Source organism: Rattus rattus, chromosome 7 (assembly GCF_011064425.1).
Source record: "Rattus rattus isolate New Zealand chromosome 7, Rrattus_CSIRO_v1, whole genome shotgun sequence".
Classification (NCBI taxonomy): Eukaryota; Metazoa; Chordata; class Mammalia; order Rodentia; family Muridae; genus Rattus; species Rattus rattus.
Window position 1 is genome coordinate 98,998,200 of NC_046160.1, and position 273,058 is coordinate 99,271,257.

Below are 273,058 nucleotides of genomic sequence, written 5' to 3' on the forward strand. Positions count from 1 at the left end.
ACACAAGTTTGTCCCAGCTCATGTCCACCCAAGCTTCAGGGACCTGAATCCTACCACTTACAGAGTTTCAATATTTTACCGAGATTCTTCCTCTGTGTGTGGAAAAGTGGAGCCTCCGCAGAAAGAAAGAGTTCAGGAGTCAGGGAACCAGCAGCCTTCCCCACCAGTCAGTCGCCCCTTCATGCTCCCAGTGGACAGGCTGTTCCATGTTACCTTCTCTGCTGTTTCTTCAAAGGAGTCCCGGGACCCAAGGAGTCCCAGAGTGGCAACCTCACTGCCACCTGGGCCAGCTACCCTTCCTGTGCTGTGACCAAATATTTAGACCCCAGCAACTTAAAGGAGAATGGCTTTCTTCCGGCTCATAGTTTGAAGGTAGAAGAGTCAAGGTGGCAGGAGTTTGCAGCAGCTGGTCACTTTGCATGTGAAGTCAGGAAGCAAGGAACTTGCTTGCGCTTGTCATTCTATGTGGTCCGGGAACCAAGCCCAGGAGTAATACTGATTTCCTTGAAGACAGGTCATCCCACCTCAAATAACATGCTTAAGATAATCCCTCAGAGGAGTTCCCCTAACCAAAACTAATCTAAGTAATCCCTAAGAGGTGCGCCTGCAGGCTTGCCTCCTGGGTGACTCCAGACCCTGTCAAACTGACAGTGAACACTAACCATTGTATCCACAGGCGTCCCAGCAGCCAGCTGGAAGCCGTGTTTTCAACGTTTAACCGCAACTCGAAGCAGGGCACGTATCTTACAACAGGGACACGTAAGAACTGAAACCGGGCGTCCTTGCTCCCTGGGAGGCATGTTCATGCTATTAGCTCTCCTCTGTTTTGCATTTTGATGCCGGTCGTGATTCACCTCGGTGATTTCACAGCCCTCCGATGGATTGCAACGTGCGGCTCAGCCCTGGAGTTCCGGACAGGAGTCAGGAAGTTTGGGACAAGCTCAAAGGCATGGTGTGAAGCCGCAGCCAGGACCGGCGAGGTGTAGAACCCAAGAAGAAAAGCCGGAAAGCCCATCGAGCTGGGGGGAAAGGGAGCAGTAGGGCACTGTTTCCACGTTTACCAAGGCATCTTCTCTGTGTGGTTTTCTTTGTGTTCACTGAGGGCAGCGCTAAGGTTTATTGGCTGAAACTGACTGGGAAAGATTTCAGCTCGTGGAGAACTGGCAGCTGTGTGAGAGGAGTGAGGGCAGTGAGAGATGTTCGTGGTGAAAAGATTCGTGACATTTCCCCTTATTCCTGGTGAGCTGAAGGCAGATGTATGAAAATACAAACAGGGTTGGGGATTTAGCTCAGTGGTAGAGCGCTTGCCTAGCAAGCGCAAGGCCGAGTTCGGTCCCCAGCTCTGAAAAAAAAAGAAAGAAAGAAAGAAAGAAAGAAAGAAAGAAAGAAAGAAAGAAAGAAAGAAAGAAAGAAAGAAAGAAAGAAAGAAAGAAAGAAAGAAAGAAAGAAAGAAAGAAAATACAAACAAACAACAGACCTGGTTGAACTCTTGCTAATCTAGGATGATTAGATTTTCCCAAAAGACAAAGGAAAGGGATGCTGGGTTATGGAGAAACGATCCAGATGATTTCTAGGGGGTTCATGAGCATTTCGGCTCGCCCTGTCCAAAGTCTGCCTGTGGACCTTCACTCTGGCTCATGTTAGCTAAAAATGCTCAAACAGAAAGACTTCCTGGCCTCCAGACCCCAGACAGAAAGCCAGGGTATTCCTCTTGAGGAGAGAGAGATTTCGAGAGAGTGATGCCGAGAGGGTTATGTCTGTGCGCCAAGCTGGGTGGAGCACAGTAAGTGACCAATCCTCGTAGAGCAGACTCATGAGCTCAGTGTTGGGAAGGAGGCAGGTCTAGCCCATGTCACACCAGCAGTGCTGTGCTGGAAACAGGTGGAAATTGCCCATCATGTAAAGGTCAGCAAAGGAAAGGTCTTTCCCGTGCTAGCTGGACAGGAGAAACAGTGGAGTGGCAACGGGCTCAGCCTCTCCCCATATCCTGCATCTAAGCAGAAACTGGAACTTAGATGAACAGGAGACTGATATAGACCACCCTGAAAGTAGGCATTAAAATGGTGTCAACGGAGCCTGTTGCAACCAGAAGGATCCAAGAGTTGCAGAGGCTCTGGGCAATTTTAGGGAGAGGAGAAGCCCCCAGGGAGACTGTCACTGCAGCCATGGGCAGGTCATGAAGAGAGATGTTGAATAGAGGCAAAGGCGGGGCTTAATGACAGGCAGATTGGTCCTCCCTGCCCACCAGGATAGCACAAATGGCCACAAGTTTTGCAGACTGTAAACACCAGGAGGGACAGGACTTTCCTGAATCTACAGGGTTCTGACTAGAACTGATGGAAAAGGGCCCAGGGTAGGAAGCTGGGGCCTGGCATCTTCTGTGGTAACTGCCCCAGACCATGGGGGAAATTTTGGGAGTTGCCTGGACAATTTAGAAAACCTCACAGAGCCAAAAGCTAGATGCCACCCCAGATAAAGATCTGGAGCCAGCTTATGTTTCTGTAGGAGCAGGTCACCTACGGGGTCCCTTTGGAACTCAAAGTTCAAAGCCTCAGACTGGCATTTCTGTTTGGGCTCTATACATGATGCTATAAAGACACAGGAGAGCTGGCTTTACCTCCCAGGACCGGGGTGCATCTAGGGCAGTTTAATAAATATTTATAAAGCATTTCCATTAACCTCTCGTGTGTAGAACGACCCTCACAGTGACTTCCATATAGACTTTCACCACCACCCTCTTTTCTTGTATGGAAAATTCCTACCAGAAGCAAAGCCAGATCCAATCTGACCTTCTATGCAGCACTAGGCTGGTGAAACATTCGATGTCAGCTGCAGGTTAGCACCTAAGCCGTGACAGGGACACAAAAGACCTAGGCTAGAACTGCCTCTTAACCTGGGGCCTCCATTCACCCAGCTTTAACATGAGGAGACTTAGCCCTCTGGCAGTCGTAGATCTCATTGATTGCAGCCCTTGGCTTAGCTGTGGTTGCTATGAGAACAGCCCATACAGGTAATATAGTACTCAGCAGGCTAGAGTGTTACTCTTAGTCTGTGACGACCTTGGGCTGTGTCTGCCCAATATCCCTTGTTTTATTCTCACACAACCATCCCTTTTGTTTTATAAGACTTACTTCCCTTCTGTTTTCTAGGCCTTTTGATGAATGGCCACGGGGCACATAACCCAAGCTGGCCCAATTAGATTGTCTCCCAGGACCTGACCCTGATGCAGATAAACATTTTAATACAATCATCCAATTTGTAGCTCCCCTAGAAAGACATGGCCTGAAGAGTCCTTGGGGCTGAGTACAGTTGCAGCTAAATCCCTGGCTTTCTTGAATCTTACATCTGCAGTTCATGAACTGCAGGCTTTTCCTCCCCACTTTATGGCCCAAGGGTGGCTTAGCTCTCCCATAACATTGAGTAGAAGTGGGAAGCATGGTAGGGAGGATCCATTTGTTCAACAAGACTAGGGGTAACTTCACATTAGGGTATGCGCTCAGCACTCACGAGGCCCTGAGTTCAAACTTCCAACACCAAGAGAGGGAAAAGGCTGAACAAGAATTACCAAGTATATCAGTTTCCCCAGACTTGGCTCGGGACCTTATAAGCCGTAGGCGCTCCACTGCATGGAATTGGATTCCTTATTTATTTATTTATTTATTTATTTATTTTTAATTTAAATGAGTACACTGTAGCTGTCTTCAGACACACCAGAAGAGGGCATCGGATCCCATTTCAGATGGTTGTGAGCCACCATGTGGTTGATGGGAATTGAACTCAGGACCTCTGGAGGAGCAGTCAGGGCTCTTAACCGCTGAGCCTTCTCCCCAGCTCCTGAATTCCCTTTTTAAAAGTGTATTTTTATTTTATATATGGGTGTTTTGGCTGTGTATATGTTAGTATACTGTACTTTTTCTTTTCTTTCTTTTTCTTTTTTTCTTCTTTTTTCTTCTCCTTTTCTTTCTTTCTTTTTTTTCTTTTTTGAGACAGGATTTCTCTGTGTAGCCCTACTACTCTCTAGACAAGGCTGGCCTTGAACTCAGAGATCCACTTGCCTCGGCCTCTTAAGAGCTGGGATTAGAGGCATGCGCCACCACCACTGGATGGAACCAGTACTCCTAAACCACTGAGCCATCTCCTCTGCCCTCTGAGTCAGCATTTTGAAGCCAGTGACTCCACCAAGAACAAAGCTTAATGAGTATCAGGGGATACGGCTTGAAGGAAAGGCATAAACAGCTCTGCAGACGCTGCTCTGGGACCAAGCAAGTCCCATTGTGCACAGTGACTGAGGCATCCAGGGAGATGTGGCCCGGGCTTGTTTCAGGGTACCTGAAATATCTCTCACCTCTTCGCTGTTACTCTCCCTAGAAGAGAAAAGCCGCTTTTGTTTGCTCTGCAGTGGAAGGCATGAATGGGACTGGTTTCCTCAGGGGTAGCAAAGGGGGCAGGCAGCCGGAGGTTTGGGGGTATAGAGAGTCACAGTGATTGACGGGTAAACTGTAAGAAAGAGAAAAGCAGGCAGTGGAAGCTGGGATGCAAGGGACTCTGGGGCGTGGTGGCTTCAGCCGCCAAATTATAGAAGCTGGCTCTAGCCATTAAGTGGGGGGAGGGGACAGGAACCGCTGAAAGACGCAGAGTACTGAAGGAGGTGCTCAATGAGGCCTCGGAAAGCCAGAGAGCAGGGCGACTCCGGGGCTCTGACTGCAGGCACTCATAAGCCATCTGGCCTTTGGACCGTTCTAAGCCTTCATTGTTGGTAGTGACTTCCACAAAGACTCCAAGTTCTCAGGAGATTCTGATGAGTCCAGGGTCCACCCTTTGGGAGTAGAGGGATAGGGGCATCCCATGGCCTGCAACACCACTAGGAATGTATGGAATTGTTGGGGGGCGGAGTTCCCCAAAGGAAAATCGGTTTTCTCCTCCCCAAAGAAGAAGGAGCGCTGGGGCATATGCATACAACAGATGTTCACAACACATGCGATGTCAATTGAGAGAGGAGGGAGATGAGAGGGGTGGGGTATGAGAATTTCCAGGACTCTCCAGAATCTGCCACGGGGGCCAAGACTCTTGCTCCAGCCCTGGATTGCCTTGCTCTCTCGCCCTCTAAAAAAGCAAGCTCAGAAGAAGAGCGCTGTTTTTTGCTCTTGACAGCTTGATAGAATTGTCCCCTTAGCTTCCAGCCACAGTCTACTTCTGCTAGAATAATTACCACCCACCTGTTCTCTGGGCAAGCATTCACAGCCAGTGGCTGCACATCTGGTCTGTAAAAGACATGCCTGGAACAGGCCGGGGACAACGCAGGGTCAGCCACGGATTTGAAAGCAAGGAAACAGCTGGCCTGAGAGAGCCACTTGGTCACTTGGCCGGGACAGTTGCCCACCCATTGCCTGCAAGGTAGCTCAGTGGATGTGGGATAGGTGTGCCCCATGATCAGAAAAATCCCTGAGACTCAGAGGAAGTCTGAAGCGGGTAGCCCTGCCCTGCTTCCTCCGCACACCCATTTCTCTAGGTGTATGAGGGGAACTGGGTGGTCTTTGGGGGGGATGTTTTGATTTTTTTTTCTTAACATTGCTGTCTACATCACTCTCTTCTAAGCATGCCTTTAATCTAAGGACGTGGAAAGGCAGAGTCAGGAGGATCTCTGTGAGTTTGAGGCCAGCCTGGTCTACATAGCAAGCTCCAGGACAGCCGGGACTAGATAGAGAGACTCTGTCTCAAAAAAACAAAACAACATCACAACATCAATAGCAGAGAGAGAGAGAGAGAGAGAGAGAGAGAGAGAGAGAGAGAGAGAGAGAGAGAGAGAGAAGAGAGAAAGAACAGGAATGATATTAATGACGGCTGGAGGCACCAGCAATCCATCGATGATAGAAGCAACTGTGCTTTGAAATATGAATGAAGAACGGACCTGTGAGCTTCTCAGTCATTTATTCCAGGTCTTTCAACTCTAGCAGCCAAAAAACTTTGTTCAGTGTTCCAGCATTCAACCAGCATTTATTAAGTGCCTATCGTGGGCCATATATGTTGGAAGATACAGCAGCATGTAATCCTGACCCTGTCTCTGTCCTTGTGAGCGTACTTCCAGTCCAGTAGGGGAGACAGATGGGAAGTACTCAGGTAACTAGTTCAGCTCTCGAGGGAAGTAGAATCAGGAAAGAGATCCAGAGAAGACTTGGGGTTAGAAACGGCAAAGAGCGACATCTGAGCCGAGATCTCAAGGATACCAAGAGGGGGGTGAATGAGCCAGGCAGGAGGGATTAGGAGAAATATCCCTAGTAGGAAGGCACTGTGTTAAGTAGCTGCCCTGGGCAAGACAAAAAGACAGTGTGGGTGACACTGGCAAGACCCAGAGCCCAGACCACCAGGGCCTTATAGTCTGATCAAGGAAGTGGACAGAAAACTTGGGAACCCCTGTGGCTGAAAAGGGGCTCGCCATGACCTCCCCATCTCTCACCGCTGCTCAGTCATTGAGTGAATAATCTTGGCAGAACCACAGGCTTAGAAAACTATAGCTTTAAAACCGCTATACCAAAGCTAGATGTTGTGTGAGGTACATGCTTAGGATGCTAAGGCAGGAGGATGACAAGCTTGAGACCAAGACTCTGTCTCAAGAAAGACAAACAGCAAAAATGAAAATAAAAACAAAAAAATAAAAACCTTATCCCAGCCTGCTTGCCATTAAACTTTTTCACATATTTTTATTTTATATTTATGGGTGTTTTGTCTGCATGTATGTCTGCATGCACCACATATGTGCCTAGTGCCCAGGGAGGTCAGAAGTGGATATGGAATCTCCTGAAACTAGAGTTACAGATGGTTGTGAGCTGCCATGTGGGTGCTGGGGATTGAACCTGGGTCCTCAGCAAGAAAAGCAAGCGCCCTTAACAGCTGAGCCATTACTTTAGTCTACCTTTTAGACGACTTTTACACAAGATTTTTGCACCGCACCAGTGGTCAACCCCAGTGCAGCTCTGTTAACTCTGGGCAGTTCACCACCCCATTCAGGGACAATATGATGTGGGGACAAATTCCCAGGACACTGCACGTCTTAGCAGTTCATGAATGACAGGAACAGTCTCAACAGTCACCCAACGCTGTGGCACAAGCGATGGAACCCAGGATGAGGTACTATCTCCCGAAATCCTACACTGAGAGAATCACTGACTTCCCCCATCCCCGCCTGTCCCCGCACTCACCCCAAGGCATAGACGGCTGCCTGCCAGGGCAGCAGAGCCTACTGGAGCTCCAGCCTTAACATTCCCCTTCACTCAGGGGTCAAGGTCAAGTGCAGGGTATTTTCCCAAGCTTTAAAGAGTAGCGGCGCCTCCTGATAACTCTGGTTACTACTTGGCTACCAAGGCAGCCAGGCTGGAGAACAGAGTCATCAGCTGGACCTCAAAGCCAGAGTGCAAGGGAAAGGGGCCTGGGGAACAGGGCCTGGGATAGATCAACAGCTTCAACCCCAGGAAGTAGAAATCTAGGAAGACAGGAGTCTGAGCTGAGGCTCTGTCAGCTTCCAGAAGAGGCTGGAATCTTTTCGCCCGAGCCAAGACGGTTCTCATCTAACTAGCCAAGGTTCTGGCCTCTCTGGAGACCCCTAATTGACCTGTCTGCAGCTGGAGCTGGAGCCAAAGTGGCTACCAGTCTAGAGACTGAAGACGGGTGGTATAGGCACTCCAAGGTTCAGCAGGTTAGCCCGAAAAGGTTCAGGGGCCCGGTAGGTCTGGCTGGAAGAAAGGTTTTTTTTTTTTTTTTTTCTTTCTTTTTTTCAGAGCTGGGGACCGAACCCAGGGCCTTGCGCTTGCTAGGCAAGTGCTCTACCACTGAGCTAAATCCCCAACCCCAGGAAGAAAGGTTTTAAAGATAGAGAACCCAGAGGCTATTACCAGATCAGGCAAAGCTGAGAAAGAGTCTCTGGGTTCCCAGGAGGCAGTTTCATCAGCCAAGGCTGACCTGGGGCACCCTGGTGTAACCACAGCGTCCTTTCTTCCCATCTTCCCCTTCTGCCCTCATGTGGCAAACTGCTCAGCGCAGAGCACCTGCAGCCCTCCCCTTCCCCAGGGGAAGAAAGCACAGAACATAGGAGCAGGAACCAGAAGACTTGAATTAGGTCCAGCAGCTCCTCTTGCTGTGTGATCTTCAGCAAAGATCTCAGGCTTTCTGAGACTCTCTCGTCTCCAAAAATGGGATGTGGAAAGTTATTGTTGGGGCTGGAGAGATGGTTCAGTGGTTAAGAGCACCGACTGCTCTTCCAGAGGTCCTGAGTTCAATTCCCGCAACCACATGGTGGCTCACAACCATCTGTAATGGGATCCGATGCCCTCTTCTGGTGTGTCTGAAGATAGCAACAGTGTACTCATGTAAAATACATAAATGAATAAATAAATAAATAAATAAATAAATAAATATAAATAAATAAATGAATAAATAATCCACAGACTGAAAATTGAATCTGGATTGAATATGTACAGACTTCTTCCATTTCTGTTGCCCTTAAAAATCAAGTATAGTCCTTGTATAATTAACATTTGCCGTATGATAGGTATTGTAAAGAATCCAGAGCTAACTTCAAGTAGGTCCTGTGCCATCTGACAGAAGGGACGGGGCATCCTTGGGTTTTTGTATCTGCAGAGGATCCCACCAAGGATACAGAGGGACAAGTACTCTTTGGAGTGTATGAAAGTAAGACTCATGTCACTATGGCTACACCTAACAGTCTGAAGACAGGAAGGGACAGTAAGAGGGAACCTTTGAAGTTTAAAATGAGGCACTGGATGGTAGAGCTTCCAAATGGTCCAAGGCCCATATATAAGTTAAAGATGGTGCTGATGGTGGACACTGAGGACCTCGGGTGGGAAGATCATTCTCTATTAAAGAGAGCAAGGAGAGAGGAAGTCAAATTCACAAGGTCTGTGAGCCAAGAGACTGGGCAGACAGCTGCTTCTCTGAGGAACGGCTGGTGTCCTGTGCTCTGGGACACCCCCAAGCCGCTGCTCTTCACTATCCAACCTCCTCCTCTTCATGGAGTCGCCATCAGGAGACTGAACTTGGGTGGACTGCAGTGAGTCAGATGGACAACAGCTCCTGGGGGTGGGAGCTGAGATCAGGAACCTCAACACTTGTCCTGCAAGGTGGCCAGCATGGTGGACACCATTAAACAGTGAATGTGAACGTCTGTTGGGCACACACTTTGCCAGGCTTTGGAGCTCAGCGTTCATCTGTATCATCTCACTGAATCCACACAACCACCTGATGAGACTAAGGGCATTGTTATTCCTAGTTTACAGACAGAGAAACTGAGGCACCAGGTGATAATACCCACCACCAATAGGCTTATAACGTACTAAGGAAATAAGACCAAAAGGTGACACTTTGGGTGAGAAAAGGACAAAATAACTGTTTACCTCTGTCCCAAATAGCTCACTTCTCAGTTTTCTTCACTGACCCCCGTATGCCCATATTTCTAGCTGCTACCACGGTGGTTGGGCACGAAAGGCAGCCCTCGCTTACTGTTCTTGGGATAGACACACTCATTGTCCCAAATCTCAGTGATGCACGATCAGAATTTTTCAAAGGAGCTTAACTAGAAGGGCTGAAGAGATGGCTTAATGGACAAGAGTGTTTGCTGCATGAGTTCAAATCCTCAGCACCCACATGAAAAGCTATGGGTGGTCTCAGGCCTGTAACCCTAGGGCTGGAAAGGGGGACAAGAGCAGGAGAATTACTGGGCATTGATGGCCAGCAGCCTAGCTCTAGATTCATGAGAGACTCGGCTGAAGGGAATAAGGTGAAGGTCAGAGCTGGACGAGCCCTCTGGCCTTATATGTGAATGGTATGCCCTCACACGCATGCTCATATACCACACACACACACACACACACACACACACACACACACACACACAAACACACACACACAAAGCTTATCTTACCTAGAAACCAAGAAGGAACAGAAGAACAAAATAAAAATATAAAACACTAGGTATGGTATTGCAGTCTGTAATTCTAGCACTTAGGAGGGTAAGATAAAAGGGTGACAAGTTCAAGTTCAAGCCTGGGCTTCAAAGTGAGTTTCTGAACAGTCTGAGATACTCAGAAAGTTCTACCTTAAATTATGTGCATGGACACACACAAATTATACGTATTTAATATAAATGTGTAATATATAGTATATATTCTCCAATAATCTAGGAGTGGGAAAGTTTAGAAAGTAATATTTAAGCTGGGTGAGGTGGCACACACCTTTAATCCCAGCACTCAGGAGGCAGAGGCAGGTGGATCTCAAAGTTCAAGTCCAGTCTAAATGAAAGAGGTGGTGACAAAGGGACGCTCTAGACCTCATGTCTGTGCATTGAGAGAGGTGATTCTCACATGGGAGAGCTTGGGTTGGTACCAGGACTCCGTGAAATGCATTCCCAGATTTTTCCCAGGAAATAACAAGTGCTTTTCCTCTTCCAGTTCACCTTATGGCCCTCATATCTGCTAGCCAAAAGAAAACGAAATCAAACACTGTGTAATTCTACTTATCCTCCATTTCAAGTCACCTCATGACAGGCTGCGTCTCCACATTCTCTTAACTGTGATTTCCCAATGCCTGAGGTGATGTGAGTGGAGCCGCTAGGCCAGGGCCTGGCTTACAGTCAACAGTCAATGCATTACTGTGCTCATCACCCAGAGGCCTCTTTCTTCAACCACATCAGTAAGTCACTCTGGTCCTCCTGGAACGCGAAACATTCACTATAGCCTTCACTGGAGCTGAGAGTAATAGTTACTGAGAAGGAGTAGTCATGGAGTTCATGAGCTGTCTTTTTTAATCTTCAAAACAATCCAAAGATATAGAAATTCTTTCTGCTTTCTCCCATCTACAGAACATGAAACTGGGCTCAGAAAATGTAAAATAAGAACGTGGCAAGGACACACAATTCCTCAGTAACGGGGCCAGGATCTGAGCAGCTAATACAGAGCCTGCACACCCTCTGCCCCACCCTGCTCTCTGTGAGGACCCAATCAGAGATACAGAACACCAAATTAGGGAGAGAGAGGGCATCGTGCTGGGTGTAGAGGGAGTACATTTGGGTGAAACATATCCTAAAAGAAGGACCAAAGAAGGAAAGGAGGGGTTGGAGAGATGGCTCAACAGTTAAGAGCACTTTTGCTCTTACAGAGGATCCAGGCTCAAATCCCAGCACCAGACATGGTGCCTTGCAACTGTCTGTAACACCAGTTGCAGGAGATCCGATAGCTTTGTCTGACCTCCTGGTGTACCAGGCATGCACATTGCTTTAGGATGTAAAATGATACTTGTATCTACTACATCCCAACCACAGGACATCAGAAGACCTCCCTTTCCTAGGCCATAAAGATTTGCTTCTCCTTTGAGGCACATCCTTGGCCAACTGGTCTACCCAGAAAAGCACTCGGCACTTCAAGAGTCTGAGGGAATGGGAGCTTCATCATGACCCAGAACCAGTGTCAAACAGAGCAGCAAAAGAATCCCTAGGAGGCCCTGGCCAGGGTTGGCCAGGGTTCAGTGGACTCCCTGTCAGCTCCATATGAACTGCAAGGCTGGCCTTGATGAATCTGTGTTTGGTACCTTAGGAAGGATGGACAAAGAAAGAACCCATGAGCCTCAAGTCTGTATTAGTTCTTAGTACCTCTCAGAAGCCATAAAACTGGTGCATGGAGCAGAATGTACTTCAAGACTGGACAGCTGACAAAGTATCGGAGTCTTTCCCTCCCTACAATCTGACAAGAAACAGTTGAAAGGTTAAATAAGGCACACCTTTTGTGTGGCAAGCATCCTGGGAGATCCAGCCAACCTTCTGTAAGCCCATCATGCATGGGACCTCACCTGTACGATCAAAATCTGCCGGTCAGGACCCTAGCTGCCCCACTTGTCAACCCATGCATCTTCCTACACTGTGCTCCTGTGTGCAAATATAGGACAACCCATCCATGAAGTCTCAGTAAACATGGTAAGACAAGCATCTGCAGGGACCCTGGTATGTACCTTGTACTTTATCTTCCTGGGACTAAAGCCCAAAGTGACCTCAGATGCACTGATTTGCTGAGGAGAGGGTGCTAGGAGGACCCCGTGACTGTGTTGAGAGTTGGGGGTAAGGGAGGGTATATCACTGAGGAATATGGCTTCAGCAACTGATGAGGTGCCAGTGGTTCTGCAGCTTTGTGACCATTTCTGCATGTGTTGTAGATACTAATTAGTGGAAATAACTTGCCTTTCTGGGTTGTCTGGTTCTGGACATCCCAGAGAGCAATGGAGGATCTCTGGGGAGCCACAGGTCATGGCCATCACTTCTTGCTGGCGAGCTGCTCAAGTGAAGGCTCCAGGGAAGGCTGGGCTGCTGCTAGCAGGCTAAGGTCTGAAGGGGAACATGTGTGCTCCCCAGGCCTGGGCCTGGCTGTCACAGGCACTGATGGAATTTCTGAGTATGTCTGTAAGTCTGCACCTGTCCCTTTTCACTTAGCCTCAGTTTGGCCCAGGCCAGACAGGCTACAGCCAGAGGCAGACTAGAGAGGACTGGCCAACACTTCTGAGACCCAGTCTGAGGCCAGAAATCATGCAAAGCCTAGAGTTCCCACAGCTGCTAAGGAATCCAGGTAAGGAGTCCAGGCTTCAGCTGCTAGTGCTCACAGCTCTCCCTCCAGTGCTCACAGCACTCCCTCCAGTGCTCACAGCTCTCCCTCCAGTGCTCACAGCTCTCCCTCCAGTGCTCGCAGCTCTCCCTCCAGTGCTTGCAGCTCTCCCTCCAGTGCTCGCAGCTCTCCCTCCAGCGCTTGCAGCTCTCCCTCCAGTGCTCACAGCTCTCCCTCCAGTGCTCGCAGCTCTCCCTCCAGTGCTCGCAGCTCTCCCTCTACACACAGTTCTGGGGCCTTGTTTGTGGGTGTGCATGTGCAAACTTTGTAATCCTATCACATATTATGCCATTACTCACTGTGTGGTCTGTGGACCAGCAGCAGACATGTGTGAGAAACACAGACTCTCAGGCTCTGGAGATAATAATCTATATGTGAACAAGATCCCTGGTGAGTTAAACGCGTAGAGCTTAGTTCTGAGTAACATTGGGAGGATGACCAGGCTAATCTGTATTGGCTATCCAAACACCCCACTTCTGTATCCCATGTGCTCAGGGAGCGGTAAGCACTCATATGATTTCACCTGCTATTCTGAGGTCATTGGAGACATAGTGAAAAGTTGCAAAAATCAGTAGAGTATTCTCATACACACTGCCCAGACTTCTCTAATAGTGGTAGCTTGTATGGCCATAGTACAACTGACAAACGAACAGAAGGAAGTTAACCTAGACAACGCCATCAGCCCCGCCTCCTACCCAGCACCATTGGTCTCTTAATCTGCTCCAGAATGTGCATGACTTTCAGTCATTGATCTCTTTAATGTCCTACGATCTGTGATGGTTCCTCAACTATCCTTGACTTCTGTGACTTTATCTCCTCCAGGGAGATTCGTGAGATGCTTTGCAGTCTGTCCATCCCCTTGGCTGTCTGCAGTTGTTCCTTCTAACCAGTCTGGGATTAGGCTTTCCTATTTGTTTTGTTTATTTACTCTTGGTAAAAACCACTGTGGCGATGCTAGGCTCCTCCCAGGACATCATCTCCAGATGTCTTACTACCAGGGATGGTGACCTTGATCATTTGGCGAAGCTTGCGTCTGCTGACTTTTCTTTCTTTCTCTCCTTAATAAACACTGCTGAGGAGATTTTCGGGGACTCTGCAACTAGGTTGACTCCATTTCAACTTTTTCCTGCTGAACCTAGCACCCGCCTCCAGTGGATCTCTCCTACAACCAATATACTGCTGTGTCTGTCCAGTCATGATTTTAAATTTCCTTTCTATATTTATTAATGAAATTCTAGTACAAAGATAGTCTTTCTTCACTCTAAAACTTCCTTCGCTATTTCAGTAAGGCCTTCGTGGGAATTTGTTTGATCCTGTGGCTTATGATCGGATATCTCGTTACCATTATTTCATTTTGCTAGATTCCTGATTGTATGCCTCAGTTTCCCAACAGTAAAACACAAGTCATCACATAAGCACTCGTCACTGACCTGAATAATGACTGACTTTGAAGTGTGGAAATGGCTTAGGCCATTCTGCGGTACATATAAGCAATCAATAACCAGGAACCAGGGAGCCTAGCATTCCTGATTAGCCTGTGCTATTGAGTCCATTCAGTAATTATCTGCAAGCATCCAGAGTGGAGCATGTAATACTGAAACCTCCCATTCCTGCAATGAGTAAAAGAGATGACAGTGCTCTCACACAGTTACAGCCTTCTGGAATAGAAATAGTCTAACACTAAAAGGCCTTAAACAAAACAAAACAAGATCTCTCTCTATAGCCCTAGTTGTACTAGAACTCACTTTGTAGACCAGGCTGGCCTTGAACTCACAGAACTATGCCTGCCTCCCGAGTGCTAGAATTAAAGGCATGTGCCAACACACCATGCCTGGCTACTTAAGACAGCGGAGGGAGAGAGAGAGAGAGAGAGAGAGAGAGAGAGAGAGAGAGAATAACAGTGTTATCTGTCAACCATTTAGCCATTCAAAGCCTTGCACCATGCTACAGCAACGACTCATGACCTAGTTATTAGCAAGACTTCCCAGTTCCTCATGGTAAGGACCATGTGAACTCAGCCTAAAGAATGAAGCCAACATCACCATTGTAGAGCCCAAGTGAAGGGAAGAGTTCTGCTGGCCTTGTCCCAGCCCCTAAGTCAAGAATATGTCTGAAAGTGGGCATGGTGGTATTTGCCTGTACCTGCATTCCAGCAATCAGGAGGCTAAGGCAGGAAGATTGGGGTTGAAGGCCAGCCAGCTATCTTACGAGGACTGCCTGACATGGGTCCTATGGTCTGCTTTTACAAATCAATAAGTCTCCTCCCACTGCTTCTGCCTGAGTCTTGAGCTTACTTTAACCTTTTAGAAAAGTGATACCTGAGCTGTTACTATTCTCAATGTTTCATAGTTCCATGCTTTGGTCACAAGTTCATAACACACACACACACACACACACACACACACACACACACACACACGCTGCACGTACATATACATGTGTAACCATAGTTCATAGCCTGCCCTCCTTGACTTCTCTCTTGCTCACCTTGCTCTTGTTCAAGCTCCTCTGCTCAAGCTACTTCCTCTCAGGTTAGTCGGAATGAATTCTCAGTCCCCTGGTAGACTTGCCTTCTCTTCTTCAGAGGACTGAGGGACCATGCCTCTCCTCTCAGTCAGCCAGCAGGGCAATGTTGCCCCCGCCCACAGAAGGCTCCCACTCTGGAGGGTCCTCCTGTGCCATTATCTCATCTCTGGTCTCTGAGATCTCCTTGGAACTCTAGGCCTCGGTAGATTCAAGGATGTTTGAGCCCTTTCATCTGTGCCTAGTTAGAAAGCTGTATTCTAAGGGCAGACCAAGAGAAGCCTCAGCCAAACTCCCTCATCCTTTGGGAGTATTCTCACCTCACTTTCCTCTAAGGAATTTAGTGTCCAAATCACTTACGCATACACTGATTGTTGACATTTCTTGTGCTGTTTTCCAATTTCTTTAATTGGAATGACCATAAGCCTAGCATGGTATCCAGTCAACAATGAGGAAAGTATGACTGGAGGAATGAATGGTTGAGTGAATGGTGAAAGGGGTGAATACCTGGGAAGAATAAAGAGGAAGGCAGTGATAGGACCTGGGTAAAGTAGCAGATGGTGAGAAATCCCAGGGGAAGAAGAGAGACAGGGTATGGGTGGGAATGGGATGTCCAGCCTGAGAGGAGGAACACAAGTATCCCAGGCCTCTGGACTCTGTTTCCATAATAAATAAGGCTGGCTCTGGACTCTTTCACAGTTTATAGCACACGTGCCATTTCTCAAGGACATTGTGCATCGTGCTTTGATATGATCAGTCATGGCAGATGAGGGCTGTGCTCTCATATCCCACTCCCCGAAGGAGGAAGGACAGAGTAGCTGAGTCACCCGCATACCAGGTATAGCCTCTCAGGCAGGGCCTCAGAGGTCCAGTGAATCTGAGGTGCCTCCCTACGAGGGCTCCAAGTCCGCTGCAGGCCAGAGCCACAGGGGTTCTTCTCCCACACAGATCTTCCTTCCCTCTGTGCCACTGATTCCCGTGCCTGGTCCTACACCGGCACTGCCCAAAGCTGATGAGACCTCAGGCAACCCAAGAGAGCTTTGGGTGACTTGCATGGATGGATTTGCAGCTACGAATGAGAAGCCACGTTTTGTTTTGAATGGATTGTGCTCTGGCAGGAAAGCCCGGGATGCAAATCCACAGAGGGAACATGCAGATGGGAAGCAGATGTGGGGATGTTGCAAGCCCTGCTCCAGCGCCTTAGGCCCACCTTTGAGAATGTGGGCCTTCTGCTGTAGAAAGCTGATGGGTACGACTGTGCCTGGACACCGTGGGAGCGCCAGCTGCCACCCTCGCTTTCTCACACTCCTCCCCACCACACACACACACACACACACACACACACACACACACACACACACACACACTCAGGATGAAACATTCCTTTCCTTCCATTCTTAGAAAACATGTCTGTCCTTCCTGCCCTCTCCTCTGCCCCCCTCTTGCCCTGTCTCTTTATGTCACTTGCCTCTCTTACTCTGTCTCTCTCTCAGACAGTCTGTCTGCCTCTTCCTCCTTTGTCCTGGCTGCATCCCAAGGCTTGTGCCCCTACCCTCAATGCTTGGATAAATCTGCCAATCAGCTTGAATCCCTGGGGTGAGGAACAGGAAGAACCTGCCAAGGGCAGACAGCAACCCCAGTCCCTGAAGGAAGCCGTTTCAAGCCAGCTAGGCCTGGGCGGGCTGAGGCCAAGAATTTCTCACTTACCCTCAGGGCTCTGATATTTAGTCTGAGTTGGGGAGGGCAGGTGGCAACCAGCCTGGAGCTCCTAGGCCTGCAGGAGTCCCGGAGCTGTCCCAGCCCTCCATCCCTCAGTCCCTGCCCTGCTGGACACTGCTCTCCCCATCCTGGCTGGGGCCCAATCCTTTCCAGCCTTTCAGAGAGGTAGCACAGCTGGGCACTGTGCTTACTATTTCCCAAAGGCACAGGTCCAGGTGAAGGGCAGGCAGGACAGGAAGAAGGATATTTTGTATCCTCCACTGCACTGCTAAGCAATCCTTCCCTTCCCACCCCTGCAAGGCCCCAGCCAGCCTCCGAAGGCACACGTGCTTGTTCCTTGGCGTGTACGCTGAATACATACTTTATCCAATTGATACTGGGCTCCACATTCGGTTGTCTTGTTTTTCTTTATGTTCTGCGAGCCCTCTTAAGTTCTCAGACAAGACCTCAGAACCATTTCTAGCACATTTCAGGGGTCACCAGTCGTCTCAAAATTTGATTTTGAACTCTTGAGTGCTACTCAACTTTTTGAGAACTTGAGAGAAAATCATCTAAAAATAGGATGTTGTCATTCCCAGAAGTCTGAAACTGTGTAGAGGGACATTTCACAGAGGCTTCTGTGCTTGTGAATGAGGATGCTGTCGGGACACAGCTGGAGGCTCTCTCTGGCGCTCTCCAAGCTTCCACTCAAGGCTGTTCTTCCCCTCTAGCAAGCATTTGGTCCAGGACCCATGGGCACTCCATGGTCCCCTCATGATCCCCAGTACTGAAATGTTCTGTATCAAAAGATGTGTAGTCTTAGGAGCTTGGCACTCGGTGTGGCACCTAAGGGTGGCTCTGGAATCCTTTCTGCGTTGAACATTCATTACACATGTGCCTCATATGATGCTAGGCCATGGTTTTGAGCAGTGAGTAAACCAGGAAGCTCATCTCTCTGCTCATGACGGAGATGAACAGGCTGCTGACACTTGGGTCACAAGGAAGAGTCTCTGTAGTCGAAGGGACTCTCAGCCAGATCGTGGCAGCAGTCTCTAAGAGTCGGTTTCTTTATCCATCAGAGCGGCAAGTAGTCACAGGCCTGCTATGAGGATCCACAAACTGTCAATACATGATAACAAGGAGTGATCATAAGCTACCAATGAGAACTGCCGAGCTAAAGCCATCAGTGCATAGGGTGGCAGATGCCAGAGTGGTGTTCCCTGTTAGCCTGTCCCCAGAGCCCCATGTTAATGCAGGATATAGAGTCCACTTCCAAGAGCCAGCACTGTGTCTCTGTCAGAGGCCTGCCTTTGGCTATTCCATCCGTCTTGGGCCACCTGCATAGAAGTCAGGCAGGTCCTTGGCTGGCTACTTCTCTGAGCTCCAATGGGCAGCCTTAGGGCCTCTGGGAGTAAGAAAGAAATGCCTAGTCTCCCTGTAGAGAGAGAAACCTCCCCTCCGCAGTTCTTTGGTTGACACTGGACCCTTACTTGGCCTTCCTCTCCCTCCATTCCCACCCCGGGAAGATTCCTAAGAAACCGTCACTTTCACATAAACCCGTTTCTAAATCTGTGCCTGGGGAACACAATTTAGGACACTGGGAAATGCTAAGTAAACCTTAGGAGGTGTCTCCTAAGCTACATGACTCTTCCTTCCTCTGGTCAAGGTAAGTCTTCCCAAATCTCTACAGACTCGGTCACAACACATCCAACTTCATCAACATCTCGTCTCTGCTTCCCATACACGGCAAAGGCCAGCCCCACAGCAGCTGACAGCATGGCTCTGGCAAATGGCCTCTCTGCTTACAAATCAGGAAAGTGCTTGAACTGTGGGTCTCTGGGTTCTGTGTCCTCCCTCCAAGGACCAACATAGGATACCAAACAGTGTATAACATTCATCCTTGTCAATCATCGCCTTCCTCTCATGCTAGATGCACTAAGGTCATGCTGAAGTTAATCTTCCGTTTCCAACATGGGGCAGACATGAAGGGCTCAAGAAGGGCCAGATGGAGAGGTCAGTCTGGGTATTTTTTCCTTGACTTAGTGACTCTTTGATTTGTTATGGTTGTTTTCCTTGCTCCAAATATTCTCCTTCTTTACTAATTTTCTGGGTCTGCCCTGTAAAGATGGCTTTCAAAATGGCGGAAGCTTGAGACAACCTCAAGTCTTACTGTGCTTTGATCATCTGATGTTTGGGAGACTTAGCAGGACCCGATTCTCCCTCCATACATTTCAACCCTTGCTTCTCTACTCATCCCTGCTAACCCCATTGTTAGATGGAACCAAACCGATACATTGTAGCAGGTCCACTTAAAAACATGCCTAATTCCCCTCCTCCAGTTTCCAAAGGTCTGAGCCACCCATCACCACCTGACATGGAGGGACACATGGCAGAGGAGAAACCAAAGTAGAACCAGATAATTTGAAGTCCCCCCTCCCTTACACAAATGTTAGCAAACAATGAAAAACATTTAACTTTGAAAAGAGATACAACTTTGGGATCAGCTTGTGCAATCAAGGTGCCCTGAACAGAAGTCCAAGAAGCTTAGGAAAATGGCCTCTGGTTGCTGGACTTAGAGAGTTTTGGGCACACAGTATGTTAAGGTCTGAGGGTTTTAGACATGTCCAAATGTGCAAAAGTAAGGCTATTCTTTCATGGCTCTCCTTTTTTTGGTGCTCCTCAGTTGTGGCAAGAGGACCCTGCAGCATATCTAGGTGAGGCTGAAGAGGAACTGGAAACTTTCACCATGGTTATGGCTAATAGCACTTGGCTTCTGATACTGGTCTTAATGGCAGGAGGTGTCTGTCACCCCCAAGTCCAAGTGCTCCTCCCCTTTTGCACATTTTTGTTTGGGGTGATGTCTCCCTTTATTTTCAAAGATTCTTCTTTTAAAAAGAAGAAGAAGAATTCCAGGTTTGGAAGGGCAAAAGGATTAGCTCTGTCTTCGGCAGGCCAAGGTGGGAGCCCAACAGAAACCAGAAGTGGGAGAGCGACGACAGTGCTTTTAGACTCCCCCTGTACTGCACATTATAGTACATGTTAGCGTCAATCTTTTCTAGTTAAACAAGAGACTAAGCTGTCCATGTAACAGTGGATACTTATCCTCAATTAAATTCAACATAGTCCAAGAGTGCTGTGGATATTGGCATACCATTGTAAGTACAGAACAGAGGCCACAGTGGAGCTCACCAGTGGAACGTTTGCAGGGAATTTCGAGACTCTGGGTTCAATCCTTAACACCCCAAAAAGTAATGACAGGAGGCTGTGGAGATGGCTCACCTGGCACAGGGCTTGCTGCTCAAGAATAAGGATCCCATGTAAAAGCTGGACTCAGGAGTGAGAGTCTATAATTCCACTGCCTGAGAGAAGAAAACAGATCCCGGAGGCTCCTACTCAGTCTGTCTAGCCAAAATGGTAAGCTCCAGATTTGGTGAAAGACTTGTCTCATAAGATGGAGAGTAGTGGACAAGGACATCTGATGCTGACCTCTGGCACGCACATGTGCACACATGCCTGCCCTGCCTCCCAAACGCTGGTGGGCATTTTGTAAGCATCGAACCACACAGCTGTATCTACCTTTTTTTTTTTTTTTTTAAGAAGGCTTTGTCAAGACACTCTCCCTCCAAACACACACAAATTCTCTAACCCTCATATCCTCTGACACAAGCTCCGTTTGTAGGTTGAAGATGGACAGTCCAAGTTCCTCATTGAGTGCATGGCATACGCCATGAGCTGAGCTTGTTCCCACATTCACCAACACCTGGCCATGCTTGCAGAGGTCCTGTCCTGGGGCCTCATCAGCTAGGCCTCCTAGACCTCTCTCCGGCACATCTTGTCTCAGTGGAAAGAGGCTGCTCCTACATAAACACGGCTCTGGCACAGATCTAAGACAACTGGAAAAGGCCTGTGGCCTGTCACTGCCCATATGGTTTGTTCTCAGTGAGACAGAGAGAGGGTTGCCAGGGTGAGCTGGTATGTCATGAAGGCGCCCACATTTCCAGCCAAGTGATGGACTTGGCTTTTACCCTGAGCTTTGAAACAGCAGCCCACAGCTTGGCCGGCTCTTGTGCTTTTGCTTTCTTCCATTCTCCACAAGGGCCTGGAGCTGGACACGGGGCTAAGGCTCTTCCCCAAACATTTGGGGATTGAGAGGTGGAGGGATGCCAGCTGCCCTGGAAGCAGCAGCAGAATGTTCAATCACGGCCCTGAAATGGGCAGTTAAGTCTCGGGGTGTAGAGTGGCAGGATTGGCTGGGGACAGGCCCACCAGATGGCCCCCTGCAGACCCAGAAGTCAGAGGCCCACACGGTCTGCCTCCTTGCCAGGAGGATGAACAACATTCTGGCCACTCTCTTACAGGGATTCTCTGGACTTGGCTCTCTGCCCCTAAGTCACCTCATTTGAGCTTGTGTGAGGTGAGGTGTTCGGACCAAGCTGACAGAAGACTCATCTAATAGACATGTAACCTTGCAGGTTACTCCTTTGTGCCTCGGTCTCCTCCTGTGGAACAGAAATACTGAATGTAGCTTGTAGACGGACGTGAATACAAACCAAGTCAACACAAGCCAAATGCTTACACATCTTATTCCACATAGGGTCTGTGTGGAATAAACACGATTTAAAACGTCACCTGTCATTACACAAGTTCTGAAATTTTCCCTTTAGGTTATGTCCTTTTACTTAGCAATGGTCTGAGAATTAGGACAAGTGCTGAAGAAACAGCTCTAGCCTCCTGAAACCATTAGGGATGCTGTGATTGACAGCTCCTCTGGCTGCTTCTCACTGGCCACCCAGCGGCAGGGTAGTTTTAAGGCTCCAACTTACTTGTGTCTGTTTCAGCTTATAAGCCAGGCAGAGGTGTTTAAGGACCCATTAGCACCTCACTGCTTGTTTTAGGCACTAATCACCTCTGTGGGCTCCCTGGACTGGCTGAGCTGCCTCTGAAAACTAGGACTGCCGTGGTCCAGGCTTTCTCCAGCTAGTCACAATTTCTTCCCCCTGGACACTCCCTTTACCCAGAAAGTGAAACAAGTTAGTGGCTAGATTTTGGAGGCATATGTGCATATAAAAGATTGTGTGTGTGTGTGTGTGTGTGTGTGTGTGTGTGTGTGTGTGTGTGTGTGCCAGCTTCCTAGTCTGCTGTACCACCTGAAAGAGATCTTAGGGACAGCTTTACCCAAAACCTTCTCTTCCTCCCCACCCGACACCTGCAGGCCCACCCTCTCTCACTACCCATGGTTTAGTATGCAATCAGGCAGAGAAGCAAGGGCTCAAATTGGAAGCAGATGTTTGGGATGATGATTGAAGCTGGGGTGGGGACAATAGAAAGGATGTGGACCCTTCTAGAACTGCTTGCTCTGACGTACTGCCAAGGCTGAGGGAAAATGAGTGAGTGTTCCTGGTTAAATACCCAGCTATTCCCTGTGCCAGGCTTTCCTGGGCCTCAGTCCTTGGAGGTTCTGGCTCCGCTTCCAGAGTTCTCCGTATCCTTGTGCCAACCACTATCTTGGCCTCCTGTTCTCATTGCACCAAGCCCCTAAGCCCAGGCTCACCTCAAAAGTCAGGGCTGGAGTTTTGCTTCCTTTTGTCTCCCCATAGCTGATCCACAGTGACATTTTTAAAATCAAAACTCAAGATATGGTCTGACAAGAGAGATTTGTGCTGGTTCCTGGTGTGAGAGGCTGTCTGGAAGACATAACTTAGATGCCAAGACAATAGAATTTTCAAGGTTCTGGGGCAGAAATAGATGAGAATCATTGTGGAGTCTGCAGATGGATGGCTGCTACCTGGCCCCTCCCACAAAGTTCCCAGGGCAGCCCACATGAGCCTTCCTGGATTCGTTCAATGTTTATTTCCCTGAGTGAGACACAAAGTACCCTCTACTTTCATTTCCGGGGTCTGTCTGAAGAAACCATGTTGGTACTATCATAAACAAGGCTCCAATGAAATCGTTTTAAGGGAGCAGACAGTATTCTTGAGGCAGGGTCCAACCTAGCACCCATCTAGCTGTTGAATTAACTAGAACTACCCAACCTCCAGGGAGGAACAAGATGGTCACACCGCTCATCAGAGAACTCAAGACTCATTTCCTGGCTTGACTGACACTATGGGAAAACTGGATTGGAATTCGATGTTCCCACCCATGGTGGCCACAAACCAATGTCATGGCTCTTCAGTGTTGATTCACTTCTTCATGCTTTGGGGTTCACTGAAAATGGCTTGGTCTTTCCTCTGTCATCCAAATTATTTCAACCAAGCACAAATCTGTTTGATTGCTATTAATGTTGAAAATACTCCCTTTCCCCATTCACTCAAGATTTTAATTTCATTCACTGAGCTGCAGGCAACTAGCCAGGTCCCTGCTGCCAAAGTCAATATCCAGGTCTTCTGTGTCTGGGAGAGCAGGTTAGAGGAGAACTGGCCTTAAGATCATTTAGTTCCCTTTTCCTGTCTGGTCCAGGATCTACTAGGTGATAGACTATGGTACAATGAGAACTTGCCCCCTGGGTCTATTTGAGTCCATCTTTATAAGAGTCCTTTCTTCTCTGAAAGTCAGTAAGGAGAGTAATTTCCCTTTGTAAAGAAGCTAGACATTTCATTTGTGGCTGTTACTGCTTGATACTGTCTCCAAACACATAAACATTCCCTTCCCCGTGAAAATAAAACAGAATGTCACACATGGAGACATGTGGCCCTGAGTCTGTATGCCTAAGCCTCAGGGAAAGGGAACAGAACTGAGGTACTCGCAGGCTGGGACCACACTGTATCTAGTGTCCAAAGCTTTCTGTGGTGTCCCATATACAAGGCATGTTTGCTGAAACACAGCTGTGGGCAGGACTAGAGGGAAAAGGAGACTACAAGCCCAGGAGAGGAACCAGATTCCAGGAGTCTTCGGCAAAAGTTGAAAATGACAACTTGGGAGAATTAAACCTAGGACTTGGGAGACCCCAAAATGACACATAATCTTCTTACACAATAACCCAACATTCTGCATTCAAAAGAGCCTAAGAGTCGTCCACCTTCTCCAGCTGGCTTGCAAGTTCTGACATCCCTGACTCTGTTAATGGGCAGAGGAATGTCTTGGCAGCTTCTCTGAGTGGGAGTTCTGGAGAGAGGGAACTCTTGGCCTGTAAGGGAGAGAAAGCTTCATACTCCACCTCTGACAAAACAGCAAACAGTGCAGGTGAAAAGTGGGGGCCATCAAGATGAATTCATCCCCGAGAGGTACAGGTCCCTCTCACCAGAGACTGACCCTCTTACAGCTTCAACAGATTGTGGTGTCGATGGCTTGCTGGGGACGGCTGTTTCCCTTTCTCTAGCACTCTTGAACTCCGATGCTTGTCAGTGAAGTGCGCTCCAGGAATTTGGCCTCTACTAATTGGTGCTGTTTCATATAAGGAAAGTATAGACAAAAGGTCTCTTCAAATGAGGCTTTCTCTGCAGACACAGTTACCAGAGATAAACATCAGAGTACTGTGTCTGACCTCATTGTAATTATCCCATTTGCATGTGACTAAGGATTTTCCAACATAGAGATAAAAAAATAATTTTAGGACTTGTCCCCGCTCAGTTACATCCTCAAGGGTATCTTGTGTTCTTTACGAGGGATCATTTCAAACTTGGCAGTCTCTTTCCTCAGGTTATCAGCTCACAGTTGTACAAAAGTTCCTTCACACAGATTTTAAAGCCATGACTACTCACTGCACCTCTTAGAAATTCTCTACTCTGGAGTAGAGCCTTCTCTCTACCAAGCCCAAATCACAGTGACCAGGAGGTAAACCAAGGCATGAAGTGTTCGTTCATCTGTCACTTCCTGCATGGAGTAAACATGAGGCAGGCAGGAATCACTGGTGGGCCAATGCCTGGGTTCTCTGTCTAAACTAATCTTTAAGAGACAAACCAAAAATGTCAAGTTTGAGTTCTGAAAAGTAACGGATTCGTCCTCAAATACAGTTCTGGAGCCAAGCACATGGTGGTACAGGACTTTAATCCCAGCGCTCAGGAGGTAGAGGCAGGAGAATCTCTGTGAGTTCTAGGCCAGCTTAGACTGGACTACACAGAGACCTATTGAGTCTGAAATACTAGCCTAGTCCTCAAGTTCGGGGATAATTTACCATTGAGTCATTTTTCAGTACCATCCATACCCACATGATACCTAATAGCATCCTACTGACTATCAATCACAGATAATCACAATCATGTCAGACCAGGCCACAGACAGCTCATAAATGCCAAGGAGCATCCAATGCAGCCATCTCAGAACATGAGATTAATTAGGTTAGCCCTGTGTCTAGGCTAGATTTTCATGGAGCCAAGATGCTCTGTGAGGGCTTTTCAAATCAACTGTGAGGACTCAATCAAGGGAACAGCACATGGAGGCTGGTGGCAAGTAAATACAAATGATGTGAAATCTCAAAGGCTGTCAAGTGCTGACTGTGTACCTCTAGAGGCTGGGTGACTTATCCTTGGCCACTTCTCTTTTATGGTTTTGCTTGGGGCTTTGTTACTGTTTGCTACTAACAGAGTTTTGTTTTATGAGGCAAGGTACCACTGTGTTACTCAGGCTGTTCTCAAGTGACCCTCCTAGCTCTGCCACCCAAGTGGCTAGGCCACAGCATGCAGTAACCACATCCACCTTCCTTGACCCTTCAGGCTGGCTTTTTTTTTTTTTTTTTTCAGTGTATGTGCCTGTGTAAGTTTGTGTGTACCCTGTAGAGATGCCTGAAGACATCCTGGGTCCCCAGGTCCCCATGGAACTGGAATCGCAGGCAGTTGTAAGCAGATTGGTGTAGGTACCAGGACCCAAAGCCAGGTCCTGTATGAGAAGCATCCCCAACTGCTAAGCTATCTCTAGCCCCCCTTTAACTCATTTAGAAATTCTCTCTGCTGACTTTCCTGATGTAGAAAATAGCAAATTAATGCTTAAAGGAATAAAAGATAAGCCTCTGCTCATATCAAACTAGTTTCTTTCTTAGGCTCTGAGCACAAACACTTTCCCCACTGGACTGCTATCTACAGTGAGCAGTGTGGCCCTTTCTGGCCCTGAGGACAGGTATTGGAGACAAGCTAATACCAGGACCCCAAGTACACACTCTGTCCACAACAGATTGCTTCCTGCCTCCAAGAACACATAAAGATCTCTAAACGGTTTCCTTCCCATCTTCCAGTTAAGCATGCCCCACCCCCACTCAAACAGTCATTTAGCCCTTGATTATTGTAGGCATTTTATTTACTGTACAAAATATTTACATCTCCAACTGCTGACATCCAGACCTGGCCTGACAGTGCAGCAGAGCTCGGCCTCTGCCAAGTTCTGAACCAAGCTGACACTCTCCTTGGTGCTCTTGACTGGTCTCCTTCAAGGACACCGAAAAGCCAAAAGCCAGGAGGGCAGCTGGCCTCCCAAGTACCTATGTCACAAAGCATAAACAAAAGAACTGGCCAAAATAAGGAATACGAATAGAAAATTGACCAAGAAATAACACACTTTTTATCTGTCCAACATACTGTATCTCTTCCCCACATGGGCTAGTACCAAAGCAGTATTAGAAAAACAAGGTAAAAGAAAATGCGAGAGAGAGCAAAATGCTTCTGAATAGTTAGGAGAGTAAACTGGAAAAATAGAAAACCACACAATACTAGAGGATTTTCTTGTTAAAGACTCTGGTGCCTAAAGTCCACCCTGGGATACTAGCTGCCCCAGTGGGGCTGCAGTAGTGCCTAGGAGACGCTGAAGAAGGGCTATGACTAGAGCTGAAAATGAGAGGTCTAGCCACTCACATCCACCGACCCCCACTGTGTAGTCTGCAGGGGGTGCTGGAGCCAGGATTGCGGACCCTAGGAGGAAGGACCGCCCCAAACAGCCAAGCAGCCATGTACCCAGCTGGAAGCCCCAGCGGAGGCCTGAGAGGCAGCAGGGTAGTGGCTAAATGATTCTGTACGTGTTCCTTGGGAAAGTGTGGGCAGGCAGCAGCACCTTGTCCTGGTCCCTGAGGAAAGCAGTGACCATGTGGCATGGAGGATCCTGGGTGAAGAGGTCCTGATGCCAGGTCCCAAACCCCAAGGATAAGTGAGGTGAGCACCCATGCCAAGAGAAAACAGATGATGACTGTAAAGGAGGTCAGTCAGGCTTCTAGTAGCTCAGGAGGGCTTGTTTCTCATGATCCCTGGGAACAGGAGGGCTCAGACTGCTTCCAGGAGGCCAAGGCACTGTCACAGGAACTGCCTTGTCTCGGGATTCTGTGTACGTGCTGGTTTTGGCAATAAAATGGCTTGTAATATTCTAAGTGCCCCATGGAAAAATAGTGGCTTATAGAAAAGCCTTGTTAAAGACAGAAATCGGGAAATCCATGCAATGCTGGGCCTTCGTGTTGTTTTCATTCAAATACTCATGAAAAGATGCTATCTTCCTCGAAACTGAGTTCTCTGTCATCACCATGTAACTGCGAACCCAGTACAGCATTCTCCCTCCATGGTTCCCCACTTCTCGGTAACTGATGAAGCCAAGCACTTGGAATTGCTAGGTATTTACTGCTACTGGATCTCCACCTCATCTATCCCCAATGGTTTGACCCAGGACCTGTGATCACAGTTTCTTTGCCTCAGTGCTGCCAGAGATCACCACCAAAGAGAGCTGTCAGGCTATTTTCACTGTCCCAGTCTGTTGCTCCAAAAGTTCCTCCAGCAGAAGGCTAAAGACAGCTCTTAACAAACTACGTAAGGTGGAGGTCAGGCCAAGTCCTCCTTCAGTGCAAAGAACAAACTCAGAGAAAAGCATCAGTAGTCTTCAAGCCATCCACATGCCTGGACACAGCCCTTCCCCGAGAGAAGCGTGCCCAGCACTGGAGGCTCCAGCACAGCCATCCTTCAGTCTTCTGACTGCTTTCCTCACTGGCTCAAATTCAAGAGAAAGCTTACCAAATTCCTTATAGATTAATGATCATCTTAAAAAATGCCCGCAGGGAGTGTCTTTTCCAGTTCTGTCACCATAAAGAGATCCTTTTGTACTACCAGTCCCCATGAGAACTAATGCTGTGCCATGGCCTGTGCCTGCCATCAGGTGGGAGGACAACCCAGATGGCTTGTGCGAGCCACTTTCTAGCTGTGCTCCTCCTGACCACTGGTAAGAAGAGATGATGGGTTGCCCAGTCTGGTCAAGTAGTGAGATCAAGGAGGGCATTTCCAAAGAGCAGAGGGTGCTGGGGTAAGCGTGGCTGCCGGGCGGGTCTCAATGCTGGCTTTCCAACAGAATCGAGTCCTCTGTGTCATGCATCTCTTCCAGCCACTGAGGCAGATCCAGCCAGAGATCTTCCAAGGACCAACAAAATGACAGCAGCATGGTCCTCCTCTCATGACTGAGTAGAGCTCGGATAGGTGCCACATGCTCAAGTGGCCTGTGGTAAATGTGGACAGAAGGTGAGGTAAGAACAGTGCTTGTAGATGACAGAATACTCCTGACACAAGGGAGCATGCAGTATCTTCTGGCTAATGGTTGTGGTTAAGGTCAGTGGTTATGCTTGTTAACATGTGTCCAGATGCTCTAGAGAGCTTGGGAGCCAAGCAGGTGACAGAGGAACGGTCAGAGCATGCCAAAGCCCTCGCAACCCTCACTGATGGCCAGCTGTAGCATCCTGTGTACCTCTTCATATGAGTCATATGTCGGGAGGCACAGTTGGTTAAAACTGGAAAAACAAGGAGGAAGATGATTAATTCATCCTACAAGAAACATGGGCAAGGGCCCATCAAGCATCTCCCACAAGGGATGCTTTGGGCAGCCAGACACCTACCACGTGTGTGCAGTAGGAAGCGTGCTGTGGGTTGGAGCTGCAATAATCTGAAATGAGGGGCAGAGGGCAGCAAATCCTCCAGGTGGGAGCTGAGAAGAGCCTGTTGTGAACTGAAGCAGCCGAGCCAGTTCCTCCTGGGTCAGACTGGAAACCACAGTCCAAAACCACCTCATGACCTGGCCGGAAAATACAGGGCTTTAGTCAACATGGTGTGCAGCCTGAGATCTGATTCCTAAGGACCAGGGCACTGTGGGTAGGCATATGTTCCCATTTACAGTACTGTGTGAGGCATGGGTAACAACCCATGCAAGAATTTATATTGTCCCAGAGTCAGAGGGTAATCACCAATTGATTGTGTGGCTCTGTTTACTTGCATTTCCACGCACTACCCTAGTGGTAGTCAAGGTATCTGTCTTTAGGGCCCTGAGCTCCCTAAATTCAGCTTGGATAAGCACCTGTTTTCCCATGTGAACCATCTGTTTGCCAGTTAATGGTCAACTTCTTTGACTCTTCTACTTTTGTCTTCCAAAACCATTCCACACAAGTCAATACCAACCCAACTGTGAAAGCTTAGCCCATTACCTTTTCTCTGAAATGCCAGGATCCACCCACCACTACAGCATGGGCTTTGAAGTCAGACACACTGATGTCTCCAGTCCCACACATCAGCAGCTGGACAGACAGAAGGACAAAGACATACTATTTAGTCAGATACTTCTTGACATGGGAATGCAGAATAAAAACAGTACCAGGAGAAAGACAGAAGATGAGATCATAGTGCTAGAATGAAAAAACCTACACAGCTTAGACACCACACACACACACACACACACTCTCAGCAGAAAACAAAAGTAGCTATCGTGCAAGTTGACTGAGTTGACTGAGTTGGATCCCTAGCCACAGCAGAGGGGTGTAACAAACTCCTAGAAGTGGTCCTCTGACCTCAGATGCATCAGGGCACACAATAAGCCCCGTGGCACATGCATGTCTGTATCACAGACTCAAAGAGACAGACAGATGAATATACTTGCAGCTGTGACCTAGGTGTACTGTATCGAATAGTCTCTAAAGTTGGATTATAAGCTTACATAGATGAAAAGGTTTCCTAGGTGTTTCTGACCAGTGTGCCTAGTTAAGAACTGCTAAGGATTCTTTGTAATTACAGAACTAAAAACAGAGTCTGTGTGCTAGTCAGCTGAGGAATGCCAAGGGGAGAGGCCTGTTTATGAGTGTCTCTTTCAGGTCTAGCCTTCTTTTGTGGGTTGAACTTTTACTACTTCCCTTTAGCTCTGCTTCCAGTTGAATAGATAAACTAAAAGGTACGCAGAGAGAGGGAGGGGGGGGGGGGGGGAGGGAGGAGAGAGAGAGAGAGAGAGAGAGAGAGAGAGAGAGAGAGAGAGAGAGAGAGAACATTAATGACATCAGAGCCTTAAATATCTTGTTGATGTCCTAATTTGGCTCAAGAGCCAACATGTTACTTAGCAGACTGTGAGTATCCATCCAATAGCTGTAAGGAATGATACCTCTTAATAAAGAGACAAAAAAACCCACATTAAGCCCTGGAAGCTTTAGTTTCTTGAAGACCATGCCAAGTCAATGAGTAACTAGGAGCAGCCTAAGGGAGAGCTGTGGGCTGCAGCTTTTCTCCCACTCTTGGATGTGTTGTTTCCAATGCTCATGATACAAGAAAATACTTCAGTGCCCAAAGCACTAACACCAGGTAAAAGGACTATTAGAAATTTTAGATTGAGAATTCATTGTTTGGATTTTATATCTTAAGGCATAGAAGGTGATGAAAATTACAGAAGGCTTTGACTATTCTCTGAGACAGTTCAGCTAGCAGAATAAGAATTATACATCACCTGACACTGACACTAATTTTTTTCTTACAAATTTTCAAGTTTCTCTTTTTTGTTGTTTTGTTTTGTTTCTGTTTTTTTGAGACAGGGTTTCTCTATAGCCCTGGCTGTCCTGGAACTCAGAGATCCAACTGCCTCTGCCTCCTGAGTGAATGAGGAATTACTAACGGGAAACATTTTGAAGAAATGAACTCCTCAGAAAAGCTATGGCAAGTTAAAAGTCATAACGTTTACTGTAAATATCATGTGTGAGGAGCAGAAGGAGAGACAAACTGATTCTTTGGTTCCTGACTCGTAAGGACTTTAATTCAGCTAACCATAAAAATGGTAATTACCATCTTATAGCTAACTTTGGGCTGATACAAAATGTGAAATTACAGTTGCTATAGATATGTAAATACATACACATGCTCACACACTCTGTGATACTACAGATATGTAAACACATGTGACTTTAATATAGTCCCATCTTGTGGGTGTCTTTTTTTTTTTTTTTTTTCCTTTTTCTTTGGAGCTGGGGACCGAACCCAGGGCCTTGCGCTTCCTAGGCAAGCGCTCTACCGCTGAGCTAAATCCCCAACCCTGTGGGTGTCTTTCATTAGCATATACCCTGAGGGACTTCTGTCTTCTTCATTGCAGTATATCACACACAGTTCATAGTTCACACACACCTCAACAAATACATTCTATAATCCACTTAAATAGGAAGACTGTAATTATGCAAATACTCATTAGTCAATTAGTATCAATAATACTTGATAGATAAATATTAACTACTACTCTTCATAACTACTTGCTGCTCATGACTTTCAACATTCTAACTTTTAAAAGATGAGGAAAGGGTTAATGAATAAAGAGTAACAAAGCGAATCCAGGAATGGAGAGATGGCTCAGTGGTTAAAGCACTGCTGCTCTTCCAGGGGACCTGGGTTCAATTCCCAGCATTGACACAGCAGCTCACAATGTCTGTAACTCAAGTTCCAGGGGATGCAACAACCCGTTCTGGCTTCTGTGGGCACCAGGCACATACAAGGTACACAGATATACATTCAGGAAAAGACTCATATACATTAAAAAAATTTTTTTAAAGTGAATCTAACTCCTGTATAATAAAAGTCTTTCTGGTTACACAGTGAGACTGTCTCAATCCTCTCATTTCCCAAAAAGAAAAAAGGACTTTCTCCTCACACCACTAACAAAAGGTACAGCAGGCAGGGGCCCATAAGGCATGCTCTCGATAACAGCAGTCTTGGGGCTGGTGCAATGGCTCAGAAGGTAAAAGCACTTGTGGGATCCAGAGAGTAATGTGGTGGAGGGAGAGAACTTAGCTGATAAGTGGCTTTCTGACCTCCATATATCTGACATGGCACCCGTGTGCCCTCCACACAAATAAACGAAAAACAATACAAACGAGATAGGTTCAAATCCTAAGCACTTACCTCAAGCTCATTCTCATCAAAAATAGCCAAAAGGTTCTCAGGAACCAACTCATTCAAGCCTGAAACAGAAGTATCCGCATTAAAGCCACACTGCAGCTATGGCCCCGGCATCTGAAGCAAAGAAGATGGGAGCCCACCTTTCAGAAAGTGCTCCACCTCCTCTTTCACCTGACTGGCCAGCCGGTACTGAGCCAACAAGTTTAAGTAGAAGATTTTATTTGCATTGGTGACTGGGGTTTGAGCTCCACCTGCCATGAGTTCTACAATCTGAAACAGAAGGCAAAAGATAAGACAAGAGGTTGTGGGTAAACTGTGAGCTGTATCAGCCTGAAATGTTCTACAAGCAGTAACTGGAGTCCCTCAAAAGTCTGTGTGTGTCCTTTTAACACACTTGCTTTTACTTTCCCTTACACCACCATGTCCACACTCTACTAGCTACGACTTCCAAAGTGGGCATTAAGCAGGGTCTTCTCTCAGGCAGTGACCCGCGGTGATGCAACAGGAAGGTATTATGGTCTCTTGTTAGCAATACTTTAATTCTTCTCCCTTAATTAAATCACTAATGGCCTTTTCTCGAAGAAGCTCTTCCATATCTCTGAAACTCTACTGGGGAAACAACTGTTCCCACATTCTTCTCCCTCCCAAGTCCACAGATGGAAAGAACAAACGGCCTGACACTAGGAGATTTGGCATCGGAAACTCCGCCCTGACACTAACTTGCTACAGAACTCCAGGCTATTAACTGCTGTTCATTTGTCTGCGATTTGTCTATCTGCAAAGAAAAGCCAAACAAGCTTCCTAAGTCACAAACAATTAATAAACACACTGACACTCAATAAACAACGACCGAGGGGCATTTGAAGAAGTCCTGAAGCGCTAACAATTGCCCTGGAGAGTCTGTATGGAAACCAGAGTTGTCTTCGTAGGTGAATGAGCACCTCCATTAGTTGTGAGATCAGATATTTTGAGGACCTTATAACATTTCAATTGTACGGATATGAATAAATCTCAATAACATTTCTTAGCCCACAGCTAGAAGAGCTTATTCACAAAAACACACCAAATTATAGCAGTAATATAATATCCGTAATTATAGAAAAAAGATCTACTATCTTAATCTACTAAGAATCTTGCAGGCAAACATCCTGCTGCTGTCCTTACGGCCACGAACTGCAGCACAACTCTGTTCACTAGCGGCTTTGTTACGTCACTTCACGAGGCAACACAGACAGACCTCACTAGTACAAAGGCAGAACACTGGCACTCCTAGCCTCTGCAACAGAGCATTTAGTTTTGCTCTCTTGAGATAGGGCCTCTGTATGCAGACCAGGCTGGCCTCAAACTCACACAGATATACCCACCAGCCTCTGCTCCCAAGTGCTGATATCGAAGTGGGTCTTCACCCTCAGCTGCCACGTCTTCGCAGCCATTGCTACCTTCCTTTTAATCACATATTGATAACCTAGTATCGCAGTGGCAGTATCAAAGCTAATGAGGTTTAATTATCTATTATTACTATGACTAGCTTCACTATTATCAGGTAATACTGCCTAACTCCACAACGTAACAAAAACATATTTGCAACAAATATATATCTAGCCAGTAATCTTGGCACTCCGGAGGCAGAGGCTGTGTAAGTCAAAGCCAGCCTGGTCTGTACCAAATTCAAGGCCAGCCTGAGCTACACAGTAAGACCCTGCCTCAAAACCAAACCAAACCAACAAGAACAACAAAAAGAGTTTTACTGTGGGGGTTGGGGATTTAGCTCAGTGGTAGAGTGCTTGCCTAGGAAGCACAAGGCCCTGGGTTCGGTCCCCAGCTCCGAAAAAAAGAACAACAACAACAAAAAAGAGTTTTACTGTGTAGAGGCATTGTGTTAAACAAAGAATCAGGCACCTACAGTACAACTGCTCACCATTGACAGTCAACCCTCCCAAACCGGCTTAGGCAAGGATGCCTCATTAACATGTTAGTCTCAAGTCTTCCCTTCACTGTAGCAAGTCCTACCGGTGCTGCCTTAGGGGGCGTGGGCTGTAGGGACTTACCCCTCCTGGTCTCTCTCACCTTATCTAGTTGACCTGATTTGTTGTATTTCTCTTCTGCAAAGACCAGCTCCATCTCACTCATGTCATTGTTGAGGATAAAACATACTTTGGATTTATAGAATTCTGGGTCATCTGTTTCAAAGTACTGAGGAGATAGGAGGACACAGAAGTACATGAACACTCTTTTGCCACGAATGAAACTTCAACTGCTTGACACCACTTACACCTTCAACCTTAAAAATAATCAGCTCTGGGGGCTGAAGAGATGGCTCAGAGGTTAAGTACACTGGCTGCTCTTCCAGAGGACCCGTGTTCTGTTCCCAGAACCCAAATGTAAGCTCATATCTATCTGTAACTCCAGATCCAGGGGACCCGATGCTTTCTTCTGACTCAATGGGCACCAAGGATGTATCTGGTGCATATACATACAAGCAGGCAAAACATACATACATACATACATACATACATACATACATACATACATACATACAGAATAAAAATAAATCTTAAAAAATAATAAAGGGAAAAAAGTACTTTAGAAAACTATCGCATGTGGAAAGATCCCAAAGCCGACAGCTAGCCTGTCTGAGTGAAAATGCACACCTAACGTATTACCTTGTAATGCATACGTAGTCCTATGATTTGGGCCAGGAAAGACCGAGTGAAACGGGCACGGACCAACTGCTTGTAGGCTCCTCCTAGAGAGGATTCATACAAACACTTGCCCACCAGCCGCCCTGCAAACTCATACATCTTCAAGCGTAGGTGAGCCGGGCGATTAGGGTTAGGATGCACCTGTCCAAGAGAGAAATGAAAGGCCTTTGACTTGTTTTCATCCATTCTAGCAAGTTCTGGAAAAACCCCAAATTCTATGGATTGCAATTTGGACCTGGAATGTCTCCCAAAGGTGGATATATTTAAAAGCTTTGGTTCGCAGCCCAGAGCATCATGAGTAGGACTCAGGCTACTGAGGTATGCCCTGGAAGAGAATTGCCCCGTCTCTTTACCTCTGCCTTTTATGACCCAGCCCTGAGGTGAATGATCTTGCCATACTCTGCCACTATGATGTGCTGCACCACCACAAACCCAAAAGCAAGGAGGCCAACCAGCCACAAACTGAAGCCTCTAAAAGTCTGTGGTGACTAAACATTCTCTCTTTAGAAGCTGACTGTCTCGGGCATTTATTATGGTAACAGAAAGCTGACTCATACCCAATGCTAAGGGAATAAAATTTCAGTTGAAGGATCACAGAACAGACACCTGGTGTGATTTAAAGTGACTGGAGGACAATGGCCACTGAAGAACCTTAGATTAGTTTGTGGTCCTTAGTTGACTTGAGTACAGATGATTTGATGCCTGTCCCTAAAGGAGAACTCTTTTCAAACAGTCATGTACTACCTGTGACTTCTTTCTAGTCAGAGATCTAATACAGAAATCAACTGCCTCAAGCCTTTTCTTTAGATAATAGCTTAATTATTATAAGTGAATAAAGTCACAATGTAATGAACGCTCTTAGCCAAGTGCTCAACTATATTTTCCCATTCTACTGATGAAATAATGGAGTCAAATAAAAGGTAGGTAGCTTGATTAGCTCATTACAAACAGCACATTAAGAGCAAAATTCAACAGACCCATGGCTCCAGCTGCAAATGGCCTTACTGGACATCAATGGTAGGAGAAGTCCTTGGTCTGCCAAGGCTGGACCCCCAGTGTAGGGGAATGTCAGGGCGGGGGTGGGGGAAACAGTCTCATAGAAGGGAGAGGGGAGATGGGATAGGGGGTTTATGGATGAGAAACTGGAAAGAGGATAACATTTGAAATGTAAATTTAAAAAATTCAGTAAAAAAAGAAAAAAGAGCAATTTCAAGCTATCTAGCTCCAGGGTCAGCTGTGTGAACCTTTGTATTCAGTGCAGCAGCTTTCCACCCGCCACCCACGGGGAAGGCACAGACTCACTAGTGCTTGGTTGTTGTCACTGAACCGGGTGAAGAGCTGACTGGTGGTATCAAACAGTGCTTTGCAGATTAGCTCAAACCATTCCCGGCGAGGCCCTCCCCAATCCAAAGCTGAAAAGCATAATGAAAATTAAAAGTGATGCTGGCTTACATCACCAACGATGACTTTTCTTCCTCTAGTTACCACTTAACAGTCTCCCGCTCCTTCTCTCTAGTTCACTACCTGTTTCTCCGATGCAGCTCACCTACATATGAACTCTTCTTGAAATCCCACTTCTTTCTGTAGATTCCAAGGTATTCTGATCACTAAGCTAACAGAAACACAAAAGGTCAGAGATCCAGGAAAAGGACACTCCGCATCTCCAGTGGTTACTCTGTCCTTCTAGCGCGAACTGTAAGCACTTGCCCCCATGTCTCTGCTCTCTAAACTCCACCACACCATCCAGCCAGGCTTCTTCACAGAAGCTGGGTCTTTGGGGGAGCTTGAAGGGGTTGGTCTGAACTTTTTTAGAGAGTAGAAGTAGGAAGGAGAATTAAAAGGATAAAACAAAACTTCAAAACCCACCTTCTTCATCCTGGAAAACCACTTCAAAGTTCTTGCTCCAATCTGAGATGGAAAAGTTCCGAGTGGCCTTCAAAGACTGAAAAGCAGAGCGAGGAAGGAAGCTGTTAGAACGATGGCTGGCTTCCCCCAGCTTCTAAAGACAAACCCTCAAGAGCACCACCACTGCCCACTGAGCTAACCACTACGTGGAAGTGATAGATGGCACACAAGTAAAACTCACTGACATTATCTTATGTTCAAATACACAGATCTCCAGCAGAAATTCATTATTTAAAAAAATTAGGGACGACCATACCAAAGACAACTCCAACCGGCTCCATGTAGCCCAGGTGGGCAGACCACACCCAAGACGACCCCTGCCTGGTGCCACATGGCACTAGGAGGGCATAGCACTCCTGAGATGACCCCAGACACCTAGAAGCCCTGTGTGCCAGTAAGATCAGCAAGTAAGTGGTAGAGAGATGGAAGAGAAAGAGACACAGATGATGCGGGCCCAGTGTAGACAGGTGGAACTAGAGATGCCAGGAATGCCACCTAAGGCCAGGGTGAGGTCCTGGCCTATGCTGCCTCCGAGGGCCACGTCTGGGTCCATGGCCCTGCAGCAGAATGAGTATGTCACCACCAAAGGCTAGGTGAACACCCTGGTCTGGGCTGCCTCATCAAACCAAGCTAACGGCTGTGCAGAGCTGCCTGCCAGCTTGAGGGCATGGTTGGAAAGCTGCGCCCCAACCTCTCCCAGGAAGCCCACAAGTGCTGGCCCTGGTTATGGTGGTGGAGGGTGGAGCGGGTGTGCAGGTGAACAAGTCCTGAGGACCTGAATGTGGGAGAGCTGGTCCTGGCCCTCTGGCGGCAGCACTCAGGAGAGCAGGCCCTGCACCTCACCTTGGCAGCAAAATGAGTTGGCCTTGCTGGCATGGGTGTGAGCAAACTGGCCCTGAGAACATGAGAGTGGGAAAACTGCCTCTATCCCTTGCCGGCCTCAGTATTGTATGAGCTAGCTGGGGCACTGATGGAGAGCTGGCTCTAGAGGTGTGGGTACAGGGGAGCTGGTGGGCTGACCAGCTTAGCCAGGAACAGCAGCCTGATGTGAGTAGCCAGGAATGCCACCTAAGGCCAGGGTGAGGTCCTGGCCTATGCTGCCTCCAAGGGCCACCAAGTCTAGAAGCAGGGCTTTGAGTTGGCACACCCCAACACCTACCCCATCTCTGAACTGCTGGAACACATGAAAGGGCTGGTCCTACAGATCCAAAGCTGCAGGATCTCCATGACACAGGGGAACAACAGGATATCCAAGAGGAATCCCAGTGAGGCTTTAGTATTAATAGTGTAGCAGAAGCCAGAGGCCTCGAATCATTGCAATGACTCACTGCAACAAACGTTTGCAAGTATAGAAGTGTGGACAAAAGGGTGTACTGTGGGACACACTGTGACAGACTACAGCTTCCACAGTGAGATTTTTTTTTTCTTTTTTTTGGGGGGGGGGGGGGGGTTCCAAGGGCAAAAGGCATGTAAAAAGGGATGGGGAGGTAAGTGGGGCTGGGGTGTATGATACGAATTTATAAAGAATCAATAAGGGCTAGAGAAATGACTCAACAGTTAAGAGCACTGAATGCTCTTCCAGAGGTCCTGAGTTCAATCCCCAGCAACCACATGGTGGCTCACGACCATCTGTAATGGGATCCGATGCCCTCTTCTGGTGTGTCTGAAGACAGCTACACTGTACTCATATACATAAAATAAATAAATAAATCTTTTTTTTTTAAAGAATCAATAAAAAACTAAACAAAAAAATAATCTAAGTATAGTAGCACATCCCCATGATCACAGCAAAAATGAGGCTGAAGCAGGAGGACTGCAAGTTCAAAGCCATCCTAATCCACTCTGGGACAACTTCTCCCAGGCCAAAAAAAAAACAACAACAAAAAACCAGATAAACAAAACCATTTAACCTAGATTTAAAATTGAAAGTTAAAATTGTTTTATTTTTATTTCTTGTCTTTTTTTTTTCTTTTTGGCAAACTTCGTTTTATTAACAAAAAACCTCTTACATAATTTTTTTTTTTTTTTTAAAAAAGGACTCAAGTAGTAACCTGTAAACAGAAGAGCAAAGGAGTCTGGGTTTCCAGTGGACAGTACGGACTATCCGCTGGTCATCTTTATCTTCCACAAAGCAAAGTTACACAGTGAGCCATGCCGCATGGGGAGTGTGCCTAAGAAAGGGGTTTCCAGTCACACCTGCCAGAGCCAAACACCACACACTTTCTGGACAGGCACCAAGCCTTCTCACTCTGGGGGAATGTCAGGCCCATGCCAGTGTCTGTGGTGGAGACAGACACTCATTAGGTGTTCCACGTTTATCAGTCCAGAGTAACAACAAGAATTACTTCCTTCTACCCCAGGGGTAACAGACTGCTTTTCCAAGCACGACGTCCACTGCCTACACTGCAGACTGTCCAGGAACTAATCATCATCAGCACGGACCAGAGAGCGGATGGCCGTCAGCTCCCCCACAGGTGCATGCCTCTAACCCAGTGGCCGCAAGCCAGGATGATAAAGCATATACTGCGAGAAGAACAAATAGTCTCTAATATGTTTAAAGGCAGACATTTATGTCCATTAAAAGAAAAAAAGGGAAGGAAAAAAGAAAAGGCACGCACTAGGATATCGTCACATACTGAGGAGCTCCTTAGCGGGGAAACTGCACATGAGGACGACATTACATACCGATTCCAACAAGGCGTGTCTGCTGACCTTCAGGGTGACTTTGGAATGAGGTCTCTTCATATGTACCTGCCGGAGCTCTCTCTGAAAAAAGTTCACCTTGTCTTGAAAGGTCTCGGAGCCGCCTGAGGAACAGCAAGGCTCACCATGACTTACTCTTCTCAGACATGTGACGGAGCACCGCTCCACAGACACGCACCCTCGAGGTTCACCCGCCCTTACCAATGTTCTTGTGCAAGGAACGGATGAAAGTGGCTGCTAGAATGTTCCTCTCCTTGCAGCTGAGCTCCACAGGAGGCTGAATGCCGTCATCCACCACCAGTGTGAGCAGCTTGTGAACAGGGTCAGGGCCAAGGTATGAAAACTAGCACAGAAAATTTAGAAGAAAGTGGTTAATCCAATCTAGAAACTCCTACAATCCAACAAAGCCTTCCACATGCCTATGCTGCTATACAAACAACGAAAACGAGGCAATCCTGGTTCTTTCCAAATATGTTCCTGCAAGGAGTACATATCTCCTTTATCTTAGACATTCATTTAGTGCGTGTGTCTGTGTATGTGGGGGTGTGGGCCACATGTGAGGGCAGAGGACAGCTGTGGGCATCGGCCCTCCTTCCACCATACAGGTCTGAAGACTCAACTCGCTCACCAGGCTTGGCTGGCACGTTCAGCTGCTAACCATCTCATCAGCCCGACGTCAGAGTTCTACAATTCAGTTTTCTGTTTGTCTCTCTTTCTGTTTTAGTGTGTGCCCAGGCTGTGTATAGTCTTCAGGAGTTGGTTCTGCCTTGCTGAATAACCCCCCCAGGATGTCTGGCCCTTAGCTGCCTCGGCCTCCCTCCTGCACTGTGCGTGCTGGGATAGGTGCCACCACAGCTGCCTTTCCACATGGCTTCTGGGGAGCAAGTCAAGTGTCAGGTTTGGCCGACAAGTACTTTTACCCGCTGAGCCATCTTGTTGGTCCCCTTTCAAGTTTTCACTAAATTTGAGTCAGAGAACCTGCCTTTAAATAAGGCTCATAGGCAACACTGCATTTCCACCATAAACTCTAAGGAGAATACAAGTGAGGACATACAAAACTGCACAGTCCAAAAAGCCTGAGGAAGGGGATCTTTACAAACAACACGGGTGGGTGAAAGCTTAGACGTAGGCCCAGAAACAGAATTCTGTAACATATGAGAACACTCCTTCTCACAGGAGCTTCAGCACACGGGACACCGGGTACAGGCATAGGTATGACATCCTTAAACGTGGTGCTGAAGACAAGACACAGGTAACGCATTCTGAATTGCTATTGGTACATACTGTAAAGTACCCAGTCTCCTTACCGTACTTCTTAAGAGTTATATGTTCATGGCCTGTAAGGAGGAGATAACTTTTTCTTTGTTTGAAAATAAATCTGTGCATTGAGAGGGAATTTTCAGAAATGCTGAAAGCCCTCAAGAAAAGAGAAGACTGCAGAGTGGAGTCTGCTCAGCACGAGGCTCGACTTACTTTGGTTCCGGGGCACACTCGGAAGGTGTAGAGGCGCCAGGGGATGATTTTCAGGTAAAATTCCTTCACTGAGAATTGCTGGGGGCCAACAGAGAGAATGAAGTGAGTGGTAAAGAAGAGTGTCCAGTCTGGGTATCACAATACAAACACCAAAGCCTGGTCTGTATTTTTTTATAACACCACGAGGATAATTTAGTCAGTACTGAAGTCTGTCCACGGAAGACGAAGTTTAACCCTTACCTGATCCCAGGTGCATGCGGTCCCAGTGCTCCAGTCTGACACTCATTGTCCAATCAGGTCTTCACTTTATGGGCACAAAACATTTCACCTCAGAACAACCAGGACCCGCTCTCTGCCTTGCCTACTGCTGCTCAGTGACTCCCCAAGCCCACACACAAGAGCAAACAGCCGCCCCTACCGCTCCCTGTCTACTTGATGCTGCTGGTTTGGTTGAGACAGGCTATACTGGGACTCACTAGGCAGCCCAGGCTGTCCTTGACGTCACAGTGACCTTGCTTCCGCTTCTGGAGTACTGAGATTATAGGTGTGACCCACCATGCCCGGCTCGTTCTTCTGAATGGTACTAAGGCCTTGTCATGGATGAGGGGACAGGAAAAGGTACATGTATACGTGTGCAGAGAGGGCTGGAGAGAAGTATAGTGGGACTTTCACACAAAAGTTATCTAAATACCTTATCATGACAAGGAAGGCTCATTTTGTGTCATTTACAGAAAAGAATAAAATGCAAACTCTGTTTTTAAATCAGTTATGTAAATGTTGTCATATACTATTCCTTTTTTCAGTGCTTGGACTGCCCCTCACATGCTATAGGCATGTTCTACCTTGAACTACATCTCCAGCCCCTCCATTTTCCCCATGACTTAGAGACCAGTGTTCTTTAAAGAAAACTTCCAACAACACTAAAAACCCTTTGCCAATTTTGATAATTCAGTGCTGCTCCTCTGCATTGTTCATCTCACTCGTTACCTCACTGCCAGTCCTTCTACACCACATGAAGGCTAGATTTGTAAATAAACATTTATTTATATTACATTAGAAAGTCTTTGAGTTTAAGGCCAGCCTGGTCACAGAAATGAGTTCCGGGACAGCCAGGGCTGTACAGAGAAACCCTTGTCTCAAACAAAAAAAAAAAAGAAAGAAAAAAAGAAAAAAAGAAAAAAGAAAAAGAAAGAAAGAAAAAAGAAAAAGAAAAAGGAAGGAAGGAAGGATGAGTAGAGAAAAGAGGGAACTTGAAGCTAGTCTTGATTATGAGATGAAGACATGTAATAGGGTGTTCCAATAGTTTCATTTTTGTAAGGACTGGATAAACACAGTCAAAAGAAAGTCTCTAACAAGACCTCTAAGTTCAGGGTGTGGGAAGTTCCCCTTCCTATGTCTCTGTAAAAACTTCATCGCAACCTTCAAGCCTGGCAGTAACAACCATTTAATGTGGCTTCACCTTTTCACCGAATGAAAGAGCAAATTATTTCCATACAACATAGGGGCTAACGGTGATTTATCCTCACACAAAACCAACCACTCCAGCAGCAGAGCTGGGACCTCCTGTTCCATGCTAGGAGGCCTCTCTTGCTGTTGCAGAAACCCTATGTGGAGATGACCCTGCCCTACTAACACCCAGACTGTCTGTCACTTTAGAGTTTCTACTACTAAATGCTGGCCACACACAGACTCCAGGGTGGGGGTAACGCAAGAGTAGAGGCTCCCACCTTTGGTGACACATAGCAGTACACCTTCTTCGGTTTCTTCACCTTCTCAGGGGTGTGGCACTCTGAGGGCGAGTCTTCCTCCTCCTCCTCAAGAGCAGTGGAGGGCCGGCGCTGAGAAGAGCTCATGTGCATGGGAGGCAGATGCCATGGTGCGCTGCTATAGCTGTTAGCATTGTAAAGGTAAGCCTCAAAGTAAATGCTCACTCCTGAGGTGGACACATTTCGTTCAACGATATTCTTCTCATTCTCTGAAATATAAGGAGTGAGGTTTGAAATAGGACTTAGGGGAGGGCAAACTGACCCACTGATGGTTATTTAGTGGACTATAAGACCACTAGGTAAATATGGTTCAGTCATCAAATGTTTGTGGGGTGGGTTGGAGAATAGTCATACAAAGAGGAAATGGCTAGGAAAAGACCATGTCACAGCTTTCAACTCACCACTAAGGACAATGATGTCAAATTCACCATTATTGATGGGTTGGTTCTGGTATGAAATGCAGGCATGGAAGCAACCTCGGGAATGCAGGGTGAGCCGCAAGAACACCTGGCAAGTCTGCCTGTTGGAGGTCACTGACTTCTCAAATGAGACTTCGCTATTCTCCTCTTCTTGAGGACCAAGCTGCAGGAGGCAAGTGTGGCATCACATGCATCGCTTTCTGCTTCACAGAGCGCTTCCCTTCGGGAGCTTCCCTCTAATCTAGGCCTCACCCTTCCTAACGGGACAGGCACTACCAGAGAGAGAATGCTCAGAAGTCAGGGAGGAGAGTGGTCGGGAGCGAGGGTACCAGGAGAACACCGCTGTCTGGACGAGGAAGGGCGGGGGCACTCACCTCATGAATGGACAGGCTGTAGTTGTGCTCTTCTCTCAGGGACATGGAATTGTTGGTCGGATTGTCATACTCATCTCGGGGCACTATCTGCAGAGTGTGTGGCTGCCCACACGTCAACACCAGAGTAGAAAAATGGCACACAATTTTGGTTTTGGAAGGAACCACCATTCCTGAAACAAGACAATGAAGACCAAGAAAAAAGCAGAGTCACAGAAATGAACTGTGAGGATCTGGTTTTGTTGTTGCTTGGGAAGGGCTTTAGTTTTGTTATTTTTAACCACTTTCTGCACCAAACAAAATGAGAAAGAACTGAGAAGCACAAATACAGCACTGCCATCCCTCAGAGAGCCTTGAAGGCAGACCTTTACAGTGAGTGCTGACCATGCATTGGCATTGTGACATGCCCTTTAGTCACAGCACGAGGGAGGCAGAGGCAGGTGGAGCTCTGTGAGTTCAAGGCCAGCTGTGTCTACACGGTGAATTCCAGGACAATCAGTGTTATATAGGATGACCCTATCTCTAAAAAAAAAAAAAAAAAAAAAATGCTAAAAAAAAGTGCCAGGAACTTAACAGTGAGGTGCTGTGCAAGAATGGTGACCCAAGCCTGACTCCCAGAACACGTGAGAAAGTGGAAGGAGAGAAAAAACATTCCACAAAGTCGTCCTCTAATCTCTGTATGGATACCAGCCACTGGCATGTGCGCGCGCGCGCACACACACACACACACACACACACACACACACACACACACACTAGTAATAGTAATAATAATAATAATAATAATAATAATAATAATAATAATAACTAAAATAAGAAATGAACACTGAAAATGGCGAAAGCAAAACCAAAGGGCATGAGACAGGCGTGAACCTAATAAAGCTTGTGGGCTGTACGTGGAGCACCATTAATGCTATGAACAAAGAAACACTGATTTAAAAATACACAATTTATTCTTTAAGAATTCCATGGCCGGGGTTGGGGACTTAGCTCAGTGGTAGAGCCCTTGCCTAGGAAGCGCAAGGCCCTGGGTTCGGTCCCCAGCTCCGAAAAAAAGAACCAAAAAAAAAAAAAAAAAAAGAATTCCATGGCCAGGCAGTGGTGGCACACGCCCTTTAATCCTAGCACTTTATAGGCAGAGTGGATCTCTCAGTAGAAGGCCAGCCTGGTCTACAGAGTGGGTTCCAGAACAGTCAGGACTACAAAGAGAAACCCTGTCTCAAAATTCAACAACAAAAATGTTCATCATCAAATAAAATATATTCTGATCATACCCATGAATATACTCACAATCCCTGTCTGTCCATCACTACCACAGGCCCCTCCCAGCTCCATGGCCTCCTTTTTAACCCATAGTCCAATTAGTGCTGTCCCTGGGCACGGGTAAGGACAATCCAAATAAAGAATAGACCACGCTTGTGAATTCAAAGATTCAACACAGAGGACATGCCAACTTCCCCGTGCTGAAATTCAGGCTTAACACAACTTCTATTAAACTCTTAGGAAAAGTTTCACAGAATTAGACATTATACCAAAATGTGTAGAGAAAAGATAAGGAACTGGATTAGCTAAAGCAATTCTGAAGAAGAAACAATGGAGAAGAGCCAGTGCGTGTGATCTGACAGAGAGTAAGCCAGGCTCTGCTCCTGAGGAGGGCAGACACACCAACTAACGCTGTCATGGAGAACCTCATAGACCACCACACACACACCCATCCGGCTGATTTTTGATGAAGGTGCAAAAGGTCTATTATGAAGGAAAAACAACTCTCTCAACCACGGTCCTCAGGCATCCAGAGAACTTCGGGGAAAAAAAACAATATCAAAGCACCTTGTCACAAGTGTCACATATCAAAATCAACTAAAAATGGAGCATGGCTTTAACATAAAATGTGAAACATTAAAACTTTAGAAAAACCAGAGGAGGAAAAGTCATTGGGATCTGGAATTAGCCAGAGACCTCTGACATCAAAAGCATGATCATGAAAAGAAGATAGATACATATCTGTGAGCTTTCTCAATATTAAAAGGGTTTTACACGATGGAAAATCCTAAGAGGACTAAGAAAAGCTGGATTTTAACTGTTGGACAAGGGACTAGTACATGGAATTTATAAAAAGAGACTTTCACAACAGTGGAAACCAAAAATTTCTATTAAAAATATACAAACATCATGAAAAAATATTTTACCAAAGAGGATAACACATGGTTGTTAAATGAGCACATGAAAAGATGTTTATCAGAGGTTGGGGATTTAGCTCAGTGGTAGAGAGCTTGCCTAGGAAGCGCAAGGCCCTGGGTTCAATCCCCAGCCCGAAAAAAAAAAAAAAAAAAAAAAAAAAAAAGAAAAGATGTTTATCATCCCAACCATTTGGGAAATGCAAGTAAAACCCACACTTAAAAAAACCTGTACATGAATGTTAACAGTAGCTTTGTTGATAATAGCTAGGAACAGGAAACAATCAGGATGTCCTTCAATGGTGAATAGTTAAATATTCATACCATTGAATGGTACCCACAAAACAGAACCAAGCACTCATACACGTGACAACACAGATAGATATCCCAGAAATTCAGCCAGTTTTGAAAGGTTACTTTGAACACTCTCCAAATGACTTAGTATGGAGCCATAGTTTGGTTTTAGACAGGCGCTGTGTATCCCCCAGTTGGCCAAGGAAGATCTTGAACTCCTGATCCCCCTACCTCTCTCTACCTCCCTCCCATGTCTACAGGGATCTGTATCTGGTTTTTGTAAAAGTAAAGAAAAGAAAAATAGATTGCTGAGTGCCCAGGGCCACAGAACAAGCTATAGAGAAAGAAAGATGAACGGAGCTACAAAAGGGCAACATGGAGAGAGCTGTACAATGCCAGAAATATTATGTGTGCTTTAAAAAACTTTAAATTTTACTTTTATTTTATTTGTATGTGTGCTATGCTGCCTGCATGTATGTATGTGCATTATCTACACACATGGTGCTCATGGAGGCCAGAGGAGTTGTTGGATCCCCTGGAACTGGTATTATAAGATGGTTGTGAGCCACAATCTGGGTGCAGGGAATTGAACCTGGGTCCTCAGCCAGCTCTGAACTGCTAACTCATTTCTCCAGCCCCATGTACCTTTACTGTATTAATGTCAGAAACATGGCTGTGATGCTGTACTGTATCACCATTCTGCTGCAATCTGGAAAACTAGGTAAGAGCATCTCCTACCTCTTATTTTTCATGCATGAGAATATAATTCTCATGTGAGCAGTTTAATTTAAAACAGCGATGGTACCTAGCGATACAGACGAGTCTCCATTGGTGGCAAGAAGAATGTGGCAAATCAGGTGGACAGTCTCTGAATGAAGCGTTCAGCAAAGGAGACAGACAGATGCAAACAGCTTGTTCACTTTCCTTTGTTCTAGAGAAAGAGAACTGAGGACCAGTCAAACAGAGAGACTCCAATCATTAGGATTTAACTCCCAAAGTTAGCCAACATCCTATTACTTCTGAGGATACCAAAGCAGCCAGTATCTAATGGCATCTTCAAAAAATGCCCAGAAAGAAATGTACCAAAAAGGTAAAGGCAGACAGGACTCCTCAACACTAAACACTGATAATGTAGAACCAAGAGTCAAGAGTCAGAAAGTAGAGTTTAGACCTCAATGTCAGTGAGCATTTGTTATCTGGCCCAAACGCATGAATCACAGATGGACGCTCTTCAGTATGAACTAAAATACACACTGACAGTACTAATAGATTTGGGCCAAGGTCCTTTTACTTGAAAAGGTCTAAAAGAAAAAAATCAGAAGAATGTATCTCCTTTCTATTCTAGCATCCTAGGCTCTTCAGAGCTCACAGGACTGACAGCTCAGCAACTCTATTCCTGGAGAGATACAAACACAGTCCCACACAAAGATTCATACACAGATGCTGGGGAGACCACAAAAGTAATACTACTTCTCTTATTTGGAGAAAAAACATTGCCTCCAAGTCTGCTGATCTGAGTGTGATCCCCAGAAACCACATGATGAAGGAAAGAGCTGACTTTACATGTTGTCCTCCTACTTCCACATGCATACTGTGGCCTGGATCTGCCCCTCCCCTAGTTAATGAGTAAATAAATGGATCCTGGGTAGGTACATAGAGAACCTGTACACAAAAGTTTACAGTAGTCAAGAAGTCACATGGGAAGAAACAACCTAGATGCCCACTGCTTACAAAAAGACAAATAATACAGGGCATGTTACTTGGCAGGTAAAAGGAATGAAGTGGGGCTGGAGAGATGGCTCAGCGGTTAAGAGCACCTGACTGCTCTTCCAGAGGTCCTGAGTTCAATTCCCAGCAACCACATGGTGGCTCACAACCATCTGTAAGGAGATCCAATGCCCTCTTCTTGTGTGGCTCAAGACAGACAAAGTGTACTTATATATAGTAAATAAAACTTTAAAAAAAAAAAAAGGAATGAAGGTCTAAACATGACACAGCACGAATGGCCCTGAAAAGTGCCTGGTTAAGTAAACAACAGTCAGAAAGGCCTCACAGTTTGTGGTTACACTGATAGATCCGTCCAGAGAAGGCAACTTTATAGACGATGTATTGGGGGGTTTGGCAACAACAAAGCTGCTAATGGATCTTGGGTTTCTTGGTGCCATAATGAAAATCCTCTAAAACGGACTGTGAAAATGTCTGCTGAGCAATGAATTTTAAAACCACTCCATTGGGGTTGGGGGGATTTAGCTCAGTGGTAGAGCGCTTGCTAGCAAGTGCAAGGCCCTGGGTTCAGTCCCCAGCTCCGAAAAAAAAAAAAAAAAAAAAACCACTCCATTTAAATTGATGAAATCTGTGTCGGGTGAGCAAAATCTCAATCTAAGTGTTATTTTTTTAAGGGAAAAACTGGGAGTCTTGTTCAGTGGCAGAGCTCACACTTAGCATGAGGCTCTGGATCCCACCACACCCTACCAGGAAAGGAAAGGAAAGGAAAGGAAAGGAAAGGGAAGGAAAGGAAAGGAAAGAAAAGGAAAGGAAAGGGAAAGGAAAGGAAAGGAAAAGGAAAAGGAAAGGGAAAAAAGGAAAAGGAAAAGGAAAGGAAAGGAAAGGAAAGGAAAAAGGAAAGGAAAGGAAAAAGGAAAGGAAAGAAAAAAAGAAAGGAAAGGAAAGGAAAGGGAAGGAAAGGAAAGGAGAAAAAAAAAAGGAAAGGAAAGGAAAGGGGAAAGGAAAGGAAAGGAAAGGAAAGGAAAGGAAAGGAAAGGAAAGGAAAGGAAAGGAAAGGGGAAAGGAAAGGAAAGGAAAGGAAAGGGGAAAGGAAAGGAAAGGAAAGGAAAGGAAAGGAAAGGAAAGGAAAGGAAACACAAAGGCGGCATGGTGGAATAAAGGGAGAACGAGGGAATGAAACAAGAACCTACCAGGCTGAAAAATTTTGTAGTAGGGACTATAGGCCACATTTAATCCACCGAGCTTCACAGTAATCTCATAGCGCCCAGCCTTGCGCACAGTGAAGGCCACCTTCACCACGTTAGAGTTTGGCTCCTGGAGGACCTCCTGGGTCACTGGAATTTCCACTGCTAGTTCAACGTGAGAGATGTGAACTCGCAGTCCCACAGGTCGGTGTGCAGGGAAAGGCTGTCCATTCTTATAGAACAACTGCAATGAAGGACAGGGGTGGGCACCCATTAGTAAAGAAAAGAAAGAGAACCACTTCCCATGTGACCAGGGTGTGGGGCAGAGGAAGCAGCCACCCAAGGTCACAATAGTAAATCCCAGGGCCCGCCTTGTCCTTTTAGTATTGGTCTTAGAAACACAGCAAGAGAAAAGTTTATACACAAAGAAAACCACTAAATCATGGACAAGTTCTTTGCCTGTGCAGGGGACAGGGCAGCATACACCACAAAGTCAAGAAGACTCCAAGAACACTTGAGGTTTCTGAACGGTAAATGCCGCCTCCTCACTGTTCCCAGCACTGTTCTAGCATCAATGCTAACCCAAATGTGTAGGCAGATGGCCAGCAACATGGCCTCTAGCACTGGCACTAAGGGGAAGGGAAGCACCAGGCAAGGGCTGAGGGAGTCAGGCTCATACACCAGACTTAATGGTACCTAGTAGAGAGCTGCATGGGTTGTAAAGTTCTCTTATAAAATGCCAGAGAGTACATGTTTATGGCTTTGTGGACCACACACAGCTATCCTAACTATGCAAATGAGAAAGTAGCCAGAAAGACAGAATGTGGCTGTGTTCCAACTAAAAGGCAGCTACAATGCCAGGCAGTCACTGTGGCCCAAACTTTTAATCCCAGAATTTGGGACTCAGAGGCAGGTGGATCTCAGGCTAGCCTGGTCTACATGGTGAGTTATAAGTCAGCCAGAGTTACATAGAGAAATCTTGTCTCAGAAACAACAATGGAAAAGGAGGGGTGACATTTACAGAAACACAAAGTGGGCTAGCCTGGGCTTTCCAGCAACATTTACTATCCTGATCTACAATGCCTTTTCCCATCTTCTACCCTTTTCTTTCTTGCCCCACTCCTTTTTTAGATAAAGTCACACAACATAGCCCTGGCTGTCCTGGAACTAATCATGTAGACCAGGCTGGCCTAGAACCAACAGAGACAGACCTGCCTGTTTCTACTTCCTGAGTTCTGGGATTAAAGAGTTGGGGTTGCTTTTGTTTATTTTGAGTCAAAGTCCCATACAGCTTAGAATGGGTTTTGAGATACTGATGTACACAGGATGACCTTGAACTGAGGATGACCTTGAACTCCTGATCAGGGAGAATTCTGCCTCCCATGCACTGGCATCACACACACCAGTGCATCCAACCAGCCTCAATACTTTTTTCTTATTTGAAAAAATTAACATTAGGCTTTACACTTCCTCAAAGCTATGTACCCAGTAAACCAAAGGATAGGAAAATTCAAGGCTCTCCAGATATTAACAATTCCCAAGTTCCTGGGAGGGACTGAAAACAAGGGAAAATGTTAGCATTCCAGCCTGCACCACCAAGACAGCACTGGTCTCTGGAAAGCAAATGACTCAGAAACCATGATGGGTATGGAGACAGAAACATTCCCTTACATGCACTCGGAAGGCCATGCTGTGGCCCACCTCATAGGGGTCCTTCCAATCCCAGGACACTTTGCAGGACCGGGGATCCAGGTAATTTCCCCGCACGTAGTCATAAATAGTCCGGTCCCCTCGGCGTTCACGGTCTTCATTCTGAAGAAAGCTGACTACACGTGCGGCAAGCTCAAAGAGGAACTTAATTGTGAAAAAGAATGCAACCACAGACACTATGATTCCACCTACATGAAAGAGAAACACACAAACCACCTGTCAATTACACATTACAGTACCTACAGAACAGACTGGCCAGCTCCCAAAGCTTAAAGGAAGTCAGAAATGTTTATGAGATTGTAAAAGGAAAGAAGAGAAGGAAGAAAGGAAATAAAACACTGTAACGGGTAAGGAGAAGCTTCTAGACATTGAGTAGGTAACTATGATCTCAGGGCAAACCCCACACTGCTGTTTTCTGTAAATGAAGTTATGTTGGGACACGACCTCGCCAGTCCTAAACAAACTATCTATGACTGCTTGTGCACCACCCAGGCAGAGCAGAGTGTGTGGAAGGAGACTGTATGTTTGCCAAAACAGGAATGTATGTGCTCTTTTGCTTTTTACAAAACTGTCTGCTGACCCTGTTCTCTATCAGGAAGCCCAGGCACAGTCCCTTCGCCCTTCCTGCCATGCTGCCCTCACAGAAATGGTCAGTTCAGTGTGCTCTTGCTTCTCTCCACTTGGAAGCCTTTGGTGGATGAGAGTCCACTTGGCAAAAGCTTTCCACAAGCCCCATCAGTTAGGGGTTCCTTCTCTTGGGCCCCTTCAACCTTCTGTATCTACCAACTTCTTCCTACTCACCCACCTCCCCCTTCATGCTGTGAACTCCTTACAGGCAGATTTTTGCCTCGACTTGGACTTTACAGTAAACAGTGCCTGGCACAGACTATAATTACTCAATAAATATTTCCCAAATGAAGGAACTCTGCCAACTGTGTGAGGGGTACGTTCTGGCACAAGTGGAGGTATTTCTAGCTCCATTTTCAAGGAGAAGGTGAGACAGAGAGACAAATGGGAACTAGACAACATTAACCAAAAGACAAGGAAAAACTATTTGATCACATACCAATAACGTAAAACATCAGGTCTCTTCAATGCCTACAGAAAGCCGAGGATCACAGCTGCAACTGCAAAAGAAAATCTGTTCAGTGTCTTCCGATTCCCCTTAAAGCCACCTCGGGAGATTAAGTAGAGCACATGTCGTAAGCCTCCCAGCTCTAGTCTAGTACCTTAACATTCCCATCCTCTCTGCCAAGCCTGACAGGGGCCCTATGCCATGTGTCACACAGATAAGGCAAGACTGTGGCACTCTGCCCAAAGGTTCAGGATCTATTGACCGCTCTCAGAATGTCACAAACAGCCACTTGCTTTGGTGCCAAATACATATGAAATGATATGGTTTTCATCTTCTTAGACTCTAGGCTACCTCTTCCAGGAAGAATGCTGCTAATGAGTACAAGGGAAGAGGATAATGGAGCAAGTGCTTCCCTCAGTTTATCTGTCCTCTGAAAGCAATCCAGCTAAGCAGAAAAAGCAGAAGGTATTTTTTTACAAGTAAATATGATCATCATGCTGGCACTATGTAATCAAAGTGAACTCTGGGTCATCCCAATAAGTAGTGGGTACAAAGGAGAAGTCATTCATGACATTACCACATCAGACAAACTGATAGGCCCTAAGGAAGATGACTTCAACAGAAAGCTGAGTGGAGGAAAAAAAGGAGGGGGGATGGAACCTTCCATCCTAAGTGGTGTCCACCAAGACCAGAGTTTGAGGGGAAAGTTCACTGTTACTCAACTTGTTTCCCCTCAATGTGTATGTCAGCACCCAGCACTCAGAGACAAGACATCTACAGATTTCTAGACCTTGGAGAGCACAAAACAATTTGAAAAGGGAAAAGGAGAACAGACACCTGTGTGCTTTATATCTGACTGTGCTTCATGTTTTTAAGAGGTGACATATGGCTTGAGACACAAGTCAGACAATAGGAAAATGCCTATCTATCTCTGACAACTACAACCTCTTCCCCACCATGAGGCAGCTGGCAAACAGCAAGCCAGAGCAGAAAGTAAGGGCTGTAACTGTACAACCTCTGCGGGTGTGACAGGTTTTGCTGCTGTAACAAGTTACGATTTAGTATTTTCATCTCCTTAGCATGACTTTGGCATAGTTCATCAGAGCAATGACAGCTGTAAAATCAGAATGTAACAAGTAGTAAAATATAGAGGAGCAAGGCAGAGAGGTGTCTTGATCCTGGAGTTGGGACTCATAGGTTCAAACTGTGAGCCTGGCCAGTTTTCTTCTCTGTCCAGTGGAGATAATACTCATGTGTATCTCATTTGGTGTTATTAGGATTTAACAGGCTAACACATTAGCCTAGAACCACACTAGAACAGTGAGTTGTTAGTCTTTGTGCTGCTTATCTACAAAACCAGCATCATAACTCCTTTGCTTCAGAGCTGACAGAAAATTCAGGGAACCTCCACTGACCCCAATGCTCTCCAGGGAGAAATGCATTAACAATTACAAAGGACATGATTTCTCACTGGATCAACAAATCTTACCCTTCAAGGGAATTCTTTACTATTCTAATGTGATGACTGAAAGAAGATCTTTATAAAAAGGTAAGAACTCATATTAAAGCAAGTCATCCAACAAATACTAAGTGCTTAATGTGTCAGGTACTGGGGAACAGCACAAAGCATAACATCCACTCACGACACCAGCAACAGTTGTCACCTTTGCCTTGTGGAAACCTCGGTCATTATTTTTCCCTATTAGATTATTTCTCAACCAAATTATTAGTACCGGCTTTTACATCACCTAGATCTTTTCCACTAAGTCATTTCTATTACCTCTACCACAATCCTCTTCACTACTTAAAGCCCAGGACCAATGACTACTTTTTCCCAAATGACTCTCCTCTTTTTAGAACATATGAGTAAGGCAGGAGCTCTGTCATTTGCACACTCACTGGTCTGACCTTTCTAAACCATCCTCTCCTCTAACATCACAGTCCTAAAGTCTTCCTAAAACACTTACCCTGCTCCGAGTTTCCCCAAGGTCACATTCTGAGCCTGTAATTCTCTCCATCTCCCTCCCTCTCTGTCCTCCTTATTGCTGGCACACAGTCTCCATGACTGTCATGGGTTATCTCTGCCCTGTCTGTCCTGCTCCACCCTATAATACTCTCCTTAGCCACACCTCACGTACTCTTTCATCATTTACTCTCAGATTCCTGTTACCCTGATGAGAAACTTTACACTCGTATATACACCCCTGAATTCCCTGTCAAAAGCCATCTCCTGGTATAGTAAACCTGGTCAAAACCCATGAGTGAGGTCTAAGACCCCAGCAGAAAAGCTACTGCTGTACTAGAACTAAATGGAAACAATGTCTGTTAACTGCCTTCTAAGGAATGCTAATATTCACAGGGTACTGCTGTGGTCATTTATGGTTAAGGAGAACTTTCAATTGGCTGTGGACAGGGGTAGCTGTACTCATGGCTAGTCAAATGATTAGAAGTGTGACTTGAACACTCAAGAATAATCTGCATCACCTTATACAAGGCTCAAGGAGCACTGCAGAAGTGAGGCCATAGAACTAAAGAGTCAAGGATGGAGGGAAGTGGTGGAATACTGCTGGCCGGACACAGCATGGCTGTTGCACTTCTGAACTCCCAGAAGCTATGACTACCTGTACAAGACCTGCACAAGATGGAGCCAGTTAACATCCTAGCATGGAGAAGGGATGAACTCACCAGGCCCCACCTCTGCCTGGGGATTTATGGGTAGTTAATGGATGATATCTGGGGAAATGTCACATTTTCTTCTGTGACAGAGCCACTGGTAAAGTGTCCATGGTCCTGAAAATATAACTAAAGTGTATTGTATAGATATGTTTAATTAATGTATGCCAATAAAAATTTTGTAAGAAGTCATTTCCACTGTCTACACATCCTCCCATTATAGTTTCCATTCACAGACTAATTCCTGACCTCAAGCTCCCCCTTACTCCCTAAAATTTCTAATTTTCAATTTAGAAATACTTTCTACCTCTGAATTTTTTGCATAACTTTTAAAACTTTGTTTTATGGCATTTACATTTTTTCTTCTTGTTTTGTTTTTCATTTCAAAAAGGTAAATAATATGAGACAAAAACCCACCTTAAAACTTCTCCTATGGGAGCTGAACATGGCTTAGTTGGTGTCTTGTGCACAGGCACAAGGACCTAAGTTTGGGTCCCCAGAACCCATGTAAAAGAGCCTGCAACCCCAGCCCTGTTGGGGGCAAAACAAAGCAGATCTCTGAAGCTTACTGGCCAGCCACCCTTACCAAGTGACAACAAGCCCCAGGTTAGTGCGAGATTCCAACTCAAGCACAGAGGGGAAAGCCAGCAAGGACAACACTCATCAACTCGGGCCTACGAACTTGCGTGCGTGTGTGCGTGTGCGTGTGCGTGTGCGTGTGTGTGTGTCTTTGTTAGGGTTTGCATTACTGTGAAGAGACACTGGGACCAAGGCAACTCTTATAAGGGACAACATTTAACTTGGGCTGGCTTACAGGTTTTGAGGCTCAGTCCATTATCGTCATGGTGGGGAGCATGGCAGCATCCAGGCAGGCATGGTGCTGGAAGAGCTGAGAGTTCTACATCTCTATCAAAGGAAGCCAGGAGCAGACTAGCTCCCAAGTGGTTAGGAGGAGAGTCTCAAAGCCCAGCCCCACAGTGACACACTTCCTCCAACAAGGCCACACCTACTCTAACAAGGCCACACCTCCTAATAGAGCTACTCCTTGGGCCAAGCATATTCAAACCACCACAAAGCACATATTTTCATCAGCATGCGCATTCCATACACATAAATAACAATAAAAGTATTTTACATCCTCATAAGCAGCCAGTCTAATTGTAGATAGAAACTATAATGAATATTAATAAAGTATTGGTTAAATAGATTTTGTCAACTGTCTGTTCTTTTCTTTCTTCAGATGCCTAAGGTTCAAGAGTTTAACAGAGGAAACCTATCTTTTAGGTACAGCTTAGTTTTTTGATTATTGTAGTTCTAGGATGGAAATCAAGGCCTTGTACATTAATCAGAAGTCTACCACTAAGCTACACTCCTAACCCTAATACAGTTTTTGTTGTTTTAAGGCAAGGTCTCTCTACATAGTCCTACCTGACCTGGGAACCACTATGTCAAACAAACTAACCTCAAACTCACAGAGATCCACCTGCCTCTGCCACCTGTGTATTGGGATTAAAGGCCTGTGGCCACGACACCCCAAGGCCTAATACAGTTTTAAAACATTTACTTAATTATCAGTATATTCATTTGAACCAATATATTCATTAAGCTCTGTAAGGCTCCAAATTCTTAATTACTTCAGCTCAGTAAGTACATCCAATATCCGCATGGAGTTTGTGTCTACAGTGCCTTTACCTCCTGCTGTCCCACTCCCATGCAGACTACACTGGAACCTTTCTACTCTTTTGTTACTTTTTTTTTTTATTGGATATTTTCTTTACTTACATTTCAAATGTTATCCCCTGACCCTTTCCACTCTTCTAAGCATAAGAAACATGGTAAACATACTACTCAACATGACTTATTTCCAAGTTGGCTGACATTCCTCTCTACAGTATTCTGGCCCTTAGAAAGTCTCACTCTAAGCCCAAAGACTAACACTAACTAACTAGTACTGATAATCTAGTAACTCATAGGTATGTACAGCTGCAGTCAGTAGGCTGAATGCAGCTCAAGATAACTCCGAACTTGGCCTAACACAAAACCATTAACTTACTTAAGCATTGTGAGATTTTCTTTTTCTTTATTGGTAACAATGCCCAGTTCTAGAGTATGACCTCTGTATATGACCAGGTTGCATCACAATATTCAAAGGTTGGACTTGTCTCAGTGAGTGAGGGCTGCTCTAGCACTAAGTACTAAAGCCAACCATCGCCCGGTGGGCTTCACACATTTTACCCCATGAACCTAATTGTGACCACAAGATAAGCACTATCATTCTCACTTCCCAGGCAAAGCAAACAAAACAAACAAGCTGGGCCTAGACACGTTAACTTGCTGAGGCTTGTAAAAGTAATTCTTGGGGTTGGGGATTTAGCTCAGTGGTAGAGCACTTGCCTAGGAAGCGCAAGGCCCTGGGTTCAGTCCCCAGCTCCAAAAAAAGAACCAAAAAAAAGTAATTCTTGGGGTTTCCTCTGCCCCCTTTGTGCCTGAGTACCTGCAGGTGTTTCTTGCCTGTTCGAGTCCACTTTAGCTCCTGAATAAAGACACAGAGACCTGGTGTTTTCACTCTGACCTATTCTAACCCAACTAAGCTGCTACTACCCAGCCAAATGTCCCATTTGCTTGTGATCTGGTCTTGCCCTGGATGACTCTGGTCCATCTGTCCTCATGGCTGCAATCTCACAGCAAATCCTTCTGCTTTCTCCATACCTCCTCCCACCACTACCCCCCCCGTAAGAGCCCCATACACACATTGGAGTTGGTAATCCTGCCCTATTCTCTTCTTTGCCCAGCTATTGGCTGAATCAATTCTTTATTGAACCAATCAGGGGATAAGAGAGAGCCCGTTTACAAAATACTGAGGCAGAAGATGCTTCACAAAAATGAACAAAGTCCAGACTGTTGTCAGCTCTCTATTCTGGGTACAGAAATCAGCATTGAGCAATACAAGGACAATTTTCACACAGTGTCTAAACAAAAGCATCACTCCCACAGTGGTTTAAGTAACAGGCCCAGGTCTAACTGAAGCCCTCCACAGTGAACCCATAATTCTGAACCATGAAAAAGAAGGAAGTAATAGAAATAGCCAAGTATCTGGAGAAAAAGGATTTAAGAAAACAGTTAAGATAAAAAGAGAGAAGTCACCCAACTTAATTGTGAGGAATCTCACAACGAAGCTAAAATCAGGACTACAAATTCCTACAGCTTTTTTGTTCTCCTTTGAAATAAAAATAGCTCACAGCAACACAAAGCAGACCATGGTGCCAGCCCCCAGTCCAGAGATATCACTCGCTGACTGCAGCGTCCTAAGCGAGCTACGTAATGCTAGAGCTCACTTAGCTCACAGGACTTATAAAAAGGGAGGGGATGCGTGAAAATACTTATCTTCAGGAAATGTCAAAATGAAAACAGACACACATATTCTAAAGTCTACAATAGCCAATACATTTTGGCCACACTCCTGAAGATCAGTTGCAAAAAAGTCATTTTTCAGAAATGAAGAATGAACATTTCTAGAAGAAATGCTCTGCTAGAGCCAGTGAATCTCACTGCAGCCTGTGCTCCTCCTGTTCTCTTTCGCCAGAGAGGCTGAGGGTCTGATCACTAACCGACATTCTCCACCACAGTCGCTGAGTTTCAGCAGTCTATTGGCTCTCAGCACAGTCTATTATTGTCTCAGTGTAGAGATTAGGTTGTGCCCTGTCCTAAGTTACTCTGTGTTGTATAAAAAAGTGACCCACCCTAAGACACTCTGATTTTATCAGCAGCAACTGACTATCTTGGGAATGGAGGATCAAGGATGACTGCCTCTTGGTGGACAAGTAAGCGATGATCTGTCCAGACCACCCATGAGCATAGTCTGACACACAACTTCTTCCTCAAAGTAGAAAGGAATCTATACATTGATCAAAGTAAGTTGGACTACAGGAGCACAGGTGTGGACTTAAATCTTTTTAGGAAACACGCCAGATTGAGCAAAGGGTGAACCTCTCTCACATGAACCCGGGTGTGTGTGTGTATGTGTGTGTGTGTGTGTGTTTCACAATGGTTTCAGCTCTGCTCGCTTCCGACTATTGACACAGCTTACTCAAACTGCCACCTGTCTTGCCATTTCTTCATCTCTCTCTGTCCATTCATCGATCTTGTCCCCCTCTTTGCCTCTCTGGTCTGCACCTTCCTTGTGAAGCTAATCTCAGCTCTGATCCTGCAGCCTGACTTTATGGTGGCAGCAGTAGTAGCAGTGTCCAGCATATTCACATTTTACTCCTGTCAGCTGCCCAGGTTCTTTTTCCCAGGCCTCTCTGAAACACTTTGAATCAAGTCAGCTCATTTAACCTTCAACTGGATGAAAATGTGTGTGCATGGGTATATATTCAATATATATTATATACACAATATATAATATCGATATATTTAGATCTATATATACAGAGTGTTTTTCTATGACAGTAAATATTAGTAATTGGGATTAGAGTGAGAGTACCTGTGTTTGTCTTGGCGAGCTAGGAAAGTGGAAATACTTGCCGCCAAGTATTACCACTATACAACGTGAATGTACTGTTCTCCAATCAACAGACATTGTAGAGAGGTACACGCCTATGTTTCTGACAGTGCACTTCATGATACTTACTTACCTTTAAGCGAGGGCCCATGTTCTAAGAACCAAGTTATTCACCAAAGCAGGCAACTTTCTGCTCCTTTCACTTGTCTAACTTGCACAATGAGAAAGAAAGAAAAAAAAAATCCCAAAAGTCACCAGAAAGGATCTGTCCATCAAATCTTCATTGAGGTTAAGTGTATCCCAGGAAGCGAAGAGTCAAGTGTTTTTGCACTGACGCGGTTGAATGCTGGGGTGAAGAAAGAGAGCCCAAGAATATCTCATTCCTGGGCTCCTCCAGTGTAAGACACAACCAACACTGAAAGAGGTTCTGCTCTGGTATACCAGGATCCGCCTAAAGAAAAAATGTTAAGTACAATAAGTTTTTGCTTTTGCAAGAGATTTTACACACACACACACACACACACACACACACGCACACACACGCACGCACACGCACACGCACATGCACACGCACCACCACCAAAAAGAACACCGAAGCAACGGAGGAGCTGCACCATGCCCTAAGTACACTAAAGTAATCAAGAGTCGGCAAATTCTGGCCAAGCTTTCCAACACAAACTTCATAGTTCTAGAGCTGCTCCACCAAGTCCACAAAGGTCCCCTAGCAACCTCACTGCCTACAAGCACGTCTGTGTGCAGAAGCTCCAGCTCTTCAAACGCCCCAGTCTTTCGGCAGGGGTGAGCTAGGGTAAGGGGACTGGGACACAGGGTGTAGGAAGCATGTGGAGAGAATGGAGAGGGAAGCAGGGCAGAGGCAGCTTTCAGAGGCCCGCCATGGCAAACTCAGTACTCAGCTGGAAAGGACAGCCAGCAGAGCTTTAAAACCGATCCACCCGCCAGGCAGGCTGCGTCCTCCGCACTCATGCACAGAGTTCCATGATGTGGTAAAAGATGACGATATCACTACAATTTAAAAATCTGGTTGGTGGGGGGTTGGGATTTAGCTCAGTGGTAGAGCGCTTGCCTAGCAACCTGCAAGGCCCTCGTTCGGTCCCCAGCTCCAAAAAAAAAAAAAAAAAAAAAAATCTGGTTGGTGGGGGTTGGGGATTTAGCTCAGTGGTAGAGCGCTTGCCTAGGAAGCGCAAGGCCCTGGGTTCGGTCCCCAGCTCCGAAAAAAGAACCAAAAAAAAAAAATCTAGTTGGTGTTGTAATGTGCGCCAGTAATCCCAGCACCTGGGAGGCTAATGCAGGATGCTCATGAATTCAAGATCAAAAAGGGGAGCTATAAATTGTCAACTTTCAAAATAAAGTTCCTAAGTAAAGTCATTTCATAACTCTCAGACATTCAGGGACCAAATGTAGCAAAAGGGGGATTCTGAGTGCACATACACAAAGAGCTTCCATAAGCAAATGAAAAGGGTTACCAAGCAGTAATGGGAAGAGACAGCGGCCTCACCAACAGCACAGACTATCATCTGCCTTCAGAATTCCCATGCACATGCGGCTCTCCCTATTCAGATTTTACAGTCCAGACACAAGGAGTAAGATACTTCCTCAGTTAACTCACAAAGCAGCAGACAGTCTGATCCCAGAGTCCACACTTTTAATGACCATCTCCTATCTTTCTGCTAAGGGAAACCAAGGAAGGAAACACAACATGCTAAACAACCCAGAATAGAAGGACTGGAGGCCAGCAGATCAAATAAGTTGGCAGACTTTTATAATTAAAAATGGGTAAGTATATGAAAGTATTTTAACACATGGTGATGGACTTGCCAAGTACATGAGCCAACACATGGGTCAACCAGCAACTGGAACCAGTTTAAAGGATCTACAAACAGGGAATAGTTATGTAAACTATTAAAGATCTTCATGATAGAATCTTATATGATAATTTAAAAGTGAAACTTTAAGGAACAAAAACATCAGATTGGGAAATGTTCACAAATAAAATGTTGAATGAAAAAGCAAGCACAGGGGCTGGAGAGATGGCTCAGTGGTTAAGAGCACTGACTGCTCTTCCAGAGGTCCTGAGTTCAATTCCCAGCAACCACATGGTGGCTCACAACCATTTATAGGGGGATCTGATGCCCTCTTCAGGCAGGTGGATGCATATGCAGCAGAGCTACTTGTACATTAAATAAATTAAAAAAAATTAAAAAAGAATAAAAAAAAAACATGGGCTGGAGAGATGGCTCAGAGGTTAAGAGCACTGACTGCTCTTCCAGAGGTCCTGAGTTCAATCCCCAGCAACCACATGGTGGCTTACGACCATCTGTAATGGGCTCTGACGCCCTCTTCTGGTGTGCAGGTAGAGCACTCATACATAAAATAAATAAATCTTTAAAACAGAGGAAAACAAAAATGTTACTAGTGGGCATCTCCTGGCATATATGTAATTACAAACGATTTTCACGTCCTCCCTATATAATTTTGTTTTGTTCGAGACAGAGTCTCATGCAGCCCAGCTGGCCTCGAACTCACTGTGTAGCCAAGGATGGCCTTGACCTGATGTGCACCACTATGCATGGTTTATCAAGTTCCTTTCTCTCTTTTTAATACTTTAGAGAGAGGATGGATCTGTGTGCACGGGGGGGGGGGTGCTGTGGAGGCCAGAAGAGGCCGTGGGATCCTGTGGAGCTGGAGTCACACGAGCTCTGAGCTCCCTGACACGGGTGCGGGAGACTGACCATTCTCTAGACCAGCAGTGCGCATTCCCAACCCCTCGCCTCTCTCCCCCCAGCCCAGTTTCCCAACCTCTTTTTTTTTTCTTTTTTCTTTTTTTCGGAGCTGGGGACCGAACCCAGGGCCTTGCACTTGCTAGGCAAGCGCTCTACTGCTGAGCTAAATCCCCAACCCCTTTCCAAACTCTTAATGAAGCAAAGACAGTAAAAAGTTCACCTATTTCTGATTTACATTTAATTTTGGGAGATCTACTTTCTTTCAAAGAGGGGGTCGAGAATAGGAAAATTATCTTTTGGGGTTTTCTGTTTTTTATTTTAGACACGGGGTCTCCTGGGTTCAACCTGGCCTCAAACTCTCCATGTAGTTCAAGGGAACTCAAGGATGACTTTGAACTCCCCTCCTGCCCCCTCCTCCCACTGCCAGGATTATACGCAAAGCAAGCACCAGCTTGCTAGGTTCAAGTTATCTATTTTCTTTTTTTTTTTTTTTTATTTTTTATTAACTTGAATATTTCTTATATACATTTCGAAGTGTTATTCCTTTCCGGTTTCCGGGCAAACATCCCCTCCCCCTCCCCTTCCTTATGGGTGTTCCTCCCCACCCTCCCCCATTGCCGCCCTCCCCCAACAGTCTAGTTCACTGGGGTTCAGTCTTAGCAGGACCCAGGGCTTCCCCCTTCCACTGGTGCTCTTACTAGGATATTCATTGCTACCTATGAGGTCAGAGTCCAGGGTCAGTCCATGTACAGTCTTTAGGTAGTGGCTTAGTCCCTGGAAGCTCTGGTTGCTTGGCATTGTTGTACATGTGGGGTCTCGAGCCCCTTCAAGCTCTTCCAGTTCTTTCTCTGATTCCTTCAACAGGGGTCCCGTTCTCAGTACAGTGGTTTGCTGCTGGCATTTGCCCCTGTATTTGCTGTATTCTGTCTGTGTCTCTCAGGAGAGATCTACATCTGGCTCCTGTCGGCCTGCACTTCTTTGCTTCATCCATCTTGTCTAATTGGGTGGCTGTATATATATGGGCCACATGTGGGGCAGGCTCTGAATGGGTGTCCCTTCAGTCTCTGTTTTAATCTTTGCCTCTCTCTTCCCTGCCAAGGGTATTCTTGTTCCCCCTTTAAAGAAGGAGTGAAGCATTCACATTTTGATCATCCGTCTTGAGTTTCATTTGTTCTAGGCATCTAGGGTAATTCAAGCATTTTGGGCTAATAGCCACTTATCAATGAGTGCATACCATGTATGTCTTTCTGTGATTGGGTCACCTCACTCAGGATGATATTTTCCAGTTCCAACCATTTGCCTACAAATTTCATAAAAGTCGTTGTTTTTGATAGCTGAGTAATATTCCATTGTGTAGATGTACCACATTTTCTGTATCCATTCCTCTGTTGAAGGGCATCTGGGTTCTTTCCAGCTTCTGGCTATTATAAATAAGGCTGCGATGAACATAGTGGAGCACGTGTCTTTTTTATATGTTGGGGCATCTTTTGGGTATATGCCCAAGAGAGGTATAGCTGGATCCTCAGGCAGTTCAATGTCCAATTTTCTGAGGAACCTCCAGACTGATTTCAGAATGGTTGTACCAGTCTGCAACCCCACCAACAATGGAGGTGTTCCTCTTTCTCCGCATCCTCGCCAGCATTTGCTGTCACCTGAGTTTTTGATCTTAGCCATTCTCACTGGTGTGAGGTGAAATCTCAGGGTTGTTTTGATTTGCATTTCCTGATGACTAAAGATGTTGAACATTTCTTTAGGTGTTTCTCAGCCATTCGGCATTCCTCAGCTGTGAATTCTTTGTTTAGCTCTGAACCCCATTTTTTAATAGGGTTATTTGTCTCCCTGTCTAACTTCTTGAGTTCTTTGTATATTTTTGGATATAAGGCCTCTATCTGTTGTAGGATTGGTAAAGATCTTTTCCCAATCTGTTGGTTGTCGTTTTGTCCTAACCACAGTGTCCTTTGCCTTACAGAAGCTTTGCAGTTTTATGAGATCCCATTTGTCGATTCTTGATCTTAGGGGTTGGGGATTTAGCTCAGTGGTAGAGCACTTGCCTAGCAAGGGCAAGGCCCGGGGTTCGGGCCCCCGCCCCAAAAAAAAAAAAAAAAAAAAAAAAAAAAAAAAGTAAAGATAAAGCATACTGAAGTTTTATTTCTATTTATTATAATTTTGGTGGCTTTCCAATCCTGTGATCAGCTACTTGGCTTAATAACCAAGTAGCTCCTAGTTCTAATATACTCTGTCCCTTTCCCTGTCATGAACATGCGTATGCCCATGTTTCAGTACCTCTAGCGAGCTTCAAGACTCAACATAAGCAATGCTATGTTTCCAGCCCAGCTCCCAAGTGTCTCTGTGGACTCTCCCCAGGTTGGCAGAATCAATCACCTCCTCCTTGTGATACTCCTAAACCAGACGTTCCTGTATTACAGCACATATTAGTTTCATTAGAATAACTTGTCTACATAACAGTGACGCAGTAAAAGATGGTAGCTCTGAGGACTCCAGTGTGTCTAACCACTGTTAATACGGTGCTCAGCTCTGCACTTCTAGGGTCTGTGCTTTCTTACAAGTTCCTCCAGTGAGTTCTACACACTTAAGTGTTCCAGATGCACTGCCTCAACTGTAGAGCAGGAAGCCCCAGTGCTCCCCATGCTCTAACAGGCTTACAGGGGATCCTTACTGCTGCTGGATTAGAGACCAGACTTTCCAGTCCAAGGGACTTAAGCAGGAGTTAACAAAATATTTTGTAAGTCAATTTTATCTGTTTGGTTTTGTTATTTTTTAAATAGAAACAATAAAAATGGCCAAGTTCATTCACTCACATACCCAGTCTACATTCAGCTTTTGGACAAGGCAGAGCCAAGTAGCTGTAGTAGAGATGTATGTATACATCATCTGATGTGTTTGAGGCTAGGACTACAAATACCTGGTTTTGAGACAGGACATCTCTACATAGCCAAGGCTGGGTTTGAACTCACAATCCTCTTGTCTCAACTTCCCAAGAGCTATACTTATAACCTTGTGCTACTAGACCCAGCCCAAAGTTTTTATTTTAAAGTTATGTAGCTGCTTTTTGTAAATATGAATATATTTCTATAAAAAACTCAAAGAAAGCATCATTTTTCCCATTCTACTATACCCCTTCTAGACAAAAAGCTAGAAAACTCACAAAATTATGCAAAGGCTTCTCATTTCAATTCTTTTTCCTCTACTACAGTTGGAGAACGTAATGCAGGCTAGCCTGAAACCCACACCTCCTGTCTCTGCTTCCCAACTGCTGAGCTTACAAGTGTGTATGACCATCCCTGCCTCTTATTAGCTCTTATGTAAAAGCTTCATGTCTGTGTTCATAGGACAACTAAGAATTTTAATCAATCATCTGCAAAGGCTAAGCAGGATTTTTGTTATACAATGTACCCGAAGGATCAAATACATTATTGTTCCAAAAATTATTTTAATATATATTAATGACTTCGTCTGTTTTCAAAATGCTATTCAAGTTTTTAAGATTTATTTATGTGTATGAGAGTTTGCCTGCATATATGTATGTATGTGTGCACCACGTGTGCTTGGGGGAGGTCAGAAGAGAACATTGGATCACCTAGGACTGGAATTATGAATGATTGCAAGCCACCAGCTGGGTGCTGGGAACCAAACCCAGGTCCTCTACAAAAACAGCAAACACTCTTAACCACCGAGCCATCTTTTCAGCCCTTGAAATGCTATTGTAAGAAGTCAAGAAAACACCCATGAGAAAGTCCACTTCAGGTGCATTTAGAAGTGGACTTCAGAATTCAGCATGCAAGAATTCTGTTGTCACCTACTGGTTTCCATAAAACAAGTCGGAGTTTAAGAAAAACATAGTTCTTTAATGTAATTCTCCAATATTTAAAAGAAAAAATCATTCAGCTGGCACAAGGTCCACAGGGTAGGGTGGTCTAAGTAAGGAGAGTCCCACAAATAAAGTATTCTATCATGTTTTGAACTGTTAGTTTACAATTATACTGTCTTAATTGTGCTCTTGGATATTTTTTCCCCATCCCAAGCCACACCATAAAGGGCTGCCCTCCCCCATCAAGTTTATATTCTTGAGAGATTTACTTCTGCTGTCTTGGTTCAGCCAAGTTATACGGTTTTCATTTATACTCTCTCCTCAGCAGTCAGCCTCGTTGGTCCTTTAAGCATCCCTGGGGGGTCTCCTGTGAACTCTCTCCAACTGGTCCCCAGCACTCTTGTAATGAGGTGCCTCCAACTGACTGCAGCCTTCCAGGAACAACCCAGTCAATCAGAACAAGATGAGCTCACCCTCGTCTGCCCAATGACATAATACTTCTGAGTGGGCGATCCCCCAAATCACAGAAAGCTAGTGTGTTGCTGTACTAGACTACAACCCCATCCCTTGCCTGTCAGACCTGGGTACTGGGGCATGCAGAAGACGCCAAAAGCCAGAGAACAGATGATATATGTTCTTGCAGTATTTCTCTTACTTACTGGAGGAAGTAAGCAGAGAGAAGAAAATGTTTTTAAGTTAAATATGCAGACAAGAACAAAGAACACAAAGTTCCACGAGTTTCTAAAGCTAAAACATGGCATGTTAAATAGTCACACATATTTTATACTTAGGACAAAAGGTCCTTGGTTCTCCACTGCCAGCTTCTGTCCTCTGCCAAGGTCCTTAAAGCTCTTGTGCATAAGAGTCTGAAAAGCACACACCTCTTCTGAACTCAGGTTACTATGCACTACCACCATCCCACATTTACACATCAATTTGCTGCCCCCATCCCTAGAGAGCTGCATTTTCCCTTTGGTTAGAATTATGTTCTAAAACTACAGACAGTTCAACATGTAACTTACCACCACCCAGCACCTCTGGTTACTCTGCACGACTTACTCTTCAGTATACGTTTCTTGAGCATCTGGCCTGACTACCTGCCAAAAGCTGAAGTCCTGAGGCAGGGTTAAGTAAAACACACTTCCCCCTCTTTTTGTTTCCTTTTTCCTTTTCTTTTGCCTTTTTGTGTTGGGAGTCAAGCTCAAAGTCTCAGACATGCTACACACAGTCCTATCATAGAATCACCTCCCTGCACGCTACACATGGCCCTACTATAGAGCTCATCTGGATGCTACATGTGGACCTATCATAGAGCTACCTACCTGCCCTTGGTTATTTTGAAAGTGCCTTAACCATGAACTCAGACCATGAACATAGTATGTTGCCCAAGCAAGACACAATACTTTCCTTTTTTTAATTAAATTATCTGACAAGTTTATAAATACATATAATGTATTTTGGTCATTTTCACCCTCTACCACCCTCTCTCGGTCCCCTCCCACTCCTGCTGAATCCTCACTTCTTCTTAGCAAGTAAGCCCTTTCCCCATGTCCATGTCTTTCTGTTGCTGTTGACTTCTGTGACCAACTGAATGTAGTTAGGGTTGCTCACATGAGAATGTGTAGGGTTATCACTGTATTGCTGGCAGGTTCCCAGTGGCTATTCCTATGAAGAAAATGACTCTCCTTGGCCAATGGCCATTAACTAACAATGTTTCCTCAGGGAAGGGTGGGAAGACAGGGACTCTGTTAACCTTCAGACACTTGATTCAGGAGGGAAGGTGGACAATTAAATGTGTTAAGTGCAGTGACAGAGGACAAGGTAGGAAAGAGGTAACCTTGCCTTAAGACGACATTGAGGCAATAAGGCCAACTGACTAAGAATGAGGGCTCACAGTTGCCAGGGCTCACGGTTAAGAGTGCACAATGCTAAGTAAAGAGGATCTGAGTTTGGTGCCCAGAGCTCACCCAGTGGAGCAGCTCACAACCTCCTCCAGCTCCAGCTCCAGAAGCTCTGACTCCCTCTTCTGGCCTCTGTGGGAACCTGCATTTTCAAAGACATCTCCCTAACAGATACACAAATAATTAAAGAATAAGTAGTTAATTAATAAACTTAACTTAAAAATAAAATGTTTTTTAAAGAATGAGTGAGTTACTTGCAAAGATAAGTGGGGGAGTCTGATATTCTAGAGATAGATTAAAAAAAAAAAAACCAAGGGTTGGGGATTTAGCTCAGTGGTAGAGCGCTTGCCTTTAAGCACAAGGCCCTGTTCGGTCCTCAGCTCCAAAAAAAAAAAAAAAAAAAAAAAAAAAGAGGATGCCAAATTTCTGCAACATAAAAAAGCAAAGTATTTAGAAAGACCCCTAGGGATAGGGTGCCGCTTCCAAGTACCGTCTCAGGATGCAGAACATGAATTTGGTCTTGGACTAGTTACTTAGCCTTTCTCAGTTGTAGATGTAAAGTGGAGACATACTGAGAAGAGAAGAACTCTAGCTGCTCTAGAAGAGCCAGTCCTGAGCTACAGGGAGAGAAGCTGGGAATGGGAATTCCAGACCAAGGTAGTCTTGTTCTAAAGGTCTGTATTGCCGAATATGACTGTAGCTTCTGTCAGGCCACAGCAGCTCCAGTAAGTTTGGAAGATGGCTATACTCTCCCCGAGGGATTAGCTGGTTTTCTAGAGAGATCCCATGTGGAAACAATCATAGCAACCATCCAAAATACTGATGTTCTGAGACTCTCTCAAGGACCATGAGAATAACAAGAGTCTACTTTACTGAGAATTTACTGTGGGCCAAGTACTGTATGAAGTCTTTCATCTGCATTACATCAGTCAACCCTCACTTCAACCACAAGTCAAGCATATCTAGCATATGATCTATTGGATTAGGAAACAGAGGGACAGAGAGCTAAAATACATTGATAAAGCCACCTATTTGATAGCTGAGAGCGTCAGACAATTTGATTTGAAAGCCTAACATATTAACCAGGGATTCTGATGTAATAAAAGGATCCCTCCTCCCTGGTCAGAGGGAGGAGTAGTTGGGAGATAGGTAGAATGAGAGCTCAAATTATATGTTTAATTTGAAAATTTAAAGAACTATTACTCCATTTTAGACTTTAAGCAAAAAGAAAAATGTTCTTTTTAAGGTGTTATTTTTTTTAAACCAAAGGAGAAAAAGGATAACAGATTTGAAGAGAAATAACTCTGGGAGTACAAGAATGAAAAAGACTGCTGACTGAGAGACAAGATCAGAGCAGTCATGGTGGTACCACCGGCAGTCCCAGCACTCGGGAGGGTGATATAGGTGGGCTAAAGTCTGAGGTCACTCTGAGCTATGGAGTTAGATACTGTACTCCATGAAGCCCCCAAGAGGCAAACTGAGCCTGAGGGCAGGAGCCAGAGACAAAACAATCAAAACTGCAAGGCTTCAAAGTAAGCCTGAGTTTACAGAATTCTGTTTCAAAAAAATTAAAAAAAAAAAAAAAAAAAAAGTGAGGTGGCTGCAGATACACTTCAGTGGTTGAACACCTATCTCAGACACATGAAGTTCTGGATTCAATTCCTATATAACACACACACACACACACACACACACACACACACACACACACAGACACACACACACACACACACACACACACACACACACACACACACACACACACACACACAGACACACACACACAGAGACACACACACACACACACACACACACACACACACACACACACACTTAAAAGGAGACAAAAGCAAAAGAGGAAGAGGAGAAATAGTTGAAGAAATAGACTGTAGTCATGAAATGGAGAAGAGAGAGGCTAGACATTCTTTGTGTTCTTGGAAGTAACAGGATAATGACCTGTGAGATCAGAGGGAAACAAGGGTATAAAGCTAAGTATAAATGTAGATTTTTGGGGTTGGGGATTTAGCTCAGTGGTAGAGCGCTTGCCTAGCAAGTGCAAGGCCCTGGGTTCGGTCCCCAGCTCTGAAAAAAAGAAAAAAGAAAAAAAATGTAGATCTTTCTGACCTTGGGAACCTAGACAGACAGTGACCGAAGGATGAAGGGCAAAAGGAAGGAGAGTTAGCAAGTCCAGAAGAGCATGTTAAGCCTGTGTCCTTATAGGATATCCAGGTAGACATGTCCACAAGACAAACACATCTGAAAGTATAGATCCACGTGACAGCCTGAAGACCTGAGAAAGACCACATGGAAAGGAGGCAGACACAGGGATAGACTAAGTAAACTTTGAGAAAATCAATCTAACCCAATAGCAGGGAGGACTGAAAGAAAAACAATACAAATAAGTGAATGAATGAATGAATGAATGAATGAATGAATAATAAATAAATAAATGTAATCGCTGAAGGGCTTCCTGCCACATGATCACACACAAAATCTCAGGATAAACCCACTTGGGAGAGAATTCCAGCATTGGGGAGAGGCCAGCGGGAGGGGAAAAGCAGGCAGTGGTGACACAGACTTGCAGTTCCAGCTACTGTGGAGGCTGAGCTGAAAGGTCATTTAAGACTAGGAATCTGAGGTTACCCTTGACTGCAGGGACCCTGTTTCAAAAAGAGAATGTTATATGGTGGGGGTGGGGTTCTGGAAGTGGATGCAGAGGTGAGCACTGGCTGCTCTCACAGCAGACTGGGTCCAGTTCCCAGCACTCACATGGTGGCTTATAACTGTCTATAATGTCAGTTCCAAGGGATCAGTCAGATGTCTTCTCCTGACCTCCATGGACACTAGGCACGGGCATGGTGCCCTCACATCCATATAGGCAAACACTCATATACATAAACGTAACTATTTTTTTTTTAAGTGTATGAGGAAGCAGGTACAAGAAACAATGGCAAGGAATAACCGGGGGAGGAAAAAAACTGTAAAAGTGCCTTACTGAAGGTCAGAAGTAAACTTTGTTAGAATCAGGAAAGATTTATGCCAGAGGGTGGGGGTAGAAACTCAAAAATGAAAGTTATTTTCTGGAGTTCTCCTGTTCTAACCTAACAACTTCAAATACACTTCACATCCTATAACCCTTGTTTGTTTTGAGACAAGGTCTCTCTACATAACCCTGGCTATCTTGGTAATGTAGACCAGGCAGGCCTTAAACTCCCAGTGACCCCAACTCTGCCTCAAAGTGCACCAGCACACTTGCCCTGTCTCTGGTTAAATAAGACTATTAAGGCAGGCCTGGAGAGATGACTCAGTGGGAAGGACATTACTTTTCCAGAGGACCCAGGTTTAATTCCCAGCGCCCACATGGTAGCTCACAGCCATCTGTAACTCCAATTTCAGTGTGTCTGACACAGTCTTCTGATTTCACATGCACCAGGCATACACTTGATATACATACATGAAGGTAAAAGTCATACACATAAAAAATTAAATTTCTTAACATAAAAAACACACCAGAAGTATATTAAGGGCTGCAGAGATGGCAATGCCCATGTCAGATGTTCTCTTGGCCTCCACAGAAACCTGTGCACTAACAGGCACATATACATACACACACCTGCACACTCATGCACACATACACATACATGCATAAATAAAAGTAAATCTTTAAAAAAACATTAGTCTAAATTTGGCCCAATTTAATGACCAATAAGCTCTTTGCAATTCAATCCAGGGATGAATATTTCAAAATCATGTGTCTCAAAGAAATCCAGACCTAAACTAATTTCAACTCTAATTGGAATCTAATCCTATAGAAATTACAGAATCCCATTGAAATTTTAAGATTTATTTTAAAATCTTATTTATGTGTATGAGTGCTTTACCTACATTGCTATGTCTATGCACTATGTGTGTCCCTGGTGACTGCAGAGGGCAGAAGAAAGTATCAGATCCCCTGGAATAGGAGGAGTTACCAACAGTTGTGAACTGCCATGAGGGTGCTGGGAATTGAACCCAGGTCCTCTGAGAGCAGCAAGAGCACCTAGCCACTAAGCCATCTCTCTTGCCCCAAACATACCAGTTAGATTTGTTCATGCTGCTACTTACATCAGTAAGTAGTTTGTTCTTGATTGCTGCCTAGTAGTCCCTTCCAATGACAGAGTACAGGCTGTTTATCCATTCACCAGATGGACACTTAGATTACGTCCAGTTTGGTAACATTACAGATAAAGCTGCAATGAATCTTCAGGCATGAGTTTCTGTATAAACACGTTTTTACTCCCTGAAGTACATACCCAGGAGTGGAACTTGCTAGTTCATATGAGAAGCATATTTTCAACGTACAAGAAACTTGCCCAGCTGCTTTCCAAGGCAGCTGTGTTACTTTACATTTAGAGCAACACAAGAGTCCAGTTGCTCTACCACCAACACTTGGTACTGTTAGGGGTTCAAATTTTCCTCATTCTCATAGCTGATCCTCCCTTTACCCACTAGTGTCATTATGTAGCACTGGCTGGCCTCTAACTCACAGATCTGCTTGCTTCTGTCTTCCAAGTGCTGGAATTAAAGGCTTGTGCTACCACAACTAACTTAATTTGCATTTTTCAGAGGGCTAAGAGGTCTGAGCATCCTTTCCGGTATGTATTATCAACTACATGGATTCTTTGATAAAATGCCTATTCAAATATTTTGTCTTCTTACTCCTGAGCTCTAGTTCTTTATAGACTCTACTGTAAGTCCTTGGCTTGCCCTTTGCTTTCTTTTTTTTTTTTTAACGTGTGTGAATATTTGTATGTGTGCCGTGTGTGACACCTGTAAAAGCCAGAAGAAAGTGTCAGATTCCATAGACCTGAAGCTCCCGGCTGTTGTGAGCTACTCAACACGTGTGCCAGGAACTGAACTCGGGTCCTCTGGAAAAACAGTGAGTAAGTGCTCACAGCTGCAAGCCGTCTCTCTTTTCAGTTCCTAATGGAAGCTCAACTTTCTAAAACGTAGCCATCTCAAATTTTTGATGAAATCCAACTTTTATAGTTTATGTTTATTTTTATTTTTAAATTGTGTGTGAGTGTGTGTGTGTGTGTTTATTTTATTTTTAAATTGTGTGTGTGTGTGTGTGTGTGTGTGTGTGTGTGTGTGTGTTTACAGGTGAACTGCCTGACAAGGTAGTGGGACTTGAACTACAAGAACAGTAAGTGCTTTTTTTTTTTTTTTTTTTTCTTTTTTTTGGAGCTGGGGGATCAACCCAGGGCCTTGCGCTTGCTAGGCAAGTGCTCTACCACTGAGCCAAATCCCAACCCCCCAGTAAGTGCTCTTAACCACTGAGCCATTTCTTCAGCTCTGTGTTTCCTGAGTTCTGTATTTTTAAAAGTCTTTGCCTAACTCAAGATCACAAAGACTTTTCCTGCTTTCTTCTAACGTTTATCTAAAAGTTTCATAAGAAAAAATCTCTTGTCAAAAATTTTAACAAGATTTTATTAAAACCTTGCACTCCATTTATCTCATAATTACTCAGTTTTATTATCCCTTTGTTTCGTTCAGAGTCAACCTCCCACACTACTAAGAACTACTGAAGTAAGAGTCTTATTTCTGAATCTGGAAAGACTTTTGTCTTTAGCAGATTTCCCCCCATCCACCCAGTAATCGGCATACCTAAATTTAGCCAAGATTTTCGCCCCTGTTCTGTCTTCAGATCAGCCCCAAATCTCTGCGGCTCTGAATCTGCCTCTGTGGACAAATTCTAGAACCTAGAGCACATTCCTTGGGACACAGAAGGAAGCAATCGGCCACACACCATTCTGGTGTGAACGAGAAGGTTCCAGAAGATCATTCTTTCTAGTTCAAGTGTCACTCTCATCTATGGGAAACTGGAGAAAGCCATATTCCTCACTAGTTAAATTAAAAGTTAGCTTTCTATGGTTAAGGTGACCAGAACCAAAGCAATTCTATGTTCCCTAATTATCTTTAGACTCTCTTTACATCTTTAAAAGATGACTGAGTTTCCCAGAATCAAAACAAGTAAGTAGCAGATCTACCAAAAGAGAGCCCAGCATTCTGCCTCCATCTGGACCAGTTTGCTGATCACTCTGTGTAGACACAGTAGGACATTACAGACATGGCCCATAGGAGAGGAGAGGCCTGAAAATCTAACTGCTTGCTCTGTGTGTGGTGTGTGTGTTTGTTTGTGTGCCTGTGCCTGTGGAGGCCAGAGGTCACATGTCAGGCTTCCCTGGTGGCTGCTTATCTTTGTTTTTTCCAGATAAGTTCTCACCAGACCTGAAATTCAGTGATTCTGCTAGACTAGCTGGCCTTCACAGCTCATACCCCACCTCTACCTCCTTTGAGCGGGAATCTCAGACCTGTGTTGCCACCTCCAGCTTTTTACTCAGACACTGAGGATCTGGACTCAGGTCCTAAAAACTTTACCAACTGAGCCTCTGCCTAGCTGGTCTGTTTGATTTTTTAGAAGGAAGTCTTGTGTAGCTAAGGCCAGCAGCCTTTATCTCCTGATTCTCCTGCATATACCACCCAAGGGATGAAATTACAGACTCTCTGCCATCATGCTTGGCTGAAAATATTACTTTTTAATTTCAGCAAATGTTACAATTAACAGTTTTACAATTAGTAGTATTTAACCTGTAGCAGTTAAAACTAACAAACAGTTTTCTAAAACAATAGGGGCTTTAGGCTCTACTTTGGTAGCAGTTTTTAATAGGCCTGGGGATACAGCTCAGTGGTAGAATGTTTGTCTCATAGTACGTGTGAGACCCCAAGGTGACTCTCCAGGACCCAGTATGGGAATTGCGAGATACAACTTGGCCATGGACCTGGCCTGACATCTGTCATCACTAACCCTGTCTCTATTAAAGCAAGTTCATTAGCCACCGACACCTGTCAGGACAGGGCTACACTTCAAAGGCAGAAATGGTATGTCATCCTTAATACCGAGAAGAACTGCCCAAGCATGCTTCCCCAAGTACAGAATGACACTGTACAATACTTCTTTGCATGGAATTCTATAAAAAGAGTTTCTTCCTTTAAGTCTTCATTGACATATGGCAGTGGACTACTGTTCCATGTACAGGACGTGGAAGAAACCGTATTTCAGAAACTGTATGTGTGTTTGGCAAAAATCCTAACAGTGATGGGCAAGTGAATGGAGTTCAGAGAACACTGGCCCCAGAAGATATGTTAAAAATAATAAAACTTCAAACTCTTTTGAACTTTAGAAACAGTTGACAAGGTGCTTAAAGCTTTACAGATGGGGCTGAGGAGAGGGCTCAGCAGTTAAGCCAAGCACCACTCAAGCAGAGGACCAGAGTCAGTTCCCACAAGAACCACACACCTAGAATCTGAATTTATTTCTCTTGGCTTCTTCTTTTATTTTTTAAAGCTTCTTCTTTATATATTCAATCCAGAATATTTGCTGGGACCATTTTCTGGAGCCCTGTTCAGCTCAGAAAGATTAAGGGGTTTCCAAAAACTTTAGAGCTGACACTTTTAGAATTTTTAAAGGAAAAAATAAATTATTAGTTCAATTTATTACTTCCTCTTATTCTGATGCTTTTTCTGTCTATAAAATAAACTCTTCCACGTAGATCCGCAGAATGAGGACAGGCCCCATGTTCCCAGCCCACGGCAGCGCTTATGCTCAGGTAACCATGGACTTCTGAAGCTTGGCTGTAGCAGCAGTATTTCAAAAGTAATTCTCTGAACCTGACAAGCCGTCTCCCTCAATAAGTCTGGGAAGTTGTTACTTTATTAACTGCGCATGAAATGGCAGGCAAATGGCCAGATACACAGCCCAGTGGGGCAGAATTTTGCAATTGTTACACACACACACACACACACACACACACACACACACACACACACACACACACACAGAGAGAGAGAGAGAGAGAGAGAGAAGCGCTAAAATTCCTGCCTCTATTATGATCCATTACTTTCAAGTTACTTTTTAAAAGGAACTTTAAATGTTTACTTATTTGGTATGCATGGGCCATGGCTTGTATCGAGGTCAGAGGAACACTTCCCTCTCCACTATGGGTTCCAGGGATCAAATCCAAGTTATCCGGCTTGTGTGGCAAGCACTTTCAACCTGATGTATCATATTGCTGGCCCACCACTCTTTTTTTTATTTTGTGTGTGTGAGTGTTTTGCCTGCATGTGTATGTATGCCCTACCTGTAATCACAGTGCCCTTGAAGGCCAGTGGCAGGCACTGAATCTTGGAACTGGCAGTTGTGAGCTGTCCTGTGGATGCTGGAAATAGAACCTGGATCTTCTGTAAGAACAGCAAGCACTTGTAACCACTGAGCCGCCTTTCCAGACCCCTCCAAGCTTAGTTTTAAGGAAAAATATATATATAACTGAAGGAAAAACAATCTTTTTCTGCTTGTTGGGTTATTCTATGGGAGAAGGGAGGCAGAGTTCTTTGTAGCGCAGGCTAGCCTCAAGCTCGTTATATAGCTGAGGATGACCTCGACACTCCTCCTCCTCCTGTCCCCATCTCCCAATTCAGGGACTACAGCCATTTGCCATCCCTCCCAACTTCAGTACTCACACATTCAAAACAAAAGTCCTGACCATTTTGAAGCTATAGGTAGCAAGTTCTAAGCTACAAGACCATAATGTGACCATGTTCTTTAAAAAAAAATTACACAGTTTGACTGCAATGTGGAATTCTGGATTGGATTCTGCATAGGAAAAGATGATGAGTTGAAATTTTTGTGATATCCAAAAGTCTGTAGTTTAGTTAAAAAAAAAAATAGTCTACCAATTCTTGGATGTGACAGATGTACCGTGGTTATATAAGAAGTTACACTAGAAAAGCTGGATGAAAAGCAGATAGGAACACTGTATTCCACTTCTCTAAGCACTGCCCCAACTTGGGTATTGCAAGGTTCAAACCTTTATTTTTTTTTACTCCTTTCTACATGCTATTTGCCCACTTGCATTTCCTTCTGTACCAAAATGTGAAAAACTGCTTCATATTTGGAAGGTCTCCATTGCTTTTTCTTCCAAATAGCTTTACCATTTACACCTGAAGCTATCCTTGCATTTGAACTTCCCAAAGTAGATGAGGATTAAAGTAACATGGACCAGATCTCTGTTGAAAACTGAAGGAATCACATTAACTTATAGTTAATAGTTAATACTATTATAATATTACACAAAATATATGCTGCTTATTATTAAATTACCATTATCTGATCGCTGGCCAGAAAGTAGAATGAACACAAAATGCAATGAATATTAGCATTTTAGCACTAATACCAAATTGCCCCTAAACAAATACATTAGCTGTAAGCATGCACATATGAACACAGACATGCACATGTACACACACAGGACAACATGTAAATCACCTTAAGAGTCTAGAAATGTTACTATAAAAAAAAGAAGGCTAAGCATTTAATAACCCTTCAAAAAAAGTCACCAAAACTTCGTAACTGAAATGTAAACCTAAGATAAGCAATGGCGAGAGCCATTCAAAGGTGAAGTGAGGGCCTCTGGTGCAGCTCAGTTGGTAGGCAGAGTTCCTTACCCAGCATGAGGTTTGATCCTCAGCAATGCTGGAACTGGGTGTGCTGGAGCGCACCTGCTGTCTTAGCACTCAGGAGGCTGAAGCAGTAGGACCAGGAAGTTCTAGGTGGCTGGGCACTGTGGCGCACACCTTTAATCCCAGCACTTGGGAAGCAGAGGCAGGCGGATCTCTGGCCTACATAGTGAGTTTCAGAACAGCCAGGGCTATTGGAGAGATCCTGTCTCAAAACAAACAAACAAATGAAGTTCTAGGTTATCCTCAGTTGTTCGAGGCCAGCCTGTGATACACTAGACCTTGTCCTAAAAAAAGAAAAGGTAAAATAATATACTATAGAACTTACTAATGTTACAAAAGCTTAACTGTTGTAGGGTATGTTAAGCAACCATACTCTATCCAGGACCCTTGCAGAAGGTTGAACATGTGCGATAATTTCTCCAAAATATGTGAATTTATATAGTTGATCACTTGGCACAGTATTTAACTATTTACAAGTTGTTCTTCAACAGAGGCTGAGAGTCTTTTTTTTGTTTTGTTTTGTTTTTTTTGTCCTTTGTTTTTTAATGGTAACTAGCATGCTGTCTGGACAGAATGGCTTCTCGATAAATGCCTTGTGAATAAACATGTGAGGTGTCATGTAATCAGTCCAACATCAAGACTAGGAGATCTTTCTAAAGATCTTTATGTATAAGGGTTCTCTCTCTCGGGGTTGGGGATTTAGCTCAGTGGTAGAGCACTTGCCTAGCAAGCGCAAGGTCCTGGGTTCGGTCCCCAGCTCAAAAGAAGAAAAGAAAAAAAAGCGGCTCTCTTTCTCTGTCTCTCTCTCTCTGTCTCTCTCTCTGAGTTTAGTTTCTTGGCAAAACTAGAAGAAAGTGTCAAATCCCCTGGAGCTAGACTTATGGGCAGTTAGTTGTGAGCTGTCAGATGTGAGTGCTGAGAACCAAATCTGGGTCACTGAAACAGCAGCCAGTGCTCTTAACCATCAAGTCATCTCTCTAGCCCTGCTACATTATTTAAGGTAAACAGGTTAAATTAAAAAGTAATTAACAGCAATAAATGTTTGTTCGGGAAACAACACATGTGGCCCATGAGATAAATGTAAAAATGTAGTTTGAAACTGGAAATAATATCTTTAACTTGAAATACAAGATTTCTTTAGGGACTCTCCCACTAGTCATAATTGTATTCAAAACATATTTAGATCAATTTATAAGGAGAACAAAGTCCAAGGCTAATTAAGTATTCAAACTGTGGACTCGGGGGGCATCAAAGACTTTCTCTTCAGGACTACAGAAAATACACAATGATCCTCTGAACCATTGAGAAGGACTAAAATAATTCTTTTCCTCACAGTGTGTAGACAAAAGTAATTACTTTGCGCTTCCATCCAGCACAGTCAAAACCCCGCTACCTTCCATCACTATCAGAGGATGGTATATAATAGCTCAGCGCTTTAATCGTAGGCCTCAAGACTCCCAGATTATGACAAAATTACAATGCAGCGAAAACACTTTGCTAACTATGTTCTCAACCCCCACAGTGTTCCTACACTGATTCAGCTCCTTATCAAGTACTAACAATCAAGGATCAGAAAGTTCTCAGAAGCTGCAAACCAATTTAAAATATAAGAAGAAGAAGAAAAAAAAACAGTTCATGGATTTCAAACTTAGAGGAAAGGGTTTTTCTTTCAGATCCTGATTTTAAAAGCAAATTACAATTTAAGTAGCTGCAATTTTCTCTTCCGGTGCTCTCAATAAAGTGCACAAGGGTGCCGCCTCCCCTCTCCCCCGCATTAATCAGTCTCCAGATGTTTTTTTAAATAACTGACCATGTTTACTTAAAAGGCTAAATGCCTGATCACTAGCATGTTTCATTTTTTAAAATATGGGTAGTGCTAATTCTACCTATGCATGGTAGCTGGGCAGACACAACCTGTTCTGAAAGGATAAGGAACTCCCAATGGGGGTTAAGCAAGAAGTAAAATCTCTGAAGATATGTCAATAATAAAATGATTCCAACACCAAAAATTCACAGCCCACAGATACGTTAAGGTCAGAGACCTGCACACATGTCTGTCTCAAAGAGAACAACAGGAAAGACACCAGTTCTGCATCCAAACCAACATTAAATGACCTGTTTTGGAGACCTGAAAATTTAGTACAAGTTCTGAGACTCATCAACACGGTCAGGTTCTAAAACACTGAAAACACATGAACATGCAAGTGGTATGACACTTTGGGTCAGAAAAACAATGACTGAAAAGACTTTAACAGCAAGCAATTCTGGGGACTTACTGATTCTGATCATGAAAACACAAGTCCTGGTGACGTCTCCATAATACAGGTGCTATGATGATTAGCTTAGCTGTATAGGCAAAGAAATAGAGGTACCAACTGATGGCCCAAAGTAACGTGGCAAGTAAGCAACATAAGAGAGGGTTCAAACTTCAGTCAAACTCCAAAGTTCTATAACCAATGCAGTGTCTTGCAGTGTTATACCGTGAACATCTTTTTAACCCAGTAACACTAGGTCAATGTCATGCATTAAGAAAAACACGAGGGGTTGGGGATTTAGCTCAGGTAGAGCGCTTGCCTAGCAAGCGCAAAAGGCCCTGGGTTCGGTCCCCAGCTCGAAAAAAAAAAAAAAAAAGAAAAAAGAAAACACGAGCTTTAGAAACCGACCGACCCAAACTGACCTCTGAGCATCCAGGGCAGAGCTTCAACATCAATAAAATAACGGTATCTAAAGTGCCAATTAAAATGAAGTTTACATCATCTACAAGTCTCATAAACTGCACATCCATTTCCAGGAAAACTGTCCCTAGCTTTCCACAGACTTTCGAGGGGTAAAAGAACACCTTCAAGTGGTTAAGAATAACTAGAATACATTCTAAAAGAAAAAAAAAACAGAAAACAAAAACAAACACTGCATAAGTTATCTTTCTCCTCCCCACAAATTCTCCCTCTCCCATTAAGGACCGCACACCAGGCTTCTCAACCAACAGCAATGGTTCCCCATCATATTCCAGGCTTGGTAAATAGTTGCAGATATAAGCTTATGCACCTGTTTTCTTGTAATCGTCTAAAGAACCCGCCGCGACCGAGACAGTTGGCTCAAAGAGTAAAGTGCTAAGACCTGAGTTTGGATGCCCAGGATCTCCTTAGAAAACAAGACAGGCATAGTGTGCTTGGCATTCCAGTGCGGGAAGGCAGGGATGGGAGCTGGAAGGCAGAAATGGGAGTATCTCTGGGGTTTTTTGGTCGGTCAATCAAGCAAAAAAGCGGAGGTGGGGATCTGGGGTGCTTCCAGGTTCGGTAAGACAGACTCTCTTTTTTTAAAAAGTGGATAGTAAGATAAAGACAACCAGCTTCTTCTGGCTTCTGCTCTGAATTTCTGCTCTGATGTATCTGCACGCTCGAGTGTACACACACACACACACACACACACACACACACACACACACACAGAGAGAGAGAGAGAGAGAGAGAGAGAGAGAGACAGAGAGACAGAGACAGAGACAGAGACAGAGACGGAGGGAGGGAGGGAGAAGGGTATTTATTGAGGGGTGTCCTCAAGCGCTATTACAGTCCTCTCTTCCGGAAGAATCGTACACTGAGCCTCACGAAATACCATGCCGGCGACGAAAACCAATCAATAACCAGAGCCTCGAGGCTGAACTACAGAACCCTGATGTGCCAGAGGAAAACCAGAATGTACTATCAAACTATGGGGTAGCCCAGGATTCCCAACCCCTCTGCCCTCCTCCCTTCTTCTCTCGCTCGCCTTGGCAACTCTGTTGCCTGAGAGTCGGCTGGACTCTGCCTCCGGCTGGGGCGTGAAGAGAAACGTTACCCGAACTGGAGCTGCTGCGTGGCCAAGTCCTAGTTCCGGGGTCCGAGGAAGTAGCCGCTTCATCCAGTACAAAACCTACCCTCCACCCGCCCCCCAGAAAAACCCCCAGTGTAGATCTTCGCCAGCGTTAAGAGCCGGCTCCGAGCTTTTCCGTTTCCCAAAGTAGCTTCCGCCTCCGGGTTGGCCTTTGCCGGAAAGAGCTTGTAGATGACGTAAAGTGTCGTGCTGTGAACGATTCCGGAAGAAACAGGAGTGCGTCGAGAACATGGTGAGGAGAGTGGGAGAACTTTGTCAGAGAGATTTGGGGAGCAAATGGGAGCCCTTGGCCAGATATAGACTAGGCGCTTCCTTGTTTGTTTGTTTGTTTGTTTGTTTGTTTGTCTGTTTGTTTGTTAGTTATTTTAATTCCAGTCTGGTCTTAGTTCGAAGGGACCTATGTTTTAGGGATTAGGGAGAGGGACAGGGTGCTGTTTGGGGAAAGGAGAAGGGGGAAGGAAAATAGAAGAAGAGAACTTGAAAGGATGTTTCCAGCTCTTTTAATTCGAAAACTTCTGTTTCAAGGGGAAGCAAAAGAAAACAAGGAAATATGCGACTATGAAGCGAATGCTTAGTCTCAGAGATGAGCGACTGTGAGTGGTCAGAACCAACTGGTTTCTTAAACTGATCAGAAATACAGGAGTAACGATGGGCTAAGTAGAAACATTTGATGTTTTTGTTTTGCTTATTATGTCTTGGGTCTGTGTTGCATGGAATTGTAGTCACACGTTTGGTGGGGTAGGGGATGGTATCATTGTGGAAAAGCCGGAGAGGTCATACCATGCTTGTCTCCAGTTTCCAGTTCCTACCACCCAAGTTTAAAAGGGAGTGGTCATTAAAACCTTCAGAATAATTATTCTCAGTTTCTGATGTGGGTTTCTATTTTATATCTTTTAGGAGTAATGTCCCACTGATAACTTCCTTGTGTTAAATCTTCATTTTCTATGTGTGTTATGTTTCAGGCCTTTATAAAGAATGTGGAGAAACTTTCCTACAAAACTTGTGATTTGAGTCCTTTTTAATTTGGTTTGGTTTTTGTTGTTGTTGTTTATTGAGTCTCACTAAGTAGCCTTAGCTATCCTGGAACTTGCTATGTAGACCAGACCTCAAACTCATAGAGCTCTGTCTGCCTGTCCTTCCCTGGTGCTAGGAGGGCCACCATGCCTAGCTTAGGTATTCAGAAGTCTTCAGCAAGTTAATACCAACCTCTTCACAGCCTCTTAGAAGTGGATTTTTTATTAGCATTTATTGTACATAACAAATTTCATCATACCACTTTTCAAGTGGGTATAATATACTTTGAGTATAATCAACCCCCATTTATACCAAGAAAAAAGTTAATAATTAGAATTATTTACTCATTAACAACATTTTGGGTTTATTGGCCTTATTGATTAATTTTATATCTTCAGGCTTCTTCTTGCTGCATTGACTTGTTCTGAAAGTGTATGTCAATATAAACATCACAAAGTCCAAAACTGAATTTCTTTGGTAGCAGAGAGAGAATGGAACTTGAGGTGATGGAGATTGAACCTAGGGCTTCACACAGGCTAGGCCAGCGCTCTACCACCGAGAGACATCTCTAACAAGCTTGAAGCTTACAAATGAAAATTTAAGGTTGGGGATTTAGCTCAATGGTAGAGCACTTGCCTAGCAAGCTCAAGGCCCTGGGTTCGGTCCCCAGCGCCGAAAAAAAAAAGAAAATTTAACTTCGTCATTTCTCTCCTCTCTGGATTTGCTTTTTTTTTTTTTCAGTAAAGAAAAGGATAGGTTGAAGCCTAAAAAGAAAGAAAAGAAAGATCCTAGTGCGCTGAAGGAAAGAGAAGTGTGAGTATAAAAAACGTCAACTTTCCCCCCTCCCACTCAGGGATCCTAGAGCAGCATTGTTGAGATCCCAGGCTTTCCTTGACTCCTGCGCATGGCTGAGTAAAAGTGGCATCCAGGTGCACATTCCGGTTTCAGTGCTTTGAGGTTTTGAATCCCATTGAGCAGTAAACTTTCCCTGAAGGCACTAGGAACAACCTTTTTTTTTTCTTTTCAAACAATCTTTTAAAGTAAATAATTTCCATTGTTTGCCACACAACAAAATGTCACAAAAGAGAGACTATGTTGCCACAAGTCGGTGAGGTTATATATTCTGGATGAAGGTCATTCCTTTAAAGTAAGTGCCTTTAACTTCTGGGGGGGAAGAATCACCATGTGATTCTCTTCCTGCTCTCATTCACAGAGTCTGTGTTGTCACAGCAGGTGCTGGTTCAGGAACATGGTGGCATGGGTTTTTAAATGAGTAATGGGCTCCGCTATATAGTCCTAATGCTAGACGGTCTGTTTACATTCCATCCATTTTAGGAGTTTGAGAATGGCAGTGTGCTGTAGCATTGATTTTAATCCTGATAACTAGATTCTTTCTGTGCCCCAAGACCAGACTCCTGATCGAGGAAGAACTAGGTTTGGAATAATTGTGTTTTTAAAGTTGTGTCAGAGCTTTCCAGTGGACCGGAAAATAGCATGCTGTTAACTTTCCTTTTTAAAGATTTTTTAAGTTATGTGTATGTGTGGACATGCGTATGTCTGTGTGTAGACATGAGTTCAGGTGTCTCTGGAGGCTAGAGGTGTGGCACCTTCCAAAGCTGGAATTACAGGCAGTAATGGACACTCAAGGTCAGTGCTAAGAACTGAATGTGGGTGCTCTGAGAGAGCAGTAGTACGTGCTTTTAACTGCTGAGCCATTCACTCTGCCTCTTCCCTGCCTTATTTTAAACTCTTACTGGCAATGAACAAGGGGAAAAGACATTTATCTGTAGCAAACTTTCCCAGATACCTCCGTTTTCATTTTGTTAGCATCAAAATTAGCAGTGTGAACTTTAGCCTGTGATCGTATTTCCTTTCTCCCTTCAGCCCCCAGCATCCTTCCTGCTTGTTCTTCCAGTATAATACACAGCTGGGTCCACCTTACCACATCCTGGTGGATACCAACTTCATCAACTTTTCCATTAAAGCCAAACTGGACTTAGTGCAGTCAATGATGGACTGTCTGTACGCCAAGTGTGAGTATCGTGCTGTTATATTTCTGTGACATCTGTACAAAACAATCATATTTGTCCAAATACATTAAAAGAGGAAAGCAAAGATCCCAGTAAATGACTAATGGCCATTTAGCTTCCAGTATACCTAGCAATGGCGGTTTTCAATACGCTGAGATCTAATGCATACTTGACCAGGAGTAATTAAAGTCTCCCAATTTAGAAAGCCGTGCTTTCATCTCATTAGAGATGTCAGTTCTGAGCCTGGGTTTTAAAATTCTGAACAAATGAAAATCTGTTTTTCATATATACATTTCTATTAAGCAGGATACATTCTCAATTCCAATCTACTATAAGAAAGCTAAATAAAAACTACCTCCACTTATGGCGACAGAGCCAGAAATCAAATAATAAGGCGGTTCTCCCATTTATTCAGTTAGAATTCATTTGTATTACAAATGAGGTAGTTTATGCCTCAGTGTGCAGAGTTCCCTTGTTTATTTGGGTATCCCCTCCTGTGTAATCATGAGTGAGAAACAGAAAACTTAAGCTGTGTCTGAGAGAATGCTTCCTAATAGTTATGCATGTTACATTTTTGGGTTAGGGAGGTGGCTCAGTGGTTTAGTAGTGGAGTGCTTTCTAATGTGTGAGAAGCCCTGAGGTTAGTTCCCAGCACTGCAAAACAACAGTAACAACAACAAGGAAAAGATCTGCTGTACTGTGTGATGGGTTCCCAATCATGGGTTATTGCTCTGTTAAAGGTACAAATGACATTCAGAGTGGCACTTTGCCATATAGACTAAATTACTGTAATCAAAGGGAAATCTTACACCTCTAGCACATGTGATGTCCCAAATCTAATACCCAGTACCACACACACTTGAAGTACAAAGCCAGAGAAACCTAGGGCTAAAAGATAAGACATAAGACAGGAATGGGAACTGGAAATACAGCTCAGTATAACATTGAGTGATGTGCAGACGATCCCTAGATGTTCTCCAGCACTGCCCCACCACACACCAAAAAAATCCTAGGCCTCCTGAGAACCATACTAAATCCTCTCTACCTGTGGTTTATAAATGAAATTTAAAAGTGAATGCACCCAGGTGACTCACATCTGTCTTCAGTATGGTTGACAGATAGTTTTCAAGTCTATGTTGAGATATGCTATTCAGCAAAAATGGTTCTCTCAGAAATAAAAGTGCTGCAGGCGGCAGTTATGGTGATGGAGAGGTGGCTTGGGAGTTAAGGAGCACTTATTAGTCTCGAAGACGACCTGGGCTCAGTTCCCAGCACTCACATGGTGGCTCACAACTGTCTGTAACTCCAGTTCCAGAGCATCCGATGTTCCCGTTCACCTCCAGAGGCACCAGGCACATACATGATTGCACATATATGCAGGCAAAACATATATGCAGGCAAAACATTAAATAAATATTTTAAGAGGATAGTTTTAAAAAATACACTGGGCTAACAAGATGGTTCATCTTGTAAAAGCTCTTTGCAGCAAGCCTCCTGAGTGTGAGTGCAGGAGCTCAGGTTTTGGAGGAGAGAACAGACTCATACAAGTCAATTTCTTTTTTTTTTTTTTTTTTTTTTTTTTTTTGGAGCTGGGGACCAACCCAGGGGCCTTGCGCTTGCTAGGCAAGCGCTCTACCACTGAGCCAAATCCCCAACCCCATACAAGTCAATTTCTAACCTTCATTCATGCAACAACAACACATGGTCCCAACTCCCCCAAGAAATAAATGAATATAATGTAAAAATTTTAAATGCACACTGATGCTTTTGAAAGACGGGAAAAACTGAAAATACATCTAAGCAAGAAGAGAATGGGGGTTGGGGATTTGGCTCAGTGGTAGAGCGCTTACCTAGGAAGCACAAGGTCCTGGGTTCAGTCCCCAGTCCCAGGGAAAAAAAAAAAAAGAAGAGAATGGAGATACTAGGTCAGTGAAGTTAGATAGCTATGGAACCAGAAGGCAGTGTGTGCTTGAAGAAGGCTGACTTCATAGCCATGACAGCGAGAGTGTAAGGACCTACAGTGAAGTAGGACATAGGCAGGCTCAAGAGTCCCAGTTCCTTCTGTTGCCACACCCCACAGTGGGTGGTGCTCCTATTTTTCCTGTCCCTAAGTGACATTAGTCCAGTTCTGTCTCTAGATTTGCCTATTCTGGACATTTCATAAAAATGGAACCACCTCTTACTTGGTTTTCTTGCATTCAGCTTGATGTTGTTTAGAGCCACTTAAAGCACCATTTGTTTGTGATGATGACTAGAGATCACATTTTAGTTCCCTGTTCTTGGTTTTTGCACTCAATAATATGCCTTCAACACTTTGCCTTGTCTGTTTATATATGGGCCTCATCCCTTTACCTTTCATAGTATTCTGTTGTTTAAACATATACTTTTGTTTGTCTTTTGGGGAGACTTTTGTCACTGTTTTGAGACAGGATCTCATGTAGCCCATGCTGGCCTAGAATTTATTGTGTAGCTTAAGGATGACCTTAAACTATTGAACCTTTAGCCTCTACTCCCAAATGCTCAGATTACAGTTGTACATCACTCCCACCTCCCACCACCCCTATGGGCTGAGGATTGAACACAGGACCTCCTGAATACTAGGCAAGCACTGTACCACTGAGCTATGTCCCCAGCCCCTTTTACTTTTTGTTTTGAGACAGGGTCTCACCAAACTGCCCAAGATGGCCTTGATCTATTTCTGGCCCATGCTGGTCTAAGACTTTCAATCCTCCTTTATCAGCATCTGGAGTATGTAAGGTTACAAGCCTTTGTCACTGTACCCAGTTCTCATAGGTTTTTGTTTTTTTAATTATTGTTTTTGTGCATTGATGTTTTTCCTGCATCCAAGTCTGTGTAAGGGTCTCAGATTCTCTGGAACTGGAGTTACAGACAGTTGTAAGCTGCCATGTGGTTGCTGGGAATTGAACTCAGGTCCTCTGGAAGAGCAGCCAGTGCTCTTAACCTCTGAGCCATCTCTCCACCCCCATTTCTTTTAGTTCTTACTAGTAATTTCAGTGAACTTAATCTGCTGTCATTGCAGAAGTCTACATAATTTTTACAGACTGAACAAAATATAGTTCAGAGAATATCTTTACAAGCTCTCTTACTAATTTCTATGCTATGTTTTGTTTGTTCCTTGCAGGTATCCCTTGTATAACCGATTGTGTAATGGCTGAAATTGAGAAATTAGGACAGAAGTATCGTGTGGCACTAAGGTAAGAAGGACTTGGTCTAGATTTACTGTACTTTGGTATACTACAGATACTTTTGGAATATCTCATCTCTTTGCTGTGATGGTTTGTATATTTTTAGCTTAGGGAATGGCATTATTAGGAGGTGTAGCCTTGTTGGAATATGTGACTTAGGACTTGGAAAGCCATAGAATGTTTTAAGTGGGGGCTTAACGGGCCATCCTAGTAGGAATATGGAAGACTTCATTGCTTGATTTGAATTGTTCAGACCCTGCCCAAGAGGTTTCAGAGAAAAATTTCAGTATGTGGCTTAGAGACTGTTTTTGAGGTATTTTGGTGAAGAATGTGGCTTCTTCTTGCCCTTGTCTGAAGAGTCTACCTGAAGCTAAGTTAAAGAGATTTATATTAATTGCATTGACAAAGGAAGTCGCAAAAAAATCCCAGCAGAGACCTGTTCTCTGGTTAAATCTCATGAAGAGCATTTTGAACAAGTACAACAAGCTTAGAAAGGAAAAATATAAAATATATGATTAGAGTTTTAAAGGGGCACCAGGAAGTGAATTGGAGCCGAATCCAGTGCTCTTGGAGATAGCAGATTAAGGGAGTGGGACTTTGGGGCAAGATCATACCCAGGTAAATTTAGATCCATGCATGGTAGTACACTCCTTTATTAATCTCAGGAGATAAAGCCAAGCAGATCTCTGAATGCAAGGCCAGCCTGAGACAGAGCAAGTTCTAGATAAAGAAAAGCTTAAGTTCAGGCATGGAGGTACACAACTTTAATCTCAGGAGACAGGCATGTAGATCCCTGAGTCGAAGGTCAGGCTATGGAGCAAGTTCCAGGACAGCCAAGCTCAGGCAGTGAAGGAGTTAGAAAACAGAAAGATGGAGATTATGTAATAGATCAAGGGGGCAGTCCATGTTCCAGCCCCAGCAAGCAGCAGAACTCAGCAGCTTTGGACATGTGACTCTGGCTTTAGAGTTCAGAAGGGACTACTGGGACAATTGATGCTGGTTAACTGGAGCTAAGAAATTAGTGGTGATTAAGAAGAGACCAGCATCACTGAGGTGAAATCTTCCTGGAAGTGTTTTCTGAGAGCACAAAGAGGCTGTGTTCCAGAGATAGCTGAGGTTGTACCTCAGCTGCAGCTGGACTTGATAATGTGTGAGAGTCACCCAGGTGGTACTGATTTTGAAGACATGAAGGTGTCATGAAGAGCATCTGAGGCTTGGCACTTTGAGAGGCCATTGAAGGCCTTAGTTGTAGTTGACAGCTCAGGATTGAAGGGGTCGTGCAACGGAGTTGAGGCTTGGCACCATGAAGAGAGCCTATGAGAGGCTATTGGTGAAGCCTGGTTGCAGTGGAAGACCCCAGCATATTGGAGATGCCGGTACCATGGGATGGTCACCAAGAACAGCAACGGCAATGGACTGGATCAACCTGAGCTTAGAGTGCTACAGAGGGCAGAGCTGGAAAAGTGATGCCAGCCCTTTGGAGGAGCCCAGGATATTTGAGATGCCAGTCCAGGGCTATCTGCTGAGGAAAGCTGATAACAGGAAGTAGAACTAGCCCAGGAGAAAGGAGTTTGTTTCAGTCAACAAAGATGAAAAAGGAGTGGAGACCTGAAGACCACTTTGATGTTAGACATGGAGTTGTTTGGAGTTTGCCCAGCTGGTTTTCTGTCTTGCCTTGGGGATTACAGTTAAGTGATTGGATGGATCTCAGAAGAGGCTCTGAACTTTGGACTTTTAACATTGTTGAGACTGCTTTAGATTATGGGCACTTTGGAAATCGGACTAAATGTATTTTGCATTGTGCTATGTTTGGGTATGGCTCCCATAGACTCATATTTGAACAAGTCTATGAGGGCCAGGGAGTGGAATGTAATGATTTGTACGTGCTTGGCTCAGAGAATGCCACCATTAGAATATGTGGCCTTGTTGGAGTAGGTGTGTCACTGTGGTTGTGAGCTTAAGATCCTCACCCTAGCTGCCTGGAAGTCAGTCTTCCACTAGCAGCCTTCAGATGAAGATGTAGAACTCCCATCTCTGCCTGCCTGGATGCTGCCATGCTCCCACCTTGATGATAATGAACTGAACCTCTGAACCTATAAGACAGCCTAATTAAATGCTGTCCTTTATAAGACTTGCCTTGGTCATGGTGTCTGTTCACAGCAGTAAAACCCTAACTAAGACACTAACCAAAGATTTCCTGGCAAATTAGTTTAAATTAAATTTTTTAAAATAATGAAGAGTCTGGAGAGATGGCCAAGCAGCTAAAGCTAAGAACATCTGCTGCTTTCCAGAGGGGCTGAGCTCAGCTCCTCCTAGCCATGGCCACGTTAGGCAATTCACAGCTGCCTAACTCCTCCGCATTCATACTGTTTGTACTCACACAAGAGTGACAGCTGAAAGGAATAGTGAACTAGAAAGTGTCAGGAAGACCCGTCTCCATCTTCTCTGGATCCTACACACTTCACTGACCTGCGTTTCAGTGGGTTAGCAAGGTCCTCTTAGGATCATACATTCAGTATCTTTTTGTAATCAGACAGACACAGAAATGTTTTAGCTTTTATGTTGCTGGTTGGCTATGCCATAGAGACCATCCTTATGCCTGTCTTGCAGTATAGTTGTGTAAGACAACTTCCAAAAATGTTTAAGATGGATTTGATTTTCATTGCTGGGCTTCTCTTAACTCTAGGTTTGAGCAACTTAATATCTGAATCTCCTTCCCCTTTTGTAAAATAGAAACATAAGAACTTGAGAGTTTGGTGCTGAGTAAATGAGCCCTAGTGCTATCCACCTATGGGCTTGATGCCCTTCCTTATGAAAGTATGGAAAATGGTCTTCCAGGGCGAGAACATGCCTTGTAATCCCACGTAGAGTACGTGAACCATGTTACTTTTGCTTTGCTGGTTGGACAGACAAAATTTTCAGGTTGCTTGAATGTTTTCTTTAATCCACTTTTATTGTGAATCTTGCAGAATCGCCAAAGATCCCCGATTTGACCGATTGCCATGCACACACAAAGGAACCTATGCTGATGACTGCCTGGTGCAGAGGGTAACTCAGGTATCGTCGTAACTTTTCAGATGTTTACCCTGTGCAGAGGTGGTGCTTCAGGGTTAAGAGCACTAGCTGTGCTTGCTGAAGACCCAGATTCAGATGCCAACACTCACAGGAGGTGACTCACAACCTCCCATAATTCCTCTTCCAATGCCGCCTTCTGGTGCACACATATACTGAATACACACAAACACTCCAGTGTGCATATAAATAAATAAACCTTATGGAAAAAAAGGCACAGGCCGGGTGAGGTAACACATGTTTTTTATCCTACATCTCAGAGGCAAAGACAGGTGGACCTCTATAAGTTCAAGTTCAACCTGCCCTACCTGGCTACCAGCTACACAGTGCATCCCAAAACAAGGGATACCAATTATTACCTTCTGAATTTCAAGCTCAGTAAAGTATCTAGGATTTATATATGTATTTATATACATATATATACTTCTTATGGAGTGATATAGTGTATATATATTATAGAGTATATATAACAGTTGTTCATAAATAGCAGAGATACCATTTACTTGAACAAATCAGATTTTAAAAATTGTGTGCTAACCATAATAGGAAGAGCATGTGTTTGGGAAGGAAGTTTGGTTTCAAATCTCAGCTTCTTGCCTATTTGTAGGAAGACACAAACCAGTCCTTTTGAGTTCAAAGAGAGCCTCTGCTACATAGTGAGTTCCAGGCAAGCCAGTGCTACACAGTGAGATCCTGCCTTGGAAAACACAAAAACAATCCTAACGTCTGTATTAACCTAGTATATGATTTGGGCAGTGACTAGGTCTTTTTTTTTTTTTTTTTTTTTGGTTCTTTTTTTTCTCCGGAGCTGGGGACCAACCCAGGGCCTTGGCGCTTCCTAGGCAAGCGCTCTACCACTGAGCTAAATCCCCCAACCCCAGTGACTAGGTCTTTATTCCACAAATCCTCTGTAATGTGTTTAAATGTGTTCATGTAGCTATAACACATCACATCCTAACCTCTCCTCTCCCTGTGGATCTTAAGTAAGGTTCCATTTCCATCCCATGCAGGAATGGTTTTCCTCCCCAACATACCTAACTCAGAAATGTTTTCTCAGTTAAGTCTTACAATATCCCAGGGTGCTACCACATACATACCCTGGGTTAATTCCTTTTTGAATTCTTCCACTCTGAACTGCTCACCAAACAAGACAAGACTCACATAAGAACTGTTCTCAGGATGGAGTTGTAGCCAGTGGTAGAGTGCTGCCTAGTGTGTACCAGGCTTGGGTTCAGTCTCCAGCCACAGCAATGGGGAGAGAGGTGGAGAGGGGAGAAAAAGAAGAAAGAAGGGGGAGAAAAGAGCCTCGTCCTTACAAACAAACAAAAAAGAACGGAGAGAGGAAAAGCACTTGCTAAGGATGGCTATCTTCATTTAATAAGAGTCTGCCCTTTAGCAATGTGATCTATATATGTGGCCACGTCATAGCTGCCACCACGGAGGTAAATGTTCTATAAAATCAATGGAGATTTGTATATGAAGTAAACTATAGCAAAATAGTTAAGGTTAAGCCTAACTCAGGTTTTGAATCATAGAGATCCTTTTCCTGGTGAGGGGCTGCCCACTTACGTCACTAAAGAACTTCAGAGTACACTAAGCCACACAAGGAGAGGAAGGAAGGTCTGTGCCCACCAATCTAGGCATTTGCATGTAGTCGTGGGAACATTCTCCCACAACTAAGGGATTGTCTGCCTTAACTAAGCAGTCCTTCCCAGGCATGAGACAGAAGAAAGTTAGAAGCTTGTGAACGCTTCCTACCTTCCTTCCCTCAAGGCTCGTAAAACCACACTGAAGCCAGGCAGCTTATGTGTTTTATTCTATAAATCTCTTAGGTCTCTGTAGTTAGTGTGAAAATGAGAGGCTGCTCAGTGGTTGTGTGCATAGACTGTCTGAGTCGGTTGTCAACACCAGTGGGCTTCTCTTTCAGCACAAGTGTTACATTGTGGCCACAGTTGACCGTGACCTCAAACGAAGAATCCGGAAGATCCCTGGTGTCCCAATCATGTACCTTTCTAACCACAGGTGAGAAGTTGCTATTGGAAAGGGATTAGAGGCTCATAGTTAGTCATCAGATATAGTGAGAGCAGGTTATAAAGTTATAGAGGATTTCAAAGAAATGACACTATCGTGTCTACATTTGAAGTTGAAGGAATGAGATAAAATAGCAAGAAGAGGGGAGAAGACAAAGATAGGATTTAGAATGAAGCAAAAATCAATTTGTTACAGTAAGATTATTAGAAATGCATCTGTTGCTTTATACAAAGCATTATTTTAAGTCAAGCTCATCCTTTTGGGTAGAAACATCCTTTTTTAAAGATTTTTTAGGAGGAGCTTGACTCTCAGCATGGAATAAAACTGGGCAGAGTAGAACACATATATTCCCAACACGGAAGACCAGAATCAAGATCATTCTTGCTGCCCAGTGCATTTGAGGTCAGTTCAGATAGAGAGGGGGTTGGGGCAGTAGTCTTTATTAACCCCTTATCTGGGAGAGGCCAAGAAACAAAACTCTTCTTTATCCTTCTTGGATGTCTGGTGTCTACCATATAAGAACTTCTATGCCAGCGTTTCCATTTGGGGAGCACACGGTATATAGATAAAATACAGGCTGACCCAGGCTTACCTGGATGACAAGTCCTAGTTGCCCTTTACTAATGCTGTGGCTTTGAAGGACAAAGGTAATACAGTCAACGTTTTGGTATGGACCACTCATTGTTGGGTCTCTCTGAAAAAGTTTCCTCTGACTTTGAGAAGATTTGAGAGTAACTGGTGGAGTGACTCAGAATGGCTTTGTACCATACCTCCTCTCATAACGGTGTCTGCTTTCCTTCCTGGTCAGATACAACATCGAGCGGATGCCAGATGATTATGGAGCCCCTCGCTTCTAATTCTCACTCCGCAGAATCTGCCTGCTGTTCTTGGACCAGCTTTCTCTCATCAATTAATTAAACACTTTCTGATTTTTAAAGATGCTATATTGTCTCAATTTTTAAAAATAGCTGCTTCTTTTTTAAACAATTATATTTTTTAATGTATATATATGTACCTGTTAGGACCAGAGGCCTCAGATCCCCTTGGAGCTGAAGTTACAGGCAGTAAGGTACCTGAAGTGGACGCTGAGAACAACTACTGAGCCCATCTGCATCTTTTATAAATCAGATGCTCCAGTGCCTGTTCACATAATTTGATTTACTTAGCAAACTTTTAAATATTATCAAAACAACAGTGTTAGGGTCAAGTATCAGGGGCAAGTTGAGGACAAGGGTTTGGTTTTGATTTGTTTTTTAAAGAAGCCTAGTATGATAGCATATACCTTTAATCTTAGCACTAGGAAGGCAGAGGCAGGTAGATCTCTGTGGGTTCAAGGCTAGCCTGGTCTATATAGTAAGGTCTGAGATAGCTAGGACTTCATAGCAAGGCCCTGTCTCAAAACAAAAAAAAAATTGTTCTTGTTGCTGTTATTTACTTCATTCTGTTAGAAAGGGAAAAAAGGATGTTTGCAGTAGTAATTTCAGAGTTTTGTTGATACTTAGTTTGCCTTTGATTTCTAAACATTATCTCATATTTGCCACACTGGCCTCAAACTCCCTGTGTACCTGAATATTATCCTTGAATCTGGATCCTCCTGATTCTACCTCCTCAACATTGGGATTATAGGCATACACCACCACACTGAAACACAGGGAGCAGATCGAGCAGAAGCACGGTGACGTGAACAGTACAGTGGAGTGACATGAATGTTGTTGGGCAGCTCATATAACTGCCAGAGAGATTTTATGACTAGGTGTGGGGAGATGGGAAAATGAAACACATACCTGGCTACCCACCCCAGATAGGGAGCCTAAAACAGACCAAAGTGTGGATAACAGCAAAGGCCAACTTGGTGAAATTGAGTTCTGTTGGAGTGAGTTACAAGAACATGGGTGAGACACTGGGCAGTGGCAGCTCACACCTTAGATCCCAGAACTCAGAAGCCAAGGCAGATGGATCTTTGAGTTCAAAGCCAGCCTGGTCTACTAAGTGAGCTTCAGGACAGCCAGAGCTACACAGAGAACCCCTGCTTTCAAAACCAAAACAACAAGAATATGGGTGAGAAGTTAGAGGAGCAGAGATGACTCAAAGACAGCTGCATCACCAAGGCTCATCCCAGCATGGCTGACAGGTCACAAAAGCTGGGAACGCACACGCACAGCCTGCAGGCAGCTCAGCAGGTTGGAGAGGGTCCTAGGCGCTTCAGTTGGTCTGAGCTCTTTTAAGTAGTTCAGCTAGTTTCTACTTTGGTTTTGTTTGGTTTGTTTTGGTTTGTTTTTTTTTGTTGTTGTTGTTTTGGGGTTTTTTTGTTTGTTTGTTTTTTCAGGACAGGGTTTCTCTGTGTAGTCCTGGCTATTCTGGAATTCACTCTGTAGACCAGGAATCTTATTCCATACATTCTCTAGGTCTCAGGAAATTAGAATATAGTAAGCCACTCAATGTTTCTAGCTTATACAATTTTCAAAAATCACAACTATCACACACACACACACACACAAACAGGTATGTGTATAAACAGTCATAGTGGTGCACGCCGTTAGTCCCACTACTTCGGAGGCAGAGGCAGGCAGATCTCTGAGTATGCCTGGTCTACAAATTGAGTCCTAGGACAGGCAGGGCTACACAGAGAAACCTTGTCTTGAAAAACCTAATTCTCTTTTGAGACAAGGTCGAATACGTTCCAGTCTGCCATCAGATTTGCTGTATGTCCAAGTAGGGATTTGAACTCCTGACCCTTTTACCTTGCCTTCTACACATTGGGATTGTGGGCATGCTTCACCCTAACCAGTTTTGTGGGTACTGGGAATCAGATAGCTTCATTCATGCTAGGCAAGCATTAACTAAGCCATATTATAGTTCTTTAAGGCTTAGGGGTTTCTTTTTGCTTGAGTTTTTGTTTTTGAAACAGGTTCTCTATGTAGTCCTGGCTGTCCTGGAACTCACTGTGTAGATGAGGCTGGCCTTGAACTCAGAGAGCTCCACCTGCCTCTGCCTCCCAAGTGCTGGGACATGTGCCACCATACCTGGCAATTTTGTCTACTTCTGTAATGTGTTACATTAGTATAATAAACATCCATTAGAACTGAAATCACTGTGCACTTCTGTGGGAGAGCATTGAACAGCAGTATGTTATGTTCCTCATTGCTCTGAACAAGTAACTGACAAGAAGAAAGAGGTTTGTTTTAGCTTACAGTTTGAGGCAGTTAGGGGAGGATGACAGAAAAGGCTACTGAGGAAATTACCAAAAAAATACAACTTTTGAGCCACTGCTTTCCATCTATGTTGGCCCCATAGGCTCATGGCCACCTCATAATGCAAAATGTATTCAGTCCAATGTCAGACGTCTCCATAGTCTCTAACAGTTTCAATATTGCTTAATAGTCCATGTCCCTTCAGACTAAAGGCAATCTCTTAAATGGATCTCTTTCTTTCTTTTTTTTTTTTTTTTTTTTTTTTGAGCTGGGGACCAACCCAGGGCCTTGCATGCTTCCCCAAGCAAGCGCTCTAACCACTGAGCTAAATCCCCAACCCTAAATGGATCTCTTAAATGGCGTTTTGATAACATCAAAAGCAACTTCCACAGTTCCATATATAATGACAAAGTGAACATTCCATTCCATAAGGAAAAAACAAAACAGGTATTACAAGGAAAGATTGGACCAACACAAGACCAAAAGCCAGGAGAGAGAAACACCAATTTTTGCAGCTCCATGTTTAAATTCTGAGATTTGTGATGGAATCTTCTGGGTCCCAGTGTCGTTGAATGCCCCCTCCTTCCCAGCTCTGTCCCCAGTGTCTCCATACATGGGCTAGCTCCACTCTTTAAATGCAGCCTTCCTCAGTGGATTCCTGTGGTCCTGGCATATCTATCATCCTGTTTTGTGTTGGCTTGTGTTTTGTCACCTTGGGACAAGCTAGAGTCATCGGGAAAGTGGGAACCTCAACTGAAAAAAAAAATGCCCCCAGCAAATTGGCTTTCTGGGAAAGCCACAGGCAGCAAACCTGTAAGCTATACTCCTCTGTGACTACTTCAGTTCCTGCTTCTAGCTTCCTGCCCTGCCTGTGCTTCCGTGATGGACTGTTTTGGAAGTGTAAGCTGAAATAACCCTTTTCCTTCTTAAGTTGCTTTCGGTCAAGGCGTTTGAAACAGCAGTGGAGCCCCTGATGAAGAAGGCCGTCACTGCTTCACCTCTCCAGCTTTACACACGGCCTCAGACCTCCTACACATTGCTTGATCTCTGGCTTTCTCAAACTGTGGTACAAAACTGTAACTTCTCCAATCCTGTATCCTTCATGCCTGAAAATCTACCAAGTGGACAATATTGCCAAGTTCTACTAGCAGTTCGTGATAGAGCCTGTCCTATTGGGCAAGGAACTAGCTTCTGAGCGCCGTCCCTGCGCAAACACTTCCCAAGGCAGTTTTTCCCTCAGGAGTAGTGGGCGCCCCTCAGTGCATTCTCAGTTTAGGCTGTTTCCTTCTGAATGAGTTTTCACTTGTATAAAATGTAGCTTTTGATGAGTGGAGTCCTGTGTTCAGGAAAGCTTTCAATTTGTTCCAACTCAATGAATCCATTTTCTCTTTAATGGTGATAATCTATTTAACAATTTCCTATGCTTTCAAACCTGCTTGTCTTTAAATTTTTATTTATTTATTATATATAAGTATACTGTAGCTGTCTTCAGACACACCAGAAGAGGGCTTCAGATTTCATTTTTGATGGTTGTGAGCCACCATGTGGTTGCTGGGATTTGAACTCAGGACCTCTAGGAAGAACAGTCAGTGCTCTTAACCACTGCGCCATCTCTCCAGCCCAAACCTGCCTACCTTTAAGACTGAATTTAAACTTTTTCCATGCCAAGCTGCACTGTATCCTTCAGGTCTGGTAAACAGTAGCTAGGCTGCAGCCTGAGTGCTGCCTCCACTAAGCAAACGGGCCTGCTGCCTGTGACTGCATCCTTAATGCTATCAGCACACAAGCAGAGTACAGCCAGGTCAGTGAGTACTGGTGGCACACACCTTTAATCTCAGCACTCAGAGGCAGGTGGATCTCTGAGTCTGAGGCTAGCCCATTCTACAGAGCAAGATCCTGGACAGCCAGAGCTACACAGAGAAACAAACAAAGCCAGACTGTTACAAGAATGGGCTCGCCTGGCTCCTAACAATCTTGTTCCTCTTTGAAACCTCATGAGTCTGGCCTCCATTTTGTTTTCCTTGGCATTCTGGTCCTCCAGAACCCCAACAAAACCCCAAAAAAAGTTCATTAAGCTCTGCTTACAGCTTTCAAGAGCTTTTCTAGGCTAAAGTTGTTTTTTTTTTTTTTTTTTTGGTTCTTTTTTTCGGAGCTGGGGACCGAACCCAGGGCCTTGCACTTCCTAGGCAAGCGCTCTACCACTGAGCTAAATCCCCAACCCCTAGGCTAAAGTTTTAAATTATTCTACAACCCTCTTACAAACCAGTTCCAAAACATAATTGAGTTTATCACTGCCAATTTTCTAATTAGTTACATGCCCTGTTGCTGTGACAAGATGTACCTTAAGGGAAGAAAACTTTGTTTCAACTAACAATATATTACTGTGGTGAAGGCATGATAGCAGGAAGCTGAGGAAGCTGGCTGGTCAACAGGAAGGGAAGCAGAGTATGGTGGCTCTGGATACACAGCTCAGTTTCTCTTTGTATCCAGTCAGACATTTCTGCCCATAGAATGGTATAACCCTCCTGTAGGGTAGATCCTACACACCTCAATTTACCTGGTTTAGAAACTCTCACAGAACTAATCCCAAATTGACAAACAAGGTTAGTCGTCAAAAACACAAACGAAAGTACAGGAATCATGTGTACTCTAGCTAAGGGGTTGTTTTCAGACTGAACTACTTTGTAACTAACATACCCAAAGACAAAGCTGTTGTGGTTTGCCCTGGAATTATCTGTATTTTGATGCTAATTCCACTGCCCCAAGGACAGCTGCCTAGTCAGTACTCAGGACTCAGGTGACTTCACCAGAACCTTCTCCCCATTGAATTTGTAAAATACAGGTGAGGGGCAGGTACAAAATAGGAGGAGGCCTGTCATTGGAGGAGAAGGAAGGATGGGTGGGAGAGAAGTTTGAAGGAAGAGGAGGAGACTGGAACGGAAAGGAGGAGAGGAGAGGGAGAGAGACAAGCCGTGGCAGGACAATATGGCGGGTGACGTTAAGATTCTATGCTGTACCTTTACAGGTGGTTACAAATGTCCTTAAGGGATGGATGGCACCAGGCTTTGTATGTTTAGGTGGGCAATTATATCTTACCAATTGGGTCAAAGATTATTGTGTTGTGTGTTCTTTTATGTGATGATTTGAGTGTAGCAAAGTGTACAGCAGCAGGAGACACTGGGCCGCTGAGGAGTTGGGATATGTTTCTGCCAAGATATCTAGCAGATATCTTGGGGCACTGCAGTGCCGGACCTAGCAGGGTAAAAGATAACCTTACTTTTTTTTAAATTTTTTATATTTTTACAACACAAAGCAAATATTTAGCTGGGCATGACGACACACATCTACAGTCTTCCAGAACCTGAGAGGTAGAGACAGGAAGATCAGAAATTCAGGGTCATCTTTGATGACATAGCAAATTCCAGGTCAGCCTGGGATACATGAATCCTTGTCTCAACAAACAAAATGGGGCAGGAGGTTAAAAAAGAGGGGTCTTCGTGACCCCCCTCATCACTATTTGTGTTAGTCAGCATTGTCCCAGAGACAGAATAAATTGATTGTGTGTGTATGCACCATATTAATATAAGAACTCCTGTTTGTTGTGGGAAGATTTGGTGCTGCCTTAGGGTTTTACTGCTGGGAGCAGACACCATAACCAAAGCAACTCTCTTAAGGACAACATTTAATTGGGGCTGGTGTACCGGTTTAGAGGTTCAGTCCAAAATCATCAAGGTGGGAGCATGGCAGCTTCCAGGCAGGCATGGTGTAGGAGGAACTGAGAGTTCTACATCTTCATCTGAAGGCCACTAGGAGAAGACAAGTTTCCAGGCAGCTAGATTTAAGCCTGTCCCCACAATGACACACCTCCAACAAGGTCACACTTCTTAATAGTGCCACTCCCTGGGCCAAGCATATACAAACCAACAAATTCCATTCCCTGGTCCCCACAGGATTGTTCAAACACATTAGTCTATAGGAGGCCATACCAACTTCCACAGTCCCCATAGTCTATAGGAGCCTCAACAATATTAAAAGTCCAAAGTTCAAAGCCTCTCCTTAGATTCATACAATCACTTAACTGTAATTTCCAAAACAAGACAGGAAACCAGTTGGGCAAACTCTAAACTCTGCATCTCCATGTCTGATGTCAAAGTAGTCTTCAGTTCTCCAACTCCTTTTTCATCTTTGTTGTTTGCAACAAACTTCTTTCTCCTGGGTTGATTCCACTCCCTGTTGGCAGCTTTCCTCAGCAGATAGCTTATGGACTGGCATCTTGAACATCTTGGAGTCTCTAAGACATCTTTAACATTACAGCTTCTTGTTCCAATGTCCGGGATTCACACATAATCTGCGCTCCTCCAAGGTCTGTGGCACTTCTCCAGTTCTGCCCTCTGTAGCACTCTAAGCTCAGGTTGATCCATTATTCCACTGCTGCTGCTGTTCTTGGTGGTCATCCCGTGGTACTGGCATTTCCAATACATTGGGGTCTTCCACTGCAACCAAGCTTCACCAATAGTTTTTCATAGGCTCTCTTCATGATGCCAAGCCTCAACTCGTTTGTATGACCCCTTCAGTTCTGGGTCATCAACTGCAACTAGGGCTGCACCTTCACCAGTGGCCTTCCATGGCCTCTTACAGTGCCAGGCCTCAGCTGCTCTTCATAACCCCTTCATGCCTTCAAAACCAGTACCACCTGGGTGACTCTCACACGTTACCAAGTACAGCTGCAGCATGAGGTACAACCTTAGCTATTTCTGGAACACAGTTTCTTTGTGCTCTCAGAAAACACTTCTCAGAAGTGTTTCAGAGTTCACCTCAGTGATGCTGGTCTCTTCTTAATCACGGCTAATTTCTTAGCTCCAGCCAGTCAGCATCAATTGTCCCAGTAGTCTCTGCTATTCTTGACTCTAAAGCCAGAGCCACATGGCCAAATTCTGCTTTCTGTGGCTGGAACCAGCTTTCTGTTTTCCAACTTTGTGATGGTTTGTATATGCTTAGCCCAGGGAGTGGCACTATTAGAAGGTGTGGTCCTGTTAGAATAGGTGTGACCCTGTTGGAGAAGGTGTGTTACTGTGGGTGTGGGTTATAAGACCCTCATCCTAGCTGCCTGGAAGCCAGTATTCTGCTAGCAGCCTTCAGATAAAGATGTAGAACTCTCAGTTTCTCCTACACCATGTCTGCCTGGACGCTGCCATGCTCCCACCTTGATGATAATGAACTGAACCTTTGACCCTGTAAGCCATTCACAATTAAATATTGTCCTTTATAAGACTCGCCTTGGTCATGGTGTCTGTTCAGAGCAGTAAAACCCTAACTAAAAAAACTCCCTCACTAACTCCTGTCTAAGCTTGGCTGTCTTGGAACTTGCTCTGTAGATTGAATTTAAACTCAGAGATCTATATGGCTCTGTCTCCTGGGATTAAATGTATGTACCACCATGCCTAGATTTAAGTTTTTCTTCACCTAAAACTTGCTCTGCCACAGGCTGGCCTTGAACTCAGAGATCTACTTGGCTTTGTCTCCTGAAATTAAAGGTGTGTAGCACCATGCCTGGACCTAAACTTAGCTGAATGAGATCTTGACCCAAGGTCCATCTCCTTTAATCTATTATCTCCTAGAACATAGGATTCAGCTCCATTCTACTTCCTGGTGCCCTTTCAATACTTGAACCATATATTTTGTATTTTTTTCTTTCTCAGCTTGCTATGTTTGTTCAAAATGTTCTTCATGAGACTTAACCAGAGAAAAAAGTTTCTTGAGCTTTTTTGAGACTTTCTTTGTTGCAACTAATATAAATCTTTTTAACCTTAGCCTCAAGCAATCTCTTTAGACAGTGGCAAAGAGCAGCCATGTTCTTCATCAAAACATCACAAAAACAGTCTCTTGGCTACATATTAAAGTTCTTTTCTATTGAAATCTCTTGGGCCAGCAGGCCTACATAGTTCAAATGACCCTCAGCACCACTGTCTTCCATATTCATACTATGTTGTCCCATTTTACCCCACTTAAATCATTTCGTGGTTTTCCACATCCAAAGTGCCAAAATGCACTCTTTCAAATAAAAGCATGGTCAGGCCTATCATAGAAATACCCCACTCCTAGTACCAAGTTCTGTCTTAGGGTTTTACTGTTGTAAACAGATACCACCATGACCAAGGCAACTCTAATAAGGACAACATTTAATTGGGGATGGCTTATAGGTTTAATGGTTCAATCCAGTATCATCAAGGTGGGAGCATGGCAGCATCCAGGCAGGCACGGTACAGGAGGAGCTGAGAGTTCTACATCTTCATCTGCAGGCAGCTAGAAGACTAACTTCCAGGCAGCTAGTCCACAGTGACACACCTACTCCAACAAGACCACACCTCTTAATAGTGCCATTCCCTGGGCCAAGCATATATAAACTATCACAAGTGGTAACTCTTCTTCAGTTTGATTTCACCTATAACTATCCTATTTCCAAATATGGACATACTCTAGCATATTGGAATTACAACTTCTATATGTCTTTTTAGGTACTACAAAATTCAACTCATCTCAAATGTGATTATCATGGATATCTGCTCTTGGTCTTAGTGAGAAAACTAAACTATTCACCATTGAGCCGGGGGGGGGGGTAGGTTTTGATCGTGTTTGTTTTGGTTTTGGTTTTTGATTTTGGTTAGACTCCCAAGGGCTGAGATTACAAGTATGTGCTTTCACACCAGCATCTAGCTGTTTATTTAATACTCTATTAAATTAAAAACGTTCTCTATTTTTTGTTTGCTAAATGTATTAGCCTTCTGTTGCTGTGACAAATCCTAGAGATAAATCAATTTAGCTTGGCAGTGGTGGCCCACACCTTTAGTGCCCACATTCCAGGAACGAGTGGACAGAAATCTGAATTTAAAGCCAGCCTGATCTACAAAGCAAGTTCCATGACAGCCAAGGTTACAAAGAGAAACCCTGTCTCAAACACACACACACACACACACACACACACACACACACACACACACACACACAGAGAGAGAGAGAGAGAGAGAGAGAGAGAGAGATAAACTTACAGGGTATAAACATTTATTTTGACTCAGAATTTCAGAGGTTTCTGCCCATGGAACTGCTGCTTGGGCCTGTGGCATTTGGACATCAGGAGTGTGTTGTCTGGAGTAATTTCTTCCCCAATAAGCCCGTATAAAAAACACACAACCTGGTTATGATATTTAGAAGCTATATGCCTAGACTGAGCAGATCTATCACTGTACTTATCTGTTCCCCAGCTATGAGACTCCTTGTTCCTTGCGGCTTCTCCAGGCCTTTCTCTTCCTCAGTTTCCAGACCTCCCATCCCACCTTTCCCCTCCACTGCCTTATCATCACCTCCAGCCTTTATTTGACCAAACAGCATGGGAAGAAGTTTCCATGAGAATTCTTGAGTTCATGAACCACTCCTTGTTGGGGGCAGCCTCTCTTGAGGAAGCAGAATTAACATCCAAATGCAAACAGCACCAGGACAACCCACAGCATTTCCCCCCTTTAATCCAATAAAAGGCTCTTTTCTCTCAGATATAAATTGAGCATAAACATAACAATTATGTAAGTTATAAAGTATGATATACAATTAATATCTAGTCCATCAGTTTGTTAATTAAAGTACTCTACCACCTATCCTAACTAGAGCTTAAAATTCTATTCCTGAGTTATGTTCTGATTTTAGCTTGTATCACCATCTGAAAACCATCCTTTCAACTCTATATATCTCTCAATGCTAAACAACTTAAGTTTGCTTATGAGAGTATAAGTAGTCTTCAACCCTGTCAGAAATCTGAGAACAAATCAAATATTACCTGAGTATACAGGAAGCAAAATACATAACTTTTAAAAGTTAAATGAATTGTAGAGACAGCTGATTACCTCAACAGCCCCTAATTTCTTATAACCTTGGAGCACCTGTCCAGCCTTCTGACCCAGGACCACCTGGCAGACCTTATGTGAAGCAGGAAATACGAAGGACTAGCTTACCCTGTATTGGCAGAGCTTAGCAGTCGACTATCCCATATCTGTTTGTCCATTTTGGACAGTATTTAGTCTGCAGATGATATAGGCAATTTCTGCCCAGTGCCTACCTTGCCACGATGAGCAACCTCACCTGGATGCTCAATATCTTCTTTGAACCATGAAGAGGGTGCTGTGTGGAGCAGACATGCCTCTAGGCAAATTTTCTTTTGAAGACTCTCTATCTATGTAAAGAATCTCTGAATTGTTAACCTCAACTACTCTTAACCATTTCTTTTATTTTTTTTATTGGTTATTTTATTTACATTTCAAATGCTATCCCCCTTTCCCAGTTTCCCCTCTGCTAACCTCCTATCCCCTTCTGCTCTCCCTACTCTTAGCCATTTCTATTTGAGTAAATGGAAACACTTTATAATTAGATCAGAATCTAACATTACTATACGTTTACTATCTGGCCTTTAACTTGTGCTACGGAATCGTCCTAAACAGTCTGTAAGAGCAGCTATTAGAAGGACTGGGTCAAAGCCTTGTATTCTTAAATGATTTGCATAGGCCCATCTAAGAGAAACAATATTAATTTCAATTTTTGTATCAATATAAGAAATTCGTACTAATGAAAACCTTAAATCTGTATTGATTTATAAATTTTGTACCTATGCCTTTTTAAAACCCTGAGATGCATGCAGACTGCTTTCAATGTTCAGTCTTTGGTCAGAAAGAGTTTACAGTTGAATATATCCTTATTCATTGAAAAATATAAATATGGAAAAATAAATAATTTAGAAGACAAAAAAAAAATAAATTTTGTACCAATGTAAAAATTGTAACTATGTGGCAGAGGAGACACGTTCATTGTAGCAACCAAGAAGCAAAGAAAAAGGGTCCCAGTCTTCCCTTGTAGATGTAACAGAGGATGACCTTTGACTCCTGATCCTTCTGCTCCCATTTCCAGACGGCTGTGAAAGTATTGCAGGTGTGTGCAACACGCAGTTTTATGTGATGCTGAGGCACAGAACCCAGGATCTCACGCATGGTAGACAAGCACTCCACTAACTCAAGTACATCTCAAAGTGTTGTGCAGCAGTGTCCTCTGGGATTGAAACATTCCATCTCTCAGGAAAACTCCTTCAGACACAAAGTAAACAGCAAGTCCTTGAAACTGACCAGATTTCACTAGGCTCCTCCCTCCCAACAGAAAAAAAGACAAAAACAAAACCAAAAAAACCACCAAAGACTTCCTAGAATCACTCTCAGACAAGCCAGGACAAAGCTGGGCCACAAAGAAGACTCAGACAAGAGAAACAGCCTGAAAAAAAGCAGAAACCAGGTCACCTCACAGGAAGAGATATAAACAAGTGTTGGAGGTTGACCCTCTCCAGGCTGTGCAGTGTGCTCTAGGTTCCCAGCTTTTGGGAGCTGTCACCCATGCTGGAGTGGGTTTTGGTGATGCAGGTGTCTTTGAGTCATTTCTGCTCTTGAAGCTCCTTAACCATATTTCTTTAAGTAACTCTAGTAAAACTTGCTTTATTGGACTTAATGGTATCTACACTTCGGTCTCTTGTGAGCTCCCTCTCTGGGCTGAGTAGTTGTGTATTGTATCCCTTTAGGAAAAGTCTCATCAAACAACACATGGCTCTTGAGCTGGGACAAATATACTTAGGTTGTGAGAGCTCAATATGTTTTATACTTATGTCATGCAACTTTGTGTATTTCTATGCTGAGTCAATAAAACACTGAAAGAAACAATTCCTAGCCCCACACCTACTACCCATATCTACCCAAGACAGGTAATGATCTGGTTGCTAGGAAAAAAAGCAAGGTCACATCTTCAAATTGGCATGCTGATATAGTTAATAGTCTTAAAATTAATCTCTCTCTCTCAGAATTCAGTGTACCACTTCTGATTTTCGGTGATTACCCAAACCAAAGGAAGTCTTTAATATCTTGCCGCCAGGGTTCAGAAGATTAGCTTTTAAGTTGCCCTTCTCTGGCTTTGCCTTAAATATAAGGATTCACTAACAGGAAAACTTTTCAAGTTAAAAGATTCTATCTAAGCGGGGTTTGGTGGTGCTTGGGAAGCAGAGGCAGGAGGATCTCTGTGAGTTCGAGGCCAGTCTTGTCTACAAGTTTAGTTCCAGGACTGCCAGGCGGTCACATAGAAAAGTCCTGTCTTGAAAAAACCAAAATTAAGGGGTGTGGGGAAGGACCAATCTAAACAATTCCATATTTTTTTTCCTTTTACAGTACCTGTAGGAAAGAATCAGGGCCGTTTTCATATTCCTCCTTCAGAATCCATTTTCCATTCTTCATATTACTGTTTCCTGTCAGGCATTGGGTTGACTAAGTTAAATCAATTCAACTTGGGAGAAACTGTCATTTTTACAAAACTCCCTCCTTTTTACTTAGGACTTCTGTAAGACTTTCCGTTAGTTCAAGTTTGATTTTTATTCTCAGGTAGGATTCTGCCGTTTTCTTCATGTAATTTCTAGATTTTTCTTACTAATTTCTTGTTTTATGTTCTTGTTGCTACTGTGAATGGAATCTTTCCTTTTCCCCCCATTCAAAAGTGAACCCATAGGGCGTTAGGACCTCTACCACTCCTTTTGGCTGTGAGACTCTATGGTGTCTTGGTTCTACGACAACATTCTATTACCGCTTACATTTTCCGAACCTGAAGGAAGGCGGCAACAGCGAGTACCCGCGCAAAGGTCCCCTCTATCTGGCCTTTGTTCTCCTCTCGGTGCCACTGCGCATGCGTAGTTGCTTCAGCACGGTCCCCCGCCTTCCCGACCGCGGGCCCAGCTCCGTAGCGCCGGCGCACTGGCGCGCTCCGTTCACACGCTCCGCGGCCTGTAGGCACCGCGAGTTCCGGCTGTCGCCGTCACCGCCGCGGCTCCTGGAGGTCGGTTGCAACGAGTAACGGCGCCGGGACGAGCCCCGCGCCTTCATTTCCGATATGTACCCGAATTGGGGCCGGTATGGCGGGAGCAGCCACTATCCGCCGCCGCCGGTCCCGCCGCCGCCGCCACCGGTGGCGCTTCCCGAGGCCTCGCCGGGGCCCGGGTACTCCAGTTCGACGGCTCCCGCGGCCCCTTCTTCTTCGGGCTTCATGAGCTTCCGAGAGCAACACTTGGCGCAGCTCCAGCAGCTGCAGCAGATGCACCAGAAGCAAATGCAGTGCGTGCTCCAGCCCCACCATCTTCCTCCGCCCCCGCTGCCGCCCCCGCCGGTGATGCCCGGGGGCGGCTACGGAGACTGGCAGCCGCCACCGCCACCGATGCCCCCGCCACCTGGGCCAGCCCTCAGCTATCAGAAGCAGCAGCAGTACAAACACCAGATGATCCACCACCAACGAGATGGGCCTCCCGGTTTGGTTCCAATGGAGCTGGAGTCCCCTCCTGAATCTCCCCCTGTACCTCCAGGATCCTATATGCCCCCATCTCAGTCGTACATGCCTCCACCTCAGCCACCACCCTCGTACTATCCCCCTTCCTCCGCTCAGCCCTACTTGCCCCCTGCTCAGCCGTCCCCTTCACAGTCTCCACCTTCCCAGTCCTATCTGGCGCCTACCCCTTCTTATTCTTCCTCTTCCTCCTCGCAATCATATTTGAGCCATTCCCAGCCCTACTTACCCCCTTCTCAGGCATCTCCTTCCCGCTCCTCCCAGGGCCCTTCCAAACCCCAGCTACCACCACCACCACCGTCCATCCCTTCTGGGAATAAAACAACTATCCAGCAAGAGCCTTTGGAGACTGGGGCCAAGAACAAGAGTGCTGAACAGAAACAAGCTGCTCCTGAACCAGATCCCTCTACAATGACTCCACAGGTAAGAAATCACCTGCTGGAGTCACATCTTTCATTTAGACTTTACTTGAGCAGGCCTTGGGGCTTAACCAGCTTCTGCCTATCATAACTCCAACACCCAAAGACTAGCCCATTCAAACTCCAAAGATCGCTTAGGAGTCAGCCCTGAAAGCCAAGTTTTTTTAAAAAAAAAACAAAACAAAACAAAACTGTGGACTACTAAAAGAACAGTAAAGAGAGGACTAGACACTTGGAGAGTAGTGGGTTGGCACTAGATTTATTTCTCAGACGGATGCCTTGGTTTCCTTTGACCAGCATCCTAGATTTATTGCACAGAGCTTTTTTGTTTTTAACTAAGATTTTCATGGGGAAGGCAGTGTAAAAGAAAATTCTCCAAGGGCTGATGTTTAAATGCATGTAAACATCAACAAGTTAATTTCTTAGGACAAACAAAACATATAGGGGCCAGAGATAGCTGTCGCTTTCCAGAATAAGGTTCTCAGCACCTAAAAGATGGAAGTCTCATCATGACACACTAACCAATGTTATGAGCTCTTGTAGACTACATAGGTCTCTAGAGACTTGATCCTTGGAGAACCTGTTGGTATATTTCAGGAATTGATTCAGACATTACACCTCTTAAGGATAATTTTACCACATGGTTAATTTGTTACACTTCATTGTTATTACCATTCACTCCAAAGTAATAGCCTTGGAATTTGGCTGAGGTTTAAGAAGGGAAGTTTTGTGATAGCTGTTCCTGTGAGAGCCATCCCTTTAGACATCTCCTTGGAAGATGCTGCTTTCCACAGAACAGTAAGAGGTTGACAGAGTTGTAGGAGCATAGAAGCTGGGCATGGTAACCTGTGCCTACATCCAGTATTTGGGCAACAGAAGCAAGAGGATGGAGTTTGAAGCCAGTCTGGGCTATACAGTGAGACCCAGTCTCACTATAGGAATAGATCATGTGACTATTTGAAATACATAGCAATTCCTCATCTACCTAAGTTCACTAAGAGAAAAACAAAATTGTATGATATGCAAGCTCAGGGTAATGCCTAGGATTCCAAAAGATGATTGTATATTATTCTAATTTTACAGTAGTTCAGTATTTAAGAGAAGCAAGTTCTTCACAGGAGACACTCATAGGACAGTAGAATAATTGATTTTGCTGCCCTATACCAAAGTTACATTGCTCATCAGGATCATTTCCTCCCGTTGCCCAATTAATTCAAGCTAAATTATGACCTCAGTCTTGACTTTTTCCTGGGCATGTAGAAAAACAAATGAGTTATATAGTTGGCTTGTCGTTGTGCTTGGGATTGAACTCAGCACCTTGGATATGCTAGTCAAGTGCTCTACCATTCAACTACACCTTCAGCTTTGGCTTTTTAAAATAAGAGTATGCATACCAGACTACCTTAATATAAGTACTCACTACGAACACTGCTTTTGGTTTTCTGCTTCGTCCTAAATGAACTTCTTTCAGTGTTTGGAACATTTACTGCTTGTGATTCTTGCTGAAAGAGAGAAAGTAGTGGAGGGGTGTAGACCAGATCAAGAACAAACAGCCTTGCCTATGGCTTAAGATGGAGCTCATTGGTTGAGTGCTTGCTAGCATCTCCAAAGCCATGGATTATATTCTTAGCACTGCATAAACTGGGCATTGTAATAAAAAAAACCTGCAGTCTTAGCACTCAGGTGGCAGAGGCAGGAGGATCAGGAGTTCAAGGCCGTCCAGACTATACAGTGAGTTCAAAGCCAGTGGGGAATACAGGGGGAGGAATGGAATGGGGCTTTGCATGTCCGTCTGTTCTTTCTTCCTTTCTTCCTTCCTTTCTTTCTTTCTTTCTTTCTTTCTTTCTTTCTTTCTTTCTTTTTTCTTTTTTCTTTTTTCTTTTTTCTTTTTTCTTTTTTTCAGAGCTGGGGACCGAACCCAGGGCCTTGCGCTTGCTAGGCAAGTGCTCTACCGCTGAGCTAAATCCTCAACCCCATGTCCTTTCTTTCTTAACTCTATGGAGTTTATCCCAATGTCCTTAACTTCTCTCTTTCCTTTAAATGGAATTCTTTCAAAGCACATCTCAAAGTTTAGACTCCATGAGCCAGGCATGCAAATTACCCCTGTGACTTGGTGCTGCTTGTCTTCCTGATCCTCTGCAGCACCTAGGACAGTGCCTTGCAGTTTGCAGAACCACTGTAAAGATGTTGTGTAAGAGTCAAGTGCTTGTTCTTTATACCTGAGGTACTTTATTAGATGATAAGCATTGTTTATCCTTCTGCATGTTTTCATCCACATTTTAGTTTGGGAAAATGCTATTACGTTTATTATTATATATGATGGGAGCGTGGGCCTGCTGCACATGGACATGCCACAGTGTGCACATTGAGGTCAGGAGGCGAGAAGACAACTTTTGGGAGTTAGTTGGTGTTCGGGGGATTGCATTCAGGCTGGTAGAGTTGCTCATCGTGCTCTTTTACCCACTGCCCCTAAAAAGTTTATGATGAAAGACTTAAGCATTAAGTAGAAAAAATATCGTAAACATAATTTTAAATATTTTAAAGCAAATCTTACATCTTCTGTCCCTTGCTTGTGGTTTGTTTTTGTTTGTTTGTTTGTTCGTTTTGTTTTGTTTTGTTTTTTGTTTTTTTCATAACTGGAATCAAGCCCCAGGGCTTTGTGCATGCTAGTTAAGTATTCTACAAAACTATACCCTCCACCATTGTTTTACATTCTTAATTAGGTCCCTAGTTGGTTTTCTTCAAAAGCATTTTTCCATTACATTTTATCATTTACTGTGTGTTGAGTGGCAGAGGTTGAGGGGTGCAAGTGTGCTACTGTGTGCATATGGGAGTCAGGACAGCCTGTGGTTGTCTGCTCTCTCAGACGTCTTTAGGCTTGGTAACAAACACCTTAACGCTGAGCCATCTCTAGACCTCAGCTACCTAGTTTTAAAAAGAAAGAAGAGAAGAGGGTGACCTTTCATTTCTTTTTTTTTAAAGATTTGTTTATTATATAAGTACACTATAGCTATCTTCAGACACACCAGAAGAGGGCATTAGATCTCATTACAGATGGTTGTGAGCCACCATGTGGTTGCTGGGAATTGAACTCAGGACCTCTGGAAGAGCAGTCAGTGCTCTTAACCACTGAGCCATCTCTCCAGCCCCTTTCATTTCTTAAAAAATAAAACACAGTCTCAGTATGTAGCACTGGCAGGCCTGGAACTTGTTATGTAGATGAGACTGGTCTCCCAACTTACAGAGATCTGTTTACTTCTGTTTACCTTAAAGGCATGTACCACCATGCTGGGTCAAGATCTTTTTTAGATTGAGCACATTATAAAAGCTTAAGTCTTTTTGTATTATCTAATGCTCTGTCTCTAGATTTGCCTCATGTCTCCTGGTATCGGGATTCAGAATGATTCCCTGTTAAATAATCCAATTGTCTCAGTAATATTTTGTTGGTTTGTTCAAATTAAGATCCAATATAGGATAAATAGAAGTCTTTATTGTGTAGGTTAGGGTTTCTGAATCTGAGCACTGTAAATCTTTGGGACCTCTTTGTTCCTGGTCTCCCAGTTTTGAGTCAGAAATGTTTTTAGACATTGGGAGATCACCACCATCAGTTCTGGGGGGAAGAGCTACCCTTCCTCAAGAACCCCTGCTCTATATCACTATTTCCTGTTTCCCTACATTATGCCCTGAATTTGATGAAAAAAATCTATCATTCTTTCAAACATCCCACATTCTGACCCTGCTTCTGTTTTGATAATTGTACCATTTTATTTGTTGTTTTTGATTTCCTTTTTATAATTAAATAATTAATAATTAATAATTTTATAATTAATTAATTGCAAAACACCAGGCTGAAGTTCAAAGTTGATAGTTGTCAAGTGTAGGTATAGGTGTTACACCCATCATGAGGGCCTGGTTGTCCCATACTTCGGATGCTGAGTTTGAGCAATGGATTTAAGTGGTGCAATCAGGTCCTCACTGTTAAGCTTCTCTGTCAGTTTTATATCTTTCTTTTTTTTTTTTCTTTTTTCTTTTTTTTGGGGGGGGGGGGTTGGGGATTGAACCCAGGACCTTGTGCTTCCTAGGCAAGCGCTCTACCACTGAGCCAAATCCCCAACCCCCAGTTTTATATCTTTCTAGTGTTTCTCTAGTGACTGACTTATTGATTGTCTTTGTGGGACTCAATCGGTTCATTGGAATTTTCAGTAGTGTGTTTTTAAATCCCCTGTGCAGTTTCTTCCTAACTTAGTGTATGGAAATATGTAGAGAAAACTTTCAATTGTGAGCTAGAGCTGTTCGATTGGAAATCCATTTAGTATTGGAAAGATGGGACAAATGCTTCACTGTTTTCTTTTTATTCTCTAGATACCTGAGTAAAACATGATAACTTAGTGGAATATTCTTTTTTTTTAAGAGTTAGTTTTTCTGTGTTTAAGAGGTTGACTAGTTGAAGTGTATAGAAGTCTTCTCAATGAGTTGTGGTTTTATTTCATTCTCCAAAATACTTATGCAAAATGTTGGCATTGAGTATAGTGTTTGGCGGTGTCATTTAAGGTGAAATACTATGCTTAGTACTATAGATAAAATGGTGAACAACATAGATGTGGTACTTGATGTCAATGACTTTTTATTTTAATAAGGAGAAGAAATATAGGATGCTATGAGATTGGAAAGTTTAAAATATTACCAGAATATAAGAAACTAGAAAAGGCAAGGTTTAAAAAGTTTTATTATTGTTGTTTTGGCTTTTTGAGACAGTGACTCTTGTAGCCCAAGTTGGTGTTAAACTTGGTTGTAGCTAAGAATTACCCTGAACTCTAGATCCTTCTGTCTTCTCTTCCTGAGAATTGGAATTACAGGCATGTACGTTTTACACACACACACACACACACACACACACACACACACACACACACACACACACACACACTGTTCACAGTGCTTTGTATGCATTGTGAAAAACAGATACCTTTTAAATGATTGACTATTGCTAGGAGCTCTATCCTGATTGAAAAAGCCACCTTTATAAAGTAATATTTAGATGGTTTGGTGGCATATCTCTTTATCCCAACAATCAGGAGTTCAGGGCTATATAGAGAGGTTGAAGCTAGCTTGGGCTACATGAGACCCTGTCTCAAAAACAAAACAAAACAAACAACAACAACAAAAACAACCCATATATGTGAGAATCCTAAAATATAGGCAGGAATTACCCAAAAGTTGAGAAGGGTCTCTGACAGCACAGGTTGAAAATAATAGCTATGTAATAGAGAAAGCTGTAAAGACTATTTCAAAGACAGTTTTTAGCCGTCCATTGAGGGATTTTATAAAGGCAGGTGTGGTGCACTGATTAGTTTAGTGGTGCACAAACGTGTTAGGCTGTACCACTGAGCTACTCCTCCCATCCTAGATTAGCATTGAGAATTCATTTTATTAATTTATATTTTATGTGTATGGGTGTTTTACCTGTGTGTATATCTGTTTGCTACCTCTATGACTTATTGCTTGTGGAGTTAAGAGGGCGTTAGATTTGCTGTAACTCTGAGTTACAGATGTTTGTGAGCCATCATATGGGTGCTGGGAACCTAACATGGGTCTGATGCAAAAGCAGCCAGTGCTCTTAATCATTTTCACTCTAGCTCTGGCATTTAGAAAGATTGATTTTTATTTTATGTGTACCATGTGTATACACTGCCTACAGAGGCCAGAAGTGGTGTCAGATTCTTTGAAAATGATATTAGTGGCGATGTAAAGAGGTAGAAATATGGAAGTCATATCTAGCTTCTAGAATCCAGCCAGTTGGATAGTCATGGCAAGGGGAGGCATCAAGGATTTGTGGGCTTGGGGGTGGGCTTCTGAGTGGTTAGTAATACCACTTAATAAAATGGGAAACCTAGAGGAAGAATAGGGAGAAAAGGCTAGGGGATGATGTGGAAAATAGGAGTTAAGCTTTATGCATACTTTGTTTGAGGTCCTTGGGCATAAATTCCAAATGGAGAGATCCATATAGAAGTTAGATTCAGACATAGAGTCTAGAAGCAGGATCTGGTGAATTATCATATACATATAAAGTATGTCCTAAGACATATAATAGGTAAGCTCTGCTGAGGGGTGTACATAGGAAAAGAATAGAGGCTAGAAGACCTGTGGCTAGCCTCGGAAACACAGTCCAAATAACCAGTGGAGGAAAGGCCAACATTAGGAGGATGGGAAGTGAAAACAGAGCAGGGCTACAGACTGTGAGGGGAAGGCACTTCTGGAACAAGATAGCCAGCTGTGTCAAGTACTGCTAATCGGTCAAGCAAGATGAGGATCTGAGCTGTCTCCCCTCTGACATAGATGAGGACTCTGAGCTGTGTCCCCTCTGACATAGATGAAGACTCTGAGCTGTCTCCCCACTGACATAGAGATTACTGTTGACCTTGGCAGGAGCAGTTTCATAGTGACTGAAGCCAGATTGCATTGATTTGAGGAGTGATGGAAGGTGAGGATGGGGATGGTGAGTATAGAGCACTCTTTTAAGAAGTTTTTAACTGAAGGGGAGCGAGAAAGAATGAGGGCAGGAACTGGAGAAAGATGAAATAAAGGAACATTCTTTTTAAAAATGGAAACTAGGGGTTGGGGATTTAGCTCAGTGGTAGAGCGCTTGCCTAGCAAGCGCAAGGCCCTGGGTTCCGTCCCCAGCTCCGAAAAAAAGAAAAAAGAAAAAGAAGGGGGAAAAAAAAGGAAACTAATTTTACCTGGTGACCTTAGTTCTTAAAGGAGGATGTGAATCTTAATGATATTAAAAATAGTCATTTTAAACCAAATCAAAAGTAGATATTTGATTGATCAATCAGGTTTTCTTTCATCACTTAAGATCTACACAGATAACAGTCAGTCATTATTACAGGTATTAGTAATAACCTAGACAGGGATGCTACCGCTCTGCAGTATTAATCTCTAAAATATCGCACACAGACACACTTAGTAACATTCCCCTTTTGGCAAAATCATGTAGTCCTTGGTTTTATGGCTATGCCAGTAGCAGGTGGTTAGGGCTGCCTGAATAAATTTGCATCTGTATTAGTAACAATGTCTGTGACAAATCATTCTAGAGTTCTTAATGTCTCAGGTCTCTGCATTCAGTTTCTCTGTGTTGAATGATGGCAGTGGTGGAGTGTGTATACTTGTGTGCATGTACTGTGGAGGCTAGAGGTTGATGTTGGATGTCTTCTTCAGTTGTTCTCCACTACATAAACAGACACAGGGTCTCTTACTGAACTTAAAACTCTGACGTGGCTAGTCTAACTACCTAGCCTGTTCTTTTTCCGTGAGTGCTGGGATTAGAGGCAATAAATTATGCCCATCTGCATTTATGTGGGTGCTGGGAATCAAACACAGGTCCCTGTGTTTCCACAGCAAGTGCTTGACTTGCTGAACTATCCATCTCTCTGGCTCCCATTCAGTCTCTTAAAGGTAACATATGTTACCTTTTCCCATAAGACATGAAAGCAGGGCTGGAGAGATGGCTCAGTGGTTAAGAGCACTGACTGCTCCTCCAGAGGTCCTGAGTTCAATTCCCAGCAACCACATGGTGGCTCACAACCATCTGTAATGGGATCTGATGCCCTCTTCTGGTGTGTCTGAAGACAGCTACAGTGTACTTATAGATAATAAATGAATAAATCTTAAAAAAAAAAATAAAAAAGGCATGAAAGCATCCCATATGCTGGGATGTTGAGAGGAACTGGCTCCTCATCTGTTGTTAACCAGTCTAAATTTGACTTTTCCTTCAGGTCACTAAGGACATTTCTGATATCATCCTTATTCATTGTAGGCTTCAGAAACATGCTGAACCCCAAGACGGAAGTAGTTGTGTTTCTCACTTATTGGGTTCATAATAAATAGAAAATGACCTACAAAGCATACTGTCACTGAATCAACTACTACTGAAACCCTAACACAGCTTATCTATTGGATTGGATCTAAGATAAAGATGGGAGGAGTAAGAAGAGGTTGTGTTCTTATTAAAGAATCTGTGGCTTGGTAAAAACATGAGGACCAGCATCCATGTAAAAGCCAGTGTGATGGACATCAGTAATCCCAATAAATAACTGAGGAGGTAGAAACCAGAAGGTCCCTGGGGTTTACTAGCGAGCCAACCAGACACAGCTTTGCAGAATTGGCTTGCTTCAGGTTCAGTGAGAGACCCTATTTTTAAAAAAAGAAAAATGAAGTGGAGAAAATTGGGTACGGTATCTGACATTAACTTCTGGGTGTCATACACAGTATATACACATTCATCTATATCTGCTAACCTTCATCTTTGTAGCCATTATCTTTTAACTTGTGAAAGAACTGGTGTCTTTGTCTTCTAATGATACTTTAAGCAACTGAAACAGCTACCCATGGCAGCCCAGGCTCCAATGCCAGTATCGGCAGACAAGCAAGAATTTGAGGCCAATTTCTCACAAAAATGAAAATGGTTTGAGTTGCTTTGCTTTTTCATATCTTTGTTCTTCTAGAATATTATTTTATGTATATGGGTGTTTTGTCTGTATGTATATCTGTGAGCCATGGGCATGCCTGATACTCACAGAGACCAGAAGAGGGTATCAGATCCTTTGGAACTGGATTATAGATGGTCGTGAGCCACCATGTGGATACTGGAAACTTCAAACAGGTCTCCTGGGCACTTCCAACGTGGCCATGGCGGCTAACATGACCACGAACCTGTCTCAACTCCTGCCACTAGAGCTTGTGGACAAATGTATAGGATCAAGAATTCACATTGTGATGAAGAGTGATAAAGAAATCGTTGGTATCGCTGACTCTGGGGTGTGAAGCCGACCGGTCTGACTTTTCATCACTGCCGAACCCACGCGAACCACAGCCATGTCTGGGGATGAGATGATTTTGATCCTACTATGAGCAAAAAGAAAGAAAAAGAAGAAGAAGAAGCCTTTTACGTTAGATGAAGAAGAAGGTGATGCCCAGACAGAAGAAACCCAGCCCTCAGAGACAAAAGAAGTGGAGCCAGAACCAGCTGAAGAGAAAGATGTGGACGCTGAAGAGGACGGTGGGAAGAGAGATGCTTCTGATGACTTAGATGACTTGAACTTCTTTAATCAAAAGAAAAAGACAAAAAGATATTTGATATTGATGAAGCTGAAGAAGCTATAAAGGATGTTAAGATTGAAAGTGATGCTCAAGAGCCGGCCGAGCTGGAGGACGACCTTGACATTATGCTTGGCAGTAAGAAGAAAAAGAAGAATGTGAAATTCCCAGATGAAGACGAAATACTAGAAAAAGATGAAGCTTTAGAAGATGAAGACAGCAAAAAAGATGATGGCATTTCATTCAGTAACCAAACTGGGCCTGCTTGGGCAGGCTCAGAAAGAGACCACATATGAGGAGCTGCTGAATCGAGTGTTTAACATCATGAGAGAAAAGAATCCAGATATGGTTGCTGGAGAGAAGAGGAAATTTCTGATGAAACCTCCACAGATCGTCCGAGTAGGAACCAAGAAAACTTCTTTTGTCAGTTTTACAGATATCTGTAAACTATTACATCGTTAACCCAAACATCTCCTTGCATTTTTATTGGCAGAATTGGGTACAAGTGGTTCTATAGATGGTAATAACCAACTTGTAATCAAGGGAAGATTCCAACAGAAACAGATAGAAAACGTCTTGAGAAGATATGTCAAGGAATACGTCACTTGTCGGTCACCCTACTCTATTTCTTACAGTGTAAAACTTGTCATTCTCGATGCTCTGTTGCCAGTATCAAAACTGGCTTCCAGGCTGTCACAGGCAAACGAGCACAGCTCCGTGCCAAAGCTAACTAATTTGCTAATCACCATTGATTTTTCCAAAATGTGGTGGAGAGTTGGCTGGACAGGTTACCATCAGAGTGGATATACCATTAAGTTAAAAACAAGATAGAAACTGCCAAGTTCTTTGGCGAGTGATTATTCTGAAATCCTTGCAAGATACTGATATTCAAGCTGTTGACATACTCGTTGCCTACTTTAACAACTGTCAGAGAAACGTGATGGAGTAAGGAGGTGCTTTTTAAAATCGTTCATAGACTTCTGTAAAATGCAAGATAAATTAAAGTTATTATAACAGTAATTCTTTCAATTTGATCTGTCCTTTGGCTTTCTTTTCTACAATAAACCGCTCGTTAAATTTAAAAAAAAAAAGAAAGAAATCGTTGGTACACTTCTAGGATTTGATGACTTTGTCAATATGGTGTTGGAAGATGTCACAGAATTTGAAATTACACCAGAAGGAAGACGAATTACAAAATTAGATCAAATTCTACTAAACGGAAATAATATAACAATGCTGGTTCCTGGAGGAGAAGGGCCTGAAGTATGAGTGGATTTCCTTGACTTATACTAGATTCTGCCTTTTTTGTTTTTCAAACCTTTAATGTTTAGATTCTATAAAATGAAGTTTCTCTTAAAGGGAAACACTTTGAATATACATCCATTTTTCTAAGCTAATCGTTATTTTGGGAAAAGAAGAGTTTTGTTTTGTTTTTAAAGACTAAAAAAATAAAGATAGTTTTGGTTGAAAAAACAAACAGGTCCCCTGGAAGAGTAGATATCACTCTTAATCTCTGAGCAGTTTCTCTAGCCCTTAACCCAACACACACCCTTGAGACAGATTCTCCATGTAGACCTGGCTAGCCTTCAACTGGCTATTAAGCTTAGAATGACCTTGAATTGTGGCCTTTTGAAAAATTGTGTTTGTGTGTCTGTCTTGTCTGTCTGGATGTGGGCACATGTGCTTGGTCGTGTGGAAGGTGAAAGACAGTCCCTGGGGTCCTTTCTCTCCTTTTGTTTGTATGTAGGCTCCTGGGGTCACCAGACTTTGCTTAGCACCTTTACCCTATTTGCTGTCTCCTAACCTTGGACTTCACATTGTCCTGCCTCCGCTTCCTGAGTGCCAGCGTGATAGGCGTGTGACAGACACCCTGCTTGGTTTTATTTTATTTTCAGGACTTTAGTGCATGCTTGTCAAGTACTCTGTCAACTGATAAGCTACATTATCAGGCCCTGACTTAGTTTCTTAAGGTAAATGATGTATCTATTGATATTTCCAGTATATTCTTTGGTTTTTCAAGTCAGGGTTTCTCTGTATCTCTTTGGCTATGTTGAAACTCACTCTGTAGACCTGTTTGGTCTTGAACTCAGATCTGCCTGCCTCAGCTTCCTCCCACCACTGTCTGGCTTACTATTTTTTTTTTTTTTTTTTTTTTTTTTTTTTTTTTTTTTTTTTTTTTTCTTTTTTTTGAGCTGGGGACCAACCCAGGGCCTTGCGCTTCCCTTGCCGAACCCTAGGCAAGCACTCTACCACTGAGCTAAATCCCCAACCCCGCTTACTATTTTCTTAAAGTAGTGAAGGAAGTTGAATTCTTTTTCCTTTTGTTTTTCTGAGATGGATTCTTGTCGCTGAGTCTGATGTTGAACTTACTGTGCTTACTGTGTGGTGAAGATGACCTTGATTCTGACCCTTTTGCTTCTACCAAGTGCAGACGGTGTCATGCCTGCTGAAAAATGTTTTAATATTTCATTATTGCTGACTTTTAATTTCTTTTATTTTTTATTATTATTACTATTTTTTATTAGTAATGGGTTATATAGATCAGAGTGGCCTGGAACCCACTAAGATCTGTCTCCCAAACTCTGAAATGAGAGGTGTGCCATCACATACTTGTTTTGTTTTTGTTTTTAATTTGAATATTAAAAGTAATCTTGTTCTGGGAACTGATGGTTATATGTATGATAATAAGCTCCAAAATAGAGTAAGATAAAATTTATTCTTGCCAATAAATTAGAAAAGTTCTAAGTCAAAATGAATGGCTTATGGTAGTCAGTATCACTTATTGATATCCTGTTATATGGTTTAGCACTTTGCCAAAGTTAAAAGATCAAAATAGCAGAAGAAGAGCTGGGGAGAGGTGGCAATGCCTTTAGGGAGCAGAGCGGGCTCCATAGTTGGACCCTAGCTCAAAAAAAAAAAAAAAAAAAAAAGAAGAAAGAAGAAGAAAATGTCTTTTCCCAAAGAAAATTACACTGTGTAAATTAACAAATAACAAGTCAGTCTATTTGGGGGAAAGACATATTATTATGTATATTTTATATATCTCTTTGCACACAGAAAATTAGGAGAGATTATAAAATAAAATATTTACAATATAGGAACTGCCCCCGCCCCCAAGATAATTAGGTTAGAAAGTGAGCGTGTAGCCAGGTGTGGTGACACCTTTAATCCTAGCACTGAGAAGCAGAAGCAGGTGAATCTCTATGAATTTGAGGCCAGGCTATTTTATAGCCCTAGTTTCAGAACAGCCAGGGCTATGTAGAGACCCTGCCTCAAAAAGCCAAAAATAAATAATTTTAAAATGAGCATGGAAAATTAACCCTTTGACACAGACGAAAAGTTTATTATCAAAAGAAAAAGGGGTTGGGGATTTGGCTCAGCGGTAGAGCACTTGCCTAGGAAGCGCAAGGCCCTGGGTTCGGTCCCCAGCTCCGAAAAAAAGAACCAAAAAAAAAAAAAAGAAAAAAATAGCTGACTGTGGTAGTGTGCACCTTTAATCCCACTATTCAGTAAGAGACAGGTGGATCTTTGAGTTCAGAGCCAAACAGGTCTACATAGGAAATTCCAGGTCAGCCAAAGTTCTGATTCAATCTAGATTAACAAGGTTCTTGAGTTTTAGGAAGAACAAAGAATAATGTAGACTGAGTTGTTTTTGTTTTTTTTTTTTTTATCTTATTTTATGTATTTAGTTAGTTTTTAGTTTTTCAAAACAGGATTTCTCTGTGTAACCTTTGCTGTCCCAGAACTCAATTTTGTAGACTAGGCTGGTCTTGAACTCAGATCCACTTGCCTCTGCCTTCCCAGTGCTGGGATTAAAGCTGTGTACCACTACTGATATTAGACTTTTGTTCTAAGGAAAATATAGATGAATCTAAGCTTCTGATCATATGTCCCTCAACATATAACATGCTTTCTCTTTAAAGACACTGTATTTTTTAAGATACTGTTAATTCATTAGTATTCAACTCTTGGTAAACAGTAATGCTTTCTTGAGTGAAATTTAGGGAGCATACATTTCTTGTAAGAGCACTCACAGCCTGCTTAGGGATACTAGACAGTACTAGGCATTGTGACTGGGGAACCTTATACTTTTGTTTATTTACTTTTTTTTTTGGTTGATTTTTGACGTAGGGTCTCACTGTAGATCAGACTGGTCTGGTCCGCCTGCCAACATTCCTAAGTGATTGGGGGTGGGTTTGTGATTTTTAAATTCAAAATAGCTAGCAAAAAATTGTTGGATTCTGTGGGGTGACTGTGCTATGAAAATGACAGTGTGGCCAGAAGGCTGCACCACCTTGTTCTTCCTCAGCTGGGGATACACCTGTCAGCCACTCAGCTCTCCCACTGTTGTTCTTCCTTTATAAAGTAACTGGGAACACTTGCCATATTGGAGTTAGAAGTAAATTTTGGTAGATAAGCAAATTCACATATATAGAGTCTATGAATAATGAGAATTGAAATTGATTTTTATTTATTTATTTAGTTAGTTGGTACTGGGATGTTTTTTGATTTTTTTTTTCCCCCCCTTGGTACAGGGTCTCTCACTGCACTGCAGCTGGGATTTTTAGTTATACTGATTTGCCAGTGAGCTTCCTATTGTAGGATATTTGATTACACTGTGAACCTGGAGATTGTACTAGTTACTGGAAATAACCTGTTTTTAGTTGTGTGTCTTGGCTTGTACATGTCTTTTTTTTTTAAATACTTTATAATTTATTTTATGTTTGTGAGTACACTGTAGCTGTCTTCAGACACCAGAAGAGGGCATAGATCCCATTACACATGGTTGTGAGCCACCATGTGGGTGCTGGGAATTGAACTCAGGACCTCTGGAAGAGCAGTCAGTGCTCTTAACCACTGAGCCATTTCTTCAAACCCTTTGTACAAAGTTTTCTGCTTGAATATTGTAAACAGGATTTTAAAAAGTCAACCATAGGTCAAGAGGCAGATCAAGCAACCAGGTGACAAAGAAGTGAACATAGGGAAAAAACCCATAGAGAGTAAGAGTCAGAGATGCAAAGGACGCAGAAGGGAGGGACATTCAGTTTAAAGTGTTTGAACTGGACCAGCTGAGGAGGAAGGTCAGCTGGGTGCTTGCTCTGTCTCTCTGAGCTAGCAGGCGGTCACCACAGCATGTGGCACCTGAGTCTTCATTTGGTAAAATAAAATGATGGAGATCTTGTTAAAAAAAAAAAAAAATAGCATCTTCCTGACTCTGTCTTCTGGCATTGAGGCTGCAGACCGGCACTGTGGTCTGCAGTCTCTTTTGTGGGTTCTGGAAATGTAAGGTCCTGATTTTGCATAGCAGACATTTTCCATACTTAACTACCTTCCCAGCCCCCTCTCCATGTTTTTGGTTTTGTTTTGTTTGACAGGCTGGTCTCATATTCACAGGTCAATTAGACACATACCCCCTTCTAGTCTTTTAGGTTTGTGCTACCACCTGTTTCTCAGACTCAAATTTATTTATTTAATTTGATATGTGTTGTGATTTGCCTCTGTGTGTGTGTGTGTGTGTGTGTGTGTGTGTGTGTGTGCGTGCGTGTGTGTGTGTGTGTGTGTGTGTGTGTGTGTGTGTGTGTGTGTCTACCACTTGCATGCCTAGTGTCAAAGGAGGTCAGAATAGGGCATCAGATTCCCTGGAGCTGGAGTTACAGATGGTCGTAAGCCATCATGTGGGTGTTGGGAACTGAACCCAGTTCTCCTACTGCTGAACCATTCATTTCTCAAGTCCCGAGAAACATTTTTTGTTTTTGTTGTTGTTTTATCTTTTTTTGAGGCAGAGTTTCTCTGTATAACAACCCAAAGTGTTAATGGGGCTGGAGAGATGGCTCAGTGGTTAAGAGCATTGACTGCTCTTCCAGAGGTCCTGAGTTCAAATCCCAGCAACCACATGGTGGCTCACAACCATCTGTAATGAGATCCAATGCCCTCTTCTGGTGTGTCTGAAGACAGCTACAGTGAAAAAGTGTTATGTTAGCTGGGTGTAATGACAGGCCTATGCTTAGGAGACTGAAGTTGCTGGGGCTACAGACCAAGTTCAAAGACAGGCTGGACATTTTACTGGGATTCTGTCTAAAAGAATAAGAGGAATTCTTGGTCTATAGCTTGGTAGTGGAACACTCGCCTGCCCTACACAAAACGCTGAGCTCAATACTGTACCAGCTGCAGAGACAGGTGATTATCAATTAAAACTGAGCCAACGAGACGGGTCAGCAGGGAAAGCACTTGTCAAGCCTGATGGCCTGAGTTGTATCCCTTAGGACTCACGTGGCAGGAGAGAACCGTCTCCTGATCTCCACACACTGTGGCATGCTTGTGCCTATAAACACACATACACATGGAATAAATAAAATAAAATTCTTAAAAATGGCTTGTATTGTAGGAGCAGCAACAATATTGGTATCGACAACATCTGCTTAGCTTGCAGCAGAGGACAAAAGTGCATTTGCCAGGACATAAAAAGGGTCTTGTCACGGCAAAGGATGTACCAGAACCCATAAAAGAAGAAGCTCCAGTGCCAGCTACCAGTCAGATAGCAGAGCCTCTTGCAGCGGAAGAGCCCCCATTACCACCTCCAAATGAAGAGATGCCACCTCCCCTCCCGCCTGAGGAGCCCCAGGTGATTGTTTATCGTTTATCAGTCATTAAGTTCTTCCATGTGTTCAGGTACTTGTAAAAGTCCACTTTTGGTAGAGCGCTTGCCTAGGAAGCGCAAGGCCCTGGGTTCGGTCCCCAGCTCCGGAAAAAAAAAAAAGAAAAAAAAAAAAAAAAAAGTCCACTTTTGAAGTAACGAGATGTCGGCTTATCAGGTTTAAAATTAGCAAAGGAATTTTGGGGAGGTTGTCTGAAAGAGAAGCGTTAAAAGAGAGATGTCCACATGTGTTCATGATCACAGTACAGAGCACTCATTTATCTTTAGCTTTTAGGGTCAGTTGTCCAAACACTGCCACTTGTGATGGTGACTCTAGACAGGTTAGCTGATCTATTCTCTACTCATCGGAAGAATTCATTTATAGTAACCGTCTTACAGTGTGGAAGCATTGAAAATGACCATCTTTGTCACATTGAGATGGTGACTGGAGCATGGAAAGTCCCCACATTATTGGAATGTGGTTCTCTCAGCTTTACTAAACAATATATTGTCATCCAACAGTGACAGGGAGAGAGTGAAAGGGAAGGAAGGTACAGAGGTTCTCTACTGCTCAGTGGGTTGAAAGTACTAGACCTGCGAATTCTCTTCCTATTGGGGAAATGGTTGTCCTGTCTAAGAATAACTCTAGTGAGATGGTGGCCCTTCAACCCCCTGTCCTACCATCCATAATACCTGTGTAGATAGGGATTTGGGTTTGTCTAATGTGGGATAACTGCTCTCAGTTAGCCTGAATTGGAGGATTCTGGAATTGATTGATTTGGTTGCTGTTTTATGGCTTACATGTATTTCTCTTATTTAGTCAGAAGACCCAGAAGAAGATGCCAGATTAAAACAGTTGCAGGCTGCAGCGGCACATTGGCAACAGCACCAGCAGCATCGAGTCGGCTTCCAGTATCAAGGAATAATGCAGAGGCACACTCAGTTACAGCAGATCCTACAGCAGTACCAGCAAGTCATCCAGCACTCGCCACATATACAGGTAAGTGTTTCCAAAACAAGTAAGCAGGAAGCGTTCCCAAACATGCAGAAAGGATTTGTTGCTCCTGAAAGAGATTTAAGTATGAAAAACTAACAATCTAGAAGTATTGACAAGTAGCTATTTCAAAGGATACTCAGGTAATGTGATGTATCATTGAAGGCACTGGAAGGAGAGGGTTGTAATGAATTCCTTAAAGAGGGAGGGTTAGATAGAATGGGTCTCTTAAGAGTACAGTTGCTAAGAGATTTAAGACCTATGGATTGTTTCCACATAACTACGTTAATCTGATATGTCTAAAAATATCACTGTAGTAACAAATAAGTGTATAACTCATCGGCCAAGGCAGCCAGCACACACACCTACCCCTGAGCAGTGTTAGTGATAACATAGCACCACAGCATAAGTGATCGACTTAGGTGTTTGTCCTACATGTTTAAGGTATACTCCTTTGGGCTGGAGAGATGGCTCAGCGGTTAAGAGCACCCGACTGCTCTTCCAGAGGTCCTGAGTTCAAATCCCAGCAACCACATGGTGGCTCAGAACCATCTGTAAAGAGATCCGATGCCCTCTTCTGGTGTGTCTGAAGACAGCTACAGTGTACTTATATATAATAAATAAATAAATCTTTTAAAAAAAAAGGTATACTCCTTTGTCTGTGTTATAGGAATGTAGTTCCCTTTTTTGCTTTTTTCAGTCAGAGCTTGTTTGTTTTAGCTCTAACTGTCCTGGAATTTGAGCTTTAAACCAGGCTGACCTTAAACTCAGGTCGCCTGCGTCTGCCTCCCCAGCAGTGGGTGTAAAGGTGAGTGCCACCACTGCCTGGCTGGATTTTCCATCTTCTGAAACGATCCTCAGTGACATTGAACCCACTCATTGCTGAGGTAGCATTTGCTGTAGCATGTGTTTGGTTTCTCCAAGTGTGGTGCTGCTCAGCCCAAGGGACGAAATAGTGATCATCACGGAAAGGATCTAGCAGTTTTATCTTTCCCCTTGGACATTTTTTTTTTTTTAGTTTCCTAAAATTTTATGTAGTCTTGATTTATTAATGGAAATTAGGACTAATCCTTACATGGCTGTCTTGAAAGAATGTTTGTCCTTTATTTGTAGACTATGTCTCTCGATGTGCAGCTGCGACATTATGAGATGCAGCAGCAACAGTTTCAACATCTCTATCAAGAATGGGAGCGAGAGTTCCAGCTGTGGGAGGAGCAGCTCCATTCCTACCCTCATAAAGATCAGCTTCAGGAGTATGAGAAGCAGTGGAAAACATGGCAAGGACATATGAGAGCCACTCAGACCTATCTCCAGGAGAAAGTCACCTCATTTCAGACTGTGAAGAACCAGTACATGGGAAACATGGCAATGCCACCTCCATTTGTCCCATATTCTCAGATGCCTCCACCTCTGCCAACAATGCCCCCTCCAGTATTACCTCCATCATTGCCACCACCAGTGATGCCCCCCGCCCTGCCTTCCACCATACCACCACCTGGCATGCCTCCACCTGTGATGCCACCTTCTCTACCAACCTCTGTTCCCCCACCAGGAATGCCTCCATCACTTTCTTCAGCAGGGCCACCTCCAGTCCTCCCCCCGCCCTCCCTCTCTTCAGCAGGGCCACCTCCAGTCCTCCCCCCACCATCTCTCTCTGGGGCACCACCTGTCCTGCCCCTCCCACCGCTATCTTCAGCCACACCTCCCCCTGGAATACCTCCCCCTGGAGTCCCACAAGGGATGCCGCCTCAGTTAACAGCCCCGGTTCCACCAGCCTCCAGTTCTCAGAACTCACAGGTCCCAGAGAAACCTAGACAAGCACTGCTTCCCACACCTGTGTCTTTTGGTTCAACCCCACCTTCACCATATCACCCTCCACCTCAGTCAGAACAAGGGAATTCCAAACCTCTGAGCAAGGTGTTCTCATCTGAGCAAGGACTGGGCGAGTCTTCTTCTGCTCTATCTCAATCCGTCATTGCAGCTAAGGACACGCCAGTGAAGTCAGGTGGACTGCTTGCAGACCCTCCTAAAGGCAGTTTCTTGGAAGGTCCAAGAGGTCCAAGGTAGGTCAGTGCTCCTACTGTGGCTAATTTTATATAAGCTGTAGTAGAATCCAAAGATTATCCAGTGTTTGTGTTTCCTTTGTACTTTTCTGTGTACACTCATGGATTTACAGTTAAAATGTTAGTATTATTTGCTAATTCAACCTGACATAACTTAAAAAAGATTGCATATATAACTACTTTTTATCTTGTCTGGCTATAATAGTCTAGAATGAATGTATTTTACAGTAATGCTGACCACTTTTTACTGACTTTGCAGTTTTAGAAATAATATTTTAAGCCAAGTATAATGGCACACTGTGTAATCCCAGCATTGGGAAGAGAGGCAGGAGAGAATTAGGACTTCAAGAATTATCCTGAGCTATGTGTTAAATCAAACCCAGGCCCCACCTGGGCTGTATGACATACTACCTCATAAAACAAAAAGCATAACACAGAGACAGAATGGGAATAATACTTTAAACTTACCTGTTTTCCTTTTTGTTTGACAAATAATTAAATTAGCAAGTATAATTTGCTAGATTAGTATAAGGGTAAATAGGACCTTTTAGAAAACCATTTGTTCTATAGATACCAAATGTCTTAGTGTGAACAGACACCACGACCAAGGCAGCTCTCATAAGGACAACATTTAATTGGGGCTGGCTTACAGGTTCAGAGGTCCAGTCCATTGTCATCAAGGAGGGAGCATGGCGGCATCCAGGCAGGCATGGTGCAGGAGGAGCTGAGAGTTCTACATCTTCATCTGAAGGCTGCTAGGAGACTACTGACTTCTAGGCAGCTAGGATGAGGGTCTTAAAGCCCACACCCACGGTGACACACCTACAAGATCACACCTCCCAACTGTGCCACTTCCTAGGCAGAGCAAATAGAAACCATCACACCAAGTTCCTGCTTTTACTCAACATACTCAACAGAACAAAAGTTACAAAATCCCTGCCATCCTTCCACCTCCGCCACCCTGGAACCTTGTGGTCTTTATATTTTCCTTAGGAAGATGTCTGTCTTTAGACCATATATATATATATATAATTAGAAAAGAAAAAAATAGTGGTTGCTATTTTTTTTTTCTAAAGCATTAAATTCAGTAAAGAATGGTGGTGTATGCCAGCAAGCCTAGAATACAAGAGGCTAAGCCATGAGCTAGGAAAAAGTTCCTGTTACTGTGTGTGATCACCTGAGTTCTGTCTCTAAAACCCACATGATGGGCAGAGAGAACTGTCTCCTGTTAGTTGTCTTCCGAGCACCATATAGGCCAAGGAGGATGTGCACCCACATACGTACAGAATGTAATTTTAAAAAAAATGAAAAAACAGTGGCCTGAGCTACATACATAGGAAGGCAAGCTTGGTCTGCATATCAAGTCTCTCAAAATAAACATGTTAAATTCATGTTCCCAAACTTAGAAGAGTCTAGTTTTCCCTCTGGGTGGCATAAATGTCAAATTTTCTATGGAAAATTTTGATTTGTTTTGAGGCAAGTTCTTGCCAAGTAACTCTTGACTGACCTGGAACTTGCTGTGTAGACCAGGCTGGTTTTGATCTATCTGCCTCTGCTTCCCCAGTTCTGGGATATGTTCATCACATCTAGCTGCAAAAATATTTTAATCGTTTTTTTCTTGGTCAAAAATTATAGTAGAAAAAATTATATATGTAATTTAATTCTATTATTGAAAGATTTAAAATATATACAGGATTATACTGAAAGTTTTATAATTTGCTTTTTGCCACCTATTTGTATATTACTTAGTTTCTGGTTTTAGTGTCAGTGCATTAATTAAGGTCATTTTAAATTTAAGCCTTTAATATTTAAAAACAAAAATATATGGTTTGGGTATGTGGCTCAGCTAGTGGAATGCTTACCTGGCCCTTACAGAGCCCTGGGTTTGATCCCTTAGCCACATTAGCTGAGTAGGATGGTACATGCTTGTTTTCCCAGGGTTTAGGAAGTAGAGGAAGAAAGATCAGAAGTTCAAGCCTAGTCCTTGGCTATAGAGTAAGTTCGAAGACAGCCTGGACTATAGGTAACCCTGTATCTAAAGAAAAAAAAATTATCTTTTTTGTTGTTCCCCAATTTAAAGTTCTGAAAGTAACATGATCAAAACTCCATTCAAAATTGAAGCTGAGGAAAACGTTAGGTGTAATTAATATGAATTCCTCTGTGTACTCTGAAGCCATGTTAGAACCTTTATATCCATTTTCCCCTTGAGGAGTCTTGTAAATAACCTGTGACACTAGGTGAGTTATTTCACGTTACCATCTACAAACTGGAGCAGAGAAAAGAGCCAGCTCGCTGGGTCAGGGTTGCTTGCCTGGGACATAGAGCTGAGGCGCTACTCAAAGCAAACGCCTGTGTGGAATGCCGTCATTCAGAGTCATGCTGTTGTGACTACATTTGTGCTGTTCGTTCATTGGCAGTATAGTTCATCTTGTTGATTTGAACTCATGTCTGTCTCTTAGATCAAGCTTTGCCTTTTAGCAACTGGTTGTCAGAAACATGTCGTCTTACCACCACATAAAACGTGCTTCCAGCTCCTCAGCTCCCATGATTTCTCTCATACTGTTTTCCTTTTTGACTCCCAAACATAGGACCTAAAAGTTTTTTTTCTTCCCTCAAAGGTACAATTAATAATCATAGTGCTAAAGAATTTTAGGAACTGTATTGTCATCCCTTCTCTGGAGCCCATGCTCATGTTGTACTTTGGCTTGCTGTGAAAGGTCTGGTACATCACCTTATTTATTATACAAATCATCTCAGTGAGCTCATGTCTGTGAAGAGGTAAAGAATGCTGAGACTTGGGCTGATTATAAGTGAGTTACCAGGGTCAGTGAGGAGGATTTCAGTGGAAAAGGTGATGGCTCGAGTGTGATCCCCAGAACCTATGTACTGATTGGCACAGTTGTCCTTGACCTCCACGTGCTTGCTGTGACTTGCACGTACCTGCACATATATAATGACAAGAGGTCGATAGGCTATGCTTGAATATTGGCATGTAAATAAAGGAACATTGGCTTTTGAGTGTTTTAAAAAGGTTTTTAAGCATTAAATGTAAATACATTTCTATAATGTCTATCTGTTGTTCTAGATCTGCCTCTGTGGAGCAACACCAGAGTGGGTTATTTTATTCTTTTTCCACAGTGCATTATTACAGATACTAAAAACTGTTCTATTATCTCACTGCCTTAACTTACCTGTTCTTTTTGCCAGCCATATAAACTTATATTCTTTCCACATTCTCAATTGGTTCTAGCTTTTTCCCACTCCTGTTTTAGGAGCTGGTGATTTGTTGGTGTCCTTCACAGTGACTCAGGGCCTGAAGGATCATGGGCCTATTTACAACCTAATCCAACATATTGTAAATATATGTTTTTTTTTTTAGTTCTTTTTTTTTTTTGAGCTGGGGACCCGAACCCAGGGCCTTGCGCTTCCTAGGCAAGCGCTCTACCACTGAGCTAAATCCCCAACCCCAAATATATGTTTTTAAAGTATTACTTTGTTTGTATGTTAATTTATATGCATATTAACATGCATGTAGGTGCCCAAGGATGCCAGAAGAAGGTACTGGATCTTCTAAAGCTGGAGTTACAGGTGTCTGTTAGCCACCTGATATTTGTGCTGAGTATCAAACACTGGTCCTATTAACTGCAACTTTTTTTTTTTTTTTTTTTTTGATTAGTTTGATTTGTTGGTGTTGTTTCTTGAGACACAGATACAGCTTTGCTACTTAGCTCAGGTTGACCTGGAACTCTTTGTGTAGCCTAGAGTAGTTGCAAATTCTTAATCCTCCTGTTTCAGCCTCCTCATGCTGATGTGGTAGGCATGCATCATCATGCTGCAACTTTGATAAGGTTGGGCTTTTAGCCCTAAAACTGAATTCTGCTTATGCTGTCTTTCTCCAACATTAGTTTACCTCATTCCATTCCATTTCTGCCCATCTTCTTTGACTCGTATACATTCTTACGTTTTATTTTGTTTTACAAGACAAATCTCTGTGAAGCCCTGGCTGTCATGGAACCTGCTTTGTAAACCAGGCTAGCCTCAAACTCAATTCTGCTTGCTGCTGCCTCCTGAATGCTGTGATTGAAGTTGTGGGCCGCCTGCTCCGTCCTGCTCATACAGCTCTTACAGAGACAAGTTAGTGACTGTTACTCAGAAACATCTTTTTTCTCCTATATAACTGAGTTACAAAAACAAAACAAGAAGCTGGCTAGTCAAGGAGATTGAGTTAGAACAATCTACACTCTTAAGGAAACCGAACTTCTTTTATTAGTTATTTCAGATTCTGTTATAAATGCATAAGGGATATGTAAGCCACACTGGGGAAAAAAAAAAGTCTTAAAAGAAAACTGGTAGAGAGGCAAGAATTGAGAGTGTTGAACACCAAGGGTCTGTGTGTGTTCTCTTCATTGGTTCTTGTAGATGAAGTACCCTTATGCTTGTCAGCTCTCACATAAATGGATTTGCGTTTCCCAGAACTTGTAACAAAACTTTGAAACTTTGACTTGAAAGTAAATGTAGAAAACTACCAGGTTATTATATACAGCACTATGAATTTTCACAAAGACATGCTCATATCATCACTATCAAGAAATAAAAACTACTAGTGTTTAAGTAGTCTTCCTCGGTGGGCTAAAGAGAGATAGCTCAGGAGTTAAGAGCATTTGTTGCTCTTGCAGAGTACCTGGGTTTGATTCCCAAAACTCATTGTATTAGTCAGGTTTTCTATTCGTGCATAAACATCATGACCAAGAAGCAAGTTGGGGAGGAAAGGGTTTATTCAGCTTACACTTCCAGGTTGCTGTTCATCACCAAAGGAAGTCAGGACTGGAACCCAAGCAGGTCAGGAAGTAGGAGCTGATGCAGAGGCCACGGAGGGATGTACTGGCTTGCTCAGTTTGCTTTCTTATAGAACCCAAGACCACCAACCCAGGGATGTCTCCACCCACAATGGGCTGGGTCCTCCACCCTTGATCACTAGTTGAGAAAATGTCCTATAGCTGCATCTCATGGAGCCATTTCCTCAACTGAGGTTCCTCCTCCTGTGATAACTTCAGTTTGTGTCAAGTTGACACATAAAACCAGCCAGTACAATTAACCCTTGTCATCTTGACACACAAACACATCATTATTAAACCTCAACCCTTACTTTCTTAATCATTCCCAAGATCTAAACTTTAAAAGTTCCACAGTCTCTACAAATTCTTACATATTAAAATTTCAATCCCTTTAAAATACCCAATCTCTTTTAAAATTCAAAGTGTTTTTTCAATTCAAAGTCTCTTAACTGTGGGCTCCACTAAATACTTTCTTCCTTCAAGAGGGAAAAATGTCAGGGCACAGTCACAATCAAAAGCAAAAATCAAACTCTAACCGTCCAATGTCTGAGATCCACTCACAGTCTTCTGGTGTCCTCCAAGAGCTTGGGTCACTTCTCCAGCTCTGCCCTTTGTAGCACACACCTTGTCTTCTAGGCTCCAGGTGCCCATACTCCACTGCTGCTGCTGTTCTTAGTGGTCATCTCATGGTACTGGTGTCTCCAAAACACTGCTGTTTTCCACTGCAACTGGGCTTCACCAATAGCCTCTGTAGGCTCTCTTCACGGTGCCAAGCCTCAGCTCCTTTGCCTGACCACTTCTGTCCTGGGCCATCAGTTGCTACTGAGACTGCACCTTCACCAATGGCTTTCCATGGCCTCTCACAGTGCCAAGCCTCAGCTGCTCTCCATGACCCCTTCATGCCTTCAAAACTAGTACCACCTGGGTACTACTCTTACACATTACCAAGTCCAGCCACAGCACAAGGTACAGCCTTGGCATCTCTGGAACACAGCTCTCAAATAATACTTCCCAGAAGATTTCACCTCAGTGATGCTGATCTCTTTTAGCTCCAGCTAACCAGCATCAATTGTCCCAATAGTCTCCTCCTCCTGTTGAATATAAAGCCAGAGACACATGGCTGAAGCTGCTGAGTTCTACTGCTTGTAGGAGCTGGAACATGGCCCCCTTGTTCTATAACATCAGTAGCTTCCTCTTTCCTAACTCCTTCACTGCCTAAGCTTGGCTGTCCTGAATCTAGCTCTGTAGATTGACCTTGAATTTAGAGATGTCTGTCTCCTGGGAGTAAAGGTGTGTACCACCACACCTGTATTTAAGTGTTTCTTCTAGAACTTACTTTGAACTCAGAGATCTGCTTGTCTTTGCCTCCTGGATTAAAGCTAAATTGCCTGGAGCTAACTTAGCTGGGTGGGCTCTTGCCCCAAGGTCATTACTTCCTTAATTCAATTTAATATCCTTGAACACAGGATTCAGCTCCATTTCACTTCCGGTGTCCCTTTAATACTTGGACCATATATCTTGTATTTTCCCTTTTTCAACTTCTCTTTTTTCATTAAAATGTTCTTCATGAGACTTACCTAGAGAACAGAGTCTATGATGGGCATTTCTAAGACTTTGTCAATGCAATTAATCTGGGTCTTTTCACCTTAGCCTCAAGCTGACTCTTCAGACAAGGACAAAAAGCAGTCACATTCTTCACCAAAATACCACAAAAGCAGTCTTTGCAGCAATACCGAAATTCTCCTCTGAAACCTCTTGGGCCAGGCCTACCCAATTCAAATCACTCTCAGTAACAAAGACTTCCAAATGCCTACTAAGATTGCCCATTAGGCCCCATTTAAAGCATGTTACTGCTTTCCAAATCCAAAGTCCCAAAATCCACATTCTTCCAAATGAAAGCATGATCCCTGGTACCAACTTCTCTTAGTTAGGGTCTTTTGCTGTGAACAGACACCATGACCAATATAAGTTTTATAAAGGACAACATTTAATTGGGGCTGGCTTACAGGTTCAGAGGTTCAGTCCATTATCATCAAGGCAGGAGCATGGCAGCATCCAGGCAGGCATGGTGCAGGAAGAGCTGAGTTCTATATCTTCAACTGAAGGAAGCCACGAACAGACTGAGCATCCCCAGGTAACTAGGAGGAGGGTCTCCAAGCCCACCCCCACAGTGACACACTTCCTACAACAAGACCAAGACCACACCTTTTTTTTTTTTTTTTTTTTTTTTTTTCCTCTTTTCTATTTTTCGGAGCTGGGGACCAAACCCAGGGCCTTGCTCTTGCTAGGCAAGCGCTCTACCACTGAGCTAAATCCCCAACCCCAAGACCACACCTTCTAATAGTGCCACTCCCTGGGCCAAGCATATGCAAACCATCACAAAAGGATTTATTCAACTTATACTTCTTTGTTGCTGTTCATCACCAAAGGAAGTCAGGACAGAACTCAAGCAAGTCAGGAAGCAAAAACTGATGTAGAGGCCATGGAGGGATGTTACTTACTACTGGCTTGCTTCTCCTGGCTTGCTCAGGTCGCTCAGCTTGCTTTCTTATGGAACTCAAGACTACCAGCCCAAGGATGGCACCACCCACAAGGAGCCCTCCTGCTCTTGATCACTAGTTGAGAAAATGCCTTACAGCTGGGTCTCATGGAGACATTTCCTCAACAGAGACTCCTTTCCCTGTGATAACTTCAGCTTGTGTCAGGTTGACACATAAAGCCAGCCAGTACACTCATCGTGGTTCACAAACATCTTTAACTCTAGTTCCAAGGGGTCCAGGGCCCACTTCTGACTTCCATGAGCACATGCTATACAAACATACGTGCAGGCAAGACAAACATGAAAGGAATAAATCGAAGTTTTAAAAAAGCTCTTCTCATCTTTCTTCTTAGTCATTTACCCCCAACCCAAAGATGACCACTATACTGTCTTTTATACCATAGGTTGCCTACTTTTTGAACTTTATTATTAATGGTAATCATATTTTATACAATTCTTTGAATATGGTATATTTTGCTTAATATTATAATGTGAGATTGTGTCATGCATAACATTCTCATCTCTGGGGATTAGTCAATATGATTTTATCATAACCTGTTTATTCTAATATTAATGATCAGTTATGATTTAAAATGTTGAAATATGTTCGGTCCCCAGCTCTGAAAAAAAGAAAAGAAAAAAAATGTTGAAATATATCTTTATTGCATTTATTAGTATATCTATATATGTTTATTTTATGTGTATGAATATGCACTCGTTGCAGCCTGCTGTGGAGGTCAGAGGACAACTTGTGAGACCTGGTTCTCTCTCTCCGTCTGCCATAGGCATCCCAGGGATGGCTCCTAGGCCATGAGGCTTGGTAGCAAGTGCCTTTACCCACTGAGCCATCTCGTTGGCCTGCAGTATGCTTTCTGGTGCTGAATACATCTTGACTGTTCCTGAATGTATGCATGTGCTTTTGCTCAGGTGTTTTGTATGTGCAGTTGGAGTCGTGCTCTGTGTCCATTTTGAGTTTGTCATTTTCCCATGGCTCTTGCTGTCAGATTCAGTATTGCTTTGTCAGTATTGCTGTAGTTTGCTCTTTCTTGTTCCCACACAGTTTGCCGTTGCGTGGACTTAAACAATTGGAATTGTTTGGCCATAGGTCTGTACATGTTCCACACTGGTACATATTGTTAAATAGTTTTTCAGAAAAGTGGTTTTAATTTATCCTTTCAACAGTATTATTTCAGGTTTTTGTTTTGTTTTTTTATTTTTCAACCTTTGTGTCAACTCTTAGTATTGTTAAACTTAGAAAATATTAGCTGCCTTAGAGGATGGTTAATGCTATTGTGATAAAAGTTGGAAGTTTGGTTTTGTTTTGTTTTGTTTTGTTTTTTGATACTAGTAGAGTTATACTGCTTTCCATTCAATCATCAATGGGTTAAACTTCCTCTTGTATGAAATGCTAATATTAGACTATTTTTCTATTTCTTACTGATATATATGAATTTTTTATATATTCTAGGATCCATTGTATGTATTACAGGTGTCTCAGTCTGTAGCAATTACTTTAACCCTGGGTTATAGCAGAAAAGGTGTCATTGTTGACTGTCTAAATTCAGTGGACCCCTTTTAGTTTAAAATTTGCAATGATTTATAAAAGAATGTAAAAGGATGGTGAAAAACAATTTTGAAGTTTTAATCAGTTTTATTAAGAGTAAATTTACTTTGTATCAAATAGTTTGATATATAAAATCTTAAAGGGTAATTGTCATTGTATCCTCTTAGAGAATCAAGATGGTCCAAATTCTTGCCATGAAATATGCATTAAAAATCTTTCCTGTTTAATGACTAAGAGGTGGCAGGACTGCGTGCCTTCCATTGATAAGAATGTATTGTATTTAAAGGAAGGGGGTTGCGCTAGAGAAATGGCTCAGCCTTAAGAGTAATGACTGCTCTTCCAATGGACTTGGGTTCTATTCCAGCACCCACATGGCAGGTCACAGCTGTCTATAACTTGAAGAAGTCCAGAGATCAAGTTTTTGACACGCGTGAAAAAAATACATACATAATACATAAATAGAATTTATCGTTTGGTTCTTGAGCTTGAGCATATTCATCTGGAATATGGTCATCTGAAGGCTGACAGATTCACCTACATGATGAATTGGAATTCTGGTGTCATTGCGCATATCTTTAGATTTTAATAAAATAATTTTGTGTGTTGGGGTGTTATGCCTACATGTATGCCTGTGTCCCAAGCGTTTGCCTAGTGTTGGTAGAGGCCAGAAGAAGGTGTTAGATTCCCTGTGACTACTAGAGTTACAGATGGTTGTGAGTCACATAGGTGCTGGCAATCTAAGGCAGGTCTGTTGGAAGAGCAGCCATTGCTCTTAACTACTGAGCCATCTTTCCAGCTCCCCAATTGTAGTGAATTTGAAGCAGATTTATCTGTCACCTTTATTACTACAGTAGGAAATGGAAGTTTTAAGTTTGCATTGTGCTTAATGAAGCCCCAAAACAGTGATATTTTGGATAATTCTAAGGTGATGTTTTCTTTTATCTTTGGTTCATTCTCTTCATTGATTTTGTATGTGTGTGTGTGTGTGTGTGTGTGTGTGTTGTAATTATCTCCTTATTTTTGTATTTTAAAGCATAATTAAGAAAAAATGTTATGAGTAACAAATCTAAGATAAGGAAATTATGGAGTGCTTTCAGGATATAGGGGGAAATCACTAAGATCTCAATATTTGTAAGTTTAAGAAAGAACTCAATGAATCCAAATTATAATTGCAAAATAATATACACATTACTCTATTTTTTTCTTACATTTATTGTGTCTGTGTGAGGGAGTGGAGTTTACAGGACAACAGGCAGAAATTGGGTCTTCCTTCCATCACATGAGTCCTGAGGATGGCACACAGGATTAGTGGCAAGCACCTACTGGGCTCTCTCACTGGCCCTATTCTGGGTTTTAAAACTTAGAAATTTTGTTTGTTTATAAGTTATACCTACAAGGAAAACTGTTGATGAAATGTTTTTATATATAGCTACAGCTATTAAGAATTTTTCTAAGGGGGCTGGAGAGATTGCTCAGCAGTTAAGAGCACTGACTGCTCTTCCAGAGGTCCTGAGTTCAGTTCCCAGCAACCACATGGTGGCTCACAACCATCTGTAATGGGATCCAGTGCCCTCTATAAATCTTTTTTTTTTTTAAAAAAAGAATTTTTCTAAAACTAAAACTATACGTGAAGGCTAAGGGTTAGTGATATCCTTTTATTGGTCCATTTTATATGAATGAATGCTTTGCCTGCATGTATGTGTAGTGCACTACATGGAATTTTTTTGGTTTTTTTTGGGGGGGGGTTGTTGGGTTTTTTTTGTTTTTTGTTTTTTGGCAGGAAAGAAGATTGAGTGAAGGTCTCTCTGTGTAGCCCTAGCTGGCCTGGAACTCTTTGATAGACCAAGCTATCCTCAAATTCAGTGATCAACCTGCCTGTGTCTTTCCAGTGCTAGGATTAAAGGCACCACTATGCCTGGTGCTCTCAGAGTTCAGAAGATGGTGTCAGATCTCCTAGAACTAGAGTTATGGGTGGTCATGTGCCACTCACTGTATATGTTCTGGTAACTGATCCCAGCTCCTTTGCAAAAGCAACAAGTTCTCTTAACCACTGAGTCATCTCTCTAGCCAAGTGGTTCTCAACCTTCCTGATGGCTTTGACCATTTAATACAGTTCCTTGTGTTGTGGTGACCCCCAGTCATAAAATTATTTCATTGCTACTCCATAACTATAATTTTGCTACTGTTATGAATTGTAATGTAAATATCTGACTGCAGGATATCAAGAGGGGTTGTTGACCCATAGGTTGAAAACCATTGTTCTAGTTTTTGTGGCTACACCACTGTTAAATTGCTCACAGCTTGATAAATAACTAAATTTATGCTCGTCCAAGCAGCTCTAATTAAACTCAGTGGGATGCAGACATGGATATGAAGGAAGGGGTAATTGTTGGAAAGAAGGGGTTCATTGGAAGGAGTTGGGGCAAAAGAAGGTAATAGGAAGTATATGTGGTCATTATACTTAATACATATTTGAAAAAAATTTTAAGTTGTAAGTTCTTTAAAAAGATACATGTCCCATCATTGGTAATCTCCTATGCATCTACTAGTTGAGCAGTTTCCCAACTAGGCTGTTCAGGTCTGAATTTTGAACTGAGTTTAGCAAACTGGATTTTTGGTTTGGTTTGGTTTGGTTTGGTTTGTTTTTTTTTAAGTTTTATTTGAATACACTGTTTTTGTCTTCAGACACGCCAGAAGAGGGCATCAGATCCCATTACAGATGGTTGTGAGAGCCACCGTGTGGTTGCTGGGAATTGGACCCAGAAGAGCAGTCATTGCTCCTAACCACTGAGCCATCTTTCCAGCCCTAGTAAACAGATTTTATCAGGGCTGTCTCAGGACAGTGTTCAACACTTTTGACTATTTTCATTGCCACCAACTTGTTCTCCTGGATGTCACACGAAAACCACTCTGAAATTTGTTCCCAGTCCAACTCTAGGATCGCCATCTCCTGGTGAATGAATCTTGATTTTTCTAAGATGATAGTCTCCAGCACAGAGTGACTCTTCCTGCTCTGAGCAGCCCCTCTAGAGTGGAGAGAGAATGTGGTGCTAAGTAGCAGGTTTTCCTGGGCTTTGTCCGCCTTGACCTTGGCTCTTCCAGGCCTGGATCAGAAGCACTTTCCACTCCAAGACCATTACCCCACACACGAGTGGCTTGTTGCACCTTTTATTCTTGGAAACTAGATAAACGTTTGAACTCTTGTCTTCTCTCCACATCGCAGGTACTGAGGAGTCCTGGCCGTTTGGATTCTGCAGGCAGCCAGTTACATTTTTATTTTATCCTCTCCTGTTGCCAGCACAGTTCTTCTGAACATTGCTGCCTGTAGTATGTTGTTGTTTGTCTTCCAGAATTTATAAACAAGGGCCAAGGATATAGCGCAGTTGGCAGAGTATTTCTCTGCCATGTAGAGACTCTTGCTGATCCTCAACTTCATAAACTGGGTGGTGGACTATGCTTGTATATATCGTCCCTGCACTAGGGAGGTAGAGGCAGGAAGATCAAAAGTTATTCTTGACTACATAAGGAGTTTAAGGCCAGCCTGAGCTAGAGACTTAGTCTATAAAGATAAAGCAAAACAAATTTTTTAAAACACCTCAAACCTGGGGTTGGGGATTTAGCTCAGTGATAGAGCATTTGCCTAGCAAGCGCAAGGCCCTGGGTTCGGTCCCCAGCCCAGCTCCGGGGGAAAAAACAAAACAAAACAAAACAAAAAAAAAAACCAAAAAAAAAAAAAAAAAACCTCAAACCTAAGATTATGGTCTACTACCTTCTCTTTATTGTGTGTTTAATATATATTCTACTATCTTGTGATAGGTTTGTAAATTATCAGACAGGTAGGCTGAACTTCATTATCAGAATTCTTTTCCATATATTTCTAATTGCACTTGTTCCTAGGGAGATTTTTATTCCTAGTATGAGACTTTTGTATATAACAAAAGCACTCGAATCCTTTCCTTGAAAAGAAGTCTTTGGCATATTGTTGGCACCATTCTATATTCCCTTTACTCTCAGCAGGCACCTCAGCTGAGTCTGAGTTTTTTTTTTTTTTTTTTTTTTTTTTTTTTTTTTTTTTTGCCCATAGAGAGAGGGAGAGGGAGGGAGGAGAGGGGAGATAGAGACAGACAAGGCCTGTGGTAGTGGTAGTGGTAGTGGTAGTATCGTATGTGTGTGCCAGAAGAGAATTACGGCTGCCTGTGAGTTACCTGACATAGGTGCTGGGAACTGACTCTGGTCCTCGGCAAGAGCAGCTATCACTCTTACTGCTAAGCCATCTTCCAAGCCTATTTTGTCTTATTTGTGGGTGTGTCTTTACATGGTATGTGATGCATATGAGCTGTACATGTGTGGGTATGTATGTGGAAGCTAGAAATTGACATTGGATGTTTTTCTTTCATAATCTGTGTTTACTGAGGCCAGGTCTCTTGCTGAATTCAAAGCTGGCTAATCTGTGTTATTTAACTAGCTAGTCCGTTTGTCCCAGTGATCCCTGACTCTACCTCTTGTGCAAAAGTTAACTGCCGTATTCACTCATCATTGTTTGTTTGTTTTATGTGTATGACTCTTTGCTTACTGTTTGTATATGTGGACCTCCTGCTCGCCCGTTACCTGCCCAGGTCAGAAGAAGCTATCAGATCCTGGAACTGGAGTTATGGGTAGTTGTGAGCCACCGTGTGGGTGCTGGAACCTGAACCCAGGTCCTCTTCAAGAGTGGGTCTAAAACTGAGCCACCACTCCAGCTCTCCATCCAGTTTGTATGTGGTGCTGGAGCTCTGACCTCCAGTCTTCACACTTGCAACACAAGCATTTTATCCATTGAGCCATTTCCACAGGCCCTCCATTGACTTTAATTATCAAGCATGGAGGTAGTGAGGGCTGATTTGAAGAATCTCTTGCACTTCAGACATACTCTTTACTGCATGTAGTTCAGTGTCCTCCTCCCAGAAGTTGGGATCAGCCGAATGTGGTGGTATGCACCTGTAACCCTAGAATTTATACTGATCCAGAAGGGTCACAGGCCAGCTCTGACAACATGGTAGGACCCTATCTCAGACGGTACCAGCTACTACTCTCAGTAGCTTCCATTTTGTTGACTCAGAACCTCAAAGTAAAACTTGTAATCTCAGCTTCTGTTTCTTTTTTTTTTTTTTTAATTTACATTTTATTTTATTTTATTTTATTTTATTTTATTTGGAGCTGGGGACCGAACTCAGGGCCTTGCGCTTGCTAGGCAAGGGCTCTACCACTGAGCTAAATCTCCACCCCCTCAGCTTCTGTTTCTTAAGGTTAGTGTTGATTCCTTGCTATAGAAGTAGTTCCTCCCTTTTTTACACTAGAAAGCCCAAAGTGACAGAGATTGAGAGGTAAATATTTTGCTGAAATTACTTTTATTATTCATCATTGGTTTCCCACACAGTGAAACAAAAACCCTTCATTAAAGGCATGAAGGGTTAGTCCATATGGACTTAGTCCATAGTCACCTAAACCATAAACTTTGCCATCATCCTAAGTGCTTCCCTTTCTGTACTCACATATAATTCCCACTGGCTACAAAATGATGTCAGTTCTGTCTTGCTTTACACCGTTACATTGCTGTTACCCTCATTTACCCAAATTGTTGGTCATGAGTTCTATTGGCCAGCTAAGGCTTTATAGTGAGGCCCTGTCTCAAACAAATAAGATCAGTTACTCTGCAAACTTTCTTCCTCTTCATTAGTTTTTAAAAACTAATCTTTGAAAAATTGGACTGTATTAAGTGACTCTTAAGCAGTTATAAAGTAACTATAAACTCTGTATTAACCAGTTGAATTAATTAATCAACCTTACAGAGATCCAAAGACAGAAGTCTCTAACAGATTCAAACTGTATTCTCTCAGGATTTATGCAGTGGCTTAGAATTTGGGTTCTTTACTGTTTGCTTCCATCCCTTTGTGCATTATCCTTATTTACATAGTGCAGTATAATTTGGAAGCAGCATTAAAAAAGGAAATATGAAGAGGAAGCCCTAATGTTTACAAGGACAAGCCAGAAGGATGTTTGATCTTTTTTTTTTTTTTTTTTTCCGGAGCTGGGGACCGAACCCAGGGCCTTGCGCTTGCTAGGCAAGCGCTCTACCAACTGAGCTAAATCCCCAACCCTGTTTCGATCATTTTCAGTTCCTTTTCTAGAGCTTGGTGCAAGTTGTAGTAGAAGAGGTTAAGAAAGTCTGCAGTCTACATTTAGACTGAAAGTGGGGAAGCTGGATTACAGCTAGAAAGGGAGTGGATTTGGGGATGGTCGGTTAGTACCTGCCATGCCAGTCAAACAAGTTCTTTTGGAGACTGACAGTTGCCTGTCTCTTTACCTTCATCCTTAGCTTGCTGTCTTTCTGTGCATCCTTTTCTGCTCCCCTCTGCTTTAGTCACACTAAGCCATTTGCGTTTCCAAACACATTATGTGCTTCTCTGTCTTTCTGTCTTCCATACTGCTTTCTTAGTCTGAGGTACCCTCCATACTATTTCTGTCATCACTAACACCCAGACATCTCAAATGCTGCCTTTCAAGTCTCAATTTAAGAATCTGTAAGCCCTTTGCAGAACAGTACTCCTCTCACCTGAGTTTTCTCTGCCTGTTGTCTTTTCACCTATTGTTACTCTATCAACACTTACAGTTTTTTTATTTGTTGATTCTGAAGGCCCCAGCAACATTTTATTATGTCTTACTATATCACACTGTCCACGGGAAGGAACAGTTCTTTAATTAGTGAATGGTTCAGAGCAAACAAATTTCTGTCCAGACTTTGAAAAACTTCAGAGAAAACTTTTAAAATGTGTGTGCGACATGTATGCACATGTATGTATGTATATGTATGACATGTATGTACATGTGTGTATGACATTTGTTAATGAGGATTTTAGTACTGGCCTCACAGTATTTACAGTTTTATTGTATTTTCCTATTGATTGTTCTACACTTGGTTTTTGGTTATAATTTAACTCTAAAAGTATTTGTGGTTGTGGAATTATTCTTTTTCTACTAAAAAGGAGTGAACTATTCCATGTACCAAGGCGCAATACTTAACAATTGCTTTTAAACACTCAGTAGGTCAGTCTTGCTACAGATTGGTGAAGTATGTTAGATAATGCTGACATGATTTCTACACTTGAAGTCTTCCAAGGACTGCTGCCCTAACATTTGACTTTTGATAGGTGACATGGGATTTGCTAATGTCCAAGAATCACTGTTATAAACAAAGTCTAAGGCAAGAGTGCCTTAAATAATCTTACATGGAGAATTTTCTTTTCCTGCTTTACTGTCTTGAGTAATATCTTTTGTTTTACTTGTAGATTTGATGGTCCTCGAAGATTTGAGGATTTAGGGTCAAGGTGTGAAGGACCGAGACCCAAAGGGCCTCGTTTTGAAGGAAATCGCCCCGATGGGCCAAGACCCAGATATGAAAGTCACCCAGCAGAGGGCACTAAAAGCAAATGGGGAACGATCCCCCGGGGCCCAGCATCTCAATTTTATATAACTCCTAATACATCCCTGAGTCCTCGACAGAGTGGACCACAGTGGAAAGGCCCCAAAGCAACTGTCGGACAGCAGCATCAGCAGCAGCCTAAGCAGCAACCTAAGTCACAAGCAGAACCTCTTTCAGGAAACAAAGAGCCATTAGCAGACACAAGTAGTAACCAGCAGAAGAATTTAAAAATTCAGTCAGCCGCGTTTTCCATTTCTGCAGATGTCAAGGATACCAAGGCGGCTCAATCAAATGAGAACCTAAGCAACTCTCAACAAGAGCTACCTAAAAGCCACGTCTCGGAAGCACCCATAGAGCCCTCTGATTGGAACCAGAATTCTCAAAGTATGGAGACTGAAATGGACAAAGCCCAAGGTGTTACTCAGCCTGTATCCCTTGCAAATAAACCTGTACCTTCTCAATCTCCTTTCCCCTCAAAAGTAGGGAGCATGGAGGGAGGAGCTGCAGTAGCAGCAGCAGCATTGTCTGCAGATGATTTCAAACCTTTGGGTGTTGGTTTGTCCCACTCAGAAAACCACCAAGAAAAAGCTCTTCCTCAGCCAGACAGCAGAGAAAATAGATTAGAAGGCAATAAAGGCAGCAGCTCATCCTACAGAGGTCCTGGGCAAAATAGAGTGGAAGATTCACGGGATAAAGGACTAGTAAACAGAGGTCGTGGCCAGACAATTAATCGAGGTCCAGGTCTGATCAAGCAAGAAGATTTCCACGATAAAATGCTGGGTAGAAGAGAAGACAGTCGTGAGAAAATGAACAAAGAAGGCAGCCGGGACAGGGTGTTTGTGAGACCGGGAAGCAGTCGGGATAAAATACCAGGTGGCCTACAAGACAGTCAGGACAGCAGAGCCAACAGTAGAGAAAGGGGGCCACCTCGCAGGGCTGGCAGTCAGGAGAGAGGACCTCCTCGAAGGGCTGGAAGTAGAGAGAGAGGACCCCCTCAAAGAGCTGGGAGCAGGGAGAGGGGACCACCTCGAGGGCCAGGTAGTCGAGAAAGGGGATTAGGAAGGCCAGATTTTGGTCATGATAGAGTTCCATTCAGACCAGAACCAGGAGATGGTGGAGACAAAATGTATCCTTACCACCGAGATGAACCTTCTAGGGCTTCGTGGAACCATGGAGAAGAGAGAGGACACGAAGAGTTCCCATTAGATGGTAGAAATGCACCAATTGAGCGAGAGAGACTCGATGACTGGGATAGGAAGAGATACTGGAGAGAGTGTGAACGTGACTATCAAGATGATACACTAGATTCATACGGCAGAGAGGACAGGTTCTCAGCACCACCATCTCGGCCTCATGATGGAGACAGGCGAGGCCCTTGGTGGGATGATTGGGAAAGAGATCAAGATATGGATGAGGGTTATGGTAGGGAAGTGGACAGGGACTTAGACAGAGATGTGGATCGGATTAGAAGACCTGTGGATATATATGATAGAAATGTGGATAACGAATGGGACAGAGATTATGGGAGGCCACTGGATGAACAGGAATCACAGTTTCGTGAACGGGATATCCCATCTCTTCCACCTTTACCACCTCTCCCACCTCTCCCACCTTTGGATAGATATCGGGATGATAGATGGAGAGAAGAAAGAAATCGAGAACATGGGTATGACCGAGATTTCCGTGATAGGGGTGAGTTGAGGATTCGAGAGTACCCAGAAAGAGGAGATACATGGCGGGAAAAGCGAGATTATGTTCCTGACAGAATGGACTGGGAAAGAGAGCGGTTGTCAGACAGATGGTACCCATCTGATGCGGAAAGACACTCCCCCATGGCGGAACATATGCCATCCTCACATCATTCCTCTGAAATGATGGGGTCCGATGCAAACTTAGACTCTGACCAAGGCCTTGGAGGGGTAATGGTTCTCAGTCAGAGGCAGCACGAAATCATTTTGAAAGCTGCACAAGAATTGAAAATGCTTCGGTAAGTTCACTCCTTAAGATCGTTTCTTTTAGTTGAAACAGATATTCATACTGCTCTTTTTTAAATGAAGTGGCTTTGGGTTTGTTTGTTTGTTTGTTCATTTGGTTATTCAAGACAGGGATTCTCTGTGTAGCCTTGACTGTCCCGGAACTCGTTCTGCAGACCAGGCTGGCCTCAAACTCAAGAGATCTGCCTGCCTCTACCACCCAAGTGCTGGGATTAAAGGCGTGTGCCACCACAGCCCAGCTGAATGCAATGTTTTAATGGAACCCTTTAAACCCTGTTTCTTATCATAACTTTGAAATTGTATTTCTGCTTATTCAGTGCTGTTTTGGGGTTAGGATGGGTATTTGGAAACTGTGTTAATTATTCATGTATGTCCTAGGGTGTGCAAATTGATTGCTGTTCTTGGCCATTGTAGATGTGTTGCTAGCATTCCTTGAGTGTGCATGTGTCAAGTGTTAAAACTCAACATTTCAGGATTCCTGGTTTCATTGAGCTTTGTCTATGAGGTTGTTTTCAGGAAGCAGCTCCTGTTCTTTGGCATTGGATCTGATAGGCTGAATAGTCCCTACTGTTTGATGGAATGGTGGAAGGTGCTTTATTTTCTCTGCTGGAGTTACAAATGGTTACCTGGGAGTGTCTTCAGATTTTTCTGACTACTGATACTTTGTTTTGGGAATGTTCATCTTTGATTTTAACTGGAAGCAGATTTTCTTCCTATATTTTCGTTGTGAAGTTGGATTTTTTTTAACCTACAATCAACTGTGTGGGCATTATGTAATGTTCCTTATATAGCTACAATAGTAAGGCTTTTTTTTTATTTATTTATTTATTTATTTATTTATTTATTTATTTATTTATTTATTTATTTTCCAAACAGGTTTTTGAGAAAAATAAATGGTTAATTTTTTGATAGATTCTAATGTGTTTGCTTCATCTGTCAAATCTGGTCTACATTTGTGGGTTTCACTAATTGAGTTTGTAACTGAAACATTAGTACTAGAAAAATGTGGCAAAGCGTAACCGTAGGTAAGAACGAAAGTCTGAAGTTCCAGGTGGGGAAACAAGTCTCTTTGGACTGTAGTCTGAGGTGGTTCTTGGTCCTTCATTCTAGATTATTCATGACATGACATGAGGCTCGCTGCAGAACCTTTAGCGACTTGCTTCTAAATTGTGGGCTCCTGTGATTGACATAACTGTTCCGGGCGCTGCGCTGGTCCTCCCGTCTTAACCTTGTCTGTCCAAAGGCTTGCAAAGAAAAGCAGTGTCATCCCCATTTCGCAGTAACACTAAGACTCGTTAAAGTTCACTTGGTGGTTAAATGCAGACCCAGAATTTGAACTCTGACTCTGAAATCTAATGTTTTTCTGAAAAACATAAAACTGATTGGTGATTGGTTACTAAACTGTCAAGTTTCTTTACTCTCCTTACTTAAAATTACTTTTTCATACATTGTTGTGTTGATAGAATCGCTGGATGAAAGGTGCGGCTTGGTCATCCTTTTCTCCTTTAACCCCTTCCTAGACAGCAAAACCTAATCAAAATATATGGACTAACGGATAATAGTTATCATAGTTAGAGCACATAAGTTATATTATGCCTTAATAAAGGCAAGGAATACCATAGGCAGTATTTATATGAGCCAGTAACAACCCTTATGTATTTTGTGTCCACTTGGGTCACAATACTGTATAGAAAGAGGTATTGTAAACATTCTAGAGACGTTGTAGTGGATACTGTAAATGTAGAGGGTAGGAATTATAAGAAAAAGTAAAGAGATGTTAGCTAGGGATTAAAATAAAGGAAGGAATATATAATTAATCTTTAGGAATACAGAGTATTATTTTTAAGAATATAGACCTGAGTATTCTCACCATCTATAGCAGGTAGTAAACTAACATGCTTTCAAGAGTCAGACAAGTGGGGCTGGAGAGATGGCTTAGTGGTTAAGAGACTTGAGTGCCCTTTCAGAGGAGCCAGGTTTGTATATATACCCAGCACCCACATGGCAGCTCAGTACAACTGTCCGTATCACCCACCAGTTCCAAGAGGATCCACTGCCCTCTTCTGGCTTCCATGGGCACTGCATGCATACAGTACACATACATGCAGGCAAAACATAGGCAAAATAAAATGTAAAGAAATTCAAGACAGGGTTTCTTTTTGTATCCCTGGCTGTCCTGGAACTTGGAGATCCACCTGTCTCTGCCTTTCAAGTGCTGGGATTAAAGGTGCGTGCCACCACCACTGGGCATGAGACTTTTTAAATAGTCAGACAAGTTAACAAAAATGAATGGAAGTGCGCCAGGAACTCTGGAGTGTGGTGAGGACTGATGGACTGCTTTATCTAACATGATCAGCCATAATCAGCCATGATCAGCCATGGCTCCACATAGCTACTTGTTGACTTGGAAGAATGAAGGTCTAATATTAATCAAAGTGCTTTAAAAACTCAATTTCTATGTAAAATGTTTCCTTTATAAATAATGACAGCTAATTCAAGTCTTAAAATCTGATATGAGAGGTGCATACCTTGTAATGCAAGTGCTTGGCAAGTGGTAGCAAGAGAATGATGAGTTCAAAGCTATTTGGCCAATTTGAGTCTAGCCCAGGTACCTGAAACTATTCCATCCTCATCTCCCAAACAAAACAAGCCTCCTGCAAAACCCTAAAATGCCGTCTTAGACTGTATTTTACAGAGAGTCCATTTTGTAACTTGTGGAGTATTAAAAAAAATTAGCCAGAAAAAAATTTGGGATTGCTTAAAAGAGAAATATGATAGGTAGGTAATGTACTATCAAGGCAGGCCGTAGAATCAGTTGTTGAGACCATTGATAATTTATTATTCTAGGTTTTAGATGGTTGATGGGTTAATTGTGTAAAAGCAAGAGAATGTTACCACAACTGAAGTGCTGTATGGGCTCTGCATAGGATTTTAGTCTTTAGATGTTTTTCTTTCTTGTATTTTTAAAATTTGGTTGTAATCATAGTTGTTTGGGATGATGTAAACATGCTTAACTACAAAGGCAGTTTCATTTATTTACAGAGAACAGAAAGAGCAGCTTCAAAAGTTGAAAGACTTTGGGTCTGAGCCACAGATGGCTGACCATCTCCCACCCCCGGACTCAAGACTGCAGAATACATCAAGACCTGGGATATATCCGGTATGGGAAAATGTGTGCTCAGAAAATGAAGTGGCTTTGTGTTTTTTAATGGTGTATGTTTATATGATGTTGGATTTATTTTGTTTGGTTTTGGTTTTGTGTTTCCAAACAGGGTTTCTCTGTGTAGCCCTGGCTGTCCTGGAACTCGCTCTGTAGACCAGGCTGGCTTCTGCCTCCAGAATGCTTGGGTTAAAGACATGGGCAGTCAGTGCCTGGCAATGATGTTGGATTTTTAAAATTCCAATAAGCATAAATTTGGAAAGGTGAAAGCTTTGAACATCTTTAAGAGTCGTTGAGGCGTGGTTGGGGATTTAGCTCAGTGGTAGAGCACTTGCCTAGCAAGCGCAAGGCCCTGGGTTCGGTCCCCAGCTCTGAAAAAAAGAAAAAAGAAAAAAAAAAAACAAAAAGGAAAAAAAAAAGAGTAGTTGAGGCATATGCAGGAATTACCCCTTTCCCCAGACTTTAGCAGATAGACCAAGCACACCAGAGCTGTGCAGCTTCATGGTCACTGATTCAGTCATGGGTACTACAGTCCTCTCAAAGCCCCACACTTTTACAGTGCAAGGGCCACGGTGCCTGCTGCCAAGCTAATATATATGATTTTCTTAATACTCGTGTGTGTGTGTGTGTGTGTGTGTGTGTGTGTGTGTCTGTGTGTGTGTGTGTGTCTGTGTCTGTGTCTGTGTAAGAGACAGAGAGATTGATTCATGTCATACCACATGTATGAAGGACAGAGGACAATTTGTAGGAGTTAGTTTTCTCCAGATGACTTCTTTGTTTTTTTAATTAATTAATTAATTAATTAGTTAGTTAGTTAATTTTTCTGAGACAGGGTTTCTCTGTGTAACCTTTGCTGACCTGGAACTCACTTTGTTGATCAAGGTGGCTGACCTTGGACTCAACAGAGATCTGCCTGCCTCTGCCTTCACCTCTGTAGTGCTGGGATCAAAGGCGAGTGCCAAGCAGGGTTTCACTGTGTAGCCACGGTGGGTTTGGAACTTGGTGCATAGAGTAAGCTGACCTCCAATTCACAGAAACCTGGCTGCCTCTGCTTGATATCTTGTCTGACATTACAAACACTTAAAAACGTCAACCTCGCTATGCTGCTCCCTGGCTTATAGCTGAGGATGTAGTTCATTGGGAGAATGCCTGCCTAGGATGCATGAAGCCCTGGGGTCAGTCTCCAGTACCACATAGAACAGGGCCTTTATTCTCAGCACTGGAGAGGTAGAGGCACAGGGGGATCAGAAATTTGCTACATAGTGGTTTCAAGGTCAAACCTGTGCTTGACAAAACCCTGACTAAAGGAAAATGTCTTCAGGATTTTCCAGTCACTCTCAGGATACAATCTACTTTTCATTGGTATTTTATGGTTTTCCTGTACTGTCCTGTCCCCTCCTGTCTACTGCTTGCTACTATACATACTCTCCCAGGACATGGGACCCCTTAACAGTTGTGAGAATGCTCTAGTCTTCCTCTTGGAGACATCCCTGCATGTGTGCCTCTTTCTCTATCCCCCCTCCATCTGATTGTTTCTGGTTTATCTTTTAGGACTCTTTTCTTATTTATTTTTCCATTCTCAGGGTGGTCCTGTCAACGTTTAGCATGTGGCATTGTTTGATTTGTTCATTTTCTTGTCATTATCCTTTCTTTCTAAACTGAGCCCCTAGGATAAAAACTGTCTTCCATCTTCATGTCTTGTGGCAAGTGGTAGATTCTAGTTCTCATCCTCTGGGCCGCAACCCCTTTCCACATATTAGACGTCCTGCATGTCATATTTGCATTACAATTCATAACAATAGCAAAATCACTGTTATGAAGTAGTAACGTGAGGAACTGTGGTAAAGGGTCACAGCATTAGGAAGGGTGAGAACCACTGCTCTAGATTATAGATCCACATTTCTGTTTTGTTCATCTCAAAAATCAGACTTTCCTATATTGCTACATGTTACTATTTTTATGCACAGTAATTCATTGGACTGTTCTGATCTTCCACTATTATTAATGCAACTTTAATGAATTTCTCTGTATTGGGTTTTTATTTTGGGTATCTCCCAGATATTTGGGTATCTTCCTAAAGTGGGTATTATTCAGTAAAATATTAGACATTCTTTCTGCTCAAAAAACATTGCTTTTTAAATCTCTACCTCCCAGGCACAGATAAGAGACAATTGGTCTCATATTTGCTAATAAAATTATGTATTGACCTACAAATAAATAAATAAATAAATAAATAAATAAATAAATAAATAATAAACCTTTAAAATGTTCTTTTTTTTTTTTTTTTTTTTTTTTTCCGGAGCCGGGGACCGAACCCAGGGCCTTTCGCTTCCTAGGCAAGCGCTCTACCCCTGAGCTAAATCCCCAACCCTAAAATGTTCTTTTAATGCATTCAAATAACTCTCTTACATAGTTGTATGACATCAATGCCATATCCAGACAATCATCAGCTACCTTATATTTTGGAACATAACCCCACATTTTAAAAGGATACTTTCTTTTTTCTTTTGTTGGTTATTTTGAGACGGGTTCTCTGTGTAGTGCTTACTGTCTTCGAACTCACGCTTGTAGGCCAAGTGGCCTCAAACTCAAAGATTGCCTGCCTCAACCCCTGGAGCACTGGAATTAAAGGCGTGTGCTCGGCAAAGTTTTGGGGGTAGGGTGCAGAATTTCTCTCTGTAACAGAGTCCAAACTGGCCTTGGACTTGCGGTCTTCTTTCCTCAGTTTCCGTAACTTAGGCACCACTCTCAGCCTTTAGTACACACTTGGTTTTTAAGTGTGTGTGCATGTGTGTGTGAAGAGTCATTTGCATGTGGATGTTTTCAAAGGCCAGAAAAGCGCTTTCATTGGATCTCCTGGAACTGGAGCTACAACTGGGTGTGAGTCCTGCAGTGCAGGTGCTGAGGACATAATCCATGGCCTCTGAAGTGCAGTGAGAGCTCCTAACTCTCTCAACATCTCTTCAGCTTCCTTACACATCGTTGATAACCGTTAATGTTAACATTTTTATGTTAATTAATATTCCTTACATACTAGCAAAGTCCATTTTTACCCCAAATGTTTCTGTTTTAAGGTTTTTTTTTTTTTTTTTTTGTTGTTTTAGTTGTACACTTTTTGCTAATTGTTTTTAACTTTAAAAATTTTTTGGTGAAGATGTTTTTTCTTTGAGGGAGGTTTTTTTGTTCTTAGGGATTTACATTCTGACCTGCACCCCCCGGTTTATTTATTTTTATTTGTTTGTTTTTTTTTTTTTTCCTTTTTTCCGGAGCTGAGGACCGAACCCAGGGCCTTGCGCTTGCTAGGCAAATGCTCTACCTCTGAGCTAAATCCCCAACCCCATGGTTTATTTATTTTTAGTTTTATGAATATGAACATTTTCCTGCATTTTTATAAGTATGCCACCTATGTGCTTTATGCACAGAGAGGCTGGGGAAGGACGGTAGGTTCTTTGGAACTGAAACTACACATTTTTATGAACTCAGGACTCTGGAAGAGCACTCAGTGCTCTTAACCACTGAGCCACCTCTCCAGCCCCTAGAGTTCTTAACCCCAGGCAGCATACGGCATGTTTTCTGTCTCTGTAGTTTTGCCCTTCTGTGCATCTCATAGAAATTCAATGTGTGTAACATATGCTCCTGTGTTTCTGGCTCTTCCACTTAGCATAACATTTTTGAGTTCCTGTCATAGTGTGAGTTAGTACTTCGTTTCTTTTTATTGCTAGGTAATACTCAGTGTACAGATGTATTTATTGCTGGGTAATAGTGTATAGACGTATTTATTGCTAGGTAATACTCAGTGTGTAGACATATTTATTGCTAGGTGATACTCAGTGTGTAGATGTATTTATTGCTAGGTTATACTCAGTGTGTAGACGTATTTATTGCTAGGTAATACTCAGTGTGTAGACGTATTTATTGCTAGGTAATACTCAGTGTGTAGATGTATTTATTGCTAGGTAATACTCAGTGTGTAGACATATCTCAGATGTTTTTTATTCATGCACCAGTTCCCAGACGTCTGGATCGCTGACTTACAGCTGCTGTGAATATTTATTTATGTGCTAGTCTAAGTAGAACAGGCCGGTTACACTTACCTCTACTTCCTGAGTGCTGGAATTATCAGCAGCACAGCATTCTTTGAGACAGTGTATCCTAGTCTATGTTGGCCTCAAATGTGTATGTAGCTGAGGATAGCCTTGAACTGATTGAATATCATATCCATAGAAGAGTGAATGGATATGCCGCCATTAACCATCCTTTGAACCTATGACCAAAGCATGTGAGTTCTGTTACTTTAACTAAGGTCCTCATACTAGCAGAGTTATCTCCTGGCAGGTGTCTTTTATTTTAAAAAAAAAAAAAAAAAAAAATTGAGACAGAGTTTCAGTATCTAACATGGTCCTGGTGGCCTAGAACTCACTATGTAGACTAGGCCAGCCATAAACACATAGAAATCTTCTAGTGTTGAGATTAGAGGCATATACCACTATGCCCTTAGGGGTGTGTGTGTGTGTGTGTGTGTGTGTGTGTGTGTGCGCGCGCGCGCGCGCATGTGCGTGCTCACTCATCTGTTTTGATTCTGTGTAAATCTGAGATAGACATGTGCTTGTAGGTGTCCACAGAGACCACAGTTCTTAGATCTTCCTAGCTCTAGAGTTACAGATAGATGGTCTACTCAGTTCTAGTAAATGAACTTGTCCTCTGCGAGAACAGGGAGAAGTCACTGAGCTGTCTCCCTAGTGCCTACCAGCGTCTTGAAAAACACAACAGTTTGGGGCTGGAGAGGTTGCTCAGTGGTTAAGGACACTGGCTGCTCTTCCACACAACCAGTATTCAATTCCCAGCACCCAAATGACAGCTCAAAACTGTCTGTAACTCCAGTTCCAGAGGATCTGATGCGCTGACATATATGCAGGCAAAACACCAATGCACATAAACTAAGTAAATAAACAAACACAAAAGCTTTATATTTTGAATATTTCTTGTATATTAGTTTTTTGGTTTTGTTTGTTTGGGTTTTTTGTTTGTTTGTTTGTTTTTGTTTTTTTTTTTTCCCGGAGCTGAAGACCGAACCCAGGACTTTGCACTTGCCAGGCAAGCGCTCTACCACTGAGCTAAATCCCCAACCCCGTATATTAGTTTTTTAATTGATTAAAAACTAGATTTTAGGTTTTACTGATCTGTGACAATGTGGCAACCAGCTTACTAAGCCGTTTACTGTCTTCTCTAGCCTCCAGGATCCTATAGACCACCCCCTCCTATGGGTAAGCCACCTGGGTCAATTGTGAGACCCTCTGCTCCACCAGCAAGATCATGTGTTCCTATGACTAGGCCTCCTGTGCCAATACCACCACCGCCTCCTCCACCTCCACCACCACCACCTCCTCCTCCGGTTATAAAGCCAAAAACTTCATCTGTGAAACAGGAACGCTGGGACGAAGATTCTTTCTTTGGGCTCTGGGATACAAATGATGATCAAGGACTGAATTCAGAATTTAAGCGAGACACTGCAGCAATTCCATCTGCTCCGGTATTACCACCCCCACCTGTTCATCCTTCCATTCCCCCTCCTGGCCCAATGCCTATGGGTATGCCACCAATGTCCAAACCACCACCAGTGCAGCATACAGTTGACTATGGCCATGGCCGAGGTGAGTAGTAATGGTGAATTTATGGTTGGGGTTCTACAGGAATTATTTGGTGGTGGTGGTGTTCTGATTTTGTGAGAATCTCTTCGGCAAGGCTGGCTTCAAACTCACTATGTAGCAGAGGATTTCTGTCCTAGTTAGGGGTAATGGTTGCTGCAATGAAGCACTGTGACCAAAAAGCAAGTTGGAGAGGAACTTTGGCTTACACTTCTACATTGTAATCCATCATTGAAGGAAATCAGGACAGGGACTCAAGCTGGGCTGAACCTGGAGGCAGGAGCTGATGCAGAGGCCTTGAAGGGGTGCTGCCTACTGGCTTGCCCCTCATGGCTTGCCCAGCTTGCTTTCTTGTGGAACCCAGGACCACCAGTTCCATGCAGAATGGGCTGGGTCTTTATTCCCAGGTAATCACTAGTTAGGAAAGTACCCTAGAGTTGTGTCCTACAGAGACGTTTACTCATCTGAGGCTCCCCCCTTTGAGTGACCCGAGTCTGTGTACAATTGACATAAAACTGGCCAGGACAGTGACCTCAGACGCCTGCCCTAACCTCCCACATTACAGGTTTCCAGCACAGCACCTGGCAGCAGGAATTAGTTTTCCAGAAAAGAGACTTTTAAGTTTTTCAAGACCCAACCTTAGTGGCTCTGAAACTCCATATTCCTCCAAGCTCTGGGTCCTCCTGCCTTAGCTTCCTGAGGGCTGGGATAATAGGTATATACCTCCAGGCCAGATTTCTATAGGAATTAGTAAGTAGCTCGAGATTTGGTTTTCTTAAGCTTCATGCTTACATGTCATTCCTGGTTTGTTTTTTTTTTTGCCAGATATGCCCACTAATAAAGTTGAACAGATCCCGTATGGAGAAAGAATAACTCTACGCCCAGATCCATTACCTGAAAGGTCAGCTTTCGATGCAGGTAGGATTCCCAGAGAGGACAGTAATTTTAAGCTTAACTTGAGGGCCTAATTGTTACAAGATTTTTCTTTTAGCAAGGTTAGTCTAGGCTTTCCTTTAATATTACCGAAAGATTCTTAAATTTAAGACATTGATTTATATTACTTCTCAAATTAAAATTGTACTTGCTTTAATTTCTGAAAATGCTTCTAGTTCTTACTTTGTATTGTTTTTATAGATCATGCAGGCCAGCGTGACCGCTATGATAGAGATAGAGACCGTGAACCTTATTTTGACCGTCAAAGTAATATGACAGATCATCGAGATTTTAAAAGGGACCGAGAGACACACAGAGATCGGGATCGTGTTCTTGACTATGAGCGGGATCGATTTGACAGAGAGCGCAGACCCCGAGATGACAGGTATGCTATGAAAAAAATACATACATATAAAGTATTGTGTGTAAATTCAGGGAAAGTCGGTTTTTTTGTTTGTTTTTTGGACTTTTGGGGGTGGGCTATTTGTTGTTGTTGTTGTTGTTGTTGTTGTTTTGAGATAAGGTCTTCTGTATTACATAGCTCTGACTTTCCTGGAATTTGTTATGATGACCAGGCTGGCTTTAAACTCAGATCTACTTGCCTCTGTCTCTTGAATGCTGGGAGTAAAGGTGTGTGCCACCATGCCCAGCCAAAAGTCAGTATGTTGGAAAGGGGTTAGTGACTAATGTACTCTTTCCATTATATGTATAATTTGGAAAAGGAAGAGCAGTTCTAGGCAAGTACATGCTTGAGATCTACTAGCTTGAATTCCAGAGAATTAAATTGGAATGCAGACAGCCAAATTGAAAGGAAGTGAAGTGCAACCAGTCCTTAATTTACAGGCAAACTATTTATTTTTACAATTCTTGATTTTTTAGGTAGATATAAGTGAAATCTTAGATATAAGCAAGTTTAAAATTTGAATAGACTATAGGTAGATAACGATATGTTACAGAGCAGAGACTTTCCAAATATTTATCTGTTTACCATAACTTCCACTATACCCTGTAGGAATCAATCATATCGTGACAAAAAAGACCATTCTTCATCCAGAAGAGGAGGATTTGATAGGCCATCCTATGACAGGAAGTCTGATAGACCGCCCTATGAAGGCCCACCCATGTTTGGAGGTAGAGTAATGCCTTAATGACAATAACTGCGCTCTAATGCACATAAATAGAAGGTCTTCCTCAGTCTAGCCATGCATTTAAACATTCTCGGTACACTGTGCTTGAAGACTTCTTAACCAATGATAGCATTGTTCTAATAAATAGTAACGTATGGCTGAAGACTTGGCTCAGTGGTTAAGAACATGTACTGTTCTTTCTTTTTTTTTTTGGTTCTTTTTTTCGGAGCTGGGGACCGAACCCAGGGCCTTGCGCTTCCTAGGTAAGTGCTCTACCACTGAGCTAAATCCCCAGCCCCAAGAACATGTACTGTTCTTACAGAGGACACAAGTTCAACTACTAGCACCCTCATCAGGCAGTTTACTACTGCTTGTAGCTCTGGCATCCAAAAGATGCCCCTAACTTTGGGCATCTGCAAATATACAGATAAGCACACATGTACATGTAAATAAATAATAACAAAAATACTTTTAAAAATAATAATGTAATTAATGAAATAAAATTTAATTCTTCAGCTAGTAAAGAAATTTTGAAAAACAGAAAGTTATTTACAATCCCAGCACACACCATACTGAAACATACGTTTCTCTCATTTTCTCTTTAAAAATTAGTGTTTGGTTTTTTATTTGTATCAGTGACCAGGGCACCCTTTGAAGGGGAGTTGTAATCCACCATGTGGGTGCCGGAAATTGAACCTTGGTCCTCTGAGTGCACAGCCAGTGCTCTTAAGTGCTGAGTCATCACTCCAGCCCTCTTAGTTTCTCTTCATATACTTAGTTATGGAGTTGTAATCAAGAATAATAGCCGGGAGTTCTGCTGAGTGTTGCTGCACTAGGCGTCACACCCAGAGCCTTACTAGTGCTGGGCAGACACCTTGAGTAAAGTTGTCTGTATTGTCCTTCTATTTAATGACTGCTGCTGGCTCCATGACATTTCATGGAATTGATAAAGTGTAAGGCCCTTATAGTTAGACATTAAATTGCTTTTATCTCTTCATTACCATGAGTTGCACTTAAACTAGAAACTTTCACTTATTAAAAGAAATAAGCTGGGCTGGAGAGATGGCTCAGTGGTTAAGAACACTGACTGCTCTTCCAAGAGGTCCTGAGTTCAATCCCCAGCAACCACATGGTGGCTCACAACCATCTGTAATGGGATCTGATGCCCTCTTCTGGTGTGGCTGAAAACAGCTACAGTGTATTCATATACATAAAATAAATAAATCTTAAAAAAAAAGAAAAAAGAGATAAGCTTTCCTCATCGATGACTCTTCCTCTTAAACTATAAAGTGAAAGTCATGGAACCCACACAGGATCAGTTATGCTTTGATATATCCAGTAGAATATTCAGTCCTGTATGTCCTGTTGCTGAATGTTTCCCTATATTTAATATAAGTAAAGGTGAGTTAAGTATTTTACAGAACAATCTGTTCTGTTTTTTGTTTCCCCCAAATAATAGCCCAGTCTTTTCATTTTCTTGACTACAATTGATTTATATTATTAATTAAATTTAAAAGTGACCTTTGATTCATTAGACTTGGTCAGAATTGTAACTAAGGTGAGAACAGAAAGGTATTGGCTTTTATGATGATTACTTTGTAAATAATAATGTTATTAAACTGCTGTAACTCTAGGAGAACGAAGAACTTACCCGGAGGAGCGGATGCCTCTGCCAGCCCCTTCCCTGGGCCACCAGCCACCTCCAGTTCCACGGGTTGAGAAGAAGCCTGAGTCCAAGAATGTGGACGACATTCTGAAACCACCAGGCCGGGAGAGCCGGCCTGAAAGAGTGAGTCATATAAACTTGACTAGTTTACTCTGAAGAGGGTAAGATCGTTGTTTGTCATGTCCCCACCCCTGCTTATTTTTAATATAAACACACACACACACACACACACACACACACACACACACACACACACACATTTATTTTGAAATTTGTCTAATATTGACTAATCTTATAATAAAGATTTCAGCTACTTGGATTCCACATATATAAATAAATAGGTAATTGTTTTCTAGGTTTTTCTTTCAGTGTGTATGAGTATTTTTGTCTGTTTGTATGTGTGTGCACTACATGTATGCCTGGTGCCCACAGGAGTTAGCAGAGGGAATCAGGTTCCCTGAGACTGGGATTACAGAGGGTTGTGAGTTGCCACATTGGATGCTAAGAATCAAATCCAGGTCCTCTGCTAGAGAAAGTGCTGTAACTGCTGAGCTTCTCCCAGCCCTCTCTGCCTGCTTTTTGTTTGTAGCTGTCCCACATGTCCTGTGGCTGCTGTTTGAATGATAGGATCGTTCACCATCTTGTCTATGGTTGCACTTTCTGCAAATCCACTTATCTGAAGTCAACAATGATGCAATTATTTTAATTAAAATATTAAAATCGGTGCCTCATGTGGCATCACATACTTTTAAACCTAGCAGTCAGAAGGCAGAAGTAGGCAAATCTTTGAGTTCTAAGTCAGCTTGGTGTAAGAAGACACTATGACTTGAAGGAAAAAAAAGAAAAATTCTAGAAATAATTGATAATTTAAAATCATATGTGTCAAGGTGACATCTTCTAGTTGAGCCTTTCCTTGCCATATCCACACGTCCCACTTGTTGATCACTTCATAGTTATCTTAGTTATCAGATTAACTGTCATGGTATTACAGGATTTGAATATTATCCATGCTTTCAGGAATCTGCTAGGAACCTCTAGAATACATTTCCAATAATAATAGGACCCTTGTGTATTTCTTTTACCATCTCTTTACTTTCGTTGTGTTTCTTAAATTACATGCACCATACTCAGTGGAGGGCAGAGGACAGCCTTTGGGAATTAGTTCTCTGCTTCAACCATGTTGCTGGGTTGGGGATTTAGCTCAGCAGTAGAGCACTTGCCTAGCAAGCGCAAGGCCCTGGGTTCGGTCCCCAGCTCCGAAAAAAAAAAGAAAAAAAAAAAATCAACCATGTTGCTCCCAGGGAACAAACTCAAAACTGTCAGACTTGGCAAGTACCTTTACCCATTGAGCCATCTCAAGAGACTTCTATTTGTGGAGACCGTGTGCGTGCGTTTAGTGCTGGAGTTTGAGCCTCGAGCAGGTGCTCTATCATTGAGTAATACCACCATCCCAGTTTCTACCTTTTGATTATATTGTTGTTGCTTTGTTTTGTTTGAGATAAAAATCTCACTATGTGTGTATACTTGGCTGGCCTGGAACTCACTGTGGAGACCAGGCTGGCCTCAAACGCAGAAATCTGCCTGCCTTTGCCTCCCAATTGCTGGGATTGAAGATGTGCACCACCACACCTGGCCCTGATTGGATTGTTTAATCCATTTACAGTTAAAGTTATTTTTACATAGCTGGTTTTATTTTATTTTTGGCTTTCTTATATAGAAATACAAGTTATGTGTTCATCTTGTGCTCAGTAACATTGGTGAACTTTTCATTTCCAAAGCTTTTCAGCAAATTCTTAGAATTTCCCATATATAAGAATATGTCTTCTGTAAAATAATTTTTCTTTTTCTGTTGTAAGTTCAATGCCTTGTGTTTTTCTTGCCTAGTCACCCTAGTTAATTCCTGCAGGACCTTACTGAGTAGATGTCTTTAAAGCGGACATTGTTGCCTTATTTTGTCTTAGAAACGTCTTTTACCATTGAGCATGTTGTAGCTATGGATTTTATTATTTGTATATGTAGGCAGGCACATGTGTACAACAAACCTGTGGGGACCACAGGACAGCTTGCAGGAGTTGGTTCTCTCCACCATGTAAGTCCCAGGGATCAGACATAGATACTAAGGCTTGGATGGAGGCCTTCATCCTCTGAGCCATCTTGATGGGCCCAGCTGTGAATTTTTATGGCCGTTCATCAGGTTGAGGAAGTTCCTCCTATTCCTCCTTTGTTGAATATTATTAGTCACAAAGGGTTGTTGAATTTTGTTGCATGCTTTTTCTTTTTAGATTAGTTGGAATGATGCTATAATTTTTGTTTTTTAGTATATTGGCCTAATTTAGAAGGTTAATTTTCATGGCAACTTTTATCTGTGTTGCTGGATAGTTCATAATATCATAGTTTTCCTATAATGTCTTTGCCTGGCTTTGATATCAGAGTATGCTGGCCTCGTAATTTGTTTGGAACAAATAAGGTCAGACTATAATAAGCTGACTTCAAACTTGTTAAGTAATCAAGGATGGCCTTATGACATTTAACTTCTAAGCTTCCTGTCTCTGTCTCTCAGAGGCTGGCATTCAAGCTATGTGTCACCAATGCCAACTTTTTTTCACTTACTTGGTTTTTAGCCAGGCCTCACTATATATCCCTGATTGTTCTCGAATTCACTATTTAGGCCAGGCAAACTTCACAGAATCCACCTGCCTCTGTCTCTGCCTCTCTCCTGCTGGTTTAAAGGTTTGTGTTACCACACTTGATCCCCTGCCCTTGCTTAACTCTCAATTTCCCCTGTTTTATCTGTTTCTTAGGGAAGTTTGATCACTCACAGCATTGTAGATATTTGTCTGTTTGATCTTCTTTGTTAGCATGCATTCATGTGTATCTATTCCTTTATAATTTCTTTATATTTTTTGTAATATTCGTAGTGACATCTCTATTTTTTTATTGGATCTATTTCTTTATTTACATTTCAAATGTTATTCCCTTTCCCGGTTTCCAATCCATAAGCCCCTTATCCCCTTTCCCGCCCCCTCCCCATCCATTTTTTATTATAGTAATTTAAGTCTTTTTTTCTTACTTAATCTAGGTAAATCAATTTCATTGTTTTTTGTTTTGTTTTATTTTTAGAGGACCAGATTTTAATTTTATAGATTTGTGTGTGTGTGTGTGTAGTGTTTTTACTTTTTAGCTCTAATGAAATATCTGAGTCTGGGTTCTTTATAAGGAAAAGATGTTTATTTAGCCTATGGTCGAGGAGATGCAAGAGTTTAACATCAGAATTTGCCTGGCTTTGATCAGGGCCTACCGTTTGCATCAAAACATAGTGGATATGTCATGGTGGAGGCATGTGTGAGAGAGAGGGGAAATCACTGATGAAACAGGAAGCTGGAGAGATTCAAGGATCAGGTTTACCATGTATAATATTCCGCAGTCAAGGAAGCTATCCAGGTTCCCTTAAGAATTACCAGCAATGACCTCATTAGCCTCCCACTAACTCCCATCTGATAACAGCTCCATTATCTCTATTCTGCCACCTTCTGTACTGTGGTGGAAAACACAAACCATATCCAGACTATAAAGTTTTACTGACTTTTCTGTTTTATTAGTATTTGTTATAATCTTTGTTATCCTCCTTCTATTTTGTTAGTTTTAGCTTGTTCTTTCATAGTGTTTCAGGTACAAAAATAGGTTTCAATGGTAGATCATTTTTCTTAGTTTTTTAAAGATTAATTTGATTTTGTATGATGAGTTTTGTCTACATGTCTATATGCACAGCATGTGTGTGCCTGGCGCCTTCAAAGGTTAGCAGAAGAGGCTGTGGAATCTCCTGGGACTAGAGTTACTGCCAGCTGAGCCTCCATGTAGCTGAACCCAGTGCTCCTACCTGATGATCTATTCCCCATATTCACAGAAACGTGTTTTAAAGAGAGTTTTTAAAAGACAAGAGGGGTATGCAGTTGTTTGCTAGTACCTCTTAAGATTCCAGCTAAGGGGTTAGGGATTTAGCTCAGTGGTAGAACGCTTGCAGCCCTGGGTTCGGTCCTCAGCTCTGGGAAGGTGGGGTGGAGTGGAGATCCCAGCTAAGCTATGGCCCAGCCCCTAAATCAGTTCTTGATATAGACATGTATACCTAAAATTTCCCTTCAAGTATTTAGTTTATCCTATGAGCTGTGGTATGATGAGTCTTTATTTTTATTCATGTCAGAGTAATTCTGATACCTTGTGATTTCTTTAAGCCCTTGGTTTTTTAGTAATTTTTTCCACATATTTGTGCATTGCCTTGTTCTGGTTTGTTTTGCTTTGTCTGTTTTGAGACAAGGTCTCAGGTATATCAGGCTAGTCTCAAGAGTCCGTATGTAGCTAAGAATGTCTTTATTGTTGACCTCCTTCCTCTGTGCTTGAGAGCTCTAGGCATGCTCCTTGTTTTCTGCTTGATAGGAAGCAGTTTATCAGCCCACCTACATTTCAACCCCTCAGAAAACAAAACGTTTTCCCCTCCATTGTGTTTCAGATTGTTGTTATAATGAGAGGATTGCCTGGCAGTGGAAAGACACATGTTGCAAAACTTATCCGGGTGAGTATGGGAGAATAAAATAAGAAAAAGGAAAAAAATGAATTGCTTGTTAGTGGGTATTATTATATCCATCCACGTGTCTCCCATTGAGTTATGGATGCCCATAGGGCCTCATACATTTTCATCTACTTAGACAAGTAATTTTGCCTCTGATTGATTTGAAACCACCAGAAATTTTTATTTTAGCCACATGTGGGAACTTTAGTGTTCATCTTTTTTTTTTTTTTTTTAATTTTTCTTGATTGTTGTATTTTAGGATAAGGAAGTAGAATTCGGAGGACCTGCACCCAGGGTTTTAAGTCTAGATGATTATTTCATTGCTGAAGTAGAAAAAGAAGAAAAAGATCCAGATTCTGGAAAGAAAGTGAAAAAGAAGGTATGTGGCTCCTCCCAGACCTGTTGGTAGGTTGTTATGGAGGATGTGTTCAGGGATACATGGTAGGGTAGTTCATTTGTTTGTTTGTTGAGGCACGGTTTGTTTGTTGTTGTTTGTTTTTGAGGCAGGGCATTGCCTAATGTAGCCCTGGCTGCCCCGGAACTTGCCAGGTAGACCAAGTTGGCTTTGAACTCACAAAGTTCTGCCTGCCTCACCTGCTCAGATTCAAGGTGTGCGCCACCACACCTGGCTGGCACTGGGAGGATTTTTTGAAGATGAGAATTTCCTTGTCTTTGGACATAAACTTTGGTGCTTGGGTGGGAAGAAAAGAGTGCAGAGTCATCCTGTTTCGGTTAGCCAGGCCAAGTCTGACTCCTTGCTCCTGCTAGCTAACCTCCTTCTCTCTGTGGGCTCTTAGGTAATGGAGTATGAATATGAAGCTGACATGGAGGAGACTTACCGCACCAGCATGTTCAAAACTTTCAAAAAGACGCTAGATGATGGCTTTTTCCCTTTCATTATTCTGGATGCTATCAATGACAGAGTTAGACATTTTGACCAGTTTTGGAGCGCAGCAAAAACCAAGGGTTTTGAGGTATAGTCTTAACTTGAAGCATTTTTAGTGTGAGTTTTATATTTCTTGGCCTAATTGTTACACATTTTCATTTAGGTGTATTTGGCTGAAATGAGTGCCGATAACCAGACTTGTGGCAAGAGAAATATTCATGGAAGAAAGCTTAAAGAAATAAACAAGGTGATTGTTCAGAAGCAGTGCACTGGAGAACCCAGCATCACTCTTTCAGCACTCTCAGCGCTGTCTTCAGTCTTTTTGCCTGCTTTAGTAATGTTCTCCTTTCTGTATTATAAGTGGAAGGAGATGCTTAGCTCTTCTTGAAACTAGTGTTAAAGTTATAGCATCAATTGTATTTCTCTTGCTGCTTTCCTTGGTCTTTATTGGAGTAGCTGACTGAGTTAACTTATCCTGAACATCTCAATAGATGGCGGAACATTGGGAAGCTGCACCCCGTCACATGATGCGTCTAGACATCCGTTCCCTGCTACAAGATGCTGCAATTGAAGAAGTAAGTGTGCGTCTGCCTCAGTGCAGTGCAAATAAGCAACACATTCTTCTCTTCTTTACTTTGAAATTTTGAAACTTCCAGAAAAGTTACATGAGCACATATATACCTTTTAATAATCTTAACCAATTCAGTTGTTAATATCTTCCCACATTTTCTTTATACTTGATACTTAGTGACATTATTTCATACCATTACTGTATAATCATATGATAGTTGAGTTGAAAAAACCTCATAATCCCTCACTATGAAATATGTTGTTGATGGCTATCTTCTAAGAACAAGGATATTCTCTAATAAATCCAGTTAATTATAAAATTTAAGAAAGGTAGCATTAGCTGGGCTCATAATGCACACCTTTAGTTCCCCAGAGGCTGGCAGATCTGTGTGAGTTCAAGGCCAGCCTGGTCTACAAAATGAGTTCTAGGACAGCCAGGGCTCATAGACCCATCTTAAAAAACCAAAAAAGAAAAAAAAGTTAACATTGATTTGATACTGTAAATTAAATTTTTGTGTTTTTATTTACTTATCCTTCCCTTACTTCAGGCCATACCCCCAGCCACCTCCTTAATTCAGTCCTTGATCGTGGAGCTGGTCTTCCGCAGAGGAGACATGAATCTGCCCCACCTGATCTTACATCTCCTTTTCGAAGGCTAGCAGTCTGTTTCTTCTCTTTCAGTTTGTGCTGTCCTGAGGGATCAGACACAGGGAAGTGGCAGTTGATACCCTCTGGCCAAGACCACTGCTTGGTGTGGGTAGAAGGCCTCCCGCCCTCTGTCTGAACCCTGGCAGCCCGTTTGGGTGTTGGGTGCCCTTTCTTTTTTTCTCCTTGAAAAGACCCTGTTACCCTGTTACACATTGACTAATTTAAAGCCATTAGGTCAGGGGACAGCTTCTCTGAAACTTGCAAGAAGGCTCATATCTAGAACTTTGGGGAGTTCCCTGTGAAGCTTCTCATGAAAGTTTTTCTCTAACCTCAGTGTTTCAAAACTTTCTGTCATGGGAAAATAGTAGGAGATTCTCAAAACAAAAACAAAAACAAAACAAAACAAAACCGATTGCTTCTTCAATCTTGGTGGTTCACTTTGGCCCCACCCAATCTGCCCGTCCCTCCACTGCCCAAGCAGCTCTATAACCTTCTTCGGTATTCCTGCCATGGATCTGGAGATCCAGGCAGTTCTGCTTAATGTCCACCCCACCCGGGCTGGATCCCTTCTCCAAAGTCAGATCACCACTTTAAAGAGGGAATTTTCTCCACGGGAGCCCAACAGGACAGCCTAGCCAGCAGGACAAAACCATCAGGTGCACCTCTGTATGCCTTTCAAGCCTGGGACAGAATACGGCTCTGAAGACCCCACCCTTGCCAGCGGACCCCTTCTAGCCTGCCCCTGCCATCCCTAGAGGGGAGGGGTAGGGGTGGCGGAGGCGGTTGTACAGAGGTGTAAGGCTCAGGAGAAAAAAAATCTGCCAGGAATCTGCCAGGACCATTGGTAAATCCTCCAAGTCGATTGTACAGAACCCACCTGTTTATTTTTGTTGGAATGTTTTTCTGGTTTGCCTCTAATATTGGGAATAACTCAGTATTAAAGATCCCTTTATGGGAAATGTTTTTTGTTTGTTTGTTTGCTTGTTTGTTTGTTAATAGCGTCAATGGTCTCTCCATGGGAGAAAAAATTTAGAGCAAACTAAACTTACTAGTATAAAACCAAACACATGGTAGAGCGCTTACCTAGCAAGCGCAAGGCCCTGGGTTCGGTCCCCAGCTCCGAAAAAAAGAAAAAAAGAAAAAAACCAAACACAATCGGGGTTGAGGATTTAGCTCAGTGGTAGAGTGTTTGCCTAGCAAGCGCAAGGCCCTGGGTTCAGTCCTCAGCTCAAAAAAAAAAAAAAAAAAAAAAAAACAAAAACCAAACACAATCAAAGCATAAAGTACTAAGCCAATGCTATTTAAATTTCCAAAGGTATTAGTCATTCATTGTATGAATGATTCTTACTGGCTGATTCAGATACAGACACCTTAAAGAAAACGTTGGATGAAATAAGAAGGAATATTGCATTGTTGGAGATTGTACCTAAAGAAATATAGGGAGGGAGTTCTGTTGGCTATACAGAATATAGGATAGGTCTATGAGGAATCCAACCATGGAAGGTACAGATTAAAAGAGATTGTTTACAAATTCTTGGTGACTTTGAAAAATTGCTGGGAGATAGTAACTAGCTACGGCCCACTATTGGATTAACTATTCAAGAGCTAAGTACTTTCTTTCAAACCTTACACGGTGGTTAAACAATCCAAGAGCATTATTGACTGAGGCTGAAAGAACATTGGCTCTGTGGAGACATTACATGAAGGAGGCACATGTGCACTGTGTTAATGCCAAGCTGGGTGGTGTTTTAGTTACCCTGCCTTCTCCTCATTCACCCACAGGAACTTTAATACAGAGAGAGGATAATATCTTAGAATTGATGTTCTTAGCCCATAAAGAGTAAAAAATTAAAACCCTATATAAAATAGTTCCTAAATTAACTGTAAAAGAAAGAATAGATAAATTTGCAGCAATCGCATGGCAGCTCATAACAATCTATGATGAGATGTGATTCCCTCTTCTGGCCTGGGGTATGTGGATGCATATTGAGCAGAGCACTCACAAATAAATAAAATTTGGGGTGGGGGACATTCAAATTTATTGAAAAACACAATGGGAAAGCCAGTGTTTTCATTTGGGTTACAACTAAATTTCTTTTTCATTCATTGAATTAGATAGATAGCTAGTAGAATCTAATAAATAAAATTTATTAAAATTATAAATTTATGAAATAAAAAAAAGAATTGGACTTCATCAATTTACAAAAATAGACTCAACAGAGATGTAATGCCTTATACTAATGCCAAGATTGCCTAATTATAGGTAGTCAGTAAAGACTGGCAAAGGGCTTACAATAAGTTTTTTTGAAGAAATTAACAACAAATACTCCAAAAGTACACAACTCTAGTTTATAAAAAGAACTAACTGGATTCTTCCTTCTTTAGTGAAAGGAACACCAATTTCTAAAGCTTTTACACAGATGCCAGTAAATCAGGAATGGCAGGTTATAAGTCAGGAAATAAAAGTCAAGTAATTTAAGGCCCACAGACTTCAGTCCAAAATTCAGAGCTTTATGCTATTTTCACTGTCCTATTAGCTGTTCCAGAATTTCTTTTTAGGTGAGTGCACTGTAGCTGTTTTCAGACAAGACTAGAAGAGGGCATCAGATCCCACTACAGATGGTCATGAGCCACCATGTGGTTGCTGGGGATTGAACTCAGGACCTCTGGAAGAGCAGTCAGTACTCCTAGCCTCTGAACCATCTCTCTAGCCTGTTCCTGAATTTCTTAATGTAGTCACTGACTCTCAACATGTAGAAAGAGTTGTTTTGCCTAAAAACATGCTAAACTTCTTCTAGACAATTCAAAATTAACTTTGTTATTTATAATCAAGCTTCATTACCTACTGAAAATAGCCCTAAAGGGACCCTAAGAAATGAAATTTGGTAGATGGATGTGGTTCGTTTTACAGAGCTTGGATAATACTACAGGTCAAGCAGTTTGCGGAAAGATCTGACCACACTTCAGAGGAAATGCTCATAAAACAAAAGGGATATAAGGTCTCAGAGACAGAGTAAATAATGCTTTATTGACTTTAAATTTTTTTTTTTCTTTTTTTCGGAGCTGGGGACCGAACCCAGGGCCTTGCGCTTGCTAGGCAAGCGCTCTACCGCTGAGCTAAATCCCCAACCCTTGACTTTAAATTTTAAAAATGTCAATGAGACAGGTAGCATAGCTGCTGAAAAAAAAAAAGCACCAGATTTTAGAAAGGACTGCTGCATTAAATCATCTCATATACGTTAAGGATGTGTGAACCTCAGAATGGAAGTTAGGAAGTGTGTGTAATGGGGAAGAGGTTTTGCTCTTACTTCAACAGGAAGCAAAAAGCTGTGGATTCCTTCAAAGTTAATTAAGATTAGATTTGACCAGGAAGACCTTAAAACTCTTAACTTCGGACATGAAAGAAAAAGATCCAAAAAACCAACAAGACAGGTGACACAATTGCTGATGCCCTCCGTAGGAGCAGGCACAGGACTGGCTGAGATGTGAATGTCTCTGCAGAAGCCGACGAACCTCCCCAGCTGCTTACAATTACATGTCCTCCTCTCATATGGCATGGACCCACACACCTCATACCAATGAAGACTTCTGTTACAGTTTGGTTACTCAGTCCAAACTGACTGATAGTTGCCTTCCGCCTGCCAAACATAGAGCAGAGAATCATCATTAGCTGATATGTGCACACTGCACACTCCATACATGTGCTGATACAAAACTGTCCCTACACTGTTACCTTTAAAAGTTTGTGTGTTTTCAGAACAAAAGGACCAACGAAGGCTTATCTAGGTCCCAGCCAGAAATGTCTGATATCACCCCACCAACCCAGAAGATGGCCTGCATCTCACTGCTGGGTCAGGGAAAGAGGAGACGGAGGAGACGCTAACCCAAACCCCAAACCCCAGACCTGGCCCCGACCCCGGCCGGGGAGAAAACGAGGGACTTATGTTGTACTGGGGGAGGAAAGTTGCTTTTAATTGCTTGACTCCTTCCCATGTGATCCCATCCTAGCTATCAGGACCCTCCTTGTCCTAACCCACCCACCCCCACCCTACCCCCGCCTTATTCAATTCCTACAGTGACAGATAAGCAACATAACCGGGACTGTTTCAGTCTGGTCAATACCAGAACCTCCCAACAAATGGATACCAATATCTATGATGATATAAAACAAAAAGGGGAGATGTGGGGACAGGGTTCCATGGCACCAGGAGGAGCAGGTCTGGAACAAGAATGGGGTCGAAGCGTGTCCAAACCCCGGGAATCTCATCCTGAGATCAGAATCTCATCCTGAGTTCGGCAAGAGTAGGACCACTCCCCCAATGCCCTGGGCCTGCATGTCTCAGGCATGTAGTCCTGGTCTCCAACTTTGTCCCACCAGAGGAGGTCACATAGTCTGTAGCCAGGTTAAATTTCCTCTCTTCTTCGGTCATATCCAACAAGCACCTGGAATCTGGAATTCTTCCTTATGCAAATGATGCATCCCCAGCGCACTGGCCCTGAGTAACAATGTCCACCCTCTCTAATATCCCCATTTGCCCACAAAGGTTCACACACACACACACACACACACACACACACACACACACACACACACACACACACACACACACACACACACACCTGTCCATTCCTGCTCCCATCTCCCCTCAGGATCTGCCCAATTTCGTGCTGATGATGAGTGAGGGAGCAGAGCCAGGAACGGCACTTGAGTTAAATTAAAAATTGTCTGTGTTCATCTCCTACCCTGATGATGTACTTCATAACACCTCTTTTTGGTGGAGGTGGGATGAAGCATTGTGTGCCCTGCTGTCCTGGAACTCCTTTATAGATCAAGCTGGCCTTGACTTCACAGAGACGGCATTCACCACCATGCCCAGCCTTTGTAGCACTTTTATGCTAGGAAAAAATGGCTCATTCAATAAATTGCTTGCCATGAGTTTTGATTCCCAACCCTTGCCTGTAATCCCAGCGCTTTGGAAGGGAGGTAAGAGAGCTCCCCACTGGCTAACTAGTCTAACCAAATTGGTGAATTCCAGGTTTAGTGAAAAACCTTGACTCGGAAAATAAGACACACACTTTTAATTCCCCTAGTTTGAGTTGTTAAATATAGCAGAAGGTCTGAGGAGATGACTCAGTGGGTAATGACATCTTAGAGGGGAAAGAACTGCAGATAGTTGTCTGACCTGCTGTGCACCAGGGCAGTGGGCACATGTGTACATTCACACAGACATGAGTGGAGCGAGTGAATGAGTGAACAAATAGACGTGTAAAGACAAAACCTTAGCCGGAATGCTACATGAATTCGGTGCTCTCAGTTCACTACATTTGTTTCCCATCATTTGAGATGACAATTTTAACCCATTGTGATGTAGGCATTGGTCCAACCTTGGCACACTGGTCAGATCTGTTGGGTGTTTGTTCTTTTTGTCAGTTTGTAATAGGTGATTTATATGTATCTATTAATTTCTTGTTCCTACACATTTTTGATCATTGGTAACGTGCATAGTAGTTATTAGTTTGGTATAAGAACATATCCCTGAAAGGAGAGTGACTTTCTATTTCAGTCACTTGTGTGCTTCTGTTTTGTTTTACCTCATTCCTTGAATGGTGCTGTTCTTCTTGAGTATGACTCTGGCTCAGCAGTGGACACTTGTCATGTCACCCAGACTTTATAGCCCCATGTCATCGATCATTCATGCCACCTTCCTAAAACACATCTTTCTCCTTGGCTTTCATGAGTCTACATTCTTCTGCTTTCAGATGTCACAGTCTCCTTTTCTCACCTGTGTTTTCCAGGCCTTAAAAAGTCATTTAGGGCTCTATCCTCAGTTTCTGAGAGCATAGATTTGCCAGTTTTACAGCTGTCCTCGTTTCTTAGGTCACCTTTTATATACCTTGTAAAGACCGCCTTGTCTACCTTAAAAGTAACAATTTTCATGAGGCCTGATGGTGTCGCCCTTTTTCCTAGCGCTTAGGAGGAAGAGGCAAACAGATCTCTGTGAGTTTGAGGAGAGCCTAGTCTACATAGCCAGATTCTGTTGTGGGGGGAGGGGGAAAGGTTAACGATGTTGAATGGAGTGCTTTAAATTCTTTTTACAATTATTTTCTGAAGTCTTTCTGAAACATGCCATGTTAGCATAGCACACTTGCTCCTCCTAAGGAGTTTCTGTTTGTAGGTAGTGTTTCCAACCTCCATATTGGAAACATCAGTCTGCTCTTACACTAGCGCCTGACAGCTCTCATTGTGGTGTTGTTATTCTTTTACCCTTTAAGTACTTCTCACATCCATGTGCTCCTATTTTTATTGCAGTCATTGTGGGCCAGCTTCGGCCACACCAGCACTTGCTTTGTTGTTCTATTTGTTGATGATGTACCCCTCTTTTTCTCATACTTTGAAATTTGATTAGCGAAGTATTTGTTAAAGGTTTTTAAAAGACTGTAATCTTTTGAGTATTAAAAATCCATCTACTTGGAATAAAAGATTTTACCCAACTTTACAAGAGTAAAGATGAAAATCCAGGGAAAATTTCAGAAGTGTTGTTCTGAGGTCTTTAGTCCCACAAGTGTTAGAATTCATGTGGTATGTGACAGGAGAGTCCTGCTGTCTGTCTTGTGCTCATTCCAGATCCTAGTGAGTCAGCATTTCTTAAATTCTAATGCAATTCTTTTTAAAAACGATTATTGGCATATTGTAGGTAGAGATGGAAGATTTTGATGCAAACATTGAAGACCAGAAGGAAGAAAAGAAAGATGCAGAAGAAGAGGAAAGCGAACTGGTAGGAGACAGACCAACCGCTTTGAGCAAAGTGTCTCTTTGTCGTTCTTAAGGCGTGTCTATATTCAGATCTGTAGTTTGATTATTAGTGTCGATACACACCCTTTACAGTAAAGTTTCCTAACCATCCTCATGGAGGCTATGTAGTCTTTTTATTTTTTCCCTGATCCAAGAAAAGTCCTGTGGTGTTAAGGAAAGTTTAAGAGTACTAAGAAACTCATCCTTGTACTCCTCTAGCTGTGGGTGGTTGTAGGGGAGTATACTTTTCAGAAAAGTAAATTCCATGTGAAAGGACGCTTCTTCCACTCCAGCAGGTATGTGGTATAGCCTACCCAACAATCTTGCCTCTCTGCTGTAAGATCGCAAAATTGAGTTCTGTTACCTTGAGGCAGGAGAACTGACTGAGTGAAGAGGCAAAGGGCTGTCACTGGCTTCTGGATTTGTTCTTGTTTTGTCTTGTTAAATGATGGCAAAAATGACTGTGTAGGCAATGGATCTTTACCCAGGTTGATGAGCAACTTAATGATGTGAGTTTAAAGTTCTGTGTACCTCCTGTAAGTGCTTGATTACACCCCTGTGGAGATGCTTCCGTTACTCTGTCACTCATGAAGTGAAAACCTATAAAATTACTGATGTTTCCGTGTTGGCTAACGAGGTACATAGGTTAATGTGCCTTTGGATAGTGTTACTTTTTAAATCCACAGTATTACTTGGTTTATTTGCCATTTCAGCTCTTGCTAAAGTTGCTTCTCCTTGCTTCTCTTAATGAAAATGTACAAGCGAGATTCCTGATTCCTATTCCCTAAAACATAGTCTATGAGGAGTGGTCTCTTTAAAGCCATGTATGACATAGAAGATTCGTAATAGAAGCTGTGTTTATATAGCATTGGTGTCGACCTCTACATTCCTAGATGTCTTAAAATGTGGATTAAAAACTAAGCTTTAAAGGTAATGATAATTGAGTCTCAGTATGTTTTTTTAATAGTCTTATTTTTCTATCAGGTTGCATTTTGACATACATGATCTGAAATGTGAGGGGAAATTTACATAAAGGCCCACACTGTTCTTAACAGTTAATAACCTACCTCACCTGCTGCTTGTAGCCTGTACAGGAGAAATCAATGTCATAGTGTTTTGTGACATTGTTACTTTAGGATTTTATTTTTTTTTTTTTTTAAAGATTTATTTATTTATTATATATAAGTACACTGTAGCTGTCTTCAGATACACCAGAAGAGGGCATCGGATCTCTTTACAGATGGTTGTGAGCCACCATGTGGTTGCTAGGAATTGAACTCATGACCTCTGGAAGAGCAGTCGGGTGCTCTTAACCGCTGAGCCATCTCTCCAGCCCTAGGATTTTATTTTATCTCATTTGCTTAAATGTAGACAACTTGAAGCTTTTAATTAAATGTACAATTACCTTATAAAAGGAAGCATGTTGCAACACTCTAGTTTTACATCAGAGAACTGGTAAGGAAGCCTTAAAGTTCTACTCTGCTCTGCTATTTATTTCCAAGGGGCTGCTACTTTAACAGGCAGAAGGATGATAGTGTTTAAGAATGAGTAAGATAGTTTCCGGCAGGGGTAATGAATTCTTGTTTTACTTCAATCTAAAGCTTCTTTAACCCATTCAAAGCAGAACCCAGCACTTTTACTCTTGGAACCTATCCCAAGGGTAAAGGGTTCATGGAGAATTAAGATTCAACCAAGGTGATGTGGACAAGTTTCGAGTTTCCTGTCATTTAAAACAATTTAACCGCATTCTCAGTAAACTTTGCATTTTCAGTTCTGTACTGGATAAAATCCAAGCTTTTCTTAGGTAAAAGAATCCTTAGGGATTATTGGTGAGCCACTTTCCGGCCTTTAGTACGTCTGCAAACCTAGTACACATGGTTCAGAGTCTATAAATACAACATCTCAGTGACGCTTAAGCTTTCCAGGGGTCTCTAGGCCACACTTGGACAGGTTTTCCCAGTGTTTGTAGACACCATCGCTTTAGCAGAGTTTTTTCTCGATTTGATCTAAAGTGGTTTTAGATAATATGATGTAATTTATAATCTGAAATACAACCTACTAATTCCTAGTTCTGGCGTAAAGACTAGCAATGTATAAGCCTAAAGCTTTCCTGGAGTAAGGGTGCTGGAGAAAACTCTCCTGTAGAGATTGTCACACTGTCTCCAGCATGTTCCAGCTCAGCTGGGTGTCGGTCTCTTCATGACCTCGAACATTCTCCACAGTAGAGAAAACAAACAAACCTTCGATCAATTGGTCTGGTTTACTAGGGCCTAATATTAGTGTTTCTGTACAATAGGATCTATTTGAAAATGCAGCTCAAATAAAGGAAAGGGGGAACTATAGTGACATGGAATAAACTGGTTAGGAGAATAAACAGAAGGGATTACTGCATAGTTATAGCACCCTGGGACATTGGAAAATGTTTGGGGAGTTTGTTTATAAGTTACTCAGTTATCTTATATAAGCTGTAAATTGCCTGTGGTAATTTCTGGTTTTATCACATAATAGGAAAATATAATATTATAAGATATCAGAAATGACTTAATTTTCATCTGGTGAAACAGAACTGCTCTGAAGTTGATTCAATAAAATTAGCCTTTGTACGCTCTACCTGGTACTTGAATTGAGTCATTTTAAATGAGTGTGAGCTTCATAATGCGGTAGTTGGGCCAGTCTTTCTTTTCAAGTACTTTAAGTGACACTGAAATGCTAAGTGACTGTCTTGAAGAGCACTTTTGGACATCATGGTTTCAGTTATTTGAGGATAGCAGTTGTACTTTGAAAGTGCCTCGCTAGCTTATAAATTCTCAGAATGGTGTTGATCCTAGCCCAGTGACTGTGTTCTTACCACAAGTGTTGTCCATCTGCTGTTGAGTGCAGTTGTGAGTCTTCAACTGTACTGACCTCAAAGCGCCTTCACGATCCTACACTGAGGACTGAAATCTGAAGTCCGCAGGGAAGTTTGGTGAATTTGGTCACTTACTTTCTTCAAGGATAATAAAGTTGTGTTTTCCATAAGGATATATTTATAACTAGTGAGCGGAAACTGAATCCAGTCCCAGTTTTAATGCTTTTCCAATTCAAACGTGTTATGCATGTATGTGTCTCTTTCTAACCCTTCGAGCTTCTCTCTGTGTACGATTTAGGGTTACATTCCGAAAAGCAAATGGGAGATGGACACTTCTGAGGCAAAGCTAGGTGGGTATTTCCTTTTTCCTGTTTTTATATGTGATACCTGATGGTAATGGTCATAGAGCTTTTCACTGCACGAGGAGTAAGGGCCAGAAACTTCTGCTTAAAGCAAGATTTTGGCCAACCCACATCCTTCAGTCATTTCACCAGCTTTTGCCTTAACTTCTTATATCTGTGACAGATTAAAGAATATTTTCTACCAAAAAAAATGCTTTTGGTATCATTGGAAGTTTTTAGGATAATTAGAAATACTTAATAAGCATAATAGCATACTGACACTTCTAACATTCGTTCTTTTAGTATTTATTAGAAATGTGTCCCTCACATTTCTTTTTTAAAAGAAAAATTTATCTGTAACCCACAGTTGAGCTTGTTTGTGAGTACTTTAGTAATAACTTTAATAACTATTTGGTTTTTAAAAACTAACTAAAAAGAAAACACTTTGCGTAATAAGTCTGAGTTCCTGTGTTAAGGAAGTACATACAGAATTTGGGTATTCAAGGAGACTCCCCTTAAATTCTCCTTCAGGCTGTCTTTACTGCTGTGTTACAAGGTAAACCTTTTAAAATAATTGCTTAAATCCAACCTTTGAGTTGCTTGATTTAGTCAGGTAAAAAAAAAAATTATTAAATGGATTCCTTCAGTATTTTAGGGTAATATTGTAAGGTAGTGAGTTTATTGTTGTTAATTTTTTTACTTCATTTAAAGAGACTAATTTAACATGTCAACTAAGACGCGTCAATAAAAATGTAAAGAAGGATGCCAGGCCTTCTGATTATGAAGGCCTTGCTGATTAGGAAAACACACTTGTGTTTTCTTCCTGGTGTATTGTTATCTAAACCAAGCAACCACCTAAACATCCTAGACGTGCAGTTAGTCTGGCTGCCCGGCCGGCAGTCCTGCTGCTTAGCTTTTGTGTTTTATATCAAAGGTTACATTGGTGTACACACGTGCATGGGTCATGTCTTGCATTGTGCCCAAGCTCTTGTGTTAGGGATTGTTGCTTTTCTCTAGTTTGTATATTAAAAGATAAGTTCACAGACTCTACTATAAATGTGTTATGGGAATAGGTGTTTGCTATAAAGTCTAAAAACGTTTTAGCGTGTGTCAAATGAAAATTGTGGTTTATTAACATATTCATCTATGAGTCTTTCTTGAGAGAAATCTCAATAACAGTCAGCTGTCTCTTTCACGTACCAAAGCCACTCATTTGCTTAAATGCAGTTAAATATTTAAGAAAATAATAACTACAATTCTTAAAATGGCTACTTCTTTAAAAAGGGTGGTATTTTAGTTTTGCTTGTTTTGAATTACGTTAGCCCTGTTTGAAGTTCTGTACTTTTAAAGTAACCCATGAGACTATAAGATTACTTGTTTCTGTTAGTGCTTTATTGGTTAGTTTTTGTGGCAAAGAACAATCATAAAAATAAGCGAATTGTCAGAATGGTACATATTTTAACAAATATTCTTCCAGGGCCTTGTGTAATATGAGATTTGGGATTGTGGTTTAAAAAAAAAAATGCTATCCTATTTTCTATTTTCCTTTCTAATTTTAGAGGGGGAAAAGAAAATGGCATATAACCATGATAACTGTTCAAGAAAAATGTTATTAATATTTGTATTCATTTCTGTGAAATATGATTTGTCTTTTATTTCTCAGAAATTGTCTTACACAACCTGTCAATTTTGAAGATATTACACAATAAATTGCCGAAATGGATTTGTCATAAATACTTTCAGTAATGGCACTAATGATCTAGTGATAAATCTAGAAAAGGGGAAGCTTTAATTAGTTTTAAAAAGAGTGACAATGATGTTTTCTATAACGACCTAGCATCTGGCACTGCTGGATTATTTTGAGAGCTAATTCAGTCTTGGAAGAAGGAAAATTGACTATAAGATTTATCAAAGTGTTTACTTTGAGATTGGGCCAGTTGAAAATTCTCTCCTAACTCATGAGGATCATCTGAGAATTAGCCTATTTGTGTTGCCTTTTGTATCAAATTGAATGTTTGGTTACCAGGTAGGGATTACTTCCTGAGTACTGTGCCAGTGATCCGAAATTTCTTTTAGCAATGTGATTATGCTGAGGTGGGAACACACTTCAGCTTTACCTGTGTGACATATTAGCTGAGAGAGCTGAAACTTGGAGCTGAAGAGTTCTGATCTTAATGAGTCTTCCAGTAAGAAAATACTCTGTGCTCTTTCAAGCAGATTGTCAGAATTCTTTGAAGAATCTTGACTTGCGCTTAATATAAAGGTTAGCCTGTGTCTGTTAAATCGGAAGCACCATCAATTTCAAACAGTTCAGAACTGGCCTGAGCTGTCCCTAGCATGGCATGATTGACAGCTGTCTGAGTTGCACTCAACTGCTCTTTCCTAACTGGGAGATAGACATGGTAATGCACAAGTTGGGTTTTACACATATCTGCTGGGATTTAGTACTGAAGCTACTTCAGTTCCAGTGATGTGAGCTTAGTTTCTCTACCTGTAAGACCTAGAGTATTGGAGCCTGTTACCATCCTAACAGGCCTCTCCATATAAAATGCTCTGCTCTTGTCATCACCTCTGAGTTGAGTCGTATTCTAGCCTTCTACTCATCAGACAGATGGAATCATCTTTTCACAGTTCAGATATAATTGTCATTTTTGTGCGTGGTTTTTTGTGTTTTTTTTTTTTTTTGTAATTGTCATTTATGTCAACACATAACTCTTCTATGTTCACTTGGAAAAGTTTTCAAATACTATTTACATTTAGAAAATGACAGATCCATCTGTGGAGTTCTCCTGCTGTGCTGTAGTAATATGCAGTGTTTTCTTAAAACTTCATCTTTTGCGACCCAGGCCTCTAATGTGTGAATGGATTGGACACCAGTCTCTCTTCTGTAACCAACACCCAGATGCCTCTTCCCTTACTTTATACCATCTGAGTGTTTGGGATCCTGGTATTTGTTGGACGAGGTGTTCAGCCTTTCTTTCATACTCAAATGAAACTTGAAACGTGAATGCACAATACAATCTCAAACCAGAGTGCTCTGACTAGAAATGCAAGCTCTGGGGCTTCAAGGTGCAGATACCCAACACCTGGTCTGTGCCTCCGGCCGTTACCTAGAGATCAGGGAAGTACACTCTTCCACCCTGCCTTTCTGTTTTTCTGCCTGGCCGTGCTCTGGTGTTAGAACTGAAATGTGAAACCTTCTCTTCAGAGTATGTTCACGCAAAGTCAATTGTACTGAGTTTGGAAATCCTTAAGGTCATTTGATGAGCGTACTAGAGCTTCTCACTCTTCTTGTAACGCTGCACATTGTTGAACTAAGATCAGCCTTATTGCTTATGGGGTGCCATGGGTTATCTGATACCGTGTTCTGTGTTCCTATGTAGTCAGGGATCCTACACAATGTGGCCTGTTAGTGGAACCATTTAGTACAGCATTTAGTCAACAGAAGAGTAGAAGATTGGTTCTGTGGAGCCCATGGGGGGGATTTTGTTGAAACAAGAAGATACAATTTTCTTGAGTTTTATAAACTATTGTCGTTTTTACATTACTGATTTTTCAGTGATTATTGCTTTTGTGAGGGAAAGGTATGGGAACTAAAAACTTTGCCAGCTATGCAAAATCTTTATGACTTTTTAAAGTTTGTATACAGTTAGTTGTGTATAGAGTTTGTATATCTAAAAGCATAACTCCCTGCCCCACCCCCCGAGTGCCCTGCACATCCTGCGCGTTCCCCTTACCCGCCCCCCCCCCCGCCACTGCTTCCACTGCATGCCCCATGTAGAATTCTCTCCAACTTGGTGATAAACATTCCTCATCCTTTATGGAGCTGAATGTTCGGTATATGTGTCTGAAACAGTTAAGCCTTCCTTTATTAAAAGCCTACTTTAACGGTAGTGTGTTCAGATAACTTCAGGGGGTAAACATTGCTTCATTGAAACTCAAATGTATATAGCTCATAATATTCCACATCTGTATTCAGAATCAATATCAACCAATAAAAAGAGACAACACATTCTCATTGTGTGTTATTTAAGACACCTAATCTCATATCTCATAATTTCTGAATGTGCTACTTATTTGATAATAGTAAGCTATTGGGAGGCCAAGTCCTTTCAGTTTTATGGTTCAGAAAGAAATACCAGATCTGGTTACTTGGGCTGACTTACCAGCTTTTAGCATGGTAAGTCAGCAGTGCTCTACAATATATAGCCATCAAAGTGCAAGAGTGGTCATCAGTACTTTACGTTATGCCAAAAGAATGAACGAACGGGGTTGTAGTCGTCTTACTCATAAAGATTAACTCATGTGTGCTCTCAGGCAAAATCATAATTAAACACATCCTTGAACATGATCTTGTTACTGTCTTCCTGCTGTCTGATTTTCATAGGACACATCATACATCATTGTAGATCAACTGGGTGGGATTAACATTTGCTAAAGAAAAGAGCAATAATTGTTTTTAAAGAGGCCTGTTTTTCTTTCTTTCAGAGAATGATAGCTGAAGTCTGATTTTTTTCTGAGGGTAGGAACCTAGGAGAGGATCTTTTCTTGTCTTGCCCATATTTATTACTAAAACCATCAAAATATAATATAATGACTACCAGTTCAAACACCAAACAGATGGTGGGAATCACACAAAATTATGATGCTTTCTTAGCCAAGAAGATAACTTGAATCTTAAAATGATGCTGCATTGAAATATGTGGATATACCCTCTGGAAACAATCCATCCCTCCTTTTCCTTTTTGTGTCGTATGCAAATTCACACACTCTTAATGCTGTGGCTCTGTGTTTGTCCCTCAGACAAGTTGGATGGCTTGAGGACTGGTACTAAAAGGAAACGAGACTGGGAGGCGATCGCCAGCAGAATGGAGGACTACCTTCAGCTCCCTGATGACTACGAAACTCGCGCTTCTGAACCTGGGAAGAAGAGGGTAGGAGGCTTTGGTCATTAAAAAGTTGGGGATGGGGGTTGGGGATTTAGCTCAGTGGTAGAGCGCTTGCCTAGGAAGTGCAAGGCCCTGGGTTCAGTCCCCAGCTCCGGAAAAAAAAGAAAAAACAAAAAAAAAACAAAAAAAAAAAGTTGGGGATGAGGGCTGGGGATGTAGCTCAGTGACAGAACATTTGCATAGCATACACAAGGCCCTGGGTTCAATCCCTAGTACCCTAGAAAACAAAGCAACAATAAAAAGCCCCTTTAAAAAAAAAAGTTGGGGATGGAGAAATGGCTGTCCACAAAGGGTTTGTCATGCAAATATAAGGACCCAGTTTAGTCTCTAGCTCCCAGTAAAAACAAAAAGCACGGGGTTGGGGATTTAGCTCAGTGGTAGAGCGCTTGCGTAGGAAGCGCAAGGCCCTGGGTTCAGTCCCCAGCTAAAAAAAAAAAAAAAAAGCACTATAATTATAGACATTCCTACTCTGTTCAACACAGATGAGTCAACTCTTAAGAGCTTATTTATTTGTATTTTATTGGCATGATTGTTAACCTACATCTGTGTTGTATGTAACATGTGCATGCCTGGTGCCTGCAGAGGCTAGAAGGAACATCATATCACCTAAATCTGGAGTTAGTTGACAGACTAAATCAGAGCCTTCTGTAAGAGTACCACGTGTGCTTAAGTCCTGAGTCTTCTCTCTAGGCCCTCTGTATTTCTTTTAAATTAATTTCCTTAGTGCTTGAATAGAAGATAATATTTTAGTATGAGAGAATAAAAAATGTTAGTAGATTATTTTTACGGGCGGTATTGTTTCAAAGGATCTATACTTTAAAGCTCATTGCTATACTGCAGATGAGTGGGGTATGCTGGCACACCTGTCACTAAAAAGGCAGAAGCAGGTGAATTTCTGTGAGTTCAAGGCCAGCCTAGTCTACATATGAGTTCCAGATTAGCTCTGTATTGGGAAACAAAAAGTTCAAATACTGTAAATCCACTCTTGTCTATATAGTTTGAGGAGACGGGGAAGGGAAATCCCAGTAATGGCCTAAACCTATGTCTAGACACACGTAAGGACTTCGACATAGAATTGGCTCAAGCTACATGTGGTGATGTACCTTGAAACCTTAGCACCTTGGAAATAAATAAAGGTAGGAAGATTGTCTATGACTTGAGGCCAGCCTGGGCTGCAGAGTAAGACCCAGTGTCACAAACCAAAACAGGTTGAACAGTAGGAGTGGCTCTGCTTGGGAATTGACTTGGGAGTTACAGTTCTGGTGACAAGGAATAATTTGAAATGGTAACTATTTTTCTCTAATTTTTGCTGAAATTACTATGACTATCTTCAAAAAGTGGTTCTGTAGAGTTGGCCATACTAGAAATTACCTAAACGACGAGGCTCTAACATGTAATTTGTGCTGGTGATGTTACACAGAGTTTGAGCACTTGCATTTTTTCACACATCAACTAGAAAGGACAGTCTCAAGAGGCAGTATTTAATACAACTTCAAAGGCTTAGAAAGTGATTGATCTCTTTTCCTAAAAATATGTAAATAGTAATGGATGAAACACATGTAGTCAAACCTTTTGAGTGTTGGTCAAGTTTTCCTGTATACTTTTTTTTTTTTTTTTTTTACAGTTAAAGGCAACCTCCCCATCAAAAAATGACATGACATTGTAAAACTCAAAAGTACCTTTAGAAAATTGGACATACTGGTTCTTCTAGACATAGTTTCTCTGTGTAGCCTGGCTGTAGAACTCTAGGACATCTGCAACACCATACCCAGCAATTTTAAAAAAAAAACATAGTAAGTTATGCTAATTCAGTGCTCTATTTTTTTACACGTGCCACTGCGTGCGTGCGTGCGTGCATGCGTGCAGGTGATTAGGCTTTCACCCATTGACTCAGTTAGGGTTTCTTTTGCTAGAATAAAATACCCTAAACAAAATTAACTTGAGGAAAAGGCAGGGACTCCCCTAGAATGCTTAGCTCACACTCCAGTCACTGACTAAGGTCAGAGCAGGAACCTGGAGACAGGAAGTGATGCAGAAATTATGGAGGGAGCTGTTTCCTGGCTCCCCATGCTCAGTCTGCATTCGTGCACAACTCTGGCCTGCCCAAGGTGACATCACTTTCATGTGGTCTAGCTCTACCCACATCAGTCATAGTCAAGAAAAGGCTTCACAGACTGCCCACAGACCAATCTGGTAGGGTTCATCTTCTCAGTCCAGGTTCCCTCTTCCAAATGATTCTAGTGCTGTCAAGTTGGCAAAACAACAAAAACTAGCCAGCACCAAAATCGTGTTTTCTTTTTTAAAAATAATAATAAATAAAATTGATTTTCTTTTTTGTACCTTTTTTTTTTTTTTTTTTTTTTTTTTTTTTTTTTTTTGGAGCTGGGGACCAACCAGGACCTTGTGCTTGCTGGCAAACAGCGCTCTACCACTGAGCTAAATCCCAACCAAAAATTGATTTTCTGTTTCAGAGTCTATAAACTTTAGATTTAGGGTTGGGTTCCTAATACCACGTGGAGACTGACAACTGTCTCAATTCCAGTTCTAGGGAATCTGATGCCCTCTTGTGGCATGGGACACTGCACACGTGAGTTGCACATACAGGCTCATCACTGGTACACAGTATAGGAAGCAAATCTTTAAAAGACGAAGTAGCTGAATACAGTTACGTGGTATACTTAACTGTTGAGGATACTCTGCATTTAAATTTACTGTGAGCTGAATTAACTTTTTCTTCATTCAGTGGTTACTGGGTATCTGCCCATCCTTCCTTTATCACTCTTAGCACTAGTAATAGTTCAGTATTGTGTGTTGACCCTAAGTGGAACCAAGAGTATAAGTATGTATAAGTTACTCCTAGGCATACTTTTTGGCTATAAAGCGCAGTAATAAGATTTACCTAGCATGTACAAATTAAAGATTCCCACCAGTATATCTGAAAAGTGTATAGTTTACTTTTCGTTCTGTCCTGTAAAACCTGATGAGACAGCTTCTGTGTTGGAGCATGCTATTTGGTACAGCTGGAATCTATGTTCCCAGATCAGAAGTCAGGTAGGTGTGGTGGCCTGCCTGTAATCCAAGTTTATTATAGAAGATGACACCAGAGATCACCTGCTGGCCTCCATATTGACATGTGCTTTGCACCAGTGCACATGTGTACATGTACAACCAAAGTAGAAATAAAAATGTCAAGTGTTGCCCAATTCTCCCTACTGTTGCTTTGTCTTCCCTCTGACCAGATGTTAGAAGCCTAGGCATTTCATTTTCAGTCTTCCAGATGTTAAAAAGGAAAGTCGGGGGGCTGGAGAGATGGCTCAGAGGTTAAGAGCACTGACTGCTCTTCCAGAGGTCCTGAGTTCAAATCCCAGCAACCGCATGGTGGCTCACAACTATCTGTAATGAGATCTGATTCTCTTTTCCGGTGTGTCGGCAGATAGCTACAATGTACTTACATAAAATATATAAATAAACAAACAAACCTTTAAAAAAAAAAAAAAGGAAAGTTGGTGTACCTTAAAGCAGTAATGCATTTCCATAGCCAGTGTAAAGAGCATAGAATTTCAGTGCTCTATATTTGGAATTTAAAATATAGTCTATGCTTTGGTACTATATGTGCAGTACAAGTAACAAGATCATAATCTCTCAAATTTTTTGCTCTTAAAGAATGAAATACATGCATGTATTTTAACTATAAATCCACCTTTTAAAAAGACCAATAGGAAATACTCCTGAACCCATATATCTCCTGTTGAAACCTTACCATGCTAACATTTGAAGTAGTGGTTTCTGTAGTTTAATGAATGAAAATAACACTACTGATTCTTTCAGTTCATAAAGTGTGTTCATGCTGTGTGCATGATGTGTGCTGCCCACTATACCTTGTTATGACATGGGCACATTGACCAGTCTGACATGAGGGAAAAAAAAGAAAATAACACGACTAGCCCCCTGGTTTTTTTCCCCCCTCTGATTAAATTTCAAGCAATAGCTATTGTACAGAAATAAAGCTTTGTCCTTGATCTAAGTCCATATATATAGTATATGTTTCCATTTATAGAAACATAGTCAACATGTAATATGAAAATTCAAAAGTAGGTATATCAGCTTCCAGATAAGCCTAGAGAGCAATGGTTGATTATAGAGGGTAAAGTGGGGAAGGATGTCTGGACCGACACTTAAGCAGACAGGGCTCAGAGCTGTAAAATGAGAACTAGAAACAAGTGTTTTGCTTATATTAGAAATGCCTTTGGCACTGGCCAGAGATGCCATGGAGCTGATAGGGTATGTCAAGAGACCTTCAGTGGTAGGGCCTTGTCTTATAATTAGGGGAAAGTTTGAAACAGGTAAGAGTCACAGCTGTGTATTTTAAAGTCATGATGGCGGAGAATGGAAAGTTTTTTGATTTGTGATTTTTAAGTCTGTTAATCTACTCAAATAATAACAGATTATCCAGAGAGGTTACCTTTGGGTTCCCACCTCCAACAACCCAGTCCAATGCCTTTTCTCTTCAGGTGAGATGGGCAGACCTGGAAGAGAAGAAGGACGCAGACAGGAAAAGGGCCATAGGTTTTGTGGTCGGGCAGACTGACTGGGAGAAGATCACAGATGAGAGTGGCCACCTGGCTGAGAGAGCCCTCAATCGGACCAAATACATATGAGACTTGGTTTGAATGGAGTCATATTCCTCTAAGGTAAGGGCGCCCAGCCATAGAAATAGCTTGTTGTGCGTTGCTTCAAGGTACTGAGGACAGATGCTTTACTAAATATGGTCTTTTCTAGTTGTAAACAAGTTGTAAACATGTGCTGATTCTAACATTTGCAGTGTGGAATATTAGGAAAAAAACAGTTGTTTGTAAGCCAGCTTACTTGTAAAGAGCGTAAGGAAAGCTTGGGTTCTGGGTTCTTGGGGAAGATGGAGTCATGCTAACTAGGATAGATGCTGAAGTCTGCTAAGTCTTCTGTGCCCCTATCCTGAACTGACCCCGTTCTCTTTTCTTTGCAGCTGATTCGATTTGAGGTGACCTGAAGCCAAGACCTCCTGAAGCTTCTTTGTCAGGAAGCTTCTTGTGTCTCCACGTTTCAATCTTGTTTTACCACTTTCATTTTTAAAAGTTCTCCAGTGTCCCCAAGAAAATTTAGAATCTTGCTCTACCCAAGCAAGACACTGTTAATATTTTTTTTAACTGATCTGGGGAGGGAGGGTCAGCTTAAGTGCTGAAGTCAGGTGTGGATCCACAGGACTCCAACAAGATTCCCTCCTCTGCACCTGTCACAGACTATCATCATTGCTTGGTGGCCGTTTTGTTTTTTACTGTATGTAACTAGTAGCTGATTGTACTTGGATTAAAAACAATAAACTTTCACTATAAAGCCAATGAGATTCATAGGCTGTACAGCATGGGCCCTTTTCTCTTCTTTTCTCAAATATATTTGTATTGTTAATTAAGTGCAGTATGTCCTTGCTGAACACTCTCAAACCTCTTTACTATTGAACATTAGCACAGCTGTTTGGTACACATTGTAACAACTCAATGTTTTCAAAGTGTTCAGTGATAACCAAAGCATTCAACTTTACTTTATAGATGAATTTCTTTTTGTGTCTAAGTCTCTTTTTTTTTTAAGATTTATTTATGTATTATATATAAGTACACTGTAACTGTCTTCAGACGCATCAGGAGAGGGCATCGGATCTCATTACAGATGGTTGTGAGCCATCATGTGGTGTCTAAGTCTTCAAGTCTTTAACTAACAAGAGATCAAGTCTAAATATCCATTCCCTGGGGCATGCCCCTATCTCTCTCTCTCTCTCTCTCTCTCTCTCTCTCTCTCTCTCTCTCTCTCTCTCTCTCTCTCTCTCGCCCTTTTTAGGAGGGGTAAATAAGGTGTTGCCTCTTTATTCTTCCTCTTTTTTTCCTCTTTGTACTACTTTATGTTTGACCCCACCCCCTTTAACTGGTTTTGAATATAGGTGAACAGAACAAATCCGTTCCATAGAACTCAAGTTGTTGCCTTACTTTGAACTTGAGTCGTTGCTTTCTCAGTCAGGACATGGTGAAGGAGTATAGAAAGCCTACAGCCCTCTGGCAAGCAGCCTTTGAGCCTACCAGTTTTTCAGGCTCCTGCCAGATGGCCTTCTGCACCAACTTTAATCTCCTATGGATAGTCCCACTCAGAACCGAGAAGCAGAGCTTACACTCTTACCAGACAGCACTCTTCCTTACACTGTAGAGAGGACGTGCTTTCACCAGTCTTCCAGCCAAAGTCACTCTCTGTCGTGAAGATAGACGTGAACGCCTTTCCTCAAACACTAGTTCTTGGTGGTAAGCCAGCTCAGCAACTTGGCAACGTGTTGACAGAAGACCTCCCATTGTGTCATGGATGTAGATCTTCTAGTTTTTTGACCTACATTAAATACTGTGCTTGGAGCTAATATTTCTTGACAGTTCAGGAGTGTCACTTTGGGTTCAGTAATGGCCTTCTCAGACTGAAGGCACTAATGGAAACCCCAACATTTTCCAGTACTTTTCCCTGAACTTCTAATTGTTTAAGACGACTAGGTTCATTAAAGTTAATATTAAAGGTATAATTTGCTTCATTAAATGATTTCCATTGTTTGTAATGTTTAATAAGCTATTTTGGTGGCTAAAGCCTGTAACATATTTCTGCATTTTGATTCTTCTCAGCTGCCTTTCTTATATTGGTGGATGTTACATGGCAAGATAGCCAAATAGAATTGTTTGTACAGACTCATTTAACACTTAATGTTAGAGCTTCCCCTTTTCTCACTAAAGTAAGACTTGGAAAGTTGTTTTCCTGCTTAGAAGAAAGGAAGGCCCCTTTGTTCTTCAGTCACCATTAAAACCTTTCTTCAGCATTTGAAACACCTGAGAGATAGTGGTGGTTACCCAGGAATCACAGGTCTCAGCAGCGGCAGCCATGACCTTTGCCAGTTTTCAGAAAGTAGTTAGAAGAGCCATAGGAATGAAGAAGAAACTGCCTGCATTCAGAAGTGGGTATAGCAGATAACCTCCATCTAAAGAGAGTCAGAAAAAGGAACCAGGAAGCAGTAAGGAAGATAACCAGTTAATACTTGATTCTGCTAGGCCAGTAGGAAACTGTTAAGAAATCCTCATTTTTATTTTCAAAACCAACAGACTAGAAAGTCCAGTGTATCTTGGGAAAATTTGGGCTGGGTAAACACTTTGTAGTAAGTCAAATCTTGTAAGTTATAGTGCCAAACCTAGAGTCCGTGTGTTTGCTGGTCTTTGTAGCTTTATTAATGTTGTCTTTCTTATTTCAGAAAGCAACTGGGCATTCTTTTGCATTTTTATTTAAATCATATTAGTTGTGGTTTCTTTTATCTGGCTGGATTTATTTCTCTTATGGCAGAAAGAGCAAGTCAAAGCAGATACCACCCCTTCCAGAGTCCTGACTACACATTTTAAATTGAACTAAGAGTTTTCCACTTGGGTTTCCTTGGTTTGGGGCCACTTGGAGTTCACGTTAAATGTTTTGTCCTGGTAACTGCACGCCGAACATATTTGTTAACGGGCATCTGGGGCCTGGCTCAACTGCTAGGACTATAAAAGCAACAAGTTCTTAGATACAACAAACTGGATATATGTTTTAGAATTCTAATTGAAGTATTTAGGCAAGCCAAAGACGGAGAATGATTCCTTGTTTTGTGTTGATTGTCATACAAACTTTCTTTCTCAGAATCTATGTGACTCTTACCTTTCTGAACACCAGTTTCATCTGTAGAGACGAAGATGCAATTATAAACACTGCTGACCCAATGTGTCTCGTAGTAGAACACCCCTCAGAGTTATTATTGGGATAATAAACTCGGCTGCTATCATAGGACCAGCCACAAAGTAAAAGTTAAAAGTCAGTAGTGCCGGGCAGTGGTGGTACAGGCAGAGGCAAGTAGATCCCTGGGGACAGCTTGGTTTACACAAAGAAACATTGTCTTGAAAAACAAAACAAAAAGCAAATCAATAATAAGTGACTTAACTTATTCTCGCATGCTTTTGAAACTTACTTACCGACCGTCGCCGTATATAGTCAGCTGCTGTAGATTGAGCTGAGCCGTAGGAACCAGTGCAGGATGTGAGGAGGTGGAAGGATGACCATTTCAAAGCATTTGGAGGAAGCTGGTGACCCATCTTCAGGACCAGCATGGAGGCTTGAGAGGCTCAAGAGCAAAGCAGGAGCCATGACAGAATGGAGTCAGACCATAGGCATGAACACAGCGTAACATGAAAAAACCGTGGTGCCTAGGAGTATGTCTCATGTTCATGTGGTATAAATTTGGAACCAACCAAACATGTCTATAAAGTCACTGCCGTCTGCCCCTCAGCTTCCTACTGCACCTATAGCCAACATCAAAAATGTCTTGGGCTGGGTTGGGGATTTAGCTCAGCGGTAGAGCGCTTGCCTAGCAAGCGCAAGGCCCTGGGTTCGGTCCCCAGCTCTGAAAAAAAGAAAAAAAAAAGTCTTGGGCATTTTAGGAAAGTTTTGCAGGTTTGCTAAGCATTCACAGCGTCAGTGGTCTCTGTGAACTACTTTGTATTCCTTTTAAGAGTGAGGCTTAGTGGCCATTCAAATCACACAATATTTCTGTTATCTCTCTCTAGTTTTCCAAAGTTATCTTATTATAAAGGATATTTTCTGAAAACTTATAAGTGGTTTCAACTATGTCGCTATTTTTTGTGGCATTGAGCATATGATACAGATGTTATGCAGGTCTCCTCACTTGCTGGTTTGAGAAGTCACCCCTGTGGCCTCTTGCACATTTCTGATTCTAGACCGCCACCTGCTTTCCACGTGCATAATCTTGTCACTTAAAGAATGTTATACATGTGAAAGACATTACAGTATCCTTTGGGATTGGCGTCACTGTTTGCCGTTGGCATAGTTCCTTTGAGGCCTTTTCAAACTGTCGTGTATATCAGTAATTCCCTTTCATTGCTGACCAGCATTAGATCCCATCCTCTCGTGGCTGTATCATACAACATCATTATGAAAATTGCCCAGGTCTCAATTATTGGACACTCCTGTTGTCTTTTGCCGCTCTAAATTGTGAATTTCCTATGCACTCAATCTGCCTTCTTGCACCTAGCTAATTTTTAGCGATGGAGGAACAATACCGATGGCTTCCTTTGCACAGACGTCCTCACTCAGTGCAAGCACAGTGCAGTGGTAGACTGCTATCAAGAGACCATGACTGTAATGAGGTGACAACCACAGACTTGCTTTCCTAGAAGACCCTTCAGGATTGTGACAAAGCAATGAGGACCAGAATGGCCAGAGACTCATGGCTCCCTGATCCATACATGACTTGGGAGTTGAGACCCCAGGTACTATCCGTGGGACCTGGATGTTTATGTGCACCAGTACCTCAAGGCGTGAACCGATGTCAGTTCTGCAGTCCGTTGCTTCAAGTGTGAAAGTCAGGAAGATCCTGGTGCCCTGCGGTGATGGATGCCCTCTGGATGCTAACAGCACTTTGCATTTGGAATTCCACAGGGAACCTGGGAACTTAATGCTTTATGGTGTAGGTAAAGCTTAACTTTGAGTCTTCCACTTACGAAATTTGAATGACCTGCCAGATATCCGTAACCTTGTTTTTAATAGTAAATCATAGAGGGTAATAAAAAAAAATCTTCCTTGAGGAATAGGAACAGTCCATTCCATTGCCATTTAAAACCCCACTCAGGTCTACTATTTTGCTGATGTCTACTTCCCAGTTAGGAATGATATTGTGAAGTATTCTCTTTGTCCCTCCCTCCCTCCCTCCCTCCTCTCTCTCTTTTCTTAGTGCCTTCATGACTCCATGAGGAAGACATGGAGCCTCCGAGGGATCAACAACACCTCTCTCACCTTCCTCAAGAATCAGCAGAATACTTTGGGTCCCTTTATGTGGTTGCCAGAATTGTTGCAAGATTACCACAAATTAAAGACTTGGGTTGTTTGTTTGTGTTTTTTAGTTGTTGTGGCAGACCTGGGCACAGGTCTCATTCCATAAAATGGTTGAGTGCCTCTCCCGCTTACTTCTTTCGAAGTGTGTAGCTCTAGACAGTAGCTCGTATGTTTGCAGAGGGGATAACCAGTGGAATGCTCCTTGTGTACCTGCAGGAATCATATTCATGTGGAATTGACAGGTGACACTGGAGCAGAGGTTGCTCACTATAGTGTTTGGATAGCATAGCAGGTCTGGTCAGAAGAGGTCAGCACGTTATAACCAGTGAAACTGGCTGTGGGCAGATTTGAATCTTGGCTTGCCCGATTTTCTAGATTTTCTCAAACACTATCTGGGCACAGTGAGCGGCCCATGCTGTAACCTCAGCACTTAGGAGGCGGAGTCAGAAAGACCAGGAGCCCAAAGTCAGCCTTGGCTGTATAGACAGCCCTGATTATGTAGTAATCCCCGTGTGTCCAGTGACTCTTAAGCACATCCCGCCCCACCTTCGTGTCCTCTCCTTTGTTGTTGCTGACTGGCTGCCTGATGGGATAGCGTTGGGTGGTCTTGGTTTGATCTTGTGCAGGTAACCCTAGCAGCCGTGAGTTCATGGGTTCATGGGCTATGTGTTGAGAAGACAGCATCCCACAGCCTTCTGACCCATCCAGCTCTTACCTCTGTCCCCCTCTTCCACAGTGTTTCTTGGGGTGGGGTGAGTGTAAGCACTCAACCCCCATTTATTTGACTTTAGATTATTTTTTTTTCTTTTTTTCGGGGACCAAACCCAGGGCCTTGCGCTTGCTAGGCAAGCGCTCTACCACTGAGCTAAATCCCCAGCCCCCTAGATTATTTTTTAACATGAGAATTTCAGTATTTTAACAAGAACTTTGTTTTGGAAGGTGGGTTGCAAGTGGCTTAGCTACCTGCCTCATCCGACTCAAGGGCCACCACTTTGAAACACTCAACATTTAATAGATTAGAAAGACCTTTGGGCTCATGCTAGTCACGCACACCCCCACCCCACCTCCTTTTATTTTTATTTTTAGTTTTTATTAAAACGAGCTAAACAAAGGGACTTCACTAACTTCCTACAGTGAGTGAAGGGCTGGAGTTTGGGTTTCCTGGTCTACAACTCATCGCTTCTGTTTTCTTTTGCAATTCCTTCATGAGGGTTTTTAAAAAATCTTGGGATGGTAAATTCTCAACTATTATGTGTCTAAACTATATGAACCTGAAAATACATGCTGTAAGTTTCTCTGTGAAGAGCAATGCCATCTATTTAAAACATTTTCCTGAATTCTCTCAATTGCAGGGAAGGGAGCTGTACACCCAGGATCGCCCATAAACAATTGTGGTCTGCTTGATATGCCTTTTTCTTTTTCCTCACAGTTTAAAAATTAATAATCTTAAATGTTGTTATGGTGCAAAAAACAAGGGAGTTTTCTCTCAGGGTAGGAAAATCATGATTTTTTTTTTTATTTTCTCTCTCTCTCTCTCTCTCTCTCTCTCTCTCTCTCTCTCTCTCTCTCTGCGTGCATGCGTGCATGCATTATTTTTTTGTTTTTCAGGACAGGGTTTCTCTGTAGCTCTGGCTGTCCTCAAACTTGCTCTGTAGACCAGGCTGGTGTCAAACTCATAGAGATCCACCTGTCTCTGCCTCCCAAGTGCTGAGATTAAAGGCATGCACCACCACTGCCTGGTAGTGGCCTATTTCTTTAGCTCTAGTAATTAGCATCTTACCTACTTCAATTTGTGTTAAAACATCTTTTTTTTTTTTTCGGAGCTGGGGACCGAACCCAGGGCCTAGGCAAGCGCCCTACCACTGAGCCAAATCTCCAACCCACCTACTTCAATTTGTAATTCCCCATTAAGCACCTTATTAAGGACAAGCTCATTCACTTCAGATGGAGGTCTGTTAGCAACCTGGTTCCCAGCACTAGCTCAGCCTCCTTCAAGCTTCCTGCAGGAACACTGTCAATTCCCTTTTCTTTTTTTTTTTTTTTTCCGGAGCTGGGGACCGAACCCAGGGCCTTGCGCTTGCTAGGCAAACACTCTACCACTGAGCTAAATCCCAACCCCTCTGTGTTCCCTTTATCAGTTCACGCGTTCCCTCCTCCCTGAAGCTGATCTTCATCTTGACCCTCCTCCGAGCTCTCGTGGATTTGTCCTACTGTCTTTCTTGGTTTGCCTTTATAAGTTGAGTGGCCAGGCACTTGTGTTTCACATCCCCCTCTGAGTCCTGAGAGCAAACTCTTAGAAGGTAAGAACTTTTACTCCTCTGTCCTGGTATTGGCCTCAGATCTGGTCTCAATTCTTTATAGTTGCTCAGCCTTGGTACCTGGAGAATTTAAATACGATATTAATTCATGTAGGTCAACATATGTGCCGTTTACACAACCAGGCTTTGTTTGCCATTTTACTGTCTTGTGTCTTGCCGCTGATAGCATAGCCATTCACATGTGAATCAGGCATCATGAATTCCAGTGTCTTCAGAGCAGAGGAAGACAATGGAAAGAAGGGGCTTGACTGGTACAGCAGGATAGTTCTCAAGTTAGTCATCCAGGAATATTCTCATGGAAGAATGCCCTTCCCCAGCCTTGATACAGTACATAGACTGCCTGCCTTTTCTCAACTGGGGACAGTTACAAATGCAAGTATTGTCTTTTGACTGGGAGGAAAAGCATCACCTGAAGTACAGTGAGTGATCCATGGCGGTTGGGAGGGAAGAGAGCACGGTGGTACTGGGCTGCTACAAAGCACGAGACCATGGCATAGTGATTGCCTTCAGGAAAAGTACCAGCATTCCCAGAAAGAGAATTGGAAAGACAGATTTTTATGTGAAGTAGTGTTTACAGAATATACAGAGACTACTAAAAGCTACAAACTACCTGCCATAATCTTAGGGTTTCTGATCAGTACCTCGAGGGGTGGTGATAATTCTGAAAGGCATCATTTGGAAAGGTTATGTGATAAAACTGCGTATATGAATGTATGATCACTCTTATCTGATCTTTTGGAAAGGGAGTTGTTTTCCCTGAGCAAGGCAGTAGAGTACATGCACAGTAAATTTGCAATGGGCTTACCCTTAACCAATTGCCAAAGATTGAAGCAAGCCGTTTACACGTCCTCCAGCAGTATGCCACAGAAAAAGGCGCTGGTGAGCATGCCCTTGGGCCCGGTGGAGCGCCGAGCGGCTGTGCTGAGCTGGTGAACCTGACCAGAATATGTGCTGGAAACGTTTTCTGTTTCCACTGGAGAAAGACGGTGTCATTAGAGGTGGTTTCTAGTGCCTGTCACCATCAAGGTAGGTATAATTTGATGTTTCTAGAGGGTTGAGCATTATTTCTCTTTTTTTTTTATTAACTTGAGTATTTCTTATTTACATTTCGAATGTTATTCCCTTTCCCGGTTTCTGAGCCAACATCCCCCTAACCCCTCCCCCTCCCTTCTTTATGGGTGTTCCCCTCCCCACCCTCCCCCCATTGCCGCCCTCCCCCCAACAATCACGATCACTGGGGGTTCAGTCTTAGCAGGACCAAGGGCTTCCCTTTCCACTGGTGATCTTACTAGGATATTCATTGCTACCTATGAGGTCAGAGTCCAGGGTCAGTCCATGTATAGTCTTTAGGTAGTGACTTAGTCCCTGGAAGCTCTAGTTGCTTGGCATTGTTGTTCATAAGGGGTCTCGAGCCCCTATCTCTCATTTTTTAAATTGATGTATTTATTCCAAGCACAACATATGAATTTATTTCCATTATTAAGGTTAAATATTACAGCAGAAACTTATCAACACTCACACCCCCCTTTAGGAAGTATTTAGTGATGCCATCGAAGGTTGGTTTCCAAATGTTCTTGTTTGTACAAATGCATAGGAACATGAAATATACAGCCTTGTTTCATCCGAGGTGGCCCTTACACGTGCTGTGCGCTCACTGTCTTGGATGCACATAGATTCCTGTGTGTGCATTCATGTTCGTTGTTTGCCTGGTTTTGGAGAGAGGGTCTATCACTGTAGTCCTGGCTGTCCTTGAACTCACTGCGTAGACCAGGCTGGCCTCAGACTCAAAGATGCTGCCTGCCTCTGCCTTCTTTTCAGGATTAAAGGTAAAGGTGTGTGCCACCGCACACGCACGCACGCACACACGCACAGTTTCCCCCTGGTGAGTCGCTGCTCTGTTCTTGCACTTCACATCCTTGCGAATGTTCCTTATGTGCGTTTGTTCTAATTTTCCCAGTGAAAGTAGAGAAGACTAAATCCTGGGCATGGGAATAATTTCTCTCTTCTTCCTAGTAATTACTGTGTTTTAGAAACAGAAAATTAACAATGTTTGAAGAACTTTTTGAGTGGATTTTTTTTACCACACAGTGACACCTTTTTTTTTTTTTGTCCCATTAGCTTAGAACACCCTTGTTTAAAATAATGCATTACTGTTTTGAATAACAATATTTGTTGTTATTTTTACTATTATGGGAGGGGGTAGAGGTCAGCGGACAACCTTCAGGAATCCCGTTCTTCCATGGATCCTGGAGTCAAAGTGAGACCCTCAGACTTGGCAGCAGCACCTTGTTCACCGAGTTATCTCACTGCCCGGTACTCTGCCTGTTTTGGAATGCCGGCTTGGGTCTGAAGCCATGGCTCGGCATGTAAAAGTGTGTAGTGCTCTTGCAGAGGGCCTGGGTTGAGTTCTTAGCTTCCTTAGCAGCGCCTTCTGGGCTTCTTCAGGCACAGCACTCACGCACAAGCCCACACTTACAGATACACATAATTTAAAAGTAAAAATACAGTTGAGTATGGTGATGTGTACCCCGTTAGTCTAGCACTCAGTTCCCTGAGTTCAGGGTACACCTGATGTTCATGAGTTCCAGGCCTTATCTTAAAAGAAAAAGTCAGTTTTATGATACTCTTATTTAAATCTAAGGCTTAATACATGTTTGGAATTAATATAAGTAAGCAGAATATGTTCTAGTTCAAAATTAAGTTTTTAAAATAGGCGTCGAATGGTTTTAAAGGGGGTTCACCTCTAGGATCTTTCTACTTCATGTAGTGAATTCTGGAACACAGCATGGGAACTGTTCATTTATTAGTTAGACATGAAACTTTTTTTATTCCGAGATAAAAGATTTTTTGTGTAGCTCTGGCTGTCCAGGAACTCACTGTAGACCAGGCTGACCTCGAACTTACAGAGACCCACCTGCCTCTGCCTCTGCCTCTGCCTCCCTAGTGCTGGAATTAAAGGCTTGTGCCACCACTGCCCAGCTCACTGGGCAGCTTTTGTTAAGAGAACATGCCCTGAGAATTTTCTCTCTACCAGTCTTGGTGTGTTAGTTGGGAAGTTGCTAATAAGCAGTTTGGGGGGATCTGCTGCTTCTGTTTCCCTAGTGGGTGTTTCCCTTCTGCTTCCACAGAGGCAGTGTCAGTCTGTAGGGGTGGTTCTTATTGATGAAATTCAATGCCTAGGCCAGTGAATTCTCAACCTTCCTAATGCTGAACACAGTTACCCATGTAGTGGTGATCTCCAGCCATAAAGTTATTCTCATTGCTACTTCCTAACTGTAGTTCTGCTACTGTTAAGAATATTAAGTATCTAATATGCAGGATGGTCTTAGAAGATCCCTGTGAAGGGGTCGTTTGACTCCCCCATATATGTCCAGGTCTACTGCAGGGGTTATGATTCTTGGTCTTGGTGGTCAACCTGACTGGACACAAAATCACCGAGGGGACTCATCTTTGGGCAGGCATGCGAGAAATTATCTAGATTAAGGTTAGCATCTGTGAATGTCTATGAAGGTCCATCTTAGTTTGGACTGCACCAATCTCTGGGCAGGAATTGTTCAATGGAGACAGCTGAGAATTAGCATCCATCGCTCTCTGCTCCGGTCGTGGATGAGCTATGTCCTGCTGCCATGACTTTAGTGATGATAGACTGTACCCTTGAACTGTGAGCCCGAATAAATCCTTTCTTTTGTTGCCTTTGTGAAGGTGTGTATTACCAGTTACTAATGTAGGTCACAGAAGCTCTCTGTACTAGTGCCTGTGACTTACTGTGTATCTGATGGAGAATATTGTGAGAAATACCATGTTTGCTATACTGTAAGCTTTTCCCTAAGCATTAGTCTAAAGACAGTTAGAAACTGCAGAGGATTTGCAGAGGGTGTTAGCTCTCCGTGATGGGGTGTGTGCGTAGTACACATGATGCCCTGGCTTCAGCTGCTGAAGCCCCTCTCAAAACAAAACAAAACAAAACAAAAAACAAACAGGAATAGGGGAGAGAAGTAGAGAGTGCTTTTCAAATGTGAATGGACATCACTCAGCCTGGTAGAGTGTCCACTATCTCCGAGGCATCACGGAAATCCTTACAGTTCTCACCTTCTCAGTGCTGAGAAATAGGTTGCAGTACGTGACCTATCAAATACTTTACAGCTCGTATGAAACCATCAAAATGATTTTGAGTTTCCTTTGGGGGTGTATATATCATGAAACTTTGGGCTGCTTTCCAGAACCAGTTGTTGCACCTCAAAAGAGTTGGGGACTAGAGTGGATAATTATGAAAAATCAGACTATAGATAGCTAGTAGATAGATAGATAGATAGATAGATAGATAGATAGATAGATAGATAGATAGATAATAGATGATGATGGATGGATAGATAGATGATAGATGATGGATGGATAGATAGATAGGTAGATAGGTAGATAGATAGACAGATAGGAACTACTGAGAACTGCTCAGGAAACCAGTGAAATTTCAGGTAGTTGGATTCTACTTATTTTTAAGATAAGATCTTGTGGGGTTAGGGATTTAGCTCAGTGGTAGAGCGCTTGCCTAGGAAGCGCAAGGCCCTGGGTTCGGTCCCCAGCTCCGAAAAAAAGAACCAAAAAAAAAAAAAAAAAAAGATAAGATCTTGTATAGCCCAAGCTAGTCTGGAACTTGCTCACACTGGTCTCCAATTTGCTATGTAGCCAAGAGTAACCATGAATTTATAATCCCCCTACCTCCCACGTGATTGGATTTCCAGCTGTGTGCCACCACACTAGCTTTATGAGGTGCTGGGCCCAGAGCCTTGTACATGCTGGACAAGCACTCTCCAACTGAACTACATCCTCATCCCTGAGACTATTTTAAAATAGACCTCCAAGATGGCCTTTGTGGTGCACACCTTTAGTCCCAGCACTTGGAAGGCATCCAGGGTAGCAGGGCTACACCTAGTAAGACCTATTCTGGAAAAAAGGATGTCCATCATGGAGCCGGGATGTAGACCTTTATTAAAGAATATTCTTTTATCTCTGTCCTTTCTTTGATGAAAAATGAATGTGATTCAAGTATTTATATGCCTCGAAGGAGCCTTTGGGTTTGTACTGTTTGAGTCTGGCCAAAGTCGTGAAGTAAAGGCTGTCATGCCAGGCAGGGTGGTGTGTGCCTGAACTCCTGCGCCGGAGAGGTGGAAGGATCCCTGGATATTTAAGGCCAGCTTGCTTTATACGGCTCAGTCTAGGCAGTTGGGGTTACTAAAGTTCCCTAATGTATCTATCTATGCTACAGAATGCCAGAGAACTGGCTGCTTTTAATAGGGAATTGAGCACACCCCACAGCCTATGACTACAGCATTATGCAGTACTTGGCCTGCCCAACTCTGACGATGTCTGACTGGGGAGAGACCAGCACCCACATATACCTTAATGGAAAAATGACCAGACCTTTGGCAGTGTTGTGACTGCTGAAAGAACATAACTGGCTCAGCTCACGCTCACAGGAAGTTCCCAACACTGACAAAACATACTTGGTAGAAACGGAAAACTGGAATAAGACAGAATTCTTCAGCTGGCAGAGCATACATATTTATACATTCTTCTGTGTCGAGCTCAGTGGTTAGAGAATGCTTCCTGGCAAGGCTGCAGTACACAAATGTTTTCAATTTGAGTTAGCACATTTTTTTCCATCTAATTAGCGTCCAGGATAAAGTCCACAGCCCTGGAAATGGCTCGGTTCAGGTTTGTAAGACATAGGCTAATGACGCTCAGGTTGAGACGGGACAGTCGTTTGGACCTGTAGAGATGTTTCCTGCAAAAGTCTTCATAGCTGTGTCACATTGCTCTGGAGAGGTGTTTTGTTCCCAAACAACTGATGCCCTTGCCCAGGCTACTCAGTGCTTGTGAATGTTCAAAACTTAAGTTTGGCAAATTCCTTGGGTTTGATGAAGGGAGAGCCTTGTGAGCACAGTAATAAATGAGAGTGGTGCTTGTATATCATTAGGTACGTTAAGGGCATTTAAAATAAGACTTGCCCTGAGTGTGGTGCATACAGCTCTAATCCCAGCACTCTGGAGGCAGAGACAGGCGGATCTCTGGGAATTTGAGGATAGCCTGTTTGACATATTCCCAGGATGCCCAGGGATACACAGACCCTGTCTCAAAATTCTTAGCTGCGAGTGGAGTTCAGTGACGGAACATGCACTCAGCAAGAGGTTCAACATCCAGTAAAACAGACACGGGAAAACCTTAAGTAGTGTATGAAGATTGGATTTGCTTAAGTATGTGTTGTTTCTTCTCTCCACTATTTGAACAGAAGATTCAGAGGAAAGGCCTTGTTCATATTGGTGTAGTCTGACATATCTAGCAATAGCCACGGCCACCACCCGTCAAGCCCTGAAGGCAGAGGAGCTCAATGTGGAATTCGATGTGGAAATCGTTCTGGGCTGAGGGCAGGGAGGGGAGCTATTGCAGGCACAGTTGCCACTCACTTAGCACTGGGGATCCTGAAGGCTACTCCGCCCTGCCCACCTTCAGCAGTGTTACCGGCTTGGTTCTGACTGGAAGACACAGTTGTTCCACTTTATGGGTGCCTTGCCTGGTGCTCAGAGTCTGTCACAATTGTGTCGGACCCGTGGGGGGAATATGAATGTCATTTGCTCATCCGTGCGATTTCAATCATAGACTGTAATCATTTCAAAGTAGGAAAATCTCCATTTTTGCCTTTGTCCCAGCCCTGCCATCATGGCCTGTGAGGCCCTACAAAGTGTATGCTAGCCTGTTTCCTCCACAGGTTACACAAGGTGGATCAGATGGTCTCCAGGGCCCCTTCTGGCCTCCTCGTCATGAAGTTCCATTTTTATTTATATATATTTTGTGCGCATAGGCAGTTGGGGCATCAAGTAGGATGTAGAACTGTCAGCTGACACAGTGTGCCAGCAGACAGATGCAGGCAACAGCGGGGGATGGTGACGCACTCCAGAGTGCCAGCCTGGTCGGATGGCAGTGCCACTCTGTGGGTGCCTTGTTGGTATGGATTTTCCCTGAGTTACAGCGTGAGTCCAGCGTACACAGTCATTGCTTCCTCCACAGTCCTGACCGATTCCGTATCCCGGCATAAGGATCAATGAGGTACCCACACTTCAAATTTTCTTGGGGTTTTTGGTTTTTTAGATAGGGTTTCTCAGTGTTGCCTTGGCTGTCCTGGAACTCAGTCTGTAGACCAGGCTGGCCTCCAACTCACAGAGATCCACCTGCCTCTGCCTCTCTAGTGCAGGGATTAAAGCTGTTTACCACCACCACTTGGCTATGAGCCTCCTTCCAGAGTTATAGAACTACCAGGAGATTATCAGTGTTGCAGCTCTTAATGACTTTAAGTCTTCTGATCCCAAATGTGTGTTCCTTTCCCAAAGGACTGCAAACACACTGATAGGCTTAGTTGATGCACTGTGATTAAGGTTAAGGCTCTGATGATTCTGGACAAGAAAACGAGTATTCAAAATGGCAGTTGTACCTACTCGAGTTCCTCTTGTGCTCTCTTATGTGACGACAGCTAAACTGCCATTTATGACAAATCTTGGGCCATCCTGGGCCTGTCTACTCATTTTGTTTGATGTTTGTCTTTGTAGCGAAGACTGTCTGTCCTTAAGTTCCTGATCCTCCTGCCTCCACCTCCCATCTTGGAATCAAAGGCCTGTGCTATCATACTTGACCTCATCTTCTTTGATCTTAACTGGGAAACAGTCCTTGGGAATAGCTGGAAGATTTGAGTATCTCTGGGATGTCACTGTCCAGTTTTGAAATAATTTTGTAAATGGGTTTCTTCCAGGAAGGGTCTGAATCTTTCCCTGTGGAGACAGCCCTGAAGAACTCCTGTAGTGTCAAGGTGGCAATTTGCAAGAAGCAGTCTGGGACCTGCAGCCCCAAAGACACCCCCCAGGAAAAGGAAGAAATGAGGCTAGAAGTGCTGGCACTGCGGAGAGCCCTGATGCTGCCTGACGCTGTTCAGTGTCCTGCTCTGCTGCCCTGGGTTCTGCAGCCCAAGACTGTCCTGTTATCTAGAGAAACACAGACCTTACATGACCTTCCGGGGAGTGTCTTGGGCACAAGTATCAGGACTTGTTGGTTCCACCAAGTGGGTATTTTTAATGACTCTGTGGGAACTTCAAGGTTTGAGCTTTCTTTCCCTTAGACCTGCTGTGAGAACGGCTGCCCTCAAGCTTATGACTGCCTTACCTCACCCCACCGTCCTGTTCTTAGAGCACCACCTGTTCTGAGAACACATCTTAGACTTCGAGGGACCCAGTGCATGTCTTACCTCAAAGTCATTCCCTTTGTTATAGTGTGTATTGAGAACTCGAAAAAGCTCTGAGTCTCGGAGGACTGCCAGTGCTTGGGCATTCGTGACACCGTCTGAAACCGCTTGCCGGGCATACTTCTCCATCTGGATGTAATAAAACTCACGGAAGTTGCTAAACCACTTGATCATCTGGGAGGTGATGCATCGATTGAACTGTGGAAAAGGGTTCATCAGGTCAGACATTTGCAGTGGGGCGCTCAGAACCAGAGCTGTCAGTGTCCGGTCCAGTATGAGGCTGATGCAGATTGGCCCTGAGCACTAACCATTTTTCCTTCAGAGAAAGAAGCCACAGGTACTGGTCAATCATGTGCAGTTGGACTAAAATACCTAGTGTTTTCTAGAAAACAGACGTTTTGTCTATAAAAGGCGTTGAGGCTTTTGTCCTGTGTCTAAGCATGGCTTTGGGTTTGTCCCTTAGAGCCCAGGCGGGTAACTGGCCAAGGGGGGATGGTGAGGGTCTGGGTCCGGGAGCAGTCTCGGCAAGTGGTGCTCGGAACAGTTGGAAATGTGGGTCAGCGTTCACTGTGGACCGCAGAGACTGGCCTGAGGTCTGCCCAGTGTGAAATGCCCTTACCTCACACTCAGAGTAGGGCTCTAGGAAACTGCCTGTGGGCACATGCGGGGTTCGGGTCTCACATTCAGTTTGATTTCCCTAGCATTTCCCTTGATCTGTACGCTCTTCCACTCAGTTCTGAGACACAACAGTCTGGATGTAGGTTTGATGATAGCTTATAAATATCCTTATAATATCCTTATAAATAGGGATCAACCCGTGTCTTTATGCACGATAGGCACGTGCTGTCCCGCTGAGCTACATCCATAGCCTGTCACACTATGTATTTCCTTACTGTCCTCCCTCGCACGCTCGCCGCCCCCCCCCCCTTCTCAGACAAGGTTTCTCTGCATAGCCCTGGTTGGCCTGGAACTCATTCTGTAGACCAGGCTGGCCTCGACTCAGAGATCTGCTTTCCCTTCCTCTGCCTTCTGAGTGCTGGGATTAAAGGCATGCACTACCACCACCTGGTTCACATTCTTTTTCTGAGAGAGAGAGAGAGAGAGAGAGAGAGAGAGAGAGAGAGAGAGAGAGAGAGAGAGAGATTGATTTGGACTGACCCTATAGGTGGTAGAGCTCTTGCCTACCATGCCCAAGGCCCTGGGTTCAATCCCCAGTTAAAAAAAAATATTTGTGTGAGTTACCTGCATGTATGTATGTGCACCACATGCTTGTAGTACCTACAGAGGACAGAAGAGGGCATCAGATTCCCCTGGGCTGGCGTTAGAGATGGCTGTGAGCTGCCATGTAGGTGCTGGGAACCAAGTCTGGGTCCTCCCCAGGAGCAGCTGTGCTGGGAACCACTGAGCCATGCCTCTACCCTCCTTCATCCTTTTTCATAAGCTCTCCGCTCTCCATCAGAAAGTAATCCCTAGACCAGAGTCCACTGCTCCCGTCACTTTCCTCCACCCAAACTTCCCATTTGCTTCTGGGATTGTCAACTGCCCAAGGCCTAAGCATTCTGAGACCCCCTCTTTCCTAGGGCAAGGAGCTCCCAGGATTTTTTTTTCAGGCAGTCATAGAACTGGACATTGCATCAGTTCCATCAATAACACGACGGGTGCAAGAAGACCTAGGACTTGCCCTACACTGGGCACAACACAGCAACTGAGGATTACACAGAGACTGAAGCACGATGTGTGACTTTACCTGAACATCAGGGAAGTAAGCTTTCAGGAGGCTGGAGCTGGGGTACCGCGTGAAGAAAAACATTAGCTTGGCCTTCTTCAGGTGACCAGGGCTCAGGCCTTCCTGGATGTGTTTTTGTCAAGGAAAAGAACATTTTTAAAACACGAGCTTGCATCCTGTGCCGATGGCATCTCCACAAACATGGAGAACATTTCTGCAAGACATGCGACAAGCACCAGCCCTACCAAGTGACAGGATATAAGAAGCAGGGATTCTCTCTCTATCTGCCCAAGGAAAGCAGCCTTTATGACAGGAAAAGCTGGGTTCTGGTGGGCCAGCCCAAGCCCTCCACTAGAACTACCAAGAAGACTGTTGAAGCCTGACTGCTGAGGCTAGGCTGCAAAGCTAAGCCAGTTCTGGTGTTAGGGGATGCGAGCATTTGAATGGGGAGACAGTAAAAGGGGGAAGTGATCCAGTCTAAGCCAATTTTGTTATTAAGACAATAAAATTGGGCTGGAGAGATGGCTCAGTGGTTAAGAGCACTGACTGCTCTTCCAGAGCTCCTGAGTTCAATTCCAAGAAACCACATGGTGGCTCACAACCATCTGTAATGGGATCTGATGCCCTCTTCTGGTGTGTCTGAAGACAGCAACATAAAAAAAAGTTAAAAAGAATAAAAAAAAAAAAAAAAAAGCAAAACAATAAAATTGTGAGTTTCTTTTTTTTTAAGTTTTAAATGCTGTGGTGATGCCCACCTGCAGTCCCAGTAACCGGGAGATAGAGCGGGCAGATCAAAAGTGCAAGGGCATCTAGCCTTAGAATTCATGAGACCCTGTCTCAAAAAAAAGTTAATAAAATAATAACCAGTTCATCAAATAAATTCACCAGATTGTCCAAGTAATGACTGCCTATTCCCTGTAGTTTCTATCTTAGTTTTCCCGTTTTTTTTTTTTCTTGACCAAGTGGGGCATTTGCTGTCTTTTTCTTTCTCTGGAAGCTGATCAGATAAGCTGGAAGCCATCTGCATGGTTCTGTTGCACAGTTTTCAAGTATCTTAGTGTCGAGAGTCACATCACATGGCTTGTATGGCACCTTGCAGCTTCCGTAGCCTGAGTGCTTTTTCAGAATGGGCTAGGAGAAGCCAGCTCTGCAACAGAACAAACCACTTGGACACTTCAGGTAGAGACTTTCCTCCACCTCAGTATTCTATTGGGAAAAGTTTTCAATTAGCAATAATTGCGCCTCGGATAAACCTCATTGGCTACGATACTGCCAAGAGGGAAGTCGTCTCCGTGATCTCCGTCTGGCCTTGGTAAGTGGGAGCCAGCAGACATCTAGTCAGACAGACATCAGGTCCTCATGCCCTGCTGTCTTGAGAAGTCTGTGCCCTGGTCTCTATCTGCCACACCTGGCACGCGGCAGAATTTCCCCTTGTCTGCTGAGTCAGTCACAGCTCCAGAGTTGGGTCCCCTATGATACCCACCTTTCCTTACAGAATTAGGGTTTGCTCAGCTGGAGCTCACAGGCTCCCTGTACAAACCTCTGTTGTAACATTAAACTCAGTTACTACAGATATTGTCTCCCCCACTTAGACTGTATGCTCCCTGAGGGCAAGGGCGGGATCTTATCTCTGCTCCACATACCCTTCCCAGTGCCAGGAACACAGTAGATGTTCAGTAAAGGCACATTAAAGGGCTGGGTGGATGGTCAACACTAAGTCAGATATACATACGGAAGATTATACTTCAGGCCACCCCTCCCCTAAAGACAGATTTGCTTCCTTTTAACTCTAGCAGGGGTTCTGTGGTGCTGCCCCCTAGTGCACGTGAATGTCTAGAGTAAACAGGAATGGTCCTAAGGATGATGAGGAACATTCCACAGAGTAACCCTGGCTATCACATCCATTCACTGCAGCTGTAGGACAGTGGTCCCAGTAAGAAAAATCAACTGAATGTGGATGACTCAGGTAGCTAGTCTATTGTGTGGAAGACCCTGCCCCTATCCCTCTGCCCTGTGGGTTCGTAGATACTGTGAAAATCTAGATTTGGGAACCCAAATTTCCTAAGTGAGGGTACTGATTTGGCTGGTGTGAGCTGGGGCAAGTTACTTCTCTGAGGATCTTTTCTAAAATGTGATCTAGTGGTTAAAACTTGGGCCGGGCAGTGGTGACCCAAGCCTTTAGTCCCAGCACTTGGAAGGCCAAGGTAGATATATCTCTGAGTTCAAAGCCAGCCTGGTCTGTGAAGCAAGTTACAAGACAGTCAGGGCTACACAAAGACAAGCACTGTTGCAAAACAAAAAACCCCTTGTGATTGGCCATCAGATCCTGGGTTCGAAACCTGCATTCTCATTTGTCTGTTTGGTAATCTCGGACAAGTTAGTCTGCTCCTTGCAACTGCCTCTCAGATACCTGATCCTCATCCCTAGCCCTTATCTGAGACACTGCACCAAATGGTGTTCTGAGTCCAGAATTTGTTTTTCGTAAAGGGCTAATGTGGCCTCAGGGGCTAAATGGGAGAAAGTCTATAAACGCCCTCCAGTAAGTTACACCACCAAAAAAAAAAGTTGCATTGATCTTAGTAGACCTTTTAGCGTGTGGTGTGTGATGAGCACGTTTGTGACCCACCCGCCACAGAGAAAGCCCTCACTAAACACTGCCAGCATTACTCTGCCGCTCGCCCAGCTGCTAGGCATGCATAGGGCTATGCACTCTTCTTCCTTTAAAGGTGTGGTTTCCACGGAAAACAAAGCGCATATTGCAGGCGGCAGAGTGCAGGGAAGGAACCGGAGGAAAATGGCAAGCTGCTCCCTGGGGGCCTCCAGTCCCGTCATTCTAAGTACCCCTTCTGTACCTAGATAGGGACCACGCCTGGGCTAGGGCTGTCTTAGGATTGGCCCCCAAACCTGAAGCCCATCCTCTTTCACCAGGCAGGACGAGCATATATATAGGTGCTTACAAATACTGGCAAGTTGACCACTGTCTTCTGTGGGGGTTGAAGACTCTCATTGAATCTTAAACTCAGCATTTCTGCTAGGCTAGCTGGCCAGCAAGCCCTCAAGCAGGATTGACCTGACTCTTGTCATTGGGTTACAGGCATGTACAGCTGTGCATGGTTTTGTTATGTGGGTGCTGGAGAGTCCTGTCTAGGCTCCCCATGCTGGAGGAGTGAATACTTACCCACAGAGACATCTACCGAGTCCCAAGAAACCAGCCCTCTTAAGGAGAGCCCTTCAATAGGAAGTCTAAGCCAGGAGCATCTTATCAAAGGCCCAGACAGGTAGCATTTCGTATACTCTGTGTACAGGATATTCATAACCCCATAGAGGGAATGGTGGAGATTAAAGTGTTCTTAAGCATTGGTTTTAGAGTTTCATAGCCTTCCTGGGCAGTCTGAGCTTTGGGGTGTTCAGGCTACTGCTAGAGACCAGCAGGGGGCGCTCATAGCACTTAAGAAACAACGGCGGCACTGGCGCCGGCCCCCAGGACTTGTAGCTAGCTGCTAAGTTTACAGTTTGTTTACATCTGAACTTCAGCCCTGTGAATCTGAAGGCAGGGCTTCGCGCGGCCAGTGAGAAGCTCTCAAGTCAGAGCTTGCTAAATATACTTTCGGGTACACTAATTCTACAAGACGCTGGTTGGAAGGTACTTTAGCTCTTAAAAATTCGGGCTTCCGGGCTTGGGGATTTAGCTCAGTGGTTGAGCGCTTGCCTAGCAAGCGCAAAGCCATGCGTTCGGTCCCCAGCTCCGAAAAAAAAAATTTGGTTTTCCTATATTCTCTTGAAGCTTCACCTCTGACTTGAGTACAACAAAAGATCTGGGAAGTCTCACACTTAAGAAACTAACCAAGCTACATATTTTCCTAATTTAACAATTTCCAGGTGGGTGGTGGTGGGGTATGCCCTTAATCCCAGCTCTCAGACAGGAAGCAGAGTCAGGTGCATCTCTGAGTTTGAGGCCAGCTTGGTCTGTAGAGCTCGAAGAAAGCAAGGGCTACACAGAGAAACCCTGTCTCAAGAAAGAACAACAAAAACCCAATATGCTGAGGTTATTAAGGGGAACACTAAGTGGGAGCTGGAGTGTGGTGGCGCACAGCTTTAATCCCAGCTCTTGGGAGGCAGAGGCAGGTGGATCTCTGAGTTTGAGGCCAGCCCGGTCTACAGAGTGAGATCTAGGATATCCAGAGGTACTGTCTTGGAAAAGAAAAGATGGAGAAAGATGGGGAAAGCTTAGATGGCTTGAGGTTCTCCATGGGTAGTCTTTCTCTCAGGTGCCCAGCCTTTCAGCTTTTGCTAGCTGCAGTCCCTACCTCCCCCCCCTTTTTTTGTTTGTTTTTAATTATTCACTATATATAAGTATACTATAGCTGTCTTCAGACATACCAGAAGAGGGCATCGGATCACATTACAGATGGTTGTGAGCCACCACGTGGTTGCAGGGATTTGAACTCAGGACCCCTGGAAGAGCAGTCAGTGCTCTTAACCACTGAGCCATCTCTCCACCCCCGTTTGTTTCTTTTTTTAGAAACAGGGTTTCTCTGCATATCCCTGGCTGTCCTGGAGCTCACTCTGTAGACCAGGCTGGCCTTGAACTTTGCCTGCCTCGGCTTCCCAAGTGCTGGGATCCAAGGTGGGCGCCATCACCACACCTGACGGCTGCTTTGGGGGGAGGTATCAGTTCTCTGAGGGACACTACCCTTTCAGCCCTCGGTTCTTGGTCCCTTATATATTCATCATGCTTACCAGGACTGTGCAGACTTTCTGTGTTGAGGACTATGTGGTTGGGGAGGTCATACCTTAGATGAGGTCGCTCCTTTAACCTTCTCTGCGTGAGAGAGTGGGCAGCTGGTAGGCCAATTAAAGACAGAGTTCTTCTTTCCATGGGGCGCTTCTCTTATTTTTGGAAGCTCATTTGAGTTTAAAGTAAACAAAATAAAACCATTTCTGACCCAAAGGAGCAAGTCAATTACAGCAGAATCTGATGGGTCATAAAGTAAATGAATCTTCCTGTGAAAATTCCATCCTAGAACACAGTTTCCACTCGGTTATGAAATCAATAGGCTCTGAGGCACGAGGAAGGACGGCCACAAGCATATTGAGTAGAACCCAAAGAGCCAGGCATCATAGCTCACGCTTACAGCCCCACCACTATGGAGGCTGGAGGAGGAGAATTGCCAAGATTCAAGGCCAGCCGAGTACACAGTGAATTCCCGGCCAACCTGGTCTAAAGACCCAGACCCCGTTAACAAAACAAACAAACAAAAACAAACCTCGGGGGAGTTAAAGCCATTCCCTATATAACTTCAATACTCCCATTCCCTTCCACATCCTAGTTTCCTGTTTCTCTGGGTGGGGACCATGACACATCCACGACCAGTAAAGGATATGTGGATGGCAGAGAAAGGAAGTGAGTCGGCCATGCCCTGCAGCACGCCCTGCTCCATCTTCACGGCTGCCGGCAGGAGAGGACGGCTTTCCAGGTGCACAGGGGTGAAAGACAGGGGGAGGCGCTGCTGGCTCAACCCCCAGGGTTGCTGGGCAGACTCTGGGGAGGTATGACTTTGATGAGATGCATCCTGGGAAGGGCTGCCACTCCAATGGCCATCAGGCCCACGACCCAGAAGCTGGCTAAGAATCTGGTTTTCCCAGATGTGGGAAGGTACAGTTGTCAAGGGACAATTTGATAGGGGACTCTGATATGATTTGGGGACTCTTCTTGGAGAGACAGGACGTATAGGAGAATCTAGAGGCCTAGCCAGCGTCGAATTGCCCAAGGGAACCCCAGCTTGTGGCTGGACCTTCCTGGGCAGGGTGGCAAGAGCAAGTGGGTCCTTATAGGCACTTCTCCCTGGAGGTGAAGGCTGGCTTCTGCCCTCCGATGCTAGCCCCTGGCAGCTCCCGTCCTGCCGCGGGAGCAGGCTCTGTGGGTCAAGTAGCACCTGTTGTAATACTGAATCCACAGCCTGGGACACAGCCCTGCTGAGTTCTTTCCTCAGAGTCTCCACCAGAGCCCGTGGGCCGGAAGGACAGAACACAGGCTCCTCTGACTGCTGTAGAACTTCAGCGGCTCCGGGCTTGACTGCGCCACAAATGTCCTTGCTAGAACTCTGGTGAGGTTTGCTCTCCACGGCCCAGGCGCTAGATGGGAAGGTGTTCCTCGCCTTGGCTGCCAGAGAGCTTCTTGGCTCAGTACCTCCTGGGCTCTGTGCTGGTGCTCTGGGCTCCGTGGCCTGTAGGACATGCTCCTGCAAATGTCTTAGCTGTTGCTTCAGTAAATGAAGTTGTTCTTTCACCCGGGTCCCCGCCTTCTTGGGCCCTCGATCCCAGGCAGGGCTAGATTTCAGGGGACCTTGGTGCATTGGAAGACTCTGCTTTCTCTTCCTCTCCCGGACCTTTTCTGGACAGCGTGAGCTCTCCCTGGCTCTGCCTGACATTAACGAACTCGGAGAGAGACACATGCCTCGGACAATGGTCTCTACTCTGGCCCTCTTTGCCTGGATGTGCTCGTCCCAAAACCAATCGGCATCAGTGAGGCTGGAGCTGGGCAACTGACCACTGGGAAAGAAGGAGTCACTGCCCACTTCTGCGGTGGGTGGGCTCCTCTCCTGTTCCATACAGGTTTCTGCCAGGTGGGTGCAGGTCTGAGACTGAGGAGAAAGCAAGACAGCAGGTGGATCCATGACCTGCCTCTCCGGGTGCCTGTGGAGAGCTCCCAAAAAGGAGAGCCCTGCTAAATCGAGCAGCGGGAGGTGGGCCAGACCGTGCTGAAGGATCTTCTTCACACGCAGAAGGGTGAGAATCAGCTGCTTCTGGGATTCAAGAGGGCCAGGCCAAAGGACTCTCTCGGTCAGACTCCTGAAGCCAAAGACAAAAAGAAAACTATAGATACCAATTAGAGCTATGCCTTCCAAACACAAATATGCAAAGGAATCACCTTGGGAGCTTGATAACGTCCAGGTCTCAATTCAGCCAATCTGGATGGAACAGAAATTCTGCATTCCCGACTCACTACCACTCTAGCTACCAATGTTCATTGGGGCCTCATTTTGAGAAGCTTCAGAAAAGAACCTCTGGGGGAAGAATGTCTGTTTGGGCAGAATAACAATAATGATAGCAGGATGTAATGGTGCACGCATTTAACCCCAGCCCTCATGAGGGAGAGGCAGATGGACCTCTGTGAGTTAGAAGCTAGCCTGGGCTACATAATGAGTTCCAGAATAGCCAGAGAGCACCACACAGGGAGACTGTGTGTCAAAACAACAAAAGATAATGATGGGGCCAACTCAACGACTTACCCAACCTCCCTGGGCTTTGAGCCATGAAGGGGTTACTTTACTACACCATCCATACACTAGCGACAGGTTGAAGGCAAACTAAATCTGGTCAGATCCAGAGTGAGAGAAACAGAGTCTTCGGGGCACTCCTTTAAAATAACCAGGTCCATTGGTTTAGTCAGAATAACCAGGCCCTGGAAGTGGGAACTCCCCACCTCAAACTGGGTCTTACGTAGCCCAAGGTAGCCTTGAACCTAGTATGTAGCTCAGAGTGAACCTGAACTTCTGATCCCCCTGCCTCTACCTCCTGTGTTCGGAGATTACATATGTGCACTCTACTGACTAAGCGCGCCATCTCCAGATTTATTCGAGTTTTGAAACAGTGTCTCCCTGTGTAGCCCATGCTGGCCTTGGCCTGGAAATCCGCTGCTTCAGGTGCCAAGTATTGAGAGCTACCACATCCCTGAACCTAAGCATCTTATTTGAAACAAGTTTGAGAGTCATCGACATTTTACTGCAATGCTACTCTGTATCCTTGAAACCAGATGGTGCATTGTTAGCTTCGCTACCTATTCAGCAGCTAGTTACTGAACACCTGCTCGGGCCAGGCCTCTGCGATGCAAGGGTTGCCGTGATTAAGACCGGAAGTGTGCTCTCAGGAAACTGTGGGGCTAGGAGGGCAAGCAGAAACCTGGTTTTAGGTCATGAGGCCTGCGATGAAGAGATCACATAAAGAGCAGAAGCTGGGGGAAGATATAAGAAGGGAGCTGTTTAGGCAAAGCCACTTAGAAGTGTTTTATCCACTTTTACTGGGCAGTAAAGAGAGGATGAACTCTCTTTCATATGCGGAGTGAATGGCTTAGCTCACCCTCTGAGGCGCATGGGGGGTGTCATGTGGTCAGGTGTGTGTTGTAGATGTTGTAAGTTCCCTTGTGGTTGATGCTGCTTTCTCAGTGACATTAGCCATGACATTAATTTTCTAAAACGTGGGTCTACTTATGTCTGCCCTGTGGAATCAAAGCTTCCCTGGCTTCCCACCAACCGCCAGTGTCTTAGCTCCCCGTGAGCGCGGTTCCTTGGAAGGCTGGCCTTTGTGCTCTTGAGCAGTCACGCCCGCCGTCCCCTTGTCTTTGCGTGGATGGGGCCTTCTGCTTCTACTCTTTCCCCTGGCCTTTAAAACCTCACAACACAAATCTCATCTCTAAAAACATCACCTCTTCCATAGAGGTTGTGAGCTCCCTCTTTGCGGCCTCCAGAGGGCCTGATTGCCAATTTCAGCAAATGGATGTTGGTAATCGTTTGATTTAAGTGCACTGTTGGTAGACGTGATTCTACCAATCTCTTCATCTTCTCGGTTGTGGCTCTGCAAACCCTCAGGTCCCACATCCACAGATCCAATCACCTGGGTTGAAATACTCCTGTTAGGAATGCACTGACAGGGCCTAGAGAGGTAACTCAGGACTCGAGAACCCTGCTCTTGCAAAGGACCTGAGTTTGGTTCCCAGCACCCATGTCAGCTGGCTCACAAACACCTATAACGTCAGATCCAAAGAGATTTAACATCTCTGGCCTCCCAGGGAACCTGCACTCACTTGCACACAGCCACAAACATGGCATCGTATGCATGCACTTGTGCACATACACACCCAATTAGAAATAATAAAAATGTAAAAAGCATTCAAGGCCAAGAGAGAGGTTCACATTGGACATCTTAGTTCTTGGGGCATGGAGGCAGGAAACTAAGGAGCTAGAGTCTAACCTCAAGTACCTGGTGAGTCTGAAGGAAGTCTGGACTACAAGAGACCTTGTCTCAAGATAAATTGCATCTGTATTGAACATGTAAAGTTTTTTCTTCTCATTATTCCCTAGATAGTATGCTTAACAACTGTTCACGTGGTGTCCATACTGCTCTAGGAACTGTAAGTAATCTGGTAGCTGGGGGTGAGAGGCTTGGAACCAGTCCCCTCAGACACCAAAGGATCACTGTCCTTTATTTCAGCTCCCTTAAGCCTCTATTCCAGAACCCTGTGCCTGAAATGAAGCAAGCCTTTAGTCCCAACATGTGGGAGGCAGAAGCAGGCCATCCTGGCCTATATAGTGAGTAGGCTAACCCAGGCCTATATATAAGACCCTGTCTGAAAAGAAGTATTTAATTTAAAAAAAAAAAGTTAAAAATAGATGACTTGAGGGGGCTGGAGAGATGGCTCAGTGGTTAAGAACACTGACTGCTCTTCCAGAGGTGCTGAGTTCAATTCCCAGCAACCACATGGTGGCTCACAACCATCTGTAATGGGATCCGATGCCCTCTTCTGGTGTGTCTGAAGACAGCTACAGTGTACTCATATAACAACAACAAAAAAAAAGATGACTTGAAAATTGGAAAGTTAGCAGAAATATGAAGACAGGTAGATGGATCCATTGAGCAGTGAACCATGCACACACACACACACACACACACACACACACACGAGCATGCATGCACGAGTGTGCACGTGTCCTTTGCCAGATCTCTTTACAGGTTACTTAAGTTATTGCATTGCTTCTAAGGGTCAATAGAGTCTGTGCCCCATAAGACAGAAGTGCTAAGCTAAAAGACAATACAGTAGTTGTTGTTTTGTGTGTGTGTGTGTGTGTGTGTGTGTGTGTGTGTGTGTGTGTGTGTGTTTTTGGTTTTACTTTTTCGTTGAGGCAGAGTCTCACTGTGTTACTTTAGCTGGCATGGACCTTGCTGTGTAGACCAGGTTGGCTCTGAGGTCACAGACATCTACTTGCTGGGATTAAAGGAACGCACGGCCACTCTGAGCCATGGTGTGGGATTCTTTTTTTAAACATTCGTGTATTTAATGGGGCAGGAGAGGAGGCGCATACAACGGCACACGTACGAAAGTCAGAGAACAGCTTACAGAGTCAGGTCTCTTCTACCCTGCAGGTCTTAGGGATTGAACTCAGATCCTTAGGCTCGGTAGCAAGCACCTAAGACCCGAGTATGTTTAATGAGACAACAAGGAACAGAGACACTTTGAGGCCGAAAACTGGAAATCCAGTTAGACGCCACATGGTCAGATGTCCAGAAATGTTTACAGCCACGTCTGCAGGACGGTCATGGGAACAAGAACTGTGAGTTCTGAGAAAGCAGCGGCCTCTATGCTGAGGCCAGCATGCTCTCCAGAGCCTCTGTCCGGCTGAGCACGGCCTAAGCATTGATGCTCTTTGTTTGAAGTTAACTAGCAGTGCTCCTGTATGCGGTGACACGGACAGCAGTGTGGTGGTCACGGCTTCATTCTCTCCCGAGATAAAGAGAGCAACAAGGGATCAGCTTGCTCCGAATACAGAAATGTAGTAGGAAGAAAACAAAAGCCCAGTTACGCTGTCTCTCAGGAAATCACCGTGACCACTGTGGTACGCATTGTTTTCTCCCAAACCACTGTCCCTGTGTACATAGAACTTTACATATTTCTTATAATAGTGTCATTTTGAAAATCAAAATAGTATTCCAGATATAATTCTGTAATCTCGCTTTTCCTCTTTCATGCCCATTTTAACACCAATTTCAACAAGACCATGAAAGATGACAGTAACTATAGGTATTAATTATATATGATAATAAATGTTATCATAATTTAAAGTTCTCTCTTTGCCACATGTAGTGGCCCATGCCTTTATAGCAGGTGAATCTTTGTGAGTTCAAGGACAGCCTGGTCTACTTAGTGAGTTTCAGGACAGCCAGGACTACATAAGGAGACTCTGTCTTGAAAATAAAACAAGGGGTTGGGAATTTAGCTCAGTGGTAGAGCGCTTGCCTAGCAAGCGCAAGGCCCTGGGTTTGGTCCCCAGCTCCGAAAAAAAGAAAAAAGAAAAAAAAAGAAAAGAAAACAAAACAAAACAAAAACAAAACAGTTCTGTATTGGCAACTAAACTCCTTCCTGTCTTTTGCTAGCATTGTAGTACAAGGCGTATTTTGGTATCAGTACAATGTAAGTGTTAAAAGCATGGGCCACCAAGCCATTTAACTAGCGGTGAGAGCTCTCTCTGTCTTACAGCTTTCTCACTTGTACGCTGGGGAAAACCCTAACATCTGAGAATTGTTTAAGGATCCCGTGACTGAACACTGGCTTGTTTTAGAACAGCTCCCAATCCGTACTGATTACACGGAAGTGTTAACGGGTCTGTTATGAATAATATGAATAGTACAGTATTGCATTAGCGTTCACACATATAGCCCTGAGAATTTCATTTGTGTATTTGTTTAAGACAGTACCTCACTGCGTAGCCCCGCCTGACCGCCCAAGTAATGGGATTAAAGTCCTGAGCCACCAGGCCCACCTTTAAATTTTTTTTAATTTATTTATTTTATTTTATGGGCCTGAGTGTTTTTTTCTCCTTCTTCGGTGCACTATATGCCTGTCTGGTGCCTGTGAGATCAAAAGAGGCCAGCAGATCCTGGGAAACAGTAGTTACAGACATCTGTAAGCTGCTATGTGTGTGTTAGGAACCGAAGCCAGGTCTTCACAAGAGTGCTAGTGTTCTTACGTGCTGAGCAGTCTCTAGCCCCTCTACTTACTAATTTGGATACATTTCTAGAAGTAGTAATACTGTATCAAAGACTAAATATCTATTAAACTTTTGTACTTTTTACCTGACTGCCCCCCCCAGAAATATACTAGCTGACCAAGAGGGACTGAGGGAAACGTTTAGCCTTCACTCTGTAGCGTGATTGAAATTTTGCAACAATGTGTTTGTGTGTTTGCTACTTGCGTGTTTAAATGCACATATGTGTGTAACAGTTTACTCTGCTAATATATATCTATTAAAGAGCCTGCAACTTCTACTTAGCAGTGCAACTGACATTGTCATTTAAGTCGTCACTTTTTTTTTCTACGTGGAGGAGTTTAATGAAGAAGAAGAGAGAGGAGAGGAGGGTGGTGGGAAGGGGGAAGGGGGCAAGAACAGAGAAGAACAAAGAGGAAGAACAATTTTTATCACTTTGGTGGGTAAAATTTTAAGGCATGAAATCCTGAGCGAATGTGTATTTTTGACATGGGTACGGCCATGCCAAAGACCCCAGTGCCTCGGCCCCATGGGAGTGGCAAAGCCTCCCCTGGGTAAGCCTCAAGGGGAGGGCAAAGCTTGCTCTGGAGTGCAAACATTGACAGTACATGCCAGGCCGTGCAGAAAATTCCACTGTCACTTCCTCCTTCCAGATGTTCACAGAGCGCTCCTTCCAGATTAACTAAACCTGCCCCGTGTTCAGCTGTGTACCAGCCCCTCCTCCTTGTTTATCTGCATGTAATAACCCTGCCTCCTTGTTCAGCTGAACTCAGTAACCCCTTCTCTCTGTTCAGCTGGATTGAATAAACATGCTAAGCTTCTGGGGACGTTGCAGCCTCTCCATCCAAGAGCTCACCCCACAGGATTCCAGATGCTCTATGTTTGACATTTCTTCATTGCCTCGCTGCCCTCCTTAGGTCAATCCCAGAAGCTGTGCTCACGTTCAGTACAAATTATCGCATTAATTATGTTTCTTTTATTTTCATTAACCTAGTTCATCTATTTTTAGGTAAATATGCTATTATATATGAAGAAACTTGGGGCTGGTGAGTAGCTCTGTGGTTAAAGAGCTTGCTGCTCAAGCATGGAGATCAAGTTCATTTCCCCAGCATCCTCATAAATGCCAGGTGGATGTGGTGGCCCACCTGTAATCCCAGGGCTCAAGATGCAGAGGCTGGATCCCTACAGCAAGCTGGCTAGCTAAACCAACCAAATCACTTATGTTATATACGGTGGGTAGCAACCGAAGAAAACAGTCTACATCAACCTACGGCTTCCACATGCACAGGACCCCACACGCAAACGTGTACATGCAAGCATGCATGCACATGTGCATGCACACTGTACAGTTAGACACACACACACTTGTATAAGTCAAAAAGAAACTTTAAGACATTTTTGCTATGAGTGAATGATTTTATGCATACAAAGTTAAAAGAAAATTATCATGAGTTTATGTCAAAGATGGCCATCCCATGTTAATTTAAAGCAGGGAAATGGGTTAAATTTATAAGCGTGAGACTGTCTACATGACTATCTTGTGTAACCATTTAAAAATTGATATTTAAGCAGAATTTATGTATGTCTTGGAGGATGAGAGAAAATTAGATATTAAAAACATAACAAAATCTGGGCGTGGGTGTTTACACTTTTAATCCCAGCACTCAGAAGACTGAGTGAAGGACAGTGAGTTTGAGGCTAGCCTGGGCTAACAGTGAGTAGCACCAGACCTTATCTCAACACACATAAGGGTTGGTAAGATGGCTCAGGAGGTAAAGGTGCCTGCTATCAAGCCGGATGACCTGAGTTTATTCCCAGGATCCATGTGGTGGAAGGAGAGAATTCATGAAACAGAATTCCTGAAATAGTGGGAACCGTACACAGGATTTTGTAGCTAACGAGTGTAGAATGAAGCTGAGATTGAATGTCAAGTAAATGACAGACACAAGAGCGGCAGCGTGCATTTTCCCGGGCAGTTGGGGCCCCCCGGGCAAGCTGTGAAAAGGAACATCTGGGTCTGCAGTTTCCACAGCTGCTCCTGTATACTGCAGCCCAGGGCCCTTCTTTCAGATATCCAGATATCCAAGCTCTCAAAGCTCTCCCAGAGTTGGGGGAAAGGATGGCTGCCCAGGGGGCCAGCTCAGGCTTGAGCAGCTCCTCTCAGGCCATGTCTCCCTTCTGTGGTGAGTACAGATTTAGACCACAGCATACTTCAACCAGGACGCGGGAACCAACTGGAAAAGCAGATGGGTTCGGGGGAGCTCTTGGGTGAAAGGCATCTTGGGAAGCCGTGAGAGATACTAACTCACTTCCATGACTGTCGCTGAAGTGCAATTCAAGTTTATACAAGAAAGTTTATTCTTACTTCCTTGATGAAGCTCTTGACAGTTTCCTGTTAGGACAAAATAGGATTTGCTTTTGCTCATTCTTTCCCTCGACTCTATATTTTAACTGGTCTAACCTTGTGTCTCGGTCATTGCCAATCACGATTGCATCCTGAGAAATAGGAAGCAAACTGTCTTACCCTATGCACACGGCAGAAGGACCTAAGGACCCCTCCTCCACTGGTGATTAATTCACGGTAATGACCGTTCAACCTCATTTACGCGAATGTCTTTTTTCTTCTCCTACTGTTTCCCCAACAAACCTCTCGCCTAAATGGTCAAATACCAGCCTGCTTGGGGTAGCGCATCTCAGTCAAAGTCCTGCGGTACTGTCTGGCTATACTGAGGTGTTTCCATTCAAAACCTCATCTCTGTCATTCTCTACGGGGAGAGGCCCTGGGCACTGTCCTCACCTCAAACTGTGTAGGAATGGGGGGGGGAGGGTTATACTTCCAGGCCCCATCTGCACAGCCCCATCCACGGGCAAGTATCGACCCAACTGAGTGAGAAGCCCTGGTGGCCTGGCCTGGTGGTGATTTTTTGGATCAAGGATCCTGGGCTTACCCCAGAATGGTTAACTCTTTAGTGACCTTATGCAAGTCCTTTCTTCTGGCCTGTTTTTGTTGTTGTTGTTGTTGTTGTGTTGCTGTTGTCTTTGTTTTGTTTTGTCTATAAAACAGGACCAACCGTAGTCGTTTCCTAAGCTTGTGTCTCCTCAGGATACCATGTAGTTAGGCATATCTAGAGCCAGGGCTGGGAAGAGGTGCTGCCCCTTCCATTGCAGTCTCTTCTCTCTCTGTGCTGGTTCAGAGACCCCCCCCACCCATACCCATAGCCACAGAAATGTGGCCCCTATATGGTCTTACAGAGCGACTGACATGGCAGTTTCCAAGTCTTAACAAACATTGACCATTAACAAAATGGAAAGGAAAAAAAAAAAAAAAAGAACCAATGGAGGAATTGCTGACATTTTATTTGGGCAGTAAGGGCATATATATATATATATATAATCTTCTATCATCTAGATTCCATAAAGGAAAATCTTAACCATCCTGTTTGTTACAGGAGAAGGGCATTACATACAGAATATGGGGAAATGCCTGTCCTGCCTTCTGTTATTTGTCTGGAAACGGACACAAACATCGCAGACTGTGGACCATCATGGCAAACCTCCCCTTAACAGGAGCCCAGAGAGGTGGAGCGGCATGTGAAAGGGGCAGACCTAGGACGATACCTCTGGACACCAGAGATGGTTTTGCGCGACTGTGCGGGAGTTGTACGGGAGTCTGGGAAAAAAGTAGGAGTCTGGGCTCTGCCTCAGGAATTGGCCCTGGAACCTAACTTTCTTACAGTCCCATTTTTCTGAAGTGGAGATGTGATAATCCAAAAGATGGTGTGAGACCCTAAGGAAAGAGGAGCTTCAGTTTGTCTCAGATATTGGATATGGCATAGTTTGTGGGAGTAAACTGTCTCGGTGACTAGAATTCACTTGAAAATATCCCCCCCCAAAAATAGATACAGCAAATGTGATACGATAAGTTAATATTTGAAAAGTTTCATAATAAGCATTCAATAATAATAATAATAATAATAATAATAACAACAACAACAACAATAACAATAACAATAATAACAATAATGGATTGTAGCAAGGCAAGTGGAAGGGACAGTATTACTTACTGAGAAGAAGTCCTCAGGGAGGTCTGCTCTCCATTAGTGTCTTCACCAGCCTTGGGCAAACAGAGCGAGGGTCAGGAAGTGATTTTGGTTTCCTTTCTCCCTCCCCAAGTCAGCCAGGTGCTGTGGCTGGGTGAGGGGAGCCTCCTGTCCCTTCTCAATACAAGTCACTAGCTGACAGACCCAACCCTACTGGGGCCCAGTGGGCTGCTAAGCACAGCCAACCAGCAAGGGGGCTTATGAATATGCAAATTGGAGCCCCCAAGCTGGTTGGCTGACCCCTGTCATTTCCCACCTCCCTCTGTGGCAAATCAGGTTCTCTGAAAGCCCAGCTCAGAGGGTTTCTCAAGATGCCATCTTCCCCGTCCTTGCTAAGAATTTTCAGAGCCCTTTGAAGGTTTGGAGCCGGGATTGCTCAGCTTCCCCCACTGCTCTGTCAGCTCCTGACCTCTGCCTCCAAGTTCCCTTGTGAGACACCTCCAAAAGACACCTTTCTTCAGACCCCTCCAGCAATCTCAGGGGGGTCTGAATTCTATCTTGCACCAACATCTCCTCAGATCTCAGGAAGAACAGTCTGTGAGGCCTGCCCCAGCAGTAGAGGGTGGGATACTGGCTGCTTGCTGATAGGCCTATGTCTGATAGAGCTGAGGAGAACTGGCCTACACCCAGACCATCACCCCAGAATTTTCCGTCTTCTCCACTTCACCCTGGGAAGTGGAGCGAATGTCGCAAGACGCAGCAGTGGGATTCAGTGCGCTAGGCTGTTAAAGATGGCTCCACGGTTAAGAGCATCTGCTGTCCCTCTAGAAGTCCCGGGTTCCATCCCTAAATAAAACTTTAAAGCTTGAAAAAGAGAGAAAAATCAATGCACTATCGCTCATCTTATCAATATGAATTAATCCTCAAAACATAATGCAGAGTGATAAAAAAAAAGTCGGTCACAGAGTTTCGGAACGAGGACTGTGATCCTATTTCTACTACGTTCAAAAGTAGCCCCGCCCCCCCAAAGAGTGTGGATTTTCACCGTGGATAAATCTACTCGTTGTTTTAAGTTATAAGTGCATATATCAGTAGAAGAAACCTGGGTGTCATGGGTATACACAGTGACCGTATCTGGGCCACATTTAAGGAGTCTAGAGATGGAAGGTCAGGCTAGATAGTTTTATCCAGTAATATTCATATAGGATGTGTGTGTGTGTGGATGTGAGTGTGAAAGCGTGGTTCAGACCACATACACAGTTATTAGAGAATTTAAGGTGAAGAGAAAGAATGTTGTGTGTATGATTCAAGGTGAACTGATCACCTAGCCACGTTTTCCACTCACGGAACTAGCTAATCCTCTCTAGAAATGACAACATTTTGGTGTAGTTTGAAAGTGTATGTATTCTAAAATTTTAAATATCAAAAATGCAAAACTGAAAAATTATGTGCAAATATGCATATTGAGACTGTAATGGAAACTTGAACGCAGAATCCTGAACCCTGCTACCATTTGCTTTCCTGGGTGCATGTCCCTGTAGGCCAGTGGTTCTCAACCTGTGGGTTGCGACCCTTTGGATCTTAAACAACCCTCTCATGGGGTCACCCAAGATCATTGGAAAACAGATATTTATATTACGGTTCATAGCAGTAGCAAAATTAGAGTTATGAAATAGCAACAAAATAACATTATGGTTGGGGTCACCACAACATGGGGAACTGCATTAAAGGGTCACATCACTAGGAACCACTGCTAAAGACGGTGCTGTGCCCAGAGAGACTCCAAACCAGGAGAATGCCCTAGTTTATAGGACCACACCTTGCAGACCACGGAAGCTCATGGGTAAATCGCAAGGAAATCAATTTCAACCTTTATTCTCAGAAGAGGACCTTGAAGGCTATCATGTACAAAGGTTTTTGTATGTATTAAAAAAAAAAAAAACATTTTTGGCAGTCCCGGGGATTAAACCTGAGGTATTCTACATGCTAGGCTTTGGCAAACGGTCTAACCACTGAGCTATATTCCCAGTTAACTCTTTTTTGAGAAAGAAAGGATCTTGCTTCCTTGCCCAGACAGGCCTTGAAGTTATATCCCTCCTACCTTGACCTTCCTAATTCTTGGATTATAAGCATGCAGTGAACAGGCCCAGCCTAAGACTATAGAGTCAAAGATGAAAGTGAGTGATCAGTAAAACCCCGGGAGCTAGGCTTCCAACATCACACCTCAGCTTGGGCTTTTTAAACCTTAGAGAAGGATCTCAAAAATTAATCATTAAAACCATGAAAAAAATTATGTAACTATGGGAGGGGAGTTTGGGGAGGGTTGTGGCCTAGTGGCAGAACTTAGCATTCTCGAAGCTCCAGCTTCAACCCCCAGCACAAAACAAAAGGATTAGGCAATCTAGGAAATGTCAGCAGCAACCTCGGTGGCTAGAGATGAACCTATCTTGGCTCTGGTATTCCTCAAAAGTGTTGTGAGCGTGGAAGTATGCAGTCATTTCTCAATTACTTGTCGGCTAGCTTTGAGCAGACAACTCAGGAAGAGAGTGGTTTCTTTGCTTCCCTCCTGGTTAGACAATAGAAGTGACAGGATAGTTGCGTTTTGTTTTGTTTTGTTTTTTTTGTCCAGTTTTGTTAATTTTACTATTTTTAATTATGTGTTCTGGGGGCAATGTGCAGGTACCCATGGAGCCAGAGTAGTTTGATCCCTGGAATTAGAGATAAAAGTGGTTGTGGGCCACCTGATAGGGCACCAGGAACAGAACTCTGGGCCTCTGGAAGAGCAATGAATGCTCTGAACCACGGAGCCATCTCTCCAGCTCCAAGGCAGTTCTAAACAAGCCATCACAGTAGCGATGCCCTGTAGTGGTAGAGACTCAGTACCTGCTCACTCTGTCAGGGGGGAATAGGAAAGGTTTCAGGAAGAGATTTAAAGGGGAGTTTAAAAGCTCCGAGATAAATAGGAAGGAACAGCCCTCACAAATGGGGGGGACGAAATAGTATAGGGGGTGTGGTGTGGTAGGGTAGGGTGTGGTAGGGTGGGGTGGGGTGGATGGCCAGCAGTGAATTATGGCTTATGCTCAGCATCTGTGAAAATGAGGATGAAACTCCGAACCCACAAGCCGGATTATCAGGCACTTGGGCTAGCCGAGGAGTTTGGGCTTCATAGACAGTCAGTCAGTAGCAACTGGAAGACTTTAAGCAGGGGAGTGGCAGGATTAACTGCATGATTGACTCTGTCTTTGACAGAGGAGTGGAGAGAGTGAAAGCGGAGCCTTAAACCCTTTAAGGAAGCTTTAGAACTAACCAAATGGGCATTACAGGCCCAATAAGGAGCAGCAGCTGGGGACGGGTGATGTCTCTATTTCTAGTCAGGGATTCTGCTCAGTGCTCCAAGATTCCAGTGGCATGGTACCCAGGCTTTGGCAAGTGGAGGCTATGTGAAGGTTTTGAGAAATCCAGGCAAAATTACTCAAGTAAAAAGAAATCAACAACACCAGATGGTTTGTCCATTCATTCATACATTAATTTGTTATTTATTCGGCTGAAGCTTATGGAATACCTCTTCTGTTAGGAAGTCAGGGTTTAAGAGAGAGCAAATAAGGAGGAGTAAGGGTTCCATGTGCTTTCAATGTAAGGCTATGGGCAGAACGGTGTACCCAAGGCTGGCGAGCAGGAAGCCTACAAGGGTTTCTATAACCTATGGCAATGGGGCATGGCACTGAACAAAAGTTTAACTCCCATAAGATTAGTATGTCACATTCTCAGAGTTGGATAACAAACAACTTCCAGAGTGCACAGGATGGGTGGAGAACAGTTAGCTTGGCTGGAGAATTTGCTTAGGGGCGGAGACATCAGGAGGAGATGAAGCACAATGAGGCTAGTTGGTGACGTCTTACAGCTCCTTCAATACAGTTCCTCTTCTTATGGTGACCCCGGGGCCATAAAATTAGTTTGTTGCTACTTCGTTGTAAATTTGCTACTGTTATGAGTTGTAATGTAAGTATCCGATATGCTGGATATCTGATATAGGATCCCGCTGAAAGGATCATTGGACACTCTAAAGGATCGTGAGATCCACAGCTTGAGAACCGCCTGTCTTGAAAGAGCCCTTTACGAGTTTCAAGTACCTCTAGTCTCTTTGTGGGGAGGGAGGAGCAAGGAGAAAGGGCAGTGTAAAGTGCATGTAGATACTTGAGGAGTTCAAGGCTCAGAGAGGCAGTGTCACCTGCCCAAGTCCACAGAAGTGTAACCACTGGACTGAGATCGGAGTTCTTAGCCAATGTCCTCTTTTCCTAGGGTGCAGAAAGACTGGGAGAGTGGGGGTTGGAGACAGCAGAAAAGGGCGCCAAACAACTAGCTCTGAGGAAAGGTAGGTTAGGCTTGAACCCAGGGGCGCTCCGGTGGCGGGATGGTTGTCCTCGAAGAATACTAACCCAAGCTAGCCCGCTCTTAGAGCCACAGATTCCCCAGCGCTGGGACCCCTAATGATACTAGCCCGGCTCACCACCCGCCACCCAACACGGTTAGTGGTTCACTCCGAACACCCCTCGCTGCTTGGCTGGTGCTGCGGCCGGTCTCACTTCCGGTTGTTGCCGGGCCCTATATCCGGTGTCCGCCCGCCCTCCATCCCGCTGGCTCCGCGATGCTGTCCCGGTCCCGCTGCGTGTCCCGGGCGTTCAGCCGCTCGCTTTCTGCCTTCCAGAAGGTACGGTCTGGCAGGGCCGGGGCTCCGATGGGTGCGGAACCTGGCTGTGGGTGGACCGGCAGGCTGAAGGGCAGGGACGCTGTGTGCTGGCCAGGCCAGGCACCAAGGGCACCGGGACGCGGAGGCTGCCGACGCCCTCGGAGCCGCCCAGCCGCGTGTGTGGAGTCCCGGAGCCCTTGTCTCTCCCACGCAGCCCGTGCCGGCCGTCTCCTGCTGTCCCGGACTCTTTGCTCCGGGGCTGGGAGCCGCGCCCGCAGCGACATTGACTTAGAGTTAATAGAGGAGGTACGGCCCCCAACCGTATTCCGCGGCCTGTCTCCTCCAGGTTTCAAAACCAGCGCTTGTCAGTCTCGCGGGGAGGTTGACATAGTTTAGCCGACTCGGTGTTTAGCATTTACTTTCGGAGTTAAGAGATTGACCTGTCAGCAGCACGATAAACGTGCACTTAAAAAATGTTTTTTTTTTCCCCTCTTTTCATTTTGGGTGACGTCGATAATGTCTTCTTTCTCAACAGGGGAACTGCCCTCTAGGGAGACGTTCCCTGCCTGGTAAGTTCTGCCCTTGCGGTCACCTAAAATGCTCTTCTCGTGGGCAGAGCAGCATGTGAGGAAATCTGATGTTTCTTCTCGTGGTATTTAAAGACAATGAATTCAGATAGATGCGAAGCAAAATACTCCCTAAGTATAACGGGCTGTCGTTTATTCACTCGGCACACACTGGGTTTTGTTCAGCTTTTTTTGTGGTGCTGAGGATGGAACCTAGGTCATGAGAGGCTAGCACTTAACCACTAAGCTACACCACTGGCCCATGGTTATTGAATTTACACTGTCAGGCACTGAGCTAGGTACTCATTAGAGATACAACAATTGAAAGGTCTTGTCCTCCAGAAGCTTAAGACTTAAGAGTAAGCAAGGTGTAAATTGCTAAGGAAGTGATCATCAAAATCGAGTAAGTGCTCGGGAATGGACAGAACAGGTTTTTTTTCAGCAGGTAACATTAGAGCTGTGGCTTGGAGGATGTGACAGGGTCAGTGAAGAGCTGGAGAGAGAGAAAGAGAAAGGGGTAGGATGCATGAAATCAGTGAAGAATGAAGCAGGTGCGGTATTCTTTTGGAATTGGAAACAAAGTGACTTGCCAGAAGCCATTAGTTGAAGGAAACAGTATCCGGAGGTAACTTATGGTGTAGAGGCTGTTGGAGGTTTAGATGTTTTCCCCTTTCATTTATTTTTCTTTATGTGTATTGTGTGCGCTTGCTGGGCATTATGCGCCCACGGAGGCCAGAAGAGGTGTGGGATCCCCTGTAATTGGAGTTACAGGTTGGTTGTGAAATGCCTGATGCAGGTTCTGGGAACTGAGCCTGGATCTCTGCGGGAGCACTGAGGTTCTGAACCCCTACGCCCAGAAGTTTTGATTTTCATTCTCATAGCTGTGTGTGGGTCGTTGTCTTTGGTAGAGGGAGAGAGAGAAAGTCATTAACAATCTTCTATGGGTTGCTTTTAATCAGGTGCCTGGCAAATATGTATTTATTCGTCTGCCCACCCCCTCTTTATTTTCGGAGACAAAAGTCTTGCTGTTTAGGACTGGCTGGCCTAGAGCTCACTATGTATATACCAGGCTGGCCTTGAACTTCCTCTTGCCTCTCTCTGCCTCAGAGAGCTGAGATTAAAAGCTTGTGCTACCACATTTGGCTCTGGCAAAATATTTGTCATAAGAGTCAATCTTACTGTAACAGGATTTCTTGTGCCAAATGTTGTCTGAATGCTTTCCGTGCAGTTTTGGCTTAATCATAACCAAAGGAGATTTAGTAACATATTCCTAGATTTCCAGGCCAAGGTCACTCAGCCAAAACTATTGGTTAAATAGCTTTGGCCCACCTGACTCCTTCCTCAACCCAGGCTACTTTGCCGAAAGAAGTGTTCTCATTTACTTGCAGGCTCAACAGAGTCTGAATGATAGGGTCTGATATAGCCCAGGTTGAACCCAAACTCGATAAGTAGTCCAAGGCTGACAGTTCACTCTCGATCCTTCTGCCTCTACTTCTCAAGTGTTAGATCACAGGATTGCACCACCGTGCCTGGCATTATACAGTGCTGGAGGTCAAACCCAAAACTTTGTACGTACAGGGCAAGACTCTGAGCAGCCATCCGAGCGGTGTCCCAGCCCTGTCAACAGACGAGAGTGCTCACTAGATTTGCTGCTGTGCTAGGTGGTAGGGATACAGATGAGGTGTCTATCTGCAGGAATCTCTTGGGCTAGCTGGATAGACAAAGTAAATACACATTTATGTACACACGAGGACAAAATAACAATGTGGTTACTAGGAAGTACAGGATGAGACATGAGGGTACCATGATAATAAAGCCCAGCCTGGGAGGGCTGGAGAGTAGAGGGCCCAAGGAGGTGACAGTTAGGATGAGCCGTAAAGAATGCAGGAGTCAGCCAGGGAAATGCTATTCCAGGGAGAGGGAATTACTTGTGCAAACGTTTCTAAGCAGGAAGAGACTTGAGCAGTTGTACGAATGGTAAGCTGGGAATACAGAGAATACAGAGAGGGCTATAAAGTGCTTGGACTTTATCCTACACCCGAAGGACGTAAGGCATCAAGCACAGTCCATAGTGCGCTCTCAGTCATGACCTTTCTGGTCAGCTGGGAATGCTGGGAGATGCCACAAGTATTTTCTCCACTTTTTAAGCTGTGAGGAAAAGGAAAAGCCTTGAGCTTAGGGGTGGGCATCTTAACTCAACTATTCTGGTTAGGCTAGTCACCAGCCTAGTTGTATATGGAATAGAAATAATGGCAGGTGACCATTCCACCACAGGGAATGCTATTGAGAGTTGGGAATGAAGAGGCCATTGTGTGAAGAAGTCTCCTTATATAGCCTAAATAAAACTTGTTATAGGATAAGTTTTGTATTGGACTCGAGTTTCCAAAAAGCTGGGTGGGTTGCAGTGTTCAAAAGACAGGCTCTGCTTAGAGTCAGCACTCACTCATTGGCTGCCGAACATAGAGATGACTGCTGACCTGACTCTGGGGATGTTTGTGTGGCCGGGCGTGTACATGAGGGCCAGCTGTCTCTCTGTTGACGTCGTCTGCACCCCTGGTGTAGGAAGGGTTGTTAATAGACACAAATAGTAAAAAGAAAACATAAGTAATATACTCTGAAGAAGCAGCTGCGGCTAGAAGATACTGAGATACTGGGGAAAGGAATTTATGATAAGGACAGTCGGTATAGTGGGTAGGGACTCTCTCTCTCTCTCTCTCTCTCTCTCTCTCTCTCTCTCTCTCTCTCTCTCTGATCATTTTATTGGAATTTGGGAGAAAAACAGCAGGTCAGGCAAACTGAATCTAACATCCAGGAGGAGGGAGATGACCAGGCCTTTTGAATTAGGGTTCAGGGAAGCACTCATGTTCAGCAGTGGAAGTAGTGTGATAGCAGCTATAGAAAGGGCAGGGAGTCTTCACAGAAACAGTGAGAAAACTCAAGAGTGTCATGAAAAGCATGCACAGGCCTTTGGCCAGTGTCAGAAAAAAGGGCACATTACCCTTTTTGAATTGGAATTCACAGGGACTCATCTTTTATTAAGAATGACCACATGGAAGACATACATCAGAGGAAGATAAACTGACAGGGAGAGAGATGAGTTTTGCTCAGTTGTAGGCCAAGTGGAAGATCCTAGGCCTAAAGCCGCTGATAAGAGTCTTTGCCGCTAGGGTTCAGTCAGTGCACTTTCTAGTCTCATCCACTACACCCAGATCAGCTCTTCTGCCTCAGGTTATATGAAGTCACAGGACAAGGGTAATAGAGACATTTTATTATGCAAACATAGTAGGCTAATGAAAATTAGTGACTTTTTAAGGCAGGTAGATTAGGGCTGTACATCAGATCTCTTTCCCCTCCAAGTGCACATCCACTCTTAATCTCCCAGACCTATTTGCTGCTGATAAGGCAGATAGAAAATTTGAGAGGCAGGATTCTAAATGATAAAGACGAGGTTATTGTCTGAAGCTGGTCCACTGTCTGGGTTCTCTGGGATGAATAGCCCCATTTAATATCCTGTGTAGATTAAGAGCTGTTGGTTAAGAGTTGTTTTGTTTCTTGCAGGGGTCTCCTTATGTCAGGGACCAGGTTACCCTGACAGCAGGAAGATGGTGTAAGTATTACTGGGTAACGCAGATATGTGGCCGTGGTTGATTTACTTAGACACAGATTCTAAATTTAAACACTGGATGTTTTCAGTTCTAGAAATGGAGGGCATTAGGTTGAACCCATAGACCTGGATGGTCACGGTTATTTTTATTATAATTACCTTTGTCATCAGTTCAGTGGTCAGGTGTTGGACCAAAAGTATTCTGGAGCCTCACAGGAAGTTAAAGTATAATAAGTGTTAACATGAAACTATCTTAATTCTTATCGTTTTCTTAAAAATGAGGATGGGTGTCTAAGAGAACCTAATACTATTCTAGTTGAACAGGAGCATCTGAGGGCCGGAGGTCACATTTGTTACAGGAACTGAGAGAACTCTGTCTTGGTAGCATGGTTACTAATCCTAAAGTCGGTCAATGCAAAGACCTGCTAGGCCCTAGGACTTTGACTGTTTGATAAGAATGCTGTTATTGCCTAATGAAGAGTCTGGAGGACGGCCATCCACGTGCGGCATGGATTAACTTGTGCTTGTGAGTGTTGTTCTGAGCTGCTTCGCATTCCAAGTATTTTTAGGGTGCTGAGAGGCTGCTTTCTAGTACCCTCTTCAAGAACTGTGGGGCTGCCCTGTTTACAGGGTGAAGCCTTGGCAGGAGCGAGAGCTTTCTCTTTACACAGCACAATAAGTTTTGCTTTTATTCCAAATTGTTTCATTAGCATTACAAAACTCTTGAAATTTTTGTTGTTTGTTGATTTTTTTTTTTTCAAGACCAGGTTTCTGCCCTAGAACTATCTCCGTAAACCAGGCTGGCCTCAAACTCAGATCCTCTGAGTGCTGGGATTAAAAATGTGTGCTGCAAGGCCTGGCTCTGAAATGGCATTTCTAAGAATCTGTACTGAAGGATTTATATATTCAGATATCTCTCAAAGAGAACAAGCAGCCAACGGTTAAACTATAGTGTTTACCATGTTCCCACTATGATAAGTAAGAAAAACGATGTATAGAATATTCCATTTTTATAAATGTAATTCCATTATTCTCTTTTTTCTGTTTCTAATACTCAGCAGTAAGCAAGTAATGCTTTCATAATTTAAAAAATGATTCAGAGTCAGAACGTGATTTGTTCAGTTAACTGGAGCGAGGGGTACTGAGGAGCAATCGTGGCTTTCTAATAAATACACACGTAGCTAAGGTGAACCGTGGAAACGCAGAACTTCCGCTTGAGTCACCCTCAGTTGTGTCACGCTAGTCACACCGTCCATGTCACGTGCTGCCTTTTCCTCTATGCCTATTTTGTTCAAAAGATCTTTACAAAAAAATCCTTTTATTGGTTTATTCGTGTAGTAGCGGTGAAGAGAGGGAGGTGCCGTGCTGGGGGACTTGTCGGAAGTTGCTTTTCCCCCTGCTACGTGCGTCCCAGGGGATCAAGCTCAGGCCATCAGGCTGGGCAGCCCTTATCCACCGAGCCACCTCACCTGCTTCAGAGATCTTTTAGTGTGAAACTTTTTTACTTTGTTTTTACTTAATAGGTAATTTCATGTTTCAAAAGGCACAAAAAGGCTATGACTTTTGTTTTTTGTTTTCCAAATAGGATTTCTCCCTGTAGTCCAGGCTGTCCTGGAGCTTGCTCTGTAGACCAGGCTGGCCTCAAACTCAGAGATCTGCTGGCCTCTGCCTCCTGAGTGCTAGAACTGAAAGCATGAGCCACCACTGCCCAGCAGTAAATATTTTATCCTCGTCCTCTACACCTCCTCCAAGACAGAGCCAACACCAGCTTCCTAGGCGTCTGTCAGAACAACCCCTTCTTTTCCACATTAGCATTAGTCTTTGCCCGTGGACATATGTTTTTATTACATTCTAATAGTGTATACAAACTTTATACACAGCATTCTGTGTTCTATATTTTTGTATTGTTCCCCTTGATACTACACATATACATTTTAAAGTTATCCTGACATAAAAGAAAAAAGGCCAAAAGCAATTAAGTCTACTTATGTAGTGTAAAGACATTCTAGTAAGGTATAATGCCTCATGCCTTTAATCCCAGCACTGGGGAGGTAGAGGCAGGGCAGATCTCTGAGTTTGAGGCCAGCCTAATCTACAGATTGAGTTCCAGGACAGCCAGGGCTACGTAGTGATAATTAGTCTCGAAAAACAAAACAAACAAATAAAACCTGTTGAGATCCCCTAAATCCTGCACATTTTCATCAGTTTAACTCATTCCCTCAAATAGTATAAATAACCACTGAATGACAGACAGCCTTAGTAACCGGGTGGATCAATATCTTCACTCCCCAGAAGCAACTTAGTAAGTTTGCACACAGGCATCGTTATTGCCTTCCAGCTTATACTGTCCCAGGTTCTAATGGCCTGGTTTTGAAGTTCCTTTGCAGTGAGTCCAGGGTGGGCAGATATGCTGCCTTTTACAAGGGAATGTTATAGGAAATACCATGTAGCTGGCTTTTTTGGGTTCTTGTTCTGCTTTGCTTTGTTTTGGTTTTCGTTGCTGTTTTTAATTTTTTTGGGGGGGAGGGGATGGGGATGGCCTAAAACTCTGCTTTTTGCATCTGAGTTTACTGTCATTTTGCTGCCTTATCTAAATTTAGTCCTGAGAATAGTAACACATTTGTATTTGGCATATCTGTGTGGTACTGAGGTTTTTGGTTAAAGAAAACTAATCAGGAAGAAACATCATTTGGTTTAGTTTGCAAAGGACCAAGATTCTTTTTACTTAGTAAAACCGCCGTGTCTCACTCTTGAGAGGTGACATTTCACTATAGTACTGAGCACTGTTTAAGGCACCTAGGTCATCAGGCTTTGGTCCTACTTGCTGAGTTAGAATGTGTCCAGGTCTGGCCTGACCTGTGTGCTTTGACAAGATGCCCTGCGTGAGAGTCTGCTTAAGATTCACCAGTTTAAAGAGGTAACCCTTGTACCTGGACTAGACTGAAATATTAGTGGTTCACCTTCTGAAAGAGTTAACATTTATGTTTCTTTTGTAGCATTAACAACAGTAGCATCTTCAGTGTTCGCTTCTTCCAAACCACGGCAGTGTGCAGTTAAGTACCTGATTTCTTGTGAATGGACTTTTACTGGAAAGAGAAACGACTGAGTTTATCAAAGAAAACCATTAAAAAGACAGAATGAGCACTTATGGTTTTCCTGTTTTGTTTTTCCCTAGAGAATGATGTGATTACAGTCCAGACCCCAGCATTTGCAGAGTCTGTCACAGAGGGAGATGTCAGGTGGGAGAAAGGTAAGCTTTTATTTCCTCTCATTTAAGTTAAAAACGAAGGTCTCCTCATGAACCACAGCAAGTGGAAACTGTGGCTCCACCATTTCCTTACACACGTATCTACGTCCTCCCAGTCTTGTCGGAAAGCGATCTTTTAATACAGTGGGCTCAGAGGGGACCCGAGGCTCCTGGCTAACAGGTGTCCTTTGACTGTCTTTCAGCTGTTGGAGATGCAGTTGCAGAAGATGAAGTGGTGTGTGAGATTGAGACAGACAAGGTGGGCTTATCCTAAAGGCTTATTACAGCCTAATTTTAATTCTTCCCTTGGTACTTAGTATGCACACTGGTAACTTTAATCGGCAGCTACTTTGTTTTCTTTGTGGTTCCTGGGCTGCTTTCCGTCTTCTTCCTTGTATCACTTGGAAGCATAGTAACTAAAGTATGTGTTAGCATTTCTAAGAAAGGACAGAAGGTGAACCCCCTCATAGCAATGACTCTCTTTTTCTGACTGAAATGTGGCCTTAGGTGTTTCTGTGTGTGGAGAAGTGATATCCAGGTGTAAGGGAGCTGGAACTCCCACTGCTCATCCTGCTTGACTGATGCTGATACAAATGCGACTCCGTATCTTTCTTTTCCAGACTTCTGTGCAGGTTCCATCACCAGCAAATGGCATCATTGAAGCTCTTTTGGTACCCGATGGGGGCAAAGTTGAAGGAGGAACTCCTCTATTCACACTCAGGAAAACCGGTGGTAAAGCAGTTCTTCTCGTTTCAAGGTCTCCAGTGTTTCCTGGTGGGGTTGAGGCTGAGCATACTGTCCTAGCAACTCCCCTTGCCTCAGACTGGCGTCCTAGTTACACCTTTAGTTGAGGGATAGGAGAAATCCCATTGACATGTATGGTGAACTTTAATTGTCAAGTTCTAAGCCAACAGGGTAATTGAAAAACCCACAATACTCTGTTCTTCTCCTATTTCTCAGATTAGATCTTTTTCTTAAAGAACTAACGGAAGTCAGGAATCTGAAGAGAGAAATTTTCCTCCCACCGACCTGGATCACATGAAACTTTAAAAAAATACAAATGAAAAGGCTTAGCTCCTGAGAGTTGTGATTTATCTCCTCACTATAACAGTTGGATCCTTGTTAGTTTTGTAGCATTCCCCTAAGTGATTCTGACATGCAGTCAGGCTTGAGAGCCACTGTTGAAAAGTGAGGATTACAATTTTATGGTGTGTGTTGTGGATAATTGAGTAGTTTCCTTTTTTTTTTTTTTTCTTTTTTTCGGAGCTGGGGACCGAACCCAGGGCCTTGCGCTTGCTTGGCAAGCGCACTGAGCTAAATTCCCAACCCCAGTAGTTTCCTTTTTTAACAGTTATATTTGTGTGTGTGTCTGTCTGTCTGTCTGTCTGTGTGTGGAGGGGAATGTATACAAAGGCATGCATGTGGAGATCAGTGGATAACTGGACAGTCAGTTTCTCTTCCTGTCATGTAGGCACTAGGGCTTGAACTCAGGTTGTCAGACTTGGTATCCTGTGTCTCTACCACTGAATCCTCTCCTTTCCGTGTAGTTTCTTCTCACATGTAACTTCTTAGGAAAATTGACATTTCTCTTTGGAAGATGTCTGTACCGGACCTTATAGTCAATATTGGAGATTAGAAAATCTGCTTTTCTGACTTGTAACTGAAGATTTTTCGTAGTTAGAGCATTTTACTATTAAAATAGTCAAGCAGAAAGATGGTAGATTGACCATTGAGGTTGGTCAGGGCAAGAGTAAGTTCAAAGAAAGGGGGAAGAACGTAAAGTAGCTAGGAAGAAGGAATCTGTCATTATGTGTGCTGAGAACTGAACTCAGGTTCCCTGTGGGAGCATTATGTACTATGGGTCCCTGAGCCATCTTTCTGGACCCCAAAATAACATTTTTATCAAATGCTCATTTAAGATTAAAGAGTTCAGAGGCTGGAGAGATGGCTCAGTGGTTCAAAGTAGACACTGCTCTTTTCAGAGGACCAGGTTCACTTCCCGGTGCCATCTGGCATCTCATAATTGACTGAATGAAACTCCAGCTCCACGGGTTCCAGTGAGCCTCTCCAGGTACCTGAATGCATAGACCCTCATATAGATACACACTGATACATAGTTAATAATAATTATTTAATTGATTTATTTAAAATAAACGTTCTTTTAAGAATTATTTATTTTATGTATCTGAGTACACTATAGCTATCTTCAGACACACCAGAAGAGGCCATCAGATGCATCTGGTGTCAACAGCTGGTTGTCAGTGCTCTTAATTGCTGAGCCATCTCTCCAGCCCCCTCTCCCCTTTTTTTAAAAATTTTGAATGGTTAAGAGTATTCCTTTTGGGGCTGGAGAGATGGCTCAGCGGTTAAGAGCACTGACTGCTCTTCCAGAGGTCTTGAGTTCAATTCCCAGCAACCACATGGTGGCTCACAACCATCTGTAATGAGATCTGGTGCCCTCTTCTGGCCTGCAGTCACATATGCAGGCAGAATGCTTTCCATAAAATAAATAAATAAATCTTTTTTTTTAAAAAAAAAAAGAGTATTCCTTTTGCCTGGTGGTAGCAGTGCACACCATTGATCCAGCATTCAGGAGGCAGAGTCAGGGAATCTCTGTGAGTTTGAGACCAACTTGGTCTACCGAGAGTTCCAGGACAGCCAGGGACTGTCAAACCCTGTCTTGAAAAACAAAACAAAAAGAGTATTTCTTGAACATGTTATGTTAAAATAGAAGATGATTAGCAGTGTGTCACATATATGTGTACATTTTAACATTTTCATTTGCTTTAAACTGTGGTTCTCAAGCTGGTTGCAACCCCTTTGGAGGTTTTTTTTTTTTTTTTTTCTTTTCTTTTTTTCGGAGCTGGGGATCGAACACTCTACCACTGAGCTAAATCCCCAACCCTACCCCTTTGAAGTTTTAATGACCCTTTCACAAGGGTCATCTAAAAACTTCTGCATATCAATATCCATATTATGATTCATGATAGTAGAAAGATGACAGTTATAAAGTAGCAATGAAAATAATTTTATGGCTGGGAGCAGGTCACCATAATATGAAGGACTGTATTAAAGGGTCACAGCATTAGGAAGGTTGAGAACCATTGGCTTAAGTTTCATTTCCTTAGGCTTAGTGTGTGCTTTGAAAGTACTTGCTGCATTTGAAAGTTAGTAGATGTTAGTTAGTATTTGTGAAATAGGGAAAGCATCTGAATTGAGCCAGTAGGACATTTGGGGAGACCTGAGAATTGAGAGTAGCGGCTTATGTCACTGTGTATCATGTGATGCTTTGCGCGCGCGCGCGCGCGCACGCACACACACACACACACACACACACACACACACACACACACACACACAGCAGACACCTAGGAGACATTCGTTAGAGGATTGGAAATAGACCTTTGTCTCTAAATCCCCTGTAGTAGCTGAGTGAGTTGCCTTCCACTGCCCGTGCCAATGGCAGCTCTTTTTTTGTGCAGCTGCTCCTGCTAAGGCCAAACCAGCTGAAGCCCCTGCTACAGCCCACAAAGCAGCGCCTGAAGCACCGGTGGCCCCTCCTCCTCCTGTAGCACCAGTGCCCACTCAGATGCCACCTGTGCCCTCACCCTCACAACCTCCTTCTAGCAAACCAGGTAAGACCCTGAATTGCTGAATTGCTGAATTGCTGTAACAAAGCACCTCATGGAAAGCAACTTAGGGAAGATTTATTTTGGCTTGTTTGGAGGATGAGAGTCCTTTGTGTCAAGAAAGCTGTGGTGTCAGAGTGCAAGGCCACATGGCCTTCGCCGCCAAGAAAGATGTCTGCTACTCCATTGACTTTGTTATTTAAAAGCTCCTCACTCCCAGGCCCCAGCCTACAGTATAGTATAGCTGCCTGTATTCCCAGCGAGTCTCCCCACTCTGAGAGCAAGAACTCAGTTCCTCTGGAAACACTGTCATAGACACTAATGGCCAGGGCTTTATCTTCCCAGTGGCTCTAACCCTGTCAAATTGACAGTCACGATCATCGTGTGATACCATGTTCCCTCAGGTAGTCTGATGCCATGGCTCCGAACACACTAGGTTGGCTGCTTTGTAGAAACTCTCTAGATTCTGAAAAACTGGGCTTGCAAGCCAGCTTTCTGTTTACTTGCTAACCAACGACACGAGTCTCATTACTTCTGTGAGCAGATTATTCATCTGTGAGCTTGGAATGATGTGGTAACTTCTGTACCTTGAGGTAAAGGGACAGTGGAAGTGTCGCTCTCCATGTCTGCTGTAGCTGTGCCCTCTCTTCATTTTCAGTGTCTGCAATAAAACCCACTGCTGCCCCTCCACTGGCTGAGGCGGGAGCTGCTAAAGGCCTGCGCTCAGAACATCGGGTAAGCCTCTGATGACTTCCAGGACACTGGCAGAGAGTTACTGTGGAGGGTGTAAAGTGTGATGTCACCTTTAGAAAAGGATGCTGCCTCATTGCTGTGGTCTTGAGAAGGGGGAGAAGTTACTTCTTCATGGTCTCGTAACAGTCAGAGAGTCTAACTAGAACACAATGTCTTCTGAGCACTTGTCAGTGGGTTTCCTGCTATACTGTGCTGCTAGTAAAATACTTCAAATGAGTAAGATATCTGTAGAGACTAGCACATTCCTTTCCTCCCCGAAGTGACGTTACCTTCACAGAGGAAGTCTGCTGAGGGTTCTCTTTCTAGACTTCCGGGATATTTTGCCACAGCTGGGGAACTGGTGGGGGCCGGTTTGTTGCACTGTAACAATATTCCGTTAGAGCAGACAAAACCCTCAAGGAAGTATGGTCAAGAGTGTGGGTTCTTTGCCTGAGAATACTTCCTAAAAATACCATAGCCTCAAAAGCTTTTTTTGAGTTTCCGTTCCCCAAGTAGGTATTCTCACGCTAGTCTTTATCAAGAGACGTTGCCCTTTCTGAAATGACTCTTAAGCTGGCTGGATCTATACCACAGTCTTCCTTTCGTAAATTGGTTTTGGTTTTTAAATCACACTATTTCCTGAGCCTCTGTTCTTGGTCAGATTTCAGGTACATCTAAGTGAAAACCTTGGTCTCTGAGTGTGTGTTTTTGCTGAGGCCACTCAGGAAAGGGAAAGCCTCTAGCTTTAACTGTAGTTATTGGGCCCAGCATTGTGGCACACGCCATGAATCCCAGTACTTCAGAGGCAGAGGCAGGAGGATCTCTAGTGCTGTCATCCATTGCTGGCAGGCTGTCCTCTCACTGACTGGGGATGGTCAGATGGTCAACTCGTTCCCTCCCCTTTCAGGAAAAGATGAACAGGATGCGTCAGCGCATCGCCCAGCGTCTGAAGGAAGCCCAGAACACCTGCGCAATGCTGACGACGTTCAATGAGGTTGACATGAGGTGGGATCCCTAGTCCTCGTCCCCCACCTGTGGTTCTAGCAGTAGAACATGGGAACTTAGCCTAATCCTTACCAAATGCGGATTCCAAAACTAGCTTGACCCAGGAGAGGTATTTCTCTGCTTCACTCCTTGTTGACTTATGCACATGACCCACTGGTTTAATTTGCTAGTTTACTTTTCTGATACTGTGGAATGTATTAGAAAGTATGTAAGGAAAAGCGAGCCTGACTGCAATGTGAAAAGCTTAGCCTTTCAGACTTTCTTGCCTGAACTGTTGCGGTCTCTGGTAAGCTAGCCTAGTGTAATCGGTTTTGTTTAGGTTTTTATATTTATTTTTACTTATGTGTATGTGTGAGTTTGGAGTGGGGGGTGTGCCCACAGAGGTCAGAAGAGGGCATTGACTCCCTTAGAGTTACAGGTGCTTGGGAGCCCCTGAATGAGTACAAGAAACCACACTTGGGTCTTCTGGGTCTAGCTCTGTAACTCTGAGATTTCATGTGTGTGCCACCAAACCCAGGTCTGTTCGGTTGGTTGTGCTATCTCCTCATCACTGCTCCAGGTCCTGTTTGATTTTTGAGACAGGGTCTCAACTATGTACTCCTAGCTGGCCTAGAACTCACTCACTGTGTACACCAGGCTGGAACTCACAGATTTGCTTGGTTGTGCCTCTCAAGTTCTAGGATTAAAAGTGTGCTACTGTGCCCACGCTGGTTTGATTGTTTGTTTTGAGACAGTGTCTCGTGTTGCGTGGGCTGGACTTGAACTTGTAGCTGAGGACGATGGTGGTGGTGCCACCATGTCCTGCTGCTAGGAATTGCCCACTTCTTGCTACCCTTTGGAATGGGAAACCCTTCACAATGTGCCTAGGACACCACACTCTGCTTCTAACAGTGACTATTTCCTGTGTATGTTCCCAAGCAACTCAGATTCCAGCAGGCAAAAGACAGAGACTGCCACCTCTTCTCCACCAAGTTTTGATTATGTGATTACGAAATTGGAACTAAATTGAGTGTGTGTGTGTGTGTGTAGGCACATACATTCATACATACACGCATGTGCACACACACATATGTGGGAGTATGTAGATGTGCATACATGCACATCAAAGCCAAAGATCAAGTTCAGTTGTTGTCCCGGGAGTCATCTACCCTGTTTATTAAGGCAGGTTTCTACTGGCCTAGAGTTTGTTAAATAGGCTAGGCTGGCTAGCCAGTGAGTCCCCGGGATCTGCATGTCCCCTAGCTCTGTAACTCTGAGATTTCATGTGTGTGCCACCAAACCCAGTTTTGTTCGGTTGGTTGTTTTTATGTGGACTTTGGAGTTCAAACTCAGGTCTTCATGCTTACCTGGGAACAAAAGTGTCTTCCCTAGCCCCCACACAGTTAAATTCTAAAATATAAAAACCTGAGTTCACTACACCCATTCCTGTAATGGCCTAATGGTTGATTTCCTCGTTTTCTTCAAAATTTTGTGTATCCAAATTATCAGCATTGTGGGAAAGAGAAAATAGTTTTGTTTTTTGTTTTTTTTTTGGTTCTTTTTTTTCGGAGCTGGGGACCGAACCCAGGGCCTTGCGCTTCCTAGGCAAGCGCTCTACCACTGAGCCAAATCCCCAACCCCGAGAAAATAGTTTTATTTATCAAGTATTTTAAGTGTTTATCATATGCAGATGACTAAAGTATGAAATTCAGGGGGCTATGGAGATGAGTGTAAAAGCTTTTTGGAACTTGTTATCATTTTGGTGAATATTAAATAAAATCTAGAAAAAAGTATCAAAAACACACAAATGAGAAGGAAGTGGAGAAGGGAATGTGTTTGCTTTTGGAGTTTGAATGGGCTATCAAAAGTGGTAAGGGAGCTGGAGAGGTGGCTCAGTGGTTAGGAGCACTGACTGCTCTTCCAGAGGTCCTGAGTTCAATCCCCAGCAACCACATGGTGGCTCACAACCATCTGTAATGGGATCTGATGCCCTCTTCTGGTGTGTCTGAAGACAGAGAGAATGTATTCACATACATTAAATAAATAAATCTTTTTTTAAAAAAGGTGAGCATGTAAGCCAGGTATATAAGGTGCACATTTTTCACCCTGGTGCTTGGGAGGTGGAGGTGAGAGGATCAGCAATCACGGTTATCCTTGGCTACATAAAGTTCAAAACTAGCCTGGACTATGAGACCCTGTCTCAACTGCAAACAGAACACCATGAAAATGCGAAATAGTGTTAGAGAGAAAGTCGTTCTATGTAGTTTTAGCAATTTGGATCATGAAACTGTCAAAAAAGGGCAAGAAACAGAAAACATCATTTTTGCCATAGACAGTCTTTAGGATAGAATGATGAGGGTTGGATCTGTGTTTCAGGGGGTTTTGAATGTTAGTGTAAGAATTGAGTTAAGACAGAGATCACGTCTCCAAGGTGTACCCATCTCCCTTTGCTTTGAATATGAAGTCTCTCCGTCTGCTTCTCAGTGAGAAAGTTTGTTTTGAAGTATGTAGGGATCTGGTTAGTTTCACTAGATGTCATTATTTTATTGGGAAGTCCATGTGGGGAAGGACTTTTCCTAACGAATCACGAAGGCTGCAGCTGTGTTTCCTGCATTAGGGGCAAATGGAACACAAATTAAATTGGACTTTGAAATTTTACCCAGTTTCTTAAGACGAAGCATGTAAATATTTATGTGTCTGAAAGATACAGTTGGCCCAACATCCTTGATTGAAGTCCCTGTAATAGCTGGATCTTCTTTCAGTAGCTTAATGTAGTGTCACTTAGCAGTGGCCTGAGGCCTCGCTGTAGCCAGTAATGTGGTTTGGATTGAGTGCCCTTTGGGTCTTATGCCTATCAGCTAACCCAGAGGAGCCTTTCTGAGACTTGCTCCTTCCTCCATTGTCCCAGCTGTGCCTCCAAGGGCTGAGCTCTGAAATAGAAACTCCTTAATGACCAGAAAATGGCATTCAGGCAAGTCTGAGAACAGAGACACCCACCACGCCTCTTTCCTGCAGTAATGCCTTTAGGGTGGTAATTCTAGCACTAAATGAGGTTAGACTCAGGAAAATAAACATTTTAAACCCAATCAGTCCCCTTAGGAAAATTTCCTTTTTTAAAAAACAAAAGGTCTGAAGTGGGCAGTTAAAGGGTACCACATCTTATCTTTCCTGCTAATGTTGAATTAAGCCATTATAGGGGGAAAAGGAGAAGTGAACATTTGGGCCTGAGATACAGTTAAATTCAATTTTCATCACGGAATGTTACTCCTATAATCATAGGAGTTCCTGTGGGAAGGCGATGGGAGAGCTGCGTCTCACTGACTCTGCAGTGCATGTGTGTCTGTGTGTGGGTGGGGACCCTAGCTTCATAGCCCAGAGGATGTTCAAGCTGCAGTCTTCTCAGGCAAGCTCTGCGCTGAATCTGAAAGACAGGCCACAGCCCACATGAGCCACTTTGTAAATACCAAGGAAACCACAGTCGGTGACTCTAATCTTAATCGCTGACGCTGTGTGCTGTTGTGTCTTGGTGCCCGGCCCAGTCCTCCCCCTCACATGTGACAGGCATTAGTAACTGCTTCATGAACAAGTAGAGAGAACTGCTAACTCAGAAGTAGTGAGTCTGCTGACTCTGCACAGCCTGGAAGAGTATTGGGCTCACCTCCTGCATGCAGTTACGATTGTGGAGCCCACACTTCACAGGGGCCAGTTTTTCTTCTTCGTCTAGTTAGGTAGGGAAATTATTACAAAGTAAGAAGCTTTAATTTTTTTAAATATAATTCTAACAAAAAGAATATTGTTTTTTAGTGTTTGTTTATAAACTTACTTTGAAACTTAAATGTGGATAATTGATGATTTTAGTGTAGAGAAATACACTGTGTGGTGTGGTGGTATTCACTGTGATCTTTAGACAACACATGCACTACAGAGTATCACTGAAGTCTGTGACTCTTAGAACTCAAAGGATTGCCTTAAGTGGGCCTAAGGACAGGTTGGCGCTGATTTTCTAGGTCAGTGTTTTGTGATAGCCGTGTCACATTACATTCACCAGTAGGGAATGTTTCAAAGCTTGAACTTAGATGGTCCAGGCCAAGGGAAAGCCCATCCATTTGTATACATGGATAAAAACCTGTGAACATCCAATATAGGGCTCTAGGTGTCCCTGCCAGGCAGCTCAGGCCTGTCATCCCAGCTAGTGGGAGGTCAAAGCGGAAGGATTGCGAGTTTAAGGCTAGACCATACAATTTCAAGACACTTAGTATTGAAACTTTAAAAGGGTGGGATGCTGGGCGGGTTGGGGAGCATAGCTGAGGGTACAGCCCTTGCCAGCATTGCTCAGGTCATCCACACAACCTGTGGCTGTATTGCCTGTGTACACACACACACACACACACACACACGAGCTTCATTGACAGTTTCTTTGCATTATGTGTTTACAGTAACATACAAGAGATGAGAGCTCGGCACAAAGATGCTTTCCTGAAAAAGCATAACCTGAAATTAGGCTTCATGTCGGCATTTGTGAAGGCCTCAGCATTCGCCTTGCAGGAGCAGCCTGTAGTAAACGCAGGTACGTTTCTTGATACCAATGTGGCAAAGATCTTTGGAGCTGAGTGTATGGATACAGACCTGTTGTCACATTTAGGGGTCACCAAGGCTTTTTATTCACAATCTGTAGAAACGTGATCACCGTCACCAAATACTAACCTGATTGTTTTCTCTGCACCAAGTGGGTAGAAAGGTTTCCCCTAGTGTATAGCTTGGCAGTTGCTATGGCAGCAGACAGCTCTGAGATAGCCCAGCTTCCCAGCCGGTCTCATATCATAGGCTAGCTCAAGTTCTGGCTGTAACCCCTCCGTCCCCCTCCCCCTGGACCATGCACCCTTTACTTGGAGGCTTTCATGTTTGGCGTAGGCTCCAGGTTGGCCTTTGACCTCGGGTTAGGGGCCTCATTGGGAAGGCTTGGGTTTCGTACTCATTTCCTTTCCTCTTTGCTCTCATCGTTGAAGTGTTGATCTAGCTTACAGTTCTTGTTTCATATTGAGGCCCTCTGTGTTCCTTGGAAGATAGGAGAGGGGACAGTGACACTTTGCAGTCCTCAGTCTAAAATCCCTAGTCTCTTCCTGATTGAGTGCTGTGCTCTAGGTACACAGGGGGGCTTTCTTTGCTCTTGGCATTTCTCAGACTTGTCATTTACTTGACATGGAACAATCCAGTGTGACTCTGGGAGATTCCCACGCCTGCTTTTCTTACAGGGGGTTGGTGTCTAGTTTAAGATGGTATTTAAAAGCCAGGCCTCCTCCACTGCCATCTGGATCTCTAGAGAGAGGAAACTGGGCAGCGTGCTCTGCACTCCTTTGCCTTTCCCAGAGCACTTGACATCTAGCCGCTGTCTGCTCGGGGAAGACGTGCATAGATTAGTGGTTAATGTGCTTCTACTGTGTGCACCTTGTGTGGCTCCCATGTTCAGGTTGATTCAGAGGCTTGGGAAACACTGGTATGAACCGGGATGGGAGCCAGGAGAGTCGGTTATTTGTAATGCAGTTATTGACATGGTGATTAGTCGGCCCGCACCGCATTGGCTACCGAAGACTGACTTTGTTAGCCTGAGCCTTGGCCAAGAGGGTTGTGAGTAACATGCGTTCTCTCTTTCATAGTGATTGATGACGCAACCAAGGAGGTGGTGTACAGAGATTATATTGACATCAGCGTCGCAGTTGCTACCCCGAGGGTATGTTGGGGCGAGAGTTGGAAGTGTTTGCCTAGATCCTGTCTTAGTTATTTCTGTTTCTGTGCTAAGACACCAGGACCAGGGCAACCTAGAGAAGGAAGAGTGTTGGGTGGGTTCGGTTTCAGAGGGTTGAGAGTCCACGGCCATCGTGATACAGAAGGTGGCAGCAGGCGTGGTACTGGAGCAAGTAGCTCAGGAGCTGAGCTTACACAAAAGACAGTCACAAACTAACTGGGAATAGCATGGCGGCTTTGAACGTCAAAGCCTGCCGCATCGACATACCTCCTCCCAACAGGAGGCCACACCTCCTAATCCTTCCCAGTCACACCAACCTCAGACCACGTGTTCAAATATATGACACTGTGGAGGCCATTCTTGTTCAAACCACCACAGATCTCACCTTATTTATATTAGAAAGATGATCATATAGAAGGGATTATCTCCATAGTTCTGTATTTTTAGGAGATCATTAGTAAAAGTACATTTTAAAAAAAAATACCACGGGGCTGGAGAGATGGCTCAGCGGTTAAGAGCACTGATTGCTCTTCCTGAGTTCAATTCCCAGCAACCACATGGGGGCTCACAACCATCTGTAATGAGATCTGATGCCCTCTTCTGGTGTCTGAAGACAGCTACAGTGTACTCATATACATTAAATAGATAAAATCTTTTAAAAAAAAAATCATACCACATTCCTTATCTTAGTGTAAGTCTTCTCAGTCACGGTGAGTTTCAGGTGTTCTGGTTGGGGAAATTGAAACTATACAGAGTGCTGTTATTTGCAACTTAAAACAACTTTTCACTCCAGGGTCTCGTGGTTCCTGTCATCAGGAATGTGGAAACGATGAATTATGCAGATATTGAACGGACCATTAATGAACTGGGAGAGAAGGTACAGTAGAGGAAGTGGGCGCTCGAGCGGGTGGGCAGTTGAGGGAACAAAGCCTGCAGAGGGGGCGTTGCTCAGGGATCTGGAGTCTGCTTCTCTAAGGGCTGCACGGCCTCCCAGGAAAGCAGTGGCCACGTGGGCTAAGGAGAGGCATCTGGCAGAGTGACTGAAATCTCTACATTCAGAATCTTCTGTGGGAAGAAACGTTGATTGTAGAGTCTGGGTTTCTCCGAAGGTGGTCACAGTCACCTTAGCCGAGCCGCTGTTTGCACTTCTGATCTCAGATCAGAGTTTTCTAGATTGACTGTTTTGGAGCAGAGAGCCCTGGTTTGACTGCTGTTTCCTGTTCTTAGGCCCGGAAGAATGAACTTGCCATCGAAGACATGGATGGGGGCACCTTCACCATCAGCAATGGCGGAGTTTTTGGCTCACTTTTCGGAACACCCATTATCAACCCGCCTCAGTCTGCCATTCTGGGCATGCATGGCATCTTCGACAGGCCTGTGGCTGTGGGGGGCAAGGTAGGAACCATAATTACTGAGACCTTTAATCGCTAAATGGCTGGCTGTAAGACAGAGGCCTAACCAGATCCTTACTGTAAAGCGTCCACTGTAATTTCAGACTTAAGGTTCAGGTCTTAATTACTAAATGATGATTAAGGCAGTGCTTTTCAGACCGATGGGGATGCCGACATCATCTGGGAACTTGTTAAAGAAGCAGGGGCCAGACTGGAGAGAGAGTCAGCACAGGACGAGAGGCTGCTCTTGGCAGAGTAACTGGATTCAGTTCTCAGCATCACCTAGTGGCTTGCAGCCATCAGTGATTCCAGTTCTGAGGTGTCGGGTACCCTCTTCTGTCCTCCTCCGCTGTAGGCATGCCCGTGGTCGCAATGCATGCATGTAGGTGAAATGCTCATACACGTTAAAATAGTAATTTTTTTTAAAGTAAATTCTTAGACACCCCCCGACGCCCTCCCCCCACAGTCTACTGAAGCAGAAATGCATGGTTCTGATGCATGTTAAGGTTTCCTGATTCTCACTGACGCATTGTCAGAGCGCCTCAGCGGGTCAGAGATGGGCAGAGTTGACCCTGGGAAACAGGGCACAATGTGCAGCAGTCTGGACTACAGAATTGTATGAGAAAGCTTGTAAGTTTTTGACAAGTTCAAGGTATGAGGGAGGCCAAAGGGCTTGAGTCAGCTATTGGAAGATAAGTTAGTTTAAAAAATTTTCTGAGACTTCTGTACCTAAGATGTTTCTGAGTCATTGACTCCTTTATAAATCCAAAACTCATAGGTCTTTTTCTTGGGAAACAGTTACACACCTAGCTTTGCACATAGCAGACTTATTTTCTTATTCATGAATTTTAAAGACAGGGATTCTCTGTGTAGCTTATTTGACCCAGAATTATCTATGTAGACCAGGCTGGCCTTGAACTCTGAGATCTGCTTGCCTCTGTCCCCTGAGTGCTGGGATTAAAAGTGTGCACCACCACACCTGGCAGATAGCAGAAAATTTAAACTCAAGATTAGTGTTTTCCGGGGCTGGGGATTTAGCTCAGTGGTGGGGCCCTTGCCAAGGAAGGGCAAGGCCCTGGGTTCGGCCCCCAGCCACAAAAAAAAAAAACAAAAAAAAAAAAAAAAAAGATTAGTGTTTTCCTCCTCAGATTTAGGGATGGTGAGCAGTGGTAAGTGTTCGCCTCGCATGTTCCGAGCCCCACGCTTGACAAAGCCGGCATGGCAGGCAGTACATGCTGTGATCCCGGCACTCGGGAAGCAAAGGTCACGGAGCAATGGTGTGGTGTCTTCCGTGGTTTATGGCGAATGTGAGAACAGTCTGTGCCACATGAGACCAGTTTCAAAAGCAAATAGAATGCAGCTTTTAAGCTGTAACTCGAAGGCAGCGGCATAGGTAGAAGTAGGGCACTTGCGCAGTGTACAGAAGGCCCGGTGTTGGGTCTACACCCGACTCTACATCCCAGAGCTTTGCATGAGAGGACATAAACCTAAGTCACCCAGAGGCAGCAGAGGTAGGAAAGACTGGAACTAGAGGCATCAGTATGGGCCTTGCTTTCTCCCCTCTCCCCTCAGCGGGGCCTTTTCTCAGATCTGCTGGATACAGGTCTGTTGATCTCTCCTCTGCAGGTGGAAGTCCGACCTATGATGTATGTAGCCCTGACCTACGACCACCGGCTGATTGATGGCAGAGAGGCTGTGACTTTCCTCCGAAAAATCAAGGCAGCAGTAGAAGATCCACGAGTCCTCCTCCTAGACCTTTAGGAGGAAGCCACACACCCTACCTACTGATCATGCAGGAACTGAAAACCAGTCTTCTCCCCGACCCTCCTCAGTCCCAGGTTAACCTGATGGCAGGCAGGCACTACCATTGGCCTCGAGCAAGGACTCCAGGGCACTACGTAACCAGCTCTCATGGGTCTTTTTTAGTGTTCCTTCTAGGCTCTTCCTCTCTCCGTGTGACTCTTACCTTCTGCTCTCTTGGGCCTGAGCGAGAGAGAGAGAGAGCGAGAGAGAGAGAGAGCCCTGTGGATGCCCATCAATAGTCCTGCCTTTATTCCAGTCCTCTACAGAGACACCTTTGCTTCTCTCCAGTAACAGTATGCTATAGGGATACCACCAGGGACCATGTGATTGAGTTTCTGTCTTTGGAAAGTGTTCTCCAAAGATGCCTAGGGGGAAGCTTTGCCTCCCGGGCTCAAGGCAGCCTCTGTTGCAGCTGTTCTTGGTCTCACTTGATGCCCCCTGTGTGGGCATAGGTGATGAACATAGGCAAAGCGGGACACCCTCATCCTAACCTGTCAGCGGCTTCAAGGTGCCTCTCTACCTCTGATAGGAAGCACAGGCTGGAGGATTTGGGGATAGGCACAATTGTGCTGGGTCCCTGAGGCTACCTGTTGTAGTCACTGATGGGAGTTGAACCTTGGCTTGCCTTCACAGGCTCCATTGTATGCTGGCACTGGGAAGATTCATGTTGTCATAACTACGTACAACTGTTGTCCATCATACCAACCCTTTCCAGCTTCTAGGAATCACTCTAGGACGGTGTTCTCACTTAAAGCAGATTTTAGCATATCATGGTAGTGGGACAGCCTGGTGAACGGACTGTTCTCACCAGATCAGGCTGATGAGAGCTTTTAAATTCAAGGTGGTACGAGCATGTGCTGGGAAGGGCTGTTCTCTCCCTTCCTGGGATGTGGCCTGTGGGGAGCAAGGACTTGGTTCCTCTGGTGCAGGACACAGATAAGGGGAGGATGGACTGTGGCGGGAACCAGCCTCGGGAGTTAGGAGAATGAAGAGATAATGACGTCATCGCTATGCTCACCCTTCAGGGGCAAGTGGTAGTTAGAATATTCTTGAAGCATGGTGAAATGTAATTAACTGGTTATGAAAGCTCCTAGGCCTTGTGTCCTGCACTGAGCCTGAGACTGCTGACAGCTGACATGGGGCCATTAGTGCTGAATGCCCTTTTTTCTTGTAATCCAAGACTCGCTGGGGGGAGGGGAAGAGGTCAGTATTGAGTGCCTGCAGCATCTGCTACTACAGCTACACCATTCAGAACTTGTAATGAAAATATTTAAAGAGACTGATTTTGAATGAAAATTAAAGGGCAAATGTTCTCAAACAGGGCTCCAGGGTCTGTGGTCCTTTTGACCCTTGAGTCTGTACAGCCCCCGTCACTGTTGGCAACCACAATGTCATTATCACTGAGAACCACTTCATCCTGCGTTGACTGTCCTGGTGGAACCCAGGATATCTTTGTGTATTCTTGTCTCTGAGCAGCACACCAGGCCCCCAGCCAGCCAGGGGAACCCACTGTCTCAGTACCGTGGGTTCTTTTCAGGGAGCCCGTGACCCTGACAAGCCAACTCCTGAACAGAAATTGTGGCGCCCACCTATGTGAAGCCCCTTCAAGACACCAAGGGCAGTTTCGCTTTGAAGGGCTTACATAATTTCCTAGATAGAGTGAGGAGGCATGAACACTCCTAATACCATTTGGACTTGGTTGCCATGTGTGCACCATTATAACCACATCTGGTTATAACGAAGTGAGGGGTCGTCTCCTAGGAGCAGTAGTAGTATTTGAGGAGCAATGGACAGGACAGGGTTGGTCACCAACCCAGAATCTCCCCAATGGATAGGCACGATGGAGCAAGAGGCTTAGGCACAGCCTTGCTTTCCCACACATCTGCTGACCGTTTGCAGAGGGGCCCTCCCTCTGGTGGCATGTCCCAGGAAGAAGTGAGGTCCTTGAGCAGTTGCAGCTGGGTGGGTTCGTGAATTATGTATCTGGTCTAGTGTTTGATATGCTACAAGTTTTAAATTTTTCCACCAGATTCCTGGAGTTAGCTGCCCTAGTGTATTGAAAGGCCATCCATAAGCCCTGTCAGGACCAGGACCATGGTATTCCAAATGTATGGCTCGGCTGAGTGCCAGACGTACAGTGTATCGGCCGGGCAAGCCTGGAAGGGACATGTACTCCGTAAAGCAGTGGCCAAAGTTGCCTGGCATTATGGGTTACCACAGAAAGACCCTACACACTTGTGAGCCAGCTCTGCCAGGTTCTAAGCTAACCTCCCAAGAACCTCTCTTCTCAGGAGAATCTTCCATGAGCTGACTGAAGATTATGTGATCCTCAGGCACCATGACCAGTTGAGGTGTCTGTCTCCTTCCTCCCTTTTTTCTGAGGCTGTTCTCAGGCTGCTTCCTTGTAGGCACTATATTGATGCAAAGATACCACAGGAAGAATAGGCTTTATTAGAGGGCAGACAAACCCTAGGCACTTCGAGGGCCAGCGCACTCGTGGGCAGGCATGCACGCACACACGATCTAGGGATTGGTCAAGTGAAGTTTTGTTGCACGTGCACGCCCCAGTGACTGGGCAAGCCCTCAAACCCAGGCTGTCTTTGGAGATAACCTCTTCCTTCAGAGACCAGAAATGCCTGTCTGAAGGCACTGGGTAAAACTGGTCCCTGTGCTCTGTGGTATCTCATTCTAAGTCAGCAGGCAGTGAAGCAAACAGACGCTCATACCAAAATGCACAGTGGGAAACAACAAACGCCTGAGAACCAACTGCTGGTCCTGTGGAGCAAGCTCTTCTGACACAGGAGAGCCAGCCAGAGAATAAAGCACTTTATTCTGTCTCCAAACTGTCTAAGTGGTACAACTGCATTCTAATCCCTCTCTTAACCCCACTGGCTTCTCCTCCCCTTAATTCTATTCTCCAAAGTCAGAAATCAGAAGTTAAGGTCAGGACTGGGGAGTGGGTCATACTATGCCCCCCTCCCCACTTCACCCTACAGACTAAGCACCTCCCTAGCACCCAGACCCCTATAGGAACAGCCTCTGGTTGTAGCAGCCCAGTAGTTGCATGACTAAAGTGGACCCAGGACAGTCCTGGTTTGGGTCAACTGAACCAGAGGTCCAGTGTCCTGAGATGTCTCCAGAGATGCCCTGCGTGTTAGACAAATGGCAGTGTCCCCAGATTCCTCAGTTGGCTCTGCAAGTGTTGAGCGGTTTGGAACTAGAGCAACAGAGGGCGCCCTTTAAACATGACGGTCCCTGCTCATGGTACAAGCTGTGCGTTCAACAGGCATCTGTTGACTGATGAGTGTAGGTTGTTCAGCAGGGTGCACTTCACTGCCCTTCCAGCAGCTTCTCCAGGCCTGTAGCAGTCCTCAGTCTGAGGCCCAAGCAGGTCGTAAGCAGGAAAAGTGGCTGCTGCCCCACGATCTTCCCCTGAAGTCCACTGATGAGGGGCCGGCCCAGCTGGTAGACAAGAGAACTGGGCCGGCTGCTTTGTCCACTTACCAACCTCTTACCCCATTAGCCTGCTCCACTGGATAGAACTGAAAAAGGGGTGGGACTTGAGTTTGCTGGTGCCACCACCTCCGGCACCTAAGCGCCGCTGGGGATCGAACTGCAGCAGCTGTGGGGAGAGATTCCAGTCAGCACGCTGCAACCCTTCCCCATCCTGGAGCTTCTCCCGGGGCTACTATCACTGGGATCCCGAGGGTGCTCTTTCCTTGTTAACCCGGTCAGTAAGCCCCTCCCCCATGACTTTGGCGGTAGCAGACACGGGCATTCGTGGGCATTTTTGCTTCCCAGCAGCACTTGAATTATCACGTACATGTGGTTCCTTTCATCCCTCACCTCAGTCAGCAGAGAGGCTGCTGGGCGACTGAGCCACTCAGGCAGCTGAAGTTGGGTGTGGGCTTGGAATCCTGAGGGGTGGCTCTGGGACAGCGCCTGGAGAGGTGGGGGACACAAGGAAAGGCCATTAGCCTTTAGGGATGCTTACACCCTAGTAGGGATGCTTACACCCTAGTAGCAGTCAAGACTTGCACCCGCGCACACACGCACAGACACACACAACACAGTCCAAGAGGAAGATCTTGGTAGTTACCTTGTGCTAAAATCTACTAATGACTGTTGGGAACAGCACTAAACTTTCCTTACGTCTCCATAGCTACATATGCAATGGCAGGCCTGCCAGGCGGCCATTGAGGCCAAGGCAGGAATGTGATGACAAGCAGAAGTATGTTGAGATTAGGATGAGCCGCAGGAAGAGGGCAGGAGAGCCATGTGGGCTTAGGTCATTTTTATAACGGGTTCTCAGAGACCCTGAGTTATGACCAAAGGCATGTCAGGTCTGGCCTTTGGTCACTCACACTGTGGTCTTCTGGTCCCACGTCAGCCTATTTCCTGTTCAGATGTAGTTGGTTCCCTCTCTTACTTCCCAACCTGCCTGGCCCCACATGTCGTTCTGAGCTCATGTGAGTGGAGTACAGAGTGTAAAGCCTGGTCATGTGGGTGGTGTGTGTGTATGTATGTGTGTAAATATGTGTGTATGTATGTATGTATATATGTGTATGTATGTGTGCGCATGTGTGTATGTGTATGTGTACGTGTATATATGTATGTATGTGTGTATGTGTGTGCATATGTGTGTATGTATATGTGTGTATGTATATGTGTGTATATGTGCATGTGTACATGTATGTGTGTATGTATGTATATATGTGTGTATGTGTGTGTAAATATGTGTGTATGTATATGTGTGTATGTATGTGTGCGCATGTGTGTATGTGTATGTGTACGTGTATATGTGTATGTATGTGTGTATGTGTGTGCATATGTGTGTATGTATATGTGTGCATGTGTGTATATGTGCATGTGTACATGTACGTGTGTGTATGTATGTGTATATGTGTGTATGTGTGTGTAAATATGTGTGTATGTATGTATATGTGTGTATATATGTGTGCACATGTGTGTATGTGTACGTGTATGTGTAAATGTGTATGTATATGTGTGTGTATGTATGTGTGTGCACGTGTGTGTACATGCATGTGTGTGTGTGTGAGAGAGAGAATATGGAGGCAGGAAGTTGAAGTGGGGTGTTTTTCCCCTATTTCTCTCTTATTTTATTTGGGGTCTAACTGAGCCCTGTTGGCTGACCAGCCATCTCTGGGAATCTGCTGTCTCACTCGAGACCCGTGTTAGTGTTGGGGATGTGCGTCATCACACTTGACTTTCACATGGGTGCTGGGGATCACACTCGAGTTTTCATGCTTGAGCAGCAGGCACTTTACCAACTGAGCCACCCCCCACCCCCGCAGCTTGCAAGTGGGCTTGGCTGACCCCGCTGATACGGCAACGGCTGACTTGTAGAAAGAGCCTTCTACCATCTCAAATTGAGGTATAGGCATTATATAGCCCTGAAGGGTAAGGGGGACCGGATAGTAGGAAAGGGAGATTTAAGTTATAATCCAGAGGCCTCCAGGGAAAGGTTGCTGCTTTTCCAAGCCTCAGGCCAGACATGCTCTTCCATAATCCTCTGGCTATGCCAACTCACATAACTCACAGAAGCCAATGAGTCTCCTTAGCCACAGGCCCTCATGCGATAGGAGTTCTATTGCCGGTGGTCTGATGGGTGGAAGGACATTCAGCCCAATGGTCAGGCAGGGAGAACCAGGCAGCCTCTGTTTTGACCCTGGCCAGCTGGCTAAGCCCCTGCTCAGCCTAAATGGACTCCACCAGGGCTCTAGACCCTCCCTGCCCAGCTACTCACCATTCCTGTGAGCAATTCATACAGAAGTGACCCATAGCTCCACCAGTCACAGGCTTCGGTCAGCTCAGAAATGCCCCCAACCTCTGTGAGAACAAGAACACATGCATCCCTTGCCTCACATTAAAGGGCCCTTCCTGTTCGCATTCTAGCACCCACTGCCCATCTCCTGTCTTTAACCCATGCAAAGGCAGCCAGGATCTAGAAACCTCCCCCGACTTCCTTCTTGCCTGGAGCGCTGTACAGACAGTCCACAGCCTCCTGGCTGCACTGGGGCTCCACTTCTGACCACTGGCCAAAATACGTGAGTTGGACGTGACCTTCTTGTCCAGTGTGCAGCGAGGATTGGTGGGACAAAGGTTGAAAGAAGCATCACTGAGCAGCTGGAATCTCCAGGCAGTCCCGACACAATCATGTCCGGGGCCAAAGGTCACCCCAGGTGGAGTGTCCCTAGGAGTGTGCCCCCTTGCCGCCCAGGGTCCAGGGGTGTTCCTAAAACTGCCCCCCAGCCCTGTTCATGTCTTCTCTAAAGGAACAAATGAAGGGAGGGGAGGAGGGAGGAACAGTATGTAGTTCATAATCTTGGAGGCTCTGTCGATTCTGGGCTCCCACGTGAGGAGCGGGGTTGGAGTAGAGAGGCTGGGCATCTTACCTGCCTGGTCCAGGAGCAGGTTCTGTGGGTTGAGGTCCCTGCACAGCACCCCCTGCTCATGCAGTGCCTCTAGCGCCAGCAGCATCTCAGCCGCCCACTGCTTCACCTGTCCCTCCCTCAGGCTCCAGGCAGCTCTTCCGCTCCCCAGGCTGGCCCTGTTTGCTGATGGGGGGTTCTGAGCCCTGCCTCGGCCATAGGCCCCTAGCACCCGGTCAGCCCCTTCTCGTACCCAGTGGAGCCTTTGACTGGGTGCTGGGTTCGAACTCTGGCCAGCTCGCCTGACTTGACTGTGCAAGTGGCCACACAGGGCCGCTGTGAGGTCTGAAGAGCAGACAGTACTGGTCCTGGGTGAAGGTTCACCATCAGCCTCTTTCTGAAGCTGGAGGGCTAGGGGAAGGCTCTGGGAAGTCCACGGAGGCTCCACTGGGGTTCTGTCCTGCCTCAAGGTGTGGCCTGGTGGGAGCTTTGCTGGGGTCATGAGGTTGTGGCGGGTGCTGAGTTGGACTTTGCACTTCTCCTGGGCAGAGCCAGACTTGAGCCCAGAGTGTTGAAAGTGGTCCTGGGAGAGTAGATGTGACCAAAGGGTGCCTCCTGGGCCAAAGAAGGAGTGAGAGTATAAGAAGGAAGACGAGCCCAGGCCCGACCCTACCTTCCCTCCATTTCATCAAACCCCCGTCTGCCTCTGCAGTGATCGGATCACCCTGCTCTGACCCACGCCCGGGGAGCTCAACTTCACAGCCTTCGTACCCCATTGTAGGTGAGCTTGGATGGTGGAGCTCCAGTGGTCAACATGTTACGCTTCCTCTTCCGTTAGGGAGAGTGGCATCACAAAAGGTAGAGGCCACGCATGGATTTATAGTGACCACATCATGACCCAAGGATGTGCTTCGCTAGAATCACTAGACATCTACTGCAAGGCTCGGTTCCTGCCTTGACAGTTTTAGTCACCAGCCTTGCCATGTGGCCATTCAGGGATGGGCACTGACCAGGAAAGCCAAGACCAGAGGAAATGGTGACAAAGAAGACAACTGAATAAATGTCCCCGTTCACCTGCCTAGGATGGAGACATCGTGCCCAGGATGTCCCTGCTCCCTTAGTGCCATACAGAGCTCCACGGCAGCCTGGTCCCGCCCTCAGCCTTCAGAAACGTTGGGCTCCCTGTCTGTGCCACATGTGTAGAACAAGCCACATTCCTCCTCAGAGCTCAGAGTTGGGGAGAACAGTAATACCTCAGGGCTCAGAGGAATTGATGGCCCTCACAGGTCCCCTCACCTTGCACGTGCTCCAGGTGCAGGAAGATGGAGTCCTCGCTCACGAAGTATCGCAACAATTTTGTCATGAAGGGGACGCCGTGTGGGATGATGGTCAGCCGCTCCCGGCTCACCATGTGACACCTGGGAAGGCTCTGGGGAGGGGACAGGGTATGTAAATGAGCTGACATTGCCCAGGCTTTGGCTTCAGGACACTAGGATATGAGGTGGGAGACCGGCCGAGTAGCATCTGCTTCCACCAGTTCCTGACCCAGCCCTCACCCCAGGAATCCCATGGAATCCATGTCCGAGGGTGAGACTGCATGCATGTCAGTCTTGGAGCCCTGGGCAGTGCTCAGAGGAACAGGCAGATTTGGGCTCTGGAGGGTGGCATGGACACCATATGCATGTCGGAGGGGAGGGATAGGCAGGGGTGTCAAGAGCTCTGAGAAAGTTCCAAGAGGAATGCAACATGGCAGCAGCTGGGCAGCACCTGCCTTCACGATGAAAGTTCCTCCGGTTGCTGGGTCCTGGACCACCTGCACCTGCCAAAGTCCAGGAGGCACTGGTCAAGGTACGTGTTAGTCCCGGCCAACGTCCATCCTGTCCTAATCCTCACCCTTACTAGACCCAAACATCCAAGCTCTGGTGCTTTTTTCTCCAGCAGCTGGGACTCCTACCCTCAGGGGAGCTTTCTCACACCATCTAGCCTCCTGTCTCCTCTGGTTGTGAGCTCCACAAGGGCAGAAACCATCCTGTCCAGCTTGGAATCCCCACAGTCCTGCATAATGCAAGGATGGGATCGATGCTTTGCTTCTGACGGCAAGAGGTCACGAGTACTCTCTGTGGGTTTGCCATAACCTCATGAGAACATCTCTCCCTGCTACCTACACTAGCCAGGCCCTGTGTGGCCCGAGGACAGCCAAGATCAACACTTCAAGATCAACACTGTAGGCTTTGGCCAGACGCCATCGTCCCAGCAGGGATTGAAGGTGGCATCACGGCTGAAGCATCTCGGAGCTAGTCAGTTCTGAGCTTCGCTTGCAAATGACGCTAGGCAAGGCGAGGTGGCACACGCCTTTAATCCCAGCAGTGATGGAGAGAGAGGCAGAGGCAGGCAGATCTCTGTGAGTTCAAGGACAGCCAAGGCTACATGGCGAGCCCTTTTCTCAAAACAGAACAAAACAAAACAAAAACCCCAAACACGTGAAGAGCCTGAGGCTTCTGAGAATGCGGTTCCAGATCGGCAGGGCTGACTGCAGCAGGCTCGGCGCCCTTCAGGGATATCTCTCCTTTGCTACACTTCTTTTTAAATAAAGTGAGAGTGGTTGTGTGTGCACAGCAACCACCTGGGAAGTGTCCTTTGATAGTAGCCCTCTCCTTCTCGGGGTGGCTTTGGTAAGTGGGGATCTGGGTCCACACTCCACACTACTTGACAGTGGTGAAAACAGCAGCCTAGGGACGGAGTAGGGGAAGAGTTTGTAAAATGGCGCTGGGCCTCATACATTCTAGGATACAGCTGTCACTGATTTATATCCCCTAGCTCAGGGCCCCAGTCTTAGAGCTTGGGCAAGGAAACCGGAGTTCTTAACTACCAAAGAGGAATCATAAATGCCCACCTTTGCTATGTCGCTGGTTTGTTAGGTCATAAATAGGAAAGTCCCTAATGAAAGCCATGACAATATCACATGTCTGCCAAGTCACACACCTTCTCTGAACCCTGTGCTTGTTTCTGGGTTGTGTGCACTTGACGTGTGTGTGTGTATGTGTGTGTGTGTGTGTGTGTGTGTGTGTGTACTATGTGTGTATGCAGTGTGTGTGTGCAGTGTGTGTTGTATGTACTATGTGTATGCAGTGTGTGTACACAGTGTGAGTATGTGTGTGTATGTGTGTACGCAGTATGTGTGTACACCGTGTGTGTATGTGTGTGTGCAGTGTGTGTACACAGTGTGTGTATGTATGTATGTGTGTATGTACTATGTGTATGCAATGTGTATGTGTGTGCAGTGTGTGTACACAGTGTGTATGTATGTATGTGTATGTGTGTACACTGTGTGTGTATGTGTGTGTGTGTGTCCGTGTGTGTGTGTAGAGGCCAGGCTTGATGCTGCTGGATGTCTTCTTCCTTAGCCTTTCTCCATCATACTTTTTGAGGCAGAGTCTCTCACTGAGCTTGGAGCTCACCTTCTCAGCTAGGTTGACTGGCCAGCAAGCTCCAGAGAGCTGCCTGTTTACTGCCTCGGTATTGGGGTTACAGGCATGTACCCCACTTCGTCCTGCTTTTTATGGAGTTGCTGGGACTCAAACTCAGATCCTCAAGTTTGCATGGGAAGTACTTTGCCAACGGAGTCATTTCCCTACGCCGCCTAAAAATGGGGATCGCACAGGCAGATCGTACTTTATACCATCACTGTGCTCGTTGGTAAAAGCAGAGGATCAAGTGTAAATCTTCCTCAGCCTTGGCAATTACCAATGTCATTGTAGAAGAAACAGGCATCGTTCACTGTGTGCTAAGGGCTTCAGGTGGCTCGTGTCATTGCGTTCTCCCCACCAGCTTTGTCGGTGACATTGAGGTTCTGAGAAGTGTAACCACTCACTTTCAAGCCTACGGCTGAAAAGTGGTAGCATCAGAATTTGAATACTGACAGACTGACCCGAGAGTGGGGTGAGCAAGTGCCTGCTGGGCTGGGACTTATTTTCTCCATGAAAATGAAAGTAGGGGGCTAGGCTCACCCCACACCTTCTTCCTACACCAGGGCAGCAGGATCCCCTCTGACCACAAGGGGTCTCCCTCTAATGTCTAGAGACCTAACTCAGGCTGGCCTTGGCTCCCTGACCAAACTTGTGCAATGTTTAAAGACAGAGGGAAACACTGGGGTCATTTAGGAAAAGATTCCCACAAGTATTGCCCCCCCCCCAGCTAGTTCCCCACCATCCTTCCCCAAGTGGTATTCCCCGCCACCACCTCCTTGGCCAAGTCCTCTGATTTACAGTCAGAAACTCACTCAAGGATGGGAACCAGAAATTAAAAGAGGACCCATTCATCAAAAACCTGTATATTCAAAACATATTAAAACCTATTTTCTTTTGGAAGGAATTAGACCTAAACATTAACAACAATGACTTTGAAGTTAGGTGGGGCAGTGAATTGATTTCTTTTCCTTCTTTATTTTTCTTCCTTTTTTTTGTTTTAAACTCACCACTCTCTCAGTCTATTTCTAGCAGAGCAACTGATACAACCAAGCAAGCAAACACACCCTCTCCCTCTGATAAGTGGCCTGGAGGACAGGACAGTGGCCAGCACCTGACTTCCTTGGATCTTAGTTGTGCTCTCTTTGAGGTAATTATTAAGGAGCTGGAAATGTAGCTTAGTCGGTACAGTGCTTGCAAGGCACACATGAAACTCCAGGTTTCCTCCTCAGCCTCACGTAAACTGTGAATAATGATATACACCCCAGTACTCAGGATATGAAGGCAGGAAAATCAGGAGTTCAAGGTCATCCTTGGCTACATGGCAAGTTTGAGGTCTGAAAAGTGGGGGCAAGTATTAAACTACAGCACTGCCAAGCACAGCTTTCTGTGGGATGGAAGATGTCGTCCCGCAAGGTACAACGGGCAAGCCATCAACCCCAGTGGCGGTGGAGTCCATGCAAACGAGACACAGAGCACTAGATTATAATTAATCCACAAATGGGAGGTTAGCCTTATAATTGGGAAGATGGAAGGCAATTGTGGCGACTTTTGAGTGTGTGCATGTGTGCACATGTGCATACACACACACACACACACACACACACACACACACACACACACACACACACTCCTAAGGGGCTAGAAGATGGCTAAGTGGGCAAAAGTGCTCACTATGGAAGTTTAAGACCTGGGTTCAAATCTTCCTCACCATGAAGAAAGCATCACCGTTGAGCAGGGATAGGAGACTCACTGGGGCTTGCTGGCCATCAGCCAGCTCAGTGAAAGACCCTAAGGTGATCTGGTGGAGAGTAATAGTGGGACACCTGGCATCCTGTGTGTGTCCATGGGGAGTTCTTGGAGCACTGAGATACACCGTTGGTGAAAGTTATGATATGGCCTGTTTTTTTTTTCTTTTTAACATTTTATTTACTTACTTACTTTATGTAAGTACACTATAGCTGTCTTCAAACACACCAGAAGAGGGCATCGGACCCCATTACAGATGGTTGTGAGCCACCATGTGGTTGCTGGGAATTGAACTCAGGACCTCTGGAAGGACAGTCAGTGCTCTTATCCACTGAGCCATCTCTCCAGCCCCTGATAAGGCTGAATCCTGGGTGGAACCTCTCTTGAAGCAGGCAAACCCCAAAGCTTCAAAGGTGTTCTTGATTTTTGTTTGTTTGGTTGGTTGTTTTTAAGACAGGGTCTCTCTATTATAAACCCTGACTGACCTAGAAGTTGTTATGTAGACCAGGCTGGCCTCCAACTCACAGAGATCTGCCTGCTTCTGCCTCTAGAGTGCTGGGATTAAAGGTATCGACCATGCCCTCCCCAGGTCAAACAGGTTCTTAAAGGCTTAGAGGGGACACTACTCTTAAGCAAAGTTGGAACAGAGAGTGGGCAAGGTCAGTGCTCCATTTGAAGTGGGCAGCTCCTCCTTGGCCCCCTAGAGTTACATGAGAATGTGAGCCCCACATCTCAAGAACTGATCCCCCCAGGAGATGCTTGACTTTCATATAAAATCCACACATTTGAAAACGTTGGTAACAACGACAGGCCCAAAACCTGTATTTGAGCCAAATAAAACAAGAAGCAACTTGGAAGTCCTTTCTTCCTCATGCCCAATTCAGAGTGCGACTCTCTGAGGAGGTCCAGAGAAGGGTGGGAACAATCGCTGACAAAGCCCCCAGGTGTCCCGGCTGCTACCTCGCCCTCACACGTCCACTTCACTCCTCCCTGCCACCTCCGTCCCTGCCAGCACTTCTGCAGCCCTGTCAGCCCCACAGCCAGAACCTTCCAGGGGCCCAGGACTGTCCTGAGCAAGCCCTTGGCTTCCTTCCTGGGCCTGAGGGTGGCCACTAGCAGACACTAGCATGGCTTTGCAGCCTGGATCTGCCTGGGCAGAGCTGTGGAATGGGACTGATGGCCTAACACGTTTCCTAATTTGGGGAAATTTCTGTCCCTGGCTGGAACATAACCTAGAGGAGGAAGAAAGACCCCGGGAGGGAGCTGGCACTCACCCCTTGAGTATCTGAGAGAGCATAACAAGGGAGAGAGTCAACCTAAAGATCTTAATGTGTCTTTCCCCTCTGCATGGGCCTCAGGGCCCTGAGGTTTAAGTGCTCTGCACATGGGTATGTCCAAGGGTTGAACAAATCAGCGTTCTCTCACAGATTTCCTCTTGGCGGTTCCTCCTATATACCCAGCTCTGGGAATGTCTACAGTTAAAGTACCAGGGGTGTAACTTTCATTGAGTGTTTCCCAAATGTATTTAGTTCAGAGTGCCTCTCTTCAAACCTGGCGTTTCACTCAGAGATACGGTGTCAGTCGGTCTGTCTGTGAGAGCAGCTGTGCTTAGCCAAGGTCAGCCCGTGGCCACTGTGCAGTTCAGTGGGAGGGGAGACTGCAGCAGATGGGAAACTGGCCGGACCTTCCCTGAGCCTGGGGCCTGTTCCAGGGACCCAGGAGAAGCAGCTGGAGCAAGGCCTAGAGATGGGAACTTAGCCCTCCCTGCTCCTGTCGCTTGCACTCAGAGCCATCAACCATGCATTAAGTGTCTTAGTGAGTGCCAGGCCTTTCCCAAAAGTTGTTTCATTTCCTTCTCAAATCACCACTTTGGGGGGGAGGAAACCAAATCTCAGAGCTGTGAGGGGACTTGTCCAGGGTTCACTGGCCAAACCCAGAGCATGCTTCCCAGTGGCATGCTGCCCTACTATATGACAGAGAGGCACACACTGCTCTCTCTTTTCTCTATGGGCTCCCAGACCCACCAAAATTGCCCAATGCTTTAAACTACACACTCTTGGTTTCAGCCCTAGAAATTCTAACTCCACAGGTTTGGCAATAGGGTCCTGATATCTATGTTTGAGAAACTCACCAGATGATTCTTAGAACTGTGTAGGGAGCCCTGGGCTAGAGGCAGAGGGCAAACTGATAGAGGCTCAACTCTTACATGGCCTCTTTGTCCCTCAGATTTCTCCACTTTAATAGGGGTTGGGACATCATCGCCTGTCTTCTTGTCCACTCTGGATTAAGGGAAAGGGGAAAGGGAAAAGGTGCGAGTTGGTCACAGGATGAAGACAGGACTACCAGAAGAAAAGGGTGGAGCTGCCAAGGCCCTCTCAAAGAAATGCATATGTCCACTGGTCAAGCTGGAGAGAGGGACCTTTCAGTACAGGAAGTGCTCAGCTCTGTGTGTGTGTGGCGGGGTGGGGGTGGGGGTGCTGGGGCTGCAGCCTGGCAGGCAGGAGGAGGGCTGTGGGAAATGGGCAGATCCCTGGGCATAGGGTGGGATCCTCCCACCATCTCTGGGAGCTGTCTGCCTGACTGCCTGCCTCTTCTCATTCTCCAATTCCTCCCTAGAACCTGACAGGTTATTTTGGGAGAGAAGAGGAGCCACTGGACCCGGCTGCTCTCCCCTCCGATGCGGGCAGCACAGTAGATGCCCTCCATCCTGTCCTACCTCTCCCTCATCTGCCGCCCCTGACTGCCCACATCTGCTTCCCTTCCCACAGCCCAGGGCCTGCTCACCTTCTTGATGATCCCAACGACCCTGCATCCCCTCAGCTGCTCCAAAGCAGAGCTCAGGGTGCGGATGGGCCGCAGCCTCAAGCTGCTGAAACCCTGCAGAGGAGAGAGACAAGGCCTCAGCTGTGGCTGTGGGCAGGGTCTCTGGATGTCAGGACAGTGGCTAGGATTGTGGTCCAGGCAGACCCTGCCTCGCAGGACAGACTGAGTAAAGGAGCTGCTCTTGATTCAGAGTTTGGGGCACACTGGTTCAAAGCACCCCAGCTGGCTCTCGCTCAGCCCCTGCCCAGCCATATTAGGACTGCTTCCAGGGGTTTTAGAATTTCCTCTTCCAAAGTCTTGTCTATGAGAGGCCTTCGGGATTTGTGGAGTGGGAACATGTGCGTCTCAGCCTCAAAATTTAGACAACCTACTTTTGTGAGAGGCAAGCTACAGGACACAGAGGACCGTGACACGGAGAGTACAGTTGGCCACTGGGTTAGAAAAGCAACAGGAGGGGCTGGAGATGGCTCAGTGGTTAAGAGCACTGACTGCTCTTCCAGAGGTCCTGAGTTCAATTCCCAGCAACCACATGGTGGCTCACAACCATCTGTAAAGAGATCTGATGCCCTCTTCTGGTATGTCTGAAGACAGCTACAGTGTATTTATATATAATAAATGAATAAACCTTTAAAAAAAAGTAAAAAAAAAAAAAAAGCAACAGGAGGAACATTAGATTCAAAGGGGTGTGTGTGTGTGTGTGTGTGTGTGTGTGTACGCACTCAGCAGAAACAGAATTTAGAGACTCTGGGTACTCATGTGAGAAAGGCACACAGAGTCACACACAATGGGGTGGGTGTTTAAGTCACACGTGTTCTGTGAGGCTGAATGAGGCATGAGGGTGGGGGAGGGAGGAGGGATGGGAGGGCAACCCTGCCTCACACTCAGATTCATATCCCCCCACCCCCCTACCCACTCTTCCCTGGGGCAGGAGGGGAATGAGAGCTTCGGAAGTGGTTGTTTCTCTCCAAAGTCCTCTTTCTCTTCCTCAGGGATCCAGGGCGGTTTTCCTCACCGTGTTGGGACTGGTTCCACTGCCCAGTGTCCGCTGCAGGTGGCAGTTGAAGATCTCCTCTGCCCTCCGTAGGTACTTGGTAATTTTCAGTTTTACGGCTTCACACCTCTCCTTGTTGGGGTCAACTGTGGAGAGCCAGGAGTCACCATCCGCAGTCACCAGGACTGTACTCCACCCTCTCTCCTGGGCTTTACCAGTGGCTGAGATGCCAACTCCATTAACTACGTCTGCCTGTCACAGCCGATGGCTCCTAACTCCCAGATGGCTTTAGCTGGTTCATCCCGCAGCTCCGTGTTTGAGAGCAGGGGCCGAGAAGAGAGATGCAGGAGCAAAGGGGGAACCACCATGGCCCTCAGATGGTACCCACCACCTCACTGGCTGTTCTCACACTCCGAGAAGGAACCAGGTGGAGATTTTCAAGTCCCTTTCCTTCAGAAGAGGAGAGAGAAGCTTCTAGAGTCCAATGCTTCCTGTCTCTGCCTCCCAGTATGAAAAAGGCCAGGGTGGAGGCCAGATTAGAAAGACAAGAAATGCTTCGGGCGCTCCTGAAGCCTGCACATGTCAGGGTGTCCTCAACAATGGGTCTGGTGACGCTAGTCACCATAGCCTGCCACAGGCCCTTGTGTCTCAGAGTTAGCATGGAAACGCCTCATTCTGCCCTTATCAGCCCTTCCCTCTCCCCTACAAGCCTGGGCCTCCCTCCCTCCCTCCTTCCCTCCCTCTCTCCCTCCTTCCCGCCCTCTCTGTGGAACACTGCTAGGCAGTAGACATCACACATACTATCCTTCAGCAGTCACATCTAGAAGATGTCCCTTTTTAGGTCCCTCTGATTCTCCCTTTGCTCTTCCCACCCAGGGTTATAATTGCATATCCACCTGTCAGCCAGCCCCGCCCCCTCCAGCTGTCACTCACGCCCCCTCTACCTGTCAGCCAGCCCCGCCCCCTCCAGCTGTCAGTCAGCCCCACCCCCTCAGGAGTGCAATCTCCAGAGGCCACTGCCCAGCTCCATGGCCAGCCATGAGCAGTGGCCAAGTACATAAGCCACAGGAGCTGAAACAGTCCCACCCTCCGGGTGTACCCCTTGGTAGTTATGGAGCCTTGAGCAAGTCCTCCAACTGCCCCATGCCTCAATTTCTTCACCTGGAAAATTAGTTCCTGCTGGCATTGAGAGACAGCTCATCTGTTAAGAGTACAGGCTGCTCTTCCAGAGGACCTGGGTTCGAGTCCCAGCCTCCCGTGGCAGCTCACAACCAGCTTTAACTTCAGTTCCACGGTATCTGACACCCTCACACAGACATATATTCAGGCAAAACACCATTGCACATAAAATAGATAAACAAATGAATCATTACAAGAAGAAGAAGAAGAAGAGGAGGAGGAGGGAGAGGAGGAAGAAGAAGAAGAGGAGGAGGAAGAAGAGAGGAGGAAGAGGAGAGGAGGAAGAGGAGGAGGAAGAGGAGGAGGAGGAGGAAGAGGAGGAAGAGGAGGAGGAGGAGGAAGAGGAGAAGAAGAAGAAGAAGAAGAAGAAGAAGAAGAAGAAGAAGAAGAAGAAGAAGAAGAAGAAGAAGAAGAAGAAGAAGAAGAAAATTAGTTCTCGCCCAGAGCCACACACACTTGTAGCCTGAGCAGTCAGGAGGCTGAGATAGGAAGATTAGCCTGGGCAACAATGAAAAACCTATCTCAAACGATGATGATGATGATGATACTTTGTCTTTTTTCTTTTCAGAACTGAGGACCGAAACCAGGGCCTTGCGCTTGCTAGGCAAGCGCTCTATCACTGAGCTAAATCCCCAACCCCGACGCTGATCATACTAATAACTCCTAATTAATAGTTACTTGTAACTATTAATGTGAGGCTCGATGAATTAATATAGTAGACACCTAATGGGATCTGCCAGGTAGAAATGCCTTAATAAATCCAAGTCCTCATTACTGTCCTTCATGGAGGCCTGGCAGGGTTAACCCTGTGCCCTAGTATGGACAGAGACAAAGGATCCTTCATTGGCCCTCTCCTGTCCACCTTCTGTGTGGGCACATCCCCACCGTCTCACCATGCACACCGCGGAGCAGCACGTCCACACCATTCTGGTAGTGGTTGAAGGCAGCCTCGTAGTCCTCGCTGACGTCTCGCTCCAGCGCCAGGTGGATCTGTGTCGCCGCGTCTACCAGGTAGTCACGCTTGGACATGTCAGCCGTCCCTGCAGCTACCCGGTGACGAATCTGCTCCAGGTACATGCAGGCCTGGGACCGTGCCCGTGAACAAGGCTCTGGCTCCAGGCCTGGGCCTGGTGGACATTCACAGGCTACCAGGCTCATAGTGGCCCTGCTGCTGTGACCTGCAAGAAGCAAATGCATCAGGGAAGCACGTGTTGGGAACCACACCCCTGCCTGTACTCCTGCTTTCTCCACCAAACTCTGGAGAGACTTGATATTCATATCCAAAGGTCCCATCTTTGAGCCTTGTCCTACCTCAATGACAGAGTAAACACAGTGAGGGCCTTTCTTTTCTTTTCCATTCAAATTCAGTTCCACAAGTACCTTCCCATTGTATTGTACGTACAGAGCACGGAGAGCTGGGGACACCCGTGACCCACAGCTGCCTTTAAGGGTTGTCCACAGAGCAAACCCAGTGTCAAGTGCGTAGTAAACGTATGGAAGTCACACACTGACTGGCTCGAAGCTTCTGGTCTCACTTCTCCCCCTCCTCCCTGCCTGCCTTGTAAAGTTTCATTCAGATCCACAGTAACTGTCCTCAGCCAAAACACAGTTTAATACCTTTGGCCTTGAGAGGTCTTGAGTCAGTGAGTGGGGAACGCCCCCGCCCCCTACCCAGGCACCAAGCTGAGAATGCGGAGCTCATCAAAGCCCCTTGGGAGGTGAGGTGACTGACAGATTAGATGCCAGTTCATGTGGAGTTCAGTGAGAGGGTCAGGGTGACCCAGCCCTATGGAGGCTATCCCAGAAGTCCAGGGGCCAGTGAGCCTTCCCAAGGACCTGACAGTAACTCCTCCCCAAAGGCTCATGGGATAAGAGTGGCAGCTGGCAAAGGGGAAGGGGCAAAGAGAAATAGAAATCAGCCAGCAGCGTGGCCTCTGTCCCTCACAGCAGCATAGCAGCCACCTTTGCTGTCTCGGGTGTCCTGGAAAATGGCCTTTTATCCCCGAATGTTTTCCGGCTCGGCAAGAGACACAGGATAAAGGAGGAGGTGGGGAGGAAATGCACAAATCCAAGCAGCCAGGAGCTAAGAGTCTTGGCCAAGATGAGGCCAGGAGATTGAGAAAGGCGGCTTTCCTGCTCTGCCAGGCCCAGCGGGACAGACAGCTTCGAGGCCTGTGCTGGGGCATCAACGCCTGCTGCGCAGGGCTGCGGGTTTCAGGTCCATCTCTTGGATCCGCATGCGGGAGACTACAAGTGTCAATCAAACAGCGCGTGCATGCCCCCTCCAACCCCCCCGCACCCCCCCCCCCCGCGTACTCAAGGTGCATCACTACAGGGAACGTCCAAGGACGTCGGGTTGAGGCAGGGAGGGGAAGGCTCCTCCTCCCCTGGGAGGATGGCTGAAGAGCAGAACAAATACTCTACCTGTCCGCGTGCCAGAGCTCCGGGCCAAGGCTGTCCCTTCACCTCTGCAAGGCTCTCTGTCTGTGCCTCCCACCCTTCCGCAGGTGCCTGGGGGTGGGGGTGGGGCGTCTAGCCTGGTGCCTGCCGGCCATTGGCTACGGATGAGCTCATCCGCAACCCGTTAGAATAAACCTCCAATCACCGCCTTCCTCGGCTTCTGACAGCCCTTAAAGCCCTAGAGTTTGCAAGGCCAGAAACTCGGAGCTGGGAGTGGGAGTGGTTGGGGATGGATGTGGGTGAGTGAGTGTAGGGTGGAGAGAAGAGGTCTTTTGTCACCTAGGGTTGCGGGAGGGGCCGCCTCAGATCTCTAAGCCAATGAAACTTACCACAGCACTTCCAAGAGACTTTCCTCATTCACTACTTCAGTTAGTCAATGTTTCTCTGTTGGATGTGTACTCTGCCCCAATGCCTAGTGTGGGAATGCCTCTATGGCTTCACAGATCAATCTGCCCAGATCTTCCTGGGCTCTAAGGTCGGGCGAGTGGTTCGGAGTTGAGCAGCATCGAATCCTAACCTGGAGTTGGAAAGGCATTCCCAAGAAAGCCACAAATGACCCGAGCTCCTTATTTGTCAGAAGCCACACTGCGCTTTGCTGTGGCCTTGTCTCTTTGATGTTTTTCACACAGGTCTCCTCTGGCTCCTTTCCTCCTCCACACCCCCTCTGACCCAGAGCTGCTGCCTTCTCTGGCGATCAAACTCAGGTCACTGGGCTCAAACGGCAGAACTTCATGCCCCGAGCCACCTCACCAGCCCCAGATTCATCTCTTTATTAATGAATGTGATGGTTTCTATTTGCTTGGCCCAGGGACTGGCACTATTGGGAGTTGTGGCCCTGTTGGAGTAGGTGTGTCACTGTGGGTATGGGCTTTAAGACCCTCATCCTAACCGCCTGGAAGTCAGTAATCTGCTAGCAGCCTTCAGATGAAGATGTAGAACTCTCAGCTCCTCCTGCACCATGCCTGCCTGGATGCTGCCATGTTCCTGCCTTGATGATAATGGACTGACCCTCTGAACCTGTAAGCCAGCCCCAAATGTTGTTCTTATAAGAGTTGCCTTGGTCATGTGTCTTTTCACAGCACCTGACTAAAACATAAAACAACTTTTAAAAATGAGTTATTTATTTTATTTTATGTACATTGGTGTTTTGCTTGCAAATATGTCTATGTGAGGTTTAGATTCCTTGAAATTGGACTTACAGACAGCCTTGAGTTACTGTGCGGGTGCAGGGAATTGAACCATGATCCTTTGGACAAGCTACCGGTGCTCCCAACCATAAAGCCATCTCATCAGCCTTAATAAAACATCTCAAATCCGACACTCTAGAACTAAAATAAGGCATAACCCACAGAAAGGGAGGGAATAGTTGGAAATCATATATTTGATAAGGGTCTGGTATCCAGAACATACAAAACGTAATTCTTACTTTTTGTCCTAGTCACTGTTCTCTTGTTGTGAAGAGGTGCCGTGACCATTGCAACTCTTCTGAAAGAAAACATTTAATTGGGGGCTGGCTTACAGTTTCAGAGGTTCAGTCCATTATCATCATGGTGGGGTGCATGGTGGCACACAGGGAGACACTGGAGCAATAGCTGAGAGTTACATCATGACTCACAAGAAGAGAGAGAGAGAGAGAGAGAGTGAGAGAGAGAGAGAGAGAGATAGAGAGAAGCTAGCCTGGCATGGGCTTTCAAAACTTCAAAACACACTTCCTCCAGTGAGATCACACCTCCTAATCCTTCTAATCCTTTCAAAGAGTTACACTTGTCACTAAGCATTTAAACATATTATTCTAAGGGGGCCATTTTTATTCAAACCACTATACATCTTAACAAGCCAAAGACAAAAAGTTCAAAACTGAGCAAAGGATTTTAATGATTTCTTCAAAGAAGATAAGAAAAGAACCAGTAAATAGACGAGAAGGTTTTCAATATCATTGATCTTTACGGGAATACAAATTAAAACCACAGCAGCATACCACCAATGCCCACTGGATGGCCGTAGTAAGAGAAATCACTGTAGCAAGGCTGGACAATGCTCTGGAGAAACTGGGACCTTACCCTGCTGTTGAGGACGGAGCTGATATGGCTCTGCAGAAAGTGAGTTAGCAGATGCTCGCACAGTTAAATTTACAGTTACATATGATGCAGCGTTTCAGTCCGTACATAAATGCTGTCAGCAGCAACGATCACAACAGACAAAAATGCAATGTTAACATATGACTCACACTCACAGAGACCTGCCTGCCTCTGCCTCTCGAGTGCCGGGACTACTACTACTACTCTTCTTCTTCTTCTTCTTCTTCTTCTTCTTCTTCTTCTTCTTCTTCTTCTTCTTCTTCTTCTTCTTCTTCTTCTTCTTCTTCTTCTTCTTCTTCTTCTCCTCCTCCTCCTCCTCCTCCTCCTCCTCCTCCTCCTCCTCCTCCTCCTCCTCCTTCTCTATACATTTTAAAGAAGTATATATGTATTTTGTCTCATCTTATTGTGTATGTTTTTTATTATTTATTTTAGTAGTTTTTAAAGCGTATTCTTTATTTCTGTGTTTGTGTGTGTGTGTCTGTGAATGTGTCCAAGGAGGTGAGAGAGGTGTCAGCTTCCTGAAGCTGGATGATACCAGACTGTTGTGAGCTGCCTGGTGTGGGTGCTGGGAACTGAACTCAGGCCCTCTGCAAGAACAATATGTGCTCTTAACCGCCGAGCCATTTCTCCAGCCCTATTACACATATTTTTAAAGTGACATGCATGTGTGCTTGCATATATGTTTGTGTGATGCCTCAGCATGCAGTGGGAGGTTAGAATGCAACTTTCAGGAGTATGCTCTCTCCTAACTTTTGCATTTCTGGAATCAAACTCAGGACATTAGGTTTGGTGGCTAATGTCTGTATCTGCTTTTGCTGAGCTATCTTGCCTTTCTTTCTTTCTTCCTTCCTTCCTTTCTTCCTTCCTTCCTTCCTTCCTTCCTTCCTTCCTTCCTTCCTTCCTTCCTTTCTTTCTTTCTTTCTTTCTTTCTTTCTTTCTTTCTTTCTTTCTTTCTACCTTCCTTCCTTTTAATGTGTCGTCTTGGTCCTTTTTTCTTTTTTAATGATTTATTTATTATTTTTTTTATTTTTTTATTTTTTTGGTTCTTTTTTTCGGAGCTGGGGACCGAACCCAAGGCCTTGCGCTTGCTAGACAAGCGCTCTACCACTGAGCTAAATCCCCAACCCCTTATTATTTTTTTAAAAAATGTTTTATTTATTATATGTATGTGAGTACACTGTTGCTGCCTTCAGACACAGCAAAAGAGGGCATCAGATCCCATTACAGATGGTTTGGAGCCACCATGTGGTTACTGGGAATTGAACTCAGGACCTCTGGAAGAGCAGCCAGTGCTCTAAACTGCTGAGCCATCTCTCCAGCCCTTAATGACTTATTTTAATTGTGTGTTTGTATGTGGGTATGTGAACATGCCTGCAGGTGCCATGGAGGTCAGAAGAGGGCATCAGATCCTCTGGAGCTAGAGTTACAGGCAGTTGTGAACTGCCAACATGGGTGCTGGGAGCTACACTGGAGGCCTCTGCAAGAGGAGCCAGCACTCTTACCGGCAGAGCCATCTCTCCAGCTCTCTATCCCAATTTTTAAGAGTGGTTATAACAAAAAACAAAGACTCCTTGGTCCTTTGAAACTCTTTCTATCCACATGGGGTCCCAGCTCCATCCTGTGTCCATCAGGGTCACCCACTTCAGGACCCTCACTGTTGGAGCCATTCCAACTCCTCCTCTCTTTTCACTCGCCACCTTTTTAGTCTGTTTGAACATCACGATGGTTTTTCCCTCCAGATCCAAATATTTCTTCCCCACCCACTGCATTGTGTTTGATGAGAACATAAATGAAGATGTTCTCCATTTACTGTAAGAGCATTGTCAACTCATTTTGTTTCTATCTCTTTTTTTTTCATTTTTTAAGTGTGTGTGTGTGTCTGTGTGGGTCTGTGTGTGTGTTTGTGTGTGTGTGTGTCTGTGTCTGTATGTCTGTATGCCTGTATGTCTGTGTGTGTCTGTGTGTGTGTCTGTGTCTCTGTGTGTGTCTGTGCATATGTCTGTGTGTGTTTCTGTGTCTGTGTATCTGTGTGTGTGTGTCTGTCTCTGTGTGTATCTCTGTGTGTATGTGTGTGTATGTGTGTGTATGTGTGTGTGTGTGCATGTGTGTGTCTGAGTGTGTCTGTGTGTGTCTGTGTCTGTGTATGTGTGTCTGTGTGTATGTGTCTCTGTGTGTATGTGTGTCTGTGTGTATGTGTCTCTGTGTGTATGTGTGTCTGTGTGTATGTGTCTCTGTGTGTATGTGTGTCTGTGTGTATGTGTCTCTGTGTGTGTGTGTCTCTGTGTGTGTCTGTGTCTATGTGTCTGTGTGTGTCTGTCTCTGTGTGTATCTCTGTGTGTATGTGTGTGTGTCTATCTCTGTGTGTATCTCTGTGTGTATCTCTGTGTGTATGTGTGTGTGTCTATCTCTGTGTGTATCTCTGTGTGTATGTGTGTGTGTCTGTGTGAGCATGTGTGTGTCTGAATGTGTCTGTGTGTGTCTGTGTGGGTCTGTGTCTGTGTGTCTGTGTGTGTGTCTATCTCTGTGTGTATCTCTGTGTGTATGTGTGTGTGTCTGTGTGAGCATGTGTGTGTCTGAGTGTGTCTGTGTGTGTCTGTGTGGGTCTGTGTCTGTGTGTCTGTGTGTGTGTCTATCTCTGTGTGTATCTCTGTGTGTGTCTCTGTGTATATCTCTGTGTGTGTCTCTGTGTGTGTCTCTGTGTGTGTGCATGTGCGCATGCGTCATGACACATATGGAGTGCAGAGGACAACTTACAGGAGTCAGTTCTCTCCTTCTACCTCACAGGTCCAGGGAACACAGAGCTCAGGCAGCCATGTTTGGCAGCAGGCGACATTCCCACCCTGAACCAACTCACTGTTTCCAGTCTTTGCTTTTAAAGCAGGATTTCCCTGTGTTGGCCAAGTTGGTTTCCAGTTTATTGTCTCTCCTGACTCTTGAATGTTGATATTACAGGCTTAAGTTACCTTGCCTAGTTGTATTAATTTACTTTTCAAAAACATAAATAAATTGGAAGCTGCAGAGATGGACCAGTGGTCGAGAGCACTTGCTGCTCTTCCAGAAGACTCAGGTTCGATTCTCCGTTCCCAGCACCTACAAGGCAGCTCCCAAGGGTCTAATCTCTCTGGTCTCTAAGGGCATCAGACGTATCCATGGTAAACAGACATACACATAAAATAAATAACCATAAGACTTGCCCATATTAAAGCTCACAAATCAGAGCCAGGCTGTGCGAGAAGACTCCTCACCTCATCCTTCTCTTTCTACTCTTTCCTGAATGCAACGGGCACTGCCATCCTGGGAAGCCTCTCCAAGCACTGGTCAGATTCTGTCCCTCCTTGCTCACATCTGCGAGAGCTCCCATATGGCTCCAAGATGTACTCGGGGCTTCCTGTGACCCCCAAGAACTTCCTTCACTGCCCTTCCTAATTTTCCTCCCTTATTGACCTCACCCACCCAACTTCAGCTCCTGATCATAACAAGTATCTCTTACCCTGGAGCCCCTACCCTGCAGCTTCCCCCTTCTAGAATCGTCTTCTTCAGAAATCTGACTAGCTCTTCTCTTTCTGAGTGTGTGTCCTGAAATGCTTTTCTTCCCAGTCTGAGACCGTCTCCCTCTCCCATTCTCTTCTCTCTATCTCCCTTTGTCTCTCTCTGTGTCTCTCTGTCTCTCTGTCTGTCTATCTCTCTGTCTCTTTCTCTCTGTCTCTGTCTCTCTCTGCCTGTCACTCTGTCTCTGTCTCTGTCTGTCTCTGTCTGTCTCTGTCTTTCTCTCTCTCTGTCTGTCTCTCTGTCTGTCTCTCTGTCTGTCTCTCTGTCTGTCTCTCTGTCTCTGTCTCTGTCTCTGTCTCTGTCTCTGTCTCTCTCTCTCTCTCTCTCTCTCTCTCTCTCTCTCTCTCTCCCTTCTCTACCCTAAACCAATAGCATGGCCTGTACTCTACTCGCTTCTTTCTCTATGCCTGTTTCTTTTCCCCTCTGGACAGGGGCTTTTGTTCACTGCTGTACCCAAAATACCAAGCACAGCATATGTCACACAGGATCACTCAAGAAATGTTGTCGAGGGGATGCGTGGATGAGTGGGCTCTAAAGCTTAAGAAGAAATAACGAGGGAACGCAATTGAGGAGGGCCATGGAGAAGGCTCTGGACAGAGACAAGATAGGAAGGAATGCCCCGTATAAAGTAAGGGGGAGCACGGCATCTGCTGACCAAACAGAAGGCACGAAGTCACTGACTGACATTAGCACCTCTTCCTGAAAGAGTCAAACCCTTCTTCACAAGCTCTAAGCAAAGCTCCCGGATTTTCTTCTTAACTTGATAATGGGTTATCTTCCAGGCACAGAGCAAACCCCATATGTAACTTAGAAGCGTTCCCACAGTCCGTCATCCTGGCTTGAAGTAGGATCATACTTCCCCACCCCTTTGCAAGTTGGGCTGAGTCATAGAACTTGCTTTGAAGTGCTCAGGGATGAAGCATGTGGTAATTTAGGGTGGGAACTTCAAAAGCCAGTGGATAATTCATCTTTCTCCTTCCTCCCACCAGAGTGAGCTTAGGAGCAGACAGCCTAGATCTCTGGGAAATAGCAGTGTGTAAGATCTCTTTCCTCCGAGCATGACCTGTGTTGGATATGAATTGTGAGTGACAGAGAAGGTTTTATTGTACTGAACAACCAGATGGAGATTGTGCGCTAGAAGGATGCCTTTGATTTTCATGGCTTTTGCTGTTTTTATGAAGCAAGAGATTTCTGCACACAAAGAGCTGTCTTATAAGTATGCCCATCGCAGCTTTCTTAATAGTATCATAGGAGATAGATAATGTTATTCGAAACAACCCACACCAGATGGTGTTTAAGGTTTTGTCTATTTTTATTTTATGTGTATGAGTGTTTTGCCTGCATGTATTTAAGGGCACCACATACGCACCTGGGAGCAACAAAGAGGCCTCCGATTCCCTCGATGTGGAGTTACAGAGGGCTGGGAGCTGACATTTGGGTGGGTGCTGAGCAACCAGTGTTCCTAACCACTGAGCCATCCCTCCAGTCTCCAGATTAAGTATGGCGAAATAAACCACCGTGGATCTCGCTTTCATCTGGGTCTTAAGCTAAGAAGATTTGCAAGGACTTTGCACCTCTGGCTTCTTCTCCGTCTTCACCTGGGGATGACAATGGGTAAGAGAGGGGTCTTTTATCATGAAACATCCTCATAAAATCTATGACAAGAGGCTGGACCTGCTTTGTCTGAAGAGGTTGAAGGCGATGTTTGTTTGTCCTGTATGTGACCTACACGGGGACAGAGGAGGATGGGCCACAGTCGTTCTGCCAGGATTGAGCAGAGTTCTGGTGGAGAGGGTAGAAAAAGAAAAAGGTAGACTTGGGGAATAATTGTTGTCTGCAGCCTTAACCAGTTTCGTACCAAAGCCGTAAGATGAATTTTGCTGCTTGCTCTTTGGATTTTGGAAGAAATCGTGGTAGACCGGAAGGAAGATTTTTGGAGGAGAATATTGAAAGAAGATATTACCGCCAATTATGTGGAACAAGAGGCATTTGCTGCTGCTTAAGCAAGGGAGAGCGGTCCTGGCGAGGCACAGCGTCTTCGAAGGGTTTGTCGCTATACAGTAGCCCCCTTCCCCCCATGGGGTAGGGATGTGTTCTAAAACTCCCAGCTGATGCCTGAAAGCCTGCCTAGTACCAAAGCACATATAAGCACCGTGACACCACCATGGTAGAACTGCAAACCAATGGCAGACAGCTACTAAGTGACTAACGGGGAGGGTAGCACATACAGCATGGATACACTGAAGAAAGGGACGGTGCACATCTCGGGTGGGGTAGTGCATGACAGCCAGGGATTTCATCACACTACCAAGAACAGCCTAAATTAAGGGTTGTTTATTTCTGGAATTTTCCACTTTATATTTTGCAATTCTAAGTAACAGAAACTCCGGAAAGTGAAAATATAGATAGACTATTTACTGTGGGGGGTTTGGGGAGAGGGCAATGTTCAGGAAGAAGCCAACTTTAACTGCCTGTTCTTTGACCCCAGGGGCTCGGCCAGTGGAGTAGGCTGTTGCTAAGTGTTATTGTCAGAGGCATGAGGCTGTTACAAACCAAGTGTGAGTATTTGGAGCCTCAGTACTGGACCAAGTGGCCATGTTAATCAGGTTTATAATCTGTCCTAAGAGTTGCCTGTTATCATAGCCACACGATGATTAGACTTTCTTAAGGGTAGGTTTTATATCCTCACGGGGAAGCAAGCTGAGGAGCAGAAAAGTCTCCATTCCTAGAAACATGGAGTCGCAGTGAAGTATTGTGGATCTTTTTCTTTTTGAAACAGAGTCTCCCTATGTTGTCCTGGCTATCTTGGAACTCACCTTGTAGATCAGGCAGACTCACACTCACAGAGATCCTCCTGTCTCTGCCTCTCTAGTGCTGGGATTACAGGCGTGAGCCACCACATCCCGTCACTGTGTGACTTCGGTGGAGTTTATCTCCAATAGCCAGGGCTTCTCTCTCAAGAAGGAGCCAAGGACACCCAGGGCCCCCTAGATATTCTGACATGAGAAGGGTTCTCAGGATTCCTCAGCTTTCTGTGGGATGAGAGGTTGCGTTTCCAGGTTTTCTGGAAGCACTGTTCTAGGATTTAAGCAGTTCTAGCTGTGCCCCGCCCCATCTACCAAATGTGAACTCCATAACCCCACAGCCCTGGCCCTGATGAACAGGGGAGGGAGGCAGGACACTACATGTGAATCCCAGCCTGCTGGGCCTGGCTCTGCTTCTTCAGGCTGTGGCTTCGATATCTGTGTGGCAGCCAGCCGTAGCCAGCTGTCAGTTTCTGACCCTCCAAGATGCTGGGGAAAGAATTTCTGGAGCTGATCTCACCCCTCTGGGACTTCTAGCAAGTGAGGAGAGTCCACAGGCTTCAGGGACCCTCTGATGGTGCTGAGAAATGGGCTAACCCCATAGGGGGTTTACCTCAGGCTACACCTCAGATCCCTGCTGGGCTACCATGCTTCTTACCACTATCACTGTGGGCTCAGAAGTCTGAGGATCCTGTTACTTCAGTGGCCTTATGGTGTTGGGTGGCCCTGGCTGAGGCATGAAAGGGTAGGGCCACAAAAACGGGAGCAGGGAAAGACAAAGCATGGGTCTCCTGCACTGAACAGCTTTACAGAGGGGCCATACAGTGTCTCACCTGCCATCCAGGTGACATCCCATAATCTAATTCAATGAGGATGCCTCAACCCCTTCCCAGCCTGCTGGCCATCTGATGTTTTCCATGGCAACAGGGACCAGAAACACCATCATTTTGGCCTGGAGTCTTTGAGGTGGGGCCTCATTTACCTCAGTCCAAAGTCATGGGAGGGGGCCTTGGGGCTTCCCTCAGGAAAGGGAGGGGCCCGGCTTCTCCAGAAAAACAGCTGTTAAGATTTGTTACTGACAGACAGCCATCTTTCCACACCAAGACTTGGCCCTACCACTGCCCCGTCTGGAGCCTTGATTTCCCACCCGAGTTTGTGGGAAGGCCTTTTCTGCTGACCCACCCAGGCACACCTCACAGATGGTTTGGCTAGCTCCTCCAGAGGGAGCACAGTTCTCTCCTCCTCCTATGGAGGAGGTGCTGTCTGGAGGAACAAGAAGCATCAGCTTCAGGTCTGGATTCCATCCCATCGCCGTCCTTCCTGGGAAATTTGAAAATTCTGGTTCACTTAATTTACATAGCTTTTGACAACCCAAGTCTCAGAGTCTGTATTTGTATAACAAGGGGCGCGGGGGAGGGGGGGGGTCCATCATCTCAGTCTTTCCTGGGAAATTTGAAAATTCTGGTTCACTCAATTTACATAGCTTTTGACAACCCAAGCCTCAGAGTTTGTATCTGTATAACAAGGAGGGGGAAATTCATAATTTTTTTAAGGCCTGTGTAGCGTTTGTTTGTTTAAAAATATCAGTGACTCCCGCCTCACCAGCCCCAGAACTACTTGAGAATGGATGCTGTCAAACCATGACTTTCCCAAGTCCATCAACAGTTCATCACAAGTGGGGCTGAAGGTGGGGGAGGGGGGAGCAGGAGGGGGAGGGGGAGGGGCGATGTGCTTTTTCTTTCTTGTTTGTTTGTATTCTTTTATTTGTTTGTTTGTTTGTTTTTTCTTTTTTTCCGGAGCTGGGGACCGAACCCAGGGCCTTGCGCTTGCTAGGCAAGCGCTCTACCACTGAGCTAAATCCCCAACCCCTGTTTTATTTGTTGAAATAGGGTATGACTATGTTGTCCAGGCTGGTCTTGAATTGAACTCACAATCCTCCTGCCTCATCCTCCTAAGTGTTCATGCCACCACATCTGGTCCATGATGTGGCTGTTCTTTAAGGAACAACTCAAGTGTCACCAGCTCTCCCTCCTCTCCAATTATAATCTTATTCCTTTGACTAACTTTTTCCCCTAGTACTGAGAACTGGACTTGGACCTTCTGTGTGCCAGACGAGTGTCCTACCCCTGAGTATACCCTCAGTCCTTTAAACAAATATTAATATGACTATAGTGTTGATGTAAATATAGTTTTAATAAATATTCTTTAAGTTTTAAAAAATGGAACTTTTATTTTATGTGTAAGCCTGAGTGCACCATGTGCATATCTGGTGCCCAGGGAAGCCAGAGGGTGACAAGTCATTCCCTAGAGCTGGAGGTAAGGATGGCTGTGAGTCCCCGTGTGGATGCTGAGTTCTATCAGGAATAGCAAGTGCTCTTAACCACTGAGCCAGCTCTTCAACCCCTTTAACAAAGATTCTAAGGGCAGCAGAGACCATATCTCACCTTCCTCTGTGTGACCCTGCTGGGCTTAGCCTCAGTCTGGTACCTGGTTGAGTAGACTCTCGGATCCCACTAGCATATAGGAGAGCACAGCAGTGTGTTCCCAAAGCCCTTCTTTCATAATCCAAGTTGTTTTTCATCATCGAAGGCTCCTGGACAAAACTCCCAATACTCTACTTTCCTCTACTACCAGCAACCCTCCTCAGTTGCTTTCTCTCTCTCTCTCTCTCTTTTTTTTTTTTTCTTTTTTTTGGAGCTGGGGACCGAACCCAGGGCCTTGCGATTGCTAGGCAAGCGCTCTACCACTGAGCTAAATTCCCAACCCCTGCTTTCTCTCTTTAACTCCCAGGTAGCTCCTAGCTTAGTCTCTTGGCTATGACCTCTCTCTGGCCTCCTAAATTCTTTCAGAATGGAATTCCCTTTCGCACGTGGGGA

The 273,058-nt window shown here is 44.2% G+C and overlaps 7 protein-coding genes and 3 pseudogenes across 8 annotated transcripts; 6 read left to right on the forward strand and 4 right to left on the reverse strand.

Moving 5' to 3' along the window:
• Positions 1-26,084: 26,084 nt before the first annotated feature.
• Arel1 (apoptosis resistant E3 ubiquitin protein ligase 1) lies at positions 26,085-51,468 on the reverse strand. Its single transcript, XM_032908144.1, has 18 exons — positions 51,450-51,468; positions 50,345-50,571; positions 48,680-48,917; positions 43,297-43,466; positions 42,905-43,085; positions 42,465-42,712; positions 40,738-40,815; positions 39,466-39,607; positions 39,247-39,368; positions 36,523-36,598; positions 35,959-36,068; positions 34,618-34,797; positions 34,022-34,147; positions 32,095-32,224; positions 31,958-32,016; positions 29,242-29,331; positions 28,660-28,835; positions 26,085-28,554 (listed from the first exon to the last, which is right to left on the reverse strand). Exons 1-18 carry the CDS (start codon positions 51,463-51,465, stop codon positions 28,452-28,454), a joined length of 2,472 nt encoding a protein of 823 aa, XP_032764035.1. The 5' UTR covers positions 51,466-51,468; the 3' UTR covers positions 26,085-28,451.
• A 29,248-nt stretch (positions 51,469-80,716) lies between these two features.
• On the forward strand, positions 80,717-92,825 carry Fcf1 (FCF1 rRNA-processing protein). The gene is made up of 8 exons (XM_032908143.1): positions 80,717-80,763; positions 81,057-81,124; positions 82,287-82,358; positions 83,430-83,578; positions 86,718-86,790; positions 89,751-89,838; positions 91,781-91,875; positions 92,693-92,825. The coding sequence occupies exons 1-8, from the start codon at positions 80,761-80,763 to the stop codon at positions 92,739-92,741; spliced, it is 597 nt and encodes a 198-aa protein (XP_032764034.1). The 5' UTR covers positions 80,717-80,760; the 3' UTR covers positions 92,742-92,825.
• A 13,017-nt stretch (positions 92,826-105,842) lies between these two features.
• Ylpm1 (YLP motif containing 1) lies at positions 105,843-183,597 on the forward strand. The gene is made up of 21 exons (XM_032908146.1): positions 105,843-106,895; positions 122,373-122,609; positions 123,442-123,621; positions 124,729-125,678; positions 141,942-144,062; positions 147,112-147,229; positions 152,460-152,880; positions 153,700-153,792; positions 154,009-154,192; positions 154,820-154,938; positions 156,569-156,723; positions 161,105-161,167; positions 161,424-161,543; positions 161,962-162,138; positions 162,214-162,297; positions 162,542-162,625; positions 169,964-170,044; positions 173,208-173,259; positions 178,054-178,184; positions 182,711-182,890; positions 183,202-183,597. Exons 1-20 carry the CDS (start codon positions 106,026-106,028, stop codon positions 182,855-182,857), a joined length of 6,387 nt encoding a protein of 2,128 aa, XP_032764037.1. The 5' UTR covers positions 105,843-106,025; the 3' UTR covers positions 182,858-182,890; positions 183,202-183,597.
• LOC116905284 (U6 snRNA-associated Sm-like protein LSm5) lies at positions 115,232-117,386 on the forward strand. Its single transcript, XM_032908145.1, has 2 exons — positions 115,232-115,684; positions 117,086-117,386. Exons 1-2 carry the CDS (start codon positions 115,430-115,432, stop codon positions 117,254-117,256), a joined length of 426 nt encoding a protein of 141 aa, XP_032764036.1. The 5' UTR covers positions 115,232-115,429; the 3' UTR covers positions 117,257-117,386.
• On the forward strand, positions 115,751-117,016 carry LOC116905283 (annotated as a pseudogene).
• On the forward strand, positions 182,018-182,112 carry LOC116906491 (annotated as a pseudogene).
• Positions 183,598-197,936: 14,339 nt separating the features above from the next.
• On the reverse strand, positions 197,937-207,125 carry Prox2 (prospero homeobox 2). Its single transcript, XM_032908147.1, has 4 exons — positions 205,833-207,125; positions 200,470-200,577; positions 198,726-198,920; positions 197,937-198,322 (listed from the first exon to the last, which is right to left on the reverse strand). Exons 1-4 carry the CDS (start codon positions 207,123-207,125, stop codon positions 198,137-198,139), a joined length of 1,782 nt encoding a protein of 593 aa, XP_032764038.1. The 3' UTR covers positions 197,937-198,136.
• Positions 201,619-201,727, reverse strand: LOC116906518 (annotated as a pseudogene).
• A 13,654-nt stretch (positions 207,126-220,779) lies between the features above and the next one.
• Positions 220,780-245,536, forward strand: Dlst (dihydrolipoamide S-succinyltransferase). Of its 2 annotated transcripts, XM_032908150.1 has the most exons (15): positions 220,887-221,015; positions 221,530-221,563; positions 225,119-225,167; positions 228,161-228,216; positions 228,340-228,414; positions 228,615-228,670; positions 229,032-229,143; positions 231,894-232,046; positions 232,699-232,775; positions 233,680-233,777; positions 238,193-238,323; positions 239,411-239,484; positions 240,293-240,376; positions 240,727-240,894; positions 242,517-244,016. In XM_032908150.1, the coding sequence occupies exons 1-15, from the start codon at positions 220,953-220,955 to the stop codon at positions 242,649-242,651; spliced, it is 1,365 nt and encodes a 454-aa protein (XP_032764041.1). In that variant the 5' UTR covers positions 220,887-220,952; the 3' UTR covers positions 242,652-244,016. The 2 variants fall into 2 exon arrangements, with proteins under 2 accessions (XP_032764040.1, XP_032764041.1); XM_032908149.1 differs by lacking the exons at positions 221,530-221,563; positions 225,119-225,167 and having other exon boundaries at positions 220,780-221,015; positions 242,517-245,536.
• Rps6kl1 (ribosomal protein S6 kinase like 1) lies at positions 245,505-260,679 on the reverse strand. Its single transcript, XM_032908148.1, has 9 exons — positions 260,185-260,679; positions 258,134-258,258; positions 257,083-257,175; positions 250,382-250,514; positions 249,110-249,700; positions 248,688-248,780; positions 248,461-248,543; positions 246,540-246,635; positions 245,505-246,315 (listed from the first exon to the last, which is right to left on the reverse strand). The coding sequence occupies exons 1-9, from the start codon at positions 260,582-260,584 to the stop codon at positions 246,205-246,207; spliced, it is 1,725 nt and encodes a 574-aa protein (XP_032764039.1). The 5' UTR covers positions 260,585-260,679; the 3' UTR covers positions 245,505-246,204.
• Between the last annotated feature and the right edge of the window lie 12,379 nt (positions 260,680-273,058).

What these genes read in the sequence shown, in the direction of transcription:
- Arel1 (XM_032908144.1), bottom strand. An exon ending in GACACGCCTTGTTGGAATCG is followed by an intron (nt 36,599 to 39,246) that starts GTATGTAATGTC and finishes TCTGCTTTTCAG; the next exon opens with TCTTTGAAGGCCACTCGGAA. An exon ending in GACTACGTATGCATTACAAG is followed by an intron (nt 34,148 to 34,617) that starts GTAATACGTTAG and finishes CTATCTCCTCAG; the next exon opens with TACTTTGAAACAGATGACCC.
- Fcf1 (XM_032908143.1), top strand. An exon ending in AGTCTCAGAGATGAGCGACT is followed by an intron (nt 81,125 to 82,286) that starts GTGAGTGGTCAG and finishes TTTTTTTTTCAG; the next exon opens with TAAAGAAAAGGATAGGTTGA. An exon ending in AAGTATCGTGTGGCACTAAG is followed by an intron (nt 86,791 to 89,750) that starts GTAAGAAGGACT and finishes TGAATCTTGCAG; the next exon opens with AATCGCCAAAGATCCCCGAT.
- Ylpm1 (XM_032908146.1), top strand. Translation starts at nt 106,026, where the DNA reads ATGTACCCGAATTGGGGCCGGTATGGCGGGAGCAGCCACTATCCGCCG. An exon ending in CAAGACCTGGGATATATCCG is followed by an intron (nt 147,230 to 152,459) that starts GTATGGGAAAAT and finishes TGTCTTCTCTAG; the next exon opens with CCTCCAGGATCCTATAGACC. An exon ending in ATGTTGCAAAACTTATCCGG is followed by an intron (nt 161,168 to 161,423) that starts GTGAGTATGGGA and finishes GTTGTATTTTAG; the next exon opens with GATAAGGAAGTAGAATTCGG.
- LOC116905284 (XM_032908145.1), top strand. Translation starts at nt 115,430, where the DNA reads ATGTATATCTGTGAGCCATGGGCATGCCTGATACTCACAGAGACCAGA. An exon ending in TGATGAAGAGTGATAAAGAA is followed by an intron (nt 115,685 to 117,085) that starts ATCGTTGGTATC and finishes AAAAAGAAAGAA; the next exon opens with ATCGTTGGTACACTTCTAGG.
- Prox2 (XM_032908147.1), bottom strand. Translation starts at nt 207,125, where the DNA reads ATGGATCCACCTGCTGTCTTGCTTTCTCCTCAGTCTCAGACCTGCACC. An exon ending in TTCCTTTCTCTGCCATCCAC is followed by an intron (nt 200,578 to 205,832) that starts ATATCCTTTACT and finishes TGACAAAAACAC; the next exon opens with ATCCAGGAAGGCCTGAGCCC. An exon ending in ACAAAGGGAATGACTTTGAG is followed by an intron (nt 198,323 to 198,725) that starts GTAAGACATGCA and finishes TTGGGGCTGCAG; the next exon opens with GTCCCAGACTGCTTCTTGCA.
- Dlst (XM_032908149.1), top strand. Translation starts at nt 220,795, where the DNA reads ATGATACTAGCCCGGCTCACCACCCGCCACCCAACACGGTTAGTGGTT. An exon ending in TCGCAGTTGCTACCCCGAGG is followed by an intron (nt 239,485 to 240,292) that starts GTATGTTGGGGC and finishes TTTTCACTCCAG; the next exon opens with GGTCTCGTGGTTCCTGTCAT. An exon ending in TTAATGAACTGGGAGAGAAG is followed by an intron (nt 240,377 to 240,726) that starts GTACAGTAGAGG and finishes TCCTGTTCTTAG; the next exon opens with GCCCGGAAGAATGAACTTGC.
- Rps6kl1 (XM_032908148.1), bottom strand. Translation starts at nt 260,584, where the DNA reads ATGGGACCTTTGGATATGAATATCAAGTCTCTCCAGAGTTTGGTGGAG. An exon ending in CCTGCTCCTGGACCAGGCAG is followed by an intron (nt 248,781 to 249,109) that starts GTAAGATGCCCA and finishes ACACTGGACAAG; the next exon opens with AAGGTCACGTCCAACTCACG. An exon ending in CTGTCTGTACAGCGCTCCAG is followed by an intron (nt 248,544 to 248,687) that starts GCAAGAAGGAAG and finishes TTGTTCTCACAG; the next exon opens with AGGTTGGGGGCATTTCTGAG.